We start from the raw sequence: 240,960 nt of genomic DNA, 5'->3' as shown, positions 1-240,960 counted from the left end.
CCTGCAGGTTCCTGTTCTATACCATCTTCTTTGCATGCATACCCAAGCCACATGTATAGATTAGGTTTTTTTTTTTTTTTTTTTTTTTTTTTTTTCTTTCTGAGTGTTTCTTTTCCTTTGTTTCACTCTTCTTCTGATGTTTCCATTATACGTGTATATGATACCTTGGATCTGGATTGAGCCGACAGGCGGCTCACAGATCTTATTCTTGTTCTATTCTCATGATGTATCTACCACCATTATTTATGAACAATCTTGATCATTTGGATCTTTTGTTGTTGGGATCGGGAGTAATACGGAGGACTCTGCCGCTTGTCAGACGGATGAATGTCGCCGCAGTGACGGTACAGTAAATCTCCGATGCGCTATCATGTGCAGTGGGCTCATTCTTTGTTGCTGGATATCCCGTTGGAGTTGGTTGCAACAAAGGAATCGGTCTCGTATCCTCGCTGACAGCGCATCGACCATTTCCCCACCATTTCATCGTCTTCACTTGGATCTGACATGCAAGAACGGGTTGTGAAGAGGTGTCTGTCACTGTGTTACTACTGATCTCTTGTTTTTAAGACTGTATGCTGGCACTGCAACTCCACCTCACTTCAACCTGCAACATCTACACCCACTCCGAAGCCTGCTCAAGCGAACAGGCTACGAATGAAGCATCATTTTCTGAAGAGAAGAACCACACAAAGACCTTGACAAATCACCAAGAAGGAAGAAACAAGGTAAGTGCATCAGTTCTCTCCCATTACCACCATCCAAGCACACACCCGCTCATCCTCACCCACCGACAGAACCATCAACCAGAAACACCATGACCGAATCATCCTTCGGAAATAACATTCCCCCCTACACCCCCATGAAATCCCTCGGCCATGAGCTCGGCACCTTGTTCGGCTTCCTGGCCGCGTGCTTTGTCGTGATGGGCGTGTATGTTTATGTCTGGAGGGGTGAGTTGCTTTTCTTGCACTTGATTTGACTTGGGTTGGTGGTTGCGTGAAGCCTTACCTTCACCTCAGCCTCCCCAAACCCTCATCCTCCCCCCCACATACAAACCCAACCAACTAACTGATAACTACAAAGCTGTGGAACACCGTGAAGCCCACCGCGAAAAACTCCGCCACCAAATGCTCGAATCCCGATGCGTGGACCCGCACATCCACGAACAACGCCTCCACCCGGACTACCAACCCATGGGCACCTCAACGACCATCACCGCGGGTTCGACAACAAGCGCCACGCCATTCGCGCCGGCTGGGAGCGGTAGCGTCCGTGGCTTTGGTCCCGGTAGTGTTGGTGGTAGCGTTCGCGGGTTTGGCAGCGGCGGCGGCAGCGGCGGCGGCGGTGGTGGTGGTGGTGGTGGTGGTGGTGGTGGTGGAAGCCGATACGGCGGCGATTATCGTGGCGGAACGTCTACGCCGACGACCGCTGCGTCGGGCTCGGGGATTGGGATTGAGAAGCGGGCGGAGGTGGATAGGTATCAGGCTCAGGGTCAGGGCCAGCGGGAGGATGGAGAGAAGGATAAGGGGCGGAAGATGGGGGGGAGTCGGGGGGGTGGTCTGGGGAGTTTTGGGAAGGTGAAGCGCAATGCGAGTTTGAGGTCGCATCCGGTTGATGCTACGGAGACTAGTAGGGATGTGGGTGGGAGTGGGAGTGGCAATGGGAAGGCGAGGAAGGGGGCTGAGAATGGCGAGGTCGGGGTTGAGATGGAGGTGATGGGGGGGAGGGCGAGGTGGGGTGGACAGTAGTTTCACTATTGATATGTATTCAATAGGGGTTCAACGTTGTAGGTTGTGCTCTGTCGTGCATAGAGATATACACTGCAACAGTGTACCACAGATAGTTTCTATCATATCCAAGACGATTCTTACTTACTTGATTGATTGATTGATACTAATTCTCCCTGCTTTGCAGTATTCCTGGACAACTCCGCATTCACCTAACTTATAACCCTTCCCCCCGAAGAGAAAGAATCACTTTCCAATGGCAACAAACAACCGATCCCCAATATCACCCAGCCCCGGCACGATCATCCCGCGCGCATCGCACTGCGCATCCACCGCCCCCGTCCATACCTCCACCCCCTCAGCCCAGGTCCCCGCCGCGCGCCGAATCCCCGCCTCGCTCCCCAGCACGCTCAGCATCACAACGCGCCGCACGCCCCACTCGCGCAGCAGCTGAATGGCCGCCTCGGCGGTGGCGCCCGTCGCGATGATCGGATCCAGCAGGATGGCCGTGTCGGCGGCGGCGGTGTTGGCCGTGGCCGAGCTCGTTGCGCCCGCCTCGCGGTGGAAGGGGAGGTTGTTGTAATATTCGACGGGTTGGAGGGTGAGGCGCTCGCGAAAAAGGCCGAGGTGATAGATCGGAATGGAGGTTGGGAGGAGGGAGTTAATCGCTGTGGATTCAGCGTGTTAGTGTGGTGGTTGTGGTTGAGGTGGGGGATGTCGAATACGGGGAGGGGAGAGGGGAGAGGGGAGAGGGGAGGGGAGATAAGATAAGGCTTGAGATAGGCGCTGGCTGGGTTGGCAGATTGTGCAGATAAGGGAGACAGTAGGATAAGGCAGCTAGATAGCTATGATTGAGCTGCCACAGAAACAGAGACATACCGTCGGTCATGCCTAACCCTGACCGCAGAATAGGGACCAGGGCGATGTTGGAGGGGTCGATTGTGGTGGTTGGGTATTCAATGCCGAGCGGGGTTGTGTCCTGCTTGAGTCAGTTTATGATTGTTTGTGGTGGTGGTGGTGGCGGGGAGGATAAAAGAAGGGTAAGAGGCGCACAGTTCCATCTTGCTTCGTCTTCCAGCCAGACGCAAAAGCTTCCACGCCCAGTATGGTGGCGATCTCGTGGACGAGATCGCGGGTCTGGCGGGTGGAGGTGGAGGAGGAGCGCAATTGCGAGAGCTTGGCTTGGAGGAGCGGGTGGGAGGAGACGTGGACGTTGGATGGGAGACTCATGGTGAGAATTGGGTCTGCTTGTGACGAAGGGTACGCTGACAGTTTGGTCTCGCAGCCCAATCTGATGAGGAGTAAGAGGAGGTTTTATAGCTCTCTGATCAGGGCAGAAATTGTGCGTTGTTAATGCATGGTTAGAGGCAGCGATGATGCCGTTTGGAATGAGGGGTAAACAAAACAGCCAAACAGGGCACCGTCACCTGACCCCTCTGGTCGCCTGATTTTTTGGCATTTTTGCGGTCTTCTGCCTGCTTGGGGATTCCGCGCTGTATCTGCGACTATCATCGTGATTATCATTCTTGTGGGGAGAATCTCCTCGCCATTGATTGTTATCATGATAAAGTCCACCGCTGCCATAGATCCTGCCCACTGCCCAGCAAACCAGAACCCACCGCGTGCTCCACCGACCCACACCATCTTCTCTCCGGACTTCTCTCCGCTCTCACCTCATCCGAATCGCAAACCCACCACCAGGTCGAACTGGCATCGCGACCACAACAATGACATCCGACACCAATGCCCTCACCGAGACTAGCGCGCCTCCACCCACAATCGACCATGCCGCACAACGTCAACCCTGGGGTTTGGGGGGCAGCAGCGACCAGCCCCACGCAAAGCCCGCCGCCGAAGATGACCTCGCGCCAGTACCGGCACCACTACCTCCAACTCAACCCTCAACCCACCTACCAACACTCTACACCCTCTCGCACCTCATCTTCTTCTCCATCCTCGGTACACTCGCGCGCCTTGGCCTTCAATCGCTAACCTTCTACCCCGGCGCGCCCATCATCACCGGCGTCCTATGGGCCAACCTCTCCGGCTCCCTGGTGATGGGCTTCCTCCTCGAAGATCGATTCCTCTTCGCCAGCCAAGAAAACCACAAAGCCGTCAAAAAGACCATCCCGTTGTACATCGGCCTCACCACCGGGTTCTGCGGCAGCTTTACCTCTTTCTCCTCCTTCATCCGCGACACCTTCCTCGCGCTGACCAACTCCCTCGCGGTGCCTGAGGACACGACCGACGCGCACCAGTCCCGAAATGGCGGGTACAGCTTTATGGCGACCGTCGCCGTGATTATCGTCACTGTGGCCGTCAGTCTCTCTGCGCTACTGTTTGGCTCGCATCTTGCGCTGGCGCTGAACCATACCATTCCCCCGCGAGTCGAGAAACCAACCTCCAACAGGACCCGTGGTAGCAGCGCAGCCCGCACCAATAATCTGATCAACATGCTCGCCCTGCTTCTAGGCTGGGGCAGCTGGATCGGCGCCGTCTTCCTCGCTCTCTTCCCACCGCACACATACTGGCGGGGCGACTGCGTCTTCGCCATCGTCTTCGCCCCGCTCGGCTGCCTGCTCCGCTACTATCTCTCGCGGTGGCTGAATGCGCGCCTCCCGGCCTTCCCGCTGGGGACCTTCGCGGTGAATCTGGTCGGGACTGTCGTGCTGGCCATGTGCTTCGATCTGCAGAGAGTGGAGGGGATTGCAGGCGCCGTGGTGAGCTGCCAGGTGCTGCAGGGGGTCATGGATGGGTTCTGCGGCGCCGCGACGACGATCAGCACCTGGGTCGCCGAGTTGAATGGCCTGCCCCGCCGAAGGGAGGCGTATTTGTACGGGGTGGCCAGTGTGGGCGTCGCGTTGGGGTTCTTCGTCGTCATCGCGGGCTCGTTGGCGTGGACTCGGGGTTTCGCGGAGCCGATCTGTTCGTGATTCTGGGACGGATTTGACTTGGCGGATGAGGTGTGGACAAAAACTCACCAGGTTTGGATAGACTAATTAAGAATACATAAATCTAGTGTATAATAGTGTACAGTTAATAATAGAAGAGCTAGACTTACGATTAGAACTGCTAACTGCAGATTCCCCGCCAAAGAGTTTTTATTTGGTGTGCAAATTACTTATTGTACATGATAACTACAAACCAACTAAGCATGTGCAGCAGTGCAGAAATCGACAATTCGGGCAAAGATTCAGAAAACACAAACAAACAGGCAGAACAGAGCGGAGAAACGAACAATAGGCGGGGACGCGTGAAAACACATGATCAGCAGCAGGCAAGCTCACATTAAGACGGCATCAACAGAGCGAATTGTGTATGTCAACGAAGGCAAACGAGGAGATTGAAAGATGAGATGGTAAAAATATATAACGAACAAAAGGTATCAAGAAGAAACAGCCCAAGACATGGTCTCAGGCCCAAGAAAGATAAGAACCAAAGACGCTCATGCGCAAGAATCGAACGGACGGTACTAAGGATTAATGGTGTAGACGTGCAAAAAATGAAAGAAGAAAAAAGAAGAAAAACAACAACTCCACCAAGTGCTAGGGAAGAACACACAGGACCAGCCGGGTGTCGAGATGTTGCCTGGGAAAAACTCAACCCATCGAAACAAGAAAAAGACCACACCGGACTCCCGTGAGCTCTTGCAAACCAAAAGAAAACGAACCATAACGCATGACACGAAAAAAACTCAATGATGGAAAAAGAGCCGGGGAACGCCAGCAAGGAATCATTATGCGGCGGTTGAGGTCATCACCGGAAATCACATCTTGCCGCCCAGACTTGCGCATCCGTTCCCGACCCTAACCCGGAATCCAGTGTCCCAAATATGATGTTGAATGAATGTAAAGAAGTGTATGTGCTGGTGGCAACTAAAGCCACCGCTATTGGCAATGTGCAGGATTAGTATGCTGTGCCCACACTGGCCAGGGTCTTCGCAGGCATTGCATGAATAGGCTGGTCTTTCGCAACGCGCAACGAATCTTCGTAGCCGATCAAAGCCTGGGAATGCAGTTTGAATGACTCGCCCATGAGCTTGGTGATACTGTTTGCCTAGTTAGTGACTGGACTGCCAACATACACAGAAGAAGCGACTTACCCCCAAACTACCACGCCGTCTAGGATATTACCCCATACACGGGCCACGGTAGAGCTGAGTTTACCAAAAGCATCGACGGCATCGTCATCAAACAGATTCCGCACCTTGTTGTAGATGGCAATCTCGGCCTCGGTCGCTGGCTCTTCGTCATGTTCCAGGCGATAGAGCCAAAGACTAAGGATCACCATCAAGTCCAAGCCACACAGGGGGTGCTCGACGCTCCAGTTCGTGGCAGACGTCTGTGCCACCCAGTTGATGCCTTGAACGGCAGCGATTTCAATGCACTCGAAACAGGACTGAATAACCTTGTTCATCTCTTGAGATCGCTTGACCTTCTCGCGGGCCACCGTCATGGCAGCCGCCACCTCGTACGAGGAGTGATAACGCAGTGCCTCTTGAATCGATTTGAGATCCACTTCCAAGCGAGCACGAGTGTTACGGTAGACCGCCATCGAGTTGAAGATCAATGGGTGGCCCTTCTGCGGGGTGCTGAGGGGCACCACGATCGTCTCAGGCTCACAGACTTCAAGAGAGCTTTCCCAGGTCTCCAATGCAAGACGGAGCTTGTACTCGGTGACCACATCCTGAAGAGCCTCGAAGCTGCGCTTGTGGTTCCAAACTTGGAGGAACAGAGCGTTGATGAGGACACGGGTGGCGAACGCACTGTACCGGGTCTGCTCGCCTTGGAAAAGACAATCGTGTGCCTCGCGAACAGTCAAGGTGGAAGCATTGGCCAGGTTTCGGCGCCAGACGTCCTCATCGGTCGCATCGAGGTTCCACAGCGACTCGGAAGAAGGTAGTTCAAGGTTGTCAAACTCGTCGAAGCTCATTGCTGGGGTGTGGTTGAAAGTCAATGTGAGCATGCCAAAGAAGATGTAGACCGCATAGTATGTACGGCGGCAAGACTCATCCTCGATCCATTCCTCCCTCGTGGGGAGACCCTCACGACTTTCAGTACGAAGCTTCAACTGATAGCGGTTTCCAGCAACCATCTATACTTCAGTCAGTACCAATGTCCAGGTTCGTGCATCCAAAAAAAAAAACTCACATTCGCTAGAAGACTCTTGATAGAGCAGGTCCACTCGAGTCCCTTCGGGTCACCACTCCAACTCTCGAAAATCATGTTCAGAAGGGTGCTCTGCATCGCCCACAGCGGACACTTCCTCGAGTCAAAGTTCTCCTTGTGCTGCAAGAATTGGTTGACCAACATCTTCGATCCCACGTGAAGCATGAACGCATCCTTCCGCTCGAAGGTATACAGGGCACCTATCGAGAGAACGGCGAGCAGCAGAGGCGCCGAGACATCGGCCGGCTGGAACGACTCCTGATGCAAGAAGGGCAAATGCGGATGATACAAGTTGAAATACGTCGACAAGTACTTGTTCAGAGCAGATGTAGGGGGCAGCTGGAACGAGTCAGGTAATACACCCAGCGAATCCGCGTTCTCTAGTCGTTCCACGATCATGTGGCGCTCAGCGTCGCTAGCGATTTGAGGTGCCTTGGGCAGCGTCAAAGCCTGGCTGGGACCAGGGGATCTACGGTAATTCACAGGGCTGACGGGGCCCGTCATTGAAGGGTACGGGGACAAGGCGTTCGGCGTCGAAGTGCCCGACATGGGTAGCGAGTTGACCAACGAGTGGAGCGAGGGAGCCAAACCATCGCCTACGGGCCCGTGCCGATCCATCACCGACGGAAGTGGATGCGAGTCGGGCCCACCCTCGTGGGACGCGAAAGGCGAACCCATCGAGTGTTTGGTGTCGGCGGGGGAGACGAGGGTATCCCAAGGCATCTGCGGTAGCGTTGCATTCCCTGACATATATCCCACCGAAGGCTCTAGTAGCGAAGCGCGTCCGGGGGAAAACGAGCGATCGGATTCAGCACGATCGTTGGTTTGACCCGTCGCGGCGGCTGCGGCCTTGTGTTGGAAATCCGTCATCAACATGGCTGCGGTTTCGAGATCGACCATACCATCACTGCTAGCCTCCATCTGTTCAAGGGAGGTGGGATCAATTGTAATCGAAGGCTTGCTGGCGGGCCCCGAGGCGGGGGAAGTCTTTCGCACACCTGCGCCACCGCCGCGTCGCCTGCCCTCAGACACCAGCGGAATGCCACCATCCTTGGCGTGCACCGTACGATCATGTCGAAGAAGCAGGTCTCGACGCACAAAGGTGCTCCGACATTTTAAGCATTTGAAAGGTCTCTCTTTAGTGTCTGTGGGTCAAGTGCCAGGTTAGCCTCACACCGCCTCCAGGATCCGCGCAGCCAGCTCGACAACAAGAAGAATTTTCACACAATCTCTGGAGTACTTACGCGATCGTTCGTGTCTGCTGCGATGTTCACTCCGACTGAAAGCACGATTGCAAAATTGGCATTTGTATTTCTTCTCGGGGACAGAGGTCTTTTTGGCGGGTGCGGTGGCCGCCGGGTTGGGTGCGCTGGGAGCCATGACTCGAGAGACGCGGACAGCGAAACCAAAAGCACGAGGCTTGTTTTCAATGGAACAAATTCGGCTGCGAAGATTGCGCTATCGTCCCTTTCGTAATTTCGAACCGATTCTGAAGACGGGTAGACGACAAGGATTCGGTTTGTTGTCTGGTCATTCCTTGTATGGGGGTATCTTGGGGGAGGAGAAGCGTAGGTTGAACTCGGAAGGGGGTTGAGGGGAAGGGTGTGAAATTATCCAGCCACAGGCGGATCAAGAGGGGAGAATCGTGAAAGTGGCGTGGAGGGCCAGGATGGCGGAATATCGGCAGTGGAACGAGGAAAGAGAAAGACCCAGAAGAAGAAGAAGAAGCGAGCAAGATGTTGAATAATGATCTAGTGGGAGGAGGGGGAGGGGAGGGGAGGGGGAAAGGGCAGGGTAAGAGGGGGAAGAAAGACGTTAAGAGAGAAAGAGGAGAAAGAAGAAAAGAGGGAGGAAGACAGAAGGAAGAAAAGAGGAAGAAAAAAGAGTAGGCAAGCAAAGTGTAGGTCAGAGAGAAGGGAGTGAGGGAGGAAGGGAGGGGAGGGGAGGGGGTGGTGGAAGTTGAATGGATGAGGAGAAAGTATGAGTGCGGTGCGAATTTGCGGGCGAGGGAGAGAAACAGAGACAGTAGAGAGTCTGGGTCGAAAGAAGGGAGAGAGAGGGAGGAGGGGGGCAGGCAGGCAGACCAGTGTGGGATTAGTGAGTGGGAGAGGGACAACAGATAGAAGTAAGTACACTATAGTTTACAACTTAACAGACAGACAGTGCGAGTAAACTCGCAAACAGGCAGGACGTGGGCACAAGCAAGATGGGGGGGAGAGAAGGAAAATTCGGGCGATCGCTGGATCGCGACAAGTGAGGCGGTCGTGACCAGCAAGACACCCCCCCCTCCCCGTTGGCAGTTTTTGATTTGGGCAACAACAACAGGGAACAGACAGTGGGAGGCGGAAAAGAGGGGCTTTCTTTCCCGGCGGAACTGACGGAGGGGGATGCCACTATAACCCCACGCACTTCTCTGACTTTATTGCCCCCCCTTCATTCCTGCCATTCTGACTAACCCGCGTCACTGCAACTATTCCCATTCCTGCTTAGGACACGTCCTTTTCTCACCCGTACTCCGCCGTACTTTGTAGACGGAGTGAGTTCCTCGACCCATATTTCCCTGGCTCTTTTTTATCTCCCCCAATTATCGAGCCCAGAGTCAACAGAGAAAAACCCACATGGACTCTGTTCAACCCGTCAACCCGGTTCAGCCGGGGGGTCCTGCTTGTCCTTCGTCTGGCTCAATCGACCGTTTGTTAGTTTTAGTCCGATGTGAGGGAGCATCGCATCAACATCCACTTTTCAATTTCCCTCTCCGCACTACACGCTACGCTACACACAGCCGGAGTGAAAATACTAAAAATTACAGAGTACATCCAAATCGAAATCCCAAAAAAAATCGTACATGTCAATCTCCGTCAAGGTATCCGCGGATCTCTTTTGTTGTTCTCTGCTGTTCTGGTATGGGAGGATTTGACTCCATATATGCATAACATTGGGCAGCATCTTACATGTTTCCCCCCTCGCGATCATCGATCCAGAATCTCGAGCCAGTGTTTATGATTCCTGGATGATCAGATTTGTAGTCTACAGAGTGAGTGAGTGACGGAATCCAACCAGTGGCAGTCATCAACCACGACCTAACCCTAGTGGGAGGTAGCCGTAGTCATGATGGTGGAAGCCTCGCAGCGACTGGGAGAGCTCTCTGGATCCTCTTTGCATTTCCCGACTGCAGTGGTTGGTTCTCCGTCTTCGACTGGGGGCCATCCCAGTTAGTGCCGATTATTTCATGATTGTGGGGTTGGGCTTGGTATGAGGGAGCAGCTTCATAGCGGTATGCCTATGGTATGTAACTCTGTTTGGGTGGATGCAAAGCGCAAAACTTCATACAGACTACTATGTAGTACGGAGTAGACAATTCGAGTTCGAGGTCGTTAAGTAAGGTTGGTAATCGAAGTCATCTCATCTCATCTCATCTCATCCCTATCTCTATCGCAGGCGAGCCCCTCCTTCCATCTCCCCCTCCCCCTATCGAACAGCCCACGGCCGCATGTTGGGTGGTACGCACTCCAGCCCGGTCGGTGACTGCGGGGCTGTTCATCAAAGAGTCAGACTGAAATCCATTATCTATTGCACTTGCACAGTACTTTGTATAATGCGCTCATTGATCATCTCGAATACAATTTAATTGATGTGTCTGTGTTTCTGTGATCATTGCGTGCGACCGGTCCACAGTGAGAGGGGAGGTGGAAGTGCAAAAATAATGCAGACTTCAAAACCAACAGGCTGAAGAAGGTTAGACCAGCCAGTGTCTGTCTGTCTTGTCTGTCTGTCTTGTGTGATAATCATCCATCAAATCACACGCGCCTCAAGCCCCTCTTCTCTTTTCTCTTTTTATTTTTTACTTGCTGAGTATTATTTCTTCTCTTTTTCTCTTTTTGGGGCTTATTTTCTTTTTTCCACTTTTCTTTTTATTTTATTTACTTATTTTTTTTTTTTAATTTTTCTTCTTCTCGCCCCTCGTCAGCCCCCCCTTGCCCCTCCAACAAGGATGCCACCGACGCTTGAATGCCACGGAGGAACAGTGCCGACATGATTCGTGTGTGCTCTCCCTTCATTTCCACCAGGGATTCTTTTCCCACACAGGCTAAGCGGACTGTTTGCGATGGCCAAACAGGTTCACAATCAATATATCGATCATCCTGGTTCCTGCTGCATTGTCATGCTTTTTCACTTTGTTTTTTTTTTCTGGGAGGTTCGATTCATCTCCTCCATCTTTCCATTCCCCCTCCTTTCTGAACAGCAGCAGGATGATGGAACCCGCCACTTTCAGTTACCCCTCCGGTCTGTCCCTCTCTTGGATTCACATCATCCACTCTTGCGTTCCCCTCTTGAGAGAAGTTCCCCTCCTGGATTCTGCTATTCTTTTCTTCTCACCCCTCCATGGAAATCCCTACTTTACCCCTCCTACACCAAATCAGTAATCCATCTACACTCCGCGGGTATCGGAGTTCTCCTGTAAGACACCCGTGTCGACTCTGTCGAGCCCGGGACATTCGCAACGGCATCTAAGATTTCTGAGTCTGCGAATTAGTTCCATAGGAGCACCAATTGGAAGTGACTCCTACCGAGTTGAACTAGTCGGGTGGAGCTTAGACTGGGCCGAGGAGTGACCGTTGTTCCAGGCCTTCCCCATCTCCATCACCATCACCATGACGAGGGATGCTGCTCCGCTATTGCTGCGGCTGTTGCTGCTACTGCTGCTGCTGCTGCTGCTCTTAGTTTCAACCGTGTTCTATAGATATCTGGACAGTCTTCACGAACCATGTAGGGATGAAGACAGATAGAAATTTTGTCGGGTCTTTGTGCCAAGTCATTCATTCATCCATTCATACCAAGCAGTTTCTTCGCCCAAAGCATGCTTGGCCTGGCTGGCTTTTCGAACTGCGGAAAATAAAATCCAAGAAGAGAAAAAAGTCATCCCACGACAGCCTCCCGTCACCACGCAGCAAGAGGAGAATATTGCTGACAATGTGATGCCTCTCAGCCTGACAGATCACCACCCGTTCGATCGGTTTGTCGTTTTTATCCACTTCTACTCATCTAGAATCAAATTCTGGAAGTGCATTTGACATATTCGATGTTGCCCGACTCCAAACCGGAAGCGCGTGGACTGTGCGAAAGGCTATTTAGCCCGCCTAACCACACCGTCCTCTGTCTATCTTCAGAAGATCTTTTGGATGAAATTTTTGCCTCTGCCCCGCCCACCCTCTCCCCATCTCAGCTTGAGGTCAGCTGGATCAACATGGCGCGCGGTGCCATCCGAGATGAAAGACTCAGGTACGCGACAGGACGACTCGGCTTTCTTCTTCTTACGGATAATTCATCGCTGTTTGCCACAATGATTGGTCTTGTTCATCCTTACGTAGTACTCGGTTTCAGATATGCCCAGTATGGCTGCCAAGTTACAGAATGTGTCGTGTGTGTGTGTGTGTGTGTGTGTGTGTGTGTGTGTGTTCGCGCATGGAAGGGACCACGACACCCCTCCCTCATTGTATAGTGTACCGGTAGGTAGTCGACGCGCTTCAGTTGGGATTTATCTGAAGCTGCAGGACTGCATCATCAGCATCATCAAAACACTATTGTTTCTGTTTTTGGGGTTTCTGCATCCAAGCCAAAGATGCATCAACCTAGCATCGCCCGCCGGGCCTAGTCTAGTCCTCATATGCTGCAGCAGAGGGGCATGGCCAGGGCGAACAGGGCCTTCCTTTTACGGGCTTCTACCGAGTGAGTTTAGTGGCTTTTAGTCTCGGACCGACAGTTCCATTTAGTGGCAGGGCAGTCATTATCATCATCATCATCATTATCCATGGCTGCCTATGACTACCCCCCCAAAGTCCGCGGACGCGCCTAACCAGCCTCACTCGGAGACGCGCCCTTATTCCGCGTCAGAGGGACAAGTCGGTCTAATCCACTTGGAGTAAAAGGAAATGTCAACTTTTCGTCACTGAAATTTGTAGTTACAGTACTCTGGAATACATCATCATCGATCAGGTCAGATGATGATTATAGGTGACTTCCCAGGTTCTGGCTCTCATCCTCCAATCTTATCAATGCCCAGTTCACCGTTCACGCTCGGTTTGGTGCTGCCTCTTCTTCCTGACGCTCATCCGCAGGTTGGATCATAGTACGATTTCTGCCATATCAGAAAGAGCCGTTCTCTGAAGATCCTCTCTCGCGCCAGCAGCAAGGACTGACTGTAGTGGTTGATCCCAGTCTTCATCTGAATTATTGTCACCACAACAAGAGATTCCCGTAAAATCCCGGTATGTGGGGCGTCTCTTATGGACCCCGATGCGGTTGGAGTTACTGGGGGAACAACACTTACACATGACCATCAAAAGTGGGACTCCAGTGGGGAGTACAAAAGTACCCCGCGAGGAATTAAACTAGACTCTATCCAAACGGCATTGTCTCTCTCTCTCTCTCTCTCTCTCTCGGCTCGGTTCAATTTATCCAGACACCACACACGGCACGCAGAAATCACTATGGACTGCTCAACTAACATGTGGATCATTCTCTGCTATCTCGGATTCGTATGGCCATTTATCAATCTGTCCATCTTCTCCGATAAGTGTCGACATGGATTGTGGTTTTGGTTCTGCCTGCACAATATCGCCGAACAGACGGGGAAGATCCTCGCTTTTTCTCCCCTAACTATGATGTTATTGCCCCCTCCTGTCGCTAAGCCGTGACCGACAGACAGCCCTACTTGAATGCAGGGCCCAGGACGGCCCAACTGATCCATCCTAATGCTTTAACTCAGCAACTAGAGTCGCTAACAGCAGGCAATTAATAGTGACTTGGACTAACTACGTGTACTGGCTTGACCGCTTTGTGTACTGCCAGGAGCTGGGCTGCAACTGCAGGTGTGACAAGAGCGGTGAATGACAGACTATGGAATCCATCGGGCCTCTAGCCTTCACGTACAGGACACCACTCGGCCAATTCTTACACGTCCAGCCGCCTGCATATCTGAGTGGACGGGCAGACAGAGAGAGTGCGTGTAAGAGTAGCGAGAGGAGGGAACTCCGAGGGAGGCCAAACCCTGACCAGCATCCCGTTTCTCCGATCCACTTTCTCGGCCCATGCAGCGGTCCGACCCAGTCAACTGTGAGTTGTGTTGTGTGTCTTGAGTGATGAGAGGTACGAGTAGTTACGGGTACTTTGTGGTGGTTGCTTTCATAAGCACTGAAGGTTCCATTTGAGATAGATAACATGTCAGAATCGCCTCAGATCTTCATTATCGAACTTTTCCCAAACTCCACTATGAAATACGGGGGGGCTCCGGCCCACGGTCCCGGCCTCCTGGATTGGCGCACGGGGTTGAGGATGGATTTTCTCGAAAGAAACTTCCGTACATACCGATCCTCTTTTTTTCTTTTTTCTCCTTCCATGACCCATCATATTTGCGATCCCTCAACGATTTCACGTTGAGTCTGAGTTTGGGAGGGTATTCTTTTTCTCCGAGAGGGGGAGCATGCTGCTTATCTATCATTCTTTGTTGACGAACTACCCACTTCCCACATCTTCCGGAAACTGTAAAAGGCTGAGAAGCATGGCCGGCATTCATCCCAACCACTGAGCTTTGAGTGCTCACGATTCGGCAGTAACGCAGTGAAGGATATGGTAGATTTGAAGAGGAGGGCCCAGGGGGGCAACGACTACCTAAGGTACCTACCTACCTTAGAGAAGAGACGCATCCAATATGCACAACAGCCAGCCAGGACCGCCGGCAACACTTTCCAGTCAACATGTTTGCTAATTTGGGCATTCTCCTGGTTGTTTGATGCTGCGAGTACCCGTGAAAATTGCTCTTTTTTTTTTCTCTTGGTGGTCGACGATGCAGGCTGGATCTACAAGAGGCGGTCGATCATGTAGACGATCCAGGAATGAATCAGTAGGGATGTACAGTACAGTAAACACTGCCGCAGCAACTTGTACAGTACTCTGTACTCTGTGCTCTGTGTCGGCTAGAATCTGCAAGTTGAGTACCTGCGCGTACCGTAGTATGTGAGTGTCGGGATAGCTTTTCATTTTCATGATTAGTTCGAACCACACGCCATGGATCGGAATCACAGCTCAGTGGGAACTACTGTGTACGACCTTGATGCCTCCCCACTAGGTACCATTGCAGGATGTTTCCGGGCCCCTCTCTCTACCGCCAGTCTGGACCGACACTAGTTAAAGCCATGGCAGCTTTTTGTGCATAACAAGCCAACGACTCGATCGATACGCCGCATAGTATCCTGCAGTTTCCGTACGGAGTACTTTGTTCTGCGAAGAGAACTCTCTCTCTATTCCTCCGTGGTGGTGGTAGAAAAAGGACGATTATAAGTTAGCCACCAACACAGACCGACCGACTTTCAGCAGCGCATCCCGTTCTGGAGAGAAATATATCTATGTCACTCACGTCTAGCACAAGCCGCATATCCCAGCAGAACCCCTCTGACAACCATCATCTCTCTTCTACACTATCGACAAACCTAATCCGACCAACCAACCAACCTCGATAGGTACAGTAACTGATCAAGCCAGCAGGAGCACCACACAGCACACAGGCATGATACCGGTAAGCCCTACACACACCCAATCTGCCCAACATAATCCTGCAACCTCAATTCCCGAAGTGGCAGTGTGTCGGTGAGAAAATCTCTGTCCGGGATATGTGCCGTACTCCGTACAGTACTGTACAACTAGATAGATAGTTAGTTAGTTGGTAGTCTACAGATCTGTCAACAAGTCAACACACCCGGCGGCCCGTTCTGTTTACCCTGTCCCGTCTCTTTATCTTTGTTCAGGCGGAGTTGCATACGGAGCACCGGGATTTTTTTGTACAGTAGTTACGGAGTACTAGTGATTGGTGGTATGCGAGGTTTAGGGCGGATGTTGACCGCTTTTACGGATGGATGGATGGATGGGGGTTACAGATATCGTTTCTTTTGGGCGTGAAGTTGTTGTTTATCTGTGGATGAAGGAGGAGGGCCCAGACTGGAGGGTACTTACGGAGTAGTTGGTTGCTATCCGGCGGGCTCTCTGATGATGTGGGTTCTTGGTGTACTGTAGACTGGATTCTGTTTCATGATGGTTGTGTTGAGGTATGTGTTCATTGTACGGAGTACGAAGTAAGTAGTTTACTGAGGGTCCTCTTTAACTACGTACCTACGGTATGTATTTCCTCGAGCTAGATACGTACACATAATAAATGAACAGCACAGGCAACTCGAGGACTACATACGTAGTATAGGTGTTCCAAAACCCTCATTGAAGTGTAACTACGGCGGTAGTGAACTATACCCCTAGGAGGGAGGCTACTTTACGGAGAATGGAACTCTACCCAGTAGATTCATACGTATAGTTTTGAGATTTGTGCGCTTCGCCTTCGCTTAAATACAGATAGACAGGGCTGAGAGGGAGTGGTTGACCTAGACTCTATTCTGGGAGTGATTGAAAAGCGCAGCCTTTTCGAGCTTCGTTGCTCTATTTTGGGGGATCGTTTGTTGTGACATGGCTGTGGAATAATTGGTAGAGAAGAATTGTGGAAGGGGCCCGGCAGTCGACGGAAGAGAAGTTCAATCTTCAATTGTGGGTAACTTAGGCTGTGTGGATACCCTTGTGTACTCCGTGTCCAGTTCCCACATGTATACGGAGTAAACTACTCTGGTTGAGGGTAGACCGAACCGAGCCAATATGATTATGATGCTATATATTCACCTTGGGCATTGAGCTTCGACGATACTGCGTCCTTATCTATATTTTCGTCCGCCAACCAAGGTCAAAGAGTCGTCTAGATGGTATCGTGTCCAACCATGCGGTTCATCTATACCCCTGCGTTCCGCACTTTATCTCCAGGAACCAGAAACTGTTCGCTCAATGACTGGGCATTGGAAGTGGCACCTCCCGTGGCTGCCACTGTACCATGGTTCGTTCCCGTGCTGGGGTGGTTTATGTATGTGGTTCGCGAGCGGCGTTTTAGCTCCTGTCTATCTTCCTCCTTGCGGATTGAGATGGTTATACTTCGTAGTGAGTGAACATATTGCTGAAAGGTTTTGATCATTTCCTTTTGCTTGAGCGACGGTTAAGTTAGGAATTTGCATTATCATAATGTTTTTTTTTTCTGGTGGTGTTGATGGTAATTAGTGGGGCTACGGTGGGAATGATGGCTCGAATGGATACATATATCTACTTCTCTTACAATAGAAGCGTAAGATTCTGTACGCGAAGTAGTACCTACAAAGTAGAATCCTGGATAATGGTATAATCCAGATATCCCATAAGCAAGTCAATATCTAAGCTCAGTACGGAGTCCATATCATACACACAGCCGAGCGAACCGCGTCCTAAACATCCAACAACCATCGCAACCAAATCAGTATGCCACTGCCCACAAGCCCTCGAACGCACACAAAGAGAAACCCCGCCGAGCTGGTTCGAGCCACACTAGACACGAAAGCCACTAGGAGACTCGGAGTAATCAACGCGAAACCGACCTAGAAAAGTCAAGAACAAGTTTTTTTACGCGTCTTTTCAGGGGTCCCGTCTCCCCGCTAGAGGGGAAGATCGAATCAGCCGTGAGTAATGGAGCCCGAGGGTGCGAGTGTTTCGAGTGCCGATGCCGTAGAAGAGTTCTCGAAGGCTGAATGGAGGGAGGGGAGGGGCTGTGGGATGGGGAAGTGTAGGGGGCGATCGAATCGTCCGAAGCTTAGAAGCTCAGGAGGTTAGAAGTTCAGAAGGTTAGCTAGAAGTTAGAAGGTTAACTTCCCACCCGCGAGAGTGAAACGAAATGAAGCTTGAAAATGGAGGGGGAAGTGGAATATGCAGTGGAAAAGGGGGTAAAACCCCAGGAACCGCCAGACTGTGTGCCAGACTGGCAGGAAGCACATCGTCATGCAATTCGTTGCGGGGAGAAATGGGTGTGAGGGTGACCGACGGTGACTTCTAGTACTATTGCTGAAATGGGAAAAGGAAGGGTAGACTGAGGTCACTCTAGCTTACACGCGGCAACGGCCGCTCGGGATGGCCGGCCTGGCCAGGCCAGGCACACAAACTACTACACTACTTCGTATCTGGAAGAGTGAGGGAAAGGATGATCGGGATCATCATCAGATGATTCAGCGCGGAGAGCCACTTTTTTTGCCTTTTCCTTTCTTAGTCGCTGCTCGGCAGGTGGGAGGGATGGCGCTGGACATTCTATTTGCTCAGCTTGCTATGGGACGAGTTTGAGGATCGATAACTCGAATTTGGGGCGCATCGGAGGAAATCTAGTCAACATACTACCTAGTAACCACTACCGATACATAGATGATAAAGACACCGAGCGTTCATAGACGTCATGGTCGCCGTCCGGACACAGTGGCCGACTTATCTCGAGTACCTGTGGTCTGCTTATAGTTGATTCGGATTATACTACGAAAATTACCTAGGCTCGACTGATCTTATGCCGGTTTAACTCTCAATGCTCACACAATTGCTAGAGGTCCGGGTGAATTCTATGTATTTGCCTGTGCATACTCTCATCTCGAATTGAACCTCTCTCAACATCATGTTCACATTGGTGCAGTGCAAGAGTACTCCCGTCCCAGAGTCAGTGAGGCGCTGGTCTGTTCCGAGTGGGCGAACCGACTGTGCGTTTAATAGCAACCAATGCTGTGAGGGATGCGCCCCTCCCGCCCATCCATTTCCTCCTTCTCCTGGTCCCTGTCCTCGATGCATCTTCCCCTTACAGCATTGCATATATCTATTCAGTTACCATGCAGGATCATGTGCCTTGCTATTGGTGGGTGGTTTGCGAGGCGAGACTGGGTCTTATTGGTGGAAAGCAAGACATCTTCCTGCTCGTGTCGAAAATTCCCCTTTAAGCTTATTGCTATATGCCGTACTACAGGGGGTGCACGAAGAGGGGTCCGGATTTCGTGGTTGGTGAGCCCTGCGCAGCATTGCTTTTGACTGAAAGGATGGCTGATTGGAAGAGAGTCGGGGGTGTGATGGTTGATTGGGCTTTTCTTCTTCGGTGTCTTACTCCGTAGTTGGGCCCTGTCGAGTCGGGATGTGTACTGAACGCGTAGTTAATGTAGACGCACGTTGAGGTGATGTTTCCCTATATTATGCAGTAATCTCGACACACCGGCGGTAAAGTCAAATCAATCGGTAGACTGATTCCAAGAGGACCAGGCCGGACTGTAGTCTCGAGCAGGACACTGGCGATGAGATAGTGATAAGGTCTTGCATGAATCGGCGATTAGACTTGATGAGGAGAAAATCGCAGATTATTCCACGCTACCATCCCCATCTGAACCCAAGCCCCTCCGACGAATGAGATAGACAGGTGAGTACGGAGTACATGAGATAATTCTCACATGTCAAGCATCAGCATTCATCCCATACTCTTTTACCTCGCTTGTAACTATCCCAGCTCCAGTCCACGTAATCCATCATCATCATCATCAGCTTCACCACCCCAACCCTGCAAGCTCACCTCGCTCCAACTCTGACTAAGATCAACCGCCCTCCGGGGTCTCCGGGCATCAGATTGAAGAAGCCAAGCCCACCAACAACTGGGAAGAGGGCCATCAACATGTTTATCTGAAACCCGCCACGCCCCTCTCGGTAGATTTTTATGCACCTCGTAGATTACCTCATGCTTCTGACACGGGGCACGTGGCGGAGCAAAGGGTGTGATATCAAGCCTCGCCTCCGGCAGAAGTTTCCATCTCTAGTCGCTCGTGCGGGAATCTGGGGGTCTTCCGGGTCAGACTAATTGTTGGCTGCCGCGAGGATCCTGCAGAAATAATGCCTTCGGTGACACGGGTTTAAGGCGAGCAACTGTTTTCGGAGGAAGTTCGGCGAGATTGTTCTGGTCCAGTCGGCCGTTCTCTGTATGCTGCACATGGAATTGCACGATTGAGTCAAGCATGGAGAGGATGGAATTGCGTATCGCTCAATCACTAAGTCAAGCCATGGTGCTCGAAGTCAGTTGTTCCCCGGTGAGACTTCCAGGTGGCGTGGTGATGAGCTGCTTCGAGGTGTAATTTGCTTTGACTTGAGCTTATTTGACATGACTAAGTATGGAAATTGCTGGCCGCGATCATAGGGCGGTTGGAGGGTAATATGCGTTGAGTAGGGCTGAAGGGTCATGGCTCGAGTTTCGCTTTCTACGACTGTTCGCTGGTCTGTAGGGATGTAATTTGATTCTTTTTGACAATAAGCCCATTCTTAGAACCTCAACTGTCGAATCGTATTGAGATGAATACCGAATCACACTATCCTTGTTCGATTGTGTGCTTGGAGGTGTTGTAACATGTCTTCCCTGTTTGGCAGATTGAGAGTGTCGCTGTACTGTGAAGGCTCAATATACCAAGGCAAAAGACTCAGCTCTGGCGTGTATGATTTCCGGAAAATTTGCTAGATGATAATAGAGCCGGTTGTCTCGTTCGTAGTAGACTATGCGTTCGCCAATGGCTCGTAGATAGAAACTCCTTGCACCAGAACCTGGTGCCTCGCGTGGACCGACCAACTCGGGTCTGAAATCCGACAACATTTGTCGGTCAGCTCATTCACAGACGGCAGTCTGACTAGAGTCAAAATACCAAGCGATTCTAAGCTGTATTGGGTGGTTGTGGAGCCAGCATACCTCGTATAATCGTGGTACATAGCCTCTGGAACAAGTCTCTTGTCTGGAGGACAAGCATTTTCGTTAGTTACTGTATTCAATTCACCCCGGCTGGGATTTATACCTAACCCTTCGTCGCTAGAGGAAGTAAACCATAAACAGAGTAGGTATACAAGCGTCAAATACCAGGACTCGATCATACACCAGGAAGACTTCATCAGCATAAAGACCCCGGAAATATGTAAGTATACCATGAACGCACGCTGTCACTCTTAGCGAGGGGAGAATGAGTGTGATTTATGCACGTTACAATGCAGCTCAAGTTTCGGGGAAGTGCTTGTCCTGATAGCCTGTCAGCTCCCCTATGTTGTCCCAAGCTGACGAAAAGAAGTGCACTGCATACGTCAACGGAGCATTCAGAGTTGACCGCCCTTTAAATCGAGTCTACCCAGGTGAGCCTGACTTAAAAACGGTGTCTCTACAGGATAGAAGCAGCTTCGTCACCGAATGCTGATAGCGCACCTCAGCACATAGTACTAGTTCATGAAACGGCTTGCCGCCGTTGAACATGCACTTGTCACACATTATCCTACCTAGTCAAGTTTCGAAAGGGGCAGATCCAATGGTATAACTAAGGGGGCTATTCTCGTAAAGAAAGTACCGTAGTTAGTTGATTGTATGTGGGCGTCTGTGTGGCAGGAAAGCGCCATATTGACGGCTGCGGCGTCACCTTTCACCTCTCTCGGACACCTACTCGCAGCACTGCACTCTAACCGGTCTCTGCGGCCGCTGATAGGCTAGATGTAATGCACAGTACCGGCCGTACCTTGGGATTGCCATAGGTATACGACGGTACCACAGAAAGAGAGCAATAAATATGCAATGTCGTCAGAGGTGTTCGAAAGACTGGACCGGGGCGGGTTAGATGCCAACAATCGGTAGTAAGTAAACCCCCTCTGCTCATCAGCAGCCGTGGTGGCTGATATGTTGTGTTCGTGCAAGGTTGGGGTTGGTCTTCCCCGTCGTTCCCCACCGGGGCAAGGGGCACAATCGTCGTATCCAAGGTCAAGATCTCCCAGAGTAGAAGGATTTACCCAATAGTATAGGTAGAGAGTAGCAAGATTCGGGACCAAGAATGAGTGAAAAGTAGGTTTAAATAGATGACGATGATGATGATGATAACGATGAACTATGTGACTAGCTTACTAGTTTGCCTACCTAACTACCTAGCTTAGTAGTTATGTTTGTTTAATAGTTCCCTCATTCAGTAAGATGGTTAACCAGCCCTGAGTGTCCAACTGCGAAAATCAATACGGTATTGCGCGTGGATCGGATATCGGGAAAAGGTTACCGACTAACTAACAGTAACAAACATTCATCGAAATCGGAGTCAGATCCGTCTGTTGAATTGAGTCAAGGAAGACCCCAAGGTCGGGACTCCCGGACCCAGTCCATCATCGAGGGTTCAATCAGAGTAATTCCTAACTGACCGGGCACCCCATTAACCAACCTGGATCTGCACAGAGAGAGAGAGAGAGAGAGAGAGAGATTCAATGAATACGAATTCTTCAAATCTTGCTTGCTCGCAACTCAGCCTCCCGACGTGGCTTGTCGATAACAGATACAGATAGATGCCCGACTCCACCGACAAGCCCCTTAAATCATCCCGGTCTTAGATGACAAGAAGTCTCGACTTTCTCTGCCCCATCGCCCACTCCAAATTGTCCCCATAATACGATTGACAAGGGACAAACCGGAAAGTCTCTCGCTAAATGGCTGTAGTCCACACATCTTTTGACTGGCCTACCGGTTCTGTTTCCCACCCCATTAGGGTCCGCAAGGCGCACGTACAGTACTTGACGCACTGCCAATGGCAGACATGGGCCTCGACGGAGGAGCCCCCCCCGTACGGTACTACGGAGTAGTAGGTAACGCCTGCGCCTCTACAACCTTTCTCTTCCAATAATACTTCGTGCTGGACCAGTCAGGCTGTCGGGATGGCTGCGCAGGGCTCGTGCAGTTTCTCTCACTGCGACAGATCTGGCGCTGCTCCCGATTCCATCCTGTCATCTACGAACTACAGAGGTACTCCGTACACTGTACAGTACTTCCGATGTACTCCCGTACTGATAGCTCCACCCAACGTTTATGATAGACCGAGTGGTCGTGACTAGAAGTAACTTTCTTTCCTTCGGATAGCAGCCGGAAAGTCCTCTGGGATAAGACTAACTCATTGGGAGTTTAGCGGACTGAAACTAGCTGAACAAGTCCCAACTCAGTTAGTCGTCCGTCTGGGCAAGGCAGTCAGTCAGTCAGTCAGTCAGTCAGTTACTATACTTAAACCTCTTGTTGGGTGGCAAGAAATGGCAGAAGAAAACAAGACAATGCGACGTAAGACAAATGGAATGAGGAAAATTTTGCAGTGAATTCTGGCGGCAATAGCTCGAAGTAGCGATATGATTTATTTTTAGGGGCAAATAGCTCTGATTGATTGTTCTCTATTCCAGGACAGTCCAGGGCAAGTTCAGAAGTACTTACTGACTGTACTAAGCTTATGTACAGTACCTCCCACCCAGCTGCAATGGACAAGAAGGAGGTAAGAAGGGGAAGAAATACGGAGCTCAGCTGTGTAGGAATAGGAATAATACTAGGTATTCCGTTGGAAATAAATAATAGCTAACTTCAGAGGAACGGGCCAGTACATACACCAGTAATTCTAACGCGGCTTTTTTCCAACCTGCTTCCTTCCGCTCGTGTGGATTCACTGGATTGATATTCGGTCTGGAAATCGGTGGTAACGAAGTGGGTAAAGATACGGGTGGTATTGTCACTCCACCACCATCTCCTCCTCCTCCTCCCTCCCATCAATCCATCTGCCCACCACATCAAACTAACACTAAACTACTACTAACTGATTGCTCCTCCCTTAATTCTTACTCTCTCCCTCCCTCTCTCTCCCTCTAAGCTTCTTTCTACCTTTCTAAACTTCCCCCCTCCCTCCCTCCCTCCGTCTTTGTTCCCCTTTTCTTCTCTTTCTTCCCAACTCTTTCCTAAAATCTGCCTCTTTTTCAGTTTCTTAGAGGGATCACCTAAGATTACTGGTTATTGACTGAGAATCTGTGACTGTCGTCACCTCCTCGTGATCTATTGGTCCCCCCCGACTTCCGACTCTTGGATCGATCTCATCAGCACAGGCTATCGCTGCCGCGGGTGATTCTGCAACCCCCCGCCTTTTGACCCCCCCCACCCCCCCCCCCCCCCATTTACCGCCCACCCTTCCCCTCCTTCTCACTCACTCCTCCCCCCCCCGTCTTATTCTTATCAGTCATTTTTACCACAACTCCTACACAGTCACCCAGTCATGAACACTATCTTCTTTTGAAGTGCGTTAGCCTTAACTTGCGGGGGCTCATTACGAGCCAAACTCTCGTTCTCCCACTTGCTCCGTCGTCCGAGCGTCAATTGCTGCGATACCCCGATGTTCGAGACCTTCGTGACCGAGCCATTGGCTGTTGATACCAGATCTTCTGTACTGCCGAGCAAGACCGATTCCTTTACCACTACTATCGAATACCCCGAAGAGCAAGCGACCACCCCTACCACAGGCCACCGGAGCCGGGGCAATAGTCTATCGTTCCCAACCCGCGACCTTGCCGCCGATCAGTTACCCAGCCGACAACCATCGCCCATGAAAATGACGACCGAAGGCCGCTATACCCCGAGCCCCGAACCGCCGCCGGCCCTGTTCGTGCGTGCCATGTACGACTATGACGCCGACGATCACACCAGTCTCAGCTTTAGACGAGGCGACGTAATTCAGGTGTTGAACCAACTCGAAACTGGCTGGTGGGACGGAGTGATCAATAACAGTGTGAGAGGCTGGTTTCCGAGCAACTATTGTACCGTGATCACCGACCTTAGCGAGATCGAGGAGGAGCAGGTTTCACAAGGTCGCGACGAAGAGGACGATGCTATTGTGGATTCAGGAGCTGGGGAGGACTACGGAGAGGAACAAGAGGCCGATGAAGTGGAATCGAGACGCAACTCGCGCGATTCGCAGCCGATCTTGCCGATCGAGGGCGCAACAGCGCCCAAGGAACAGGAAGAGGCCGCGTTCTGGATCCCGCAAGCCACTCCAGACGGCCGCTTGTTCTACTTCAACACCCTCACTGGCTATAGCACGATGGAATTGCCATTCGAGAACCCAACGGTCAACGAGACCGGCCCCTACGATAGAAATACCGTCATAGTGCCTGATCAGACTCGGCCTCCCCCGGAACTAATGGCTCGCGGGTTCGAACGCGATGAGGACGACTACGATGGTTCGGCATCCGAAGCGGAGGGTGAGTCTCTGATGTTGACTTCTCGTGATTCAATGTCTCGAAGGCGCCAGTCATATCTCGATGGAGTCTCGCCCGCAACATCCATGGACTCTTTGCACCCGCCGTCCGCTACGAAATCCATCAGTGATGATAAGCTTTCATATCAAGCGATGCGGTGCGCGCAAAACTTCTACGGAGGCGCCCCGCCAAGTAGCAACAATTCCATTTCCGATAATATCCACCGTCCTTCGGTCTCTTCGGAAGTCCCCTCGCATTTCGTTGATGACGGTGCTTCGACTGTCCTGACCTGGCCCTTGCTTGTTGAAAACATGCGACAGGCAGTGGAAACCTACCGGCAGACGCTGTTGAATGGCGACCGATCGGAGTATGTGCGAAAGGCAGAAGACATCTCTGACCATCTTCGTATGTTGCTGGCAGCTGGCTCGGACACGACCGACAATCATTCTGGCAATCCGTCGATCATATCCACCAACAAAACTCTCTATCCCCATTTCCGAGATATGATGTCCAAATTCTCCAAGTTGGTGCTCTCGTCGCACATTGCGGCAGCGGATTGGCCAGGTCCAGATTCTGTCAACAAGTGCCTGCAGGAGGCGGATGGCGTGATGCAAGGAGTTTATGGATTTGCCGAAGTTGCAAGGCAGCAGCGCGGTGATTCCATAAATCGCATCGTGCCAGGCTTCGTGGGTGGGAGTCATTCGGGTGGCTACTGGCAGAACAACGGTGTCCTTCTTAGTGAGCCGAGCCCGACTTCATTCTTGGATCAGGACGGAAGCGACCTGCGAGCAGAGCCGTCCGTGCCCCTTGACGCGGCCCTGCTAGACAAAATTGATATCCTCAGGAGAAACTTTGTTGGCAGCATCCGTCGCCTGGAAGAACGTTTGACACTTAATCAGAAGAAGATTGTGACCATTGTGGAACACGAGAATATTGGCAATCTGGTTTCGGCTGCTGCTATCAAGGTTGTTGACCAGTACCGCCCGTGGATTTCCGCTGTCGAATCGATCAACTTGGCGCCTCTCGGAACCGGCTTTCAGAACCCCCAACTCGTCGACTTCAGTTTGCAGAAGCAAAGGGTTTACGATGCAATTGCCGATTTCGTTGTAAGCTGCCAAGCAGTCACAGCACCCCTCGGAGATGAGTGGGCTGAACTACGCGGCGATTCCTTGGAAGATCGGTTGAATGCGGTTCGCAGCGTCGCGAGGCAGCTAGAGAACTTCGTTTCACAAATCGGATTTTCGCTATCACTCCTTCTCGAACAGGTTCCTGAGCCCACATCAGTCTTCCGCAGCGAGAGTCGCTTAGGCGGAGATGGTGAAAAATCGAAAGGCATCCATAGTCGCGCAGCGTCTCAAACCAGGATAGCGACGGAATCCATCGGTATCCCGTCCTCCTACTCCATTGAAAACTCGACTGAGAAGGTACGACGCAACATGGACAAGGCGCAGAGATTCTTTGGGCAAGCGCCACCAGCTGCGATTCCACGAGAATCCGTACGTGAGCCAGTTCGCGAGCCAGAAGAGACACCTTGGTTCTTGAAGATGGATCATGAAGGCGAGGTATTCTTCGATACGAAGAATGACAACCCCACCCTCAAATGTGGCACTCTAGCAGGTCTCGTGGAACAATTGACGCGCCATGACAAGCTTGACGCTTCCTTCAACAATACTTTCCTTCTCACCTACCGTTCTTTTACTACAGCCAAAGAGCTCTTTGAGCTGATTACCCAAAGGTTCAACATCCAGCCCCCATTCGGCCTGAACCCAGACGAGATGCAGATGTGGGTCGATCGGAAACAGAAGCCCATCCGCTTCCGCGTTGTCAACATCTTGAAGAGTTGGTTCGAGAATTTCTGGATGGAACCCAATGATGCGGCGCATATGGCTTTACTGGAGCATGTTCACTCGTTTACCAAGGACTCGATTGCAACCACTAAGACGCCAGGGTCACCACAGCTCCTGGCAGTGATTGAGCAAAGACTCAAGGGTCAAGACACGACTGTCAAGCGCTTGGTTCCCACACAGGCAACCGCAGCCCCGACACCAATAATACCTAAGAACATGAAGAAGATGAAGTTCCTGGACATCGATCCGACTGAGTTTGCTCGACAGCTCACTATCATTGAATCACGTCTTTATTCGAAAATTCGGCCTACGGAATGTTTGAATAAGACCTGGCAGAAGAAGGTGGGGCCAGAAGAGGCCGAACCGGCTGCTAATGTCAAAGCCCTCATTCTCCATTCCAACCAGTTAACGAACTGGGTCGCTGAAATGATCCTTACTCACTCCGATGTCAAGAAACGGGTGGTTGTGATTAAGCACTTCGTCAATATCGCGGATGTATGCATTCCTCTTCACGACCATCTCAGTTGACACACTAACCACTTTCCTAGAAATGTCGCGCCCTCAACAATTACTCCACCTTGACTTCCATCATCTCCGCTTTAGGAACGGCGCCGATTCATCGTCTAGGACGCACATGGTCTCAAGTTAGCGGACGCACATCTACGGTACTAGAGCAAATGCGTCGCCTCATGGCGAGCACAAAGAATTTCGGCGAATACCGGGAGACCTTGCATCTGGCTAACCCACCTTGCATTCCATTCTTTGGTAAGTAGACTCGGAATAAGACTTATGACTTCTCCACCCGAGTCCGGGTGCACAATGGCTGATATTATACCAGGGGTCTATCTCACCGACCTGACATTCATTGAAGATGGTATCCCATCATTGACACCATCGGAGCTGATCAATTTCAACAAGCGCGCGAAAACGGCAGAAGTGATTCGTGATATCCAACAATATCAAAACGTCCCGTACCTTCTACAACCGGTTCCCGAGTTGCAAGATTACATCCTTAGTAACCTGCAAGCGGCAGGCGACGTGCATAATATGTACGACCGAAGTCTGGAGGTGGAGCCAAGAGAGAGGGAAGACGAGAAGATCGCGAGGTATGCTGCTAATAACACCCCCATTGTTCCCAACACTGCAAGCGCCAGTCCTACCACAGGAAGCGGCACGAACAGCATCAACACCACCAGCATGCGTACCTTGACCTTTGCGAGCTTGGTCGTGTTAACACGATGATCTTTGGTCACTCTGTTTTCTGGCATTTTTTTTCGTCCCAGCATCGGCCACGCTACCCGTGGGGCGTGACTTCTCACACGGGCAGTCTACGCATGTTGAGAAAGGACTGTTGTGCATTTGAAACAATTTCTGATTGAATGGTCGAGGACTAACATTTGTGGCTTCTAACACGTAGACTCCTGTCTGAATCGGGCTTCCTGTAAATCGCCGCTTACCGCTCTTCCATCGTGGCGTCTTATCGGGCCAGGTATGGTGCAAGGCCAATCCTTGTCGGTGTCACATTGACTACATGCGCTTGGACATGATCGCTCCTTCACCAGTCAAACTCTGAATCGAACTGTCAACAGCGGAGAGCCTATCAGATGCGCTCAGTCGACCCCCTGATGGCGTGATAAGCAAGGGTCGGAGCTGCATACACATGCATCCATCCCAGCCGCGCCGCACAACCTTATCTCACTCCGCCGAGCCTATCAACGCGTTTCTACGTCCGCCAGTACTTATCACAAACAAGGTGGCAATTTCGCCTACACTCTATTTTGACGCTACCATTCTACGCTACTTCATACCACGACCACCCTGACGTCTATTGGCTGTTGTGGCGGAACCGCTCGATTGAGCTGGGAAAACTGACAGGCCTCTCACCATTTTACACGCTGCTGCTCAATTGACATAGTGGGCCTAGTCCTACGACTCATACAGGCTTGCGGCTACTTGCAGCATGGAGGTTGGCTGGTCTACCTTGTCACCGCTGAGCTTCCGAATGCATTAGATTTCGGCAAGTCAGTGCTACGGTTTGCTTGCCACTCTGCCTATTATCGAAACCAAAAGAAAAATAATCATCATCAAAACCCGAAATACGAATGAAATGACGAGGCAGAGTATTACGCCAGGATGCCTGTATTATCCAACGAGGGTGTCATGACTGGCGTCGACGACCCTCAATTACGACATAAAATTTATTCATTGCCAGGTTTCAGTCGCTGTCATATTTTATAGACCTTTGACTAGGTGTCTCGTTCCTTTCCCAACCAACTTCAATTCGACATGACCTTTCGATTTCTTTTGTTCCTTCGCCGTCACACATCAACGGACCAGCAACCAACTCTGCATCTTTTCTTCTCTGAAAATACCTGCCTCGCATTTCGATCCTCTCTTACTTCTATATACTTGCTTTGTACAGTGACCTATCCCCCTTCGTTCCTTGTACACATTCATGATTGTGTGGTTTTCCCCCTGTGTTCACTGTATGGCCCTGCCTACTACCTGGGTAATGAAATGACCTGCTATGACACATCTTATCGAAGCATGTGGTCTTTGTTTGAAACATGGTTCTCACCGCCTGTCAATTTCCATTAACACATGTACTTACCTGTTTTATTACTGAGGATATGCCTCATTTCTAGTGTATAGATTTACATTGACGGCGCTCACCCGCCCCAGGCCGCAGGAACCAAATACCTTTGTAGGACAGACATGCAAAGAGTCCAGATGTCAAATCCGTTCCCGTAGCTCTGCAAGGTAAAAATCGATGCCAATCAAAGCGAGCCAAGTCGTGACGAGGATGGCTCTATAGAGAGACCGGCACAAATACATCATAGTCCAGAGATTGAGAGGAGCTAAGGTAAAGTCATTTCACCGCATAACTGACTTTATAGCTTGGTCTAGCTCAAATAGGCTTTGTGCCTAAGTCTGTCACACTTTCCTGCCCGATGCCCTGAAATAGCTTCCTCTTCACCTCGGCCGCGAGGAGTCCCTTTACCTCCTCCGATACGATGCGCTGTCCGTCCCGAGCGACGCGGTCCAGCTGGTGATCCCTCATCTGCATTGCATTGCCTCTCGAAGCATTGCTCTCGACTCCGCGCGTGGCCCGGCGGACCTTCTGACTGAGATCCATCATCTGCTTGCTACCATAGTCGCGCGTGGCGAAGAGCGGGCTTTGGCTGAGCGTGGCAACCCAGTACTTATTCCAGAGCAGGTCGAGAATGGCAGAGTCCAGGGAACTCTTGAAGATGGAGACCTCGAGGGAGTAGTAATGCGAAGCGTGGGCCCCGAAATCCTCAGCCTTGCTCAGCGGCACCGTCTGATACCCGTCACCGCCAGCACTAGTCCCCTCTGCACCACCATCCTCCTGATCCTCCTTGGGCGGCACATAATCCTTGGGGAAAGTGCGAAACGCCCCGATATCGACCTTCCCGGCGGAGATGGTGCGCTCGGGATCAATGACCACCGCGACAAACGGCCCGCCCAACTGCTGCATATCCTGCGTGGTGACATCGATGCCGGACAGCCAGCACCCGTAGCCGGGGTGGCTGTGGTACCAGCCCACGGCGTTCTCCATGCGCCCCGCATCTCGGCACGACTGCAGATACGAGACCATGTATTCGTTGGCCTCCTCTTGCGCGTTCACCCGCGTTTCCGTTCCCTCCACCGGCAGCCGGTATGCGTCCGTCACCACAAACGTCTCCGGCAGGATGTAACCTTGCATCAGGCCCATGACCTCTAGCGACCCACCGGAGCGCGCGTGCATGACCATCTTGAGCAGTGCGAGGGCGGAAATCCGGATCGTCTTGAAGTAGTGCGGGTCCTTGGCCCATGGCCGTTGCGCGGATAGCGTCTTGTGGGTTTCTTCGTCATAGTTGTAGAGGGTGTCACGCTGCGGGTCGATTAGAGTGACGGCATTTTCGAGCTCTGTTTTTTTGTTTTGAGGGTTTTGTTAGGAGGTTGGTTGGTTGATTTGGAGGATTATGAGGGGATGCGTCGGGGGGGGGGAAGGGGGGGTAAAGATGGGACGGTGACTGAGACTGAGGGTGAGGTAAGGTGGAGCGGTCCGGACTGCGGAGATACTCACCCCAGGATTGCTGTGCTACTTGTTGCATGGTGAGCTGATGGGATTAGAAGGGAGAAGGTGAATTCGAAAGAGAAGATGACTTAGAGATTCAATTCTGAGATGCTGTTGACGAGAACGTGAGATCAACTAAGTAGGATGGGTGGGGACTATTTTATAGATTTGGATGATGTGTTGTGATAACTAGTAACATGTAGTTCAGTTAAGTTACTAAGTTATTGTCGATGGCAAGTGCGTGGATAGCGGAAGTGGGGGCGGCAACAGCAAGCAAGGCGGCCAGGAAGGCGGTGGGAAGAATGGTCTGGCAGATCGCTGGCAGATCACTAGGCGGTCAGTCAGCCATTGTTTGTTTGTTGCTGCGGAAACCAGGGCGGGAAGGTTCAAGCCGTCAAACAAGGCGGCGAAGGCAAATGGAAGCTGGGCGGGTCGGGAATCTCCAGGGCGGGAAAGTCAGTCCAGTCCAGCCTGTGCTCGATTCGGCGATTGTTGTCTCTCTTCCAAGTTCCCTCCCCTTCCTCTCCTCCACTTCGCGCCCTCCACCCTCCCCCCCCCTCAATCTATCTATCGATCTGTCTATCCTCCTTCTCTATTCACACACACACACACACACACAAATCACACGACTCACCCTCCCACCCCCTCCCTCCGTCACTCCGTCACCCTTGCATCTGCTTGCAGCCGTGATTCCCATAATCAACTCAACTGGGTTGCGCCTGGGTCTTGCAGATGCCATACTATCTGTGACGCTTTTCTTTTTCCTTTTCGTTTCGTCCGCCCTGCAGTCTCTGTTGTGGTCTTCTTCCGCGGCAGTTTGACAGGTGAAGGCGCATTGTCGCCCGCAGATCTTATATGACGGTGTGGACCGCGTTCGCTCCAAGGCGATCGGCTCGTCCAAGTGGGTTGCGCGTGCAATCGCATTCCCTCTAAAGCAAACTTCATACCCGGCGCTTGCACATCCCCCGATCCACCTGGGCTGAGGCGGACCTCGAATCCACCACGATGGCGGTCGATACCAGCTACTTGACCACCCAGGTCAACACCATCGTCTCCGAACTACATGGCATCTTTGATGACATTGGTGTTCCAAGTCACGAGCGCGACGCGCGTGAAGCAGAGGTTTGTTTACATCCCCACCCCCCAATGGCGCCCGCATCTACTACCTCCTCCAGTCAAAAATTGTTCGCATACTGACGCTTCTTGGTTTTTCTTCTCATGTAGCTCTTCAGTGCGTTGTCCGAAACGCTCAGCAACCATCTCAAACTCGTGGACACGTAAGTTATACACACTGCGCCATTGGAAGGAAAATCATTTGTGAACCCCGAAAAGACATCTGGTGCCAAGAATGGGCGGCTAAATCTTCTTTGCTACAAACATCAGTGAGAAGAAGGAGATGGAAGAAGAGGCGCAGCGACTGATCACCGCGATTCAACATATGGAACATTCGCTGGTGGACGAGAAAGCCAATGGACAGTATCAGCTCGATCACAATGCCTTGCGCATCAGCTACCCGCTCAACCGTTGTTTGGCTTTCTTGCGCGAGGAACACGGCGCGTTGAGTAAATTGCATAATGAGCGCTTCGAGCAGGTCAGAAGTAAGTTTTTGTCGCTCTGGCTCTTGGATGTTGGATTGCGCGCAAACAGTGAAAGAAAGCTGACGGACTGGGGTACAAAGAGCTGGTGGAGGCCCTCGAATCCTACGCGTCGCATCTTGAAGAAACATTCGTCACCATCGAACTGCCGCCGACGGCCCCTGGCACCACGATCTCGCCTAGTTTCGATCTGTCCCCGTCATATGTTACCGCTTTGGACGACGAATTTACGAGAGTCTACGAAGAATACCATCGCCGCCTCGGATTTGTCAAGACCACGTGCGAGGAAATCATCAAGTTGTGGGCCGAGCTTGGCACCCCCCAGGTACAAACGGACACAAACATTGTCAAGTTCTATCGGGAGGCACCTGAGCAGCTAGGTCTTCATGAGTCCGATCTGAACAACCTGAAAGCAAAGCGCGAAAAGCTGCTGGAAGAGAAGAGAGGTCGGGAGCGTAAGCTGAAGGACCTCAGGACCGCGGTGGAAGCGCTCTGGGTACGATTCGGGATTGATGAGAGCGATAGAAAGGAGTTTCTGGCCGCAAACCGTGGCTGTGGACTTCGGACGATCAACGAGTTCGAAGAAGAACTAGGTCGTCTGAACGAACTCAAAAGCCAAAACCTGCATCTCTTCGTTGAGGATGCCCGAGTCCGGTTGCAGGAGCTGTGGGATGCACTATACTTCTCGGAAGAAGAGATGATCGACTTCACTCCAGCTTTCTCCGACGTGTTCAGTGATGCCCTGCTTGAAGCCCACGAAGGCGAGATTGCACGACTGGAAACCCTGAAGGCACAGCGCGCGCCAGCTCTGGCGCTCATTGACAAGCATCGCGAGCTCTTGGCCGAACGGGAGGCTTTGGCTATATCTAGTCAAGACGCCTCCCGTCTCATGGCGCGTGGGGCGAAGGGTGAAAGGCGCGACCCAGGCAAGTTACTAAGAGAAGAGAAGATGAGAAAGAGAATTGCGAAAGAACTGCCCAAGGTTGAGGTGGATCTCAGGAAAGAGCTGGAGAGATGGGAAGAAGAATACGGCCGGCCATTCCTCATCCACGGCGAAAGATACTTGGAGAAGCTCACCCCAGTCGTCACCAGACCTCCCACACGGTCCAAGACTCCCTGCGCTGCCCCCGCTAGTGCCACCAAGCGAAGCACTGGCCAGATGCAGCCACCATCGCGCCCGGCCAGTGTCATGAGGGGGGCCCCACCCCCGCGCTCTGCAAGCAAGACGCCCACCGGCAATCATCCTCCAACCAAGTATAACACCATCGGTCCGTCGAGAGCGCCTTCTAGAGCGGGCAACAAGTCTCCCTCTAAAATCCCGGCCCGAGTGCCACTCAGTAATATGCCCCATGCCAACAATTCCCCCCAACGGCGCGCGGTTCCTGGGGCGTATTCTTCGAGCACAATCAATGGCAAAATCCCAGCGCCGCGTCCACCTCCACCTCGAATGCGGGCATTGACTGGTGGTGAATCACGAGAGGAGCGGATGTCTTACCTCTTTGACCCTCCGCGGAGCGCCAGCGCATTGTCGAATTCATTGGTGCGACCCGTGAGCCCTGAAGACGTGTATGATGACCGTCACCAGCGCTCTTTTGTCAGCTCGTCTGCGTTCTCTCATCGATCTACCGGGTTTTCAAAGTCATCTCTTTCATCAGTCTCATCGTTATCCTCTTCCATGCAGGCGTTTCCCAAACCCAATCCCTATCTGCAGCGCGCAGCTCCACCTCCGGCTCCGGCACCCAGACAAGTCTCTAATACGTCAACCGTCATCTCGGCAAACACCGAGTCGGAAAACTGGGAGACGTTCGATTCTGGCACTGACTCGGAAGCTGATGCTAGCGATATCTATTACGCTAAACTTCGGGCGGCTCACGGGAAACGCCTGTTGGCTCCCGAGGAGCCCTCCGTTCTTTCTCTGGGAGGGAAAAAAGCCAAGGGCATTCGGAGTGTCAGTCCTGACGAGCCCGCCGACATGCAGCACGGACAGATGATGCATGCAGGGGAATGTGATGATGAGTGGACGGACAACCTGGAGCCCTATTGAAGCATCTGAGGGTGCTTTACTTACTCTACTTCCGACTCCCAGTTTTCTGGGCCTAGAGCACGGTGATCAGCTCTCTCTGATAACCGCCTGTTCCCTGCCGATCCATGCCGGCAGTGTCCTGCTTGAGCTTCCATGCCCTTTCCAGAGGCAACGTAATCAAGCGTTGCTCAACGCTTCTATTCTTCTATGTTGAAATTGTCAAGATTATACCACGCTGTTATGCCATTGTCGTCATTGCTTGCTTCAGCTTGTTTATTCGTGGCGTCCAGACCATCTGCGACGCCAATCAACCGACCTACCTCACTACGTGATCTAGGTCCCAGTCCCTACCGGTTCGAGACTTCGAAAAACGAAAAAGCTAAAAACCACGAACGACATGACTTGGATGCGTTACATGTTGCAACCTCAAAATACGCTTATCATCACCCGAGCAAGCGGCTCGACTTCATGTACTATGGTCTCGTTTACTTTTGTCTGAAAACTCCAGCGGCAACCTTCGCTTACAGAGTGCAGTCGAGGCTGGGAATCTGTCTTCTTTTGTGACACTAACACGACTTCCCAGTGACTTCCTCGAATTCGACTCAAGAAGTCTCAACGACGTTCTGGTGCTCCTATACATCGCGAGTCCAGCCTCTTTGTCTCTCTCTCCTTCCTTGCCCATTTCTCTTCTTTTCCATAATCTTCTTGGTGTGGCTGTCTTGCTTGTTTAATGTGATATCGTGTACACGACATTTGACATGCACTCTGTTTTCTCTTCCTGCTGCTTGAATTGGTTGTGATATCAGCGTTTAATTGATCTCGTGTCGTCTCAGCCTTGAGTACATTTATACATGAATTTATCTCGACATTCAATTCTTCCTTGTAAATGCAATATGCAGGTATAGTCACGTCGTGCACATGAGACAAGAGAAAACGAGGATATTATTACACCAGAGACATGTCTATCGTACACGATTCCCCCTTTTTTTTTACTCAAAAGCAGCCAAAGCAGCGAAAGCAGCGAAAGCAGCCAGCCCCATCTCAAGCCCTCTTCGGCGCAAGCGACCCCATCCACGAAATATCTTTCGACTTCTCTGCAGCTGCCGCACTCTCCTGCGGGCCCTTATACCGCTTCACGCCCCGGTTAGGCACCATCTCCAGCGTCAACGCCTTGGCATCCTGCAACCGGCGCACCGTCTGCTCCCGGCCCAGAATGACCATCGTCTCCGGGATCCCGGGCCCGGGGGCCCCGCCCGACAGCGCCCAGCGCAGGTAATGGTAAAGTTCCTTCTTGAAGAGCTTATCGGCCGCCTTGCGAGCGGCTTCGAGCTCTGCGGGTGATTGCTGCCCCTCCTGCTCCAATGGTCGTCCTCCAGCTGAGGCTGAGGCTGAGGGAGATTCAAGGACAGCGGAGGCGCCGTCGTAAGCGGCGATGTTGGCGCGGTGGGTGTCTAGCGTCCAGTGGCTTGGGGGCACGAGGGTGAGGGCTGTGGCGGCGGTGTGGAGGCTGGAGAGCGGGACGGCTGCGGTGGTGGTCGGTGGGTTCGTAGCGGATGGGGAGGAGGGAGGGGAAGAGGCGGGCGTGTATGCGGGGCGGGTCAGGGTTGCGGCTGTTTGAAAGAAGGTCTGGTTCCGAGAGAGGAAGTCCTCTGGTGTGGTGTAGGACTTGGCGTCGGCTTGGAGGAGCGGGGTGATGTAGGATGGGAGGGTGCGGGTGTTGAGGATTTGGGCGCTGCAAATTTGTTAGTTTGTGTGAATAAAAAACGGTGGTTTGGAAGGGGGTGCGTCTGGGATTGGGGGCGCTCTGAACATACAGTTGCTCCTTGGAGTAGGTGGCTTCGACGGTGGTGGTGAGTTTGTGCACCATGTCCTGGAGTTCGGGACTTTCTGGAGCAGAGGCGAAGCGCTGCGCGTGCGCTTTCTGGAGGAACCATAGCTTCTCGAAGGCGACGACGGTGTTGCCGCGGGTGATTTTGAGGTTGAACTGGTAGGGTTTGAGAGGTTAGTTCGTTGTATGTATGTATGGGTATGGGTGTGGGGGTGTGTGTGTGTGTGTGTGTGTGTGTGTGTGTGTTGATGGGAATGGGGGGACGTTTACGAGTTGTTCCAGTTCCTCGAGGTTGAAAACGTCTGACTTCTGGGTGTGTGACCAGCCGAGAAGGGCGGCAAAGTTCACCAGCGTCGCAGCGAAGATGCTCTGTGTGTCTTTGAAGAAAGTGAGGTCGATATCGGCGTTGCGCTTGCTGAGCTTCTGCCCGGATTTGTCGACGAGGAGAGGCACATGTCCGAATTGAGGCGGTGTCCACTTGAAGGCGTTGTAGAGCGCGACGTGCAGCGGGGTAGAGGCCATCCATTCCTTGTTTGTCTCGCTGTTAGATTCTGGTGTAAGGCATGGCGTGGCGGCCAGGGTAGCTTACCGTGCCACGGATGACATGCGTGATTTCCATGAGATGATCATCCACCACGTTTGCCAGGTGATATGTCGGATGCCCATCCGACTTGAGCAGAATTGGATCGTCATAGACGCGCTCAATGAGATCCAGCTTGGTGTTCGGCCGGTTCTGGCCCGTCTTGCCGTAGACAATGTCATAAAACATGGGATATCCTTCCACCTTCAACCGAACAACATGCGCCTCGCCCTTGTGTGCCCTCTCTGCAGATTCTGCGGCGGAAATCTCGGCGCATCTGCGATCGTAACCGGGCGCAAGTCCAGCTTCGCTGCGGTGTCTCGCGTGTGCGTCCAGTCGCTCTGCGGAACAGAAGCAGCGATACGCGTGGCCGTTGTCGATGAGTTCGTGGGTGTGCTTGCGATAGGTCTCTGTGCGTTCAGACTGCCACAGACATGAGACACCATTCCAAGGACACGACCAGAGAGTAACTCACCTGCCTATAAGGGCCATACGGACCCCCCACGATCGGACCTATTGTTTTCCGTCTGCCGTCAGTACGCATCGCATGACAGCGAGACCTACAGGGCACGAGTGCTGACCTTCGTCCCATTGTAACCCAGCCCAGCGAAGGTCATCATACAGCCTCTGTTCGGCTCCCGGAATCGTGCGTTTCTAGATTGCATCCGCCGTTCAGCCCACAGCGCTTATGATAGACGGATGGATCGAGCTTCGAACCTGGTCGGTATCTTCAATGCGGAGCAGGAACTGGCCGCCGGTACGTTTCGCCAACAAGTAATTAAACAGTGCGGTCCGAAGGGATCCCAGATGGAGATAGCCGGTGGGCGAAGGCGCAAAACGAGTTCTAGCAGGGCCGTCGGGCAGATTGGTCTTCCTGTTGTGATTGCCCATGCGGAGCTTGGAGCCGGGTGCGGCGACGGAGGAGTAACCAGCGCGGCATTGCGTGCAGATCCACGTTTGTCGAGCGCGGAGGTTGGGGATAGGTCGTCTCATCATTCTAAAGGAGAAATTCCTATTCCCCGGAAAGCGAGCGGAATACGCAAGGAGACAGGATAGAGGCAATGACTACACAGACAGGAGTGTGAGTGAAATGCGAAAGCAACAGCAAACGATCGGGCGGAGGTAAAATTAATTCCGACAGCGCGAAAAAGGCGGAGACGTAAATGCCGGGCATGTGATTGGCCCCCCTCAGCGGCAATTGGAAATTATTATCACAAGCCCAGCTACCAGTCGTTGTTTTTCCACCCCGTCGTCTTTGGCTGTCTTTCATCCCAAAGACGAGATCTCCTCTGCCACGGCTCATCTTTTTCTGCTCGGGGCTGTGTTCAAATCAACTTCGCTTGTCGTGTTTTGTGTCTCTCCTTTCTTCGATTGATACCCTTTACTTTTTGTTCTTCTGTTCTGTTCAGTAGTCGGGATTACCCGTCACCGCCTGCCAGTATGTTTCCCAGGAAATTTTCGTTGCTGCTTGAAGAACGCGATACTGACATCCTGCAGTGTCTTCAAAAGTCGAGATCGATCTCTATGGTAAGAGTCACTGAAATTGCATTGCGCTGCGGCGAGAATCGTCGACTAGCGACCGAAGTTTCTCTAACGTGGTTCTGCAGAGGTCCTCGAAATTTCCAGCAGTGCCAGCAAGGAAGAGATTCGCAAGGCTTATCGCAAGGTGGGAAAATGCCTTAATACTTCACTTTTCTTGACCAACTCTGATCGTTGTTTCTCCAACAAATAGGCCGCACTCGCCAGCCACCCGGACAAGGTCCCTGAAGCCGAGCGAGAAGCCGCAGAAATCCGGTTCAAGGCTGTCCAGGAAGCCTACGATATCCTCTACGATGAAGAGAAGCGCCATATCTACGACACTCATGGCATGAGTGCGTTCAACGGTTCCGGTGAGCCGGGAATGGGGGCGGGCCCGGACCTCGATGATATCCTCGCGCAGATGTTCGGCGGCATGGGCGGCATGGGTGGCATGGGTGGCATGGGCGGCATGCCTGGCGGACCTCAGGCGCGCAAGCCCCGCAAGAGCCCGAACGAGGAGCAGAAGTATGAAGTCAGCTTGGAAGATCTCTACAAGGGCAAGACAGTCAAGTTCTCTAGCACCAAGAACGTCATCTGTTCTCACTGCCGGGGTAAGGGCGGCAAGGAGAGGGCTACGGCCAAGAAATGCGCCACTTGCGACGGACACGGTATGCATGCCCGTGGTCAAAAAAAAACTCACGAAATGGTTATGAGCTAATAGCTGTGGTGTTCAGGTGTCAAGCAGATTTTGCGACCCATGGGTCAATTCCTGTCCCCAACTATGGTGACCTGCTCTACGTGTAAGGGTCAGGGTGAGTTCTTCAGCGACAAGGACAAATGCAAGAAGTGCAAGGGGCAGAAGACGACCGAAGCGAAGAAGTTGTTGGAGATCTACATCCCTCGCGGGGCGAGGTAAGTGCATGTAGCCCTAAATATCTCGGGATGAGGGCTAACGTTCGCGTCAGGGAGGGAGATAAGATTATCTTGGAGGGTGAGGCCGATGAGGTGCCAGGTCAGGAACCGGGAGACATTATCTTCCACTTGGTCGAAGAGGAACACCCGGTTTTCAAGAGAGCTGGTCCTGATTTGACCGCGGAGATTGATGTCACGCTGGCGGAGGCCTTGACTGGTTTCTCACGCGTAGTGATCAAGCATCTCGACGGCCGCGGGATTGAACTGAAGCACCCCAAGGCTCCTGGCCAAGTGCTGTCCCCTAACCAGGTTTTGAAGGTGCCTGGGGAAGGAATGCCGGTCAAGCGTGGTGACGCTCGTGGTGACCTGTACCTGATTGTCAACATCAAGTTCCCCGATGAAACGTGGAAGCCCACGCCGGCGGTTCTGGAGCAGATTAGGCAGATGTTGCCCAAGCCGGATGCTCCTATTCCCGCCGACACGGTGGATGAGGTCGAGTATGACCCCAAGGGAAATATTGAAGATTTCGGAGCCCAGGACCCGGAGGGAGGAAACGCCTGGGAAGACGATGATGATGAGGGGGGAGAAACCGCTCAATGCACGACCCAGTAATTGCTGCCATTTGACCGGGATATGGATGCATTTTCCGCCTTTCATTTTTTTTTTTTGACAAAATTATCTTTATTACATTTGGTTGAACCTCGATACCTATTTGTTGGGTTCATTATATGAATGATGGCGATAGACTTTGCTGGCTATGATGTTTTAGACCCAGCTCTTCTCTGGCATCATGGGCGTTTTAGGAATGACCTCCCATGATGTATACATGAATGAAAAGAACCATTTGATGATTTTTCGGTTAGACGAGTTGTGCTCTATGAGATAGCGTCATAGCTTAGTTTCAAGGTATCACTCCACGGGGTAAACGTGGGATGCCACCATCACTGACTGGTATTTAGTCACTGTCAACTAAAAGACTCGTCCGAGTCGACAAGAAAAACCCCCACTCTCCGATCCGCCCAGAATCCGGGATAGCGTGGGGTAAAAATCCCAGAAGTCAATGACGGCAAACCACGCGATCGCATTTCCCCAAATCCACCCCGTACCTCTCGTCCCTTTATTCCGACACTTCGTTTGTGGTTCTGCCCAAGTCGTGTCTCATTTTGAATAGTATTGGTTTAAATAGCATCCCTTCCCTCTTCCCGGGATGATTCTGCTTTTCAATTCTTCCTTTCCCGAAATCCAGCCGAAGCTCATCCCCGCACGCGGGCTTATCTACCACTTTGTCTAAAGTTAGTACTACCTCTCTGTCGCTTTTACAAGCCGGCGAATCTGGCCCGAGGCCATTCGGCAACTGTGTACTTCGGGGACTCTCCGACTGAAATCACGGGTAAGTCTCGGCTGGGCTTTTCATCTATCCCGTGTCTACATCTATAAGTATGATATGTCGATATATTGTATAGCATTAACTCGTCAAAGAAATCCAATCTACTACACCTTTCTCTTCACAATCCACAACGATGCCGTGTGGGTCCCAATCGACCTGTGAAGGCTGCTCCTGCAGCGCCCAAAATGGCACACCCCCACCCCCCGTCAACATCGAAGACTGCGAATCCGAGCTGCTGGCGCTCCGCAAGCGGACTATGGAGCTGGAGAAGACGTTAGCCACGATGGCTAAGAGCAGCGGTGCATCTGGCCCCAAGCGGGGTCGGCGACTGCGCTCCGCGGACTGGTTCCGATGCGAAGAGGACCCGGGCATGATGGCGCTGTACATCGAGCGATATCTCAACTACGGGATGACCCGGGAAGAACTGATGTCCGGCAAGCCCATCATTGGAATCGCGCAGACAGGGTCGGACCTGGCCCCCTGCAATCGACATCATCTGGAACTCGCAAAGCGGGTTCGGGAGGGGATCAGATCGGCGGGCGGCATCGCGTTTGAGTTCCCTACTCATCCCATTCAGGAGACGAGTCGACGGCCAACGGCGTGTATTGATCGCAACTTGTCGTATCTGAGTCTGGTGGAGGTTCTGCACGGGTACTTTTTGGACGGAGTGGTCATGCTCACGGGATGTGACAAGACAACCCCGGCTTGCTTGATGGCGGCTGCTACTGTGGTACGTCAGCACGTGGAGCACCCTTGGAGAGGAATTACAGTTTGCTGACTCGTTGATGAAGAATATTCCAGCTATCTGTATGAATGTTGGCCCAATGCTCAACGGCTATGTTAAGAACGAGCTGGCGGGTTCTGGGATGGTGGTCTGGAAGGGCAGGGAGAAGTATGCCGCTGGCGAGATAAACACGGAAGAATTTGTGGACTATATCTCTCGAGGGTATGTACTAGCATCTTAGGCAAGAAAAAGTCTTCTCACCAATGAGCAACAGGACTCCGTCAGCAGGACACTGCAATACAATGGGCACAGCGTCAACAATGAATGCGCTGGCTGAAGCCTTGGGTATGGCGCTGCCCGGCTCGGCCGCCATTCCTGCTCCATATCGCGAACGAAGTCAGTGTGCATATGAGACGGGTGTACGGATCGTGGAGATGGTTCACTCCGATCGGAAACCGAGTGACATCATGACGCGAGAAGCTTTTGAGAATGTAATCGTGGTCAACACAGCTATCGGTGGTAGCACCAATGCCCCAATCCACATCAATGCCATAGCAAAGCACATCGGAGTCGATCTTTCCCTTGATGACTGGGATAATCTGGGGTTCCATATTCCCCTCCTTCTGAACATGCAACCTGCGGGGGAGCTCCTGGGCGAAGAATACTACCGCGCAGGTGGACTGCCTGCGATCATGGCAGAACTGCTCGACGCAGGGAAGCTGAATGCAGGGGCTGTCACATGCAATGGTCATACAGTAGCAGAGAATGTGCGGGGGAAACACACCTGGGACCGTCGGACGATCCGGGCTTTTGACAAACCTATCCTTCAAGATGCCGGGTTCCTTCACCTACGGGGCACGTTGTTTGAGTCTGCCATCATGAAGACATGTGTGATCTCGGACCAGTTCCGGCAAAGCTTCTTGGAGAATCCCGATGATCGTAATGCATTCGAAGGGGCGGTGGTGGTTTTTGACGGACCTGAAGATTACCACCATCGGCTTGAGGATCCTGCAACCCCGATTACCGACAAGAGTATTCTGGTAATGCGCGGGGCTGGACCGCTCGGTTATCCAGGTGCAGCAGAAGTGGTGAACATGCATCCTCCGGGGAACCTTTTGAGACAAGGAGTCAAGTCGCTCCCTTGCATTGGCGATGGGCGACAATCGGGTACCTCCGGATCTCCATCGATCCTGAACGCAAGCCCCGAGGCAGCTGCAGGAGGGAATCTGGCCATTTTGAAGGATGGCGATCGCCTGCGTGTCGACCTCAACACACGCCGAGTCGATATCCTCGTTTCCGCGGAGGAACTGCAAAGACGGCGCGACGAACTCGAGGCCAAAGGAGGGTATGGAGTGCCGGAAAGCCAGACCCCATGGCAGGAGTTATTTCGCAAAGAAACAGGACAGCTGAACGAAGGAATGGTTCTTCGTGAGGCTGTCAAGTTTCAACGGTTGGCTCAACGTTATGGGGCACCGAGACATAACCATTGATGAAATGACGCCATTCACTTACAGCAAATTGAAATAATAATCTCTCAAGAATAACTCTTGGCTCATGGCCCAGTCCTACTTGTCTGGAATGTGCGTACTGGCTTTTGGTCAAGTGATGTAGACCTCAGTCTTGGCCCGTGATTCCTCTCTTGGAGGATAATGCATCGCACTGGAAGTGTAGGCAGTCGCATATGCAGCCTTAACAAAAAAAAGAAAAAGAAAGAAGGAAAAGAAAAACAATAAGTTAGGGCTGACTGGCTGGCTGTGTAAATTAGAAGGGACTGGAACCTCGATCCCTCAGAGTATTAATCACAAGGAGCCTCCTTGCTTCACTTACTCTGCATCAAACGTGGGATTTCCCACTTCACACTTTACACTGCCCCTCCTTCCTTCTTGCCTGTCTTTCTCATCTTACCTTTGCTCCTCTTGCTCCTCGTGTCAGGATCTGAGGCTGATGACAGCATCGCCTGTTCTGATCCGTGCAACCTGCACCTCTTGGCCAGAGCGCCGAAGAGCCAAAGAGGCTCTTTGTGCTTCCCCTCCCTTGAGTCTCTCATTCGACTCGCTCGCATTTTCCACCGAAACCCACGAACTAAGTTCTGACACCCCCTTCACTGCAGTCAAGGGAGTAAAACTAGGAAAAGACTGAGAAGGCCTGAGCCAACTCCGCAAATCCCGGTTATCATCGCTCTGTTGTCAACTGCAGATGCCAGTTCGTTCACCACCACCACCAGCTCTTCCCACCCATGACTGTGCCCGGACCTAATCGAGATAACCGGGGCCGCTGTGATTGATGCGACATGACAGCATAGCCGCCGCCCTCTCGTCTTCCCGAGTGGTTATTGCCTACATGGCTCATGCGGTGACCGTTGTCGCTTCTCCCGATATGCTATACGGTTTTCTCCGAGATTGGCCGATTGACAGAAAGACTCGCATGGCACCCACGCACAAATATGCTCGGGTGCTTGTGATTCACCCTCCCCTTGGCCGACCAGGCGGACAGTTGTCCAATGCACGAAAAATGCTCCAAAGTGTAATAACTTAGGCCAAGGGAAGTGTGTGAGGTAGGGGGTGGGGAGCGAGGCCTTCCGCCAAAGAATGAGGGCCAGAGGTTCCTTGACCCTAGGGCCTGTGATGTCTTGTCGCAAACGCTAAAATCAAGTGTATTCACTACGGGTTACTCCGGGGGACCATAGGATGACGCTGATAGAGGAGCGCTCTGATCATTGATGATGAATTGAGTCATTGCCATCATGGACTGTCATTTCACTTCTTCGTTCTCGTTTGGATGAGATGACATTTACTAATCCCACGGCCGAGTAACCAACCAGTACAGCCATCAGATGACAGATGAGAATGGATGGGATGGGTTGACACCATCATGAGTCCTATACGAAGATATCCACCCACTGGGTCGGTTTTCTCAGCTCCACCGCACAGAGACACTCTTCACACCACCCAACATCAATCACCACCACCACGTCGTGAAATCAAACCTGACTTGTTCTATCTCACATCGGGACAATATCCCCGGGTCTTAAGTATGAATAGAGAATATCAAACACACACCAGAACCACCAACGAAGGTGCAGCAGAAAACTTTAATCACTCAAAGCGGCCCAGCATCAGTTCTTGTGGGCCTGGTGGGTCTCGGGAGTCTCCCGCGTCGTTTTCTCTCAGTGGGCAAAATTTGCTGTTGCCCTGGAAGGTTCCCTGACCTGACGATGTTCTCGCCCCGGTGTCTTCGAAGAGTTTTTCCTTGGGTTTCGATGCTTAGTGTCCAATCCCCACTTGGCAAATTCTTGAATTCAGAAAGAATTAACAATACCAAACAATTGCAGAGTGGGTGGGATTTGGGGCTGACCTCAGACCGCCCCCCAGGCATCCACTCATAGTCTCACACCATCACATCTCGTTCAATTTGGGGGGGAAAAAAAAAGCCACACTTCTCGGCGTACTCGCCATTTTCTTTTTTCATTTCTTATTATTCTTTATATTCCTCACCCTTCCCTTCTTGCATAGGAACAACCTGCATCCTTCCGGCAAGCGAATCTCGCTGTTTCCGTCCACTCAGATGCAAGATTGCTAGCATGCGCTTCTAAGAAGCACTAGCCATACTCAGTATTCAGCTGGGCATCCGCCATACATCAGTCGATCGCTGCATCACTCTGCGCGTCTGCTCTAAGGTCATTTCACGGCCCCTCTTGCTGGGCTTGTCCTGTCGATCCCGTTTCATTGCCAATAAAAGCCGCCCCCCAAACCCGATTCAAGACCGAGTCTGGTTTCCTGCGACTGTTTCTGAGGAATAAAAGAAAAAAGCAATCCATCTTGTCCTACACACGTCAGGTCTAGATCCTTCACAGGCACCCGTGCATTCATCTCTACTATCGCACACCGCATCCTTACAGCGTGTCGACAATCAAACCAGTCGACGAATCCGACCCCTTTCCTGAGGCACTCGAGAGCTTTGGCAATCTTCATCGATTGCTGCCCACTTTCTTCTCCCCCTTGGGATCCCTTCATCTTCAGATTCTCCTGTTTCTGTCTCTTTATATCACAATGCACCTCTCTCAATAACCCGGCGTTGCTCCTCGCAACTTTTCTCGTCTTTTCACTTGAGTTCCTTCGCCAGCAAGCGAGCGCGCTTCATTGTTTTCAATACCACTTATCATTATCATCTGTGATCATCGCATTCCACTTTCAGTCGCGACTCTAGCCCTTCAGACGTCACAATGGCGCCCAACCTCTTCATCTGTCTTCGCAAAGCATTCTGTCCCGTGTACTGGTTCCAGCGTGGAGAACGCATCCATGGGTCTATTCACAAAGAGGAACACTGGGAGAGTCCTGTTCCTGGTATCTACAAGTACATTCCTGGTCGGGGATGGCATCTCATTCTCAAGGATGGCAATGAGCACGAGGAGAAGCTACCAGTGCCCCTCGTCTACTGCCGCATTCTCCACCGTTACATCTTCGAACATGAGATGGAAGAGCGCTGTCGCTGGCACTCGGTGACCATCCATGAAGGAGCTAAACCTGAACGGCTCCTTTTCTTCCTCCTGGATGACGGGTACACCTGGGTTGCCGGCTGGGACGCTAAGGGCAAATTCATCCCGGGCCCTTATCAGAAATGGCACTACGACTCGGAGGCGCGCACCATGCGTCGCGAACTGTTTCCAGAGAGCTCGAACGTTTCCCGGGCCAGCATCGTGCCGAACAAGTTGACCTGAGGTCCGTTATCGACTGTTTGTCATGAATGTTCGACCATCGCATTCTGGGTCGCGTCTGCAGCTGGTCTCTGCAGCGCGCGCGTTGGCCGTACACGACCGATTCAGAACGATTCTTGCTATTTTGAGCTAGCGTTCTAGCGTCTCGATTTTCTCTGTTGTCGGATCGTGGTTTTTCTTTCTGCTTTTTCTTTTCATGTGTCACGCATAACTCGCTTACGAACTTGTTGGGACGGCTCTACTACAGCTTGGTTTGGGTAGAGACACTCTTTAGTCAGCGACGAAGGCGTTTGGGTTCAGGTTATAGACAACCGGATAGATACTGTTTTATTCGTTTGCTATCGATTCTGTGTTTCTTTCTTTTTTTTTTTCTTCTTTTTAAATGGAGAGTCTCGGAGTTAACTTCCTAAGAACTGTGCGATGGGCAGAATTCAACCGGGGGTGAAAACGATTAAACGAATATCTTTGTGGCGCATGGCTCGGAGTATGGATCCGAAGTAAAATAAAGAAAGCTGTAGCGAGGATCTGCATGACGGACGCATGAGACATGTCATAGAGGATCAGCGGTGACCCCAAGCATGTGATACTAATACAAGTAGTATTCCTGCCGTCGACGCTCGGACTTTTGCTCTTTCACTCTTTCGCAAGTGATGATGCAGTCCATGCTGCCTGCTCACGTCCAATTGTGTATCAAACCCTGCCCATGTGCTCTTCTCGCCTAGTATGATGCTGAGGCATGAAGCCTGAAGCAAGATTTGAGCTTTGACCCACGGGGGATTACAGTATCTGGGTTCACACCGCTTGCTTAGTACTTAGCCAGCCTCGCCATATTGCTTCTCCCAACCTAACCGACAGTGAATACACCGGTCAGTGATAGTACCAACCCAACCTACTTTTCATTCTACACTGCAATGTGAACAGAACAAGCACACATGATGAATCTGGAGATGGACATGAACGCTAGAAACAACCGTCAACGAAGAAGATACTATACGATAGGTACCTAGAGATCTATCTTTACAGCCTCGCCTTCTCCCGGGCCCCAACCCGGTGTTCATTTATGGTTCCCGTCCTCCCTTTCCCCTTTCCATCCCTGGTTGAATCCGCCTCCTCCTTCTCCTCCTCAGCGCCCTCCTTATCCCCCTGGACAAGCAATCGCTCCAGTCCCCTCCGCACCGCCGCATCCATCCCCTCGGCCGTCGGCCGCATCGTCTCCCGCGCCACAAACACATGCGTATACCCACCTACCACCTTTACGGCCTCCTCGCCCTGTCGGAACACCCCGACCTCGTAGGTCACGCTTGAGTGGCCCAGTTTGTTGACTCGGAGACCGAGGTCGAGGGTATCGGGGAAGGAGACGCTGGCGAAGTAGTCGCAGTGGGAGGAGATGATGAGGCCGATTTGGGGGGTGGAGGGGGTTGTCGAGGGGGTTGTCGAGGGGGTAGTGGTGACTTCCCGATCCTGTTCGGAGGGGTTATTGGCGCTGAAGGGGTTCATGCCGCAGTGAGTGATTAGGTATGTGTTGATGATGGAGTCGAAAAGTACGGTGTAGATTGTGTTGTTGAGGTGGGCGTACATGTCGTTGTCGTGCCTGTGTGGGTTTCACCCAGGGAGATGGTTGTTAGTATTGTCGTGTGAAAGAGAGGTAGCTTGGAGATTGGGGGTTGCGTAGTGTTTGGTGATTGGTTCGTTATTATAATTACCATCTTGTTTGGTGCGTTTGGTGGAAGATGTAGTCGCTGCGCGTGCGGCGCTTTTTAGTTGCCGTGGTTGTTGTAGGAGACATTTCGGAGGGAGTGTTGGAAGTAGATTTGCGAGATGGGTGGCTTAGGTGATGGGATGGATGTCGCTGGTTATTTGGCTGCTCAGGAGAGGCTTGAGAGGCCTGTTCAGGTCAAGTTGCCTGAGGATCGAGGTATGGAGGTATGGAGGTATGGAGTAGAGTCAAGAATGCGGAGAGCGGAGGTGTTTTGGGTTTGTGATTCTATTGGGATGTGGGGCGATAAATGTGGTTTTCAGGGGACCTCGGCTGAGGGTGTCAGTCGCCAACTGCTTGAATCGCGGTCCGTCGCTCTATGGTTCGGACATCTGCTTGGTAGAGTGTAAGTTTCGGAATACGCTGGTAGGTCTCTCTGCAAGATTTCTCCCATTCATGATGCCAATGCTGTACCTCGCGATGACTTTTGGGAGATAACAGCTAGAACAACTAGGTAGTTATACCGAGGTTCGAAGCGAGGCTTGACCCAAATTGGTATAGCTCATCCTTCCATGCTCGTAACTGACACCTAATCTATCAGGTGTCTAATATACTTCAATTATATGCCTCATGGTCTTGCTCTTTCCTCTTCACATCCACCATCTGCACCTTCTTTCAAACACTACTTAAATACTAGCGTCAGAGCCCAATATGGCTCGAAACACTTCATGTCTTTACCAGCAATTTCATGATTACAAGGTCGATTTTCTCGTCCAGGTTTATGAATCTTCCGATTCAGGCTGGCCAAAAGGAGACGACCATTCACATTCCTGAGTATATCTGATACCCTTTGTCTTTTTATATTTGCTTTTGCTCAGCCTCCAGCATGTGGTCTTCGTATTGGAAAGCCTGCATACTAGGCCTTCTATGTACAATTTTGACACGAAACCTCGTCGCTGCGATCGGATTGGCAAACATTACCGCCGAACTCGAACCTCGACTCTCCCCGGGTGCAAGAATCATTCTTCCAAACAACACAGACTTCGAGTTGGCCACCTATCGGTGGTCTACTTTTGCTCAGCCTCGTTTCACCGTTGTTGTTGAGGTCGCTACGGAAAGAGACGTCGAGGAAACAGTATGCTCCACCTCCGCCACCAATAACACTAAAGCTGAGGAAGTGCCAGGTCAAATATGCCAACGATCAGAAATTACCCTTCCTAGCTGTATCCGGTGCTCATGCATTTACAGCCTCTTTGGCCAATTTTCATTATGGTATCGAGATCTGGCTCCATAGACTCGACTGGACCTTTGTCTCAGAGGACGGTGATACTGCTACCATAGGTGGCGGTATCCTGACTGGCCATCTCATAGAGGCCTTGTGGAGAAAGGCGAAGTATGCAGGTATGTGCTCTACTGTGTGCAGAGGTACGTACTATCAGACTGACGGATTGTTATAGTAACCGGCTTGTGTGAATGCACTAGTTTTGTGGGTCCGGTCCTCGGAGCAGGTCACTCTGTTCTACAGGGGAAGTACGGCTTTGCCACTGATCAACTAATTTCAATGCACCTTGTGACCGCAGAAGGAGAGATCCTCGACGTCTCGGCCTCCGAGCCTGATCCTGACCTCTTTTGGGCCATACAGGGCGCAGGTCATAACTTTGGGATTGTCACTTCAGCCACTGTAAAGATATATGATATTCCCGATCGAGGTCTCTGGGCTCACGAAGACTACACCTACGGCCGTGAGAGTGTGGAAAGTCTTTTTGAGACATGGAATCGATTCCTTCCACATCAACCTCCTACCGTTGTCCTTGTGGGCTTTATTTTGCGAAACGCCAGCATAGATGCTGTGAACGTAAGTTGTGATGTCAGCAAGCACAGGCCGTTGCATGCTGATCGATTCATAGCCCGTGGTACAGCTCTCTATCATGCAGGAGAATGTGACATATGTTGATCCCAGTATTACCGATGCTTTTCGCAGTATCAATCCTATCTCTATCCGCTCCGGCCTCGGAACATACAGGGATCTTGCAAGGTGGACCCGGTTCGATTTCAACAATCCTGTGTATTGTACCGCAAGGAATTGGTCCGCGACCCATTTTCCAACTGGACTCCTCCAATGGAATGCGACGGCGCAGCGCATGGCGTACGATGTCTTTTCAAGGATCACGGCGAAAAATTCGCCATTCAATACTTCTGAGTTCTTGCTTGAGGGCTTTCCGATGCAGGGCGTCCAAGCCGTCCCGGAAGATTCCACAGCATACCCTAACAGGGAGGACAATATAGTCGCCTATCCCCTTATCGGGTACCGTACAAACGCGAGCTTGGATCACATGGCTGTTGAGGCCGGCGAAGCACTTAGGCGAATAATGGTCGAGAGCAGCGGTCGGGAGGAACTGCACGCATACGTTAACTATGCTCTTGGCGATGAATCACCTGAGCAGGTTTATGGCTATGAGGAATGGCGCTTGGAAAAGCTGAAGGAGCTGAAGAAGACATATGATCCTGAGAGGCGTTTCAGTTACTTTGAACCTATTCCGATCTGACCATTCTCCTGGAGCCTCGCTCGTGTGTGGTGACCTGTATATTATCCTAAGAGATCATCATGACTGAGATATCAATAAGTTATTCATAATCAACCTCGATATCATTGAATGAGCGACTGTCCACATCCAAGTGTCATTTTGTACTACACACTTGTGTAACTTTGGTTTGCTAGCGAGTCTGGTACCTAAACTAAGTCAAGACTCGATATCGACGGACCGGGTGGCTGGCGTTTGTGGCACAGAAGCCGCAAGGAGAGCAGGAGAATATATTATCGACCCACCGGCCTCTTTGTTACTACCAGATCCCATCATCGCACAACATCTCAGGCTTGAGGCTAATCTGACCCCAGCAAGGAGAGGAGGTCTGGATTGTTCTCTGCACCAACTTGAAGCTTTCTGTCAAGGGCCGCATAGCTGATGCCACCCTGGCAGAATGTATTAATCCAAGGTCAGACAGAAGAAAGCAATGGCGTCACTTTGCCTTGGAGCCACCCCTGGTATGAATGGCTGGAGTAGACTGCGACTACCACTGCATCATCTTGATCAACGCAGGTCACTTGCAAGAGCCTCATCCAGACTCGGGGTAGTTAAATACTTACTAGTCTGTTTCTAACTTCGAATGCTCATTGAACCGATCACCAGGGGGCCTGATCGGGGCAAAAGAATGGAGTGACTGGTCACACTAACCAGCGGAGACTAACCCGACTAAATTACCCTTGATCCACACGTGTCGTTTTTAAAGTGTTGATCGTTGGCCATAACTCGAAAAATGGAATTAAGCAGACAGGGAAGACAAATACTGTCGACCCATGACATGAAGAATGATGACAAAGGCATATCATTCTTTGATATTCGGGAGTGACAATTGATTCGATCCAACTTATCCAAGAGTCCCTGCATACAACAGATCTGACTATTGACATTCGAATATCCACCTGCAGCCAGCGGTTCTCTTTCTCCCCCCATCCCCCCCCACCGCCTGCTATTGTTGTTATTCTTAGTTCTCCTCGTTTCTTGCTCCTCCGACCTCTCTTTTCTCCCCTTACCAACTGAGTTTCCCCCAGCCAAGTCACTCCTTTAATCCCCTCTTTGGTTGGCCCTTTTTCTGCTTGGCATCTTTCTATTTCTTTCTTCCTTCTGTCCATCATTTATAATCGCCTGCTGTGTTCCATTTACCCCTACCGCTAGGTTTCATCAACGTCGACTCTCAAGTCTCAACTTCCGCCTCCTGCGACACGGTCCGGCCTCCTTCATTTCCGCAACTCAGTTTCACGATTCTCTCCCCTGAGATTGCTGTTCATATTTCGTTCTTTATCGGCCTTTCGATCTCATGCTTCACGAATTATGTCGACTACGACGACCACGGCTCTGGCGTCCACTTTGCTGGTCGGTACCCTGCCCACGATGACAAACGCCGTCGGGATGATTTCAGACAAATCCTGTCCGACCTGTGGATCTGACCGATTTTCCGCGCAAGGCACACCAGCCGGTCAAGCACAATCTCGCGTCAAGGAATTAGAGGGGCAGCTTGAATTTCTCAACGTCCAAGCGACACAGATGGGTAAGGACTATCGATCGGACCGCAGCGGCTTCCAGTACTGTCATGGCTAACGAGGCCTGCGTCCCAACCACCAGCCGAGAGGATGGCCGAATATGAAGAAGAGATACGTCGACTCCGCGCTCAATCCACCACTCAGAGTTCACGAAATGGCTCCTCCGTCTCGTCTACCTCGTCGATTCAACTCAATAGAATAACCGATTTATCAATGTCGCCTCCATCGTTGCAGACCTCCCCAAAGTCACAGGGCCAACATAGCGGGCGCTTATCCACGCTGACCTCTCTCCTACCCTCCCGCCGACCTGGCGCCCCGAGCACGACCCAAGCCCAGCCAGTTATCTCACCGCCACCGATTCCCAGCTACGAGGAAACATTAGCTTTACAGAATGCGCTCAATCGGGAACAGAGCTTGCGCAAAGCCGCGGAGACACAATTGTCACAGGCGAGCACCGAACTGGAGGAACTCACAGCGCAACTATTCAGTCAGGCGAATGAGATGGTCGCGCAGGAGCGCAAGGCAAGAGCAAGACTGGAGGAGCGGGTGGCAGTCCTGGAGCGCCGGGACGTCGAGAAGAGGACCCGTCTGGAACGACTGGAGAAAGCGATGGAACGAGTTGAAAGGATTCGAGCGATGGTGGGCTAGCGATGTGATGGATCCAGGCGCACGGATTGTGGACACCCCGGACTATACCCCTTTCTGTGCCTCTCTTATACTGGTTCTCTGTCTGTGGTTTCAGTTGACTTCCCAGTCTTATACCCCATTACTCCTGTTGGTTTTCTTGGCGCTTGGTCACTTGGCTCAACTTTGCGAGTTTGACATGCGATATGACCTGGTGGATGAATGGGTCACCCTGATTAATGAGTGATGATTTTGCATCGTGTTACGGCGATGGGCGTTCTATCTGACACACTGGTACTTCTTGCATAAGTTGTAGAAGGCGATTGCATTAATGTCTATATATATTCCTTATTGGCTTCCTCTACGGTTAACGCGTAATCATTATTTATCCCTGTTGTGTGACTCTCGAATGGCATCATCGTTTGAGTCTATTTGAGGAACCCCGCGGCGGCGTGCCAGGAAATACTATAGTTCGGATGCAGACCCACTTCAGGGCCCCTCTCATTCCACCTAACTTACTGTACCTACTGCTCCCCCATTCTGCTCTGCCATCGCCATACCTTCCAACGTTCGTATACTCAGTTTTCAGGAAGCTCTCGTTCAATATGTCTATTGGAGTCGCTATTATTGGTAGTGGTAGGTGGTATTCTGCCCGAAGCTTGAGCTTTCGCATCCACTGACAGAGCACACAGGCATCTTTGCTAAGGAAGAGCACTTGGTACGATCCCGCAGCTGTCCCTCCCGTGCAGATTTTCGACTTTGCAGCTAACGCATCGATCTGCAGCCTGTAGCTCGTGCATCGCCTGACTTGACGCTCAAGGCAATCTTCTCCCGCTCCCTCCAGTCAGCACAGAGTCTTGCCACGGGAGTGGATGGTGTAGATCTATACTCGGAGGATGCAGGGACCGGCAAAAGCTACATGGATCTTCTGGCTCGAGATGACATTCAAGCTGTCATCATAGCGTGAGTGACTGCTTTTCTGAGTAACTAAGCATTGGAAACTAAGAGGTCGGCGCAGTCTACCGATTCTCGCCCAGCCTGAGTACATCAAGCAGGCTCTTTCCGCGGGGAAACATGTGCTGTCTGAGAAGCCTATCGCAAAGGACCTGGCCACCGCTCAGGAGCTGCTGCAGTGGTATGAAGCTAATGTGGACACCACCAAGACTCTGTGGGCCGTTGCGGAGAATTATCGGTACCTGGCCAAGTTCATTCGGACGGCCGAAGAGGTGCGCAAGTTGGGCGGAGTGAAGAACTTCCGAGTGAGCGTGCGCAGTCTGATCAAGACCGATTTCAAGTACTACAGTAAGGAATTTCCTGCCTCCAAGGTCCAGGATGAAGGTTACGAGTAGCAAAGAACTGCCGGCAAGCTGACTATGACAAAAACAGAGACGGAATGGCGTCGCACACCAGCCCACCAGGGCGGATTTGTGCTTGACGGCGGCATTCACCTCGTTGCGGGCTTGCGGCTGATCCTCGGACAGCACGATGGTCTGGCCGCGGTGTCCGCGCAGTCGTGTCTCTTGCAGGAGTATCTGGCCCCTATGGACACGGTGGACGCGGTAGTGCAGACCAAGTCGGGTGCATCTGGGGCAATTACGATGTCATATGGGTCGGCGTTCAATGATTTCCTGTTTGAGTTTGACTGTGCTCAAGGTACGGTGACGTTGAATTTCGACCAGGTCACGGTCAATGGAGAGCACTTCGACGTGCCGTTTGACGGCCGGGGAGTCAACCACGAGGTTGCTGGGTTTGCTGCCTCGATCCGGGACGGTGCGGTACAAGCGCTGTTGCGACCAGAACAGGCGCTGGCAGACCTGGAAGTGATGGAAGGGATCTTCACAAGCAACGGATCGCGGGTTGATCTGCGACTGCAGTAAATAATGAGCTTCGGTGTACTCCGTAAAATTCTATGCATAAAACAGAGACAATTAGTCATTCACATGGATAACTAACTAATTGCTCCAAAGCAGACGGGCGCTAACCCGATACAGCGGCATCCGACAAGGGCACGCGGGGCGAGCCCTAACACACGGAATGGGTTAGTCTCGCTAAGCGAAGCCACTAGGGCGAGTCTTGCTCGGGCGGCCAAACCTGAGCGCGAAATCTCGAGACCGAATTTCGACCCCTACGACAACTCCCAGCGCCAGCCCGCGAGAAGACGACAAGGTATGTGTTGGGTGCTTGCCGTTGGTCTGCTCTGTTACTGATTCGAATCCGCGTCAAGATGGTCCTCGCAAAGAAGCACGTCCCCATCGTCAAGAAGCGTACGTTGATACCTTGTCCTTGAATCCTCATGCTTGCCCACCACGTCCTGCCGGGAGTCGGAGCCAGTCGAGTCAGTCTTTTTTGGTAGTCAATCGGCGGTTTCTTTTTCTCAGCAGTCTAGCACGAGTGAACGATCTGATACCGACCATCACGAGGAGGACAATTTGATTGCGAACAATAGTTTTGAATTCGGCGGAGGAATCTGTTTTCATGACCATATGAGCGATCGGACGGGAGAATCTCGACTTCAGTCTACCATTCACCAAGAATACATGCGACAATCTGAGCAAAATACGAGACTTCGACGCAAGCCCTTACTGGCCGCCGATTGACTGACCATCCGAACCAAAAAAAAAAACTCGAACTGAGCTACATTCCCCATCGCGGCGAACACACCGGACCACATCAATCACACCACGAGAGGACATTATCATTGACAAACTTGCGTCTCTACAGGCACCAAGCGTTTCTTCCGCCACCAGTCCGACCGCTTCAAGTGCGTGCCGGAGTCATGGCGCAAGCCCAAGGGTATCGACAACCGCGTCCGTAGACGCTTCAAGGGCAACATCCCCATGCCCTCGGTACGTTGCGCGTCCTAGAGGAAATCACAGCTGTGAGGATACCATGAACCGCCGACTAATTCGACTTAAATGTATAGATCGGTTACGGTAGCAACAAGAAGACCAAGCACATGATGCCCTCCGGCCACAAGGCCTTCCTTGTCCACAACCCCAAGGACGTTGAGCTTCTTCTCATGCACAACCGCACCTACGCTGCTGAGTACGCATTTTCCTCCATGAACGAATACCCTTTCGTCGAACACAGATTCTAATCTATTGCAAATAGGATCGCCTCCGCCGTCTCTTCCCGCAAGCGTGTCGACATCATTGCCAAGGCCAAGGCTCTCGGCGTCAAGGTCACCAACCCCAAGGGCCGTGTCACCACTGAGGCTTAAATGGATTTTCTTATCTTAAAATACAAAAAAGAAAGACCTATTTATGGAATGATAATGTAAAGAAAGCTTTTTCCCTAACCTCCGCTTCCGCCCTCCCCTTTTTTTTCTCTCTTGATATCCTACGTCATTTAAAAAATCCAAAACATTTCACTTACACGAACTTTCTTCTCTTGAAGGGAAAAAAATTATCAATGATCCATGAATATACTCTTTTTCTGGTTCCACAAAGAAAAAAGAAAATCCACAAAACGTCTTGTTCTCGGGCTCACCGGTATCATTTGGGGAACTTTTCAATCAAGTGATGATATCGGTGGTATTTCTCCTTTGTTTTCCCCTAATGTCTCGATGGATGGAGAACTTGCTGTGCTTGTTCCTTCGTCTGGGGTTCCTATGGGGGAAAGAGGGGGGTGTGTCATGGCGCGGGGCTTTTTGTTACGGAGCGAGAGAGAGATAACCTTGCTAGGCTGGGGTTAACTTTAGTTGTTCGAGAAATTATCAATGCGATGCGCGCGTGGCTTGGCTGGTGCTGCTGGTCTGGGAATCTTTTTTTTTCCTTTCTTTGTAGATGCCTTGATGACTGATGGTTAGGTAGTATTTGTTGGGTCGTTGGTGATTTTGTAAGCTCCGAAGATAGATCGTAGAGTGTAGGAAACGTTACTTCAGGATGTAAGTAGGGGTTGGTTGGAGGTAGGTTTCATTCCTTCCTCCATGCAGTGACTTTAGCCGGGGCTGTCTATGATGATCTAGTCTTGTAAGTCTTGTAGTGTGTGGGAACCGTCTATTTGCGTGTCTACGAGAACTGCTGAAAGATTATGTATGTACTACCAACTCGTTCCATGTCGGAGTCCAATGCAAAACGTCATACCAATCAATACCCATGCCCCCCCAAAAAAAAATCAAGCTGTTGCTTCCGCGCCAACTCTTGTCTCTGTAGGGAGAACTTCGGCGGCAGCAGCAGCAGCAGCAGCAGTAGCAGCTTCGTGTGCCTGCCTCTCCGCCGAAATATCCACCAAACCGACACCCTGGACCAAGGCAGGGATGCTCCTCTCCTTGTCCTCGCCCTCACCATCCCCGCCAATCTCCGGCACCGTGCCGTAGCCGATGACAATCTCCTCATCCTCCGGGACATCGACCCAGTCGGGCATCTCGCGGGGCCCGTCCATGCCCTTGGGCGGCAGGCCCCAGCTGGGCATCTTGCTGGTGTACTTCCAGCCATCGGCGCCCTTGTCGGCATACGCGGCGGCATGCAGGAAGATACCCAGCTCCTCGGGGCTGGGGTCCGTGTACAGCTCCGTGTCGCAGACGGGGCAGCGCTCGCCGGACAGCCGCTCGCCCTTGCGCTTGTGGTACCGCTCGACGGCGGCCTCGTGCTCGCGCGACATGATCTCCTCGACGACGGACGAGTCCGTGCCGGGCGGCACCAGCGGCGCGGCGGTCAGGTGCGTGCGGTAGCTCGTGGCCTCTGTCGTAGTGGTGGTGGTGGTGCTGTCGGCGGCGGTTTCGGTCTTGCCCATATTCGACAAGCGGGCGATCAGCTCCTGGTCGCGGTCGGCCGAGGTGTCATTCTTGCCGAGCTCCGGGCCGAAGACCTTGCGGTTGGAGTAGATGGGGTCGTTGGAGATGGGGTGGCCCAGGAACTGCAGGTGCACGCGGATCTGATGCGTGCGGCCTGTCAGCGGCAGGCAGTGCACGATACTGTAGCCTTCTTCTTCATTGGCGTAGATGGGCGGCGGCGTCGCCACCCGTCTCTGCCTCTCATCATCCTCCTCCTCCTCCCTCGAAGAAGAGGAGGGTTCGTCACTTCCCCGGGCGGCCGAAGGGGGAAAGTACGCCAACCGCCGAAACTTCGTCTTCGCCTCCTTGCCCGTGGCCCGGACGCGATTCAACCCGACCTTGGGACTGACCGACATGATGGGCTGATCGCACACGACCACCCCGTCGGGGAACCGGCCCTTGACGCGCGCGACGTACTCCTTCTGCAGGGTGCGCGCCTTGAGCTTCTCGCACATCACCTCCGCCGCCTTGGCGTGCTTCCCCAGGAACATCACCCCGGAGGTTAGTCGGTCGAGTCGGTTGCACGGCCGCGGCACCCACTCCGGGTGCCGTTGCGAGCGCAGGATCTCCAGCACCGAGTTGTAGTGGTACCGCCCCGCCGAGTGCACCGGCACCCCCGCCGGCTTGTCGATCACGATCAGATCCTCGTCCTCGTGGATGATCCCGATCTCCTTGCCCGTCACCGGCGGCTCGTGTCGGTGCAGCGTGTGCGAGATGATCTCGCCGTTCTTCACGATCGTGTGCGGCGTTCCGGGTTTACCGTTGACGCAGACGAGGCCGGTTTCCAGGGCTTTTTTCTATCGTCACCGGAGAAAATTAGTCGGGGTGGTAGAGTTTACGGGAAAGAGAGGCGCGCGCGCATACATAATACTCAGCTGGTCGGTCGCGGAATTCCGATAGGAAGATGTCCAGCAGTTCCCGTCCGCGCCACCGTTCCTTGCAGTAAGTGTTGTACGTGTAGTGGTAGGGCTTCACGCGGCGCAGCCCCCCCTCGAAGTAATACGGCGCTGGCCAGGGGTCGCAGGGCGTCACGGCCACCGCGGGGGGTGCCTCCGGTGGAGGGTCCCGAGGGGGCACTTGGAGGGTCGTGTCAACGGGGACGATGGCCATACTGGACGATGGGATCAGGCCTCGTCGCAGCAGGAATGCAAAGACGCGCGGTGAGGGAGCCAGTTAAGCAGGCAAGGAAAGCCGACAAGGACACAGGAAGAGTTGTATGTTGCGAGGGGATCAGTTGGGCTGGTGGGCGGCGAAGTTTGGCAAATGAAGAAAAATTAGTTCCGCGGGCTAAATTTTTGGTGGTGCGGGGAAGTAAGTTTATCGATCAGACAAACAGTTACGAAGTACTTACTGTACACTGACTGGCTAACAACAACGGGGATATCACTGGATATGTTGGACGGTCCTAATAATGGCTCTTGATTTGTAGAAGATGGGCTCTGAAGAAAACCTTGTGCAGCGCTTCATTCACATGCATCATGTCTCGTCATACTCTCTCAACCCAAGGCTAGTATATATCACTGCACAGACCAATCCGCAGTGACACAACACAACACTCTCAATCACTGGCAATATGGCAGCGTCCCTGAATAAGTAGGACATCGCATTCTGACATGACGATGGCCCTAATCCACTAATAAACCAATATGTATGTCTGATCGAACCTCCTCCTCAGCTTTTGCTCTCTCCCACCACCCCTTCCATCACCTTCCGGTTCGACAGCGCAATCACCACCGCAATTCCTCCACTCATAACTCCAAACGTCGACACCATAGTCGCCCAGCCAGCCTGGTCAACCAAAAGACCCGCCATCAGAGGCCCGAGCACCTGGCCCCCAGACCACGCGACATTGAATAATCCATATGCCCGCGCAGTCCCTCCCTGCTGGCCGAATATGCCCGGATAGTCCTGCTCATATCGCTCTGTGACCCGGCCCACCTCCACCATCAGCGCGACCATCTGTAGGGTTGATGCGGCTCCAGCCAGCAGAAGAAAGACCACCAACAGAAATTGGTGCTGGACTGTGTTCTCCGTCACGAACTGGAAAAGCAGGAAGGTAGGACAGTCGAGCAAGAAGCCGAAAAAGGCGACCTGTAGGGCCCCGAGGCGGTCGACGGCGTCGCCTATGGTTCTCAAGGTTAGCTCGACCTGGAATGCTGGGGAATCACGACAAGCAGAGTGAGACATACCGATCCAAGGAGAAGCGAAGGATGGCGCGAACAGCGGTAGGAAGCATAAGCCTATTCCCATCGGGCCCCAGTCGAATGTCTTCATGACGTAGAGTGGAAGCACCTGGATCATTGTCAATGGCTGCACGAAGCGGGAGGCGATACAATGACTCGAACCCCACGTACCGTGTCGAAAGAAGAGTACAAGATGGCATCGACAACAGTCGCCACCAGGACGACCATCAACTTGCCCGAACATATCAAGCGAACAATCCCGGGCACTGACGACGCTTTGCCGCACGAGTCCGGCTCACTGCCATCTTCAGCCGACGACTCGAGGAGCATGTCACCCGGGGGTGCTAGCGAGCTTGTACTGCCGTCGTGCTCAATGAGCGCGCCGTACCCAGTGCTCTCACCCAGCAGTCCACGCGACTCCTCCTCCGCCGCCGCCGTGGATGGAAGCCACTTCACGGCGGTCTTTTGCTCGATCATGACCAGTCGGAGCACGATGTCTACCGCGATCAGAGCAATTGCCAACAGGAATACCGAATGGTACCCGAGCCGGGAGAGCCTGCGTGGAAAAGATAATTAGCCACCACCCCAGACCCTCTCCCCAGTAGTATGAATGCGAATGCGGCAACGTACATGACACCACCAATAAACGGCCCGAATACAGTCCCAACCGTCAAAGCCATAGAGACATATCCCATCGCCGCCCCGACCTGATCCTTGCCCACCGTGTCCACAACAAGCGCCATGCCGACGGTCCACACCACAGCAGCAGACAACCCCTGCAAAGCCCGCGCGATCACCAGCGATGCCACCGAGCTGGCGAACCAGAACACTACGGTTGTTCCACCGAGAGCGAATAAGCCGATCATAAAGGGTAGTTGGCGCGATGAACTTCTGTCTGCGAAGTACCCGAAGATAGCTAATGGGGAGTGATGTGGTTAGATCTCAGGTTGACCTCCCCCCCAGCATAGTCTACCACGAGTGGGATGCTGTGAACTCACGAGACCCAAAGAATATACCACCCCCAAAAGCAGCAAGCATGATTGACATCCATTGCTGTACTGTGTGACAGAGTGTGTCAGAAAGGTATTGCTCCCACCGCAGCCACAAAGAAAGAGAAAGAGAAAGTCAATTGAACGTACGGCTCTCATCCGGCACAGACACCCGCGTCTTCAAGACAATAGGCAAGATGGGAACGATCTAGCAGGTCAATCCTTTCCATCAGATTTTTGTGATTTGATTCTAATCGCCAGCGATTGACACTGTAAGATAATCGCACCATGCCATAAATGAAAACATCCTGGCGCGGTAGAAACATAGGAAGCCAATTAGCCGTTGGTTTGGAAAGAGGTATCAAGCAATAGCACAGCACACACACACACACAGCTTGCCCACCCATCGTCTGTCTCACTCACTCACCGTAAAACAAGCAACAGCGACCACCCACGTCACAAATTTCTTAGAGGAGCGAAAAGTGAGCTTCCATGGTTGAGGGCTGTGACTGATCGCCAACATCTTGATTGTTTCCACCGGTGGGATCGCGGCAGAGGCAGGTCAGGTCAGAAGTCAGGTAGGAAGTGCGAGTCGCCCATTATGACCGGCCAAAGTGGTTAAGGGAAAGTTAAATAGCTTCATTAGCTCCGCGACATTCGGGGAGGGGAGGGGAAGAATTGGAGGGGGTTGCGAAAGAAGCAAGGAGAGGGTGGGCTGAGCTGACAAGTTCACTGCAGTTCAATTCAGCTTACGCTGTTTGGTGCTAAACTCGACTAGGTAAAATATCGCAGAGCTGCGCTGTCAGTGCAGGTGATTGGCATAGCAGGAGATTAAGTACCTAGTAGGGAATAAATTAGTAGTCCCTATCAACACAGTCGTATCTTATCTCTATCTCATTGCTTCTATCTCCTTCAAACCCACCCTCGATGACTACCTCCGTCCAATAGATTTGGAATAGGCCATTCTATTATTGCACTAATCTCAAGTAAAATCACATGGGCCCTAATCTGAACATGGCAAAGACATACGTGGACAATGCACTGGCATAACGGGTCATTGATGCAGGGTGGTGGCTGAGGTACTAGACGATGTTGCCGGGTCATTCAGGAGATCCCCCCCCCCAGCTTGCATGTCAGCCATCAGATCTCTAAATGCCATCGGTTCACATTTTCAAGAATTCCGTTGCTGGTACACGCTCCAGCTCAATCAAGCACAAGAGCAGGACCTCAAGCGCCGCTCGTGGATCCCGAATGGGGTCGACAATAAAGGGCGATATGGCAGCACGATGCAGGAGAGGAGAGGGCATAATTCAGAAACAGTTAACGTATACATTTCTTCCTTCACATCAGCCATCATGATCATTGGTGTATAACAGTTCATCCACGTACATGGGAATAGCTAGCTCAGAGGAAACCGAAGAAACTAGGAAAAGGGGAAAAGGAAACTTTTCGACATGCTTGACTGAGAATAATAACCAGGCTTTGGTCGAAGACCGAGCCGGAACAGACAATCGGAAGAACAAGGAAGGGAGAATGGTCAAAGACGTGAGGACAACGGGTCATCAAAACAAATTAGCCACCGACATAACCAAAACGAATCCGGCTATTTGAAGAGAGTGAGCGCATGGAGAGATGTCGGATCCAACCTACGGCCAGGAGCCAATGCCGCAGGCCGGGATGCTCCGGCGGTAGTAGCGCGATATTTTGGTCAGGTGATGAATAGCTCTGGGGTATCGATGAATCTATGCGAACGTACGGCCACCACGGCGGTTGTTGCGCTGTCTCCCCGAGCCAACCGTGCTCCAGCCTTCCTCATCAGCTCCAGCCGGGGCCTCAGCGGGAGCGCTCCGCCAGCTACCGTTGGTCTTGCTGGCAGCCGCATCGGTGGCAGTCTCGGCGCTCTTAGCAGCCGCATCCTCGCCCTGATCCTGTTCAGCCTTCTCGCCACTCTCTTCCTCACCGGCCTGCCGGAGGATATCAAAGTTCTTGCCACCCTGAGGAGTATCGGCAACATCTCTTCCGTTAGGGTCAGCCGTGGACACCGGCTTGTCGCCCTTGCCCTGCTCCTTGGAGACGCGCTGCTTGTCGCCCTTCTCAGCCTTAGCCTTCTCTTCAGCCTCCTTCTTCTGGCGGATCGCAAGTTGGCGACGCTCCTCAACCTCCTTCTCACGAGCAGCGGTATCAATGGGACGAGCTCCACCGAAAATGCTGGCCTTGGATTCGCCGCCGGCAGCGGGGCTTGACGAGGACTCAGTCACAGTGCGTTTCTGAAGGTTCAACTTGGGCCGGCTGGGAGCGGCAGGCGCGGCAGGGGCAGCAGCAGGCGAAGGGGGGTTGCTCGGCTCCTTGGCCTGATCGGGGCGCATCCTGGATCGCCAGGAGTTGTCGAGCTCGGCAGCCGTGGGCGTGCGTTCTTGGCGTTCCTGGAATTCGCGGCGGGGAGGGCGAGAGCCGTCCTGAGAACGTCCCTCATGGGAGGGCCCCTCGTGGGCGCGTCCCTCACCCCAGGCGGGGGAGCTGCGTCTGAAACCGGGTCCTCCTTCGTTGCTGCGAGGACGACCTTCTCTCACGTTGGCGGGAGGAGAAAGAGGGCCCTTGCGCTCCCAGTTGTTGAAATCGCGGAACTTGCCGTCGCTTTCAAAGTTGCTGCGGCGGTTGCTACCACCACGTTCACTGCCTGCATCGGACATGTTATCCATGTTGCGCCCGAAGTTGGAGCGGTCGAAGTTGGAGCGCTCGGGGACACGGCGCTGGGGGGCTTCCGGAAGAGGGCCCTTGCGAGTCCAGTCAAACTCCTTGACATCGCGTTCCTTGGCTAGGGGGCATTGTCAGCCAGCATGTACTAACATCCAAGAGTAGCGACACCTACGGGGCTCAGCAACGCTGACACGGATCGCTCTTCCCTGAAGAGTACTGCCAGAAAGGTCGAGAGCCTTCTTCAGGCCATCGACAGTCTCGAACTCAACGTAACCGAAACCTTTAGGGGTCTTGTTCAATTTGTCCTCCACAACACGGACGTTGGTCACGCCGCAGTCGGCAAAGAGGTCGGAGATGTCGGCGGAAGTCGCATCGAAGGACAGGTTGCCGACGTGAGCGGTATACGGGGGCTGAGTCGGAAGAGGGAGGGGCTCTCTCACGGCGTAACCGCCACGCTCGCGTTCTTTCATCAAACCACGTCAGACAGGATATCCCTCCATGTTATCTTGCAGCCAAGGAACCATACCACCAAATCCATTACCGAAGCCGGCAGAAGAAGAAAGCCCAGCAGGGCGACGGTCGCCTCCGAAGCTGGTCGAGGCAGGGGCTGGAAGGTCATTAGAAGGAACGGCATCTTAATGAGACTGAGGGGCTAACTCCGACCACGTACCGGCTATCAATCATCGTCAGGTTAGCAAGTAGCGAGAGATATCACATTCAAACGACGAGCACTTACCAGGCAAAGGCATGTCGTCCATCTCATCGGCCCAAGAGCCAAGGGCTATATTCATCAGTCAAAAGGCCATCCCCGTGGGGGGAACGGGCTATCGATGAGGACTTACACTCATCAGCCAAGAAGTTGCCTAGCGACATCTTCTGGGCTTTCTGCTTTCCGGGCGCTGCATAAATAAAATAGCCATCAGTACCAGTGACACATCTGAGGGGTAGGAAGAAGTGGGTTGCGACAGTGCGCAGGGCCACAGAGAGGGGTTGCAAACGAACCCATGATTGCGGTTGTTCGAAATCGGGGAAACGCGCCAAGGGAAGTTCCTGTGCGCGTCTCGGGGTTAAGGGTGAGTAATTAGATAGAAAAGAAGACTTCCGAAGTAGAAGTCTTACGAGGATGCGGAGGATGACGTTCAAGGGAGGTTTTGGTGATGGGATGTGGGTTGGGGATGCAAGAAGCTCCGCAGTTTGGAAGAACAGAGGGGGAAAGTAGGTTTATCCGTGAGGATAATTTTTAGTGATGACACTAAAAAAAGTCAGCCTCCCAAAAGTGTTGGTGCGGCTTTTGGGCCTGCCGCTGCTCTCGACCCAACCAAGTAAAGTCCCGAGGGCTTTTTTCCCCTTCCTGTCTGTTCCTCCACTTCATCTCCCCTCCTCCGCATAAAGAAAGACTCGGGAGAGGAGAGCTTTAGTAGTATGTATTCTCTGGACTGAATTTGTCCTGGTTCTTTTATTATTTACTCTGAATTCTTCCTTTTCAGATATCTGATGAAAAAAGAACACTTTCCTCAGCGGATTCCAATTCGTCAAGTCAATTGCTGTGGAAGTCTTTGTTTCCTCCCCCCCCCCTCCCCCTTTAGTGCTTTTTCTTCTCCACACATTCTCATATGAGCCAGTCATACGGAGTACATACATTTCAATGTTTCTTGTAGTTAAGCCGGCATTCTCCATCACGAGGACTTGAAAAATCATCTGCAGTGCATCTGAGGGTTACTATCTTGGAGCAATTCTTTTGGTGTCAAGTTGTAGTTCTTGGCGGAATCATCTGCAACACTACTGCATGGAGACTTCTATCAGACTATTCAGCTTGCGCAAATAAGGAAAGAAATCAGGTAAAACTCCCGCATTCTTGTCATTTTCCATAGCCCTCTGTCACAGCTTCTAGCTCCCTACTTGCTCTGAGCTCGTCGCGGAGAAGCAAGGTTCCCTACCCGCGGTGAAACAAAGAGAAGGAAAAGAAAATCCCGGATGACCTGCAGCCACTCGAGGTACTGCTCTAGCGCCCGTCAGTACAATAGGACAAAAAGTATGAACCATCGTAGGTTCCTTCGCAAGTCTGCATGATCAAATTGCTTGTATATGGTCAGCCAACTCAGTACATGAGAAGAGTAAAGCAAGACCATTGCTTTTATTGCTTCGCTAGCATGACTACCGCGTAGTGGGTCACATCTGGCATCACAGGTTGCTGAGACATTACGCTGTACCCCGCGCAAGTAGGGCAAGCGAAAGTTTGTGGTCTTTGCGCAGTCGTTATCCTGAACCATATACCCTTTCACCCACTTGTCCGAGCGTGGCAATATAGTCGCCGTAAACATCTGCCCCCAGGACGCGCCGCTCGCCCTGAGGTTATCAAAGTACTAATGTCTTGCGTCCAGATGCAGGTCATGCTTGAGATGGCTGCAGCATATGGACGATCCGGCCGTGACCGATTGGCCTCATTTAACCAGTTGTGATCTGCTTTCATGAACTCGGTGCAGATAGTGCAACCAATACCTGCCAAGCGACTGGGTGCGCATAGTGTTTGTGGTAGGGCAATCTCAGGCTTGAACAATCGATTGCATGAAACCGCTGCGATTCCGCTGATGCGAAATGTGGATGGCTCACGCGTACGCAAATCACTTCGTCTGAATAGAAGCAAATCAACTCAGAAAAATGCCTATTAACATACGCATGATATTAGCCACAATGCCAGTGTAAAAGACTAGATCTCAGGATCGAGCAACCGAGTCCCATGCGCGAGGAGTCAAACAGTCTATAGCTCAAGGTCTTGGATTAGTTCGTGGCATGATTGGGAAGCAATTCCCAACGTCGTGATAGAATTAGACTAGCCATGCAAAGTGAAATCGTTTAGGAGGGGTTGACTTGGAATATTCACATGGTAAGCCAGACAGTTGTTCGGCACTCTTTCTTGTCATCCTCCGCACACGGAGGATCAGGACCGCAGAGGTAAGCATGGCTTCAGCCAAGTGACCTTATTGAGCCAAGCCTGCTATGTGCGTCGCTATCAGCATATATCGAACCATACCATAGCGCTTGCCATTGAAGAGAGAGGAAAGAAGTCAAGTTCAGTCCTTGAGGTCGACGACTGGACCCGCTTGAATTGCGGGCAGATCGAGACCCGCTGCAGTGACATCATCCGCCGTCCGCATTGGGCCCCTTTCCGGATGGTTTTGTGCTGTTTGTCTTAGATCGATAGGATTTGGATCTCATTAATTGAGGCGAGAGCAGTTGCGAGTACTATCACAAGGGGAATGAACATCACCCTCTATTGACATGACCAGGAGAAGCTCTTCCTGGAATATATTGGATGCATAAATTATGCACGGATTAGTATGACAAAGCAGCATCCGTAACTTACGGCGGATGTCACGTGCATACCTGTGGCTTCTCAGACGATAACCAATTACTCCGTCAAATCGCCAGGCCAGTAAAATTTCTACTTACGAAGTGTATCTAGAGGAATCATATTTGAACGATGTCGACAGCCCGCAGCATGAGTGACAAGGGCCAAAGCAATTCTTTGTTTCCCATCGTGAAGGCGGGAGCTCTGAGCGGTTAGTCCCATCATAGCCCATGAAGCCTCTACGGTTATACATAATTTTTCTACATCAATTCATCAAGCACGCATGTCCCTGGGCAGCATGGCGAAACTACAAATGGCTCACTGACATACCACAACAGGCTCTCTTGGACTTGTGTATGGAGGTGTTGCAGGCGTCATCCGGTCTCCTAATCCGGTGATCCATTCTCTCTCTTATGGTGTTCAGTGGGCTGCAACTGGGAGTTTCTTCTGGTGTAAGTGTTCCCTCTTGGCTCCGTGTCGCGTTACAAGAAGCAGAGAGCTGAATCCTCTCACAGTCCTGAGAGACAATATATTGAAGCTTCATTTTGAAAACAAGGCCGATTCAAAGCAACTTGCTTATGTCAGCGCTCTGTCAGGGGGTGTTTCTGGCGGCACTGTTACTCGATTACTAGGTATGTCGATGGATACATCCCTCCTGTTGTCATTGCTGGGGAACACTGCATGAAGGTACTAATGCGGGGCGTCAGGGGGTCGACTAATTCCAGGAGTGGTGTTCTTTTCGGCACTAGGCTATTTGGGTCAAAGTACTTATAATGCGATCGACGCATGGCAATTAGAAAAGGCCAACACGCCATCGAAGCCGATCCTCCAGCGGATCGCCGATTCGAAATGGATTCCGCTCAAGTCGCTCTCAGATGACGACTACAGGGGGATTCTGCGTGAGAAGCTCCTCAGCATTGAGGCTGAGATTGCCCTTTTGGACGAAAAAATCGAAGGGCTTGAGAAGCTCAAATCGCAAGGGTTGGACTTGCCCTCGTCCGACTCTGAAACCAAATGACTAGAGAACTGAGTCTGTCGTTTGCTACCACGAACGGCCTCGCCGTGTTCGAATGGTATGGGATAACAATCCTCTCTTAGCTCTTGGACCAGCTAAAGGTTGCTTGTTGCAGTCCTCAAATGGAGCCGTGCGGATCACACGGCCATTCTGTCAGTGGTGACTGTTCTACAGGAGCTCACCCTGTGGGATGAGCTCCCCTAGAACTCAATGTGATCGCAGCATCCGCGTCGCCCCAATTGCCCACAACAGGGCAGTGAACATCACTGTGTATCATATGCCCCTATCGGCTTCATGTGTATATTACTCGACTAGGCATATTCCACTGAAATTCGCTATTGAAATGTCACAGCTTGGTCTTGGCCCTATCTTGAGGCCATGTGCTGGTATCTGAAGGCCATGAGACTCGATACAGAGGAATTGAGAAACTACATTACTCCGTAGGTTCATCGGATCAGGGACCGCAACTCTTGTAAGGGATGCAGCATGTGGTGCGGTGTAATGGTTGTACTGTACCTCCATGCAAGAAAGACGCCAGATGACACGAGTGGCTGATACAGGGGGCATGGTCAGTGTGAGTACCTGGTAACCCAATGGACCATGCAGCTCTTGTGTGGGAATACAGCTTTGAAATCTCCGCCTTTCGACGGATGTAAACAATCTGCCAGAAGATCTTCTAACGAACTGCTCCTTAATGACGGACAAACCCACCGTACCAATCTAGGTACTACTTACAGTACACAAGACAGTACGAATGGATACACAGGATGGAAACTGCCGAGCCAGCCGGACGGTCCGGCCACTGGGCAAAGTGGGTGGCTTTCCGCTTCCAGTTCTGCCCGCCTCGGGTTCGACCTTTCCCGCCCTGACAGCTGGTTGTATTATCCTTATTCTTCCCCCAGTGTTCCTTACTAGTTGTGATTGTGCCCTTTTGACATCACTATTTCCCCTCCCCCATTCATGATTTGGAACGCCTCCTCTTAACAACAACAAAGACGAAGAGAAGCATGACTGACTTAAGACTGCACCGTCTCTGTCGCAACTCTTCTCCGGCTGGTCGGCACGTCTCGTATTAACGGAGACCTGTCCTTCGCCGGTTCCGCAGACCGAAACCCCCCTCCCTCCCTCGAACATAGGAGAGGATCGCGGGCTCGATTCCGGGCTGTCCGTGTAATCGGAATCGGCCATCTATCGTGGCATTCGATAGTCTTCTCTAACTATACACTCCTATACAGATACCGAACGACGTCCCAGCATCTCCATGATTTTGGCCGACGACTCCCCGTCCTGTGCAACCGGTCACTACCGCTGATCGCGAAATACGATGACGCTCTTCAGTCCGACCACGATTCTCGTGGGCCTCCTTCTCCTATACCTCCTATCCTTCCTCATCTTCGCCATCGTCCGAATAGCGACAGGAGTCTCCATTCAGCGAATAGGATATTTTTCTCTCCGTCGAATTACCTACGTCCCGAAAGATGGCGTGCAAATCGAACTCCGTGGCCTCGGGCTGTCCTTACATCCCCCGTCGTTTGCGCAACCTACATGGCTCAGCCTCAAACTTACCGAACTTAAGGTGACGCTGGACCCGTCAGCCCTAGCGAAGGGTCGCAATGCAGAAAATCGAGTGGATGCCTTAGAGCTGCAGAGCCCTTCGGAGGATGATGAGTCGAGCAAGGACACCACGGAAAAGGAAGGGCGCAACCTCAAGCAGCGGAGCAAGACGTGGAAAAGTTTGACACGCATGAAGGAGCAAGTGAAACAATTACACCGGAAGATTCACTGGCTGAAATTGGTGGATGTTGTGGCCGTCAATACCACCATCAATGTGGTTGAAGCTGGCCAGATTCAAGTGGGATCGCTGTCCTTAGGCGTGGATACCAGGCGCAAGATGGTCGACCGGGGGAAATTATTTCGAATGAGGAAAACTGACACCGGGGAACAGAAGCCCGTCGAATGGATCATGAATGTGCAGAATGTGCTTCTCGCCGTCGATGGAGGCGAATCAACCGAAGTGCTGGACAATGTTCGGGTGCATATACATGGTCTCCTCCACAAAGAGCTGGATGGTCTCAGGGATGCGTCGATAGCGTTCAAGGTCGGAAGGATGCATATTCCCTTTGATGACTTGATGACATTCATGCAGCGTGTCAAAAAGTCAAAACAGTTGCCAAAGGGACCTGTGGACAACAACAACAACAACAACAACAACAACAACAACAACAACAACACGGACGACGAGATGTCATTTGCCGATTTCGTCGAGGAGCTTGATCAGCCCGGCAGTAGAGATGATGCGATCATGCAGACAGTCGCGGATTCGAAAGAGTTTGCCGGGTCTATACTTCGTGGAATCCAAGGCATTCAGGTAGCGCTCAGCTTTTTCCGCCTGTCTCGGGCTTTTCAACCCACATCTGAAAAACAAGGTCCCCTGTTTCTCAATGTCGTGTCCCACGAGATAGGCATTGATCTACACCGAATGGATCAACAAAGTCCTGCCCACCGGATGTATTTCCAGCGCAAGGACGTAGCACATCAGGCCCTTCTTGCGGCCATCTCCCTCTCAGTCAGCTTGGACGATGGCTCGGGTGAAAGCGATAACATACTATATATCCCCATGGCCACGACGACGATTAAGACTACTCTACCTTCCAAGACCATCAGCTCATTCGATGATTACAACCCGGAGGAGCGCAACACCAATATTCTTTTCGCCAATTTGGTGGTTACCTCACCATCCCTGGACCTAGAACCAAGACAGGTTTCTAGACTCCTTGAGTTGTCTCAGACTCGGAGGCCGTCACCCAGAGGCAAAAAGAGAGACAACCATCGTTTGATATCGCGCTTGCTGCCCAAAGCTAGCATCAAAATGTCCATCCACGAGCCCGTGGTTAGATTTGTCTTGCCGATTTCAAAGCCTGCCGATACTTCCGACGATGACTATAATCTCCTCATCTGCTCAATATCTGCTATCTCGCTTGACATTGAATCTTCGCACTCGTCGGAGGGTGGGGTACATTATTCATTGTCTTCAATTTATCGAGTGGCCTCACACAAACTCTACTACCAGACTCCATCTGGTATCAAGCATAACCTCCTTACGACTGAATCACTGGAGTTCAAGGTGCTATTGAGTGCTTCTCCCGAGGTACGCGTTATTGCATCAGGCAACTTGAACACTGCCTCTGCGCACATGGTCAATGACGAGGTGAATCGCGGGATTCACGAGGTCATTGAGCAATTTCAAGCTCAGACAAGGCACAGAAGAACGGCTTCTGTGTCCATTGAAGAACGAAAGCCCAGTCTTTTGAGGCGCGTTCCCTCCTGGTTGCTCAGGTTTCAGTTTGAGGCGACCGGTCTCAGCGTGGAAATCGCCGGCGTTGATGCAAGCGTCTCATCATTATCTCGTGGTGTCTCGTTCCAGCTGCAATCATGGACTGCAGATTATAAAGCCCAAAAGTCCGAGCCGATCGCGGTCAGCTTCTCGAGACGACGTACGCCTAGTCATTCCACGATAGGTGATGAATCGTCTTTCAGATTTCCCACATCACCTCCGAGACAGAAGCTTGGTGTTGCTGCAGACGGTCGTCGACTTGCCATTCATGTCCGAGGGTTCGAAGGCTTTGTTATCGAATCGGAGGATTTCCTGGAGGCTGAACCTTTCTTCTCCCTCCCGCGGTTCGAGGTCGCTTTGAGCACCATGAGCGATCGTCTTGGACCGATTTTCAACATCAACTCCGTTTTCAAAGGTGTTTACATGCAATACTCGCTTTACAGGTATTATTGCCTTGGAGTCGCAGTTTCTGTAATCAAAAACGCTTTCATGCGAAGACCATCCCCAGGTGCCGACCAAGAAGCATACCAAGGTCTGAACGATTTCTCTTCGCCCCCGTCGCCACGAACTTCGTCAAGAGGAGAGCTTGTCACCGTGGATGTCAGAGCAACAGTTATCCAAGTCAAGTCTTTTCTTCCTGCAGATCCCCCCATGTTGCTGCAGATCTATGGGTTAACAGCGGGATCTCATCGGCTCTCTACTCCTTTTGTCCGAGCTCATCTGGTACGGCTGCATGCTGAAGCCCCCAAACTCAAAGGAATTTGGGCAAGAATCATAAGCATGAACAATGTCCGGCTTGATCTGCGCAAGATGAAACTAAAGCAGGGTACGAGTATGGTTGAGCAGAAGTCCGTCGACATTTGGGCGGATTTCATCCGTCTGGGTGTCCCACATCATATGGTCATGCATCGTATCTTTGACAATTTCATCAATACGTCCAAGGCACTCAAACAGCTTCATCACAGGTTCAAGGGTCATTCGGCTGAATTCGGATCAGCAAGAGGCCCAGAAGACCCCAAGAAAGTGCCTAGAATCTCCTTGCGCAGCAAAGCCTTGCTATTTGAGATGGAAGATGATGCGTTCGAATGGAAACTCGGATGTATCTACCGAACCGGTCTGCTGGAGCAACGCCAGCGCTTGGCTCGGGAAGAGGCATTCGAACTGAAGCTCCAGAAGATCAAGGAGACAGATCAGCGGCGCACTTCGTCCAGGCTTCGTACCAGGTCAAGCCACCGCACTCTTCGCAGTGAACGTCACAGCGAGGAGAGAAGGAGAAGTAAAAGTGCGGATGCTAAGCCGCGGCGGAGCTTAAACGAGGATAAGCGGGGACGAGACAGGAAATTCCGATACGACACTGAAGGTGCTGCTTGTCTGTCGTGCGAATCCAAGATCTCTGCCGGGAACGCGTGGTATCGGCTTCAAGAGCACAATGCCCGTTCTTGGAAATCCAAGATCGACTCCGCGCTGCGTTTTCAGGGCACGTCTATTCGGGAGGTGCGGAGCCTCTTTTCTGGTGCTGATGAACCCCCAGACGATGTACAAGAGACAGAGACTGTGTTGTCGATACCCAACCGACCTGCCCTTCTGTCCGCCTTGATAAGTGACGTCAATCTTGTGGTAGACAAGCCGTTCTTCCCTCTGGAAGACTATCCTAAATTCCTCCATAGCATCGGAAAGGGCATGCCGATGTCAACGAAGTATGCTTTGCTTGTTCCGATGAGTATCCAGTTGGATATGGGCGAAGCTCGGGTGAACCTCAGAGACTATCCTCTAGACCTTCTTCACATACCAGCTCTTCGACCCGGCCAATCCCCGAGATTATCGAGCTGGTCGCTACGAACAAACTTCGTCATTGCCGAGGAATACCGCGATCACAAATCTGCTAGACAGGTCAAATTAGAATTAGTCCCTTCGACCGAACTATCAGACGGTTCGATAAGTCCGCCTTTCGCGATCGAAGTCTGGCGATCTGTCTCACCTGTGAAGACATACTCAGACCCTACCTTCGAAATTAATACCAGTCTCCCCACGAGCATCTCCTGGGGCATGTCTTACCAACCGGTCATACAGGACATGATGAAGATTATTGAAGGCTTTACGAAGACCGAGATCGACCCATCCGATAGGGTTGGCTTCTGGGATAAGATCCGGCTGAGTTTCCACTCGAGAATTCGGGTGGTTTGGAAGGAAGACGGAGACGTCCATCTCCGTCTCAAGGGGTCACGCGACCCATATGTTGTCACTGGGTTTGGAGGCGGTTTTGTAATGTGTTGGCGGAAAGATGTCAAATGGGAGATCCACACTAGCGACGATCCAATGGAGTTCATGAGCGTTACAAGTGGGGAATACGTGCTGGCAATTCCCGACTACAGCCATGAAGCACGGTATATGGCCGAGGCCACAGCCCAGGATCTCGAAACGACTTCGGCTTCCAGTGATTTGAAAAATGCAGCCCACTTCAAAAAGGTCGTCATGAAACTGTCAGGTGATGTTCGCCTAGTTGCTGGTTTGGTGTTTGAGCGCAACGTCAACGAGAATGAACGGTCATTCGAATTCCGACCTCACTACGATGTTGTGCTTCAAAATCCATTGCTCATCGATCCAGCGCATAAAGAAGTAAGCTAGAAGTTCATGAGTGCGAAACAATTCCAGCTAACCTATCACCAGAACTATGATGCCTACCGCGGCTTCCGCAGTAACCACATTCATCTCTCGATCTCTGTTATTGCACCAGTCAGCCGGAACTGGTCGGTTGACTCCGTTCAACCCTCTGCAAGCTACAATACCGTGCACTTGAGTCCGCGCTTCTTCACGCATTTTTTCAATTGGTGGTCTCTCTTCTCAGGTGTCATGTCACTTCCGGTACGACAGGGACCGCTGTGGCCGGGCATCACGAAAACGAGCAAGAAGTTCAACCGTCATCTGGCAACTGTCAAGTACAAGCTGCTACTTGCCCCACTCTTTGTTGCTCATATTTATAAGCACAAGGATCGCGAGGATTACGCGGAAGATGTAGTGACAGCGACTGGTATCAAAGTCCGGCTAGACTGTTTGAAGCTCGATATTCACCAAAGAAGAGAACAAGTCAAGACTCAAGCTAAGGGCCGTCTAAAGCAGACCAAGGCGAGCGCAATGCGAATCAACCAGGGGCAATTAGACCTGCAGGCGGCAGACTTTCGTGCTGTCTCTGCCAGCATTGAAGGCACAAACCTGGATGACATTGAGAAGAATAGAGATGATATCCTATCATCCTTCCAACAACCCGTCGCCTCTGTGGATTTATCTCGATTCACAATTCCTGACCAGAATCTTGACTGGATAGACATGGATGATTTTGTGGAATTGGATTGGATCCTGCCTCAAGAGTCGAACCCTCGAACTCAGATCTTACCCCTGGCATTTACACCACGTTTCACCTACTTCCGTCAGACAGACCATGGCCAGACAGTTCCAGATGAAACAGGCTATAGCAGATTCGGAGACGAACCAACTCACATTTGTGTCATGTCTGAGAATAACGAACCTCGCCGTGTACAAATGGAGTTGATTAGAGATCGCCTGGTTTCCGTTGAGGCCCAGATGCGCGATTGCCACCGGTCTATTGGTGAGCAGGAACTTCGCATGGCGAGGGAGGTCGACCATGATCCCGAGTTGCGGAAGCAGCATGCCGATTATTTGAGACAAGCAGAAACGTTGACGCGGAGACGAGCTTTCCTGACAGCTGGTTTGCAGCGCCTTGAAAGACAGATAGCCCGTGAGGAGAAACAGCCAGTAGACAAAAGCCCTGAAGCTTTTGCGAACGACAGCGCTTCAAAGATGGGTGCTGACTCAGATTCAACGAGTGATGCCCGGGACGCCGACATGGACGGACTTTTCTCGGGCCCTGATGATGAGTTAGCAAGCGATTTCAACAATCGATTCATCATCCACAATGTCCAGCTGAAGTGGAACAATTCCCTTAGGAATATTATGCTTCGTTACATTCACCAAGTCAGTCAGCGACGTGGTTTTGTGTACTACATGTCTCGGCGGGCAGTGAAGTTCATTCTTGACATCGTCGAGGAGCAGAACAAGAACAAGCAGAAGCACTCAAAACTGTTCCGCTCAGCGTCGAGACGCCCCTCAGATGTTCGGGGTCTCGTGGATAGCGATGATGATGACACCGTCGAGGATCGCATTGAGCAATTGTTGAATGATGCAAAACGCTTTGTGAGTGCGGAAGAGCAAGAAAACCAGGAGCAGCAGAAGCCAAGCACTCCTGCGTCAGATGGCTCTAGCGAGAACATCGCGCCAGAATTCACGCCCCAGAACAGTTATCATTTGCGACTCATTGCCCCACAAATCCAACTGCAGAGCGAGAAGAACCAGAAGTCCGTTTTGCTGGTTGCGGCGAAGGGGATGCAACTGCAGGTTATCTCTATCATGGACAAGGAGCGAGTGTCTGATGATGTCAGCGGTCTGGTACAGCGTCGCTTCTCGCTTTGCATGGATGGAGCCCAGTTCTTCGTGGCAACACAGAAAAACCTGATGAACCACCTTCAGTTCTATGCAGGCAACAAATACGGCAATTCCCCAGGCTCAGCGTGGCCACCATGGTTGACCTTGGAAGCAGTGTTCGACTTTGAGTTAAATCCCTTTGGATTCTCTAGAATTATTCAGAAGACTTCGGCGAGCTTACGATATGATAAGTACAACAACCTCCGTCTGAAGTACAACGAGGAAGTGGCCAAGGGCCAGCCCGGGCAACCGCTTGACATCGAGGACCAGGAACCGAGGATGGACTACATCAGTGTCGACTTCCCTCATTTCCGGGCCATCTGTGACTCGGCCGAGTATTACTCCATGTATATCATTGTCTTGGATCTTTTGCTCTACAGTGAACCGCTGGAAAAGGTTCGCAATGAGCGTTTGGAGAAGATTATGCTCACTTCCGATTTCAGTGACTTGAGGGGCGCCCCGGAAATGGTCTTCAAGCTCCAGGCCCGCATACGACACCTCGAGGAGATCAAGGAACATTTCCAAATTCACGCCAAGTATCTGGACAAGCAGGGCTGGGAGGATCGTCTAGTCCTTGAGAAAGACCTTACCCAATGCGAGGATGAGCTGTTCTTCTTGATGAAGGCTATCACTAGTTCCCAAAGAAAGATCGATCCGACCATGTCAAAAGCGCATGGAATTCTCCGCTGGAACATTTCTGCTAGTGAGGTCGTGTGGCATCTCATGAAGGATCAAAATGAACCACTCGTTGAGTTTCAATTGCGGAATGCTGCATATGATCGCACGGACAACAGCGACGGATCGAATCACAACGAAGTTGCTGTCGAGCGACTGTATGGCTTGAACCTCCTCCCAGATGCCATCTATCCACAGATCATTGTTCCCTATCTTGACCAGGCTCGCAACCTCAATGGCCCTGATGACTATATGATCAAGGTCAAGTGGCACATGCTAGAGGCAGTTGCCGGTATACCAGTTGTGGATGACTTCGAGGTGTCGCTCTTCCCTATGAAGGTCCAACTGGAGCAGGTGCTCGGCCAAAAGGTTTTCGAGTACATGTTTCCTAATGTTGGGTCGACCGCTTTCGAAAATGGCGGTTTTTCGCCCTTCATGATCAAAAACATGAAGCCCATCGATGGTTCGTCCGACTCTGAGGAGGAAGACCGACCAAAGACATCCCCTGGGCTAGAGCAGAGCGATATGTCGACTGACGATCTGTCCTTGAAGGGAACTGGCGCCATTGAGTTGAGGCTTCAACCCACACTTTCTCTGGTGGAGGAAGGCAGGCCTCGGTCCCAGCATCGCCATCTCAAGGGCCTTGCACTGACACCCATTCACAAAGATAAAGACCCAAACCTGTTGATGCGTCCGTCGACGAGTGGAGCGTTGAGCAAGAAGAGATCGGTCGACAGTCTACGGATGTTGTCAAGACAGTCCACGGAGAAATCTCTGGCTAACACCACCGGAACGAATTCTACCGGTGACGAAAAGTCCAAAAAGTTTGCTCTTGGGAGGGCCACCAAAGGCAAGAACAAGGAAGCGCCTGACGACCTGGCGCAGATGATGTCACGTGCGTCGAACTATATGACGTTGGCTCATGTCAAGGTGCACGACGTGGTGCTCTGCCTGAGCTACAAAGGCAAGGGAGACCACAATCTGGAGGATCTCCACGACTTTGTCTTCCGACTACCGGTGCTTGAGTACCAGAATAAGACGTGGTCGAATCTGGATTTGGCTTTGCGCCTCAAGAAGGACGTGATCAAGGCTCTGATCTCGCATGCTCCCGCGATCTTAGGCAACAAGTTCTCTCACCACCGACCTTCTAAGCAGCAACAGCAGCAGCAAAAGCGGTATCGTGAACTTATGAGCTCATCTCAGCTTCTACACAACTCGGATAGTGTGGCGCAAGCAACGTCTGATAAAGCCAGCAGTCTGACAAGTGTCGACTCCAACAGTGAATACTCAGAATCACAACGCTCTGGACATTCAGGGACACTGCCGCTTGCGCGGTCAAATTCTCTCGGGTCTAGCATGCTCAGCATCAACGAACCAAGTGGAGTCCTATCGGATTCGCGTTCGGCGAGCGAAGTCGATGTTGATGCCCGATGGGAGGTACATTCATTCCGTTCACAAGTAATGGTAAACTCCGCTGACTGGTCATATAGCAATCCCGTCGACTAGTCAATCCTCCCAGCCGCCCAATGACTTCGGGTCAAGCACTTCCTCGATCTCAGACCACCAAGCTCTGGGATGGACCAGAAGAAGGGTAAGCTCATATGGACTTCGTGCACCGTGGTCCTTAGAAGGGAAACTAACTTCGCGGTAGTTCTAGCCACAAGACGACATCAATTCGCAACTTTGGCCGCAAACTCATGCCTTCTCGAAAATAACCTCCCAATTCGATTCAAGTGGAAGACATCCATCAGATGTCGCCCGCCCCCTAAGTCATTTGCCCATTATCCTTCTATCCTGACTTTCAGGACCTTACTTGTTGCACATCGTTGCCCTTGCATTTGCCATGTGATACCCCAATGCAGTGGGTCGTATATAGGCGTCAGCACATCGGTATGCTGTTCTTGCCATGGAGTCGGTCGGTCTTATCCGGTGTTTGCCTGAGGATTGTGATTCTTGTTTCCTGCAAACTGACTCTTTCATCCAACCTTATGATTCCCTTTCCCCTGCACAATATCATAAATAACCTAATTTCTATTCTTCGATTTCAAACTTCTATGTTCGTGTTTCCATTACAACCTCTATTTGTTTTTGATCTTCCGACGCTAGGTCGCTTGTTTACATCCTTTGCATGGATAGGATGACGGCCGTCTGAAAAGGAGCTGCGTTCCCGGGTAATGCGCGATGAGCGCATTAAACATATGGTGTCTTTGGTATGGTTTGTGGGTATATATAGGGATAGACGGTGCAATAAAAGATGCTCTAGGTTTTAAGAAGCTTCGGCTTTCGTGATAACTGTTTGGAAGATTAGATCTCAAGTCATTGCATAATGTGCTGAACGATGACTCGCTCTCGCATAGCAGCAAGTCAGCCTTCACGTCCACTCATACAAGCTGATTTGTTCCAGGTTGGAGTATGCGCGTACTATGTGAGTCTAACAAGATACATATCTCAGAATGTATGACCCCAAATACCCTGGACCGTTTGAATAAATCACCACACCACCTCACCTCCAGCTACCCATCCACCACGCTAGCACTAGCAATCGCCTCCAAACCCCCTTCACACAACGCCTTCACCTGCCTCCACCTCTCCACCAACATCTCATACCTCCCCCGCTCCCACTCGGAAATCGCCACCTTTCCCAACATCCCATCAATCCGCTCAATCATCACAGTACATTCCTGGCGATACACCTCGATCCACCCCCGGATCACTTTCGTGGTTTCTTGTAAAGAGAACCCCCGCTGCGAGCGCCCGGTGATCCATAGTTTCCAGTCGCGGCGGTTCATGGTCTTTAAAGCGGCTGCCGCTTGAAGTTTTGTTGGAGTTGGTGTTGGTGTTGTAGAGGATGATGATGATGATGATGATGGGAGGAGGGGAGGGGTGAGGGTGAGGTCGAAGTTCCTGTTTTGTTTTTGGCGGGTTAGATTTAGATCTTTTTTTGCGGATGGGTCTGGGGGTTCCTGGGTGTCTAGGGTGTCTCGATTGGATGATTTGGGATGGCTGTGATATAGAGTGGATTGGGACGGATTGATTTATTATTGTCGGACATATCTTACCCGAAAAGATCCTGAGCTGCCAGATCTTTCTTCTGATCGATCGTGAGGTCTTGGAAGATGATATCATCGAGGTAGATAGTGTCAGAGGGGTTGGTGGGGAGGTAGAATCCATCTGATTTTTTTTTTCGATTTTGCGGCGAGGTGGTTGTTAGTTAGGGCTTCGAGTGGATTGGATTGGATTGGTTTTGAGTTGGGTTTAGGGGGGAGAAGGGGAAAGCGCTTACATTCGACGAAGAGGAAGTCGTTGGAGTGGGCGCCGTAGCTCATGTAGATCTCTTCACCTTGTTCTGTTTTTTGTGGCTTAGTTGGTTCTGAGGTTGAGGTGTAGTTCTGAATAGGGTGGAGAATTGTGGTTTCAAAAGGATGAATTTACCGTATTGGCGGGTTGCTTTGAAGAGGTAGTTCTCGCCGGTCCAGATGACTTCGCATTCCTGTTTGAGACACCAAGAGATATTAGTGGAGTGAGTGACACTGGGCGGGAAAGAGAGCTCACGTCGTCGTCGGCGTGGTTGAAGTAGTCCGCGAACGGAACCATGGCTATAGCGTCATTCCAGTCCTCCGGCTCGTCTTTGCCCGGTGAAACATAATAGAAGCTCCGCGAGTTGATGATGCACCAGTAGTAGGCGAAGGTGCGCCAGTCGGTCTCGGGGTACACGGTCCGAACATGCGTCCATGCGCTTTGGAGACGTTGCTCTTGCTGGCTGAGGAGGTTTTGATATCGGGTTTCGTAGTCCACGCCGACGGGCTCCTTTTTGAAGGTGTTCCAGAGCCCAGAGATTGAGGGAGGCAGGAGGCTTGATACTGGTGATGACGAAGGCGTGCTGCTGCTGCTACTGCTACTGCTGCTGCTGTCGTCGTCGTTGGGCGTACTTTGGACGGCGGCATTAGACTGTCGGAGATGCTTTGGCCAGAGCACGGGCATGGTCTCCTCGAATTCACAGAATTCCGGCCATACCTTGCGCCATGGGTCGAGCTTCTGAAGCCAAGCAGCATCTCCGTGCGCCAGAAATGCAGATAAGATGCAGTGGATGGAAGTGCCTGCCGGGAACTGCTCCACAAATGATGATGGGATGGAGTCGATGGTTAGCATTGCTGATACGGGCACTCGCAGCATGACCTCATTTTCCTGGAATCATGTTAGAGAGTACTATAGTCATTTGCTCTAGACTCCACGGGCTCCCAGACATACTTCTATCCTCCGAGTCGCTTTCATCCCCAAGCGTCGGCCGGGGAATCGCGCTGGTGAGATGCCATTGATCTCCACACCTTGGGATTTGGCCCATTGCTTGAACGCAGCATGTTCCTCGCCGGGTGTATCGTCTACTGCCATCTTCAGCTGCCTCTTTGAGCACGATTCCCGTCACTCTTTGCTGAAAAAGAATGCAAAACGAAACCAAGAACATTGCGTGGATTGCTGTAGTTCTTCGCGGCGCGATTAGGTAAGCGGATCTCCCACTCATTCCGTTTCCTTGCCTGAGGCCATGAAAAGGGAACTCAACAAGATGCATCACAAAAAGCCTTGCGCCGCGACAATTTTTCTTTTTTCTTGACCAAGTGTGCGGTTGACCGTCGCAGAATTGGCCCCCCTGTTCTTCCTTCTTTTTTTCTTACCATATCTATCCCCAAACATCTCTTTCAAAATGTCAGAGATAGCACCCTCCCCGGCCACCAACCGGCCCTCCACGCCCCCCGACGCAAAGATCGACCACGCCGCCTCCCTCCGCTACTGGAACAGCGTGCCCGCCAACGCGCACGTCATGCTCGGCATGCTAGGCCAATACCCCTGGTACACACGGATCGACCTCCGAGGCTCGAAAACATTCCTCAACAAAGTGCGCCGGCTGATCCCGGACTGCCCGACGGAGGGTAAACTGGGCCGGGGGGTCGACTGCGGCGCGGGCGTCGGCCGCGTCACCGAGGGTCTGCTCAGCCAGGTCTGCACGACCGTCGACGCCGTCGAGCCCGTCGAGAAATTCACGCAGGTCATGCGCGACTCAGTACTGAAGCGCGACGGCGTGGTGGGCGAGATCTACACTATGGGCTTGGAGGACTGGACACCTGAGCGGCAGTATGATCTGATCTGGACGCAGTTCTGCGTGGGCCATTTGACGGACCGCCAGTTGGTGGAGTACTTTGTACGGTGTCGTGAGGCGCTGACGGCTACGGGTGTCTTGGTCGTCAAGGAGAATCAGTCGACGGATCCCAAGGGCGAGGATATGTATGATGATGAGGATAGTAGTGTGACGCGCACGGATGAGAAGTTCCGCAACCTGTTTAAGGAGAGTGGGTTGAGCGTGTTGGCGTCGGAGTTGCAGTTGGGGTTTCCGAAGAATTTTCGGTTGTTGCCTGTGCGGTTTTATGCTTTGAGGCCGGTCTGAGGAGCTCCTTTATCCCCCAAGGTTGGAGGTCAGGGAAATGTTGAGAATTAATCGGTGGTGAGAGCTATGAGAGGCTCTCGGCATGCTGGATACCTGGCTAATGGTCAGGAAGCATCAGCCGTAGCCGAGCCGGTCCTGGTGACCAAGGGAGATGATATGGGCCTTTAGCCAGCTTGCTAGACCTGTGGTTCTATCGACTACGCCGGCACGTCAAGCGCTACTGGCACGCAAGCGTGCTGCGTTGGTACATCTCCAAGTGTCGCAGGTACGCGCTCTAGAGCAAACGCGATGAGGCGTACCAAATCAATGGGAGTTAATGTGGGATGGATCCCTCGGCCAGTGGAAGTGTACAGTAATGAATTATGATGATGTCATTATACTCAAGGAATATCCCCAGCAAAACAATAAGTCTGAGAAACAAACACACGGTGCAACTATCAGCAAGTCGCTCGAAGCCAAAGGTCTGGGTATCTATATGTACAGTATGGGATCGGCACAGCCGTCGTGAACTCGTCGTAAACGTATTTCGTGATCTTCGGGTGAGGTATGATTGTTGTTGGTTATGGGTAGGCTTCGACAGTCCTGCGTTCAGCTCGCCTTTAATGACATCATGTTGTCGAGAGCAACATGGCTTGACATCGTCGAGTAGGACGAAGCTATGTGTGCTCAGACTGACCAGCTGCACTGAGCCCTGTCTCAAATTCAGGAGTGAGCAGATGGAGTGGATGGTGCGGACTGCTTTTCCCCACGGCCCCACGGGAAGATGTTTGGCAAACGGTCATGGACACTCTCGAGTCGCGTCCGGGCAGACGGCGCATTCGGGTCATCGGTATACGCAATGCCTCCCTCCCCATGGCAAGTGCCCCAGGACTGTCTTTCGCGTCGGAGATCGCTCTGCACCCAGGGTATGGTAATCAAAGTCCAGACTACAGCCCAAGCGAATGGAAGGGTCCAGCCCAGCTAGAAGAGATTGTTAGACTAAAGAGCCATAATAAAGTCAGGTGGGTTGACTTACAGTATAGGCGACCGACTCCTTGACAGTGAAGATGATCGCAGTGATCGCAGCGGCGCATACAACGGAGCCACCGGCCCAGAAGCAGTTCATTTGGAACAACATCCGACGGAAGTATGGGCTGGAAAGGTACCGCGTGCGGAGAGCATATCGATAGATCTGTCCGCCTCCTCCATCGACTGCGACCACATCCTCGATAAGCACGTATAAGGCGGTAGGCATCGTCGAGCCTTTCGGAGTGGAGGAGATTCGGAAGGGTGCTTTCACTCCGCAGACGCGCAAAATATCAAGAGTGAGGTAAACACCACCAAAGTAGAACATAACGGTTGGGAGAACCATGGCCACGAGACGCACTATTATTCCTTTTTGTTAGCTATCTCGAGCCAGAGTCATGACCAGTCGTAATCAGCTTACCATATGGCTCTTGTGGCACAGTTCCACTAGCAGATGTTAGCTCAGGTCCGATGTCCGCGTTGGTCCGCGTTGGTCCGCGTTGGATGCCACTTACATAATTAATTCGATCGCGAGGATCAACCATACAATGGTGAAGTTGATGTGGAAAAAGTCTAGCTACATCCGAGTCAGTATAGCCCTCTCCAGGTCCAGCAGGCAGGAAAACATACCCATCCTTTCTGTGCATTAAGCGGCCGGGCGCGGGAATCTTTGCGGAAGAGGTTATATAATCGATAGAAGTATTCAAACACAGAGACACCTCCCAAGGAGGCAGTCACAATACTAAAGACTGGCTCGTGCAATTAATCAGTACATTTGCGGGGAGTGTTAGGATGGCGCCGAAGAGCGAGAGACTGATACATACCTACGTTATGAGACAGGTCGGTAAGATACCACAGACACCAATATAGGATGAGCGGCTGGGCCATGGTATCAATAACAAAAATGGTCCAGAAGAAGGCAATCGACTTTTTCCTGGTGCGCAACGAGTAAGGGAGCTGAGGCGGCTCCGAGGGGGCCGCACCGACGGTTGCTTCTGGATCCATGAAGAGGGGCGATAGGCGTGGGCAATTTGGTGTCAATCAGTCGGTTATGTGAGGTGACAATGTGACGATGTGATGGTTCAGATTGATAAGGTGATTCTGGGGACAACGCAAGGCATGGCGGGGTGCCAGGTGGGAAAATGGGAGAGTGCGATCAGTCCAGTGTCCAGTGGTCAAGGCTGTATGGAGTGTATGTGTATTCGAGAAAAATTCAATGGGAATTAGAGTAAAAGGACTAGACTATATGGAGATTGACAAGGAGGCAGTGTAAAGGCAAAAAGGGTCAATTATTGATGAACAAATGAACAAATGGCGGCGGGGCGGAAACAACGGCATTAGGGATTTTGTTTTTCTCCTTCGCTGTCTCGCTCTTCTTGACAATTCCGCGAACCGAGTGGTGGTGGTTTTTGGCAAGCCGTGATGCCTGACGTAACCCCCAATGCGGTGATGTCATCCGCCCCGTTCCGGCCGGCATTGATTCCTTTTCCGCACGCATTACTCAAACATTGAAGCATTAGAAAACAACATTTACATCAACAACAACACTGCATATCTTTTCTGCAGCAGCTGATGGTATAAGTGCCCCTGTTGTCTCATCCCTATTGTCATTCTGTCTGTCTACTAAGATGCTGGGGAATCAGGTTCCATCCACAACTTCATCCCCAGCGGTTCCTCTGCTGGTCTGATCCGCCCACCGCAGATATGAATACGAGATTTGCCACTGCTGGCGATAACGCATCCACTGTGACTTCCGTCAATGCGTGCACAACTCATGTCTCATATAGCCCCATACTTCATTTTATGCTCTACTTAATAGTTAATGCTTGAACGGTCTACCACAGGATTAGGTATGTCTTCGATCATTGCCAGCTCCACTTGGACCCTGGCCCGACCGGATGATCAGCAATTGATCGTCAGCATGCATGAAGTCATGCACAATTCGGCCGGGCTGAGTAATTATGCACATTGTGTCTTATCACAAGTAACAAGCAATGGTATTGTTTTCGACCATGGGACGTAGAATGGAGTATACAATTTAGCTATGCTGACAGATTATGGCGTTTGAGCGTTTGGTGTACTTAGATATAGTAGGACATTCAATATGACCTGAGATGTGGAAAAGACTGTGTAACACTTTCTAGTCTCGACAAATGCAGAGAACATGCCTAACCAATGCCTCAATTCCAGCAAGTTACGTGAAGGAACAAAGAACGATGAGGGATAGCTGGACGTGTTCATATTCCAGTGTTACACCCGCATTTGATCCTCCTCTAACACACACAGTGTTCTATAAGACTTATGATCGATAATCTCACTTGCACGCCGCTTCTCACAACTGAATTCCCCAGTCCTTCTTCATTTCACATCCACATCCCACAGGGAGCTGAAGAAGTTCAAAGCATCAGGAATTGAACCCTCAAAGGTCCTTCAACTAAGTCAGAGCTCTTCTAGCTAAAGCTTCACTCGAGGCCGTTACAGAAAGCAAAGGGTTGGCTAACAAAAGCTCGGGATTTTAGACCGCAGGAATGTCTACATCGGAGGAAGAAGGGTTCGAGGCCTGCACTCACACTACCTCACCCTCCGCCTGTGCTGAGTCGATCGATTCTACCTTGCACACAAGCATCAAATCACTCATGAATCCCTCATGCCCATGTGCCGGGGGCAAATACCTCATCCGCGACATGCAGTCCAAACTTTTCATCGCGCTGAACAATGGAGTCCTGGGCTTGCATACTCTACCAACCGACCACCCCGCTAATTATGACTTGGGCCCTTACTGGAACTGCGTTGAAAAGAACAACATGTGGTTCGGTCTGAAGAATACTGTGTCCGGGGGCTTCATAACCTCTAACAACTTCGGCGGATGCGACGCGATGGATTTGAACCACGAAGCAAAACAGTCCTTTTGCCCTCGCCACCAGCCCGATGGGGGCTATGTACTTCTGTTCCGAAGTGGTGAGCGTCTCTCGCCGCTTTCAGTGGTTGGAATGGACAAGAAAAAATTGGAGTTCAAGCATGGAGACAAGGGAGCGAGCTGGGAATTCATCCGTGTTGACTCTCTCTGAGTTAACTCAGCTATGCCATTGTCTCAAAAACAGAACGCAGAGAAAAAGGACCAGAGTAATCGAAAGGATGCCGGGATCGTCTTAGCAAGCCGCTCAGTTTACTAGGTGGAAGGTGGACAGTGTTGCAAGCATTTTATTTGTGTACAATACTTTCCAGCCGTATGCATGATACTTCTGAGTCCTCCTACAATCAATGCCACCAGAACTTGATGATGGTACCAGCCAATGAACGAACCGCTTGCCAACGATGTAGCCACCCTCTCACGTGATAAGAGCAGTCTAATCACGTGGGAAGAGATCCCCAGCTGTTTGGCCTCAACTTTTCCCACCTTTCCTTCATGACGCTGGTTCGATTCGCGCCTCGGTCTCTGCCATTTTTTGTGTCCATTAAAAAAAGAAAACTCCGTTGTCCAGGCAATGGTTTGAGGACGATATCCGCTGCAGGGGATTTTTCCAAATCGAGATTGAAGCAGTGCAAGGCAGTGATTATGGGGATAAGATGGCCCCAAGTCTCCGGGACCTGATTGATTTTCTGCTTGCAGAGATTGCTCTCTGTGGCGACCAAGGTCGGTTTTCTCGTCTTCTTTTCTCGCAGTTTGCTTCAGATGATGCTCCACAACCACCACTAAAACTCAATGCATTGCCCCTGCATCTGACATGCATGTGATTGGATCTACCTTCTTCTACTTGGTATATACAACTCCAATTCGTGTCCATGAATCTCACCTGCCGATTTGACCCGGAAATATCTCCCAACAATGATTGTACTAATAATGCCTTCCAGGTGCATCGCCATCGGATATACTGAAATTCATTGACACATTTTACGCCAGGTTCGCCCAGGATGGCCCTGAGCGCAATCACAGTGTAGACAAACGCTTCAAGGACAAAGTCTGGACTTGGCTAACCAAAAATCCGGAAATCTCTGTGGGGAACAACAGAGAAGGAAACCATCTCCGTCTACAAGACGTTGTGGGGGTTTCAGACGATGGATCTTCCACTAAGGCAGAAGTTCCCACTATGCCATCTGGACCTGTTCGCGTATTTGTCTCAAAGGAGCGGACCTGGTTAGCAATCACCGGTCACGAGCCAGATGAAACCAAAGTCCTGCCAACCGAATTCGCTCTGCTCTCGATCATCGCTTCTCGCAAGCATAATGGTATCGTGCAGACTGACCTGGTCAAGGTCAGTGGCCAAGATAAACGGTCGGTGCCCAAGCGTACAGACGCCCTGCATCAAAAAGGCTACATCGAGAAGCGCGCCATCCAAATCAAGGCTGCGCGGACAAGTCTCTGCACCCTTCGCCGGTTCTTGACAGCAGAGAATGCCATTCAAACCAACGACGATAATGAATTGGCTAATGCGAAGAGGAGAATGATCGACTTCAATGAATTCACGGGAAAACTTTTTGACATCCTTAGAGAATACAAGCTCATTTCTCGCAATGATCTTAAAGCAAAGCTCGGGTTCGCAGACCACTGGCACTGGAGAATTCTGTCTCGGGCGCTACGCAAATTCGAGCGCATTGGGGTCTTGAAGCGAGTGAAGGCGTTGTCTCAGTATGCGCATACGCTGAAAAAATTCCATCCATGTGTCATGCTCATTCGGGAGCCAACGGAGAAAGACATACAGATGTTCCATGAGTTCAGTCGAGGCATCTTGGCCAATCTCGACCAGGAAGACAACGTAGAATTGGATGACGAGCTGGAACAGGAAGATTCAACTCAGGCCTCGCAAGAAGCCGCTCCGAATACCACTTTGATGAAACGGGAGCAACAGGTGGAAGACGCCGGCCGAATTCTGCCCTGTTGGAGTCCAGACCGTAACATCCACAATCTTATTTACGAAACGATAGATAAGGCGGGAACTGCGGGCCTGACCAACCAGGTAAGTCACGGATGGAAAAGCAGTTCGTGGAGATTCACTAAGCCTCGAACAGGGAATTATTAGTAACGGCTTCGGGTACTACTACCGCAGACCACTGGAGAACGCAATTAGTCGTCTTACAGATTGCTGGCAACTCTCCCAGCCTCTGCACCTGCGCCACCTCGCTATAGTGCGAGACACAGCGCTTGAACGGACCATCACGCATTACGTCCATTACACTGCCCTGAGTTTTCAAGAATTAGTCAACGCAGGGGATGCGCTGTGGGAGGCAGTTGAATTCCGTCCTAAAGATGCCAAGGATGATAAGATTCGACCGCCGCCGGTAGATGCTATGCCCCAGTTGGATCAATATGCTTTACCCCTTGAACGCCCTGGAAAGGAAGTGCTCAAGCGCGGCCAAGCTACTCTCCTGGAATGCATCCTCGTGGCCCAGCCGCCGGACTACAATTGCTCAAGCCGTGACCCTGTGGCAGTGAAGCAGGACGATGGATCATATGCAATTCAGCAAAAGCTTAAGGGCTCTGCTGGTGTTGGGATGAGTCCACTGCGCCACAAGCCTACGCCAAGAATCAAAGAAGAATGCCTTGAGGTCTCCGATGAGGAGACACTCGAGGTGAAGCCTGTTAATGGTCGTCGCAAGAAGAATGATCCGGACCGATTCAAAGGCATGTCTGAGAAGGAAAGAATGGAGGCAATGGGGTACGACGAGACCTGGACCGATTACAGCGTATTGCTCATAGAACGACCGGAGCCGGGCGTATACGTGACTCCACGTGGTCGGCGGAGGGCGGCGGGCAATCGACAAGGACGCCCTCGAGTTAGTCGGCTCGCCGTGTTCAAATCTCCAAAGTTGTCATCTTTCCCGTGGTTCCAGTCGGAAAGTGTCGATCCGGACGCTGACACAGCCATCCGTCCCCGTTCGACGCCGCAAACACCGCGCCTGGCCGAGACTCCCACGCCTATGGAAGCAGATGAGGACACGCCACTCGGCTCTCCAGGACCTGCTGCAAGCAAGAAGACGCAGGGAGGTAAGCGAAGCCGACAGAAACGTGATTCGGACGCCGACTCAAGCATTCGTGGCGCACGGAAGCAAAGACGAGTCAACGAGAAACCCTCAGAAGAGGTAGCGTCATCTGTCGATGCAAACAGCAATCCTTCGGTCCAAAGTGAAGAAGGAGACTCGGGCATACGAACAAGTTCCGTGATACTAGAGCAACGCACGGCCACAAAACGGAAGCGAGCGGTGTCTCCCAAAGGAGACCAGCCGGTGCCTGAGGTGGCCGAGCCAAGCAACCCTGATACCGTCGCAACAAGCCGCTCTCCACGAAACAAATCTTTTAGAACGCCTACAAGCGAAGTCAGCCCTTCACCGAAGAAACTTCGCGCAACCAATACCCTACGGAAATGGCTGGCAACATCGCAGACGCCCAAACGTGCAAGTGAGAACCACACCAATGCTGGGCTGGCGGCCGACTCTCCTACTGCCTCTAATGGGGTCGACAATACTCAAAGTATTGAAAGGGCCGTCTCTACGGAGTCTGAAAGGATAGATATCGAGAGCACAGATGCCCAACCAGCTCCAGATCAAGTCGACGTTCCGTCACCTACGATGTCTCAACTTTCACCAGAGAAAGAGAAGGTGAACAGTCCATCACAGCACAACAACGACACGCGCAGAATCAGAGCAGGGAAAGGGGGCTCCGTGGCTGTACTTCGCCGGCAGATTGTTCTGGAGATCATTGACCGGGCTGGAGGAGCCTACCCAATGGGTACAGAGCTTTGGTATCCATTTATGACTGCATGGGCAAAAACCCGCTACAAGGAAATCCCTGATCTCCGCACGGTCAGAACAGTCGTGAAGGGATTGGTTGATTCTGGCAGAGTGAGGCAGTTGACATTCAGTGGACGTGACAACAAAGGCGTTATGGTGACGAAGAACATTGTCTACCAAGCGGAGATGCAGGCCGACGATCCTCTGATCGAGGATCTGCAGAAAAAGATGTTGGCGGCGGACCGATATTACTTCCCGCCAAATGTGGAGATTGACCCCGAGATCAAGAAGAATGGCAGCAAACGCAAGAAAATTGCAGGAAATGAGGGGCGACACCACACGGAATTCCCCGTTCTCCCTGATGCACTCACTGTGCAACTACATAAAAAGCCTGCGTCGGTGGTTGCGATTGAGAAAAGGCGAGACGTGGCCATGCGGAAGGAATTGCTTGAACAGCTGGCTATGGAGGAAGACTTTGATCAATTCAGTGGCTCTGAGATTGTTCGACTCATGACATTCCGACGCCGGGCAGGGAAGAACGGGGCCCAAGGATTAACATCTATCAGCAGACCTCATTCGATGAGCAAGGAAGACAGACAGTCGCGCAGACGCCATGCACTGGCGGGACTGGCTTCTATCCGCAAAATGCGGCGCCTCTGGTCTTCGTTGGCTCCATACTCGATGCTAATGAATACGAGATCAACTTTCCTCTCTACCACTGGGACATTCTCGACGGAAGCTGGTATTCCTGCACTTCAAGCAGCGAAAGACCGTGCCAAGGCAGCAGCAAGAAAGCAAGTACTCATCCCTGCCACTGAAATGCCGCACTCGTTAGAGGACATACTCAAGACAAGGAGGAACACTTTTGACTACTCCACGAGCGATGATCCGCGCGCACGACAGTTCTTTCATGAAACGAACACCATCTCTCGGTGGGAGCTCGAAAACGAGGATCTGCTTGCGCGCAGGAGCTCTGATATCACCTTCATCAATCAAACAGTCCAGAACATGGAAAGCTCTGGCATTGAAAGCGGCATTCGATTCGATTTCGATGAGAGCTTTGGCCATTTCATGGCACCGCGACTGTCAGTGACGACTCGTCAGCGACGCCGACGGTCAGAGGCCGCCTCGGTGGCACCCCCCAATCGCCGTCTAGCCAAATGGGATGAATCCATGGCGGGCGACAACACCAAAGTGATTCTGTCAAGTCAAGATATCAACAACAATCGTAATACATCCTCCAAGAGGAACCGATCTCAAATGCCTCCTGAGATGGTCCGAAGAATCATGGTTGCATTCGCCGTCGTTCGAAGTCTGGCAGGAGGGTCTGATGCACGTAATGTTGACTGGAGCCTGATGTGCCATTGCTTTCCTGACATGGAACAAAGTGTCGTTGTTGAAAGAGGTCGACTCATTCTTAATAAATACAGGTTACAGATCACGAAGATGCAAAGTGACTTTCACGAGCGGTTTCTTGAAGCCTATGCCAAGGATGAAGTGCCTCCCATCAACTACGACGATCTATATAATTACGACTGGGAGGGAGTAGTCGACTGGGCGAGCCATCATCTTGACTTACCCAAGTCTGAGAAGGTTCCTGACTTACCGGCCACGAGGGAGCAGCTTGATAGCATGTTCGATGTCAGGGAGGAGCCGCCAAATGCTGTGGACGAACTGTACCATCTCAGTCAGTCGATCACTCTGAGCCGCAAACGCGCCTTGGCCGCTGGTGTTCCATTTGCCATGCCCCTGAGCCATAAGGCGGGCCGTTGCCAGCTTCGGAAGGCCGAACTGGCGCGTCTGGAGGTGGCCAAGACATGGGTGCGGGCGAACGTCGTGACGCCGGAAGAGACGTACCGCCCGATGGAGGCACGGCAGAGTCTGGAACGACTAGGCGAGCCCATGGTCCACCAGGCGCTGCAGTCGCTGGTTACAGAACGCGCTCTCAACATGAGCAACCGTGGCCGCATCACTCCGGGACGCAACTACGATGTTACCGAATACTTCATGCTTGCTATCAGCAAGCGACGGGCCATTGAGAGTACGCAATTGCGCCGTGCCCATCGATTCAAAACGGAGATCTTGGATCCTGTTCTTCGAGACCAGGGCTATGTGGAGATCGACTGGAATGCGGAAGATGGTGACATCTTGGTGATTATGAACATGCTCTGGGCTGGACGGGTGCTTCTCAAACCGCGCGATCCTCCTCGCGACAAGTACGGATTGACAGAGGGTGGGTATCTGACTCGACAGTTAGACAAGACCAAGCTTCGGTTCACGGTTGACGTCTGGCCGACTGACACGTATGTGTTTGGGAACCCCATCCAGGAAAAGACCAGTGCACTGAAGCCCCCTCGTTTGGCTGAGGAGGTTGATTCAGTGACGTCGTTACCCGCGAAGATTCCGCTGTGGTATGATATCCATGGGGACTTTGTGCGCGTGCTGTGGGATCTGACGGTTGCAGCCGTGGTGGGCTGTGTAGCGACGAGGCCTGGAATCAGCGCCCATGATATTGCAGGGATGGTGAAGCCGACGATGGGAGGATGGGAGGTGCAGTTGTTGTTGGAATGGATGAAGGAGGTGGGAGTTGTGAAGCTGGACTGGACGGGCAGGGCAGAACATGATGAGAATGAGCCAGGCTGGCGAGTGGATGAGTGGTGGTACATGGTGCTGGGATGATCTGCGAGTGAGATGATCTACGAGCTGTAACTATATTGGCGTTGGTCTTGGATGAGGTAGTAGTTTTAGCTGAGGTGTTACTTGCATAGTGTTTGGTTGTATGTATGTAAAATATTGCACTTTGTTACTACAGCAGTACCTGTCTGTTTCGATTAGTTCGAGGGTATTGCACTGAATTCAATTCTCAACTTGGTCTGAAATTCTACTGACGTACTCATTCACTCAGTATCGAAGGCAGCCCTTGACGCCATGACGGGTCTTCCTCTTCTTTTCTCCTCTTCAACTCCCTCGTTTACCTCACTCCCATTAGCATCTCCAAGCTCACCCTCACTCTCCTCATCCTCGTTCTCATCTTCATCATCGTCTCATCCGCGTGCTCACCGCGTGCTCACCGCGTGCTCATCCTCATCCTCATCCTCGTTACACTATCCCACCTCTTCCTCCACTTCACTTCACCCGCATCCACGCAAACGCAAACGCAAACACACATTCCCACAACTTCAATTCTCAACTTCAACTCCAATCTCAACCTCAAACTCGACCTCGACCTCACTCAGTGATTCTCAGTCACAAACCAGCCTCAGCAAATCAAATCAATTCAGAATCAAAGTGGACAACAGAGTCAGGATCAGAGCCAGGACCACCCACATCCCCATCAAATCCAAATCTGCAATCACAACCATACTTCACCGCAATGACCCGCAAGAAGAAAAACCGCCGAACCGGTACCTCGAGCGCCGCGGGCCCCGGCAAACAGCGTCCTGGACCTAGACCCGGGCCCATCCCTTCTATAGAGATCGGAAGCACGGTTTCTGGTAGGGTGAGGCCGTTGGGGAGGACTGTCGAGTTGCCGTATAGGATGGCGGGTGAGGTTTCGGGGTGGAGGGGGCAATCCGGTAGTCGAGCTGGTCAGCAACACCTAGCTAGTCTGGATACCTTTACTCGTGGTGGTCAATTGAGTCAGAATTGGGCTCCAGCTGCTCAGATTGGTCAATTCGGTCAGGGTGGTCAATCCGGTCATCTCAGTCAGAGTATCCACAACCCAGCTGGCCAGCTTGGTCTGATCGACCACAGCGCTCAAAGCAACCAAGCTGCGCAAGCTCATACTCCGCACAACCGCGCTGCAGAGCACAATGCGAACTCCACGAACCCGGTCCGGACCACGCACCACCCCGCAGGGAACGGACACGCTTACCGCGCAGTGATGCATCCGTTGAGCACCGCAACGCACAACGTGTGGGAGTGCCAGTACGTGTGCAGCGACCCGGAGCAATGCGTCTGCTGTAGCGCAGCGCCAGTCCGGTGTGCTGCGGAGCATGACAAGGTCAACCCCATCCCAGCTTACGCCATCGGGTCTCAGCCAGGACGCAGTCCAGCATACACCAACGGCTCCCAGCCAGGACACAGTCTATCTTACGACCCAGCCAACCCCGCGGAGCACAGCCCGGCTAACACCACCACCACACTTAACACCACAAGACCCCCGGCAGGCCGCATTGTCGCAACTCATCCCCAACCCCTAAACGAAGGACCAGGGCCGTGGCCTACGCAAACTGATTTCCAGGGCTCACTTCACGAAGTCACCGCTGGAAGCACGACCCCCGATACGACTCGGGATTGTGTCTTTTGCGGGGGTAATGGGCATTCAACTGCAGAGTGTCCGGAGAGGTGGGGGAATACGGGTTCGCGAATACCGACTGTGAGTGCATCTGGCTTGGTTCTGGTTTGGGGGTGGGATGAACACTGTTGTTGTATGGATGCTAAAACCCAGCTACAGATATGTTGTCCGCGGAGGGAACGAACGAGGCGGAAGCGGGCTGTTGTCAAAGGTATACGGAAGGACTTACGACGGCAGAGGGAGACGCAGAGGCAGGTGGAGGAGGAGCGGGAGAGGCTTGAGAAACTGTTGCTCGAGGATAAGGCTCCGGACTGTGTTGTTTCTCAACCTGCTCAAGAACAGCCAGTGGATCTGGAGGGTGTTCTGCAGCAAATCATTATGGATATGACTTGATCTGCTGAGTACTGTAGATCCTTGGGGGGCTGGCTGGATTTGTTGCGTGGCAGACCGGAACTGAAGTAAATGTTCTTAAGATTGAATGCAGCATTCTAGTAGACATCAAATTGTCATGCCCGCGAAGATACAAATATACGCCTGATAGATATACCGTAACGGCCACCGGATCATGTTCCCTGAGTGGTCACTCGTCTCTGGCGATGCGCCGGAGGATCATGGCCACTAGGGCGATGACGACGCCGATGATGGCGCGGTCGAGCCAGGGGGTATCGGGGGACAACTGTGGTTGTGGTTGTTGCTGGAGGAGTTGCGGTTGAGACGGAGTCTGAACCGGCTGCGGGGCGGTTTCTGGTTGTGACTGAGTTGGTGGCGAGCTGTGTATAATAGTTGGAGGGTGTGTCTCCGCCGTGTCTGTCGAGAGGGCCGTCTGTGCCTCATGTTCATCTTCCACTTTCCTCGTGTCTTCACCCTGTTCAGTACCAGACTCTCTCGCTTCTTCCTCTTTCACCGTACCCCCAGTACCCTCACCCTCACCCTCAGAACCAGAAGAAACCTCCACCCCCCGAGAACGACAATACGCCCACCACCTCTCCATAACCTCCTCATTCGTCCTCCCCTCCCCCTCATTATCACCACCACCACCACCCTCCCCCTCATCATCATCATCATCCTCCCCCACAACCCGCCCTTTACACAAATCACACCTCCACCCCCTCGACCCCCGCGCATACCCCCTCCGAACGTCCTCCCCGACATCCAACCCCCCGACCTGCCCCCTCGCATCTCCATCCATAAACGTCCGCAACGCAATCAACGCCGTGCGAATCCCCCACGCCGGCTGCCATGTCTCCTCATGATGGCCCGAGATACTCAGACAGATCTCCCGGTTGACTTCAAACCGGCCCGAGGGCGTCAGGAACCGGAACGAGGGGGGCCGCAGCGGGTAGGTCGGCGGCAGCACGATGCGGCCGTGGTAGAGGCCCCCGCTGTAGGGGGAGGGGGCGGGCGGGCCCTGGAGGGTGAAGTGCCAGTCGTAGAGGTTGGAGGGGTCGATCGGGGTGGCGTGGAAGGTTGGGTCGGGGTTTTTGAGGAGGTCGACTTGTTCGCGGGTGAGGCGACGGAGGGAGGGGTTCATTTCGCACCACTTTCTTTGCTTTGGAGGTTGTTGTAGGTAATGGTGGATGGGGTTAGGTTGGTTGGCGCATTGGAGTAGGTTGTGATAAGATGTATGTATTGTACTGATGTACAGTATAGCCTGTACTCTGTAACTGAACGGGGGTCTGATGGAGTTCTTCCTTTGTTCGGTTGGTCGTCTTGGTTGTATGCTGTGTTTGGTATGATCAGAACACTTGGAGTAAATGGAAATAGTTGCGGAGTAATGATGGTGAGGGGAAGGAATGAGGTGGGGATATAGTATTAGTTGAATCCGGAGGCACTGAGGAGAGGCCAACTGGCCTGAGGTGTCTGCGGAATGTGGGTCCCAGGAACCATTGCGTAATCTCATAACCAGCCAAATAACTACGGAGTATAGTAACTACGGAGTACTTAGTTATTACTCGGTAGTCTTTAGACTCAGGTACTAAGGAGTAGGTAGTCATCATGTATAATCATCATCCTATCCAGTCTAATATACATCAATCCCAATTCCTCCATTCATACTCTCCCCTGCCCCCCTCATCACTCGCCTCATCATCGCCTCGCCGTGGCGACACCGGTCGCAGCGTCTTCATTGACACCCCCGTACCCGGTCTCTCAGGGTCTCTCACCACATCCAACGGCTGGTGCGGTGTCCACGCAGCAGCACTATTCGCAGCTGTCGCGTCCGCCCCCATCCAGCTCTGGCTGTTGTTCATATTCCGCGCGTACAAGTCCCGGTAATACTGCTGCTGACTGGCCGCCTCCTGCTCCCGTCGCGCCCGCACCCCGTCGCGCGCCTCCAGAAACTTGGCGCTGGGCTCCCAGTGCCACCCGTCGCCCGTCGTGGTACACACGGGGACCGGCCACAGCAGCGGCCGGCGCCCGAACAGATGCAGCAGGTTGCGCTTCCACCCCAGGTCAAACGCATGGGGCATCTTCTCGCTGTCCTGCTCCTCCAGGTAGCTCTGGTAGCGATCGTGCTCGCGCTGACGTTCCATGTCCGCATACGACCGCGTCAATGCCTGCTGCGCCGGACTCAACCCGTCCTGCCCCGACGAGAACTGTCTTGCGGCGCCCGGCGGAGGAGGGCTAGCCTCGTCCTCCCCTTCCTCCGCCCTCGTCACCCCGGGAATCGCATTGGCATGCGCCTCCAGGATCTGGCCCCCGTACTCCTGCAACCGATGTCCCAAACCCCCACCCCCGCTGTTGCCTCCATCCGCGTCGTGCCCCGCAAGTCCCTCATAGCGATGGCGATCCAGCGCCTTCCGCAACGGCGAGACATACCGCGTCTTCTCCAGACACTCAATCGTAGTAACTCCGCGCACAGCCAGACTGATATGCCAGGCGGTGAACCCCGACAGCACTAACCCAATAATCCCGCCCAGCACCGCCAGCAACACCACATTGATGGGCAGCATCTTGTCGAAGTCCACGTACTTGCTGTCGTCGAGCATCTCGTTCCAGATCCACGTCGACGCCACCAGGAAATCCACCCAGCAGAACACCGAGGTGTAGATCAGAAACAACAAAAAGGCTTTGTAGTTGTACAGCCCCACGCAGGTCGCCAGCCAGGGACAGTGGTGGTCCATCTTCAGCACGCACCGCTTGCAGGTCGAGCAGTGGTGCGCGCGGTCGGGCTTGGGACACTGGCACTTCTTGCAGAACCGCGACCCGCCCGTCGAGTTGACCGTGTATGCCGTGTACTGGGGCAGCTCTGTCACCGGGAGCGCGCTGTACTCGTGCTGGCTGCTGCTGCTGCTGCTGCTGGAGGGCTTGAGCGGCGAGCCTGGGTCGGTGAAGACGGCGACCGTGTAGCAGGTGTTGAGGCAGATATACAGGAAGATTCCGAGGAGCGAGCTGGGGATGCCTGTGATGACACAAAACAAAGAAAGAAAAGGAGTGGTCAGAGAATTTGTAGGCTTGTAAAGAACTTCCCCGAGAGCGATCTCTCACCTATCCAGCTGCTCTGCACCGGCTTGAAGCCGACACTGGCTTCCACCCACACGGCCCACGTCGTCAGCCCATACACAAATGCGAGAGGGAAAAATGATGCTGCGGTGCAGCAGTAGCGTTCAATGCGCAGCGCCCACGCCCGTGGCCGCCGCTTCGGCCACGACGGCGATGACGGCGGTGATGCTGCTAAGGTTGCCATGGTTCAGAAAGTGGCCGGGTCGAGCTGCCGATCGATTGGTCTAGAGTGTTTGTATCATGGCAGCCCCAGGGAGAAATAGAAGCAGATTGTACGAAGTGAGATCAGTGAAAAGCAGGAGAAGTAATGAACAAGAACGGGTATATGTCTGCGAGAAGTAAGACAAGAAACGCTGAGAAGGCAGACACGGATGACGGATCATCCATTGGCGGTGATTACGACGCTGTGCGGATGGTTACGGTACCATACCAAGCACTGCACTGCCTGCTTTTTGCCAAACCGAATCCCGCTCCGTCACCGCCACATCCGGCGGTACTTGTAGATCACATGCCGACTATTATTGTCAGTTAGTGTGCCAGTCAACCACACTGTCATCACTCATCGTCACTTCTTCATGATGCATTTGCTAGTCTACCAGAGATACAATATGAACATGGGCTGCTGCATCCAGACAAAGTCAGCCTGCGTCTTCTCCGCCAACGCCGTTATATAATGTATCGGGAAGGTGGAGCCTAATATAGATTGGCAACCAAATCGCACAGGATAATGCAGATAACGCAAAAAGATGTGCCCCAACCGGAAATGCTATATACCAAACACTCTACGTGGAATCCTCCTCTGTCGTGATATTACCCTGCTCGCACCAGTCTTTGACCGGCTAGATAGCTGTTAGTAAGTGATGATTGGGACAGAGGGAAAGAAACTCACCAGGCAACTGAGTCGATAGCACCAAGAGCAGTTCGACTTAGGGTATTTGTAGAAATCAATGATGAGAAGAATGAACCCAACCAGCACGGCGACCAACGCTCCCACTCGCACCAGCCACCAAGCCCACCACAGCGGCTTCCGGCCGCGGAAGAAATTCATGGGACTCGATTTCCCGTCGGATGCCTTAAGGCTGCGTTTGCCCTTGATGAAGTCGATGAGACTCGGGGCCGGCACCACCTTCTGACCCTCCTCTGGGGTAGCTGTGCCCACGCCGCCACTCATGGCCACGTACGGGTTCCGCGCGAGACCAATGCGTTCTCGCAGTGCGTTGGGCGATCTCAGGAGGCAGAGTCCCAGAGCAAGCCCCATGGTGAAGCCGCCAATATGCGAGAAGTTATCCAGCCCTGGCAGAAGTCCCAGCACGAAAGACACACCGATGCCCAGAAGCATGATAACCAACTCAACCCACGGCGACTGGCGTTCTTGCCAACTGTATAGCAGATCCAACAGATCGAGGGCGAGAATGCCAAAGAGCGCCCCGGAGCAGCCGCATGAGGCCTGACCTTGAGCAGCATAATTGCCTCCGAGCACAAACCCCCAAATTCCACTCGCCAAATATACAAGAGCATACCGCCACCACCCGATCATTTTCTCCATCGCAACACCGATTGTCATCTGCGCGAGAAGATTGAAGCCGATGTGAACGAAACCGCTGTGAATGAACATGGGAATGATGAAACGGAACCACTGGTTGGGCTCAGGCTTGTCGTCGAGCGATCCGCCAGCCGTGGGATTCGGCACACCGTTGAAGCCACACAGCTCGGACAAAGTACAATGGGCCTCGGTCGTCGTCGCGTTGGGGCAGGGAAAGAGAACCGTCTCGTTGGTATTCTGAATGCCTGGCGTGTTCTTCATACAGGGGGTGTACCGAGAGCCCATATAAATCTGAAGGTAAGCAGAAGGACCGATCATGACGTTGAACGACGGTTTAGTTTCGATGGGACTTCCCGTAAATTGAGCTGCGCGGGTCAGCGTCGTCCCCTTAACTGTAATGACGGTTTCGTGCGCCTACCAGATTTCACCAACTCCACGATGAAGACAATGATTTGGATCAAAGTGAGCGTATAGGTGACCCAAGCGATCTTCCTCCCAAAGAAACCCTTCTTCTGTGTTCGTCGAGCATTAGGGCGCATAGTCGGCTCGATCTCCTCGGGCGACGGTGGATAATGCGTTTGTTGATGCATCCAGTTCACCGGCGGTGGAGGAGCGTTCGGATATTGGTTGTTGGCCTTCAAAGGAATGTTCTCGGCATATTGTTCACCCTCATTCAGTCTGGCGCCGGCGGCATAGGCTCCTGGATCGGAGCCCAGTGATTGTTGACTATAGTGGAGCTGAGGATCGGAGGCGGTGGGCTGGTAAGGGTGTGTTTCAAAGCCTGGATGGCCAGTTGCTGGGTATTGAGTAGCTAAGTGTGGATTGACTTGTTCGTAGGTTGGCGGATTGCTGCTGTAGCTACTCTGATAGTAGCTGTTGGCCGCCATGTCGAATGGTCCGCCGACTGGCAAAGGGCGCAAGGGGCGGAGGGGCGGAGGGGCAGAGTTGTTGATATCTGACAATCGCGACTGGTAGAGCTAATCCCAGGAGATTTTCCTTTTTTTGTTTTTGTATTCAGATTTATACCCTTGAATGGATGTAAGATCTGCAACAGAAAGAAAGTGGTTGGAATGACCGGGGTAGAGGCAAGCAAGACACAACACAGGCAGGCGGGCAGAAATCACGGGCACGTTTGGCGGCCGAACAAAAAGAACAGGGCTGAAACCGATCAACAATTAAGTGGTGGTCGAGTCCAAAAAACACCCCTGATCCCGACAAGCAAAGCGGTGGATCGCCCCCAACACACGTCGTTGGTTTGTTTGGCTGTGTCAACAATCCTTCCGCACAGTTTTGGGGGATGGTGGAATCAATAAACCACCTGCAACAAACAGTGGGGAAGAGAGATGAAAACAGCAGCAGAGACAAGCTGCAGGTGTGAGTGTTTGTGGTACGGAGTAAAAGGAAGTAAGTAGTTTTAGGGAGAGGCGTCTCTTCTCCGAATGGGCGGGTGCGCCTATTTTTGGGCGGTGATCGCCAAATTCTCATTCGAGCCCGTCATCGTCGTCAGCCATCATGCTAATTCCCGTATGCTACCAGATTCAGCCATTCCCTCAATCAATGCAATCCATCCTCTTCTAAATTACACACACGCCAGCCACCGCTGACTGCGGGCCACGCACACTGCTGGGGCCGGGGACAGTCAGCCTCTGGCTAGGCACGCTGTGGCGGAGTCTTCCTCGTTCTCCTCTCCGATTCTCATTCGTCTACTCGTGCTACAAGACACTGGTACGGCCGATAAAACGTCGTGTCCTTGGCTTGGCGTTCGAGATATTATGGTGGCTGATGCTCCGCTCGAGCTTCCCTTCAACTCCTTCAATGAAGCGGTGACGCTGCACGTAGTCAAGGGGCTCGTGCGTGCCTGATCCCCAGCAGCATTCTGCACAGTCATTGCATCCCACAAGTCATATATGGGATCGTTCCATTCATATTCAATATTTCATATTTCACATTAAGCATTACTCGACATCTGAACGATACCCAATTGGTCTAATCCACATGATAGTCGCCGATACATCAGATGTATGGTGGGGGGTTGAGACCATCCCCTTGACCTTGGACCCAAGAAGCCAAATAAACCCCCAAGATTATAATCGCAGTGACAGATAAATTCCGCAGAGGACCAGAATGGAGGCCCAATATTTCTCCGACGAATTCCGCCTGGGCGATTGTCCTGCACGCCCTGACATGCGTGCGCGCATTATTAGACTCGATGTCTTCCGTTCCAAATCATTAAAGTAGGAAGGGCGCAAACGCGTCGCTACCGATTGTATTTATCATATAGTTCCCAAAACGCCGGTTTGAACTCCGAGTATGAAGCAAATGTGGCACTCGAGAATCTGTCCAAGTTGTTAGTCGACCTTGTCGTGGAATCGCGCAACCACAGTACGCGAGATTTCACTCACCATGCTGGTCGATCCTCGATATCCTTATACCAACATAGCAGTGCAGACGCAAATTATACAAAATAGGCGACAAAGCGAAAAATCAGGAATTGATCTCCTGGGCGGCTCAAGCGCAGACGATACACTTTCAGCTCAAAGCGGCAGACATGGAGTTGACGTGCGAATCGATGATGCCCAGAGCAGCTCCCATTTCTTCTCCATTCTCGCCTGTCAATAGCCAAATGAGCCGGCTGGCCTTCTGGTACAAAAGCGCAGGGAAATAGACGAGCAGGGCCCAGAACAGCAGGGACAGCACAACAATCACAAAAGTATTGGCTACCAGTTTCTCGCCCGGCGTCATGACATACAGCCCGAAAGTAACCTCATAGCGGTAGTACGCCAGGCGAATGCGGTCAGTGATCCGCTGCAGAACGTTTCGGTGGGCTTTCTTCATGGAAAGGTGGCTAACAGTGGAGGTGGAGGTCGACATCGTGGAGGAGTACTTGTTGATTAGCTCATCCACTGCCGCCGGAGCATGGGAGGAGATGTGTGTGGAGGTGGAAGGGGTATAAAACGTCTGCATTTCGGTTGCCATTGTTGCGCGGCTGCTGATATATACGTTGGGAATGTCTAACTCAGGGGGTGTCGAGGCTTCCTGAAGGGCAGCTTCCGATCCTTGCAATTGTCTAGTCCGTAGCCTTGCCGATTGCGCTCCCTTCCGTGACCAACCGAGAAGGCGGGTAAACCTGCGTCAGAAAATTGGTGGTGCTGATATTGGATTTACGTGGGAGAAGCGTGCCACTGTTGTTTTTATGACTGTAGATGACTAGATACTTCTCCGTATGCTATTCAGCACAATTGACGGTGAAGCTCAGAAGTAGCAGTGTGGTCGAGCGAAGTTGGGTTGCGAGACCGTCACCCGATCGTGAAAGTGCACTGATGCAGATCAATAGGATGAGGATCCCACACCCAGGCACAGCAATGAGCTGGTGGTGACAGCAACGAGGCCTCAGGGCACAACTCAAGGAGGCAAGGAGCAGATTCTGAGTCTGAAGAGCTGGAGAGGAAAGCAGGGCAGAAATTAAAGTTGAGAAGAGCGCGAGCAAGAGAGAGAGAGAGAGAGAGAGAGAGGAAGAGTAGAGCGAGTAATTGAAGGAACCGAGTTCGGTAGGGCGCGGATCAAGAAAAGCGGCCCGGAGTTAATGATTGGAAGGACGAACGATTCATCAGGCAATAGTCAGAATTTCTACAAAACTTAACTCGACTCTTTGGTTCTCGTTAGACAGAAACCGAATCTGAGGCTGCTGCTAAGTGCTAAGACCAGCCAAGAGGCATTAATCAAATTCGTGGTCAGCTGTGAAGGATCGCATTTTCAAGGAACGATACTCGGATCAGTTGGTTGCTGAGAAATTAAACCTGCAGTGGGCGCCGCGATGTGCTTGAGGCTTCATGCTGATTGGCCGCAAACGGCTCGCCAGCGTCATCGGTTGGTCTCAAGTGGGAATTCAAGGGAATTCCCGCCCGGGCTTTGGCTCTTTTTTCTCTTCTTTGTCTTGGTTCAGTTTCACTGCAGAATTTACCTGAACTGCTTTGAGAGTCAAGTTAATTCGTGAAGACTTTTCTTTTTGTTTCTCTTTTCTGTTTTCCTGGAAAGGAGAAGTATAGGTTGAGTAGTGGTGCTACATGGAGCTTGTGACTGGAGTTTGCTCAGCTCATGTTTGTCTGAGATGCGGACGAGAAGGGCAGCGAGAAGAGCATCTTAGGAAGAAGAAAGTCACTGATAATTCATGCCTTCTTCAAATCAAGTAATATGGCCCGATCTCAAGCCCTCAGGCAGCACATTCTTTTCGGAAAATCGGCAAGCGGGTGCGGTATCCGATTGCTCGACTGCTCGACTCGTACGCTCCGGAGTAATAATTTTCATTATGGAGTGGACCGGGCTCCGCTTCTGTCGATGGTCTCGATGAATCACAATGGATCTATCCAGCCTTCCAATCGATGCTTCGCGCATGGCATAAATGATGAGTCAGCCACAACGCGAGTCAAGGGGTTGCAACGCTCCAGTTCCAGCCTTGGTTGATGATCGGTGTGAAATTTAACTGCTGTTAAGGCTTTAGCACGAGGATGAAGACGGGAGATCAATCTGGATATGCTTAACGCGATTCTCACTGTCTCTTGATGCTCGTGATGCTCGACAGGAAAACTATGAAGTGTGGCCTGGGCCCTTTATCACTTGGCAACAAATGGGTGTCAGTGGATCCATGACCATGATTGTGAACCTGACGGAGCAGGAATTGTTGAACTTACCTGCACTATAGGTCAACCGGTCAATAGGTGACAGTGAGACCGCGTTTGCAAGTCTACTCTTCATTGTCAGCTTGTGTCACCTACAATGCTAATCGTGATAGTTCTACCTTATCTAGAACGATCGATTCCTCCATCTGCATCTGTTTCACAGTATGGCTGGCCCGGGTGATGTCATCCCCACCCGTTGTCTCAACCGTCCCGCCTTTGACAACCTCCTTCCCCTCCTTTGCTGTCAACATGGGACTTGCATGATCCATCACCAGCAGCACCACCCTCCCCCCATATCCTTCTTATCGCCATGACCGATTCTGACGACCCTCTCGTTCAAGCGTTGCCTCCTGCGACCGACTATTTAACTTACCTGACGTTGCTCGAATACCAATTAACCCCCGCCCGTCTGCCCACGCTGCATAAACTCCTCCAAGATGAGGTGCTGACGACCAACATTGGCTGGGATCTCGTCCAGTTGCTCATACCCATGCTGCCCGAGTCTCTGGATTGTCTACATGATATTGCTCGCTTGGGGAATCCTAGAGAGGTGATCCTCCGGGTTTCAGATGCCTTGATGCAATTGCAACCCGCCGATGACGATAACGATGAGGACCAGCACGGGGAGTCATCACAAGATGTGACCAACGAATCGGAGCCCAAGTCGGATGATGAAGACAAACCCCTCCCTCGCCATATTCTGCAGTTCAATACACTCGTTTCGATGTTGTCGGTGTTGCACTCTCGCATTCAGACCAAGTCACCCAGTCGATTCCTGGCCACGTCTCTGCAAGCCTTGCTCGAAGCGTACACTCTGATGCCCACGAGTGAAACCACAATCGCCTTGTTGGAATTTTTTCGGGATGTATCACCGTCGAAACGTCCGGCCCCACCGCCCAGGGCGGCCAGTGAATCCAGCGTGGTCCGTCTCTCTGAAGCCTCTGCGCCGGACCCGGAAGCCGAAGTTCAGTCGCCGTCCTCTGCTAGTGACAATGAGGCAGTCTTGGTCCAAAGATTCCTGCAGTTTGGCCTGCTCGAAGTCCTTAAGTCTTACCTTCTAAGCCTTGGGGGTCCCTTGGATCCAGGAATGTCGTGGACGATCCGGCTGCAAGAGAAGCTTCATCCTGGATTGCGAATCGCCAGTCAACAGACGCAGACAGACGTATTTGCTCACAATAAGCGCCTAAGGGAGAGAGACTTAATCATTGCCAAGATTACGGTACGTCCCGAGATGGATCCCTGGGCATCACGATCCGCTAACATATTTAGGCACTATCTCGCGATTTTGGTCTGAGTGACAAGCAGCTACTGGAAATCGCCTTGCAATCGCCCGACGACCATCCTCCGCCGCTGGATTTTGATGAGCCACCTCGTAAGGCAGACGAGATTCCCCTTGAGAGACATGGTTCTCTGTTGCTCTTGGCAGCCCGGGCAGCCTCGGCGGAATTATTCTCATCAGGTCAAGTTACTTCGACCGCAGTCTTCCCGGACCTAGCGCGTATTTTCCACAACTTTGTTGGAGGATATAACTCGCCTGATGAAGTGGCTTTTGGGCAACCGCAAGTGTTGCTGGATTCACTACTTGCAATGACGGTCTTTTCAATGCAGCAACCTATTCAGCCACCCGCCACAGAAAAGGAGTTTATCGATTTCGTACTGTCGCTGACAGCATGTACCGCCCGGCAGAATTACAGCTCAGTTCGACGTATCCCGAGCACAATTGTCCAAAGCAATTCCTCGCAGGTTGCCCGGTTTAAACTGATTCGCACGGTTTTGGAAGACGACAGGTTCCAGACTGTCAAGGATAGCGCCGTTGCCTGGCTCAAAGACGGGATCTTGGAAGCATCCAAAGCTTCTGAGACCGACGGCCCATCCGAGCCAAGCCTATTCCTTAATCCGCATTATTTCTCAGTCTTGTTTCCCTCGCTCTTCAATTCGTCCGCTTTGCTCATGAATGTGTCATCTGACCTTGTGGCCTCGTGGATCAAGTTTTCGCAAACCTTGACTCCATCAATTCACGCGGCGCTTAGTTTGTATTACCTTCTTGTCTCGGCACCGAACTTGCGCCGGCAACTGCAACTTGAGAAGACCTACATCTACTTTCGCAACCGCTTCCTGGAGCCGCTGAAGTCATTGTGTCATGCCTTCGAGGCGGACCTCACACAGAACGGTGGCGACGGCAAGATCGAAGCCGCGGTGGGCGAGAGCCTAACACAGATTGGGATGGCACGGTCGGTGGGACTGGTTTCCCATGCGTTGGAGCAGGTAGAGGAGGCGGTCGGAGATGCCTTTGTGCTGAAGAACTCGGAACTCTCCGAACCCAGTGCTGATGATATCGCTCGGGTGGATACAATCCGAAAGGAAACCTCACCCTAGTCCTTCATTAGTGTACATAAACAGTATCACATACGGCGGAGTATATGTCCCCGTGTTCATCATGTACATGAGCATTTTCTGCTTCGTGGTTTCCTGCTTGGTGCTTTCGGGTTGGGATTTTAGTGTGTAGATGGACTGTAACACCTGCATAGGCATATGAGGTTGTTCTTGAGAGGATTGGATTGACGAAATGCGGAGTAGTTCGCAAAAGTCTCGGAATCAAGGATTCAGCTGGAGTGCGCATCCAGCCAGCCACGTCCAAAAATATGTGCGCTGAGGACCTTGGACCGAGCTGGCGCCACTCACGAGACAATAGGTGCTATATTGCAAGCCTGTCCTTGTCGGAGCATTGACGAAATGGGTAGCTCGGTCCTCAAGCCTGCGCTGGTGGTGCGTTGCAGCACAGCCCACCAGACCATCTTGTTACTCAAGATGAGTTCTCCAGTGGGATTCCGTGCTTGGCTTGAATTCGACGATAACCGTAGTTATTCTTAGTTTGGCACGAGTCTGGTAATTTTCTTCTGGTCTGCTGGCTGCTCCAATTGTCTAGCTATGGCGTCTTGCGCGCCAGGGATGCTGGGCTGGATATGACGGGAGATGCAGAACAATGAGACTGGTTGGAGGAGAGAAATGAAGACAACTGAAGACAAACAGCGGAGGAGAGGTGGTTGTCCATCTTGATTGGTCAGCGGCAGTCATGTAGATTAATACCTCATTTCCGCTTAGTTTGACTCCCTTTCGCTCTCCCGCTCCATCTCCCCCCACCCCACCACCTGCAAGGTAAGCGATGGCCATTGTGTCTCCTCTCCCCGCTCCCCACTCGGATTTCTGAATTCTTCACCAGTATCAAGGAATCGAGACTGACGGACTGTCATCTAGCGTCGCGCTAGTGTGCTCTTACCGCGTCTCCCGTGATGAATCCTCCACCTTGACCCCTTGATGACCTGAACTCCCCGAGAAGGAAAGCCGTCACCGAGCCAGGGGCGGCGATTCTGCGGGGAAATTGGTGCCTCCTCGTTGGTTGAGACGGACTTGGTTCCCCAGATTTGACCTCATCGGAGGTGCTGGGCTGCTGCTCACAATGTGCAGAACGCCCTGCGCAGGAGTTTATGCAGGTCACACCTCGCCTAGCAGGCACAAGACAGATGCCGACAAAGCGATTGGGTGGCTGTGACCAAGGAATGTCCCTGTCCGCTTCACATGCAGTCGAGTCATTCTCCCCCTCGTCCGGTGCTTGCCATCTGCCTCATGCGCGCTCTATAAAGAGCGTCGCTTTCCCCTTGTCTGAAGGTCTCTTTTCTTGAATTCAAGCCCATTCCACTTCGTTCCGAGCAACTCCTCACTGTCTTCACCTTGCTCTGCAATGATTCGAGGCATCTCTTATGCGCTTTGTGCGCTGGCTCTTAGCCCCTGGGCTAGAGCTGCCCCGCAGCTGAATGCGCGAGCTACAGGCAGCGTGGATACCTGGCTTGCGTCTGAAACCACTGTCGCCCTCGATGGTATCCTTGCCAACATCGGCGCGGACGGAGAGTTCTCCAAGAGTGCGAAGTCCGGTATCGTCATTGCCAGTCCTAGCACTAGTAACCCGGACTGTACGTGACTCTTACTTCCCAGGCATATGCTTGTCAAACTAATGGCGTTACGCAGATTACTACACCTGGACTCGAGACTCGGCTCTGACGATGAAGGTTCTGGTTGATCTTTTCGTCAATGGTGAAACCAGTCTTCAGACGGTCATTGAGGAGTACATCAGTTCTCAGGCCTACCTGCAGACAGTCTCCAGTCCATCTGGGTCTCTTTCTGACGGAACTGGTCTTGGAGAACCCAAGTTCAATGTTGACGAGACGGCGTTCACTGGTAGCTGGGGTCGTCCCCAGCGTGACGGACCCGCGCTGCGAGCGACCGCTTTGATTAACTTTGGCAATTGGCTGATTGTGAGTGCTGTCAAGGCTTTTCATTTGCCTTTCATTGCCCTGGTTGACACCTTTAGAACAATGGCTACTCCACCTACGCCACAAACATCGTCTGGCCCATCGTCCGCAATGATCTATCGTACGTTGCTCAGTACTGGAATCAGACTGGTTACGGTTGGTCATACTAAAGCCTCATATATAATCTTCAATGACTGACATAGCTGGAAACAGATCTATGGGAGGAAGTCAGTGGATCTTCGTACTTCACTGTTGCCGTCCAACACCGAGCACTCGTGGAAGGTAGCACCTTCGCTAAGAGCGTCGGCTCGTCCTGCAGCTGGTGTGATTCTCAAGCCCCTCAGATCTTGTGCTTCATGCAAAGCTTCTGGACCGGTTCCTACATGCTTGCCAACACCAACAGCGGCCGCTCTGGCAAGGATGCAAACACCGTGCTCGCCAGCATTCATACTTTTGATCCCGCCGCTGGCTGTGACGACACAACATTCCAGCCTTGCTCGCCACGTGCGCTAGCCAACCACAAGGTCTACACAGACTCTTTCCGTTCGGTTTACTCGCTCAATTCCGGGATTGCTGAGGGCACTGCGGTTGCAGTTGGTCGCTACCCCGAAGATTCGTACTACAATGGCAACCCCTGGTTTTTGACCACTCTTGCGGCCGCGGAGCAGTTGTACGATGCCATTTACCAGTGGAACCGCATCGGATCGATCACCATCACCAGCACTTCCCTGGCGTTCTTCCAGGATCTCTACAGCTCTGCAGCTGTTGGAACTTACTCTTCTTCCAGCTCCACTTTCAGCTCTATCATCAGCGCCGTCAAGACTTATGCTGATGGATACGTGAGCGTTGTTGTGAGTTCATTTTCCTCCCACCGTAGATAATTTCGCTGATGCCTTCCAGGAAGCTCACGCGATGACCAACGGCTCCCTCTCGGAGCAATTCGACAAGTCGTCTGGTAGCGAGCTCTCTGCCCGAGACCTGACCTGGTCCTATGCTGCCGTCTTGACGGCTAACATGCGCCGTAACTCGGTCGTGCCTCCATCTTGGGGCGAGACTACTGCAAGCAGTGTCCCTTCTGTGTGCTCTGCAACGTCTGCCACCGGTACCTACAGTACCGCCACGAACACTGCTTGGCCAAGCACCTTGACCAGCGGCAGCGCTGGGACCGAAACCACCACCACCACTACTACCACTACGGCGAGCGGCACTACTACTACCACTACCACTTCCAAGACCTCCACGACAACCTCCACTTGTTCAACACCCACAAGTGTCGCCGTGACTTTTGATGTGATTGCCACGACTACTTATGGAGAGAATGTGTACATCTCCGGGTCCATCTCTCAATTGGGCAGTTGGGATACCAGCAGCGCAGTCGCATTGAGCGCCAGCCAGTACACTTCTAGCAACCACCTGTGGTATGTCACGGTCAGCCTTCCTGCTGGCACTACCTTTGAGTACAAGTACATCCGCAAGGAGACAGATGGATCCATTGTCTGGGAGAGCGACCCTAACCGGTCATACACTGTTCCCTCTAGCTGTGGCGTCAGCAGTGCTACTGAGAGCGATACATGGAGGTAGTCAGCTGCGGAGGGGTATAAAACCACTTGTGAGGATGACCAAATTTGTCAATGTATATAGCTTTGATGCCGGAGACCAAATGATCACATTCGAGATTCTCAATCTTGACGAACATAATGGTTTAATCCCGAGCCTCTCTCATAATGCAGCATCTTGAACCTTGGCTTTGTTTGAGCCTACTGGCATTATAATAGGCGTAGTAGCGTCAAGCATGAGGTTTCTACTGACTTTTGAAAGGGCTGAGAGGAGTAAGATGGGATGATCACAGAGAAAAGGTGAGACCCTTGAAGGCAACCCCTCAATTTCGGACACATCCAGCCTGGATATTCTTAGCATGAAACAGATACTTTCCAACCGGCCGAGGATACAGCTTGAGCCAAATCATGGCGATTGCTCGGATGAGATGGCAAAAGCACCGTGACTCGCCACTCCACAAACCGAATTGCCCCAGCGATTCCATGCAAGATACGAGGGTTGGTTTTTTGAAGCGGTATGCATGAGGTGATATGTATGCAATCCCGGCTGCAGGGAGCAAGGCACCGCTACGAATCTGATCTATCCCATGGGACTATGATCCCGGGTTACCATTCTGGAACAATGATTGCACTCATCTCATAGCCATGCATTTATACACCGACTGTCCAGGCGTTGCATGGGGAAGAGATGTGGCAAGGGTCCATTTGAGGTGGATCAGTGAGACACAGCATGATATAAATGCAGCCATCCCAACCACTGAAGATCCCAGATCTACTTACGCTCCAACACCGTTCAGCTTTGTCTTTCTTGTATCTTTTTCTTTTCCTCCTCTTCTTCTTCTTCTAAGTATCTTGGTTTCTTGATCCTTTTCCTGTGCATATTGCAGTTTCTTATCTACAATGGATAACTATCGCTCCTGCCCCTCGACGATCAACGAATGCGAAGCGCGTAAAGCTGGCGCCTTCACTTCCCTTCCCATTCGCATGAACCGCTACAGCGAGATCGCCAACAAGGCTGTCCAGGACTTTGTCTGCAAATGGAACTGCCACTTCGATGCCGGACCCAATTATCCCGGCTCATCTGCGTCTCGTTTTGGATCAAGAGAGAACCCACTTGTCATGCTCATTCCCGAGGCACTGCCGGACAGACTGGCGACGGCAGCGTGTTTGGCTGAGATGGCACGATTGCTGGATGGTAAGCTTGGTTTGATCAGGTTCTCGGGTGATGAGTATTGATGTGCAAGTAGATCTCTGCCACCGGTTCGGCTCTCACAATCGACACGAGGTCTTCGAGCTGTTGAGCCGGTGCATCGAGCAATTCTCTGATTCTGCTTCGTGTTCGTGCTCGGGACCGTGTGGTAAAGGTTCGGGAGGCAGTCGTCACTCTCATCACGCTCGTCACCATCATCTGCAGAAGATCATTTCTGAGGTGTTCTCGAACGTCTTCCGGGTTGACTGCGAGAACGGTGTGCACTTGCTCGAGGTGTATCGGAAGGCGATTGTTCGGGCCCCGACACCGCTGGATAGCAAGAAGAAGTTCGCGTTTGAGTAAGTTACGATTTTCGCATGGACAATTGGTGCCTGCTGTTGACGTCTGCGCAGAGCTTTCTGGCCGATCCTGGAATTTGCGATTGGGGTCCACCTCTCGCACGTCGATCATATGCTTCTTCACGAAATTAAGGACGTGGCCGATGAGTGTCTCGCCCTGAATGATGAGTACTGGAGCTGGACTGCTGGGTGCACAGAACCCAAGGCAGGACGAAACATCATCGATTGCTTCATCCGTGTCGAGGGGCTGTCGGTGGAAGTAGCACAGGAGAGGGTCAGAAGGAAGATTCTCGAGCTCGAGAGCCGATTTCTCTCCCTGAAGGACAGCTTCTCTTGGCAACATCCGACTGAATCAATGCGTCTGAACCGCTGGATTGAGGCCGTTGGGGCTGCAATGGCTAGCTACAACTACTGGCGCGCCAGCCTCTCGTCTGGATGCTTTGGCAGCAACAGCAACAGCAGTTGCTGCGGCAAGTCCGACTGGACCAGCACTTCATCCTGCTCTCCTACTCTGATCGATCGTCCACTATCCCCCCAGCTGAGCTACAGAATCCGCCACAACCTCGAGAGTAAGACCAAGGACACAACGGCGTTGACCGCCCCGACAAACTACATCAACTCCATCGCCGCTACCCCGACCACCGCCATTCTGAATATGCTCCCGGCTGCGCTGAACAGCTGGACGCGCGCTCCCGAGTTCTCCCTGCAGCACATCCACACTATCTTCACCAACCTCCACAATGCCACTCTGATCCTTTGGGACGTTTTCACTGGGTGCAGCACCCGCCATAGCAGTCCCGCGACGCACCTCGTCTTCGGCACCGCCCAAGCCACCAACAGCGCCTACTACGCCTTCACGCATGCTCTGCACTCCGTGCAGCACCACCCGAACCTGCTTCCCAACTCAGTGCAGGCTACCTCCATCTTGACTGAGGGCCTCACCAGACTTTTCACAGGGCAAAGCTGGGCTCTGAATTGGCAATTCACCCACCACACCCCGACCGAATCTGAGTATCTGGGCTTGATTGACGACACTACGGGGGCTCTTTTCTCGATCCTAGTGAAGCTGCTCCAGTCGCAGGCCCGCTATGCTTGTTCACCATCTCCCTGCCAGCCCAACGGGAGCCACGAGTCCAAATTTTTGAGTCGTGCTGAACCCCTCCTCCACCTCACCAACCTGCTTGCGCGCTTCATCCGCATCCGGGATGAATACATCTTTTTCACCACTGAGGTGTCTACCAGTCCTAATCTGACTACGCCTACCTCCAAGAATTCCACTGAAGGCCAGATCGGCGCATACGGCTACTCCTATCCGGTGATTCGTCTGCTGAACACGCGCCCGGAATGCCGTGCGCAGATTATGGCGTTGCTTTCAGCATCAGCATCAGCATCGGCATCGGCATCGGCGACCATGTCTTGTTCTTCCTCCGCTACTGGTTCTTATTCGAGATGCTCGGGTGGAAATATCTCAAGCCCAGCGCCATGCTCCTGTCCCTCTGCGTCTCCCTGCTCTGCACTTGGACCAGATACCGCAGGCAACGGATTCGGGTTGGGTAGCTGTTCCAGTCCCGTCGCTGGCTCGGCCACGCCAATGAGCCTTTTCAGTCTGCTGCAGTTACTCCGAGAGACCGGGGTGTTGGCTGCGACGCGAGAGTTTTTACGCGACATGGAGGAGCAGATTGAGCGGGAGGTGGGGTGTTTGGAGGCTGGGGTGTATGGGGGAGAGACGAATTCGATGCTGAGGGCTGTTGTGAGCCGGTTGAGCAAGAGGGGGGCTGTTTGAGGATGCTTGTGAGTAGTACCTCATGTGTACATTTAATGTCCTGTGGCTACGAGGACTATTGGGGATTTGATCAATAAATTTGCTGAGGGCCACATTCTTAGTAGTCTCTGTTGAGTCATGGATACTGCATTGTATCGTGCACGTTGTTTACTTTAGCTGCGGCGACAACACCATGGTTTCCTGCTAATGATCGCATTTGGCTGCTACCGTGGCTCTTCTCAAAAGTTATTTCTCCTAATTTTGCCAGATGATGTTGAACTTGTTCGTAGCGACTTTACATCGAGATCCTGATCCTTTTGTACTCTGAGCTCCCCCGGCTCTTCCCTTCGCCACTCATATCCCTGTCTAGTACTATTGCTTAACCCAAGCCACAACCTGGCAGTGCTTAAAATCAGCTAAGATGCATAGTCCAATACGAGCACCAAACCAACTTGGCGATCGAAGCAACTGGGGGTTTCTCTGAGAGGGGACAATCTCGTGTATAGATCAAAGGAATCCGCTTCGTAAGGTTCGTATAGAACTCACCAATCATATGGGAGTTAACATGAGGATGATCTTGTGGTTTACATCTTCTGCATGGTTCTTCAATGCTTGTGTGGTATGTACGAATCTTGACGATGATACAGAGCTGATTGTTGGTTGGTCAAGGAGTCGTATTTTCTTTCTTGTGCACACGAGGTGTTGAGCCCTAAACCATGCTCTGGAGAAGCATGAGGGTAAAATAGTAAAATATTAACATCCCCCCCCCCCCTTCCCCAAGAACAACAGAACCCCCCACCAGCAGCCAGCGCAGCCGTCTCATCAAACTTGAAAACCCACTCAGCAACTTAACTTCGAAATGCACACCAGATTCGAATCTGCCCTCCTCCTCCCCCTCCTCCTCCTCCTCCTCCTCCTCCTAACCACACCCCTCACCATAACCGTCCTTGCGTCCACTTCCACCTCACCATCGATCTCCCCCCGCGGTGGCCCCCTCCAGCACGGCGAACCCGGCGATTACACCTGCTTCCAGAGCGAATGCAGCGATCTCGCCTGCGCGCCTACGGGGGAAAAGTTGCAGTGCGTGAAGGCGATGATGCAGGGGTTTGGTATGAATCACCTGTTACCCAGTAAACCCTGCACCCAGGAATAGCATAGCCTGAGAGCAATACCATGACCATCACGTAGCTCCCTTCCACTTTCCGATGATTTACTGACCGTAGCGGGACTTACCCTCTAGATATGGAATTCAACGGCGTGGTGATGAAGTGCGACGGCGATACGCAGGGTTTTCCTTATCGCTCGTGCACTTGTACTCCCGATCCGGTGAATTGTGATAGTACGACTAGTACTAGTGGTGGCAGTAGTAGTGATAGTGGTGGTAGTGATGGTAACAGTGGGACGATCACGACCACTGGACCTATTGTTTCAAGTCCTACGCCACCACCGTCGTCGTCGTCATCGTCGTCGTCGACTGCAATCTCAAACAATCAGGATTCTGGGGCTGGCGGTGGGTTGGGGATGGCTGCACCGAGTGCCTGGGCGGTTGGGGTGTTGGTTGTTCTTTGGGGGTGGGTTGGGTTTGGGGGGGTTTGATTTTTCTGATTTGTACGATCATGTAGTTGGCAGTCTGCTTGACCCGAGCAACATATCCCACACGCCAGGGGTAAGCTTTTACTACTAGATAGTTTGTACTATCGCTTGCAGCTTCAATTGTTATTTTGCCATTATATTGGCAAAGAATTTGCATTTTTCACACAACATCCGATGTGGTGTAATGGCTAACATCGCTGTCTCTCACACAGCAGCTCGGGGTTCGATTCCCCGCATCGGAGTGATTCTTTTGTCTGGTTGCCAGCTGGGCCGGCTGTGGATTTTTTGTCACAAATTGTGGGCCGATTTTGATATTTGCTCGGCTCGGGATCAACCGGACCGCATGCGCGGGTTGCCGAGCTCCGGTACGGGTTTGGCAGCAGCGGGAGAGCAGCCGCTCCTAAGTTATGGGCATGCGGCAAGCAGGCAGATAAGCATTCCGCCATAGTTAGTTAACTTATAGGTATTGCTTATGTGAAAGGCTACGTCAAAGCTGCGATCACTAGATACACTTCGCTCGGAGATTTAGAAGTTTAGTATGTACTGAGATCGGAGTAGATCGTCTTTGTCTCAATTTCGCTGAGTATGAATTGGTGATAGAATAGACCCTTTTCATACTAGTTCTTATACTTAAATCTATGGGATGAAACTTAACTTGGATGGAAGAAAGCAAATTACAATAATCCAAGGCGGATTAGAAAGAGTTGGGGATAAATAGAGTCAAAAGTAGATTTTACCACTGCATATTCTAGTGATGGAATACCACCATACGGTATATACTCGTGTATGTTAGGACAAATATACAAGTGAGTAAGCCAACATATATTCCTCAACGAGAAAACTATATCTAAGCCTACTCCACTCATAACATTTAAGATATCACAAATTAACCCAAACACCCAAGCCCACACACAATCCCATCCAATTTTAGAAAGAGTTTTCCAGAAGCGTTTTCAACAGAGATACAAAAAGACCGCAACACGACTCTAGCGTAGAACAAGAACCCGGAGTCTTCCCTACACTCTCCCCAACCCTTTCAATTCAAAAGGCAAAAGGCTCATCTCAGCGTAACCATCCAAGAAACACACGCACGCGTAGTATTATATCATATCTCGAACAAGAAACTCACGGCGGAGGTAGAAGGAGCAAGGAAAAAAAGAAGGAATGGAATTCGAATAGAATTGCTTATTGACGTTCTTCAGAGGGAGATTTGCTTCACCCTTCCTCTTATTCTTGCATCTGTGAAGAGATGAAGAGATGAGGGGCGGAGTGGGAACAAACCATCACCGAGGAAATCAACTTCGGCTCGCTTTCGAAAGTCTTCACCTCTGGCGCAACTCCACTGGGAGACATGGCGGTTGGTCTTGGTCTTTTTCAAGGGCGATCGGCTTTAGGCGGGGAGGCACAAAGTAGCGCGAGCTGGGTAGTTTGGTTTGGTTTGTTTTTATATGAATCGAATTTATATGCGTTTATTGTGTGTGAGATAAGTCATGTTGCGGGTTCGGCAAGGCATAAGTTTCTTATTCGAGACGGATGGCAAGCTGAGAAAAGATTTTGTGAATATTGATTTTGGAACGAAAGGATCGATCTGGTGCTGCGTTCACACGGTGGAAAGTGAGAGGAAGCTCCAGGCTATCTCAGGGAAGTCATTTACATGACAGTGCAGCCGCCGCCGGGGGAGGCGCCTATTCTTGATATTAGCTTTTTGCGTGCGGACCTTTTGGTGGAAAGATGTCTCATGGGGGGCAATCGAAGAAGGGGATTGGGGTTGTCGTAGACAACATAAGAGGCATACCGCGGGTGGTGGATTCCTTGACAATCTCGACGGGGGCCATTTTGAATAATAGAAGTGATTAATCGAAAAAGATCGAAATGTTTTTGTTTTGCTTGTAATAGAACTTGCGGATGGAGAGAAAAAGAAGCAATCCTTGGGAGGATTCGACGAGGTTTATAAAGATTTTCCTGGCCTATATCATACCCCAGGTATATCCCCTTCAAGAATACGCAAACATCACGGACAATCGAGAAGAATAGGGAGACTAGCTCGCCAAAGACAGGAACAAATGAAAGATACCCGGGGGGCAAGAGAGTTTGACTCGTTCGTGTGCTTTTTCTTTCTTGGTAAACTTAGCATGGCGTTCTAGAATGCCTCGACTGGGTGGTTCACGCGGGAGAGAAGAGAAAGAACAAGTTTTGAACCGATCGATGTCTTTGGTTATGGTCGTCCGAAATGTCTGGGAGGACAGGAATCAGGGCGTCATATTGTTCCTGCTGACGAGCCAATGACCGAGTCAGCAATGGTTTGCAGAATCGAATAAGAGAAATGCTGACCGTAAGATTTGCCATTGAGGCTGGATCTCCTTCTTTCTTTCGTTCGTGGATGTCTTGCTCAAGGAGCTGTGAAGTATTCGTGGCGAACGTGGCCAGTAGAGGCTGTGGTCAATCTTGATACGGTAGTGGTCGTGCGCGGAAAGACTGGAACGATCGATGGTAGGTGCCAACTTCAGTTTTGGCATACCCCATAACCATCATTCACACATCACTGAGCTGAATCTACCACTTTAGAATGGAAGATCGTGGATGGCCACCTCGTGGGATGGTGGAGGCTGGGTCTGCCACGCATGGAGGGAAGTCCGGGTGGCGGCGAATCAGCATCCGCCGCTACCTATTGTTCTTCAACAACAATAATAAGTGAGTACCCCTCTCGCTTACACATTGATAACTAACATCAACAAAGATAATAAAGAAATATCCAATTTCAATACAGCTAGTCCAAGATGTCACAGACTCCAACTAGATAACTCCTCAAGTGTAGATAGGTTCCGTCAATTCGTTCAATGTCAGCCCCTCCTTCGCAATGTCCTCCTCGATCAAGAACATCAAGGGCATCTCGACCAACGTGCCCTTGACCTGGCTCAAAAGTTCTTTCACCTGCTTCACACCCTCAGGACCCGGAGGGAAGTCGTCCCGCACCACATGTCCGTATTCGTACCGCGCAGGCTGGGAGTCATCCTTCCCATATGCTTGCTTGTCCGCGTTGTGGAAGTAGTAGCCATAGAATTCCTTGTAAGTGGCCCAGTTCCGGACTTGGTCATCAGGAACCGAATGGAAGACCTTCCGGAAGACCTCAGTGTTGGTTCTAGCCCGCGTGTTCCACATGCTGTGCATGGTATCCGCCAATGGATCGGCCACGATCTGGCTTTCAGGCGACTCGGCGTCGAATGTGTTTGGCACACCCACCGGCTCAAAGTTGGCGTCGGGGCGTTCTGGGTCCTGGGGTGGCAATAGTCCAAGATGCTTGCGGAACAGGTATCTGCGCAGGGAAGCGGCAAATCGACTCGCAATCCACTGCTGACCGTTCATGCGGGATTGGATAGGGGTGTGGTCTTCAATCACGATGGCAATCTCGGAGTCATGGTCGCCCAGCTGGGAGCGGTCGTTCAGATTGGCGGATCCGACGATAGCCACCCGGTCATCGGCAATCATTACCTGTAACTTCGTTAACACATGCCGTCGCTTATTCATGTCTAAGACTTACCTTGGAATGCACATAGAGTTCCTCAGTGACAAAGGCGTCAATCTCAGCTTCCGCAGGGCCATCCCAGGGCACGTTGCGGATATCAGGACCATTCAACATGTAGCATTCACTTACACTGTCCCAGCGGCCAGGAGCGGACTTGGTGCTGGACACCTGTTGAGCAGCCTGCTGGTACTGCTGGTAAGGGGCGGTGGTGTCAAATGCCGCCCGCGGCGCACCCGGTCCGTAACCCCCAGGGCCAGCAGTGGTCAAGTCGTGCTCCTTGCGGGCTTCTTCATAGTTCACACCGCTTCTATTCTCTGCCTGAAGCAGTGGCCCGCTGACATTGATACGGTCATAGTTGCGCAGGTTGTAGAACCGAATGTAGTCCATCGGGTTGTATCCCTCCTTGGCGATCAGCTCCATGATACTGCTGCCTCCCCGGTTGATGCAGTTGTACTGGAACTCCATGATGGCACGAGTACCCAGCGTGGAGTCATCGCTCAGGTCTCCAGCAAAGCAGGGGACTGATGGGATAACAACGACGATCTTGTATTTCTCACCGGCGCGTGCAGCACGAAGAATACGTTCGACAATCGCAGCTCCGATCTTGTTCTCAACTGGCTTCTGCGCATCGCCGGTTGCAGTAATGAAGAACTGGTTTTCGATGTACACGAAGTGCTGACTGTTGCGGATGATGGCTGCGTACGCATCCTGGATGGAATGCTCGGTCGGCGTTCCGTTGCTCCACTTGGAAGCACTGCGCACGATCTGGCAGATCATGTTGCCGCGTGGCTGGCCACCCTGACGGTAGTTCATACGATCCTGGTAATGGTGGATTTGGCCTGCCAACTCACCACGAAGAACATTGCCGTAATCTGTGATGTTCTCCTTGATACCACGGAAGTTAAAGCCTCTATCGGAGTCTCCGTACCCATGTCCTCCGCTGTGGTAATCGTGAAGACCGCGGGTTTGCGAATGCTGCCCTTCTTGAGCAGGGGGCGGCGGGTAATACTGACTCTGACTCTGGCTTGGGGAGTAGGACTGACCCTGACCCTGAGATTGAGTGTGGGTCTGCTGCTGGGGATACGGTTGGGCCTGAGACTGCGTAGACGTCTGTTGCTGAGGGTATGATTGGCCTTGAGGTTGGGTGTAATTCTGTTGCTGGGAGTATGCTTGACCTTGATGCTGTCCGTATTCCTGTTGCTGGTTTGATGAGGTGCCCTGGCTGGGGGGAGGGCCAGGGGGAGGGGGAGGGAACGAGTCACCGGTGTAGGTGTAGTTGTGCTTCTCGTCGTGACTCGGTGTATACGCCTGGTTAGGTGTGTATGCGGGGGGAGCTTGCTGTTGCAAGCTAGAAGTCGCCTGGTTGTCAGGTGTGGCAGAAGTGGCCTGATAGCCGCCTTGTTGCGGCTCGTGCTGTTGCTGCCAGCTTTGAGTGTGTTGGATATTGCCGGAATAGGCACCGGTCTGAGGAGACGGAGTCTGCTGCTGCTGCTGCCAGCCAGGAGTGCTTGGAGTGGGAGGCTGGGCGCTACTGCCGTAGGAGCTAGTTTGCTGAGAAGCCGGCTGCTGCGGCTGCTGATAAGCCTGTTGCTGCCAGCTAGGTGTTGCTTGGGTGCTGGCGCTAGATGCCTGGGCATTGCCGGAATGAACGGCGGGCTGAGGAGATGCTGCCTGTTGTTGCCAGCTTGGTGTGGAAGGGTTTGGGCTGGTTGGGAGAGCTCCCGGCTGGGCTGTGAATTCCTGCTGCCAGCTAGGAGTAGAATGTCCCTGGTTTGATGTTGCAGGTTGCTGAGCTGGTTGACCCTGCTGCTGACCCTGCTGCTGGCCCGGCTGCTGGCCCTGTTGCAGACCTTGTTGGGCGCCCATCGAAGAGGGAAGCCGACCGTACAAGTTCAGCTTTGAGTATCTGGGATTGTTGCGAGAGTAGTACTTGAGGTCATAGATGAAGTTCCAGCGCTCAATGAAGTGGCGTCTCAGATCTTCGACCACCTGTCCATGCAAGCTGACCGAGATGTCCGACCAACCCATACGAGAGGTCTTCTTCCGATCCAGCTGATTCTTTTCCCAGTTCGCTACATCCTGGAAATCAAGCACTCTGGCGTTGTTGTAATCCTGACCAGGGAAGACGATCTCGTTGAGGTCCTGGCCATGAACGTCGGCGAGGGCGTGCTGATTGGTGTCCCAACGGCCGAAGCACATATCCAAGCCACCCATAAAGGCAACACGCCCGTCAATGATGCAAAGCTTCTCGTGGTGGGCCCAGTAGAGGATCACATCTTCATGCATACCGTAAAGCCCCTTGATGGTATCCTCAGACATCTTAGCCAGATTACCTGCATCCAGCGATAGATTCTGAAGGGAAGAAGCGATAGAAGCCTCCAACTCTTGACGATCGGGAAGATGATCTGGGTGACGGAATACCGCAATGTTCTGATGAAGGTCCTCCAGATGATGCTTCGTGTGATGCGATGAGACTGATACCGCAGGTCAGCTTTTATTCAACAGACGGTGCTTCGTTGAACATACGCGTCAAGGCCTGGGTAACCTCCTTATAGACAATAATATTGACACGAACGCCACGCTGCGCAGCAGCCAGCAGCATCCGATCCAGTCGGTACTGCTCATTCTTGGCGGGAGGACGTCGCAGGTAAAGTTCTGGCGACAACCACCCTTATTTTAGTCAAGTTAGCACTCATCAATACCTAATGAACATATTGAGAACTCACAGTCCAAGATCCAGATATAGTCTCTTGCACTTTCCAAGGCCTTGGAGACAGCATAGAAGTAAGCACATCCATCGACATGCCACTTGACTTCGTTGCCCTGGCGCTCCGGCGCAAAGCTACCAAAGCGATTCTGCGTCTGCGGCTTGGTCGATCCATATTCGGCATAAGCCTGGGGATCCAAGGCAGTTCCGATCTTCTGGGCAAATTCATTTCCAAGAGTTTCCAACTTCCCGAACAATCCAGATAGCTTGTCCTGCTTCTGGGGTTTCGGGGACTGCTGGTGATAGGTTGACTGCTGGTGTTGGTGGTGTTGCGGGCTGTTGTTTCCGTACGACGGCGGGTATTGGTGGGCGGAACCTTGGGTTTGAGAATGCGTTTGCTGGTACTGGCTCTGGGGATGAAAATCACTGGTCAGTGTTTTGAGCATGATGCTGTACCTGAATCCTACAATCTCACCTGCTGCGCATTGCTGCTGCCCTGCTGCTGATGAGTCTTGTAGGTTTCCTTCAGCTTCTGGAAAGTGTCGCCGACAAAACCTCTTTCGGTGTCACCGGATGCGCCCCGCGCTGAGTCGCCGTAGTAGTGGCCATAGGCCAGGTCTTCCTCACGGTGGGACATGGAGAGGACAGGTACAATAAACAATCAAGAATTGGTCCCTGGGTCTGAAAGTCTTAAGAGTAGGGTGTCACAAGTAAAGATGGAGGAAACAGATGATTGCCACGAGGGGGAAAGGAATAGTTGTTATTATTATGTAGTGGCAGTGAGGGTGGGGGGAAGGGTGATCATCTGAGGAAGGAGGAATACGGTTTTAGGGAAGTAGTTACGGGGCTGTATGTAAGACCAGCCCCGCCAGTCCAGCTAAGTTCTCCACTTTCTAGGCTACCCGACCGCTCCGATTGTTTGTGTTTCTTTCCACTGCGACTACGGAGTATGCCGTGGGGATATTCACTGGTGCAAGAATCTTCCGTGCATCAGAGCGGCTAATCGCAGTACTATGACTATAGTCGTCGATTTTTCTTTTCTTAATCTCTAATTTGAGTGTTGGCTTGCAGGGCGGGGGCGATGCATCACCATTTCTCTAGATCGCTGCAGTGTGGCTGTGCCGGCAAGTTTGGCGGGGAATGTAGCTTGAGACAATACCCGTACAGACCTTACCTGACGTCCCCGATGACGCACAATACTGTACGCTGGCACTAGCCCCTCCCGGGACTGTGGCTTATGTGGCCAGAGCCACACCGCATCGTTTCTCCGCTTAGCTGAGCTGAGTCTTGGCATACGGGAATAACGCTGTCCCAATGCTGCCGTTGAACCTGAACTGTGGTCACGATTAAGATAGCTGTTGAAACGAACTCCTAGGATGGTAGTCCAATGCCTCAAGCTTCCAAAGCAGCCATGGCGATGGTCAACAACTCAGTGGACATTGTTAAGGGCCGCAGTTATCCGACGCACCCGCTGACAAGACATGCAGCTTTCCGTGGGTCGGACCCACTTTATCGCTACTACCTTTCGCAACACCTTTCGTTCTAGAACGCATCCCGCATATTAATAGTGGTGGTATGTACGATAGTGTACTTGATAGGCCTACGTACAAACTGTGATGCAGAAATGGATTGCAGTCAGTGTCGTAGCGAAATCTTGCTGTAATTGGGGATCTCATGCAACGCCGGATCGAGAAGCGAAAACTGCGGAGGTGCCGGCCCCAGCATGGGCATTGCTGCTATTGAAGCACTGGGTAGGCAACCACATTGAGAGAACGAGACGAACAATTGACTACAGTAGTATTGCTGCCTTGTTGCCCGCATTGGAACGCGTGAGAACTGAAGGACTATTTGCGGTCGCTCCGATGGGGGATGTAGTATGCAGGAAGGCGAGATATCAGAATTTCCCCAGTAACTTATCTCAGATTGTTCCGCAGCAATGCATGGACTTAGGTAGAAGTCATGCAAGTAAATATGCAAGCAATTGATCCCCCGAAGTACAGACAGTCATACGGGCACATGCGCGGTTCGAACGATTCTCGACATGTCAATTCGATGGCGCCTCGTGTCCGCGGGTGAATAAGAACCAGGAACATTGATTCGAAATACTCTTGGCATAGAATCGTCAGCTGGTAACTATAATGTATCATGAGAGCATGTTAGTTGTCCTTACGCCGGATCGATAGAGTATTATGTTGAGCTTTACTCCTGCTAAGCCGCACCACAGACTGAAACTTCCATGATTACCACTTTTCAAGACCGACACGGTCGCCTTTTCCCGAACGTCGCATGAAATATATTTTGTACTGCCGGCAGTGGCCAGCAGATAATGACACTTGTACAAAGAGGTAACGTCGTGGGCTCTGCGGAATAGTCTCAAGAATAGCTTCGAACGGTTGGTCCATTGCACATGGCGTCATTTTACTTAAGGGGAGAAACCCCGCACCGTTGGGCAGGAAGCAAAGCATCATGATCAGCTTTTTGTCATGGATGTCCGGTCAAACACCTCTGGAGAGGAACGCCAATCACACACCAAAGAAGCTTGACTAGCTGCCGATGCAGGGACGAGTAGACAGACACCCAGAAATCTAAGATCGTCGGGCTGTCATGTCCAAACTACCTATATTGTACATAGTTCACCCTTGGTTGCAGGATTTCACCAACGGTTGCCCCTCACCGACCGGCCCCGCAGTTAATGGACCCCGCACCGCAGTTGGAGAAGCCAGACCGGCTTCAATTATTTAAGAATGACATCGGCCCGTATTCTACAGCTTGGAGCTTCTTCTCATCGTACTGGCAATTACTCTTGACGAACCATCCCAAAAACACTTTTTTAAGTCATTGAAAACTTCCCACCAAACTCACAATGTCTCTCGCAACCCTCGACGTAAGTACTATCACTCCGGACAGACCGATGATACCGAGGCCGTCCCCTCAAGTCATTTACGCACGTATCGAGTAACCCCGCGTCACCAGGTCTCTCAACACCCATACCTCCCCTCTGCATCGGAGACGCTCTTCAAGGCCAAGGCCTCGAAGAAGCTGAGCTTCGAGCAAATCGCCCAGCACATTGGTCGCAATGAAGTAGCTGCCGCTGCCCTCTTCTACGGCCAGGCCAAGGCCTCACCCGAAGACATTGAGAAATTGTCTTCCCTTCTCGACATCTCTCGTGACCACCTCGAGGAGCAGCTCAGCGGTTTTCCGGATCGTGGCCGCACGGTCGAGATGCCGCCCAGGGAGCCGCTGATCTACCGACTGTATGAGATCGTGCAGAACTATGGTTATGCGTACAAGGCTGTTCTAAATGAGAAGTTCGGTGACGGAATCATGAGCGCCATCTCGTTCTCGACCAAGGTGGAGAAAGAGACGGACGAGGCTGGCAACAACTGGGCTGTAATCACACTGAGAGGGAAATGGTTCGTCGAGAAGAGTCTTACATTGAGGTGAGAACTTGCTAACTTTGATAGGCTGCCTTTCTCCCGATTTTAGGTCGAGGTATCATGGGAATGAAAAAGCTGGTAGGATGACGGCTGTAGGGCATATAAGCAGTACCGGAAAGGAAAATCATTATTGTTCAGTCTTCTTCTCATATCTCTCATTTCTACCAAAAGATGCAAAGCGCAATTGTGACATCCCCATCGTGTGTCGGAAAGCACCTGACATGACCCGCCGGATTGGGCATGTTTCGTAGTGAAGTGAGGACGGTATGAATAAATCCTCAGTCTTGTATTCCACCTTCTTGGTTGAACCACCCACGAACCCCTTCAGCTTTTATCTACATTCCCATTAATCACTTCTCCCTGCCCGCCCATTTTACCCTCCTACATTTTTCTTACTTCGTCTGACGAACACATCCATTCTCCCCAGTTGAAATCTTGACTCCTTGTGGTCCTTGAGGCCTACGCAAGGCCTCTTTGTTGCACTGTGTTGAACTAGTCGCTTCTGTCAAAAATGTTTGCTCTTCCAAGCCGGCCTGCGAATTTCGCTCATGGAAATGGCTCTAACACAAGCTTCGATGGCTCCGCTCGCTCTAGTGTAGGCCCTGCCGATGCTGGACGCGAGGGTACACTACCTCTTCGCATAAGACCACCTCAATCCGGCGGCGTTAACGCTGTGCCTTCTGGTGTTATAAAGCCCGGCGAGAAGCCCACTGGCCCGGGTGTCTTGAAACAGGCTGCATCGCGCGCAGGACCGTCTGGCGCAGTCCGTCCAGCTGCAGCCCCTTCCATCGGAGGCCTTGAGTTCGTTACTCGCCCTGTCGCCCCATCCACGTCTATTCAGCCTCTCAGAGAGCCAGCTCTTGCTAAATCCAATGCTTCCGCGACGCCCTTGAATGCAAGACCTACAGGACTAAACAGGCTCCCCTGCACCTACGCTCCCTGCGGCAGACATTTCCCCACCCAGAGAGAGATGAATATTCACAAGATACAGGAGCACGATTACTGCCAGCGCTGTGACGAAGACTTCCCCGACGAGGAACGTCTGCTGCTCCACAAAATTACCAGTGTAAGACACATCGTCTGTCCTGTCTGTGGCGTGGAATTTCGCAGCACGGGCGGTCGCGACGTGCACATTCGTCAAGTGAGTAGACCATGAAACGGTTTCCCGAGAGCGGAAATACATAGAGAAAGTAGTCCAGAGCTAACACAACACTTGTTGATGGCCTAGAATCACCGCGCAGATCAGAGCATCAAGTGCCGCGGCTGCCCGCTGACCTTCAAGACCGCCAGCGGCCTGATGCAGCACGTCGAAAGCAACGGGTGTCGCAGGATTTCGCAGAGCCGTCTCATCCAGCAGCAGCAAACGCGTCTTATGATCGCCGAAGTCCTGGACGGGGATCGGCACATCCACTTGGAGGATCTTGACGACAATGATGGCGGTGTCATGCTGGACGGTACCCCCTTGAAGAGTCCTGTCAGTCCCAAGATTCCTGAAACGAACAAAGAGAACGCAAGACTTGCCACCAGTCCCAGCCCCAGCCCCAAAGCGCAAATGGCGATTGTGACCTCTCCCTTGCGACAGCAGCAGAACCAGGAGTTCCCTTCACCCCCCTCCAACGCGACAGAGAAGAGCATGGTGACGGCGCTCTCGCGACCCTCAACCCGCAACGAAGCAGAGGCCGCCACCGCTGCCGGTGTCGACCCTGCGATCGTCCCTGATCCGATAGCGATTACGCTGGAACACGACAAGACGTGGGAACTCTTCGGCAGTCTGCATGCCACGGCCGGCGAGATCCTCCGCAAGGTCACTCCAGGCTGGGATCCGAGCGAGTTCTTGAATATGACGCGCACACGCTACGTCTGCCAATGCCGGGTGAGCTACCGACGAGTGGAGGATTTTGAGGAGCACGTCATTGAGGAGATGCGTAATAAGAAACCTCTGAGGTGAGTTATCTCAGCATGAAATATCATCCCTCCGCTTCCAAGCGGGACTGACCCCCTCCCCAACAGATGCCCCTCGTGCTTCCGCAACTTCAAATGCTCAGCAGATCTAGTCGCGCACATGGAAGCCGGAAGCAGCGGTTGCAGCGTCGCTGCTGGGTCCGCGTACGGCCAGGTCCTGGATCAATTGACGGGCGGGGTGGTCCGCGTCGCGGGACAGCTCCACGACGGTTCGATCAAGTACGAAGCGGGCAACGTGGAGCCGCTGTACGAGGCGGATACTGAACCGACGCTGATGGGGGTAGACGTGAGCTACGCCAACATTATGTGGTGATTTACTACTGCAGTACAGTATGACTGCTGACAAAAGCGCTTGTTTTCGGAAGAATATCCGTTCAATGGTGTGCCGTGCTGTAACTTTTGATACTGATTCTCTTTACGTCTCCTTTCGTCTGCATAACATTTGACAGATCCATATTCATATTTAGCACCAGATTGTGTTATTCAACCTATCATCGGAGATTGTTCCATCATCGAGTTCATGTCCTTGCTAAAGCAAAATCGGACCTACTTTTCAGCGCATCGCAATGCCTAACATACCGAGCAAAACAAGAAGCTATCCCCCGTAAAACTGGACAAATCCGCATTCAATTCATAGACATATAACATTGTAAAAAGATGGGGTATAAACATCAACATAACAGCATGTATCCAACACGACCGAGAGAAACGCTCCGGCCCCCCCCACCTCAGCAGCCGCACTAGCACTCATTCCCGAAGGTCCATGCTCATCCACCCCAGAAAACTGTGACAGTCACGGGAATAGACTCTCTCTCGCGTCGATCATCTCTCATAGACATCACTTCCAGCCACTCCACCGTCATCCTCACCGCTCACTTTCCCCATAGCAAGAAAGAATGGAATCGTCTAGCAACACTCCTCACAGCACTCGAAGCACATCAACCCAGCGCAACTGCATGATCATCATTAGCTTTACGCTCCGCCTGCTTCATTGTGTCTGGTCTGGTCTGACCCAGTCTATTGGGGGAGGGGGAACACATACACGCCACAGCAAACACCACCCGCACCACCACCGCGAAGGTTCATGTGCATCTGTTCTTGAGAAGTCTAAACCGACAAATTAGCGACTGAATTGAGTCTTAGGGGTCTAACTTCGATCCGAAACGGAAGGAAAAAGGAAACTCGTACAGGCTGCTCCGTGACAACGCGCTCAGTCGAAGGCGCCTGCGGGCTCGTGGGCTGCTGCATCTGCATGTTCATGGTAGCGGTCGTGGGGTTCCAGGTTGCGGCCTCGGGGGCGGCGGAGTCCTTGTTGGAGGATTTGAAGAGGTTGAACATGTTGATTGTTTTTGGTGGAGTTGATTGAGGTTTGTGTTTGGGTTTAGTTTTCTGTTTTTGGAGTCTGTGTCTGAGTTATTTGTGTGTGTAGAGAGACTGAAGTGAGAGAGTAAGTAGGATAATGTCCTGGTGACAGGCGGACAAAGAGCAGTATTTATGTTCGAGGACAGGCAGCCCAGCCTTCAATAGCGCGGGATGGATCCAAGACTTGGTACCCAGTAAATTTGGGTCAGGGGGACTCCGCGCGGCGGGTAAGGTATGGTTACGGTCACAGCACAGCCAGTCACAGCCAGTCACAGCCACGAGATGCTCCACGTCAGCGGCTCAGCCCTGCCGCGCTTGCTTCTTATGGGTAAATATTCACTGAAATGAGGACATTCTCGAGGACCGCGCCTCTAAACTTAGAATTCGCTACAATACACATACTCAATACGGACCATACTCAGTCGTACAGTACTGGGATGCATGCACCAGACCAGGATAGTTTAAACCTCGCAGATGACCATATCTGCAAATCTGCAAGTCTGCACTTGACCACCATTCTCAGTCAGTTAGTCCAAGCACTGTATTTCGTACTCCGTCCGTACTGGACGATCAAATCCAACTGCCAAGACTCACCAACCCCCACAAGGCAATCAACGGAACCGCCAAAATCAGGCAGCCTCAAAAATTCGGACTCCTCGTTCCCGAATTTCCCGCCGGGCTAAGATGCCAAGACCCTCCCATCTCCGGTCTCATTCCCGTCAAGCTTTTTTCTTTGGCAGGCCAGCAAAACAGGGCAGTACATACAGACAATTCCACATTGGCATGAAGTGGTTCTGCTGTGTGTAGTACTGTGTCGTGCTAATCTTAGTAGCTCAGACTGCACTGTAGTATGCTCCATAATTGGATAGCATGAGGGATGCCTAGGGCTTACACTTATAGTTAGTAATTATCCTGTGTTGAAGGATTTCCTCGGTTCAATCAGTCGGTGGGAAAGAATTCTCGAAGAAGCCAAACCAGAACCAGAACCAGAGACCACTTGGACCCCCGGATCAGCAACCCGATTTGAGGGTCAACTACGGAGTAGTATTCTGTGGGTAAATGGTTAATGCTATTGCCTACTCCCAGGGCCAGGCTATGGTCCCTTGCATCCTTCACTGCCAGGATCCCAGAAGGCAGACACATTTCCCCCTTCCCCTCTCCGAAGCGGTCATTGGCTGGGAACATAACAGAATTGGCCCCCAAATCGTACTCTGTACGGAGTAGAGCGCAGTACCCTGAGGGAGGGTTGTGCTTTGATCGTACGGATACTCCGTTATCGGTTGATCTAATTCTAGGGACCTGCCTCATATAGTGCCCCGTTCGAGGCGATCGGGTCCTTCGTCGGCTATTATGTTTCCATTTCGGGAGGGGATGTGCCTTGCTCTTGGATGTGTGGCTGTGCGCCTACGTACTGTACTCGTACTCTTACTCGCAACTCTCGTACTCGCACCTAAGTTACGGGACAAATTCGGACAAAGCCACATGTGTACGCGCACACACCGCCTCCGCGGTACACCGGCTACTACTGAATACTTTCGCCTGGTGGTTCTTTGCGCTTGGCGCTCTCGTTTCTGGTTGCAGGCACTAGGAATTGATTCGAGTTGAAGTATCATACATCACCAGAGTTCATGAGATGGCTTCGTGCTGAGAACGGACGTTACGCGCCTTAGGGGCGGAAGCCGCGCATCACACGCTTCAATACGCGTATTTTTTGAATGAAACACTAGACCACTCTTACTCTAGATGGGTCTGGATCCCCCGGGCTTATCTTTCAACGAGGGGAATCATCTGACATCGCCTGTCGATCATGATTCCCGCTGCGGGGGTGACGCATTTTTCGTCTCAGATATCCGCCTAGTGGTACAATAGTGGCCAGGTTTAGACCACCAGCTTGCTCTGAGACACGGCGCTAAAGGGCGCAAGTCATCTACATTCAATATCAAGCTCATTCATGTCCGAAAAGTGTCCTTACAGCACGCGACCTAGACAACCAGCTCAAACTTCAAGCTCAGGAAGCCATCTCTCTTTCCACTGTCGCAGCCAGACCTTGAATAATTCAGCATCGACTGGCTGGATCTTACCCAGGACCGTACTATCGGCAACGGCGTTCCTCGTTTCTAAAGGCACGGAAGTGGTATCCTGCTGATCAAGTAGCGACTTGAAGAATCCGAACAACGGAAGCGCCGGCAGAGCTTCTACACGTTCGCGACTTGAACCTTCTGAGTCCTGTTGTTGCAAATCATCAATCCATTCTTTAAGCGGAACCACCTTCGCCCCACAAGCTCTGGCCACCAAGGGAGCAAAAGACCCCCAATCTCGAGCTTTTGGATTCACAATATGGTATACTTTGAGTCCGGAAGAATCCTGCCGCTCCTGGCGGCATTGAACAATCTGCACAATAGCTTCGGCGGCCAGGTCCTACATATTACCACCAATGTTAGCAAAGGGGCTGACTCTCGGATATCAAAATTGACAATATGCATCAGCCGCCAAACTTACTATAGGAACCCAATTGACATTGATAGTCCCCAAAGTGTCTGGAACCTTGCTCATACTCATGGACGAGCGGACCATGGCCGGGAACCAGTCCCGGGGGTTCCACATCCCTCCTGTTGGCGATGAGGGACCGCCTACTTGACCAACTCGGTGGACGCTGATCGCAAGGTTGCTGCGCTGCGCTGCAATGCCACAAAGCGATTCAGCCACGAACTTCGATTCCGCATATCCTATCCCTTGCACCACAGAAGCATCGTGCAAGGTTTCGAGAATCGTAGGGCCATGAGTCTTTTCCCACCCCCCAACTGTCGAGATAGATGATACATAGTGTAAATGAGCCCTGCGTGGGGACTCCTCCACCAGTTGCAGAAGGCGCCGCAAACCCGGGAGCATGTCTTTCTCAAAAGCCTTCAAAGGTTGATTGAAATTGACGGGCCAGGCGTTGTGAATATAGACGTCCGTTGTGTTACGCAGATAATCATACTGAGCAGGGGATAGCCCCAGCAGTTCATCGCCGAGGCCGATCTGCCAAAAGTGGACCCGCGAAGTATCTCTCAACCACCCGTCCGATAGGCCCCTTTCTCGGAAGTTGGTCACCTGGCGGTCGACTGCGTCGCTGCCACGGTTGAGGCAGTATATCTCTGCGACTGTAGGAACTTGCAGTAATTGATGGAGAAGGTGACTCCCAAGGTCTCCCGTCGAACCAGTCAACACTACTGTGATCCCACCTTGACCAAGATGCCGAGCGTGATTCCATACAGAATGAATGAGCCGATCGGCTCGCGTCCACTTGGCACCTGATTTGTTATCTTGGATAGATTCATTGCCGCTCAAATGTCGACTGAGTCTGTCAGCGAGAGCCTGTACGGAGCCGGCTTGGTAAACCTCATCCCCTGACCAAGTCAAGGGTTTGCCAGCGGGGTGCATTCTTTTCGATGCCTGCTGCAAGACTCTGGACAACTCCTTCACTTGCAGAGAGTCTATTCCTGCATCAACCAGATCATCATTCTCGCCAAACCCTCTCAGGCCGAGTCGCTGGGCGAATACCTGTTGGAGCCAGCTTCTGATCGCCTCTCGGTCGGAGCTCTCGGGACATGCGCCGACAGAGCTACCTTGCGCCTTCGAGGTATCAGAGTCCGTGGAATCATATAGGGAGTTTAGGACGCCCTGATAATCTTTGGCAGTCTCGCGACGGCGCAATGATCCCTTCGGGGCTTGGGCAAAGGGTTTATCACGAGACGTCAGAGCGATGTGAGTATCATATATGCGTGCATAGGCGGGAAGTGCTTCATTGGCCTCGTCTAGGATTGATTCGAGCTGCTTTCGAAGCCACTCCTCGGTCCAGTCCTGTGGAAGCTTATTCCACTGGGGCTCCAAGAGCAATGCAGCTTGGTAGCGATCCTGCCCGAAGATCGCCGCCCGACTAATTAATTCATGTCTCTCAATGATCTTCTCTGCTGCAACAGGGTTGAACTTCTCTCCATTCTTCATGACGTTTATGTCATCACCCTTGCCACTGAAACGCCAGAGACCAGATTTGGTCGGATGGGGCGTGAAAAGATCGCCCGTACGGTATTCAGAGAGATCCGGGTAGGAATGGAAGACTGCGTGATACTTGCGTGACTCGGGTCTTGGGATGACCAACTCGAAAAGTCCTTTTTCGACTTCCTCCATCCTTACTCCACAGGCCGGGACCCATTCCAGATAACACCAGTCGGCTGGATCCTCGCAGAGGAGAGTTGGCGTCCACCCAGTTTCCGTACTGGCAAGGACTGTTTGCAAATGTGCAAGTGACGATAACTTGTCCCCAGTCGACTGCGACATGGGAGCGCCGCCAAAGACCACTTCTTCGAATTGCGAAAATGCTTTCCTGCCGCTCTCCTGTTTCCCCAGGTCTTCGAGCACCGGCGTAAGCGCCAATGTCCACTTGGGATGATGGGTAGACATAATTTGCGCGAACAGATCAGAGTCCAAAGGACGATCTGGAGCAAGTACGAACGGCGTTTTAAAATATATGCACTCTACGATGCTCACCAGGCCGCCGAAGTGATACATAGGAGCATAATGAAACCTGAGCTTTCCTTTCTCTCGCACATGCCCTTGAGCGAGCTTTCTCCCCTTGGGAATGGGCATGGTTTGGATGTTCTCGAGGGTAGCGAGATAGCCGTGTGTTATGTTGATAGGCTTTGGATTCCCCGTTGTGCCAGAGCTGTGCAGGATAATAGTGGGCATATCCTCAGCGGCCGCGAAATTGTGCTCATACTTGTACGGGTACTCATCACTGGGTTTATTCGAGAAGATTCCCCACAGAGGAGGCATGTTCCATCTTTGGAGCTTTTGCAATCGATTGTCCTCAAGCTTGTCCAACATCTGTCGTAGCTGCTGTTTATTGCTGGCATCGACCATGACTGAGCATTTTGTGGCGTCGAGCAAATGCTGAAATGCAGTGTGCGAGTTCCGCGTAGATAAAAGCAATGCCTTGCTTGGATGAGTATCTCAACTGCCAGAGGGACTTAAGTCTTACGCACCGTGTTCCCCGTCTTCATGCAGGCCAGCACAAATGCTGCGTATCGCAAGTCATTAGTCCCTATGTATGCAAGGACGTGTCGCTTTTTCTTCGCGCTATCACCCAGCTGCTCGTCAATCCAGAAAGCAACGCGGTTAACAGCATGAGCCAGGTCCCGATAGGAGATTTCCCGCCAGCCATCGTCTAAGTTCATGGAAACCGGATGGATGCAGTAAAGCTGATCCGGTTCCTTCTCTGCTATCTCGTCCAGGACTTGGTGTAAGAGCCGGCCTGGAGAAGCTTCTGAGCCCATTTTGTGAAGATGGCGATGATAATCTCAAAGTTTAGTGTAGAGTGCTAGAAAATTGAATCTGATGGTAAACCTCGCAGCATGGAGACACAGGCTTTTTAAAGAAAGCCAAGTTCATTACGGAGCAGTGACGGCACCAAGCCCTGCAGCATCCGACACATTCCTCGCAGCGCATGAGCGCTATGCAAGGGATGAGTCTCTGCTGAAGAATCAGGCCAGATTAGGAGATGCGTGAGGTCCACTGTGTTGCTGTTTTCTCGCAGCTGCATCCTGTTGTGGCATCCGCAAACGTCATTGAAGCTTAGAATCAGGTCTGCCAGTCTGGCCTACTCTGCAGGTCTGACGAGGCTTGTGTGGCGAGTCCGGGAATGTCCTGTTATCCTCTAACCTGGGAATGGACTGGTATATTGACCATTGGGACACTCCCTGTGCCTTGTCCGTGTCAGTCTCCTTGCAAGCTTTCGGCACGACCGCTGTCGTGACTTCGACTCGGACGTTCAGGAAGACTAATGTAGTTGAATCCAAGAATGGAAAGGAGGATCGCGTTCCAGAGATGTTCCAGTGGCGAGCATGCCACCGACCAACGCCGACAAGCCAGCCGAGAAAACCCGGACAGCCCAGCCTGCGGTAGTATCCTTCTTCGTGTGGCATTCGTCATTATACGGGTTCCCCGATGTCACGAGACCGGCGACAATTGAAAGTATGATGATTATGAGAGGGGATGATTCCATGGTAGGCAAGCGAAGGGTCATTCTCGTTGGTATAAGCCTCGCTTGTTGCCCTTGTCGGTAATTCTGACCTACAGACTGTCTCTAAAGACAACCCAAATGCAGAATCGTGATCTTACTATGTCCGAGGACTGATTCCTACAATGTGTATGAGAAGGCTTTAGTACCATTAGTCGCTCACGACGAAGTAAGATAATTACAACACCTCACATGGCCGAGTCAAGGAACGCCTGTCAAAGGGGACCGCCGACAAGTCTCACCTTTCGCGGGATCTTGCAGTGACGAGGTTAGACTCGACAGCAGAAGTTGTGCATATACTGCTTCGCGTGTATGCTAAGCTGTATCACCCTCTGTTGTTTCTACTTTGATCTCGAGATAGGTCTATTATGTGGAGATGGTCATCAGGATTGCTTGAAGGACTAGTTGTACGTACGCTAACCACCTACCTCTTAATATGTAGTCAATCCAAGACAGATTTGGCCGAATCAGTCCAAGCGATACTATACCCACACCAAGAGCCTCTCATAAGGACCTATCCAGCCACACTACATAATTCATGACGATTCGAACCGAGCAAACCGCCCGTTCGATTCGTCCGGCGCTCACACGCGAGGAATCCCCCGTCGAGTCTCCATCTCGAACGATGCTTGAATTCAGCCGAGTCTGCGTGGGTAACCTAAAAGTGAGAAGCCACTCGTCAGTAGTCTCTCAATAATCCCCACTAGTAGCAAGAGATGGAATACGTACCTCAAAGTACCTTACCTACAGTGACAGATTCGTTCTAACCCGCCAAGCCCGAGCGACGGAGTATCGACCCGATTTAAGCACGCCTTTAAGTGAGTTAAAATTTAACCACGCAGTAAAGAAAGCCCCCCACTCTATTCTCCCGCTTAGTGGGCGGGGGCCCCTCCACAATCCGTCGCATTCCATAACTTCTTCTCCCCCGAAGTCCTTCATAAATATTTCCGCAACTTACTTAACCACCATTCCCCTCTAGCTCTCTCGCCCCTCCAACTTCGCTCTACCACACAGCCTGCCTCTCTACCACAGTAATTTCCAACCCGCCAAAAAAAAAAATGACAACACAAGTCCCCATCCTCATTCTCGATGGCGGTCTTGGCACCACCCTCCAAGACCACCACTCCATCACCTTCACCTCGACCAGCACGCCTCTCTGGTCCTCGCACCTCCTGATCTCCTCCCCCTCGACCCTCCTCGCTTGCCAACGCTCCTTCGTGACAGCCGGCAGCGACGTCCTCCTCACTGCGACCTACCAAGTCTCAACCGAAGGGTTTTCGCGCACCAAGACCCCCGAGTTCCCCACTGGCATCCCCCGCGCCGCCATCGCCCCCTACATCCGCACGGGTCTCTCCGTCGCCGCCGACGCAACGGCAAACACCGACTGCAAGGTCGCGCTGAGCCTCGGTCCCTACGGCGCGTGCATGATCCCCGGCCAGGAGTACAGCGGGGCCTACGACGCCGCCCACAACGACGAGGAGAGTCTGTTTCAATGGCATCTGGAGCGCCTGAGGTTGATTGTCGATGCCGTCCACGAAACCGGGCAGACGCTGCAGGAGAAGGTGCAGTATGTGGCGTTTGAGACGCTGCCGCGCTTGGATGAGGTGCGGGCGGTGCGGCGCGCGGCGCGCGCGGCGGGGCTGGACGGCATGGGGATTCCGTTTTGGGTGGTGTGTGTGTTTCCAATTGAGGGGCGAGATGAGTTGCCGGATGGGAGCTCGGTGGAGGAGGTGGTGGCGGCGGCGTTGGGTGGTGGCGATGGCGCTGGGGCGGTGCCGTGGGGGATTGGGCTCAATTGTACGAAGGTGCATCGGTTGGAGCGGTTGGTCAAGTTGTTTGAGGATGGCGTTCAGAAGGTGTTGACCCGACAAGATGCTGGGAGTAAGAAGCAGCCGGCCTTGGTGTTGTATCCGGATGGGACGCAGGGGGAGGTCTATAACACCACGACGCAAGTGTGGGAGAACAAAGCTGATGGGCCTGGGGCGGCTGACTCGGTAGGTGTCCCCCATTCTCGCATGTTTGAATTCTTGAGTTTCACGGCTGTGAACTCGATTAAGCAAGTCCTACTGGTGCTAACGATCACAGCGTCCGTGGGAAGTCCAACTTGCAGAGGTTGTCAATCATGCTCGAGCTAGTGGCCAGTTCAGCTCGATCCTCGTGGGCGGCTGCTGCAAAGCGTCCCATCATGACATCGCCAAGCTCCGACAACAGTTTTCATAATTCTATACATTCAAGTTATACGTCATCTGTACATTATTCTTTTCAAAAAGACAAGACTACTTAGTAATCCGAACAACCTGAACAGTACTGCATCTATGGGGCCTGCAAGTGTTGAAAAAAAAAAGTTTCATGGGTATAACGTCAAAGTAATATACAAGTCTATATACAAGAACATATGTACTCAGAAGATCCAATCGACGAAGCGCTTCAATGGCGTCTTCGGTCCGTGGTCCTTGATAATGATCTCTCCCTCCATTAGGCGACCAGACCAGAGATCCAAGGTGGATGCGCGGACGAACTGAGGCAACACGTTAACGAACAGAACAAGAATGCAGGCATGCGGAGATGATACTAACCTTGCTGCGTTTGAAAATCTTCCAAAGGATAATTGGCACAACAAAGATTGGGATACCGACGTACGAGGCGAAGAAGTCCGAGGTGGACCAGTTGCCCTTAAGGAACACGGGGAAGCCAGCCACGAGCGTAATGATAGTGGATCCGATGAATCCCACCCACGCAGTGTAGGGCTGGAAAGGACCCTGCCAAGGCAGAGTATCGCGACTCTGACCTTGAACCTTCATCGCCCGATGGAAGCGAATGTAACAAAAGCAGAGGGTCGCCCAAGCAATCAAGCCGGCAACCGTGCTGAGGTTGAGGAGCCAAGTGAAGGCTTGAGAAGGACCGCCACTTCCGAGACCTGAACGGACTGATTAAAACGTGAACTTGTACTCAAGGTCATAGGGGAAACTTACTCAGATACGCCAAAGGCCCGAAGAGCCAGGAGACGACCACCGCCACGTACGGAACACCCTTCTTGGTGACCTTGCCGAAGAACTGGGGAAGCTGTCGGTCGGTCGTCATGGCCACGATCATGCGAGAGCCGACCCAGCAGTAGGAGTTACCGGCGGACCAGGCAGAAACCAAAATACAGGCGTTGACAACCGAAGGCAGACCACTGATGCCAGCTTGCTTGATGGCAATGACCCATGGGGAGCTGTCGGCATTGCCAGAGCCCGAGGTGAGGCCAGAAGTCCGGGGATCAACGATCATTCCAATCAGCAGGGCACCGAGAATGTAGAAAAAGGCGATGCGGTAGGTGACGCGACGCGCTGCCTTGGGAATGGCGCGGTGCGGGTCGATGGCTTCGGCGGCGGCGATAACGACGGTCTCGACACCAACAAAGCTGAAGGAGGCGTTGACAAAGGCCGAAAGGAACCCAAGGAAGTGACCTGTAGGTCCTGTAATGCCATTATAGTTGGTCCAGGGACCAGGGTTGTGCCAGTAGCGAAAGCCGATGGTCTCGTGGTTCGGGCCGCCGCCTGCGGTGATCACGATGGCGGCGACCACCAAGCCCAGAAAACACAAGACCTTAACGGCACCTGACACGACTTCACTCTCACCATAGAAACGGACACTCATCAGGTTGATAATTAATATCAGTCCTAACCCGACTGTTATTACCACGGCCGGAGTTATATCCGACCAGTAGCTCACCACTACCGCAGCCGCGGAGACCTCCGAAGCAATGGCAATAGTGTAACAGTATCCGTAAGTGATGGCGAGAGAGAAACCGACGGCGGGATCGATGAACCGAGTAGCCCAGTGGGGGAAGGAGCCTGCAGTAGGAAAGACGGTCGCCAATTCGGCGATACTTTGCATGACACACCACAGCACAAACCCCACGACAATATATGCCAACAACAATCCGGCAGGCCCTGCTTTCGCATAGGCCGAGCCGGTTCCAACGAAGAGACCAGTTCCAATACCACCGCAGAATCCAATCATGCTAATGTGGTAGTTCTTGAGACGACGCTGAGTGGCACCACGGCCACCAACATTGAGCTCCAGCTCCCCTTTTACCGGGGCACCATCTTCTTCGCCATAATAGTTGGGCACCTTCGGATCACCGCTTCCATGATGCTCAATCTTATTCTCCGCGGCGGAGACTGAAGAGTCGTACATCGTTTGCGCCGAAGGTGTGGCAGGTGCTCACAGTGCAGGAAAAGTCCGGGGGGGGAAGCTGAAATGTGGGATGAGGGGGAAAATGTCTTGGAAGGAGGAAGACTGGAGACAATTATATCAATCGATGACAAGCAGACGAACCGCGCAGCTTGCCACCGAACGTCGGCCTCGCTCGGAGAGCCACTTTTTTTTTTTCTTCCACCGTCGCCGCAGTGTGCAATCGCCATCACGACATCGGGAACCGGATTGGCACCATTCCATATTGATACTAAGCGGGCGACTTTTCCCCACCGAAAGCGTGCCGTTGTATGGTGAGTTGCCGTATGCGGCCTCCACTTGGCCCGCGGGACGGTGACTGCGATTGAACATGCGAATTAGTCATTCATTCGTGAAGATACAAGCTCAAGATGACAGGGGAACAAGATTATTGGATGGAGAACCTCTACTGCATGGAGACTCGGACTGGAATTGGAGGAGCCATGGCGAACTTGGTGTGGCGAAGGGGATTTACAGTTTTTCGAGAAGACGAAGCGTGAAAGTTTTCCCAGTTCAGGATCTGCCCTTGGTTTGTGCGAGGCACGTGCTTTGGTGTGGTTACTAGTCCTTATATAGCCTAGTGTGGGTTGAAACGGTTCCTGCAGCCGGGCACTGCTTAAACGGCTAGCTCGAGCCAAGCCGGAATTGCCTCATATCCTGCAAGAATTTTGCGATCGTTGCGCTGGCAGCCCATTGCCATACAGCAAACGCTGCAGCACTTGTTGAACAAGTATGAGGGCAAAAGAACTACCTCGACACTGGCTCTAACCTTCTCTTATCATCAGATCCCTCACAATTCCGCGCACCCTCCGATTCGGAGAAAGCTACTCCGCTCTTCGCATAGCTCTTACGTAAAATCGGCCACAGCTCCGCGATCAGAGCGTAATTAGCTCGGTTTCGATACGCTATTGATGAGTGCAATCAATCAGTCGAGTTGGCCAGACACGAGATTAGAGACGGCCGATGCCATCCTGCCGGGCTGCAGGCAATTTCGGCCGAGCAGAGTTGCCTGCTATTGTATGCTCAATAGGACCAGTATGTCTAGTTCTAGGCTCACAGGGTGTACTCCATATTGTTCTTCGTTCACTTGATGTCATGTTTGCCACTGTCAGAGGCGGATGGACCCCACGGTGGCTCTTGTGAGCGCATCTTCGGGTAGAATCGCGTCATCAGAATTGACTGATTGATTGTAACTATGGGCAGTCAATGTGGAAGCTGCCGGAAAGTATGATATAGTGTCGATGGAAAAGTTGACGCACAAATTCTGCTTGAGTAGTACGGCGTACTTGGGGGCACAATTGTTCGTCAAGAAGGATCGGGTGAGCGAATAATAATACTTGTGGAAGAGTTACTGCCAGCCTAGAAACTGTCAAGCCGGAGATACATATTTGCTTCGTGCTAGAGTCACCATACTCGAATTGATCGGGTCTAGAGAGTATGGCTGACCTCAGCAACTAAGTTGAAAGGTTGCTGTGATGAACACTGCTTGCTCGAAGACATGACTCATAATTAGGTCCCAATTCTGAGCGTACCCAAAACTACAGTATATGTCAAAACACCAGGATTCAAACCAAGCGAAAGAAGAACGAAGATGATGCTCATTCTGTAGTCTCATCTCACCTCAGCATACTATCTATCATACACCACCTCGAAACCCAAATCTTTTAGAGACCCCAACGCCAAACAAACATCCATACATATACACAATCATCACCACCATCCCCCCCAACCCCCAAGAAGTAGAGAATATCATAGACACCACCCCATGCATCATCTACCGACTCCCAACTCACCTTACCCCATCGCCCCTCACTTCTTCCCCTCCTCATCTCCCTTCCCCCAAGTCCAAACATCCCAAATATGCTCCCGAATCAAGTCCCCATACCCTTTCCCCTCGTCGAGCGCCTTCTGCTCCTCTCTTAACCTCCGCTCCTTCCACCCCTCCGTCTCCCCACCCATCCACACTCTCTCCAAAACAGGCTTCTCGAATTCCTCGCGAGCCTTCAACTTGGCCAACTCCTCCCCCTTCGCCTCCTCAATCTGCCGCTCCCGATCCGCGCGCAACCGGGCCTGGATCTCCAGCGCCCGCTCACTCGGCAACCCACTTCCAAGTGAAGTAAGCGCATTCGGGCCGTGGCCGTGGCGGTTGGACGAGATCTTATCCTCGAGGCGATCGACGATGCTGCGGCCGGTGCGTTCGCGGGTGAGGTGGTTGGCCGAGATGGAGAAGGCGCTGAGTTGGAGGACGGTGAGATTGTCGAGTTTGCGGGGTGGGAGGGCCATGAGGATGGGAGATGCGATCAAAAAGGTCCAGGCGGCGTAGGTCTTAAAGCGTTGGTAGTCGGCTTCGCGTTGGGATTGGAGAGTGGTTTGTTGTTGTTGTTGTTGCTGCTGCTGTTGTGGTGGTAGTTGTTGTTGGTGCTCCTCGGAGGTAGTGGTGGGGGGTTGTTCGGGGGCCATGGTTGGGAGATTTTGCGTTGGTGGAGGTCTTTCGCTCGACTCGCGTGTCAGGTCACGGACTTGATTTCTTGAGTTGAGATGGTATGATTCAACTATTATAATGGATGGATAGATTTCGTTGCTGGTGATGGTCTTCTTATCAGCGGCGACTTGCTTTGCAATGATCGACGGGGAGGGTGGAAATTCACGGCGGGCGATTGTGCCACATGCCGCAGATCAGTCATGTGACTTGCCTACCATTTTGTACTGTATCAGCTGCGGCCCTTGAGTTCGTGCTTCATGGTCTATAATTGCAGTAGTTAGATGATTCATGCGGTGATACTTGCTTCGAACCTGTAGATTTGCGAATGTGATTTACGCTGTAGTTCCTCTAGTACAGCCTCGGGCTTGATCTGCCAGGGAACACATGCATTCGATCATCTCCAGAAGCATGAAATGCAAAGAGCACGGTGTAAAGACACTATTCTCAAGTCAAAAAGGGTGTGGTCTGTGCGAGGATTTGATTTAGAGAGACTCCACATCTTAGTTGGGGCGCATAATACACATGTATGGGGTATTGGTTCACTTGTTAATAGCTAATAAGGTCATCTTAACTAATACAATGTCCTCAACAAGAAGAAAGCTTCTCAGGCCCCATCAACAGACATGTATACATTAGACTTGCATACTCAAGTCAACGAAGATCCTGGCGACGATGGCGGCGACCGGATCGCCTTCCCCCGCGCAGGGAACGGCGGGCAACCGTTCAGTGTTGCCCCCAGGTCATAGCATTTCATCAAATGGCCCTTTCACCCAGACACTGCAGAACACGTCCCAGAAAACCATCAGGAAACGTACTTCTCCACAGAGCGTGCATGTATAGACCGGATTGAGAACTGGACTAACCATCTCCTCAACCCTAGCCAGCGGCGTCTCCGGACGCTCTCTTCCGTCTTCTGTTAGCCAGAGACACTAGAGTGACTGCCTCTCGTGCCTTCTTCAGCGCCTTGTGGGCTTGTTCCGGACCCTTGTCGAACAGCTTGCGGAGAACCCCGTGGACCTTTTGAATGGCGCGAGCGCTCCTGTCGCTTTTAAAAGCCACAATTGGAACTGAGGCACGCCTTTTCGGGGAGCAAAGGGAACAGGGTCCAGCACAATGGTGTCTATCATCAGATAACCTAGAAGAAACTCAGCAGCACATTGTTGTAGAAACATGAGTGATCGACGGACAGGAATCGAGGCTTGAAGTTTGTACAGCCTCGTTTCATAGAAAAACTATGCACTCACACCATTGAAGACAGGGACAACAGGGAACGGAGGCGATTTGGTTGGAAGTCCAGGTAATATAGAACTTTTCAAAGTCCCATAACGGGGAAATTCGGATTCAAGTATAGGTGTCAAAAGCAACGCAATTGCAAGCAAAGCAAGAACGTAATAGCAAGTGAGACTTGTGGAAATATTTTGTTCGTGTCCCACAGAAAATGAGGTTATTCGGGTTTCTTGAGTATCGGTGTTTTAAAGCAACGCAGATTTAGAGCAAAACAATCTGAGACTCCATCATTCATCAATGCATTGTTCAGCAGAAGTACAATGAGGGGATTTTGTGGGCCGGTGGCGGAAATAACGTCCTTCACCACCATGTCCTGTTATGTCTGGCCTTCGCCTTCGCCGTGGGGCGACGGCATGGAGAAATATTGGGCGAGTATTTTAGACGTAGAGCTTTGCCTCCGCGTTAGTCAAGAGTGTTAAGCGAAATCTAGAAGCGTATACCCTGCGTTGCGTAGCCATCGGTCTACTGCAGTCCCCGCTTTGCCATGGCCGACTTGTAAGAGCTGCGAACATGCTTTCAAGGTGGAGGATATCGATGGCATTGGCCACGATCAGGCATTGTTCGCATAATCGTTTGATTAGGTTGCAGTTGGAATACGGTCTGCTATCCGTTTGGCAAGTGGTGCAGTGATCTTCGTCTTCTCGAGAGCCGCGAACATGCTCTCCGGAACTTGGAGACTCCATGGCCTTGACCATGTTGTCAGGTTCGTTGAACCTTCGTAGACTGGTGTCAGCGAGCGTGTCTCAAACGCAGAAGGGAAAAGAGTGCGGACAAATCTGAGTTCAAACCTCATAAATGTTACTCTCAGAAATGACCCTCCATAGATGAGGACGGACGTGCCGAATCTGGATAAGGCGGAGGTCTAAAGCAGAAACGCTCTGAATTCGGGTCTAAGTTGAGCAATTCGGCGCGTTTAGAATCCGCTCTTGTTTGGGAGGCACAAGAAAAAAGACGTGTCAAGATAGTATGAGAGCAAGGAGATGAAGGGAGAAGAAGAAAGGGACAGGATGAGAGAGACAAGAGAACATGGGGCTTAGAAAGTGGGAAGTGGAAGTTTGGGGACAAAGAATCTGGGAAGTCAATTCACGAGGGAGCAAAATATGATTGTCTGTGAATGAAAGGAATGCTTCAAGAGATACTGTACTGTACCTTTGCCAACCCCCAGATCAAATGGCAAGTGCCAGTCCAAAGTTGTGCGGTGAATTCAGCTTGCTAAGGCAAGCACGCCAGTCGAGGCTACCAGTACTCAAGCCCTAACTTGGAAGTGAATCTCTCCTGTCCGACTGTCCGGGCTGACTACAATACATTTAATTGAATAGATTGGAGTCTTGAACTTCTTCATGGCTACTGAAGGACTGACTAGACATCTGGCGACTGATTTGAAGGTAACAAAAGCATTTGTGAATATGTTGGTCAGTCCATCTACTAACAAGACTCTCAGGATGACCCCTGATTCACAGTTCTGCACATGAAGCTATTGTGGACTTGCTTAGCTTCACCTTCCGGCTACTGGTCCTGGACACCACGTAGAGGTGCAAGTCTTGCCCAGGTGCTGTACACAGGTATCCCGTACAGCTGGGGTGCTGAGATTTTTGATATTTTCTTCGTGGGTGATTGATCTGTTTTTACAGATTTTGGGAGCTTTGACCTTTTTTTTGGTCCTCCAGGGGAAAGGAGATTGAAGACTTTTGATTTTTTTTCGGATATTTGCTTTATGGACGCTTTGGTCCACAGAGGCAGGGATTGATTGCTTTTGCTTTCTGGACGCTTTGGTCCACAGAGGCAGGAATTGATTGCATTTGCTTTATGGACTCTTTGGTCCACTGAGGCAGGCATTTGAATTTGCTTTATGGACTTTTTGGTCCACAGAGGCAGGCATTTGAATTTGCTTTATGGACTTTTTTTTGTCCACGAAGGCAGAAGGAAAGAAAAATACATGACGGGAGCTTTTTGCTCAGTCCATCGACAAACACGAACACCCCATGAGGGGGTCACAAACACATGCTTGAAAGAAGAGAGTGAAGTACATGAGGAGGATTTTGCTTTTTTGTCGGATTTGGATTTTTTGACTTTGTTCTGGTCCCTCAAGGAGAGAGGTTTCAGATTTTCACAAAGAAGAGATACAAAAAGCATGAAAGGAGGGAGCTGAAGTTATTCAAGCTGCACTCATTCCATCGACATCGTCGCCACCCACCAGAGAAGGTCCAAAGCTGGAGCGTCTTCCATCACCACATCCAACGACATTTCTTCTAAGCGACAACACAAATCTCCGTAGTCATTGGTACTCTTCACCATGGCCTCCTCCAATGGAGGGGCGTCCACCATCTCCACGTCCGGCGCTTCCAGAGGAGGTGCTTCGGCCACGGGGAGGTCACAGGTGACTTTTTCAGCTCGCCGGGGGGAGCGGCAGCGGCGAGGGCTTTTCAAGGGACGAGGAAAAGAAAGAGGATTGAGGGCAGCGTTCACAACCCCCTCTTCCAGAGGAGGTGCTTCGGCCATAGGAAGGTCCCAAGTGACCTTTTTTGGTCGTCGGGGGGAGCGGCAACGAGCAGAATTGGGGGAATAGCGAAGACAAGAAACAGGGCCCCGGTTGTCACCTGGAGAAGCCTGGCACTCCCCGCTGAGGCCCTGGCCGTTAATGAATTGGCCAGGATTTTTCGGCAGCCCCAGATTTTTCTGTAGGATGCGGCCTTTTTGTAGGATGGAGCTGCCATGGCCGACTTTTTTGAGATGACCGAAGCGCACCTCAAGGTCATGAATGCTCATAACCTTTGCCATAATGGCGATAGAACTTTTGTAGAGTCCTATTGAATGAAGGGAGTTCGGATTGTAGAATAGGTAGTAAAAAAGCAACGCAATTAAAATCAACGCAGAACAATAAAGCAAGTGAGACTTGTCCGTGTCCCACAGATTAGGAGGTTAACGGATATTGAGTATAGGGTTTCAAAATCAACGCAGTTTTAAAGCAAAAACAGTTTTTTTTGAGACTCCTTTTTTTTGTTTTAGGTAGTCTGGAGAGAGAAGGAGAAGAGAGAAAGAATCCAGAGAGGTCGGGGGGGAAGGGGTGGGGGTATACCCCCCCCTCCCCTCGATAGTGTCATGATGCTCTCAAGAAAAATTCTGCTGCGGCCGTCAAGATGTTGATATAATTGCCTCAGAGATGACGACCGGACACCACTTAGCAGCCATATTACCCTTGCGAAAAAGTTAGCACAAAGTATGGCACAGTCTGGAGGTAATGCAAGATCACCCCAGCTGCTGCTTGTCAGTTCGATTGACCCAATCATCGGGATTATTACTGCAGATAAACCACAAATAAGGTTTTCCAGCGAAGATTGATATTACATGCCTGGGAGCTCTCTTCTGTTCCGTGCCAATGAAGCCAAAAATAGAAGCGCTGTCTAATAGCATAGTTGCCCTGTCGTATGGCTTGACCCGACAATCGGATCCCATTGCAATTGGAAGAGTGGTTGTGGACCTGCGTTGACGACCTTCCTTACAATAGTGTCGAAGTTTCATGCGCTGTCCATCGCTCTCATTTTTTTTCTGGGATGTCTCGTAACAGCTCCGGGAGACGCTGCACTCCCGGTGGAGGTCATGCTGTCTCTCTTTCGCTTCTCGACTTTGGCGGTGCTCCGCTTTCTGCGCTGTTCTTCTCGAATAGCCAGTCGTCGTTGGACTTCCTCGGAGATGTCTTCCGTCTCAATTGACACCGGGGTGATGTTTCTAACGTCCACCTCATCCCCAGATTGCACCTTGATCAGGCGCTTGCGCTTGTGGTGACGGGGATGCTCAGGGAGGACAGCTTGAGCCGCGGCCAGCGGTATTGCACTCTCCCTCTCATTGCACTCTGTGCGAGCTCGTTTCGTCCGACCTTTCGCCCGCAGATCATTTCCAGACGAATCACCCTCCTGATGGGAAGATGTCATATCCAGATCAGCAGGACCTGCGCGCGAGATTTTCTCGGCGCCAAGGTTCTCTATCAGATCATCAGTCAGTCCGGTCGGTCAGTTTCCTGAAGCCGTGGATGCAGCAGGAAAGGCTTTTCCTGCAATCAATCTCTGAAGCCGGCGAAAAGACGTTTCGACTTACTGGAGCTCTATTCCGAGAAATCAGCACCATTTTGACGCCATAATCTGCCAGGGGAAAGCCCACGGGAGACTCACAAATTTTCCTTTGATGACCTTGAACTGCATCATCAACTTCTTCGTCCGCTCCAGCATGTTGGAAACCAACCGCGATGCGTCGCCATTGGACGGAACTTCGCCCTGGACCTGCTGCAGCAGCGCCAAGTGCGATGCCAGCAGCGATTCATGCTGCGAGCAAACCTAAAGCATCCCGCAAAAAGTTTTCACTCGTTAATACCAAAAAAAAATGCAAACGCTGGCCTCCCCATGAAGGGGACCAGCTCGTCGGAAGAAATTTTACACACCTCAGCCCATGACAATGGCTGCTGCGCGGTATCGGAATTACCGCTACCAGGACTAGGCTTACTCTCGTCCTCTACCTCCTCTACAGTGGGATTCATGGTGGGTGGGTGGCTCGATACCGGCATCTTAACAGGATTCGCGCAATGACTTGAAGTTGGATTAAAGGTCGCGCGGATCCCGTAGGGCAGGGCGATCTGGGTGTTTTGGTACGGGCCGAGAATGATGGCTCAACCTCTTGGCATTTCCATTCTGCTATTTTTAGAATTTCCCCCCTTCCCCTTCCACATGGGCATCGAGATCTGCCATGAAGGGACCCAGGGTCCTAAAATCTCCGTGTGTCTTTCTTTGCTACCGCCGTTAGAAGCGGAAGAGTAGCCTGGGTTGATTTTTCATGCGCTCTGAATTAGGCTTTACACCAAGGCTCTATGATCCAATCATAGTCTAACTGTACGGTTAATCCGGAATGCTCCTCCATCCGCTGAGCGTGTCGGGAGCGTCTTTGCTTTTCGCTCACTTGCCATCATCTGATCTCAAGTTTTAGGATAAAACGAAAAGCAGCTGATTATACTCCAAATGAGAGAAAAACCTCCGCAGTTCGTACTTGTTCAGTAGTAGTTCAGTACACTCAGTGCTCTACGGATAGCATCCACTTCCACTAATCAGACTAATATCTTCGATATCAAAGATTCCTTCTATTGCTTTCTGCTAAGGTGGCATAGACAAGGTTGCTAAAATGTGCTTTACATTTCGGAAGCTACTTCCGGGACATCCTCTCTGAACCAGCAACACGTTATCGCCTTGACAGCCATCTTCCGCAGCATAGTGTAATGATGACAGGGCAAGTGGACTGAAATACGCTATACGACTCACCTAGCTAGGAATTTAGCAAAGGATCTGCTTCAGTAGTCTCAGACATGATTCTCAGATTTGGGAGACCCTTTCTTGTTGCTTAACATGCTCCCGACCGGATTGCAGATCCCCTTCTCTCGTGATTTTCGTGCGCTTCTCCCACCTGAAAGCAAGATAAATAGCGACGAAAAGTATAGCCGCTAGAATTGAAAGAGCCAGATAGAGTTTGGCTCCAATGCGCCAATGAGGGGCTTCGTCGGCAGGGTAGGCGGCAATGGGGAGAAAGGCACTGAGGAGATACGAAAAGAGTGTGCCGGTCGCGAAAAGGACTGTTCGCACTTGAGGTTCGGTCTCTAGATGGGCAGTCGCCCATGCACATAGGAGCATGGTGGAGACACTGAATCATTTTTCCCAGTTGGCAGTCAGCTGAAGTTGATCTATAGGAAAATCGACTTGGCGATTGTCGTCTGATCGGTTCACTTACGCTCCAATATAGTTCATATACCAGCCAACCATGTAGGCAGTCTCGTTGCTTGGGCGAATGACCAGAATTATGAGGGATGTGATGTTAATCGCCTGTCTAAACATTAATATTCTGCAAGATGACGAGTTCGGAAGTCATTATGAGGGACAGGCTTACAGCATGCAAAAGTAGAAAGGGGAGTCTGGTGCCGAAGAAATCACTGAGACCACTGAAGAGGATCTCAGCGACGAGCTGTATAGCCTGGCCGATAATGGGCAGGTAATTCAACATGGCAACTGAGCTGGAATCCTAGGTTAGCACTTGAAGTTTTTTTGTGATATGCCTGTGTTAGATTACTATTTGTTTGTTCCGTCGGCATTCTTCAGGGATTTGAGCCAGAGGTTAAAATAGCTCGTTGGAGTTGTCCCCGTGCCGATACACCATGCAACTGAGGCCTGATCAGTACAATGTGAACAGAAGTGATCTTTCAACAAACATACTTGAGAACAACCAAAGATGCCAGAACTTCAAGGCGCGGAGGAAGGTTTTAGGCGTGATCCCGACCTGCGGGCTTCGGCCGACTCGTCGAGTACGCGCAAGAGCAGTTTCTTTGAGCAGGTCAGTTCAATGAATCGTGTTCCTCTGCCATGTAAACCAGCTCACCGATATGTCGAGTTTTGAGATAGATCCTAGAAAGCGGGTTCTGCCGCTCCGGCTGTTGACCATGTCAGTGCTTGGTCAGTCTTGAAAAAGCTATGGCTCGTACAAATCCTGGCACTGCTATGTAGGCGAGAAGCGCAACAGTGATCGTGCATATCCCCTGTTTGGATAAGCCGTGTTGGTAACCATAGAATGACATATGTGAAGATCCTCACTTACATTGATCAAAAACGCCCATTGCCATCCACTTCTCCCGAGCGTACCATTCAGATTCGTCGAAAGTGCCCCTTGAAGTGCCCCAGAAAGCATGGCACCAACTGGCTGAGCCATGTTATAAAGACTCATACGCAACGCCATCTCATGCGGAAGATACCATTGACTAGGAGTCTTTGTCTCAGTCGGTGTGTAAGCATTTTGTTAATGCAAGAGCATACCTGATAATAGTAAAGTATCCCGGCCAGGTAGCACCTTCACAAAAGCCTATGAGGAAGCGAAGACCATAGACCTTAGATTGTTAGCCATCGCATGAAAACTTGACAAGGCGGGGAGACTATGAGCTGTTACCTGCTTCGCAGATGTGGCAGTGGACAGGCAGCAGGTGAAAACTCCCCAAAGAACCTGGTCTTGATCAGTGTGCTGCGCAAAACTTTGTCGGAACAATGATTTCTCACTTCACATGTAGGCAGCCAGATCGCTGGACCAATGTGCGATATTATAATACATGAGGGATATAGCATTACCATATAACCAATGCTCCATCAGATCAGCATAATCTAAGCATTGGGAACGAAATACTCACTTAAAGAACGTGGTGAAGTAATTTAGCTCATTTCCATAGAGTTTCAAATCCGTTTGCATACCAGACACATATGCATTGCTCTATTGAAGAATAGACTCAGCTCTGACTCTCGATAGCAACCTCATAAAGACAACTCACGATGTTGGTCTGATCGAGGTACTTGAATGTGTATCCCAGAAATCCCACAACCAGGAATATCGCATCCAGTCGCCGCACCTGAACCTTGCTCAGCACCTAGGTTGACAATGATCAGGAAATCGCCCAAGAGCCTCACCAGAGCTTTCTCGTGACTAGGGTCAATTGAATCGACATCAGTCGGCTCTAGCTCTGTCACTTGATCTAGAACATCCTTGGTATGCTTCTTAGTCTGATTTCGAGAACCCATTTCAGATTATTCTTGGAAAAGCAGCTATCAATCGACACCAATCAACAGAGAGGCATTGAGCAATCGCTTTAATTTCGAATCGAGAGCATAGAGCTTTATAGCGATGACATTGTCGCGATAACCAAGCAAAATCGGCCGCTATCACAAAGATATAGCGGCAATGGCATCAGCGCGGGAAGCGAAGACGTGCTCTAGTGCAAACCCCGCTTGTAGGATCAAGCTTAAAGAGAGATCACTGTGTTGCATCCCATCAAGCCTTCTTGTAAAGGGTAGAACTTTTCTTATCAGTTCCATACTAACTTCTGCATGATCGAAAATCGGCTCGCGGTCATTCCACTCGGACTGCTTGTAACTGACTGCCGGAGACAATAGTCATTAAGAAGGATCCATGATACGACTTGAAACAGGTAGAATGCAAACCGGGTCTGTAAGAAGTGGAGCAATTGGCATCATAATAGTGTGGTAAGAGAGTTATTATGGAGCCAAGAACGTTGAAAAGCGTGGATCTATCCATTTCAAGTAGCTTATGCGACGAGTAAGTGTAGTGACCTTCGGTTATAGTATGATGGTTTCTTTCTAGTCATTCGGAACGGCCCACATCAAACCTTGATAGCATGAATGATTGGCATTGTAAAGAAGACAGAAAAAAAAGCGACATTGAGACTTTTAGAAAAACAGCAATGACTGTGGAAGGGAAATGCTGTGGAAGCATCAGGCGGGGATGAGGGGAAACAACCGCCAGCACGGAAAGAAACTGCTCGTTTGCGCTTCTGCCGCGCTCCCTCAACAACTTCTCTCCTTCCACCACCACTCTACAACCTTGCTGGTCAGCCAGCCCCAAACTATCGGAACTTAGTCTCAGTTTATCTCTCTCGCACTGCGCTGCTTTGCATACCAGGTGTGAATCACTTCGTCCAATTAGGCGCTCATTTCTTGCTTCTTTTCAGAGGGTGCGAATGAGTCTACCAAAGTGCTGATAACGAATTCCCAACTCCAGGAAGAGGCCTCATCCCGAGAGAAACTTCTCAAAAACCTTTCAGTCATGTGCTTTGGTGTTGATTCAGGCATGGTCAATTCGCTTCCGCGCCTCAATGACTCGACAACCTGTAGCACCGTCTGCACCATATGCCATCACAACCTGGCTTGCATGACATTTTCCATCTCGGTTCAAAGTCAACACAAATGACTGATCATCCTGACACTCAATATCGGTGACTTCATCATGGACGAAAGAAATGCTCAACCCCAAGTTCTGAGCCGCAATGAGTGCTTGTTGTGACATATCTTGAGGTATTGGCCATAGATGTCTCGAGACGGGAAGGGCCCACTGCTCAGCTCTTGTCTCCAGCGCGAGAAGTGCTTAGGGTCATTGAAGTATAACCCCATGGTATCGGCCTGCATGTTGATAATGGTGCCCGAACAAAAGGAAGAATAAGCTAACCCAGGGCCGAAACGTTTATCCTTCTCGATGATAGTGATAAGTGGCAAGACCTTACCATGTCTGGCTTTCTCGACCAAGTGCAGCAGCACTGAGATGCCACTCGCACCAGCCCCGACTATGACAATTTTGCCCATATTGGGTTCAGAATGAGTTGACTGCGTGATACCCATGTTGAGTATTGTGAAAGGTGGAGGTATGTTGCTGTGCAGGATTCTAAAAGAGCTCTGAGGAGAATTCTGATAGAAGTATTTATGCTGTCTCAGGTATGCGTATATTTCTCTCAATGCTCTTCGGTTTGCCCTTTCGTGAGCTCCACAGCATAGGACCACACGCTCTCATGATCATACTCAAAACCACCCAAGTTAGTTCGCCAAGCCTCCTCTTGCATCACGAACATTCTTTTCCATTTGCATTTGCCATGGTGGGCCTAATGGCTGCACATCCGTGAGCACTTCGAAGTTCGGAGGATGTATTGTCCTCCGCAACGACAAAAATTGCCAAGGAGATCATCGTGGCCAAGCACCAGATTTTGCAATATCGGGCAAGTGATCAATACTTTGACGGGGGAGAACATTATCAAAATCATGCATCAATCGCATAATGTCCAGTTCTCGAACTATTTTCGACCTCGTATGGTACATACAAAGGCGACACCGCTAAGGAGCAGGGAACACTAGCGCTTATGATAGAGCACGTTAAGATATGAGCAATGCGTTTTACGTTATGCTATTGCTCGTTTTGTCTCGCTATGGTCTCGTAACGTCTGGGCTCGGAAAATCCTGCCAGGAGCAAGATCCTTGTCATCATAACAAGGAACGTGGTCATGAGCGGAGCATTATTTGCCACAAATACGAGATTTAATCGTGACAAACGAGGTCAAACTCATCCGAGACTCATCCTTGAGGAGTGACAGCCTTCCTGATTGGCAAAGGACATATGCAGCAACGACCCATCACAGTCCGTCATGCAGCCTGAAGAGTCTTGACTGTAAGGCCTTGGAGGAGACATCTCTAGCAGGTCTTGTTCTAAGCGTTAAGGTGTCTATTCATCTCGTTCATGAGTACGATGCGCGCGACTATCCTTTCATTGTATCAAGAATCCCAGACGCTCAACAACTCTTGTTCTCAAATACCTCGGGGCAAGTACCCATGCGCGACCTCAACTCAACTTTACAGATGGAAATCCCAGTAACGCACGGATAACCAGCAGCTGCGCAACCGCAACGGTTAAATCTCAAGTTGGTAGATCACCCCGTAAGCGAGCTCTTTACCGAACTGAGCCGACCAAAATAACATCAATTGTGAATCATGAAGACGATCGTCAACGCCACAGGAATCTATCACTCTTTACAATAACATTTGAGAACCGTTCCTTGCACCTCCTGAGTAAGCGCTAGCGAAACTCAATGCAATCTATATTGTTATTCAAGGCAGCAGTATGCAACACGAGACGGCAGAGTTCATGCATTTTGCATCCCATCTCCTTGGCGGGCAGCAGGCGGCCTCTCGGCATGCAGGGTTCATCTGCCTCGGTGTACTATATTTTTAGCACCCAAATCTCGAAGATCTCTATTTTCGGAGTCTCAGCCTGGAGACTTTTGTCGGTCACACGTGCGAATTCAAACAAGTTTCAATGGCAGGTCAGTGCGCCAATTCGTTATCCTCTATGTTTTTGGATCTATGCCTAATATCTCCAAATGAAAATGCTAACTAAATGACCTCGAGCACATTCTGCACCGAGTTTTATAAAGCTCCGAATCCGAGCTTACTTCACCTCATAAAATCCCCCTTACCCGAACAAGACAATGATCTCAGATTTTGACCCCGAGGCGCCATCCAGTCTTCGAGATTCTCGCCCCCAGCAGTACCATTGCACCCAGTAGGATGACCACGCCTGCCCACACCTGGGCTCCGATGTAACCATGAGCCTTAGCAACGAGGGCGCCACCCAACGGAGGTCCGGTCAAACATGCAAAGCTCATAATCGTGAAGCCCATGCCGGTCCTGGTGCCAGCCTTATTGAGGTCAGTGATCAGGCTCGATAGCGTGGCCGGCCAGAGCCCCTGGACCGCATTGGCGCAGAATCCGTACAGCACAGCGAACGTATAAAGTCCCCCCGCGGAGTGCACGGCCGCCCAGCAGAGCATTAGCACGCTAGAGGCCACTGAGAGGGGAATTATGGTGTTCAGCGGGCCCAGATGGAACGAGGCAAAGTACGCGGGGATGAGGCGTCCAAGGCTGGCGGCCCCGTTGAGCACGATGATCAGGTTCGTTGAGTCGGAGTACGTGAGTCCAATCACGCTTCGGCCGAAAGCACCGACGTAGTAGACGGCAAAATACATCCCCCAAAAGTTGAGCCAAATTGCCAGAATGAAGAAGGTATAAATGGGGTCCCGAAAAGCAGCGAGCTCGACAAGGGGACCCGATCTCCGCGGAGGCAGGCGGGTGCGGAACAGCGCAACAGCGGGGAGGGTGGTGGCGAGCATGACCAATCCCAGGACACGCAGGGTCCAGCCGAACCCGAGCACGGGGAGAAGTCCCTTGACCAGTCCGGGGAAGACCATTCCCCCTGTTCCGCTGCCGGCGAGGCAGCAAGCCACTGCAAATACGCGATGTTTATCGAAATAGGTGGCTACTAGACCCATTGCGGGGCAGAACTGGAGGCCGCTGCCTAGTCCCGTGCACAATCCCTGGGCAAGAAAGAGCTGCCAGTATTGGGTGGAGAGAGAGGTCATGAAGACCCCTACGATTTGCAAAAATGCGCCGGCACAGAAGACATGACGGAAGTAGCCCGCGTCCAGCGCTCGTCCGGAAAAGGCGCCCACGAAGAAGACCAGAAACATCTGAATCGAGCCGACCCACGAGATTGCCGACTCGGACACCCCGAGGTGAGTTTGGTAGTAGGACTGAAAGACCCCGTAGCTGGCAAGGTAGCCCCAGGTGTTGAAGCAGACGAGGTGGCCCATGGCAGATTGAGTCCATGCCTTGGCTCCGCCATCTGGGGGTGGTTTCACGACTGAATCCGTCGTCGACGTCGAGATATTATCGTCAATAGTTTTGGCCATGGTGGATGACGGCTGGCGCAGGGCAATGAGGGATGAGAATAGAATATTCAGGTGAGAAAATAGCCCAGGAACTTCAATGCGCTATTCCTCTTCATATGTAGCAAGAATTAGCAAACCCCGATGGTCAAAGTTTGAAGTATAAGACTTATCGTACAGTAGTTCTGAGAAGATAGCGGTCTCGGCCGAGTCATTCATTTATTTGCCCTAGACACTTGTCGTAGGATTTAACTACGATAAGTGAATGGCACCCACTGATCATCCTTTAGATAAGTCGTATCTGAGTTTAACAGTAGTACTCTCCGATTTTCTTTTCTTTTCTTTTTTTTTTTTTTTTGCACATGCTTGGAGCGAGAACATGTTAGTCACTGCTGGCCAAGCATGCAGCTGACAGAAATGCAATGCGGCCGCGGGAAACACCTCATTGCCAGACCCTGTCTTGACTGACTTTGCCAGCGTGCATGCACCGGGACCTCCGTCGACTTCTTTATGCAAGTAAAGCCTTCTCATCTCGACGGAATGTGATGGTGCAATAATGTTACCCTTATTGGTAGCCTTCCTATTACGGTTATCAGAATTCGGAACAGCAAAGGGCTTGAGCAATTGGGAATTTCAACATTGACAGGGGTGTATTTGGGTTTTCTGCGCCGTAGGATGGACCAGGGTCTTTTCCTCGGAGTTACCCTGACTCAATCTCGGTCTGATGATCCCCTGGCAGTGGTGAGAGTTGACTCGCGAGCACAGTGCGAGTGCTTAGTCGCTTGTTGAGGAAGAGGTCTTTCATATTCTGGGTTTATTTAGTGTGCTAGTCTCTGGCGGCGTAGAGATAATCAGACGGAATATCTCTAGAGACGGAGTCGATGCGTACAGGACACAAAAGCTGGCAGGTAGAAATGGAAAAAAGGCAAGTACATGTCCACGTGATCTCTGGTTGAGTATCTCTCTCCCCAGTCCCATTGTGGATGCCCACAACTTTGCTTGTTCCAGCAATTTCATCGCATCGTCGATCTAGACTGACTTGAGATCCACTAGTACCTTCTTTCTTCTCTCCACAATCCCCAACTTGGTCCACATCACGCATCCCATCGCTTGACTACAACACCATGCTGACATCCGAATAGTAAGCTGTGTAGTGTTAGCAACCTTGTTGAAGCTTTTTCAGTATGGCAGCGCGACAGCATTAAGGGGCTCACATCTCGCGGCGGGCTCAGTCTTCTCAGCCTCTAGGAGCTCAAAATACTTTCGTCTGATGAGTCCTTCGAAGAACTCTCTTGCCAGATGTGGATGAAATTGTGGAATTATCGGGATGGTAAGTCAAGCACAACAGTCGGACCCAATTGCCTACAGGCATACTGATAATAATTTTCTTCTCAGTAGGCACGTCCCCGTGCTATAAAGACCCTTTTTCAGCAGCTCTACAGTCTGCCTCGATAATAGCCACAGTCGAAGTATTTCCGGCTGTCAAATGATCGTTGTGTGATAGGACTCATATCTGGCCTAAATGACAACGCATAAACCTGTCAGACCGCTTGTCACTGTTGCTTAGAGTGTCCGGTCAGTTCCAGTTGGTTATCTGGGAGAATCTATTATGTTTCTGGGGATATCTTAGCGACCCCCACGCCCTACAGAAAATGAGTCAAATGAGGGGTAAGCTAACCACGCTTTGCGAGCAACCATAGCTTAACTTTAATTCGAGGGCATACAGTGGAGATTTTCGGCCTACCCGCAGCATCCGCATCTTCCACCTCGTGGCTCTTCGGAGTGACTTCGCCGATAACTTCCCGACGGTACCCTTTATCCGAAGCCAAGAACCCTAGCTTTATATACCACGTCGTTCCACGTTACATGTCGGAGTTTTGCAATCATCACTTCCAAAAACTTCGAATATGTCTCGCAAGGTCACAGTCGCTGTCGCTCAGGCGAGCACGCAGTCAACACTAGCTGCTACTTTGGATGCTTTGCACCGAGTGACTCGCCACGCAGCGGCCCGCGGCGTCCACTTGATTCTGTTTCCGGAAGCTTACTTGGGTGGTTACCCGCGGACATGCGATTTTCGCACAGCAGTCGGTTTCCGCTTGCCTCACGGTCGCGATCAATTCCTAGAGTATTTCAACTCTGCCGTTGACCTCGGTGATACCCCGGCTGGCGCAGGCGATGACTGGGTCAATCGGAAACTACCTCTGCCGCGGAATAAGGATTACCGCGGTGATGGTACTCGTGAGACCCTGGAGAGAATTTCCAGGGAAACGGGTGTCTTCATTGCATGCGGTGTGATTGAGAAAGCGGGTGGCAGTCTGTATTGCTCCGCAGTCTACGTTGATCCCCGCGATGGCATGCTCGGGAAAAGAAGAAAGGTCATGCCGGTGAGTACCTATCACAGCCAGGCTACTCATAGGGAAATAGAGGCTGATTTGCTCCAGACGGCTTCTGAGCGTCTCATCTGGGCTCAGGGCTCGCCTTCCACCCTCAAGGCCGTCACGACTGAGCTCAACGGCGTTAAGCTGACCATTGGTGCCGCTATTTGCTGGGAGAGCTTCATGCCCATGCTTCGTCAGAGTCTCTATGCCCAGGGCGTCAACATTTACTTGGCTCCTACAGCTGACAGCCGTGATACCTGGCTTCCTCTGGTCCGGACCATTGCTGGTGAAGGCCGCACATTTGTTCTCACGGCTAATCAATGCGTGCGGCGACGTGAACTCCCCGGCTGGATCACTAAAGCCGGTTCCAAGGATGCAGTAGAGAATGGTGATGAATATATCTCGCGCGGTGGCTCGTGTATTATCGGTCCACTGGGAGAGGTTGTGCGCGAGCCGATCTGGGAGGTGTGCACTGACGATGCCGCAAGCTCTGAAGACTTGAATGATCCTGCTTTGGAGGCCGCAGTGTCTATCTCGGAGATTGACTTGGATGATTGTGACCGAGGAAAGTTGGATCTTGATGTGACGGGGCACTATTCGCGAAACGACGCCTTCAAGTTGACTGTGGAGGGCTTGGACTTGAACCCACCTCCTTTGTGATTGACTATTCCCTGCCCAACACAAATGGAGTGCTGGAGGAGTGAAAATGTTATGTACATATATATATATCCATCATATTGCTCGTTTCATTGTTACTATTTCATTGGGTTTTCCGACATCGGGATACCCCGCAGCCCCGCGATAGCGGAAGATATGCCTGAGGCACAAGGGTTGGCGTGAGTCAGTGCTTCCCGCAAGAGGTTTAGCGCAGGGCAAGACTCTAGGATCCGGCCGCCGATGGAACGCCGAATAACATCGCATCGAATGCCCTATCGAAAATCATGGAATGAGATCTGCAGATTGAATCCCACAATGAATTCGGACAATGAATGTATCAGATAGTGCTGATGATCACACCGAGGAGGGCAGGGGAGGAATTACGAAGCCAAGGCCGGCACTCCTAGCGTGCAGACGCTGTCGTGCTCGCAAGCAGAAAGTATGCATCTCGACTTAGTGCTAGACGGCCCAGCTACTAACACAGACTAGTGCAGTCATCCGCGACCATGCAGTAATTGTGTCCAAGCACATGCCGGTCAGACCGCTCGAAACCCGAGTAAATCCTCTAGCTCTAATCAATGAGATCCAATAGCATGTGTTGCGAGCCAAAAACCGTCTAGGGAAAGTCGAGTCAATCCGGAGTAAGCAAAGGTCCAGGCTCTTACCAAACGATCGACCGACTGAGTCATCCAGATATGCGCGAGCTCTCGAAGAGCGCATACTCGAGCTTGAAGCCGAGCGAGAAGCCGGACGCGGCGCTAGCACTTCCGGGGGAGCTCCTCCATTCCAATCATCTGCAAATGTTGTAGGAAGAGCTGCTATCTTTGATAGACTTCGACTCCATTTGCAGAAAGATACGCCTGCAGAACACTCACCAGCTGCGGTTAACATACTACAGGCTGAAAGCATCCGATCACCAAACACCTCGTCACTACCTATCCCCACGCCACCTACACAGGCCTCTCCCCCGGAGCAACCAGCAACGCGAGCAGAGTACGATGAGACTGGGATCTCGTCAGACAAGCAAAATGACCTTATCCGGATCTTCTTGGAGCGTGTCAATCCTCGATACCCGTTCCTTCATGAGGAGACGTTCGTCAACTGGTATGCGGCATGGCGATGCTCGAAACAATCGAACCAGTCACTACCGGCTGAAGAAAGATGGAAAGAGTTCTTTGTGAAAATGGTTGGTCGGCTGGCACTTATGTACTAGACTATAGATTGACCCCGTCCAATAGGCCTTTGCGGTCAGCCTGTTGATAGCTCCGCAAGTATCACCAGAGGACATGAAAACCTCGCAGGTATGTCAGCATTATGCCACCGAAATTCATTGCTAAACCAAAGTAGGTCCTATATACATTAGCGATGCCATTGCTCGGGACTGTTTTTTTGTGCCTTGATCCAGTTCTGCATGTGCAAGCCTACCTTCTTTGCACGTTGCATGCTCTTCATTCTCCTTCATCGCAGACGGTCCTTACAATGATATCCGCTGCAATGCGATGTTGCGTAATCGCCCAGTTGCACCTGGCTGCGCCGACGAGCAGTATTCAGGATGCGTCAGCGTTGCTCGATTTACAAATACGGCGTCGGGTCTTTTGGTCTGCCTACGCTATTGATCGTCTGCTTAGCTGGATATACCATGTCCCATGCAGCCTGGTTGACGAGAATATTCAAGTCGAGGTACGTTGTTTCCTTTCCTTCTGTCCCACAATGAGACTGACGACAGTAAGCCTTTCGCGAACCTGAATGACGACGAAATAAAAGCATTGGCATCAAGAAGCAACCAACCGAATGAGGCCGAGTCGACTCCCCGTATAACGCAAGTCTCCTCTGCATTGCATCTGCTTCGAGGCAGAAGGATTCAATCACGTATTCTCAGTACCATGATGCGCACGGATTACGAACACCGCTTTGCAGCAGACCACAATTGGCGTCTTCACATGCTGGAGGCGTTGGATCAATGGAAGATGCAGCTGCAACCTCACAGCGACCCGGCTTCCGAGGGATACACGAGCGAAGGCTGGGTGGGGATGCTTTATAATTACACCATTCTTATCGTCTACCGACCCACAAAGGAGAATCTGAGTCGGTTCGTTGGTGAGCGCTGCATCAGGGCGTGCTCCAACATCTTGCACACATTTTGGATGTACCTTAAGAGACGCCAAACAGCGCAACTTTGGCCCGGTGTGAGTCTCCCTGGGCCATGTTGAAGTACTTGAAGTCTGACCATTCATGTCGCAGCTCTTGAGTCAATTCGGAACCGGCATTATTTTGTTGTATTGCCTCTGGGCAACACCACCCGCAGAAAGGTCCGCATTGTACCAGTCTCCGGAGGTCGCCAAAGCGATCAGAACTTGCACCATCATCCTAGCAGTTCTCTCCGAACGTTGGGCACAAGCCGAGATACTACGAGACGTGTTCGACCTTCTAGCAGACTCAGTCCCCGCACACGGTTCTTGCGTAGATGGAGATGGACTATCGGCGCAGGCAAAGGAGACTATTCAGGCTCAGTTGCCGATGCTGCATGCTATCGTCGTGAACAAAGACATACTACGAATGATGACGGAGATGGTCACTGAGGACCGCCCTTGGACAGGTCATGGTGAGGTAACGAACGTCTACCGATGGTCCGATGAAGACAAGCACGATGCCAATGGCTGTACGGTGTGCTGGGAGGGCAGATCTATGGGAGAGTTGGAAAGCTATCCTCAAGAGGATCTGCTGTTGGGTTTGTGGCCTTTGTACGATGATACTGGTGAGGTGGCTTCACCTGGGGAGTACCCATACTTTCCTGGACTATTAGGATCTATGTAGTTAGTCTAAGCGTGATTCATATGCTGGGTCAAATGAATTTTGCAAGGAAGTTTGAATGTGGTGTGCATAGCCTGAAGCTGTAGCTAGCCTCCTATAACAGAGTACCAGAGCTCTTTCATACCTGCTGCTTTGTGCTTGAGCGAGTATGGTTATATCTTGATGACCTCATAGTCAGGAATGATCGTGAGTGAGTGTTACAAAGCTCCCTCGAGAACCGTGTTCCTACCTATGCACACCAGGCAGTGCATCGATGGTATCCTAGGCGCCAGCACCATCTATCTCTCCACAAATCTTTTCGTCATGTTCATCGATGCACCCATCATCATACACACAACCACCCTGATCGTTCATCCAATAACCATACACAAACACAACCACAACCAAATATCCTCCTCATCAAGAAAATATTTCCAAATTAATCAACCAACCCTCGACCCTCTGGGAGGGCAACCCCCAAAGAAAAAAAAAATGGCCTTCCTAGCCCCCGCCCCCGAAATCCACCACCACCTCCTCACCACCTCCCGCGACCCCAAACGCATCATAATCCGCATCAACGCCAAGCGCCTCGACCGCCACAACCTTCTCTCGTCCGCCGGCGCGATTGTCAAGGAGCTCTTCCCGGACTGCGACACCAACCCGCGCATCTGGTTCTTCCACGTGGAGCTGCGCCTGGGCCGCGCCTTCCTGGTGGTGGATTTCAATCACCGCCGCGGCTACGACCCGCTGACTCACACCCTGGATGAGACGCCCATCCCCGTGTATATGCTGACGATGTATCGACGGCAGTGGGCGTTGGTGCGCTGGCGACAGCTGGATGAGTGTGTGGCGGGCCATTTGCTGCGGATGCATCTGGGAGGGGGGAGTTCGAGTGCCTCTGCCGGGGTGTTTCCGGTGCTGGTGGATTTGAGGGTTGTGAGAAGTTTGTTTGGGTAGGGATGTATGAGTTTGATGCTGGGTCTTTGTGTGAGTGGTGCTTATTACCCGATAAGCATGTCATTTTGATGTCTTTTTCTGTCCGGGTTTATCTCTAGACCCTGGCTGTGCCGTGTTGTCTTCAGGCGTGGCGTTGCATACTGGGAGTTTGGGGTGGGGAATTGATGGGGGATCTCTACTGGGTTGCAATGCCTGGGGAGGAGATGACTTTGCGTTTGCTACTACGTTTTGTTCCTTCCCTTGGCGGGATGGGTGTTTTTGCTAATTAAACTACTGGTCATCTAAGAATAGATGTCACTAGGCTAACTTGTGGGAAATGATAAGTTAGTGCTATTGCCGTTCAGTTCGCCTGATCTCTGGCTGGTTTTGTGAATTTACTTATGATTTAAACCTCGAAACTAAAACAACCTCCTCCTTGTTGTGGACCTGAAGCTATTTGCGCGGAAAAGCACCATGGCGGATTCTATGTGCACTCTTACAGCAAAGAACGAATACACATCAGATTTGATGACTTGCTTGGACATGTGCTCGTGGAGGATACTACCGGGGTGACATAGTTATGGCTAGTCATGCCTAATTGTTATGTGAGGTTGTTTTCCCTCTGTCTGCATAAACATATACACGTTTGCTAGCAGTTCAAGTGGTATCAGCCAGTCCCATCACTCTAGATATACCCCTATCTTCAAGTCCTCTTCGAATAAGCAGTCAAAACTGGATTCATATCATTCGCATGCTCCATGATCTTCCGAGTTCTGATGCTCGCTCCTGCCTCCGACTCCCGGCCGACAGACCCACTCAAAACCCCCTAAGCCAAATCCGGCAATGTAGGCGATTCCACCAATCATACCCCCCCATCCGCATCTCAACCGATCCCCGACGATGAACTCGACGGTTCCATACGAAGAAACTCTTTCTCTGCAGAAACTGATATAAACTAGTTGCTCACCCTCTTGCATTCAACTCATCAGACATTTCTCAACGCACTCTCCACTCGATCAAGAAAACACATTCACATTCAATTCAGTAGCCATGGTGAAAATCGCCGAATTCAGCGTCGAGAATGTCCGTCTCCCCTTCTCATACACCACAGGAGTCTGTAACTAACGACATAACGACATAGTGGATGGACGCCTACGAGAACGACGCGCAGCACAACCTCGCAGAGACCTGTTGCGCCTCGATCTCGTTGGACGATCTCGCTCGGCTGTCCGGCTCGTCCCAGCCCCTCATCAATCTCTCCCGCAAGCAGACGTACGGTGCCATCCGTGGCTCGACCGGGCTGCGCGAGAACATAACCAAGCTTTACCGGACCCAGGCGAAGCAGCAGCTGGCCCTCACGGCAGACCAAGTCCTCGTGACGAACGGGGCCATCCACGCCAACTTCTTGGCCCTGTACACGACCGTCGGCCCCGGGGATCATGTCGTCTGTCACTATCCGACCTACCAGCAGTTGTACTCTGTGCCGGAGTCACTGGGCGCTGAGGTGAGTCTGTGGCGATCGTCTGCGGAAAAGGGGTGGGCGTTGGATTTGCAGGAGCTGAGGGGGTTGATTCGGGCGAATACGAAGGTGATTATTCTTAAGTGAGTTAGCCCCGCTCGGCAAATCCCTTGGACTGATATGAGGGAGCTGCTGACGGCAATCAAGCAACCCTCAAAATCCCACAGGCGCCGTCCTTCACCGCGAGTTCCTTGGCGGTGTTGTCGAGATTGCCCGAGAACATAATCTCATCGTTCACTGCGATGAGGTCTATCGCCCGCTATTCCACTCCTTAGCCGAGGAGGAGAGACCGCCCTCAATTCTAGAGTTCGATTATGAGAATGTGGTCTCCACGGGGTCGATGAGCAAGGCTTTCAGTCTCGCGGGCTTGCGTGTCGGGTGGATTGCGTCCCGAAGCCAGCAAATCATCGAGGCGTGTGCCTCGTCTCGTCATTATACGCTTATCTCCGTGAGTTCCGTTGACGATGAGCTTGCGACGCGGGCGTTGAGTTCTCCATGTGTGGAAAACCTCCTGGCAAGGAATTTGAAACTTGCGAGGACGAACCTGGATGTGCTTGGGGCGTTTCTGGAGGAGCTCAGCTGGGCGGTGCAGTGGGTGAGGCCGCAGGCGGGCACGACGGCGTTTGTCAGGTTTGTGAATCGCGAGGGAAGACCGGTTGACGACGTCTTGCTTTGCCAGCGGTTGATGGAGAAGACGGGCGTTATGTTGGTTCCGGGGGGTAGATGTTTTGGGGACAGCGTCGATTTCAAGGGGTTTGTACGTGTCGGATATGTACCTGAGCGAGAAGTGTTGGACCGTGGGCTGGAGGCTTTCAGGGGATTCATGCGGGAGGAGTATGAGCTGTTGCCTGTTGTCTGAGCTCCTTGTCCAGCATCAAATGGACAGATGTGTCTTGGTGTATGTAAAGATTATAATGTTCATGACTCAAAGACGTCCTCCTACCGGAACCTATGATGTCTAGATTTGAGCATCTTCATGTGGCCATATCGTTCGGACAATCGAGTTTGCCGTCAAGCCCAGGGGATGAGACAGCAACATCCCACAAATCCCGGTCTTGAATGCCTGTCAATGGACAAACAATCCACTAGAAAAGGACTAGCTCCAACCCAAGCTGTGCAAAAAATGCATCCCATGGCAGACTAGTTCCCGATGCCCAGAAGACGTTCAACAACTCGCGAGCTCTAGTGAAGTTGCCCATCCCCAGACTCTGCATGTTAACCATTCTGGCTTGAATGATGCCACGCTCACTGGGAAGTGCAGTCTCACAGCCCGCACTAAAGATAGGCCAGAGAATGAGTATATTTGCCGCCGAGAATGGCCGAATGCGCTGCACGGCATGTATAATGCCTGCGACAGCAGCTCTAACCTTGGGGTGACCCAACGAGAGCTTATGGACACGACGGTGGAGGTGCAGTAGAGCGGAGTAAACAAAGGCGCGATGTGTATGTTGTAACTCGGAGGCAAGTTCTGCTTTGCTCTTTCTGGTCATGTCGGAGACCGCGCTGTCAAGCAGTCGGACAAGTTCGTTCTCGAGGGGGTGCGATTGGTGCAAGATCATTGCATCCTGCGAGACTTCGTCTGTGGAACATGACTCCACCACACATGCAGTCATACCTTGTTGGTGAATGAGGTGGGATAAATGCCTGAGGCAAGGGACTAGTTCCAACGAATAACCGCAGACATCGTCGATGTAGGCAGGGCTTTGACTGAAGAACTCCTTGAGTGGCTCGTTTACGGCCTCGAAGATAAACTCTGTATGGCTCTGCCCCGATAAGCTCGCTATGAGATCAAGGGTAGTGAACCATTTAATTAAGGACTGAATGTACGGATCCTGGAACCAGCAGGGCTTGTCCTGCGCCAAGAAAGCATTTAAGAGCTGTCTGACTCCGCTAAGGTGAGTCCTCCAGATGTGCATATTGCCATTGCACACGTCGTTCGTGCATAATGCCAGTGCTGTAGCCACTGTCTCAGGAGGCAGTCTCCGCGCCGAGCCATTGATCGTCGAGCGCAGGTTAGACATTGCAAGATTGGTGAATTTGAGACACGCTAGCTGGGACGACGAGCCCGCATCCTGCACAAGCCGACCGTGATGGCTGCATGCTGCTGCTAGTAGCGAGTACAAAAGATGGGGTGTTTCCAGGGATGCACTGATCATTCGCTGTAGGAACCAGTCGGGCGCTGCAGGGAAAAGCCTGGGTGCTGTCTCGGTAGCGAAGACGTGCAGGAAGAGTCTAGATTCTTCGGTTGACAGCACTGGCGAGAGATTCAGTAGAGGCTGGTTGGCTATCGCCTCCAAGCTCTTGATGACAATCGATCGGTTCTGCATCACAATCGCGACTTCTGAGGGAGATGCATGGCGCTGCTGTCTGCTTGGACGAGATCTTGAAATCTGGTCCACAACACTCAGATTGTATACGCAGCCCTTGGGGTATCTTTGACACCGAGTGCAGGTAGGCTTTAGCAAATCGCACTACAGATGTACATTAGTTGAGAGGCGTGAATTCGAACCGATAGATGTGATTACTTTAACTTTTTTCCGCCTGCACTCTGTGCACCCGTCTCGCCGCCGTTGAGATGCTTGCATGCTGGCATGATGCGGGAGCGGCTCACATCATAGTCATATGGTCATAGTCTGCTTCATGAGGCAGCGCAGATCAGAGATGTCTCTAACGTCGCGATGGTCATTAGATCAACCTAGTACTAGCTCATCTTTGCCGTCGTGAACAAGAGCAAAGGAGCAAGGGATGACAAATCACGGCGGATGAAAAGACCCTCAGACCTGCTGCTCTAACCATTTCTGGACACTTAACCGATTGCCAATTCTTTAATAACTGCAACTTGATCGAAGCTGGCACAAATCAAGGTATTAGAGCTCTAGCAGTACGTAGAGAGTAAGAGGTATCATTCTTTATATTATTGACCATACAAGACCGTATGCTATCTAAAACCATGACTCCGATGATTTTCCAATACGCCGATGCTCCCTGGTCCAAACAAGTGATGAGATACATATACAATCATAATAGATACCAACTATTGCCATCAACAATCACCATGCACCAGCATCAAAATCAAATCGAGCCAGCTCTTTCTGAGAGTCCTCAACGTCCTTCTTCGCCTTCATACGCATATAGAAAATGGGACAATCGCGAGACGAGCAGATAACCTCACAGTGCAAACTGCCTTGGCATCGCTGACACTGCGTCCACAGACGCCCAAACCGGACCTCCAAGTCCGAGACCTTGTTCAGAGATCTGGTGTAGAGTTCACCAAGGCGAGGCCGACAGTACTCACACACAGCGCCTGCCATCTCTTCTTTCCCTGAAAGGGGCTTCTTGCAGCCCAAGCAGGTTTGCGTCTTCTTTGCAAACTTCATCAGCCCTCCCATTGTCGGTGCTGCGACAGAGATAGACCGAGTGTGCTCGCCAGTCAGAAGCTGGCTAGCCTTCTTCTCGCCAAGAATCGGTTCGAAGATACGTCCGAGGGGATTGGCAAGCTGGTTGTCCAGGTAGTACTTGGTGTCAATGGGAATGTTGTTCTCCAAAACATAGATAGGATCCTCAGAACGCTCATAGTTCTTCGAGCCACCGGCACCCTTCACAATGACGTAGGCGACACGATCTCCAAGAGTGGGCGCTGAACCTGCATCACGCTTCCTCATCCGCTCGGCAAGCTCCACGTGCGCCTGCTTTGCTGTATATGCATCTTTGGAAAGGGCTTTCGTAATCACTAGCTTGGACATATCGATCTTGTTTTGCAGGAGATCCGAAATAGTGTCCTTGACATAACTGCAGATAAATTAGTTAAAAGTTCGCTTAAAGCAGCAATAGGATTCTTACTCCTGGGCACCATCGATATCCCGATCAATGAGGATCTTATGCAAAACCGTCTCGATGACATTCTGCACCAACAAGCAATTGTCACGGCGAACTGTCTCGATACCTTTGGTGTCCATTTTGTCATACTTCTTAGGGTTCGTCCAGTACAAACCGGCATATCTCTTCTTATTGATGAGGAGATACGGGAAGTAGACCTTCTCGAACTCAAGCTTGATGGGCTTAAGGAATTTCGAAGAGACATACTCAGATGCCTCTTGTCCAAGCTTCATTGCCTCCTCTAGCGAGTCCACGCCAAACTTGACCATAACAGAGTCAGTGTCTCCGTAAATGACCTTGGCGTCATGCGAATATCCATTGGCGATGGTATATCTAGCTTCGACCTCCTGTTTCGTTTTTTCGATCATTTGACGACCATAACTGGTTGTACTACTAGCGATAGGCAAGCATGGCAGCTTTCCGACAGTGGCACCTGTGAGACCGTAGACACTGTTGGCACTGATCTTCAGAGCAAGCTGTCTTCCGTTCAAGACGGCCTTCTTGAACGGGTCGGTTTCCACGGCAAGTTCTTTCTTTGCCCGCTTTCTGGCTGTCAATAATTCCTCAAGAATCTGTGACAGAAGACCCTTGCGGACGTTGGCTGTACAAAACATATCGCCGTTTGGTGTCACGATGTAGTCCTCATCCTTCTTGAGCTTGAGTCGCTCTACACTGCTCTTGTTCAGCAGTGTCGTGTAGCACAGGTTATGTGCTTGAATGATAGAAGGATACAGCGATGCGAAATCGAGCGTTGCAATGGGCACGCCATAATAGCCCCTGACGGGCTCGATGACAGTGGCACCTTCATAATCCTGCTCATCCGTGGACTTCATATTGGGAATAACAAGTTGTTGTTCCAGTGCTTTTCGGAACAGTTGGCTGATGAACTTGACCTGTTGACCTCTGGACAACAAGAAATTGAAAGGAACACCCGTGACTCTTGCCATCTCAGTATAGTTAACCAAGCACATAAGCTTGTCCATCAGTCTCTGCGGCAAATATGCATCCTTCAAACAGTAGACAGCCAATCTTCGCCTGGAGTCTGGCGTGCCGTTATAGAGCTCAGTGATCATCGTGTGATGCACGTCTTCCTTCTGTTCTCCCAAGAATTCGTAGGACACGGAGTTAAGCGTGTAACTCCGCAGATGATGATCTCTTTGTACCAACTGAAGCAAATCCAATTGAATCCGGCCATTGGTGTTGGTAGACTTGGTGTCACGGTTGCCCATCTGCTTGCTGGAAAAGTTCGTGTCCTTGGCCTGGGACATTACCCCATTCAGTCGTGTCCAGTAAGGGAATCCGGTGCACTTCAAATGCTTGGCGCGATCCAAAAGATACGGGAAATCGAAGTTGGCAATATTGTATCCAATAATGACGTCCGGGTCTACCTTCTCCACAAAATCGCGCCAGGCCATGAGCATTTTGGATTCATCCTGGAACTCTAGAACCTGGGTGTTAACAATGAGGCTGCAGGTGTCCAGGACGAAGACATTGCGAATGAAAGGCTTCGACTCTCCGTAACGCGTAACGACATTGGCAATCTGGATGACGGGGTCGTGATTCGGTTCTGGAAAGATTCCCTTGCGACCAGCGCATTCGATATCGAAGGAAAGGATGCGAAGCGGTGCCATCTTAGCCCATTCTCCGGTGGGGTGATGCGATATTAGATCTCGATAATCTATGCTCGCTTCAATCTGGCAATTCGATATCTTCTCACGAGGACCGAATAGTCGGTACTTGCCGGCCGTTGCCTCAACCCACGACATGCCCGAGATGTCTACATCAATCATGAATCGCAGAAGGTATTGAATGTTGTCGAATGTGAGAAATCCACCCTCTGCGTTGTTCCAAAGCCCCTTGTAGTTGAGACTCTGCGCACCTCCGCTCTCCAAGGCACTCCGCAATCTGCTGATGTGCTTCGGTTCCGTCACTGTGATCTTGAGATAGTAACTCTTTTGATTGCCCTGAAAGCCATAGATATTCTCTCTCATCGTTATCTGTACCGACTGAATTGTAGGTTGAAATTGTCCGATCCGACTTTCAAGGAATGCTCGGTAGGGCTCGCAATCGTCTTTCGTGAAGTTCACAGGGGCGGCGATGTAAAGGTAGTGTTGGAATCCGGTGACATGAAGCAGAACGGACTGGCCAGCCTATTGATCGCTATGAGCAAGTGGTGAAGGGACAATACAGCTGCGCGACTTACTTCGGTGACACCAAATAGTCGAACCGCGGTCTTCCCGCCATGAACTGCGCCCTCCTCCGCATCAATCTGTTGGAAACAAATGTTGTCCTTTGAAGCATCAAACTCGCCGAGCGGCGGACGCTCCCATTGTTGATCTTTTTCTGAATTATTCTGCTTCAACCCATTCATGTCCTGGGTCAACTTCTCGAGAACCTCCTCCTCGAACTGGCTTTTTTGCGGCTGACTCGACCCAGGGACCTTCCGTTGACCCTGCGTGCCCTGCATGTTCTTGAAAGTAGACCCATTCTCGATTTTGCGTTTCTTCAGCGCAGTCGGCGACTTCGGACCGCTGCTGCGAGGGTTGTTCGTTGCCTCGCCCAGAACCCGCTTCTGGGGCATGGTAACGGCTTCAGGCATTTTGTCTGCTCATATATAACAAGAGCTGCAAATCTCTATTAAAAGCCGTGACAGCCGTGAGAAGCGCGAGGTAGGACTGTGATGTGGTTGTTTGGGAGATGTGGGCCGGCAGTGCTGGTGTCGCGGGAAACTGCTCTCCAATTAATGCGCACGTTCGTGTCCCGTTCGCGCCGTGACGTGACGCCCACTACGCGTTGAGTGAATGTGTCACGTGATAATATAGCTACCCGGCAAAGGACGATCAGCTTCGCATCACCTCCGGCTCCGCGGCGCTTCTGGTGCTACCCATGCCGCACTACGCTATACGACAGTCATTTGATACGTGGCTGCTAAGACTCAGCTTCTCCAGACTTCGACCACCAAAAAAAGTATCATATGAGACTCTGTCGTAACTGCTGATTACTTTACGAATGGCGTCATTAACTCATTTTGTGCGGTCAATGGCAGATCGAGTTGAACCCCCCATGGATTGATACTAGCCCCAGTGGGAAGACAGCCATTTCTACCTCTCACTATGAAACTGAATCACTGGTCTCTCCCTCAAGCTGGACAGTCTATAGCTTCGAGTAGATTGACGGAAAGGATCGTTCAAGGAAAACCTTCATGCACATTTCATCCAAAATGGTTGCGAGGATCCTCCCTCTCCAATACAGCACTTCCTTTGATCCCCATGCCTCCGTCATCCTCACTGCGCGTTTCCCGGCTGGTATACACTCAATTCGAGGCCATTGTTAAATGGGAGCGTTAGACTCCTAAAACCACTCTCCGGAGCACGCATATAATCAAGGAGCTCCTTACAGTGTTCCGCAGCACTAATCGTGTTGTCGGTAATGATCACAGCCCCAGGTCTCAGTGCCGGCTGCACCAGTTTCAAGACCGGGAGCAGCAGTGGGCCCCAGACTGTCATTGTCAGCATACGACGCTCTGTATCTGAGATCAACCTCTCACCACTTACTATCCAGCAAGAGCATGTCCACCGTTCCAAGTTCATGCTTCAAAGTCGCCTTGACATCTCCCTCACGCAGCTCGATGAGGTTGTGTACCGAGCTTCCACAAGCATTCCAATGCTCTCGGGCCTTTCTTGCTTTCGCGGGCTCATGCTCCGTCGCAATGACTTTGCCAGGGCCACCCGTGGCCTCCACATTGGCTGCAACGGCCAGGGCAAGGTAGATGGTGCTCACGCCGTAGGATGTGCCGGTCTCGACAATGGTTTTGGCGCCGGTTGCAAGGCCCATTTGGTAGAGAAAATAGGCTTTGTCTTGTTCGATGGCAATGAACTTGTCTCGCATCTTCTCGTCGACCGTCCCGGGCTCGAAGTCATCCCAAGTCAGGTGGGCTTCCTGTGCTGCTGATTGATTGTGCAGCTTGGACAGCAGCGACAGGATGTGCGGGCAGACATGCTTGAGTGGGTGGTTGCTTGCTTGGGAGGCCATGGTTTGTACTGGAAGTGTCTAATGCCCCTCACATCGAGGGTGACGAGAATCTATTTATGCCTGCCTGATGCTCGTAGCCCTTTTTTTTATACGGATAGTCTGTTGCGTTTACTGACCTTCCGCAAGCACGACACAACATCTGCAACAACCCGAACTTATGAGTCATAGTGTTGGCCAATTGTTGCCAAACAATCGATCTGTGTTATATACAAGCTGCTGCATCAACGAAAAAGGTAACTCCGATGTGAACTTACCCGAAGAGTAGTGTATACTGAGGGTAAGGGCGGAGGCACGCCTTGTCAGTCTTCATCCGCCGGTTACAAACCGCTCTAGGAGACTCATTCCTTCAAGACGGGCCGCGGGCTAATTGTTCTGATCCCAGAATGGGTTAAACTGGTGTAATTGATGTATAGCCAAGAAGTGGGATACAGGCTGCCGAACAGCTATTGGACGCCCTTTGGGATTTTCACGCCATCGCGCGGTTGGCGGATTCAAGCGGAGCGGCCTGGTATTCCCAGCCTGTACCAACTTACATGTACTTGCTCGTCGGGTAGTAAAACCATAAGGATATGATGCTAGACATATTTGTTTATTTAACATCATGGATGCACCATGTTTTTGCCGGATGAGAAAGCATACCTTGCTCCAAATCGCGCTATCGAAGTACAAATCTAATAACCAATGTTGGCAATGCAAACAGGGCACCTGCGAATCTCGAAGTCAATTAGCACCTCCTGCTGCCAGGCTACAACCTGGCAGACCAATATTGACCGACCTTCCAAGATATCTTTTGAACTTCGTGACATATTATGCCTTCATGTAATAGGTACCTTAAGTCATTCTGAGGAGAGATCAACGAGTTAGGGAACAGCGATAAGTATGACCATTGCAACCAAGGATACTATTGTTCCCCGCTCGTCCTTCGGTACAGTACATATCAACTCAATCGCGCCTTTCAACCACCCGGTGCGTTTAGGTGCGGGGTGCTCTGTACCCGGACCGTGTGGGTGCTGCGTGGGGTTACGCGGAAGTGTATGCTGGAGATTGCGCAGAGGGCGAGCGTGGAGGTGCGGTTGGATCCTGTACCAATGGATCTGGCTTATGTATCAGGCGGATGAGATCTCATGTGTACGACTGCGGGCGGGATTATGTCTAGTACGGAGTTGGATGGGTGGCCGGTGGGGGATGGCAAGGTCGGGCCAGTTACGAGGATGGTCTGGGATAAGTATTGGGATATGCATTATGATCCAGCTTATAGCTTAGCTGTGCAGTATGATGGGTTTCCAGCGCGAGGTCATGCGAAGCTTTGAAGAGGTACTGTGGAGTTGGAAGTGTACTAGAAGGTGCGATTTTTCGTAAGCTGGGATGAAGATCATACATTGGAACCCTTCATTCCGAAGATGCAACTGTTTTATAGATGTGGTTGTATCCGTCCAGTGACTCCTGTGTCAGCTCCTTCATCTCCCGTCCCTTAAATCTGTTGGGATCCAAAGCCTTCTTCAGAGTCTCGTCGAGCGCCTCTCCCTGGATCATTTGAGCCAGGAACTTGGCCGATCCAGCTGCATGGGTCACCCAGACAGCGGCCGCCATGTACAGCCCAGCAACCTCAGCCACAGCTCCCACCAGTGGCATATTGTCTGGCGTCATCGAGAAGATACCGTTGAATTTCTCCCGGATCTCCAAGTTGGTCGAATCCGGAATGAACTTCATCGCCGTGTCCAGAGTCGCACCGAAATCCTCAATCCAGTCCCCAATGGCGGTCTCATTCGGCTGCTGCGCAAACGGTGGATGATCGTAGGAGCCCAGTCCGTAAAAGGTACCGTGGTCCCTGGCATAGACGTGGTGCTCAGGCCATCTGACCCAAGGCGCTCTATGTTCGCTCAACTCGTGGTACTTGCCGTACATGTAGGGATGCGCGACAGGGATAATGGGAATGGGTGTTTGGAAGTCACTGAGCTCCGGAGCCCAGATGCCAGTCGCGATAATGACCTTCTTTGCTTGAACGAACCCGGCCGTGGTCATCACACCCTCTACCTGGCCATTGGCTTGCTGGATCTTCGTGGCATCCGCCTGCAGAAGCTGCACGCCTCTCGCCCGTGCCTCGTCCTGGAAGAAGGTGGTGATTCTGATGGCGTTGGCAGCACCATCTCCGGCAAAGTGCAGCGCAGCGGTGTATTCTCCCTTGATCAGAGCAGGGGCCATGCGAATTGCTTGTTCGGTCGTGATGAGCTCGGCTTCGAGACCAGCCCGTTTCGCCGAGTCATGGCGCTGTTTCAGGCGCTCCGCCCCCGCAGGGCTTGTCGCCAGCTCAAGACCCCCGACCACGTCGAACCCGGCGGGGATCCGCCTATACTCATGAACGGTCTCCTTAGCTAGACGGGTCAGGACTTCGGATTCGTTGTACTGGCCAACAAATCCAGGGGCATGGCCGGTTGAGCCCTTCAAAGGTGCAAAAGAGCGATCAATCAAGACGATTTTCTTGCTGTTATCTCCAGACGAAGACAAGAAGTATCCCAGGGCTGAGCCCACAATGCCGGCGCCGATGATGGCGAGGTCTGCGGAGTATGAGGCTTCCATTCTGTCAAAGTCAAGTTGTGCCGGTTGCGTCAACACCCATTCTTGGGGCCGTAGTTGGTAGGCTATATATGATGACTCGGGAGGGTTGAAGCAGCCAAGACTGCCGCGCGTGTGTCTCGGCGGATCTGCCCAAGATAGTCATCTCGTATACTTGTCTTGCCCCCCCACTGGACTATAACAACCAGTGTTAGCAGGCTGCTTCTCTCAGTTCAACCCCACATTTATCCGTCTTCAGAAGCCGCTTCATGCCGGTGAGGCGTGGCACCATGTCATTTTCGGGAAATACTCGGAATGCTCAGGTGTTAGCCTAGGCTTGATGACCCGCGATCTTGTGTGTGTTGTGAATGACAACGGGTGGTTGTTGATGTGGCCGAGGTCGGCCATTGATGAGTGGGCGATTGGGACGCCATCTGACTGCCTCAGGCAGAGAGAACGCGGGATGCCGGTGGGTGGAAGTTAACAAATTGGTGGGTGACTCAATTCTCCAACCCTCCCCCACTTTGCGCCAGCAGCAGTCTGGACCATGCATACAATCGCAATTCACACCTCACTATAATCATTGCCGTTTATGCTTGTATTTTCTTGTGTCACCGGTACATTTCACTCATTTGTATATTGCACGCCTGATACTTAATACGGCCCCCCTTGGTTTGCGCATCCCTAAATGGCATCTCCCGTTAGAATCTGATGGAAGACTTCATTGAACAAAAGGCAAAGCGGAGCTATTCATTTAAATTACGCAAACGTGATTCTCTCCAGTTAATTCAGGATCATTATCTGAAGATCTTCACAAATACACACTATCACCTAGAGAGCAACTTGTATACTTAATCTATTACCAGCAAGTCTATATAAACCAGTTTCATCGTGAGGAACCTCCGTCTCGATATGATGGCATTCGTGCTAACCACCCATGGAAATAGTCAAAGGCATTTCAAGTCCATGCTTGTCGAAAGTATCATTCAGTCAAGTGCCGCTGTTTGGTTCAATCATTTCCATTCGCCTGTCTTTAGCGTGACTCTGTATCGACTATCCCTGGCTTTTATTTGATTTCTGCCATCATGTCAATGTTCAGGAGACCTTCGGAGATGTCATCCTCTTCAAGCTCGGATGGAAGCGATCCCGAAGATGCTCTCAACTCTCCTCCTGAGCCCCGCTCTCAGCAGCAACAGCAGCAGCAGCAGAAGCCGAGGAAGAAGAAGGGCCGCCAGTCGCCTCCTCCGACACCAGGAGACAACAATGACGCCCCCAGCGAGGGCCATGCAAAGATGGTGACCGCCTCACTGCTCGAGTTCTATTGTCACAGTCGAGCCGCGGACTTGCTCAACTCGCAGCCTGGCTCGAATGGGCAGTACACGCGAGACTCCCCTGAAGCCCTTGAACTGGGCAGGGAATTGTACACCAAGCAGGCACAACTCCTCTCCCAGCATGGTGTGTTGAGTGAAGGTGCCGAATCGGATGAACTTCGGTCTATGCGTCAATTGTATCGCGATACACTGGACATTATTGGTCGCAAGGCCCTAGCGGGATTTAGGTTGGATACTCAACGATCGAATGCTCCTGGCACTCTGTCACGGTCTAGTAGCGAATTGACCCTTCATAAAGGTGGTACGGCCTTCGCGCAGCCGCTGCGAAACGCCCAACCTCTTGAGTCACTGCAGATTGACATGAATAAGCTGCTCAGTCGACAGTTGCCTCGCTCACTGGGAGATCCACTCAAAGCAACTCTTTTTGAAGGCATGACTGACAATCCCGGTGTAGAGCCATCGCGCTATACATCGCAATTTAGAGAGATTAAGGTTCTTGGTCGGGGCTCGTTCGGCGAGGTTTACCACGTGAGGAACGTTGTCGATGGGCAAGACTACGCGATCAAGAAGATACCTCTCAGTCAGCGCCGATTCGAGCAACTGCAGGGTGGTAACAAGAACCATCTGGAGACAATTCTGAAGGAAATCCGGACACTTGCCAAACTGGATCATACAAATATCGTGAGGTATTATAGTGCCTGGGCAGAAAAGGTAAACCCCGATGACTATTTCTCATCACCGGAAAGTTCGACACATGCTGACTCGGATGATGATTTACAGATGAGCGAGTCGATGCTTTTACAGCGGTCCATGGCGGAGGGTCCCAACAGGAAACTCGCAATCGTCTTCGAGGAGACGGAACCTTCGAGGACCGGGCCAACCCTGGACACATCGAGGTTCACCTCAGTAGAAAGCACAGGCGACGATGATGACGACTTCTCGGCCGCCCCCGCGATTTCCCAAGAACCCTCTCACGATCAGCTCTCTTCCATGGGCGGCGCAGACGAGGACATCTTCACGGATGGCCTTAGTCACGACGCTTCAAGTATGCAAATCCAGCGCCGCAATAGAGATGGCCTTGAGATCCCTGCAGTGATTCTACATATCCAGATGTCGTTGCACCCGATATCTCTCCACGCGTACCTTAACCCAGGTCCCAGCAGGCTTGGTGAGCATATGGACAAGCCACCACGTCGGCACTGCTTCCATTTGGTGCCATCCTTGCAGATCATGCTGGACATTCTTTCAGGGGTGCACTACCTGCATTCGAAAGACATCATCCATCGTGATCTGAAGCCCGCCAATATCTTCCTGTCGTGGCCGGAGAAACACCATACCCACAGCTGTCCACCATGCCAAGCAGACGGTGGCCCGGGTCTTCACTACTGCCAGCCTCGGATAGGGGACTTTGGTCTCGTGGCTGATATCTCGCATCTGAACGACCCTCCCTCCGAGGAGAAGCACAAGTCACCCGCATCATCCAAGCACGGCTCAGCGATCCAGCACGTTGTTGGTACTGAGTTCTACCGCCCGCCTCTCAACTCCAGCGGACTTATCTCCAGCGGGTTCGTTCGTGAATTCCAGAGAAAGGTCGCAATGGAGCGCCCGGTGCAATATGTCTGTGACTGGTCGCTTGACGTCTATTCTCTTGGAATCATTCTGTTCGAGCTGCTCTACCCCCTGAACACGAGAATGGAGCGCCATGTCGTGCTGGATGATCTGACCCGGGGACCGTACAAGGTGCCTCCTACTGCGTCCTGCCAGGGAGCATGCCTTCCGAAAGACTTCGTTGAAAAAGTTCACCTGGGTGACGTGAAATTGAGCAGTGGGGAGACGGTGGCGGACGCCTTGGCCAGCTGTATTGGCGGCATGCTGCATCTCGATCCTCATCAGCGCTGGAAATGTCAGGTCATCCAAAAACGCCTTCAGGATATCCTTGCTACTGTGTATCCAGACTCGCCTTGACTGATCATTTTAGATGGTCCGCCTCTATACGCGGTGGGATTGATGGATTAGGAGAAGTCGGAGTACGATCTTGCTTTTAGCGCCTAGTGATACATTCCATTTCAATGGCATTCAACGCTGTATAATAAATATTGTCTTGTTCACAAACACCTTAATATGTAATCATTCTAACTACTGTGAAGTAAATAAAGGAGCAGTAATTCTATCATGTCGTTGCTTATAATGCTAAGATATAACTATATAGCCTTGCTCATCATGCTTAGTTATAGTTCGTAATTGAAATAGTCATTGAAGTTTGGGGAGTACACAACTTTAAGGTGCTCACATGATTCAAGTTGCCACTTGCATTAACCAAGGTATCAACTTCTCATTGAAGTAATTTGGTGCTTGCGTTTGTGTATGCAGTAGGGAACAAAGTCGCGCACGCTGGCCTTGGGAGCAGCAAGACAGAGCAGGCTGAATGCTTCTTAGAGAGAAGGTACACACCTTATGGATGATCTGATTCATGGAATAGAGCCCCCCCGCTGAGTTCCCAACACGTTTCGCAGTGGCAGAGGATGTGCTCGGGCTCGGTGATCTCTGCCGTCCAGGAGCGATCACCGCAGTGGCAGCTGCCGTGGAATGTGCCGGCCTCGACGGTGGTGGTGGGCTTCTTTGCGGGCGGGCCGAAGAGAATGCCGTCTCGAATGTGTGATGCATTCTTTTAGATACGGGATATGAGTAATACATGAGATGAGCGACAGCTTACCGATCATAACTGAGTCCTCGCTACAGAACATAGTTAGTACTCATATACGTGGCAAACGCACCTGCTTTCATGCTCTTCATATATGGCCGACCGGTCTCCGGCCGCTTGCATTTATCCTTCAGCACCAGAAAGACAGCGAAGTGCTCGCCCATGTGATGAAGGGTTTATATCCGAAGAGGATGATGTGCGTAATTATCGCTGTCATCGGGGTGGATCTGTATGGCGGTAGATGGGGAAGCTGCTATGGCAAAGGAGATTGAGAACCCTGGGGATTGCAGCTTCACCGCTGGAAGGCTTATTTATGGTGTTATTGGATTTCATTGCGCTTACTGCGTCTGAAGGTGACTTTGCGTGCTCTTAGGTGGTGGTGGTCGTGCGCTGTGGATAGAAGCTTGTTGTTTAAGGATAGAGGGTAGGGCGGGGAAAATTACTTTATCTGGTTGCGGGGAGTTGCTTTCCCCGCGCGGAGTGCCAATTTGGGAAATTCGGGGTAAAATCCGCGGTGTCGGATACGGAGAGCCCCTTGCATGGATTTATTGCTATGGACAGTTACTAGTCATATTTAAATTGGCTAAGCTGTGAACAGAATGTCAATGGACATGGTGTCATAAGATTGTATTCCCCCTGCATCTTTTGAACAAATTTCTTGGCTTCAAGAGAGATATTATAAGTTCACCAATCCTCAGTAGCAAAAAAATCTTTTGAGAGCATTTCGATTCGGCGAACCACGACAGAAACCACAACCAAAAGCAACTGGATAGTAGATCATGTTGACAGGAGCTTCAACCTGCCGCGACTGGAATATAATGACACACCCCGTCTGAGAGCTTAAGGACCTCGCTCACATACGCAGTGAGGAATCTGGCCTATCACTACTCTCAAAGAGGACTCAAATCTGTGCCAGCCAGAAATCCCGTGAGAGCCATAGTCAAACACTTCACATCGAACCACTACACATTCTTCATCCACCAAGTAAATGTACCCGAAAGCCGCACTGTGATGGGTGACGGGGAAGTGAACTGGTCTAGTCAACTTGCTAATCCGTCTTGTACGAACTAGGCAGTCGATGTTGTTTTCTGACTCAATCCGCAGAGGCTCTGATTGGAGTATTATCATAGAAGGATAACTCATGTCTCGTTACTCAACTTTGCATTGCTTTGGTGCTTTGAAGTATCATGAAGATATCTCAGCAACGGTGAAGGAAAACAATACACCTTTCCATGTCAAGTTTTAGGCCCGACCTTACCAATAGCCGTCATGAGAGCCTGATAAAGAGTACAGATGGTATGAAATCTTGCTTGGTTGCTTCTTGGAATATGGACAAGGTGCCAGCCACACAGGGCGGGCGTAGATTGATATCGTTTATGACAAATGCAACATATGACAGACTGGAGGGAGAGATGTATATGATAGAGCTAGCCAGAATTAGGAAGGCTCTTTGTAGAAAATTCTCCTTGCCAGATATACCTAGTACCTTCTTTGGCGCCTTAGATATTTCCTTTTGGATGTGAGGTGCAAACCTGAACAGAGCGGACAGGCAACTCTCCACGTTTCCCCGTTCACTCTAAAAAGTAACACAGATCTATCGCTTGTGTGAAATCTCATCCCACTTCCCCTGGTGTTATGGGGACCAAGTGATAATTTGCTTCAGACTGAATCTCTTCCTACACCACCCATTCTCAGTATCATGTGCTGTTGTATGGCATCACGTGCCTCAAGCAGAAGCGTTAGTGACGTCACCACAGCCAGCCATGGGTAATGCCAATACCAAAGTTACCGGTATGTTGCCCCGAACACAAGACATGATCTAAAAACCATCTCGACCGCCAGAACACAAAACCTCTAGAAGGTTGCTGTTGAGAGAATTGTCATGGCCGGCTGAGCTTGCACGTCTTTGACCTTCTGGGAGACGGGTTTCCTCGAACTTAAGCTATCACCATGGACAGTCTTGATGGGCTTCCCATCCCCCGCGATGCTGCAGACGATCGCAGTCTTGGTGCTCTAGACGGCAACCGCTCTTCCAGAGCATCTCAGGATGGCAGCAGTTCACCAGACTCTCCGACTGACTTCAATTTTCCCTATGCAGACACCTCCTTTACCAGTGGCTCCAGCAGCAAGCTGCCCACAAGCCAGCCCGAATCAGCCCTGCAAAGCCTTCTCGACTTGGAAGACGATCGGAAGTCTCCCCGCGCAGCCTCACCGTTTCCCCCGCTACCTTACAGTGCCCCATCGGTCCCCGCAGTTCCTATGAGCGAGGAAGGCGACGAAGCTGAAGATGAAGAGCCGCAGGTTGCAACCTCCTTCGAGCGGGACTCGACCCCTACCTCAGCGCAAAAGCAACGATCTGCGTTCTTCGACGCGGGCGGCGAAGAAGGGATTCACCGCATGCATAAGTTCTCGCTGTATGAGACCGCCACCCGCTTCTACATGGTCGGCATGGATCTGTCAGATACGCGATTCCGGATCTTGAAGATTGATCGGACCTCCGAGTCGGGTGAGCTGAACATAGCTGAGGACGACATTGTCTACAGCAAGCGGGAGATGAGCCAGTTGTTGGATACCATCGACGACGGCAACAAGAGCTCAGGTGGGCTCAAGCTCAAGTGCAGTGCCTGGGCTCTGCTGGGATTCATTCGCTTCACGGACGCCTACTACATGCTTCTGGTGACGAAAAGAAGCCAGGTTGCCATGCTCGGCGGTCATTATGTCTACCAGATTGACGGAACGGAGTTGATCTCGTTGACCACGTCCAGCTCGTCCCGCCTGCGACCGGAGAAGAACCCGGAGGAGGCACGGTACATTGCGATCTTGAACAACCTGGACTTAACTCGATCGTTCTACTTCAGTTACTCCTACGACATTACCCACACCCTTCAGCGCAACATCTGTCGTGAACGCAAAGCTCACCATGAGGGGCAGCCCAAAACACTCCAGCAGGACTACAACCCCATGTTCATCTGGAATCATCATCTGTTGACCCCGGCCCACACTAAGTTGCGTAATCCTTGGGAGTGGTGTCTTCCGATCATTCACGGTTACGTGGAACAGGCGAAGCTGTCTATCTACGGAAGGATTGTGTACATAACAATTATTGCACGTCGTTCCCGGTTCTTTGCTGGAGCGCGGTTCCTGAAGAGAGGAGCAAACGACCTGGGATATGTGGCCAATGATGTCGAGACTGAACAGATTGTTTCCGACATGTCAGCTACATCGTTCCATGCGCCAGGTCCGCTGCTCTACGCTAACCCGCTTTATACCTCATACGTGCAGCATCGCGGCAGTATTCCGCTATATTGGACTCAGGAGAACTCCGGTGTTTCGCCTAAGCCCGACATCGAGCTGAACCTTGTTGACCCGTTCTACTCTGCTGCTGCTCTGCATTTTGACAACCTGTTCGAGCGGTACGGTGCGCCGGTGTATGCGTTGAACTTAATCAAAGCCAGAGAGCGGACGCCGCGCGAGTCAAAGCTCCTCAAGGAATACACTAATGCAATTCAATATCTTAATCAATTCCTGCCTGAGGACAAAAAGATCATCTACCAGCCTTGGGATATGAGTCGAGCTGCGAAAAGTCGCGACCAGGATGTTATTGGGACCCTCGAAGATATCGCGGGCGACATCATTCCAAAGACTGGTTTCTTCCAGAACGGTGTCGATGCGGAGTCCGGGCTTCAGTTGCAGAATGGCATAGCGAGGACAAACTGTATTGACTGTCTCGATCGTACTAATGCAGCTCAGTTCGTGATTGGAAAACGCGCTCTTGGCTATCAGCTTCACGCTCTGGGAATCATCGACGGCACCACAGTGGAATATGACTCGGATGCTGTCAATCTCTTCACTGATATGTGGCATGATCACGGTGACACGATTGCCATACAATATGGAGGCTCTCATCTGGTTAACACCATGGCCACGTACCGCAAGATCAATCAGTGGAGCAGCCACTCGCGTGACATGGTTGAGAGCTTTAAGCGGTACTACAATAACTCCTTCCTTGATGCCCAACGTCAGGAAGCATACAACCTCTTCCTTGGAAACTACATCTTCTCTCAGGGACAGCCAATGTTGTGGGATTTGTCCACTGATTACTACTTGCATCATGCCGATCCCAGATCATGGTCGAACAAGAAACGCCCTCACTACATCAATTGGTACAATCCAGACAACCTGAAGAAGTTCGAATTGCCGCCTCGTCCCAAGCTGCTCAAGGAACCGCTGTCACATTACGATGATTACTGGCTTGAATATTATCGGCCTCTGGCAGTATCGTCCTTTTCGAAGGTGTTCTCGTACAAGATGAACTCGACCCTCCGGTACCTACCATTTCGTCCTGCCGGCGCTCCCTACGATATAAGTCCATTCGTGGCCCGTCAGCAACACGAACAAGTGAATCGCGAACGTCAGGCCCCCCGCACTGTCAAGATCCAGGAACCTGACAAGACTGCCATCGGCCGGTCCAACTCCACAACCTCCCATTCCAACCGGCGCTGGCTGAGCCAACCACTCTCCGCCGACAAACAGCTTCCAGCCGCAGGGATCATGAAACAATCCACGTACACATCCTTTGGGGCCACTACCCAGACCACCACTTCCCTCCAATCCCAATCCTCCCTGGAACCCGGCACCACACCCAGCAAAGCGCAAATCGCCCAGTGGACCCTGGGCCAGCTCGTGCACGACTCCCTCAACCCCACCGTCACCGCCGCGGAAGCCGAAGAGTACGAGCGCTACATCAACCATCCCCTGAAAGTGCCCCTCGTTGTCACCTCAGAGAACGAACTGACCGCTACCTCGATCCGCGAGAACGAAGCCAACCTCGATTACATCGAGTACGCCAACAAATGCAACGTCGAGGAAGCTACATTGGAAGCCAACGCGATGGAAAACCTGGCTGATTATGTTGAATACCTGAACGTCCCTGAAACCGGGCTGACGGTCGTCGCGGAGGATTACGACAAGAAGCGGTACAAGCGCTACCGGCAGTGGCTGCGTGGCAAGAGTCTGTTCAAGCAACGCGTTGATATTTAAATGTAGACGCTTTCGGTAAAATAGTTGCATGTTCTGAACAAACTTTTTTTTCTGATTGATTTTATGTCGTTGATTTTCGTTCACATTCCTGTCCAAGCTTATGTTCTACGAAATGCCGCCCTTTTGTCATGACATGATACCCCCCCGTTTTGTCGCGAGCGTTGTCTATTCATTGTTGACTACTTTTCTGTTTGCCATATCTTGTGCATTTGTCATTGATTTGAGCTTTGAGTTTACACAGCTGCGGCTGTCATATTACGATGCGATGGTCGGCGCGGACGACCAGCCTGAAATTGACGCTTTTACTTCGGTAGCTCCCATGTTGTATCTCTTGTGTTGACGGTAAATCTTGGTATAACCCAGGGATAGAAATCCAGATTGTATAGCAGCTGGCAAACCTGCCACTTGTAGACATAGACCACAATCTTCAGAGTACTAACTGTACCTATTCATCTACCCCAAAGTACCGCCCATCCGACCTATCCACCTCTCCCAACAGCAACCCCCGCAACTGCTCATCCGCAGCAGCCAGCTCCTCCAGTTCCCTGCCAAAGCCCCCGCCACCAGCAGCAGAAAGAGCCTCCTGCTCCGGTGTATCTGACTGCAGGGGATTCTCGATCGCCAACCGCAGCAAACAGACAACGCCTTGCAGCTCTCTCTTCAGCCTGCGCAGGGCTACCAACCGTTCTTCATCGGTAGTCACATTGTTCTTACGGCGGCGGTGTCCTGTAGTCGTTGTGCTCTGGAGCTCCTCTTCCTCTTCCTCTTCCTCCTCCCTCTCCTCCTCAACAACAGTCAACCAACACGCACAAACCGCCCCAAGGATTTCCGTCCTCCATCGCCAGACACGCGGATGCGCGTTCAGGATCACCGCGCGAGCGACCCCCAGCGCCGCGAGGAGGAGGGGCGGGTGCGCGGTGCCGAAGGGGTTAGTCAATGTGCTGTAGACCAGCGGGACGAGGTCCTGAAGATACTTGGTTGCTTCAATGCGGAGGGCCGTGACGGTACGCTGGATTTCCGAGAGGAGGAGGGTAGACAGCCGCGGGTGGGGGAAGGAGGTCAGCGCGGGGTATGAGACTGATGACTGCGCAGTGATCGGGGAGGTGGAGCTGATGTGGTGGAAGGAGGAGATGAGGTTGTCGCGGAGGGTTTGGGTAAGGGCGTGGGTGAGGGCTTCGCTCTGCTGAGGGTGGCGTTGGCGGTCTCCCCCGTAGCTGGTTTCCAGGAGGGCGTGCAGGGCTGGGTAGGCGGTGGTTAGAAGTTCCAGGGATTCATTTTCCGGGGTGATGGTGGGCAGGGAGAGGAGGCAGGGGCGGATGGCGGATTCGAAGACGGAACTGAGGTTCGTGCGTCGGAGGATGTCGGATTGGGATGCGCGGATGGGTTGCAGGAGGGAGGTGAGGAGGGTGCAGCCCCGGATGCGGTGCGGGGTGAGTTCGTCGTCGATGAGGGCGAGGATTGGGGGGATGAGTTGCGAGAATTGGTTTTCTAGGTGGGTGATTGCTGTGGACTGGCAATTTTTTAGTCTGGGCTAGATATGCGTTGCTTGGAGGAAGGAAAGGGGGGCCAACGAACGTCGTATTGTGAGAGTATCCAGGCGAAAACTGTGGTTGAGTAGACGGCAAAGGCCTTCCATGGCTTGGCTTCCGGGTCAAGCGTGGTGAGGTCGAAGCGCGCCAGGGGGACGGGGTGGAAGTTCTTGCGACCCTCCGCGGTGATGGCTGGATTGCGGGTCTTGGTGAAGAGCGGCCGGATCTTCTTCTTCAGGGTCGTCTCGAGGATGGTCCAGAGAGAACCATCGGAGCGTGCTGTCGCGCTGAACTCACGCAGGACTTCAATTGATATACTGTGCGCTTCTCCGGTTGTCCATGGATCTGAGGTCGAGGAGAAACTCGCAAGAGCAACAAGGATATCAGATATGTTGGCTGCTTTCTGAATGGGATGCACCTTTTTCAATGTGGAAATGACAGTGATAGCTTGCGCCAGTTTCTGTTTCTCCGCATCGACGGCGGCAAGTTGACTTTCTAGAGACAGTTTAGCAGCGTCTCAATCAGAAGCTCGGACATCTCTTACGGCTGGCCTCTTCGATCGTCTCGGCGAAGATTGGCGAAGGGAGAGCGGCCTCGCTTGCCCAGTCATAAAGAGAATTCGCTGCGTCTATATCGGCATCGAGCAGAGTCCCAGGGGTCCAATTTTTTAGGACTGCTTGAGCCACCAGCAGGTTCTTACATATCTAGAATATTCTTGTCAGTGAGAATAACGCGCGCAATATGCTAGGTCTCTTACTTGTGCTGCACTTGAATCACCTTCAGAGGAAATATCCTGCCATAAGTGCTCCAATCCTCCTGGGAGGGTATATCGGGCAATGGCAGCCTCTGGGGGTTGAAGATCGCCTCCGGGGAGGGATGCGCGTGCTGCTGCGCGGAGTTCTTCCATCTACCTGTGCAGTCGGCTGGCCTTCGCTTTCACTCGGCCAGAGGAAAGATGATTATTTGTGGCTTGAGACGTAAGGACTGAGCTAATTAAAGCGAGAGGTTGAGGGGGAGTTGTAGCAGTTACACCAGTTTGTATGCCGGCAATTTGCCCAGCGAGCGGTCAGTTGGCGGATCTCGCCCAAACCGTCCCTTCACAATAACAACTACCAGGTTTACAACTACTTCAGACCACAACACAATTGAGTCAGTCATAAGCAAAATTTCATTTCGAGACTATGCTGCTTAAATTCCCAGCTCGTCTCTTCTATCAGCGATGACTTTCAAGACCTCCTCCTGGTCTGTTGAATCCGGATGTAGGAGTTGCCATTCGACCACGATCTGCAACGCCGTCGCCAGCCATCGTCCTTTCTTGCCTCCCATGGCTTTCATAATCTGGTCGCCATTAACGAGTGGCTTCATTTCGTAGACATCTTGTAAATTTTCCTCCTCGATATACGCGATGAACCTGGCGTACTCTTCCACCACTAACACCGGAAACATATCAGCTGTCTGGCTCGACACATGTAGAATGCCAGGGGTGTGAGGGTACTCACCTAGGGCATATTCGCGCCCGTCCATGACTTCCTGAAGGATAGCTTGAAGGATGCACAGTCTCCAGTCTTTTTTCCAAGAACGAATGTGCAATCCAACATACTTGCGGACTTCCGCCGCCGTTCCACCGACTGTCCCTTCCAAGATGGAGTTCTTGACCTCGAGGATTGTCTGCCAGCTTGCTGCCGCATCTCCAACAACAGAGATAACTTTGTTGTCGGCTCGTAGACTGTCCCTGGCGACCTCTGCAGCCCGAGGCGGTGGTGGTCGGCCCTTGCCAGTTGCGGGGCGCGTTGGAATCTTGGACCACGGAGCCATTGCTGAGAGCATCCAGGCGTAGTACTCCTCTTGCTTATCACGGATCAGGAAGTTTCGTATCTTCTCCACCGTTTGCTGAGGATCTTTGTCGGTAGGACGGATGAGTCGCTCCACCGTGTTGTAAGCATTAGGCCAGGACGATGTCTCAACAGTAGCATCGTCCTGGAAATTAGCAAAGATAGTCGGATAAAGACCTAGGCGGTCGATGAAATGTAGGGCACCCCGAGGGTCAGGACCTAGAAACCAGTGAGCCTAGCTACAGCGCGGATTATTTATGATTACTAACCATGGAGCATCTTCTCGAGTTCCTTCAGAACACGCTCACGACTAATCTTAAGCCGGAGAGCCTCGCCTATGTGAGTATTCTGCATTGCCTCCTCGGTTTCAGGGTGTATCCGATATCCCAGGCGGCTAGCGAAGCGGATAAGTCGTAGGACTCGCAATGGATCATCCTGGAATGTTTGGTATGGTTCTAACGGGGTGCGGATTATCTGTTCATGCATATCTTGAAGACCGCGCCGAGTTAGATCTTCGACTGTGGTCTCATTCAGATTATAGAAAAGTGCGTTGATGGTGGCATCTCGGCGCAAGGCGTCTTCCTCGGCTGTTCCGAATTCCATCTGGGGGTTTCGACTGTCGGCGGTGTATGTCTCCTTCCTCAGGTTGACCAAGTCCACATCTAAGCCGAAGATATTTGTTGTGACCGTTTCCAAGTGCTTTGATTTCTCTGGGTTTGCCTCGATTTTGTGCAGACTGACAAAGTCTTTTCCTAGATCGCCGCTGGCGTGGTCCTTCCGGTATTTGTCCAGATTACCAGGAATATCCAAATACTCTTTCAGGAGGAGTCCAAATTGGTACCCAGTCATGTTGTTGATGCCGACGTCAATGTCCTGGCTGTTCACCCCAAGCAGCTTGTCGCGCACCCATCCTCCGGTGAATCGCAGAACAGTGTTGGAGAGGTTCGCATCATTCGAGCCTTCTGTGCTTGCGCGTTCATGGATATACTGCGCAACATCTAGCAATAGGTTTTTGAGGGTGTTTTCGAGTGGTGTCAGCTGGATTTCAGGGACAGCACCAGTAGTGACGCTCATGGTGTTCTCGCGCGGGGCAGCCCCGGACAGGCGCCGTCGTCTTTTTTCCGGTCGTTGAGGAGGACTGCAGGATTCGGGACGTCTCATGGACGAGCTAAGAGGAGCAGCTTTGTCCGTCTGCAGATGAACCTGTAACCTTATGTTGGGAGTGAAGAACTGAGGACAAGGAATTGTCCGAGGGTCAGGGAAGGCAGCGCTATAAATTGAAGGAAGAATGACGGCGGGGCGGAATCGAGACAAGTTGGTCAGAGCACGGAAGATGGTTGTCACACGCATTGACATGGGCCATGACAGCCGTGACTCATTGACGACTCATGAGAGGTATATGACAGAACATTGACCGGGATGATCTTCAATAGACATCATGTTTGAATAATAATGGGGGTATGACTGGAATGATTATACAACCGGCAGATTCATGCGGATTGCTCCCACCGCCTGCCTGTTCAGATTTATACTGTAGTTATGAGTCGGGCCCAGTGAGGTCAGAGTTGAAGCTGTTTGTTGTCTGGCTAACTTCGAAGGGTGTTGAATCAATCCTGACTCCATATTTATCATTTAATTGATAACTTCTTGAGTTGGGACCTATTTTCTTGCCAAGCGAATCATTGCCCGTGGCTGAAAAGAAGCCTCACGTGCACAAGAGACAGTCCTATTGACTACTATTCTCCCACGTTTCGACCCGCGGTGAAGTGGCTTCATTCATTCTAGCACCGTCTTCTCGCCCTTTCTTTCCATCTTCTCCTCTTCCCTTTCACCCTCCAGGCTTACGGCTAGCTTCACGTCTCTGGCGCCTCTCACCTCAATACTAATTCATCTCTCACCTTACATTCGCCCTCACAGTCCATGGGCTCTAGAGACTTGTCAACCTGTTCTAGTGTCGCGTCGCAACATATTCGGAGTCCATGACATCGCCCGGAGATGCAGCTCCGGTCAAGCCTCCGCCGTCCTTCTCGCCCGGCGTTCCGCGTGTAGCTTCCAAGACGAGATACCCAAATCAGCGCCGCGATTCCTCTCCGTCTCTAGATGCAGATCTCACTGAGTCCAGGGTCGTCTCCCCACCCCCGCCTCTTCCCGCCACGACATCAGAACTACCCATCCGATCCGCATCACCACGGACTCCGTCCTTCCGATCGTCAACGCCTCAATTAGCCAGGTCCTCCCTTGGCTCTCCGGTGGACGGTCGGTTTGAAGGATCGGAGGAAATACGTTCGCTTATCATCCGCTCGTTCTCACCTGTCGTCGGCGTGTATGCGTCCGCAGACACCGATGAATTAGCACGGCAAAAGGGGTTTGCGGGGGGGTTCTGGCAATTGATCCGACCATTCGGCGAAAATATTCCCGGGAAGCTTGTGATACGGGATAGCGTTGGCGCGAGTCGGAGCTGGGAGGATTATGGAGTCCGCTTTGTCGATTTAGGGAACAATAATCAAGGTCTCCCTGAGTCGGGTGGGCGGAACTCCCCTCTAGCACACCTGGAAGAGGTCTTGGAGAAGCAACTGGGATCATTGGACGATCCGCTGGGCGGGTCTTTATTCCCAAAGGACTTCCTTGGATTTCCCAGCACCTCACCCTTATACAAACTTTACCTTCGGCAGCTTTTGTCTATAGCATCGGCGGCCCCTCATGAGACTTTTCGACATCCTGTGGCCAGTGTTATCGCCATCAGTTCGCGCAATACTGCCCCGCTGGAAACTCTCAGACGTCTCTACGCAGACACCAACAATGGTAACAAGAAGATGCCCGATTGGATCCATCCTGAGTATCTTAGGTACTATTTGTTAGTGCATGATGAGGATCGAGACGACATTACAGAATCCACAAAGCTATATGACCAAATGAAACGCCATTTTGGGCTTCATTGTCACCTGCTAAGGCTACGCAGTAATCAGTGTGTGGTTACAGACGACGATAGTGTCCAAGTACCTGAATGTGAATGGCTTTCGCCATCGGAGCGATTGTTTGGCCGGACAGGTGAGACACAGTCGTTATGTTGAATGTATGATCAGAGCTAACGATCAGCAGAGCCGTTGGTAGATCTTGACACGGGAGGTCTTCCACATGTGTTTGAGTCGGATGTGATGGCGATCAAGGCATTTGTCCGGGAATTAGTCGCGCAGTCCGTCGTACCATACATGGAGAATCGAGTGGCGGTTTGGAACGATCAAGTAGCCTCTCGCAGACGTGGTATCAGCGGAAGGTTTATGTCTATGTCGCGTCGGTGGGCTGGCTTTGGATCTGGCTCTCGGTCCAGCTTGACCTCTGGTGGAGCAAGTGGCAACTATGATATTGCGCATGGCTACTACAGATACGACACGCCCGAGGCTGTGCTACGCAAGATGGCTGACTTTGCATTCATGCTTCGTGACTGGAAGCTTTCCGCATCGACATATGAGCTTCTCCGGTCCGATTATGCCAACGACAAGGCCTGGAAGTATCATGCTGGCGCCTATGAGATGTCGGCGGTAAGCATGCTCTTGAGCCCATCTTCACTGGGCACCAAGGTCAAGATTGATGGCATTGATCAGATACTGGAGACGGCCACGTATTCGTATCTTACTCGATGCTCGGATGCGCCCAACGCCCTCCGTTGTTTGACTTTGGCCATGGAGTTACTTAAGTCGCGCGGTGGGTCGGCGGTGGAGAGTGCGGCTAGATGGGCCATGCGGGTCATGGACCAGGGTCTAGTTGGCTCGATCGGCCAGGGTCTCTTCAGTGAACGTATTTCAGCCTGTTTTGCGGCCCGAAATCCCGCGCCTGGGGTGAACTGGGGATCTCGCCGTCGCAAAGCCGGGATGTGGAGTGTTTTCGCTGCAGATCTGTGGCTTCGACTTGGAAAGCCGTCTCTGGCCTCGGCAGCCTTGGAGGAAGCGGAGCGCTTATATGCAGACGTCCTGCATGGTGACGGAGCTTTTACTATGCCGGAGATGCAGACTTTCGTCGACAATCTCAGACATGCCGTGAAAGTGGAGTATCTCGAAGCTAGGGGTCTAGACCTGAGAGATGAGACAGCCACCGCAGCGGCTTTGGGAACCGACGAGACGAGCGAGCAGCTTGATCGACGCAAGAACCGGAAGTCGCTGATCGTGAAGCCTCTGGACTCAGGGATTGGCCCGACACAGGGTATGAGGGATAATGACAATGCAGCCGATGACGACTTCGAACGAGCTTAGGGACGAAAGGGAGGCCGGATGGACGCATGACGGGGTATACATCATTATAGACACTCGTCGAATCTAATGTTACGTGTTTACGTGTTATCTTGGTCTGAGTAAATTCCCTAGATTGCTTTGCCTAATATAAAGCCCCCATATGCCACGCCCAAGCGGAGTCACTAGTACGGAGTACTCCGAAACTAGTGGTCATTCGGATATATGACGTCCTTACCAGAAGGGATCATCACCTGACCCCGATCTTATCGATAAGATCACCACCCGGACAACCAACCAGCGGGCCATTTATTGACTGACATCAGATCCCATCCGAAAGGACAAAGGAGCCAGAGCAACGAGAGCAGGCAAGTCCTCGGGCTGGGATTCAGACATACACTCACACGAACCGCCTAATTATACTCTCATTTCTAATTTCCACCTTCTCTATCCCTTTCAATCTCCAGATTTCCACGCCAACATGAACGACCTCCTCGAGTACATCCTCTCGCAGGATCAATTCAGAAAGTGTGTCTTCAACCTGCCCACACACAAAAGATAACACATTTATCTATGTAGACTTTCCAGATGATCGTATGGACTAACTCATTCCTCCTGTACTAGAAACCGCCTCCCATCCCTCTACTCCGACTTCCCCATCCACCGCAAAATCAACCCAGAGGGCTACACCACCAACATCGCCGCATGGCAACACGCCCTAACCAGCGCCGCGAAACACGGTTACATTCGCTCGCCGATACCCACGTCTAAGTCTCAGTCTACTGGTGGTGCGACTTCGAAGGCGAATCATTTGATCTTACGGGCGGATGAGAGTTTGTTGCGCGATTTGGAGATTCCGGAGTGGGGAAGGCCGGTAGCGCTTGGGGCGGTGTTTGTAAGTTCGACCCAGTTTTCCTTTTGGTGATCTTTTGAGGCTATGGTTGCTAACGGAGTTTGGGCTGCAGGATGAAGCCGTCAGGAATCGCACGATGGTGCCGCTGCAGATGTATAAGAACAGTGGGGCTTGTCTGCAAAAGCCCGGCTGGGGAATTGATACGTCCGCGTTAAGTCCCTGGGTGGTGATGAGTTGGGGGATGAAGCAGCTGAAAGGGGTGGTGCTGGGGTCGGAGGAGGCGACGCCGCGTCTGCAGGCACAGGAGTTGGTTTTGGTGGAGAATTTGAAGGTATGATTCAATCTAACTCAATCTCAATGGTGCCAAACGACCTGTTGTTGGGGGCCAGGCTGATTGTTTCTGTTGCGATATATATGTGCAGGAGACTGCAGAGAGAGTAGTCAAAAAGGTCATGGGCCATCATCCGTCCAAGACGGACTTGGTCTACTCCAGGGAAAAGTTTATGGAGGAGTTTGCTACGATCTTGGACGAACAGAGCCAGCTGTCGAATGCGGATATGGATGTTCTTTTGCTGTATCTGTCCCGCGATAGTGGTGCTATCGCTTATGATGGGAAGGTATGTTTCATTCATATCATGGTTATGGTTAAGGATGTCTATGGCTAATTTTAGAATAGACGATCAGGTTCAGACCGTCGAATGATTCGCCGAGGGAGATCACGGAGCAAGATACCGCTGTGGCCTCGATCAAGTCGCTGATGGCTACGATGACCAAGCAGGTTGAGAGTCTGGAGAAGAAGATCGACGAGCTGAACGTGACCGCAAAGACCGCGTTGCAAAGCAAGAACCGCGTCTCGGCGCTCTCGGCGGTGCGCTCTAAGAAACTTGCTGAGCACAATCTGAAGCAGAGACTAGATACCTTGATGCAACTTGAGGAGGTTTATTCTAAGATAGAACAGGCGGCGGATCAGGTCGAATTCGTCAGGGTCATGGAATCGAGCGCTGGAGCGCTACGTGGCTTGCATGCACAAATTGGAGGTGCGGCCCGTGTTGAGGATGTGGTGGAGGAGTTACGTGACGAGATGACCAAGGTGGACGAGGTCGGTAATATACTAAACGAGGCGGCGCCGCACATTGACGAGATGGAGATCGACGAGGAGCTGGAGGAGCTGGAAAACAGGGAGCGGGAGGCGAGAGAGGAGAAGGAGGCGGAAGAGATCCGCAAGAAGCTTGCCGAACTCGACAATCTCGAACAGCGTGCGCAAGAAGCCGCACGCAGTGCAGCAGCCGAGAAGGACCTGGATTCTGAGCTAGAGGAGAGATTGTCCCGCATGTCGGTCGAAGAGGGCCCCAGTGCTACAGCCCAGTGAGCAACCGGTGGTGATCACGGTGTCAAAAAGGACTATATACAAGCATAATGTCCGGCGAGCAGCGTTTCACGGAGCGTTAGTGATGCGTCTCAATCTCGGTTTATTGGCCATTGCTCGATTCTGGTGGCACTGGCGTCTCGGATGCAACAGCACCTGACACGATGGCATCTCCAGGCATCGTGTTGGGGGAAGTGGTGGACTCTGCTGATATCAGGTCTTGTGTCGGCTCTGGAACAGGTGTGTCTTGCATTGTTTGCGCAGCAGATATTTGCGGTGAAGTCGCACGCGCGGCGCTACTCTTTTGCCGAGCGTTAGCAATAAGCCTCTTGAAGTCGTCTTCATGGCTGTGTGACCAAGCAGCCTTGTCGAAATCCTTGCGCATGACCGATCCGGGAGCTTCAGACGACGAGGACGGCTGATTGCCTTGGGTCCGTTCCCAGACGTCGAGTTCGCGCAACAAGACTCCATGGGGCTTGGGCGATTTCGAGTCGCAATTGGCGTTCCAGAGATTCACCCATTCTGTATGACGCCTTTGCAGAAGTGCCCGTGGGCCTGTATTAGGGATGCCGAGATCTTTGAGCTTTTTCCGGAGCATGCTTTCTTTGTAGAGAGAATAATTCATGGTCGGGAGCCTTTCTGGTGTCTTGCTCTTGGAATTTCTATATGGGAAGGGCGCTGGCATCTGCATATGTAAAGAGCTATAGATTAAAGTCAGATATGTTCGTGTCAAATATATTAGCAAGATTGACCTTACCCATAACTAGCTTTGGGGGGCGATCTGGGCGCCGGCTCCCCAGTGCATTTATCAAGATGTGAGAACACCGCTTCGTTTTTCATCCTCCTTTGACATACTGGACATGCGACGAGTCCGTCCGCTGGTAGCAGTCAGCACAACGCGTCTGACCCTCATGAAGACAAGCATACCTGGAACAAATTCCTCATCTTGACTATCATCAATCACTTCAATCACTTCCGTCAGCCCCTGCTGCGTCGGACCCCCTCTCGCCTGCGATCGCGTCCTCACCCCCTCCGTCGACCTCACCGCGCCGGCATTCGCATCCAGTGAGGCAATTGATGCGCCATGCTCAGTCTTCCCAGAAGACTCGACCTTGCGTTTCTTTGAAGTCGGCTGTTGCTGCTCTAAATCCTCCCCATCATCCCGCGCCGTTGCCGCCGCCGCGGCCACGGCCTGGGTCGCCAGCTGCAACACGCTCGGCCGCGCATTCTGGAAAGTCTCCACAAGCTCCTGCACGGTCAAGTTCTGCCGCAACTTCAGCTCCTGGTCTGGCTTGCGACACGCGGGACACTTCCCCTCGTTACTCAGGCAGCGGCGAATACATAACGAGCAAAAGGTGTGGCTGCATGAGGTGATGACGGGATTCTCGAAGAAGTCCTTGCAGACTTGGCACCGAAGGGCGGACTCAAGCGGCGCGAGCAGCGACAGTGGCGTGGCGAGCCAGTCGGTCGAGTCCGGGAGGTCGAAGGTCTGGTTCATCGAGTTGGGTGGGTGGTTTTGTTATCGGCGGTGGACTATCGCGAGAGCATTGAGATTGGGGGAGGATGCGAGATTTAGTGGAGGGATTGACTGGTCCGGGGTACTCGACTTTAGATAGTCCAGCACTGTGAGCTGTAACTGAGGAGGTGGAGGTCAAGAATTCAGTGAATTGGAGACTTTTGGAAGCCTTTCTTTGTGCTCCGTAGGCAAATGATGGAGGATGCAATTCGGCGGCGAGTGGCGCCAAGAGGAGCTGCTGCTGCCGCGGACAGGACAGGCGTAGCTTAGCTTTTTTTTGTGCTGACTGATACGCGTAAAGTGGTTCGGGGGTGGAGAACGCGTCCGCCCGCCGATTTGTCCGCATCTCCTCCGTCTCTGGAATCGTGACAACCAAGGGAAAGCAGGGAAGCTTGCAACCACTTTATGGCAGATATCATGGCAGTCGCGGACTATAAGAGATATCTGGCGGAGAATGTTCTCAACGAGCAGCGCACGGTAAGTTTGAACAATCCAAGAGGTGGTGCAGCTGGAGCATTGGGAGTCTGATTCGGTTCGTTTGAATGTTTAGGTCACTTATCGCTCGCTGGGTCGAGCTCTCCGTGTGCATAGTACTCTAGCGAAGCAGTAAGTCTGCAGCGGCCCTCACGCTCGAGAAATGGAGAGAAAGGTAGCTGATTAAGCTTGATGTACAAGAATGCTGTACGACTTCCATCACAATGAGAACAACAAAAAACCCAACAGCGTCAATGCGACATATATCCTCACGGGAGTCCAGATGGCACCCGAGCCAGCGACGCCAGCGAACGGCCTCCAGTCTAGCGCCGGTACCGCAGACACTATTCCCCCGAGCAGTCCCTACATAAGTAGCTCCATGCCAAACCAAGATGGGCCTGCCGATGAGGTCGCGGTTTCCTCGGTACTGCTTGTTCGCGAGGAGGATCTGGACGGTTAGTCGCCCGCCTGCAGGACACATGCGGCTGATTCTCGGGCTGATAACAGAGGCAGATGCGAAAGCAATGTTCCAGTCGATCGCTTCCATATATGTCTACAGTTTACAGCCCACGGTGCTGCAAGATCTCAACGTCTTGACGGATGTGGCGAGGGAGACACTGGCCAACCATGCGCAGGAAGATCCGTTAGAGTACGGGCCGTCTTGGGGTATGATCCAAAACAAGAACGTTAAGGTGTGTCTTATGGTTGATTTTGCTTGGCTCTCTTCTTCTAACATGATGTTTGCGCTGCAGAGGAGAACCGGCGTTCGACCACCGGTACCTGTACCGGCGCCCGCTAAAACGGCTGCACCCGTCAGGAAGCCTACCACAAGCGAAGCGCCGAAGCAGCCTACAGCAGAAACCAAGGACGAGGAACCTAAATCGCAGCCGACGCTAAAGAGGGAAGACACTCCCTCATCGACCAAATCCGCGGAGAAGACCGCGCCTGTCAAGAAAGAAAAGAGTAGCATATTCAGTTCGTTTGCGAAGGCCAAGCCAAAGGCCAAGCAGGAGGACCAGGCGACTCCTACACCTTCTGGTGCTGACTCTGTGAGTACATTTCACGATCATCCGGACCGTCCTGGGTGCATGCTAACAGACCTAAAAGGCGGAGCCCAGCGCCTCTGAAGATGGTAAGTTTATGATACAATCCGGCGAGGCGACAGACAATAGCTGATCCTGAGCAGTCGTTCTGGACGACGCGTCTGAAGATGAGCCTGATGAGCTCTTCCCTGACTCTGGTAAAACTACTATTACGAGCACACGGGAGTCTCGGAAAGAGCGAGAGGAGAAGCTGCGGAAGATGATGGAAGATGACGGTGTGTTCTTTTGGCTCTGCTGCATTGACGCCTACTGATCGGTGCAGATGAGGATGAAGATGAAGCAATGCCGGATGCAGCGCCATCGCCTGAAGAGGAGTCTAATATCATCGATCAGCCGCCTGCTAAACCGGCTGAACCAAAGGAGGAGGTGATCGTCCGTGCAGGCCGTCGACGGGGCAGACGGCAAGTGATGAAGAAGAAGACGGTCAAGGACGAAGAGGGCTACCTGGGTAAGATCTGCCTTTACTTTTTGATTAAGATGTTCCATTAATTGTTGAGCCAGTGACCGTCGAAGAGCCGAGCTGGGAGTCGTTCTCGGAGGATGAGCCAGCACCGCCACCCAAGAAGAAGCCGGCAGTGAGTGCGCCCAGGGCGAAGGCCGGGCCCAAAGCTGGCCAGGGCAGCATCATGTCATTCTTTGCGAAGAAATAGAATATGAATGGTGGAGAGCGGAGAGAAAAGATCATGTACAGTACAAAGTAAAGACCCCATCAGACAAACAACTATCGAGTCATCGAATGCATGAAGAGTAACGATGCAATGCGACAATTGCATAATGTGCCAATCCTTGTGGATTTTCTCCGCATTTCTGGCCCGCATTCCAACTTCTCCTTCCCCGTGTCACTCTTCGTCACGCCAAGTGCTTTCCCACCATGTCTCTTCTCTTTTCCTCTTCTTCTTCTTTTTCTCTTCATCTTGTTGACCTTCATATTCGTTTTCATCCAAATTACTTTTGGCGGTGCTCTGAATATCTAGACCTGTCATGACGCGCTCTGCGGCCCTCATCGTCGCTCTAGCAGCCGTTCTGGGCGTTGCAAGTGCTTCACCCCGCGAGGAACAGTCGATTCTGCGTCGATCTTGTCCCGATTACCTCTCTTACTCCTCTGTCGGACAGTGAGTAGTGACCTGCTGTCATCACTGCGTTAATTGTAACTGATCGTCCCCAGTCCCCCGTACAGCGGCGGTGCGTTGAATCTGCCCTTCCAGCGACCTTCGGTTGAATGTCGGACCTTCACATCATCTGCCGTTGAAACCGTCATCGAAGATGTGACATCGCGGATGGTCGACAAAGATCTGGCGCAACTGTTCCGCAACGCTTTTCCCAACACCCTCGACACGACAGTTCGCTGGCATGTCAACGCCACCCAGACATCAACAACAACACCACCACCACCAACAGATGCCCAGAAGCGGAAACGCGACGACGACTCAAGCCCTCAATGGCAAGGCCCGCAATCCTTCATTGTCACCGGTGACATCAGCGCCGAATGGCTACGCGACTCAACCAACCAGCTAACTGGCTACCAAGCCCTCGCACCGAAGGACCCTGCCCTACACAACCTCATCCTCGGCGCCATCAACACGCAGGTCGAATACGTGATCCAGTCGCCCTACTGCAACGCCTTCCAGCCCCCGTCTGCCAGCGGCATCCAGCCATCCAGCAGCAGCCAGCAGGACACCGTCACCCCGCCGTACAACTCGTCCGTGGTCTTCGAATGCAAGTACGAGCTCGACTCCCTCGCCAACTTCCTAGCGCTGGGCACGCAGTTCCACGCCGCCACCAACTCCACGCAATTCCTGACGCCGCGCTGGTACCGCGCCCTCGACACCCTTTTGCGGGTGCTCGACGCCCAATCCCAGCCGACCTTCACCCCCGCCCACCAGTTCGTCACAAACGAGTACACCTTCCAGCGCCAGACCACCCTCGGCACCGAGACCCTCGTCCTCGCCGGCGTCGGCAACCCGCTCAACCGCGGCACGGGCCTCATCCGCAGCGCCTTCCGGCCCAGCGACGATGCCACCATCTTGGGGTTCTTCATCCCCCCGAACGCCATGATGGCCGTGCAGCTGCAAAGAACCGCTGACGTGTTGGTCACCGCAGGCGGAAACGCAACCCTCATCGCCGACCTGCGACGCCGCGGTGAGAACCTCGCGCAGGCCGTCCGCGACCACGGCATCGTCTCCCACCCGGTCTACGGCAATGTCTACGCCTTCGAGGTCGACGGGTACGGCTCGCGCATTCTCATGGATGACGCCAATGTGCCTTCATTGCTCTCGCTGCCGCTGCTGGGGTTCGTCGAGCAGAATGATACCGTGTATCAAAACACCCGCCGCATGATTCTGTCCTCGGATGGGAATCCGTATTTTCTGACTGGGTCGGCGTTTCATGGGATTGGTGGGCCGCATAGTATGACCTTCTCCCCACCCCCGGCCTACGCTTCGCCATAACCTTTTCTTGAAAGAAACCCCACCTCCAGAATGATCACCTACAGCGCGCTAACCTTTTTTTTTTTTCTTGTTCGGTTACAGTTGGCCTGCAAAACGCATGGCCCATGTCCCTCCTCGTCCAGGCCATGACAACAGACAACGAGACGGAAATCCTCGAGTGCGTGAACCTCGTGCGCAACTCCAGCCTGCTGGGCCTGGTGCACGAGTCCATCAACGTGAACAATATCTCGACGTACACGCGGCCATGGTTCGCGTGGGCGAATTCCGTGTTTGCGCAGACGATCCTCAAGCTCGCGGCGGAGAGGCCGGCGCTGGTTTTTGGGGAGGGGGCGGAGGCGTATGTTCCTTGAGCGGTTGGGAACTTGCTTGATTGATTGGGGGGGTATGGGGTGTGGGATAGTAGGTTGGGACTGTGTGGTGCTGACAGTCTTGGTTCTTGGAGGATATGCTTTGCGAGTTATGTACATAAGTATTACATCCACTGTTTTACTCATTCAGGATGGCGAGTGTCTCCCCCATGAGCTCTTAAGGAACCAAATCAGTTTAAGTTACACCACAGCTGAGCTCTACAACCGCTCTCAGGCAAGCAGAACAACCAGCCCTATACCGTAACACTCAATCTACACAACCTCATCATACAATACCGATACTTACAGAACAGAAAAGTCTATCTATACCAGAACCCTCCTCAACCCCTCCGTACCCCCCAACACCCTCCGTCCCGTAACCGGACACCTCCCCCGTCCACTCTCCCACTTGCCCCTGCGACTTCTTTTCCCCTGCTTGCCGTTCCCGTCATCCTCTTCCTCCCTTCCAGCCTCTCTATCCCCTCGCTTCGTCTCCTCCGAAGCACCCAACGCCATGTCCTCCTCCTCCCATGCCGCACCCGCCGCAGCTTCCCCATCCATGAAATCAATTTGCCGCTGGTGCTCCCCGTTCAACCAATGGAACACACACACGTAGCAGAACACATACCCCGTCTGGCACGCGGTCGGGTTGGTCAATGGGTTCAGACAGATGGGACACGCCTGAGTGAGGTCCGAGTCCGCGGGTGGTAGGGGGACGGTGAAGATGGGGAGGTACGAGGATGCGGAGATGGGGGGTTGGCGGGGAGAGTCCGAGTTTGCTGAATGTTGTTGTTGTTTGTGCGGGGGTACTGAAGCTGCTGTGGGGCTGGTGGGGGATTTCAAGGCTGGTTTGAGGGGCGGGGATGATGTCGGTTTGATTTCGTCTGACTGGGTAGGTTTTTTCTTCATTGATTTCCGCTGCGACGGCGGGAGCATCCCGTTGGTGACCGGGGCAGGAAGGTCGAGGACCTCGGTAGCCTTACGGGCGAGCTGTCGCGAGAAGTCGCTAGCGTGGTACCATTCCAGAAACTTGAGGGCGAAGATGGAGGCAGGTAAAAAGTAGCGGAGGGAGGTCAGGAATTGGGAGTGGAGGTTCTGTGGACTGAGAAGGCCGAGGAGGCTGGAGCCCGGGCGGCGGGAGGGCGATGATGATGATGCGGGAGGGTCGAGCACGGCGGCGATGGCGCGGTGGTCGGCGGAGCTGAGGCGGCGGATGCGCGTGCCGATCAGCCACAGGAACGGGGAGGAGTATTTGGTGTTGTCGAAGAGGTAGGCGAGGTTAAAGGCCAGGATCGACAGGTAGTACCCGGCGTTGAGGGAGGGGTAGATGTTCCGCAGGAACCACTTGTAGCAGTGGAAGAGGCGTTGGCGCAGGGTTGGCCGCGGGGGCAGCTCGTCGCCGGGGTGGTAGCGTGGGCCGCCGCCGCCGCTCATGATCAGCGAGGCGTGCGGTGACGCGTGGATGTCGTACCCTTCGTCGAGTTTGCGCTTGAGGTAGGGGATGCCCACCATGATGAGGAGATTCTTCCAGACATCCCTGGTGCGAAGCTTGAGGGCCTCGCGGACGGGCCCCGGGGCGCCGATCTGGGCGCGCGGGATCTCGCCATTCTTCGTTAGCAGGACCCGTTCGCGCTTGAGCGAGTAGAAGTTCTCTGTGAAGGAGCCGCCGAAGGTGCGGAGGTAATATCGCTCGACAAGCAGCGAGAGGAGGGCATAGATCTCATCGTAGGAATTGAGGATCCGGAGGAGGTACCGTGGGTGACGGTGGGTGGCGACTGCGAGGATGTAGCGGATGGATGGCGGTAGCAAGTCAGAGAGCTGCTGCTCAGCGAGGAGCTCTGAGATGTGCGGGTTCAGTTGGTGTGCGGTGGAGATAAGCGGTGTTCGGGCTACACTCACCAAAGAGAGACGGCTTCAGATCATCGAACTCTTGCTGCAGACTCGGTAAGTACTCCATTGTGTGATGGACAGCGTCGTCATCATCCCTAGAAGCGCGACTGGAGAAGGCTGGGGAGAGATAGAGGAGAATTGGGTGGTGGTGGTCGGGGAAGATTGAAGATGCGGAGGAGAAGCGCTGGGGCTGAGCCGAGGCTTATCGGCGGCCGCCTTCAAGTCCGCTTCGGTTCTGCTGCTGCTGATCCGGCAGATTGTCTGCCTTGGATTACTAAAGGTCCACAACTCGCAAAGACATCTGATATCTCGTCAGTTGTCGCGCATGGCTAAGATTGATCGTTCTCTTTACAATCTCGGTGCTCAGTGCTACTGCGACAACAACTGACGTCATCCCACCAAACGAGTGCGCTTTCAAAGATGCATGAATGGACATCTGTGCACGATCTATTGACACCCAAAGCCCACAGGCCCTGCAGGAGCCCTGGAGTCCCGACTAGCTGATATTTTCCGCAGTCTACGCGTCAGATATCAGCTCCAACCACCACACAGATGGATTCGAGATTCGGGCGCTTCCTTTCAGTACTCAGACGACAAACCCATCCACTCAACTGCCACAGGCAAACCACACATCACACCTGATGAATCCCAACTCAGCCTCCGACGCAACCCACCCACTCCACCAAGCTCATCTAACACTCCGCCACCTTCCCCCCAACAACTCCGGCTTAACCAGATCAACAACAAAATCCCAAATCTTCCCCAACAAACCCATCGTTTCCCCCCCAGCTCTTTTCTGCCACATATAAGGCTCCACAACCAGAATACACCGCGCGACCGCCCGCGCGATCTCCCCGTCCAAAGCCTCGAACGAGACGTCCTCGCGCTCCATCATCGGGAACCAGGTCAGCACGCACTCCTCGACGCGACGCTGGTCGCTTAGCTTCGCATGCAAGTTGAACAGCATGAGGTAGTCCTCCGCAATGCGCGGCTCCCCGCGGAGCGGGATGCGGCGCCACAGCTTCCAGAAGGATTCGTAGTCCTCGTTCTGGAACAACATGGTCATCAAAGTTCGGGCGTCGTCAGGGTGGTACGGGAGGTGGAGGGCGTTGATTATCCGCGAGATGCGGAGGGTGGCGTTGTTTCTGAGATCATCTTTTGAGCTGTTTGTTGCGGTGGTGGTGGTGGTATCGCTAGTGCCAGTGCTAGGCTGCGGCGGGGAAAAAGCAGCCGCCTGGTAGAGCATGGCGAAGACGCCCATTGTCAATACCGGGGTGCCCTGCAGCGAGAGGAAGTCTAGCACGCGAAGAGCCAGCTCTTTGTCCGCGTCTGGTACCTGGTCGGGGAACTCCGCATCGCCGGGGAATCGGGGGGTTAGCAGTACGGAGACTATGTAGTAGCCGAGATGATCGGGGACAGCCCCTCCATCTGCGGTGTGTTGAGCAAAGGTATCATAGATCTTTTGTTTGTTTGGTCCCGAGAGCTGCTCATACTGGTTGCCGGAGAGCAGGGCGTCCAGCTGGTCTGTTAGTGGCGATTCCGGCGGGTGTTCAGCAGATGTAGGACCCTTTGCGGATGAAGTGTAGGAGTGTATTCGGCATGGATAGGGAGGTCTGTGGCGATTTAACGTTGTGGGCGTGACTGGACGCCGTGTATACAGGGCCGCTGGTCTACACCAGACTCTTCTGAAAAGAAAGCTGCTCATGTTATGGTCGATTGAGTGCTGAACGAGACACCACAGTCACAGTTAGTTACTCCTCAGTCTCAAATGCGGGGAAGGACAACACGACTAAGACAAAACCGGCATGGCGCCCGACAGGAGCCAGGAACCATGCGACTGACAGCTGCCCCACACCGCCTCTATCACCGCCTGGCTCGGCAGAACGCCAGCGACCTCGCAACCAAATCAGCGATTTTTGGAGGTGAACAGGCCCCCAAAAACCGGCCGGGGAAAGTGGTAGGTTTAGGCGGTGGCAGAAAACGACACTCAATCAAGTATAGCTTCAGCTGAACTGACTAAGTGAGGTACTGTAGGTATTAAGAGGAAATCGACCTAACAGCAAAGCCTCTCTCAACCATACGCAAGCTACAATTCCAATGCTAGTAGTCACGGGATGAGAAAGCGCTCATTTTATAACATAGGGATATCCATAATCAAAGCAAAGAGCAGATGCCCTATACACTATACATAGGAACATGATACACATCCATCTAAAAGATCTTCCCCAGGACCCTCTTAGTATCAGCCCCGAGATCCTGAAACTCCTCCGTACTCTTATCTCTGCCCATCTTGACCTCATTCTGTCTGAACACCCGGCGAATCTTGAGATCATCATGTTTCTTGGTCTGCTCAGCAGCAGCCCCCTCCACCTTTGCCCCATCATCACTCTTGACCAACTTCCTCCTCTCCTTCTCCTCATTCTTCTTCCGAATCCCATCGAGAACCTTGCCCCTCTCCACCCCCTCCAGAAACACCTTATCCTCCTTCCTCGCTTTCGAATCCTCCGCCCGCTGCCTGGCCTCCCTCTCCGACCGCTCACGCGAAATCTGCTCCTGCAAGTCATTCCATTTGAACCCTTTGAGGTATTTCAAGTTCAAGATATCATCGTGGTAGAATCCCCCCTTCTTCCCCCCGATGATATTCCCATTCAGCGTCTCCGCGCAGATCTTCGCCGTCTTCTTGCTCGCAAACTCCAGCCACCCGTCCGCGTACGCCTTGCGGCGCTTGTTCGTCGCATGCCGCTTTTTGGTTTCTGGCGTCAAAAACACCCGCGTGATCGGGCCAAAACCGCGCGATTCGATGATATTTTTCAGAGCGAAGGGTTTGAGGTGTGGTGGAAGAGAGGAGAGGTAGATTACCCCGGTTTTGTTTTTCTTGTCTTTTTTGAGGATGGGTTTCGTGGTGGTTTGCTTCTTGGTGGGTGCGGAGGTTGCTGCTGCTGTGGCTGAGGCTGTTCTTGTTGTTGATGCTGCTGCTGCCGAGGCTGTCGCATGTTCTTCTTCTTCCTCCTCCTCGTCGTCGGAGGTGGTAGGTTGCGCGCGACGACGACTACCCGCTGCGGAGGAGGTCTTGCCCTTGCCCTTCACTCCCTCTCCCTCACTATCAGACCCAGATTCATAGTCTTCGTCCTCGGACTCCAGTCCGTGCAGATCATTCACCACACGGCGCCGCTTCGCCGAGCGAGGGCCTTTGCCCTTCTCCTCGTCCGCGGCCGAGTCGTAGCCCTTGTCTTCATCGGAATCGTCGCTGACGCCGAGGTCAAAGGGGTCGTTGCGTTTGCGGGAGGTCATCTCTTCGTGGTCTTTGGGGTCTGAGCTCTCGTACTGGATTGGGAAGAGGGGTGTGGTGGGTGCCTCGAGATTGTCTCAGGCTTAGAATAATTGCAACTTTTCTGCCGGGCGGTGATTACATGGTCTGTGCGCTGGGGCGGCGGAGGGGGTTGAAGCTGGCCAATCGGGGAGGAGATCATCTTCCATGATGATCATACCGTAGGCGGCCAGGCGTCCGTTTGCAGGGCGCAAGTGCAGAATCAACGTGGTTGATCTGTATACTAACATTCTATTCATGCTTCTCCTTTTGACTTTTGTGCGTGACTACTGTGGAGTAAGAATGCAAGGATTGGCTTCAGTGGCAGACAGCTGGCAGACAACGTCATGATATGCACAATTGTACTAATATGCTTGCTCTATGTACAAGACTGTACTGGACTCCGCTGTCACTGGAAGGCATCTCGCCTCATGCAAAGATGGGTATGAAACAATGGTATATAGACACGACTCAGCTCTCGCCAACCCCAGACGCCCAAAAGTCTTTCACAGCAACCGAGAAAACAAAAACACAGCCAATCAAAGTCCCTATATACCCAAGGACCATTTCAGTCGTTCGTACACAAAAAATCCGGTGGCCGTCATGGGAATGATCTTCATGTATCCAATTGTCAACCCCACCCAGAAGCCTCGGAACCCGCGCTCTAACATGATGGTGCGCGCCGTCTCGACAATCCCTAAGCGATGGCCGTCGCCGACCACGCCTCCGACTTGCATGCGTCGCCGGATGACCTCCAAGGGGTACGAGGATGTCTGGGAGACGAGACCCGCGAGAGCACCAGAGGTGAGCTCCGCCGCGGCGGTCAGCTGGAGTCGTCGGGAACCCTTTCTCGTGGATTCGGATTCGGGGAGGGTGGTGTATGGGGCGAGGGCAGGAGAGCGTAGCCAGTCACCGACGGTGTCGTGGGTGAGGAAGGACATGCCCGCGTAGGGAAGCATACCCAAAAGAGTCGGTGCGAAGCCCCGGTAGAAGTTGGCCAGACCCGAGTGGGGGACGGCCTTGTTCACAGCAGCAGAGACGGTCTCCGCCGTAGCCGTGACGGGGGCTTGCGTCGCAGACACCCCAGTCGACGTCGAAGGAGGCGTGACCCGTTCATTGTAGATCTGGCGAAAGATATCGGTGAAGGAGGAGCGAGCGGTCCGTTTCGTTTCGAACGCTAATCGGACGCGAATCAACTCTAACGGGTAGGTGAAGAACACTGAGGTGATACCCGCCAGACTGCCCGAGACCAGTCGGCGGAAGGGCGTCTCTTGCTCATGCGAGGGAATGATCACCGCCCGGAACTGCTCGTAGGCAAGGAACTTGATCGCAGCGTAAGGGAAGATACGGAGAAGGGTCGCGGAGTGTCCTTTGTAAAGGCCTTGGAGGCCTTCGCGGTGTTTAATGTCTCGGATGGCCGCAACGAGGCCATACCAGCTGCCTGTGTATTTGGCAAATTGCGGATTCGAAGCCTGAAAGAGGATCTTGACCCGGTCGAGCGGCGCAACAACGGTTTTGGCCTACAGGGTTCCGCCGTCAGTCTGGGGGGGGTCATTTGCAAAAGCGACCAGTTGATGGAGTTAGAAACTTACCGCACACCCCGCCAGACCCCCCGCAACGCCGCTGCGTACGATATAATCGACGCTGCGCTTGTTCACTTCTTTCGTTCCTCGACGGCCGTTTTGTGCTTGGTGAGGCGATGACGCATCGTCCACCGCGGTCGCCTGTGTCGTGCTCACAGCTAGCCGCTCCTTTGCGTCACCTGGTGCTGGGCCTCGGGTCGGCCTTGACTGGGCGACCTGCTCCATTTGAGATCAATGTGTTCGACGGAGTAGATCGATTTGAGTATTAACAAGAAACTGCTCAGCGGCGCATAACCTTGTACAGCCGCGGATTCGAACGCAGTCCTGGCGCAGGGCCGAATGTGAAGGTAGTATCGAGCAGGTCACGGACTAACGGATATTTGCGGCCATGGATATGTCGTCAAAGAGAGTAGAAGGGATGGAGATGCTGATACGGATGGAAGGTAGAAGAATGTGCGGGGGGGGGGGAAGGGAATGTGAAGAGGACAGGGAATACCGCAGCAAGCCGAGGGCAGATAAGACTCGGTGATCAGCTGGCGTCCGTTTGATTATGGATTTGGGATTTGTCTCCAACGGTCGGAAGGCATTTGAAGTCACTGAGGTTCCACTTTAACTCCGGCGGCGGCCAAGAAAGATTCGAACGGGGATGACGTTACAGCCCTGACGTGCCGATACCACCCGCTTCCACCCACCAGCCCTGCAGTTACCGTCACATAACACCTCGGCATCCGACTGGGTGGCGGAAGTCTTCAGGTTGGCCAACCGCAGCCGAACAATTAATCAGGCTCCCCGTTGACACCTGAGCCACACATCTATTTACATCTCAGCCTCAAGCTGTTGAAGGATCACATTCTACACAAATGCAGTAAAGAAACAGCATCCCTATTATGCACACCCCTAGGGGCGCAATGTCTGTATATTCTAAACACTATGTACTCCTTGATTGCTCTCTCAAGAGCCATGCCTCCCACTCTCCACACAGATCTTCTCCCAACACATGCATATACAAAAGTCAGAAGCTGAATCAAACGGATAAATCATGGTCACATCGCTCATGCAAGTTCTATCAAAAACTCCTTTTCTTGATGGTTTGCCACCCAACTGTATAGCCTCAACCATGCACAAGTTCAGTAATCCTAAACACCCCTAACCCCAAAAGGAAAATAAAGAAAGCGAACTGGCGGCACTCTTAGAAGTTGTAGCGTGTGCCTTGTCTTGTCAAGGGTTTGCCTTGGCGGTTAATGGCTTTGACTTCTTTAGGCTCGTCAATAGCTCGTTTGGCCCGCTTGGTCGGCCGCGAGGCATCCACATGGAGGTGTCCATTGTCATTCATGCTTGTATTGTTTCTCCAGCGCATACAACGATGCTTGTTGTCGTCCACATAAGTCTTGTGGCGCGTCATGACTCGCTTGCTGGGGATTTCCTCCGATTCCGCCCGTTCTGCAGTCTGCTCCAAGTACTCCTTGCGGTGCTTCATGTACTCGGCGATCTTGTCGCGCTGCATCTGCAACTCCTTGCGTAGTCTTAGCTCCCTGTTACCGCGCGGGTCGAGCCAGTCGATCAGCTGTTCAATGGCCTCCGGTTCATCATAATATCCCCACTCGGTGGCATTCGTTAGTCGTGTTGGGCCTTCCTCTTGCTTCTTGCGCTCTGCTGGAGTGGTGTGGAACTCCTTTTGGTATTGCTTCTTGTACTCGTCGGAAACATCAATGAAGCCGACACGCTCCAGCTCATCAGGGCCTTGAACCCATAAGCGGCCATTTGCATACTGTGCTTCTGCCGTGGAGCTGTTGGGCATGCCTCCGTATGGCATGCCGTTTCGTTCGAACCACCAGTAGCGGTTGCAGAACCGGTCCTTTCCGAGACATCTCGTTCGTGGACAGTCGGCTTCTCTCAAATCATTATCGATCACATCGATCTTATCTTCGAGCTTCTTGACCGCGGCCTTCTGGTCTTCGATCTTCTTTAGTACTCTCTGATACTGCTTAGTTCCTTTGGGCTGTTTGGCCAGCTGTTCCTTCCGCTCGCGCTCTTCTTCTTGCTTGCGTTTGCGCTCAAGTTGTCTGTCCAAGCCACCTCGAAGACTCCGCTGAGGAGCTTCTTCCTGATCTGAGTTGTCGAATTCGCCATCAATACCAGTCATCTTCGAGTCCTCCAATGCGTCCAGTTCCGGCGCTGGTGAGGGAGACTTCTCTGGCTCCGGCTGGAGAGCCTTGCGCTCTTGGTGCAACCGACGGAGTTCTTCGAGACTGTAATGACATACATCAGTAAGCGACACCCTCAGACAACTATACATAGGCAGCAGGAACGGTCTCGGTCAAGGCGAAGGCACGAGACATTTGGTTGTACTTACACTACCTTGCGTGCTTTTTGGTACTCGATCTTCTCTTTGCGGAACTCTGTCATCTGGTTGCTGCACTCTTCGAGGTAATTTCGAATAGCCTTTGTTTCGAGACTGAGCATGCAAATGATTTGCAGTGCATGAATGCGAAGGTTAATATCCATAGTGGCGTATTGGTACTGGGCAGTCTCTTGAGTCGGTTCGGCATCCAGTGGGGCAAGATGGCTGAGGATCTTGTTGCATACTTCCTTCATGCCCGGGCGGCCTGAAAGTCGATTGAGAAGTCCAACAATAACCAGCTCCCATCCGCCATTCCGGAAATCACGTTTCCGCAGACGCTCAATCCAACCATACTCCTCAAACATTTCTGCAGCTCGATGAACTGGAACCTCCTCCGAGCTAGAGCCCTCACGTTCTGCTTGAGCTTTGAGGCTTTCTGCTTCAGCCTTGGCCAGACTACTCCGGGTCGTCATTCTAGTTACTACTGGCTCCGGTTCGGGCGTAGGTTCTGCCTCTTCTTCCTCTTCCTCCTCCGCCTCCGAGTCGTCAGAATCTTCTTCGGGAAGGTCTGGAAGAGATATCTGTACAGCTCCATCTTCATCCTTCTCCGAATTGACAAGCTTCTTCAACACGGCGCAATGCACTTCAACAAACAACTCACAGTCCACGTCTTCCGAGGAGAAACGCATGGCCTGGAAGAAGTCATCGAAAGTGAAAGAGTCCAGTTGGAAAACCTCACAGTAGACATTGAGTGTGTTCCATGTTTCCAAGAGGCGCGCCACAGACTCCATTTCGAGATGACTGTGCAGAAGCTCCTCATCGTCGGGATCATCAATCTCATCGGTAGTCATATATCTGAGAGCCGGACGCTGCTTCTTCTTCTCGTGGTCGGGAGCGATGTCCAGATCCTCAATAGGGTACTTGATGGGTGGAGGTGTTGGCTCCTTCGGAGGTTCAACTTTGACAACCACAGCGGGAGGGGTTTGCGCTTGGACTTGCGATTTCTTCTCCGTTTCTTGGGACTTGGAAAGACGAGCGACTCCATTAGTAGACTTATTGGCAGGAAGGAACGATGGATTGCCGTTGAGAGACCGCTGATACTCCAGGAATTGAGCTTCCTTCGAGCGATTTAAATCATTTTGTGATGGCTTTAGCTTTTGCCCTTTGACTGCCGGCTTTAATTCCGGCAGTTGCTGTGAAGCAAAAAAACCAAAAAACCCATCCTGGTCGGCCTTTTTCAGAGCCTTTTTCTCGGCGACCTTGGCGCCATATTGCAGGTGCTTTGGTACTTCGGTGGGGATCCTGTATTCTTCGGCGATTGTCGATTTCACCAACCAAGGAGCGCCGTTCCAGGACTCCCTCGTCACGTTGTTCTTGATGAAAGCGCGCAGCATTTGCTTGGTGAAGGTCTTCCGATCGCGAGTGATATGGTCCTGATCCAGCAACGCTTCCTCATTTGGACGGTCCAAAACCTTCACCAGATAGGTGCTGTGGGCAGGTAGCTTGACGGTTCCATCCGGGTAGAGCTGTTCGGCAAAATTGGCCTTGTCCCTTATCATACCATGCAGGCGAGTATTATCGTCGAGAAGAATGAGGACGGGTTCTCCTGGGTAGAAGTCTTGCTTGAATTCCTGCGGCCTCGATTAGCATGTTGCCTGATGATACAATTGGGGCCTTCTCTTTCAAAATACCTCGAAGATTTCATCCACTATAATCTGTTGTTAGTCTCCAGCCATAACAGCTCACAAGAATAATATAGACGCACCGAGATTGTCGACCCGCGACACGGTGGAGAATTGAATTCTGCGGAGAATGGGCTCCTTCAGAGCATCGGGAAAAGCACTGTTGACTTCACGCGACTCCTCCATCTATTATAGTTTCTCAGCAAAAGTACCATAAGTCGACTGCCTTTCGTCATACCTCGCTTTTCAAAGCTTCGAAGAATGTTAATCCCGAGTGACCTGTGATCTCACAGATGAACCGTTTCTGCTTGTAGAAATCCATCCGCTGAAGATAGGGTTCATAGTGAACGAAAACCTCGTTTGTCTCCGGGATCACCCAGACCTGCCAGTCCGGTGAGCTACCATACGCCTGCGGCATCCATATTTGTGGCTGATGGTTGTACCTACCTCGGAGCTGTCATCTTCAATGACGGGCCGTGGGAGGTATTGGACTGGTTTCCGCTTGAACAAGACCTATAGAACGGCGTAAGTTCCATATCCGAAGGCTTATAAGTGATCACCTCCGAAGCTCCCATTATCCCCCAAGCTTCGCACTATGAGACTGCCGACGTACCATTGTCGCTTAGGTTGCTGGAAACACGAGTCAATCGATCATAAATTGGTTGATGCGGCGTAGGTCAGGAACATGCCTAACATTTGAAAAGCGCGGTTAGTATAAAGGCGCTATACTGGAAGACAAAGATGAAGAACAAAAACAATGAACACAAAGCGAAGTGCTATTTGTGGCGAAAGAAAGGAAGGATGCTGTATCGGAACAGTGCGCGCGCGAAAAGAAGTCGGCCTTGCTTGCGGGGGACTTGCATGGGACATATTCAGGCATGCGGCAATGCTGGCTGGACAAGAAAGGTAAACTGCAGGAGGATATGAAAGACTTACCCAAGCGACGCGTGCTGAATCGCGCAACCCACGACTCCGCGGACTTGGTGGGTGGAGCACGACACGAGAATTGCACCCGGGAGAGACGTGGAGTCGCGCGAATGTCCGGGAGTAAATTGATGATCTCTAAGCGGAAGATATATCCCAGAAAAGACCCTCTGGTGGTGCGGGGCGGGGAGGAGGATGCAACGGCGAAGGTGGGTGGGTGAGTGGCGGGGAGGTGGGAGGGTAGTCGAGTTACGAGGGTATAGAATGTGAAGGATTTAAGAGGAAGAGAAGAAGAGTGGGAAGAAAGAAGAGGAAGAGGAGGAGGAGAAGTCAAGGCAGAAAGGAGAAGCGGTCGCCGCAGAAGAACGAGCGGCAGAACTGGAGCGGGCCCCATTTCTGCAGTTGAGTGGAGGATCACTTGCGGCAGTACAGTATGTGCTGTGGACAATTGAGGAAGTGGGCACTGGAGACGGTGCAGTGGGTGGAAAGGCCGCCGAGGAACGGAAGGCGGTGATTGGACGTGAGGAGGAGGAAAGACGTTCGGGTCGGGCGGACTTTAGACTGAAGTAGGGGTTAATCCTGTTTGGGAGATGCTCTACCTTCCCGGCCCTCTTCCTCTCCCCCTTCTAACCCTCTCTGCTGTTGCCCGTCGTCATCGGCCTCCCTCCAGCACCACAACCCCACATGTATCTATACTCGTTCGACTCGCCGTTCTTACGCGAACATGCTGGACAGTTGTGTCTAATCTATTTTCTTCTCTATATGCTATCTACAAGCACAAACAATAGACCCATCTGGAGGCAACTGCGGGGACCATACATCGGGGTCAATGTCCGACAGCAGCAACTGCTCCAGTGGCAGCGCACATAGATGGAATAGATTCTAAACCCCCTTTTACTATTCAATTCTGGTGACTGCAGCTATCCTGATACATTTCTTCACAAGGTCTTCCAACAGCACCATTATCTCGTGCATTTTCATCTCACAAGCGGTTGTATAGATCGCTTTGGATATCAGCACTGGCCTTGCGGTCCACTGGCCAATCTACTGCTGCAACACTGACGCCAACCACGCAACAAATATGCCACATGGTGTCGACATAATGCCTGCCCGGAGACGACACCCTGCTTATTGATGCGTAGGATCATGTTGTACTCCGCGTTCTCGACATGGATTGATGACGATATTCAGCCAACCACCACAGGGATACTTATGCCAGCGACCTTGCTAATTCTTGCGATCACTGCAAAACTGCCTGTCTCTCCAATGCTTACAGCCTGGTTATCTTCATATCCCCTGCCATAGTCTGAAGCGCATCAACCGTGACGCACCACGGGCTACTCAAATGGCTCGCGTTCGACACCTGAAGCAAGCACATGAAGCTTGACTATCGCTCAAGGATGGCTCGATAATGTAAAGATGGAGGCCAACATCTCCTCGGCTTTGGCTTGAAAGTACCTAGCGGGAGGGTGAAGAGAATCGATGCTTGTATGACGATGGAACTATCACCGTTCATCGACCATCTTGCTCGAAAAGTCCACACCCCAAAGTTCAAGAGCTTCCTGCTCCGTTTCTATCTGAAACGAAGATTTTTTTTTTGGGGATCCCAGACTATTCCATCTGAACTGGTGAAAGGGAAAGGGGAAGAAAGCATAAGTTATGTGCAACCACAGACGATAGTCATCGCAGCCATTGAAGCCTACGCGAACAATCAAGAGTCGAACAACAGACTCATCTATGATGCCATAGGTAGCTCTCCAATATTTTGCATCTTTTTTGTTTTCAACCCGCATACTTCTTCGCACCAATGGCTTGTAACCCGACAATCCAGATTCAGTGGCAACAAACAGGCAGACCTCCCACATCTCAAAACAAACACCATACCAAATCCCGCAAGGAAAAAGTCAAAATCATCATCATTATATTTAAGCAACTTGAGCATTCTTCAGAGCCTAGAAAATCCACTAATCATCCGCCGCTGCGCGTTGTGCTGCATCACATCGCCGAAAAATGTCCATCTGATTCCTCGCCGAACGGCAGCAGATATCCCGAAGTATAAATCGGACACCAAACCAAGTCACATTATATACTGTAAACCTAGCCAAGTTATTCCTTAAAACGGAAAGAAGCAGCTAGGTCCAGCTGAGGCAGTACAGTGAGAATCCGTCCACCTAATCAGCCTCCTTTTACATTCCCAGAGATAGACAGCTCCAAGAGTTCCTCCGAGCTCCCATCTGCAGTGTGACATACTGTGAACGCGATCCATGTTTAAGCCACTAGGCTAATCCCGATTGGGCTTGATAGCCGCTGATAAACTTTGCAAAATTGACTGATCGGAGGGTGGGGTGGGGCGCTGACACACATAAGCACGTGGATACGCGCAAACAGTGCAAACCTGTCTTCCTTCGTCGTTCCCCAGTGGTGAACCTGTCTCATATTTATCGCGACAGTCTTCGGTTACGAGGTGCAATTGTGCTTGTGATAGGGAGTGAGTCTCCCCAGGACGTTCTTGAGCTCCATTTAATGTAGTTACTGATATTTGATCTTATTGTGTGGAAGCTTTTATGGTAAATGCTCCCCAACCCCGCAGGATTGAAAGTATAGATTCTGATGCTTTCTCGTTCTCGAGACTATGCTGTGAAATAAACCACCATAAATCCAATCCAGCTCCCGACAACCCCAAGAGCGGAATAACTGCTCATAAACATCAACGGGAGGAACTCATAGCGTCCCAGACCGAAAATAAGCTGGTGTCCCACGGAACAATAGATGATGAGTGGGATGGCCACAGTCAGATAGAGCAACGAGAAGCGATCGGCGAAGAAGACGCGACGCCGCTCGGGGACCGGCGCCACCTGGTCGAAGGCAAAGAGGAACAGTACAAGCCAGAAAACGGTGTAGACAGTCTTGATCGGGAATTCCGCGGCCGTGAAAAGCAGCGGGAACAGAGAAACATGTCCCGCTACAGCCAGCGGTCGGAACGCGCTGAAATACCGCCGGTCTTTGAGGGCGATGAGGCTGAAAGGGATGATGATCAGGAGAACGGCCTTTTCGTGAACGTGCCAGCCGAACAGGAAGGATGCGTAACCGCACAGAGTAACGGCCCCCACGAAGGTTTCCCAGTCTGGCCGGCGCCAGAGCTTGGTCAATGGCAGCTGTGTCGCAGTTAGTATTACCGACCTCAGAGAGCTGGGGCGAGAGAATTTACCAATTGGAAGAGGAATGTGAGTGCGAAAGTGTGCTCCTTGGTCACCTCTGGGAGTACCGCGAACGAAGTGTCGCCTACGAGACCGCGCGTAACACTGGACAAGGCATCACGATTGACTGGTAGTCCCAAGCGCGGGGCAACTATACAGCAAAGTCAGTTATCATGCGACAATGCTCTGGGATCGAGTACGAACGTGGAATCAAGGCGCGATCTGCGAATGAGTACATGGCCCAGACATTTGGCGCCCAATATGCATGACACAGACCTCTCGAGAACGGAAAGAGCCTGTCTTTCAGCTGAAGGAGCTGGCCCCAAGAGGCGAACGGACCGAATGCCAGAGCAAAGATACCCACGACGCCAACCCCCAGCTTGATCGTGTTAAAGATCTGGGGCCGGAAGACCGATTTAGGGTCCAAGCAGTAGGCTCGCAGCAGGTAGACGAAATAGGCGAGCGCAAGATACAGGTAAATGTGCTTAAAGCACAGCAGAGCTGCAAAAGTGATGCCACTGTAGAGCAACGTCGACTGCTTCCGGGCCAGAACAATGGACAGGATGAGGAGGCCGTAGAGAAATCCGTTATATTGGAAATGAATGTGATCAATAATGAGCAAGCCGGGAGACAAGAGGATGGACAGGCTGGCGATATGAGCGAGATGTCTGTTCTGCTGCGGCACGGACTTGACGAATCTACGAGACAAACCGGCAAGTTTAGCTGGAATCCAACTTCAGATCAGCATATGAGAGAGATGGCATACCTGCTAAGAGCAAATAGAAGAACCAGTTCCGTAACAATTACAGTAGCCCTTTGATAATATACCGTCTGCCACGAATCATAGTTGAGATTCTTCACCAATAGCATGGCAGGATCCACATAGGAAGCTGCTTGTGAAAGAAGCCATTCGAAGGCGGCGAAGAAGGGAGGGTAATCAAGCGTCCATTCCGATGTTTTCTAGCCGTCAATTGAGTGCTGTTAGCTCGCCGCATCCGTCTCACGAAACAATGTTGTCGCCGTACCTCGTAGTACCATTCCTGAACGGGTAATGAATGAGTGATCGCAAGCCAGTTCCGATGCACCTCGAAGTCCGTGGATTTGCTGGCAAAGGATCCGGCAGTCAGTATAAAGTGAAGAGGATGATCGGGGATTTGTTTGCCGACCACGTACTATGCGGGGAAAAGAAGAATCTTGAAGGCCGTTGCGACGATGGCGCACTGGGCCAATGAAGGATAGAGCTCAGCCATTGGAGGAACTGCGCATGACGCGCTCTCACGGAGCAGGAGGAACAGCAAAAGAGAAAAAGTGAAGCAAAAGAGTGTAAGGTGAACAGAAGCAGATGGATAATAAGTGGTCCTCCACCAGGTACAGTTCGATGCCAATCTGGGGGAGGGAAGGGGCACGTGATGATGGCGGTCAGGGGCGGAGCGTCGATGAAAGGCCAGTTTGTCCCATAAACTCCGTTCTTATATTAACAGCCTAGTGTTGATCCCCATAGAATGGACTTGACCACCGCATCGGACTTTGGAGTCCGTCATTCCCACGTCCTTTCCTCCGTCGAAGTCCGTCACTTCCTCGACATCTCTCCTGCTGCCGCTTCAGTCGCCAAGGAACTTCGTGTTTGTGTGATCGCCATTGTGGTTGGGTGGACCACTTCGCGCATTGTCTCCGCGCTGTTGAACCGCAGAGCTTCTTCTGACCAGTGACGATCGTCCCGCTGATACATCCAGCAAAGCTCCAACTCCAGCTCCAACTCCTTTCGCGAGATTCCCTTCTGAGGTGTCTTATTGGAGACCCCTTATTCTTAGTCTTCGTTTTTGTTTTGCCCTTGATATTTCCTGCGATCTCTTTTTCTATTGTTCCGTTAGCCCAGTGCCAGCGTCACCGAGCAACCACGAATCTCCAATTGAACCGACGTCATGAAGACCCCCGCTTCTTTTTTCTCCTTCCTCGCCGTCGCGACTGCTCAATCTGTGATTGAGAGCTCTAGCTTCGGTTATGGCCCTGCGTACAGTTCCCCCTTTTTGCTGCAGTGCTGCGTCCTGCCCCCGGACTCAACGCTGACTTTGCCGTAGGCTATCACGAACACCGAGTTCGGGCTTCATTCCGGGCTGGGAAGTGAAAGGCGAGGCGCATACCCCTGATATTGTACGGACCTGTTCCATTGTCGATTGCGGCAATTCTGTGCGGTTTCACAACTGACTGCGTTTTAGCTGTCCAATAAAGTCATCCTGACGCCCCCTTACCCTGGAAATACCAGGGGATATGCTTGGGCGGAGTCGCCGTAAGTTCTCGATGGTTGCAGGATGTGTGAGATGTGTGCTTATATATCCTAGTATAAGCCAAACAGAGTGGACTGCGGAGTTCGAGTTCCGAGCGACAGGCCCTGAGCGAGGCGGCGGTAATCTCCAGGTGTGGTATGCGAAAGACGGAAAGGACAAAATCGGGACATCTAGTATCTACACTGTCAACCAATTCGACGGCTTTGCCCTCGTTATCGACAGCCATGGTGGAAGGGTATGTCGGGAATCTGTGTTTCCGAGTGTGAGCACAGCTAATTGGTCATACAGGGAGGTAGTGTCAGAGGATTTCTCAATGATGGCACGACGGACTACAAAAGCCATCGAAGTGTGGACAGCCTAGCTTTCGGGCACTGTGACTACCCATACCGCAACCTTGGCCGTCCCTCGAGCGTCCGTATCAGACACACCAATGCAGTTTTGGAGGTTACTGTTGACGACAAGCTGTGCTTTTCGACTGATAAGGTATTCCTCTTCCCCAGCTCCAATCATGAAGTTCGATGCTGATCCCGGATCAGGTCACTCTCCCGTCTGGCAACTATTTCGGCGTCACCGCTGCAACTCCCGAGAACCCCGATTCGTTCGAAGTCTTCAAATTTGTCGTCAAGTCCGCCGAATCCGGATCCGGCAGCACTATCCCTGATCAACAACAGAATGTCGCTCAGAATCAGCAACCAGTTGCGGCCCAGGATCAAGCATCCCAGCAACAGCAGCAACAGCAGGAAACTCGGTCCGGTGACTCTCGCTCGGTGACTGAGCAGTTTGTCGACCTGACCGGTCGTATCCAACTGATCAACCATGCCACGAACAACATCGTCCGCGAGATTGGTAACCAGGCAACCAAGAGCGAAAACCGTCATGTGGAACTGCTCCAGAAGTCGGCCACCAAGGACCAAGTGGCCAATCTTGAGGCGAGACTTCAGAAGATGGAAGACATCCTGCTGGCCATCCAACGGGACCTGGAGGGCAAGGACTACCACGGCCGTTTCTCCCAGTTGCAAGAGACTCTGCGCTCCTCGCACCTGAGCTTGACCCAGGAAGTCCTAAACGGTACGCATAGACCCTTTTCCTCTCCGAGGCAACCACGAGAGCATTTCCTCCGTCTCTTTTCCCCAAAGAGAATCAGACTAATCGCAAACTCCCTCATCCAGGCATCACCTCTTCCGCTCCTCGCATGGGCTTCTTCATCTTCTGCATTATCGCCTTCCAGGGTCTCCTTGCTGGTGCTTATATCCTCTACAAGCGCCGCCGTAACAACATGCCCAAGAAGTTCCTGTGAGAGCCTCCTCTTCTCAACCACAGTGGACCTAAAGGGAAACAGGACACAGACACACACCATGGGGATCCGCAGGCTGGCTCCATCTCTCCTTTGCCCTGACCCGCATTTTCAAACACCCCGCTATGGGCTCCACTCCTCCTCCACACAAGCAATCAATCACCCTTACTACAATCCCACAAAACCCCCCATAGACAACAAGCACTTCACGCCAACCGTCGCACGCCATAAGGGGAGTGACACTGACTATAGTCCAACCACAAACAAAAATCATTGGAAAGTCCGCCTAAACAATATTGTATACCACCCACACGAACCCAATCCCAAGCTCACTGAACGAGGAACATCTTCGGAATCTCATTCTGAGCGTTTTGTATCAGTCCCTGCTTTTCTCGTCTCAGTCATAGTAGTTGCGTAGCTGTGTTTTGTTTTATGAGCGCCTCCTGCTTGTCTTGCGCGGTTCATAGTGGTCGGTACCGTACTGTACTCGTGCCATGTTTGTTGTGAGGGGCTGCACCCTGTACTTGTGCTATTCTTGGTTTAGGCAATGAGCGAAACACGGTAGCTGGGATTGAGTCTGCAATAGAACTTCTTTGCTTGAATATGAAAAGTCTGTCTGGGATAGTGTCACCAGTACCCCTAACCTCTATCTATAGCCGATGTGGCCTGCCAAATCCTATGTAGTCGAGCCGATCGACAGGGCAAGGAGGGAAAGAGAGAGCAAGGAAGGTGGAGCTGTAAAACTAGTGCAGAAGACCTTCCTACCTCGATAAACATCTACGGAGACGAGCTCTTGGCCCAAGTGGACCCGCAGAAATGAGTTCGATGCCAAGGTGACCTTTCATTTCTTCATGCACACTGCTAATAGAAACAGGTCCCATGCGATGAGATGCGACCAGACATGTCAAAATCTGCGAGAAGGCAGACAGCATGGTGCAACAATGCTCAAGAGAAGAACACAAGAATGCCACAAATTGAACAAACATGCTCCTTCAGACGATAAGGAAAACACCTTTCTAGATGATTGATGAACAAAACCCGCCGTGTATGAAAAGCCCTTAACGCCACAGTCCCATGGAATACACATGAGAAAACAAACAAGAGTACCCAAGTGCGAAAACGAGAAATAAAACCGTCGTCAAAGACAAGTATTTCCTCAAGCTAGCCTATGCGGGAATAATGATAATGCACCAATTGATAAGTGTTCTGAAGCTTTGAAATGGATTGGAATAATTCGTCGCCTTGCTTGCAGCCACAGAACAGACTGGGCCGAATGGTCAGCTGGACGATCTATCATGGGATCACGAGAGACTGGAGAATTGAACCTACCGGTTAATGATATAACAGCAAATAGTCAAATTATCGTATCAAATCGTCGTCATAAGAATATACGCGTATATTGTGCGCAGATTTAATAATAATAAAAAGGTGAAGGCCGCTCGTTGAACGAGCCTCATTTGTATTGTTGAGAGGTTTTTTCTAAAACCTCGAAACTGTGCGACGCGCGCCGGGATCTGGCGGCTCAAGGCGTTTTGGTGTTTATGATTGTCGTGATTGCTGAGCCGCCAGATCCCGGACACGTCGGTCGATGAGGTCCTTCAAGGCTTGTAGGGAGGCTATCTCAGTCTCAGCTGAGGGCCGGATCTCTGGAGCATTAGCTCGGAGTTGGTCAATAAGCAAGCTCATCCTATCACCGGCGTCTGGAGAGGCGAGATGCTCCTGCTGAGCGAATTCAAGAAGGTTGGCTGCCGCCTGGCGTTCAGCAACGGTGCGAGAATTTGAGATGGTCGTGCTTGCATCCTCATCGGCCAGCAAGGGTTGTGGTGGTGGTAAGGCAGCGCGGGCGTCCGCAATTAGCTTGTCATACTCGGCAGTTGCGTGCTCAAGGAATTTGTTCGCGTTTGCTTTCAGCAATTGATACTCCACGTTTTCTCTGTCGCGAGAGTCAATATGGGTAGTCGAATGAGGATTCATGGGGATTACTGGCCTTTTGACCTGGCTAATGAAGGTGTGTTTGATTCCTTGCTCTGACACGCGGTACCTGACGCTGCCTTCTTCTTGGTCTTCCATCTGGGTGATCTCGTCATCGGAGAGAAGAACGTCTATATCGACCATCCGGGGATGCTTTGGCCGGCGGATACGCTTGTAAACATCATAACCTTCTTCATCCTTGATGGCATAAACGTAATCATGCCAGGCATGATTCGGGCAAATCCAATTGTGATGCGCAAGATCACTTCCTGGGACTTGAGCTGGTGGGGCGGCCATGGGCGGATCGAGACAGTCCAAATGCCACGAGAGAGGACACACATCGCACTGAATGATAGGCCGACCGCTGGCAGCATTTCCTGCACATGCGAAGCAGAAGATAGGGGCCCCTAGGGCGTCCACTGTCCTAAATAGATGAGGATCATCGTAGGTACCGTTGCGGTAACCACGGCGCCCTTTCGGCTTGGGCATTGGTACTATGGCCTCATATGACTGGCTATCTTTCTTGTTCACCCTCACACCCGTGAAATGATCACGGATCCGAGGGGGAAGTTGGAAATCCTTAACTTCTTTCTTGCCGCCATAACGTTGATCAAACTTGCTAGTTATGGAACGGAAGGATCGTCGCATGGCACACTTGGGACAATACCAGTCTCCCTCTGGAGGGTTGTTCGGGTCCAGGGGGGGTTTCAAGCATGAAAAGTGGTAGGAATTAGTACAGCCATCGCAACAAAGGAGATTGCCGCTGTTGTTGCATTCATGACAGATCTCATCGTTGTCGGGTCTTTCGTCTTCAGTATCGCTATCGCTGCAAAACTATGTCAGCATATAGGACGCCCGCATCGAACAGTAGACATAAGGGCAGGAAAAGAGTGGGGCGTACACCATAGTTGGCGTGAGTCGACGGTTGTCACCAGCTTCGCTGCTAGCTCGACTATCAGGCAGGTTATCCGCCGTTTCTCCCAAAGAAGCTGACGTTACCAGATCAGCTTGAGGGGCGGGGCGATCTGAGAGAAATGGAGGAGGGGTTGGTGCAGAAGGATGAGCAAAAGGTGGAGTGGGTGAGCGACCTGGGGTTGGAATATCAGTCGGTTGCAGAGGCCGGACTTGGCTCTCAGTAGGAATGATGGTGGGCAGGGGGGTCTGCAGTTTGATGCGCTTGATCCTGTCTATCCTATCCAACTCTTCAGACTGTACTTCGTCCTCTTCCAAAGCATGCTTCACTTGAGTGCTGACCGTGGTTGGTGGCATCGAGTGACGAGCTGTGAGATCTGTTGCACCTTTGCTAAGCCCGGCGGAACGGGTGTGTTTGGCCTTTGCGCGGGGAACCTTTGATCCAGGGGCTAAGCCAGGAACCTGTGCTGCGGCCGCGCCTGCATCGACATCTTCGAACGTATTCACTGAAGACAATGATGAAACACTACTTGCCGATCGAGCGCGAGGCACAATTGGCACTGAATCAGTTTCTGTTCCTTCTTGGATGGCTTCTGCCTGTGCTCGAGCCTCTTCTGCTTTCACTTCGTCCCAGGCGGCCCGCATGATAGTTTGAAACGCAGATTTCTCGCGCGAGCCAGGATTCCCTTGGCATACGCCCTCCAACACAGATAGGGCAAAAGGGTCATCGAGGCAGGACTCCCACAGGCGGAGGAGGCCGCGGCTGACCGGGCGATTTTCGGTCTCTGTCGCCAGCCGTAGAGCCTCCCTGACGGCCACTTTGATCTTCTCCACGTCGACGTGCGCGGAGGTAGGTATGGGAAGCGTCGCAAACGCGGAAATATCAACAAGTGGGCTAGCCTTCTGTGGCGCGGGCTCGTTAGACTCGACACCAGACCTTCTCTTGGCAGGTATTATCGGTGGGATTGTCTTAGGCATTAAGCCGACCTTCCGCAAGTCGGCCGGCGAAGGGCGAGTCCCCAAAGGGCGCATTGTGTTTAAGACGGGGTTCCGACTATCACAGTGATTTGACCAGGGACTATCCGCATAGCTAGGGGCCGGCGCTCTGGCCAGAGGTTCGGCCCACTCTTTGCTTCCATTATCTTGTTGCTCCGGCGCGTTCTGTGGCGGAGCGGTGGCGGAGCGCGAATTGATGCCTGTGCGCCGTTGCTTGCTGGACCTCGTGGCCTCGGGAACTGAAGTATTTGTGCTGGCCATCATGGGCGCATCAAATGGAGTGGTAGGTGGGGAGTGAACACGGGAGGAAGAGGAGCGGAGGGTTGGAGCCATTGCTGTAGACAGGGCTCGAGAGGTGTAGCGACTGTACGTGCATGGTTAGCGAGGAAAGACGATAGTCATTTCGAAACATGAGTCATAAAAGGCTGAGACCTACTGCTTTAGAAGATTCCAAGCGAACACTGAGCGTGCCCAGCGTGGCTGGTTGGAATCGAGGCCAGCCCGCGCGCTGTCTGCGGGTTGAAGAAAGGAAGAACCGCGGAGTTGGCCCGGAAGTTTTCGAGGAACCCCAAGCAGGCTCCTAAGGGGGTTTCTGCGGAAGCTGCCACAACCACGACAGATGCCGCGTCTTCCGCATAGAAAGATAGCATTAGCAGTTGAATGTCTCAAATATTGCTCTTCAAGTTGGAATATCTTACCTTCGTCAAGGGTTATCTCGTTTTGATGGCTTCTCAGCTACGGATCGTTGCACGCGCGCGCAGAATAGCCGTGTAGGGCACAGCCTCTGACTTCAGGTCACCTGAATCAATGTAGTTTATGTTCTGTCACGCTGCCAACTAGAGTACCAACGTCGAGACTAGCAATTTATCTGCAATCCTTGTGGCACTAGATTGAGAAATGCTCAGTGAAACGGTTATTGCTGTGATCTGGTTAGCCACTATTTGATCCCCAACGCTCTTCACCAACACTGATGCCCAACCAACACAATTGGCCTGGACTGGAGCCCCCAAAGTTCAACCGAAAGCTTTTGAATTGGCAGGAGAAGGTCCATATGCATCGAAGCAGAGGTAAACATTGTGCAATTCCAAAACAAAAGCATATTCGGTGAAGCACGAGAGAAGAAACGACAATGGGGCCACGTGTGTTTGAGATTGGACAAGATCATCTGCTACTCGGGAGGTCAGCTTACCAAGAGGACAGTAGGGCTCAAGAAGCGTCGTGTCTGGACTACCTGTCACTGCAGGTGCAAATCAAGCTTCCTTGTCGATCACGATTTGAAAGCAGAAATGGAAGAAGCAAGACAAAGCTTAACCCTTCGAAAGCAGCAGTACAGGACAAACGACAAGTCATAAGAGACAGGAAAACTGGTCGAGAGAATGATTGGGAACGTGAATGAATAGGAGCGAAAAGACCGTGGGGAAATAGGTCAAGCAGCTGCACGAAATAAAAACAGATGAACGTAAAACTTCAGGATTCGTGAGAAAGTTCTCGCTTTAGCCTCAGAACGCAGTCAGAAATATGCTGATTCAGGCTAGGTAGAAGAGAGAAAGCAAGTCGGTGTAACGGTAGAATGGTAATGACGCTGATGCACGTCCTTGGACACAAATTTAAAGCTATGAGGCTCTGGTCACCGGTAGAGAGTTGAGACTGCGCTTCTGATGCGACAGATTCTCCAAGATTAACAAGGATATGTCAGATGAGGGGGATTCGGAGAGGAAGATGGTGAAGACGTCAAAAGTCCTAATATGACAAAGTGACAGGATGGAATGTCCCTATGCAAGGTAGCAGATGGCCTTCCCAGTAACTGGAGGCTCTGCAGAAATCCGAATAGTCAATTAAGCTGCTCTAGCAGCCAAGGACGAGTGAGGACGAGGGGTAAAATAAGAGAGGAGTACAGTCACGTAGAAAGTGTGAGGCAGCGAAAAGCGCGTAGTGGCAACAACACCAGAAGATTCAACAGAGATAGCAGCACTACAAGCTGGATATGAAGCAGTAGTCCGAGAACAGATTCAACTTGTAGTTGACGATTGCAGAAGCTTCAGATTTGGGAGAAGATGAGGGTTGAGAGTGTGGTGATAGTTAAGTCTGCTGAGCAATGAACGAGCAAAATTCGTGGGTATTTGGTGAAACGAAGTCGTAGGCAGGAAGAGAAGAGAAGAAGTAAAGTGTGCTTTTGAGAGAAATGAATATAATGGTGTTACGGCTGGTTTGTTGAGGAAGGTTGTTAGGGGGAAGGATGGGATTTGTTGGAAAGTGAAGGGGAGGATGAGGGAACTTGGGGAAGAATGGAAGGAGGGGGACCTGCCATCAATCGGTGTTGCGTTTCGTCAGCAACAGCAGTGACAGCAACCCTCCAGAGTGAATAATGATTCTGTAACACACAGGTTGTGGGAGGGGGACCCAGAGAGTTCGAGGGAGAAGGAAGACAGGTGAATAATGTGTGAGCAGGAGAAGATGGGGGCCCATATGGTGCTGGGCAGATGAGACGGAGAGGCTCGGGAATTCTTTCAGTCTGGCCCACTGCCTCCTCCGTCCCTGCCTTTCTCTGGAAAAACCACTTCTGTTCATGTAAATGCTACCACTTGAGTTTACCAACAGGGCTCTAACATATTACAGGATTCCCCGAGGATGGCGAATTCGTCTCCATATGATTTCCCTGTCAGTCGGCGGGCCCGGCCGGCCGGCAAATCCAAGTAGACCAGATGAAGCTATTTATGATCTGTTACCTCCCACAGTAATTTGAACATAGAACAGTTCCTCTGCTACTCCAGCCCTGCTGGCGAAACCGGGTCTTGTTCTGGTTTGGCGGTTGGCCAGGATAAGCACTTTCAGATGGCTTGTTCAGATTGCTGGAATGTGTAGTTATAAACTATCACTGCACATTTCTCACCGGATCAATCATCGTACCCATAGTAGCGATAGACAAACCAAGATGCACTTCAACCAACAAGATGTTGACTACAACGTATGAAACGAGTAGGATGGTAGGTAAAACGTCAAGTCCGAGGTGTGTGCTCAGCACTATCGTATCCCACCTGGAGATGATACTGGCCTATCTGAGGTGAAGCAGAAGAGATAAGCTCTCGACTTCTCAGGGTCAGATAGGAGAGCCACCTACCTGGATTGACATGAAGTGGTAAGAATCAAATAGAGATCGAAGATGTAGAGTTAAGAAGCTTAATGGTACTTAGCGGGTCCGGCGGGCACCAGCTTTCATGATATTCATTGGGGTACTGTATCCGGCCTAATTTCACTGGACATATACAACTCTTCCTCTTTTTGGACTATTTTATGTGACAACTTGTTTTGAACAGGGACTGCGAGGGAGAGGGACGTCCTCCCACCAGATTTGTCTCTGGCGTACAGCAGTCCGACAACCCCCTCCGATCTTTGAGAAGGCCCAAAGGGCTCCGACTCTCAAAACAAAGCCCCATTACAGCGGACAACGCCAGGGCTTTGGAGCCACCAAAACTCACCTCGAATAATTGTCGTGTGCGTTGATTTGAGCCAAAACATAGTCCCGGAATTGCGTCAAGTGAGGGCCACTGCAACGAGGCGTTTACTCATCGTCGTTAGAGTCGTCCTTCTTGGCAGTCTTCTTCTTCTTGTTCTTGTTCTTCTTGGAGCCAGTGGATTTGGACAAGGGCTGCTCAAGGATCTTAAGAATCTCCTCATCCTCGATCTTCTTGTCCGTCTTGAACTTGGTAAGATCGGGAGTGGTGGGAGCAGTGAGACGGGTGAGACCGTTCTTGGTGATGGCTATTTAAGAGTGTCAGTTTGAATCTCAGCAAATATTACCCCAGGTCTTACGACACCGATGTTGGAGGAAAGGGGAGGGTCCATACCAACGGTGGACAGAACACGGGACACGGCAGCGTTGTCAGCATCACCGGCGGGCTCGTACTGTCTCAGGACACCACCACGGACACACTCGACGACACCAACCTTAGCGGCCTTCTCGTCATCCAGCTGGCGCAAGCTGAAGGGGAAAGTGCCGAACTTCTTGACGACCTCAGACAGGGTCTGTCTGGAGCTAGGACGCTTGAGGCCATAGGTGGTGGTGGTACGGCGGTGCAGAGTAGCACGGTGGGGCAGAGTCTTGACCTTGCCAGATCCAAGGGAGAGTCCGAGCTCAACACCCCAGACCTCACCAACATCGGGAACACCCTCACCCTTGACACCAGTACCGGGAGAGAGAATGATCTTCTTCTCGCCCTCGATCTCGTTGCGGGCGAACAGCCAGCTGGTGGTGTTCTCAACGACGTTGCAGTCGTAGGCCTTGGCGACCTTCTCAATGAGCTGGGTGATCTGAGCCTGAGTAGGGGCCTTCTGAGCGGCGGCCTTCTGCTTCTCCTCCTCAGTTCCGCTGGCCAACAGACCAGGGGGAACCATGAGTCTCAGGAGAAGCTCGTTGGCGTAGTGAGTAGCGTGGATGAGATCAGCCTCGCGGCCAGTGACCTCGTCGGAAGAGGAGTTGCTGTCGGCAACAATGACCATGTCGCAAACGATGGTTCCGAAGCCATCGATCTGAGCACCAAGCTGAATCTTAACAACCTCACCGGCCTTCAAGGTGGTCTCGGCCTCGGCGGCATCGGATACCAAGGGGGTGTAGGGAGTCACGTAGGAGTTGGGGGAGACGGTGGTGGGGTGAGCGATACCTTTTGCGACAAGTCGCGTTAACCATGATGGCCCCGCAAGCTTTGCTGGAGACGGTAACATACCCTTGGAAATCTTCTTGCCCTTGTAGACCTTGGCAACCTCCTCCTCAAGGAGCTGGTCACCCTTCTGGCAGAGCTCAACGATCTTGCTTCCCTCAACACATAGTCCTGACAAGAGGGTTAGCATTGCAGGTGGAGGGTGGGGGGGAAATGCGACGAGCCGCATGAGGCAGTCAGCCTAACTATGGGAACACACCTGAAACAGCCTCCAAGACCTTCTGGGAGATCTGAGCCGCAGTCTTGTACTTGGTCAAGGTGTCGGGGTTGTTGAGGGTGTAGTCTAGGAATGATCGAGTTAGCAGCTAGTCGCAGCGGACCGCAAGCAGTGATAAGTAGCAATCAGCGAATTTGCGGAATTACAAAAAGGAAAAATGAGGCAGTCAGGGAAGAGGTTGCGATTGAGCGTTGTTCGAGGTGGTTGCGCAGCCCGACAGACGCAGCCTGAACCATGACGATGAAAACCAAGCGGGAACCCACAAACGCCGGAGGAGCTTTTTTAAATTGGTAGACAGACGGAGGAGGGGTAGAGGAAACAGACTGCAGTGAATACATACCAACCTCGGGAGCCTGAGTCTCAGCCATTGTGTACTATTTAGATGATCCTCGTACTGGGGACGAGGAAACGATCAGGATGAAGGGACTCTGAGAACAATAGGTCTTGCGGAATAGTAGAGAGAAGAGGGAAAATGGAGATGGAGCAGGAGCTGGAGAACCTTCAATTAGTTTAGTCGCTCTCGATGGAGTCGTGCGCACCTGGCTGGTATTACGCTGTACGAAACAACCAGGGCGGGGGCTTTTGCCCTCATCAGGGTGGGGGTCTTCCATCCAGACAAACCAGTAGGGCTCGGTCACAACTGGTTTTGCCAATACCTTCCGGCTTCATTCACCGCCCGCCGTCATCACTTGTTTCCAGGCCCCAATATGGCATCCATTCATGGAACAAAACGAAGCTGGGAATAGTGGTAACTACTACTAGCTAATGGAGTTGGGAGCTTTTTCAGTACTGCTCAACTAAATTGAGTGTCATTTACTGTTGAATCCAGCCAGCTATTGCTTTGCTCATTTCTGGCCTCTAGCATCAGAACTGTGTCTTCGAGGGTGATGAGCTCAAGAGTCAGTCAACTCGACCTTGTATATGACATCACCTGTGTGTCGCCACAAATCGGCCCTGACAATTGCTACGGTAGACAGTAATGATTCAGTGAGACATCTGCTCTCTTATCACTATGGTAAGGTATAAGATTTCAAGCCATGCGAATCAGACTCAGTTGTCATTCGAAAGGCTGTGGCTTGAAGATCGACTAGTAGTCAGTCGTTCCGTCAACCTGCGTTCGATTGTGCATCCTTGAGGCCACGAGCAGCCGTTGTAAAAGTATCCACCACCTCAAACCATACTAGTAGCCTGTTTGGACTGTTTACAGGGAGTATCCGTACTCACACCTTATAAAGGACCCTTCTGCTTAGCGTTCTCGTGACCTTGGGGGCGGCGGGGTTTCGGAGTTTAGTACTAGTAGTAGGTCATCTCTCTGGCTCCGATGCTTTCTTCTCTCAGACTTATATATCCGAGCCCAGGCATATTGTGACGATAACCTCAATGAGTGGATGATGATCATACCACTTCTCTACTACTAGTAATGAAAGGTCTTTCCAGGGCTGCTATTGAGACTCCTTTCAGGACTGACCTTTCGTACTTTACTCGTGCTTACTACTCATTCTGTGCAACTCAGCGCGTGATTTTGGCAAGGATCCTCTCCTTCGGAGACCCGGTAGGGTGCAAGTGTGCAAGTGTGCGTGTGTGTGGTGTGACAGGAATCCGAAGCGGGCTTAGTTAGCAGACTTTAGTCAACCAGGTAACTTTGTTGCTAGATCTTCTCAAAGAAATGGACAAAAATCCAATTTGATTAACTTATGTCGCCTGTCAGCAGTAAAAATGCTAGCAGTCCACTTAACATGCAGGCAAGGAATCACCGCCTGGCCTCGTGGCTCAGCATCGGCCCCCTTCTCTCCTCCCGCGTATGTGTGACCGCTGCAAGGTGATCCGCCACTCTGCAGCTCTTCATTTGCCCTACTCAGCGATAAAGCCCGATTTCTGAAAAAGAGCTTGGGGGCTAAATCCTCGATCGACAAGGTTAGAGACTTTAATATGGACATGGGTTCCAGCAACCTTTCTTTATTCTTCCTTTCCATCCCCCCCAAATGCCCCTTGCCGGGCGATTCTTCTGGAGCTCAGGAGCCAATAACTCGCCCTAAGTCCTCAATGTCTCGTTTATCTGCAAGCCTGGACGAGAAATCCCCTTCAATCCGTGGCCACGCATCATGTTTACTCTCCGAGATGCTGTCGACAAGTGCACGGGGCTTTCTGGAGATGGGAAAGTTATTGCCATTACCTTGGCTTTCTGCCTCTTCTTAGTGACCATGACCATGGGCCTTCGATTCTACGCATTGGTCATGCGAAGGCAGAGCTTCCAAGTGCCAGACTACTTGGCACTTGTTTCTCTGGTAGGATGCAACATACTACTTTGCTTAGGTTTCTCATGGGCTGACCATGCTATATCAGATTCTTTACTACTCCAGTGCAATCACGGTGTTCTTGGGTATGCCATCTGCGCAGTCTCTTGTGCAACTACTCTAATGTTCATTCGTTTCTGCTCAGCTTTGACTATCGGCCATATTGGGTACCAGACATCCGAAACTCCTGCCTGGCGGCTCGCCGTGGCATCCAAGGTAGATGGTCCTGCCAATTGCGTTCAACGAACACCGCAAGGTATACTGACCGTACTCGTAGTGCGTTTATTATATCCGGCTTGCGTATCTTATAGGACTGGGCCTGGTGAAATGTAGTCTCCTGCAAACACTTCGAAGAGCCTTCGTCACCCGGCCAAGCTGCTTTCACTTTGCTGTCTGGACGGCCATGGTGATATGTGTCTGCTGGAGTCTGTCAGGGTTTCTCCTCGCATTTCTGGCCTGCCGTCCATTCGAATACAACTGGACCCTGCAACCTGGCGAAGGAAATTGCGTGAATCAGAACCATGTCCTAATGGGTCTGGGCGTTGTTGATACTGCGACCAGCTTCCTTATCATGGTCCTACCATTACCATTACTCCTGATTATGAGACCGACGCGGTCTCAGAAACTGGCAACCGCTGGCGTCTATCTGATCGGAGCTTTGTACGTGCATCCTGCGCTCCGGAAACCGAAAGGGGGATTGGAAGGGGTTTTACTAATCGATGATGGGAAACAGCGCCCTTGTTATCGCTGCCTTACTTACAGTGTCTCTCGCTCAAACCGATCTCCGCAATTTTAACGAAGTAGGCAAAATGGTTGTGGTTTGGTTTACTGTTGAGTGGACCGCGGTGATCATCGTGGCCAATGCATCCGTCCTGGCACCGTTATGCGCCTGTTTGGGTCTCAATCAGCCTCTACATACCAGCGCAACGTCTTCGCTGAACCACCCCAAGGATGGCACTTTTCTGCTGGGATCTTTGCGCACTTTGACGACCCGCGGCAGTAGCGCACCGCTGAAGACGAAAGGCACGGCGGAAACAGGCTCAATCCAGTCATCGCGATCGATGATGCGCGGGCTGGGATTTTGCTGGACGGAGGCCACGGGACAAGCACAGCAGCCAGGCTCTGTTCTAGCCTTAGAGCCGGGGGAAGTGCGCGTGCAGACAGGCTGGTCTATTGAGCGAACACCGGCGAAGACAGCAACTACCGCCACCGTGATAGGGACATAGCCTCATAAGGGCCCATTATAATAGAGATATGTTCCCTGGACTCAAAGAATGCCGACCCTGATGCTGTGAACGTGTAGTATGTAAGGCCAAGGAAGGTTAGCGCCACTGCGGCTGGCATCGATTGGTACATCATGGTCAGATCAATGTCCGTAGTCCAATCTCTTTTTAGCCTGAGGCAATGGGGCCATGTCAGACCAGCTTATCAAGAAGATACTTCAGGTGGCTTGAATAACTCCCTGCGATGCTGCAGTCAGCACATGTCCGATTCTCATCTGGTTTTGGTTCCCTCGGATTCCAGCCAAGGATCATCCTTGGCCTAAAATCTGACTTGCAGCCAAGTTCTACGGTGTCAGAAATCCGAAGAGACAATCGGGCTGCCACGCGCTGTCCATGTCAACTTTTCCTCTTGTGCTTGGGGCTCCTCTTCTGTCCGATCTCATCTCATTCTCTTTCTTTTTACACAGACGGCAACGCGCCCCGCTGCCCATCCACACTTACAGTACCAGGAGCTCAGGAGACAGTCACTGCTGCCTACAATCGCAGAAACGGACTCCCACAGAAATCCCTCACCAGAGTTAGTTGACCGCTTGAAAAAGAAATCCGTGTTGAACACGCTCGCTCGCTCGAGCCATTCCTCAGGATCATAGGTGCAGCTGCACCACCATTTTTCCATGCAAGCTCGTGGATTACCAGCAAGCCAGACATACGTGTCCGAATATTCGCTTGGCCATCTACGCCTTCGACCCACGCGAGGGAGCACTGGTTGTCGCGTGCCTGCAAGGGCTCGCTTCGGAACTTTGCTTCTCGTCGGCTGTTTCACCCTGATCTTAAAACCCAGTTCTCGATTCCTTCGTCTGTGGTGGTGGCACAGCAATGCCAAGTGCACTATGCGCGTCGCTGACACGAATCAAGCGGTCTCTCTCTCTCTTTGTTCGCATTGCTCATTCACGATGTAGATGACTATACGAATAACCTTTGTTCTCACTGATCATTTTTCGAGAAGCTAGGAAAGCCACCCTCCCCCGGCCTCCCGAGCATCGTGTTGCGGAACCCGAGTCTACGGAGCTGCTACTCTGAGGCGTAGGACAGGTATCGAGAGCGAACAAAGCATGGACACAGCGCATCGCATCGGTGAGTCGAACAGATAGTCGTGGCTATGCGGGGCTTCTTGGTCCCATGCACGGCAAGGCTACTTAAAAGCATCGAAGCCGTATCGCATGGCGTTGGAGAATCCGATGGGGGTTCATGACAGCAGCCTGGCACTTTTGTGGGGCACTCGTCTGGCACATATCCTAGTCCGACAACCCAACAGATAGATCCCTGGAAGCTCAACTAATCCTTTCATTGTGGCATTCATGTGTCGCAAATAGAAGCACCCCTCACTCCTGCAGGATTGCATTGTTGATACCACGAGAATAGCATACTATGCAGGTTGTTACATCGACATGACACACGTGGTTCCAGATCTTTCCTGGCCTGGGAAGGGCCAGGCGACTTTGAGCATTGACCGGTAGTCTACGGTCGTTGTGAATGTCTTATTTGACGCTTCAAATCGAAGTCTTCGGCTGGAGTAATTGTCTGTGCTTGCCAGTCGGTGCAGAGGATGAGAGGTGGTGGAACACTGCTTGCGTCACAGCCACACGGGAATGAGGACAAGGCTTAACCATATGAATTTCGTCCACCTCAGAGGTACACAGTAGAGGCTTGCAATCTGCATATTAGTCAGTTGGTGCTGAGAGCTTAAGACCGATTGTCGACTTGCATACTCCGAACAAGTATTTAGAACCACTAGTCGACGGCCTTGTGGATTGAGCCATGCACATCTCCGTGCAGCAGGACCTCGACTGATTTACCTACCGGACAATGCCTCGATGTCTATATGACCACAGACTGGCAGTGAGGAAGAATTGAGGTACCATGACTGCCTCAAGAGTGTGGATGTAACGTACAGACAATGAAAAGAGCAGCAGGCCCAATCACCGGATCCTCGGCAGTTGACCTCAGCTTTCTCCGCATTCTCCGCTTTGGAGTCTTCCCCTCTCCACATACTCAGGACTTCATTCAACGCCTAGACGCCAATTCTAACCCCAGTAAAACTGAAAATATTCTACAAACTTTGAGTACTCATCTGCACCCACGATGAAAGTAGCCGCAGAGCTCCCCCTACGTATTCTGACCCACAATATCCGGTATGCAACCTCGTCGCCCTTCGAGGGCGAGCGACCCTGGGCCGAGCGCAAGCAACTACTCCTCAACGAGCTACACTACAATACACGCCATCAGGACGCGTTCATCTGCCTACAAGAGGTTCTACACAACCAGCTGGTGGATATCCACACAGGACTAAACTCCTCTCCGCATCCCTCCTCCGCCAACCCGACCTGGGAGTACATCGGGGTCGGCAGAGACGATGGTCGCGAAGCAGGCGAGTATTCCCCGATCTTCTACCAACCCTCCGTCTGGCAGCTCCAGCACTGGGAGACCGTCTGGCTGTCCGAGACCCCGGACGTGCCCTCTAAGAGCTGGGACGCCGCCTCAATACGCATCGTCACCGTGGCTGTTTTCACCCATCGTGCGAGCAGCCGGATGGTGCTGGCACTAAACACCCATCTCGACGACCAGGGTTCCCGCTCCCGCTTCGAGGCCGCCCATATCATTCTGGCTAAGATTGAGGAGTATCGGACGAAAATATTGTCTGGGAGTAGCACCATCTCGGGTGTGTTTCTCGCAGGCGACTTCAACAGCCAGGAGCACCAGGAGGCCTATGCGGTGCTGACTGCGCCGGAGTCGCCGCTGGCCGATGCCGCCAAGTTGGTGACACCCACGGAACATTACGGCCACTCTTTCACGTGGACCGGGTTCGGCCATGAAGGCCAGGATCCCACGCGCATTGATTACATCCTGCTGGAGTCCGCGGCGGACAAGGTATTCAGCCATGGTCGCCAACCGTGGTTCATCGAGGGGTATGCCGTTCTGGACAACCGGTTCGAAGATGGGGTGTTCAACTCGGATCATCGGGCGGTGGTGGTTGATGTGCTCTTGGGAGAATAGTTAGGCAATAAACTTACTGTGGTACTTTGAAATTCACCACCGAGGAGTAAAGCGCTGTCCACGCCATACGGTAATACTCGGTATGGAATCGCAACAGCGGATCCACCGTTGAAGATCAATGACGCGCTAGCGGAAGACCGGCTTGCCGCTTTGGGGATAGACCTGTGTCACATGATAAGTTTCTTTAGGAATAGCGCGCGGAAGTGCATCGGTTACCGTACAGAACAGATGACGGTATTACTGCATCAATACAATAACAAGTGTAAGAAAGGTTGGGATCGGACCAGAAGACGAAGAAGCATGAAGAAGAGTTTGAATAGCTTCATAGAGGCCCTGTATGGATTTCTGAAGCCCTCAAGAGGTGTTTAAGCCCCTCTTGCGCTGACTGACTCTCACCCCTTGGCTCCCTGGACGACTTCTACTTACCCCCCGGGAGCCCGGCCAGAGGGTAGAGACTTGTAACGGCGGTTTCTTTGCTGGTTTTCCGCAGCCATTTGCCCTTCTGTGCTCTTCGCCGCTGTCTTTCTCTCACTCACTCTCTCTCTCTCTCTCTCTCTGTGTGTGCCTCTTCTTCTCTTCCTCTCTTTTTCTTTCTTCCTTTCCTCTTCCCGCCTTCAAATCGCGTCTTTATCTCTGATGGACTCGGCCATTTGCCGACATCCCCACCCTTCTACTTGGACAAATTACCATCAATTTATTGAGAGCTTGAATAGAAGCTATTATTCAGTGAATCATAAAGATAACTCGAAGCTTCGCGCCGCAGAACCGAAGCTACTGACACCAGCGGGAGCGGCGTCAGCTGATTAGCCTCCCTCCCTTCTCGCTCGCTCTCACTCACTGCTGCTCAAAGACCCAGACCCGGCACCGCAAGACCCATCATCCACTCTTGCTTGCCTTTCCAGCTCTGCCTATTGGAACCAGCTTCCCCTCCCAATTCCCGTCTCATCTGCTGCTGGTGGCACTGGCTTGGTATCACCGACCCTCATTCAATCCCATTCTCTTACCTGTGACTTGCTTGGTTAGTTGTATCTTTATCTTGATTCTCCGCGTGCCAACCCGTACCACCACCACCCTCCTCCACCTACCTACCTGTCTACCTACCTACCTACCTACCTACATTTTCTCCACCTTCTTCTTCTTCTCCTCCTCCTCCTCCTCCTCCTCCTCCTCCTCCTCTCTACCTTTCTTCTTCCCTTACCCTTCTGCTGGCAGGTATGTCAGCTCCTCCCCGCTTGTCGTTTACCTTTGCCGCTTCGCTCCGTCAGCTTCGCGCAGCCCTTCCTCCATAAGTTTGCGTGATGCTGCACGGCACCGGACCATAATAAGGAAGGCGACTCACGGGTGTTGGTCTTGCGACATGCTCTGCGAAGGGTCTTCACCCGCAATCTCTGGTGCGCCGTCGCGTCTTCATCGCGATGGCCTGCGATCTCATGGACCATTTGACTGACTTGGTTCACTTGCCAAATCCTAGTCCTTCCAAGGATGCTTTCGTAGTAGATCCGTGTCCCCTTCGCCTTTCATCGAATCGAACGTCTCGCTTGCAATTCCGTCGAGCCCTGCGCGAGCGATAGCGTGCCTTCCATTTCGATTCCATACTATTGTCACCAATGATGCCATCTCCCAATATATCACACACAGGACAATTGCCTTCCGATTCGCAATTTGACGATAGCTTCGGCGTGTCCAACATCAGCGGCGATTACCACAATATGGCTGCCTCAGATCCCTCAGGGCAAGGTATGGGAATTGATACTATCGCGGAGGGCAAACAGAATGCGAAAGCCGTCCTTGCAGCGTCGGGCGTTTCCCTTGCATCCAACGAATCAGGCCACGATGCGTCCAATGGCGACTCCTCGTTTAATTCCCAGCCAAACACTGCCAATGGTCGAAAACGATCGCGAGACGGTTCCGTCATACAGCCCCCACTATCCACAGAAAGCTTGCCTGTGCGCGTTCGCGAGACTCCGGCGGATAAAATCCTTCTTGAGGACTACGTCAACCGCGAATTCCACCATTCCGCATTGACCGCTTGGCAGAATCCCAGTCATGAACTTCTACAGCAGAAGCGCGCTGAGCGGGATTATTTCTTGGCAGTCCGGCGCGAAACCCATTTAAATCCCGCAGCGTTGTATGGCGTAGGCTATGAAGGTTTTGGAAATGCCCGTACAGATTTGCGCAATCAACATCCCCAATTGCTGTACCCAGCAAACCGTCGTCGTCCCGGAAATAGACGGACAAGAGAGCTCCGGGTCTCTCGGAAAGATTTGAAGGCACAGAACGAGCAAGTGGAGGACCTGGTGCCAATTCGTCTGGATATTGATTGGGAGAAGATCAAGATTCGAGACACTTTCACGTGGAATCTTCATGATCGTGTAGTCTCGCCGGAGCTTTTCGCCGAGAAACTCGTGGAAGACCTAGGTCTTCCTCTCGAAACCTCCGGTCCGCTGGTGCGCATGGTCACGCAGAGTATTCAGGAGCAGCTCTGCGATTATTACCCGCATATTTTCATGGAAGAAGATCCTCTTGACCCCCACTTGCCGTATAGTGCCTACAAGAACGATGAGATGCGCATCCTCGTGAAACTCAATATCACAATCGGCCAGCACACGTTAATCGATCAGTTCGAATGGGACATCAACGATCCCTCCAACTCTCCGGAAGTCTTTGCTGCACGCATGACGGACGACCTCTCTCTTTCCGGCGAATTCACTACTGCGATTGCGCATTCGATTCGCGAACAATCACAGCTCTTTGTCAAATCACTTTACATCCTCTCTCACCCGTTTGATGGCCGTCCTATTGACGACCCGGACCTCAAAACGGCCTTCCTTCCATCCCCTCTTCCTTCTTCATTCAGACCATTCCAGGCCGCAAAGGAGTTTACACCATATCTGTACGAGCTGAATGAGGCTGAGCTGGAACGAACGGAGGTTTCGATCTCGCGAGACCAGCGCCGACAGAAACGGTCCGTCAACCGTCGTGGTGGACCGGCCTTACCAGATCTGAAGGATCGCCAACGAACTATTCGCACCATGATTGTTTCGACCGTCATTCCAAACTGCGCGGCCTCCATGGATGAAAGTAATGTGTTCAAACGATCCGGCTCGAGTCGGACTCGGCGTGCTGCTGTTGGCATGCGCGACGGAGCGGAGGAGTCCGAAGAGTCCGACAGTGACGAGTCCTCAATCGCAGCATCACCAGCGATCGGACCTCACTTAGCGCAGGGTACAGCGCGCACACGAGGCATGAGAGGAGCCGCCACTGCAGCACATGCCGCGCTCCGGGCGAGCCTGGGTCAATCCGCCACACCTGAGCCTCACAACGAGGCTAGAGCCGCATCACGCAGGCGTGAATATCGGGAAGAGAGTGTGGACGAACCGGAGAAGTTGATTGTGAAGCTGAGAATCTCAAAAGAGAAATTTAAGCAGTACCTTGTGCACGGCATCCAATCGAATGCAGGCCTCACGCCCACGGCACAACCGCCATCCCAGCAAGGTACTCCTCAAGTCCAGACTCCTACCCCGAATCCTATGGCTCCTCCTGTGCCTTCTCAACCTGAAGTTCGGATGCCCAGCGCTCCACCGCCGGCGACACGGCCAGTTCCTTCTCCGCAGGGTCGAGCAGGAGACACTCCCCATACCCCCCAGCAGGGAGCCACCGGGGTGAGTAGCCAACGATTTACATAATCCTCCTTACAGGCCTCGGCCGCAGTACCTTGCAGTCAGTTTAGGAGGAACCCCCTCAGGGCAACCACAGACTAACATGGTTTGACTTAGCCTCCGGCTCCCCAATGGCTTGTAACGGAACTGGTGCAGTTGAACCGCTTGCACGCCAATGACTCCTTCGAGGCTACGATGCGTTACACGGCGGTTGACACGGAAACCGGGCAGCCAGTCAGCAACGCCAGCGCCCAAGTCGGTGTAGGTCAGCGGGTGAAGTACCAATACCTCCCCCGCATCCGGTGCCACGACTGTCCCGGAAAGCTCTACAACCCCGGTCCCGGGATGACGGTCGACAACTTCAAAGTCCATCTCTCGAACGGCACGCACATCAAGAACGTGAACGAACGAGTGGCGCGGACGGCGGCGGAAGCAGCTGGGACGGCCGGTGGAGACACGTCTCTGTGACATGCCTTTGTGACATGCCTCTGTGAATAATGATGTGAATGATGGAAGGGAGCCGCACTCGGCTGCGATGGCCCCTTTGTGTATCTGTATAGTTATTCTACTCATCACCTACAATGAATGCATCGCGCATACTATACACGCTACTACTACTACCGCTACCTCTCTAGTTGATGTACATGACTTGCAGCGATAATTCGGGTGTTGAAAAAGGGTGTTTTATCATTCCATGTGCTCTCTAGACTCTACCATTGACTTGATGAGTACTGTGCTAATGACCATTAACTCCATAAACCGGTTCCCACTGTCTACTCCCATGAATTTAGTTACCATCGAATACTCCACAACTAAGCTACCACTATAAACCTACTATAGTCATCCACCTACTATAGTCATCCCTTCTATCATCTTGATATTTGTTGAACAGAATTTAAGCATGACATGAGGTCAATCAGATACAGCAGCTCGACTGTAATCAGTCAACTAAATGACTTTCTAGTGTTTCTGTAGTAAGTATTATCGCATGGGTGGGGTCTGGTTGTGAGTGCATTTCTTGAGCTGGCAGATGGTACCATGTATTCTTCGTCCGGCGGCTTCTTTGTCCGACTTGTCAGTATTAAGACCAGCTAGGTAAGAGAAGGGACAGCAGTGTTTGGTGTTTCCACTTCAATTTGCCTGTAGTTGAAGAGCAGAGGAAGGCAGGGAGGGAGGGAGGGAGGGAGGAAGAGGAAAGGGGGGATAGATACTGTGGGTGTCTTCGATGGGGCTTGTTTGGGGCTGGCTGCTTTGCTCATGCCCCGTTAAGTCAAGCAGGGCGCGGGAAGGATAAGCGCTGCTAGCACGTGTGCATGGATTTCTACACACTGGTTATGAAACTGTGCTGTGCTTGTCTTGCGGTGGAAAGCGGAGAGGAGAGATACAATAGATGTAATGTAACTGACTACTGTAGAAGGCCATGTGGATGGAAAGTGGACTACTCGTGTAGCAGTAGTAGAGCCAGCTACGTGCAGCGAGTATCGTGGTTGTCTCTTCTGTTTCTCAAGTTGGATCTACTAGAGTATACATATATCCAAAAAGACGATCAGCTTGATGGCACTGCGCATTACTACTAACCTGATCACGCCTACATGAAAAGTAAGAAAAATCGTGGGAGGAGTGCACCGAACAGCCACCCACACCACATCAGCAGAACATCAGCTACTACACCATACTATACTCCACTCCAGTCAACAGTACTAGGCAAAACCGTGACTTCCATCAGACGGAACGGAAAAATTGGTATAGTATGGAGGACAAATAAACAACGCTGGTCACTATACATGGGATTCTGATAGGAGTAGACATCAATCGCCGCACTCACATACACACCCTGCCCCCCTGACCCTGATTCCCTTCCCCAGGATTCACTGCCCGCCGCCGAGAGATATGAATAGATAGAGCAGGATAAAATAGACACATGAATAAAACATGAGATCGGGCTCGTCCCCTGCGAGAAGAAGTGTCCGTCCGAGCTTGCTCTCTCACTCTTCAACCCTTGAGATGGATAGTCCATGTCTGGCAACTAAATTGGCAACGTCTAGCTACTCAGCACAAATATGTTCTCATTATCATCGTCCCTTGATCATCGTCATCTCCGGGATGACCGCCGTGTGGCCAGAGTGGCGCTTCCCTTTCCCCGTGCCGCGCCTCGACCGCCCGTGGCTTTCTTCGGCGGCGAGATCGGGGGTGGCGATGATAATGGCGAGCTGAGGCTCGAGTCGGAAATCTCATCAAGGTCGTCTGTTGTTGGCCGTTTGTCTGACGCTTGGGGTTTCTGGTTTTCTTGGGCGGTCTCGTCCGCGTCGTCGACGTCGGCGGCCTCAGATAGCTCCTCGTTCTCCGACTCCTTCTCCTCCTCCTCTTCTTCTTCTTCTGCCTCTTCCTGGTCTTCCTCTTGAGCCTCTCCCTGATCCCAGTCATCCATCTCCAGATCATCCTCATCACTGTCTCGATCGGCGTAGCTGATCCTCCTCGAGGCTCCTCGGCTGCTACGTCTACGAGCAGCTGCAGCTGCAGCAGAACTGGCCTCGGCCGCACCCCCACCATCAGACGTCCACCCGTCCTCATCCTTTTTCTTCCGCCTCGGCGCCTTGGACGTCCCAGCCGAGCCCGAGGACTTGCGGGGAGGCCGCGCCGGCTTCTCTTTGCTCTCCTTCTTCGGCTTCTTGGCGGAGCCGGTATCGCCGCCCGCCTCGTTCGAGTCGGTCTTTCTCTTCTTCGCGGCGCCGTGAGAACCGCTCTTCGTCTTCATGACGGATCGGACGACACGGTCCAGCAGATCTTCGCCATCTTCGGGGAAGAAGTTCATATCTGCGACCTCTTGCGCTTCGCGATGGCTGCCCATTGGAGCGAAGATTGAGCTTGGCACGCCCATCTTGCCCGGGTAGGTCTGCAGGATGCTGGCGCCGCCGCCGCCTGCACCGCCGAACCGGCGCTGTTGAGCGTAGATATCGGCGAACCGACGGATGGTCGCTTGGGCGAGGTCCGAGAGCGTGTGAAGGCGCGTGCTGATTTCATCGGACTTAGTGATGCCGTCCCGTGTCTGCTTGACCCGCTGCGCGATGTGGAAGATCAGCGACAGGTTGTGTTCGTTGCCCACGGCTTGAAGGTAGAACAAGATGTAGCGTGCAAAGTCGGTCAACTCCTCAATCCGGGTGGAGTCGTCCATATCGGCAGGAGGATAATCGGGGTGGTAAGCAAGAAGAGAGAGAAGGCGCGAGAATAGAGACTCCATGACTGGTTGCTGGTCGCTTCGCTTGCCATTCATTTGCTGAGAGAAGAACGCTGCCCGCGAGCGAAGCCAGGTGAGAGTGCTCTCCTTCAGGCTAGCATGTGGCTCAAACGCCAGCAAGAAAGGTACTGTGTACCAACGGTAGCTCAGATGTGATTGTTGTACGAGCTTCTTTTTGAGCTGACTAATGAATCCACTCCGGACCTCGAGGACAGGGTCCTGTGCGACGAGCGCAATTGCATTGAAGTCTTTGGGCGTCAGCATTTGGTCGCAAAGCCCGTGGCTGGCACACAGTTTCAGCAGCGACCTGGCTGCGAGAAGACGCAGTCTAGGCTTCTGAGTGGCTGGGGTGTCTTTCTTGGTGGAAAGTTCCCCATCATTCATCACGAGTTTGTTCAAGGTGTCATACACAGGCTCGGCATGAGCACGGAAGTCGTCCGCATCATCCGAAGCATCCTTAGCGCGTAGACGATTGACAATGATCTTGAGAGCCCATTCTTTGGCAGCCGTCTCGTCATCTACAGAGTCCGACCACGAGTATCCAGCATTCGGTTGTGGTGACCGATTCGAGAGCAGCACCTGGTTGACTGAGATCGAGATGATGGCTTCACGCTCATCGTCCGCCTCCTTCGATGCCAACAGGTTGAGCTGGGACAAGGTGGCGAGCTTGGTAAGGAAGCGATCAGACCCGTAAGTCCAGTCTGAAACACACTTGTCAATTAGGTCCTTGGCGTACATCTCCTTCTTGTCGGCCACGGCCATCAGGATGGAAACAGCATGTTTGGCGGCCCTGGGCGAAGGGCTGTGGAGCGCATAGTTGACGAGGGCCTGGAAGAATTTCCGCTCCTTGGGCAGCTTAGAAGGCAACTTCTTCGCAAAGCCGGCGCATGCTTTGAGAATCTCCTCTGTCCCCGCGCTATCCTTCGTAGTGGCGCCCGGCGCCTGGGATTCAAGGTCTTTGCACATCTCCTGAACCTGCGCTTCCAGCACCTCGGGATTGCGAGAGGAGATTTCTCGCAACATCTCGTGAGCAGGGTTTGCCAATCCATTCTCGTCAGTCCTTGAAAGACTCATGACTGCCGGAATGTGGCTCCGGTTGAACACGAGTGAACTACTGCGATACAGTAAAGGGGTAAGGGTCTCGAGGAGTGGGGTATTGTTGGCACTCTGTATCCTCCTTGCGAGCTCTTTGATGGCCTTGATCACCGTCCGATAATCGCTGACCGCGGCCATGGCGAAGCGGATCAGCTGGTAGCCTCGTCGGTCATGCACTTTAGCAAACTTCCACAGATCCGCGGACGTCCTGGATGGATCAGGGAACGTCTTGGAAATTGTCTCAATGACTTTGCTTAACTGCGCTTGAATCCGGTCTTGATCCTTCTCCATCACCCCACCCTGGATTGAGAGCATCAGCATGCTATGCTAGATCTGCGACGTCAGGTGCCACTTACGTTGTAATCCTCACAGGCCTGCAAGTAGATGGTCATCGCTGTCCTCATGGAAATCTGACGGGCCTGCATCGCGAAGAAGACCTTCTTTGCCTTGTCGTCCATGCCCCTCAGGAGGGTCAGGATACGACGGGTGCGGACCTTGTCCACATCGACCTCAGCATCGGCGTCCTGTGCCTGGGATCCCTTCTGCTTCTGTGATTGCGTTGAGCTGCTGCGGGTTCCCTTTTGCTTCACAGGAGGATAATTGAGCGGCAGCAAGATTTCGAACAGAACACGGTCAATCAAGACGTGAATGTCCTGGTCATTGGTATAAAATGCGTCGAATATCTTGGACGGTCCATCCTTGAGCAGAGGGGCGACCACTTCATCGTCCCGCTCAATCTCGCCCGCTGCGACAGCCCAGATTCGGGCGAGGGTCTTCATTGCATGCTCCCGCACCTGCGGTTTGCGGTCTTTGACTCGCTCAGCAAGGACATACAACACTGAATCCGGAGTCGAAAAGCCCCCACTGACACCAAGCTTATTCACCACATACGGCAGGCCAAAGCTGCCGATCACATCCACGGCAGCTACACGGACTTTGTCATCGGCATCGCGAAGCATGGTCGCGACATTCTTGATGAGGCTCTGCTCCTCATTCTCGCTCAGCCCCGAACCACCAGCAGACGTAAGCAGAATCCGACCCACGACAGTGACCCAAGCCGCGCGGACCGAAGCCGACTTATCAAGCCGCCGGCTGAGAAAGCTTTCGTAGGTGGAGCTGTGCATCTGGGAGAATGGCTTTAAGGAGAATGGCGTCAGAAGAACGCTGGGCTGAGGAACGGTCTGAGCATACTCAGCCAGGGTCACAGGTGGATAGGCTGCAGGATCCATTGGCGGAGGCGGGGGTGGACCAGCAACCCCGATTCCCGCCGTCAGATCACCGATCGTCTGGGTGGCGAGCAAGCGCAAGGATAGAGACTCTGCAGATAATTCGGCCTCCAATTGGGGGATGACATTTTGCAAGACCTCCGGGCATGCTTTCCACAGCTCGCGGATCAGGCGATGTGCTTTGCTCAGCTCTTTGATATCCTCCCCTTCCTCATCCGAGTCATCGAGGTTTGGCCTTCGGTGGCCAGCCTTCGAGGACCCGTTTGTGCCGGGTGCAGTCGCCGAAGCGTCGATGATGACATTATTGAAATACTGGCTGATGTGGCTCGTCATCCTCTCCGGGCAAGCTTGGCAGATTGCCTTGGCCATGTTGTATGCGGGAGGGTAGTCCTTGAGTAGTAGCGTGCCCTGTTTGGCGTCGACCGGGGTATCGTCTTTTCTTCCTCTCTTGTTCGGCAACTCCATGGCGCGGGGATCGATGCGCAAAAATTGCGCGACGATGACATCCACAACATCGGGCGCCAGAACGGGCGTTTCGTCAATCACCGTTACGAGGAGGCGGGTCATATCGAATTCAACGTTCTTGGCGACTTCCTCCCCGGTGGAGTTCTTAGCGGATCCCGAGACGATGTCGAAGCAACTCGTGAACAACGGGATGATCAGGGTGTCTGGATGATCTATGTCGGTCATGAGCACAATGCTCTTGACTTCAGCGAGAGAATTCAGGACGTAAACATGCTGGGCATTGTAAGGATTGGACGGGTCCCCTAATGCGGGGATGATAGAGGTGACTATTGAAGTAAAGATGTCCTAAACGCATCCCAATGGGTAAGTTAGCATGCCGTCGTTGAGGACTCCGCATTCTCCATCCACACAAAGCCTCCAGAGTCTGCAATCGCATCCAAGCCGAGACCAATTTCAGAGTCGTAACAAGATCAGCGCACCTTCAGTTGGTTGGCGGTGAAAGGCGCGTCAGGAGCACATAGGCGCAAAACGTCGACGATGCAACAGGCGGTCCATGCCCTTACACCCTTGTCCTTGTGTCCCAGAAGATGCGCGGTGGCGAGCTCCTGCGACACCTTCTTGAGTGAATCAGTGTCAATTTCCTCCTGCTCGAGTTTGCGAAGCTCCTGCGCGAGAGTCTGCAATCGTTGAAGTAGGTCGGCCACGGGAATGGCGGATCGTCCCACGCGCCAGGAGAGCGGCTCATTGAACTTGAGACGGCGCAGACCACCGGAGATCTCTTCGTGGTCCACGACCTCCGTCGCGACGGAGGGACCTTGACGAGTGCGCGCGGGCATCGTGGACGAAGCGCGGG

General features: G+C 52.1%; 80 protein-coding genes and 1 non-coding gene across 81 annotated transcripts; 41 read left to right on the top strand and 40 right to left on the bottom strand.

The window, feature by feature from the left end:
• Window positions 1–769: 769 nt before the first annotated feature.
• BP01DRAFT_394986 (uncharacterized protein) lies at window positions 770–1,684 on the top strand (the record flags this gene model as incomplete). The annotated part of the gene is made up of 3 exons (XM_025578364.1): window positions 770–950; window positions 1,084–1,577; window positions 1,634–1,684. Exons 1-3 carry the CDS (start codon window positions 815–817, stop codon window positions 1,682–1,684), a joined length of 681 nt encoding a protein of 226 aa, XP_025427614.1. The 5' UTR covers window positions 770–814.
• Window positions 1,685–1,788: 104 nt separating this feature from the next.
• Window positions 1,789–2,957, bottom strand: BP01DRAFT_327421 (uracil phosphoribosyltransferase; the record flags this gene model as incomplete). Its single annotated transcript, XM_025572911.1, has 3 exons — window positions 1,789–2,395; window positions 2,607–2,706; window positions 2,781–2,957. 3 exons carry the CDS (start codon window positions 2,955–2,957, stop codon window positions 1,974–1,976), a joined length of 699 nt encoding a protein of 232 aa, XP_025427613.1. The 3' UTR covers window positions 1,789–1,973.
• Window positions 2,958–3,239: 282 nt separating this feature from the next.
• BP01DRAFT_360285 (FluC/FEX family fluoride channel) lies at window positions 3,240–4,731 on the top strand. Its single transcript, XM_025575885.1, has one exon. It carries the CDS (start codon window positions 3,455–3,457, stop codon window positions 4,658–4,660), a length of 1,206 nt encoding a protein of 401 aa, XP_025427612.1. The 5' UTR covers window positions 3,240–3,454; the 3' UTR covers window positions 4,661–4,731.
• A 770-nt stretch (window positions 4,732–5,501) lies between these two features.
• On the bottom strand, window positions 5,502–8,575 carry BP01DRAFT_165691 (C2H2 finger domain protein). Its single transcript, XM_025570736.1, has 4 exons — window positions 8,140–8,575; window positions 6,878–8,040; window positions 5,830–6,821; window positions 5,502–5,775 (listed from the first exon to the last, which is right to left on the bottom strand). Exons 1-4 carry the CDS (start codon window positions 8,273–8,275, stop codon window positions 5,634–5,636), a joined length of 2,433 nt encoding a protein of 810 aa, XP_025427611.1. The 5' UTR covers window positions 8,276–8,575; the 3' UTR covers window positions 5,502–5,633.
• A 2,972-nt stretch (window positions 8,576–11,547) lies between these two features.
• On the top strand, window positions 11,548–12,819 carry BP01DRAFT_368947 (uncharacterized protein; the record flags this gene model as incomplete). The annotated part of the gene is made up of 6 exons (XM_025576527.1): window positions 11,548–11,662; window positions 11,738–11,909; window positions 12,029–12,175; window positions 12,278–12,318; window positions 12,570–12,622; window positions 12,733–12,819. The coding sequence occupies 6 exons, from the start codon at window positions 11,548–11,550 to the stop codon at window positions 12,817–12,819; spliced, it is 615 nt and encodes a 204-aa protein (XP_025427610.1).
• A 107-nt stretch (window positions 12,820–12,926) lies between these two features.
• BP01DRAFT_165641 (uncharacterized protein) lies at window positions 12,927–13,691 on the top strand. The gene has a single exon (XM_025570735.1). The coding sequence runs from the start codon at window positions 13,180–13,182 to the stop codon at window positions 13,588–13,590; it is 411 nt and encodes a 136-aa protein (XP_025427609.1). The 5' UTR covers window positions 12,927–13,179; the 3' UTR covers window positions 13,591–13,691.
• Window positions 13,692–22,501: 8,810 nt separating this feature from the next.
• Window positions 22,502–28,136, top strand: BP01DRAFT_376946 (putative cell division control protein Cdc25; the record flags this gene model as incomplete). Its single annotated transcript, XM_025576979.1, has 5 exons — window positions 22,502–22,518; window positions 24,228–27,186; window positions 27,240–27,456; window positions 27,530–27,797; window positions 28,109–28,136. 5 exons carry the CDS (start codon window positions 22,502–22,504, stop codon window positions 28,134–28,136), a joined length of 3,489 nt encoding a protein of 1,162 aa, XP_025427608.1.
• A 1,140-nt stretch (window positions 28,137–29,276) lies between these two features.
• Window positions 29,277–30,986, bottom strand: BP01DRAFT_360280 (Mov34/MPN/PAD-1 family protein). The gene is made up of 2 exons (XM_025575884.1): window positions 30,782–30,986; window positions 29,277–30,621 (listed from the first exon to the last, which is right to left on the bottom strand). Exons 1-2 carry the CDS (start codon window positions 30,807–30,809, stop codon window positions 29,600–29,602), a joined length of 1,050 nt encoding a protein of 349 aa, XP_025427607.1. The 5' UTR covers window positions 30,810–30,986; the 3' UTR covers window positions 29,277–29,599.
• A 699-nt stretch (window positions 30,987–31,685) lies between these two features.
• Window positions 31,686–34,504, top strand: BP01DRAFT_165578 (putative microtubule associated protein (Ase1)). Its single transcript, XM_025570734.1, has 4 exons — window positions 31,686–31,894; window positions 31,997–32,049; window positions 32,156–32,370; window positions 32,451–34,504. The coding sequence occupies exons 1-4, from the start codon at window positions 31,778–31,780 to the stop codon at window positions 34,409–34,411; spliced, it is 2,346 nt and encodes a 781-aa protein (XP_025427606.1). The 5' UTR covers window positions 31,686–31,777; the 3' UTR covers window positions 34,412–34,504.
• Window positions 34,505–35,337: 833 nt separating this feature from the next.
• On the bottom strand, window positions 35,338–37,868 carry BP01DRAFT_348819 (glutamate--tRNA ligase MSE1). Its single transcript, XM_025573734.1, has 7 exons — window positions 37,516–37,868; window positions 37,380–37,452; window positions 37,274–37,311; window positions 36,808–37,221; window positions 36,489–36,746; window positions 36,205–36,374; window positions 35,338–36,122 (listed from the first exon to the last, which is right to left on the bottom strand). Exons 1-7 carry the CDS (start codon window positions 37,792–37,794, stop codon window positions 35,432–35,434), a joined length of 1,923 nt encoding a protein of 640 aa, XP_025427605.1. The 5' UTR covers window positions 37,795–37,868; the 3' UTR covers window positions 35,338–35,431.
• A 183-nt stretch (window positions 37,869–38,051) lies between these two features.
• BP01DRAFT_348815 (putative DnaJ domain protein (Mas5)) lies at window positions 38,052–39,896 on the top strand. Its single transcript, XM_025573733.1, has 6 exons — window positions 38,052–38,236; window positions 38,296–38,325; window positions 38,406–38,464; window positions 38,531–38,984; window positions 39,051–39,228; window positions 39,282–39,896. Coding segments are annotated over exons 1-6 (1,281 nt in total). The 5' UTR covers window positions 38,052–38,235; the 3' UTR covers window positions 39,841–39,896.
• Window positions 39,897–40,264: 368 nt separating this feature from the next.
• Window positions 40,265–43,074, top strand: BP01DRAFT_360275 (IlvD/Edd family dehydratase). The gene is made up of 4 exons (XM_025575883.1): window positions 40,265–40,618; window positions 40,708–41,345; window positions 41,407–41,561; window positions 41,614–43,074. Exons 2-4 carry the CDS (start codon window positions 40,749–40,751, stop codon window positions 42,827–42,829), a joined length of 1,968 nt encoding a protein of 655 aa, XP_025427603.1. The 5' UTR covers window positions 40,265–40,618; window positions 40,708–40,748; the 3' UTR covers window positions 42,830–43,074.
• A 2,487-nt stretch (window positions 43,075–45,561) lies between these two features.
• Window positions 45,562–46,056, top strand: BP01DRAFT_368940 (uncharacterized protein; the record flags this gene model as incomplete). Its single annotated transcript, XM_025576526.1, has 1 exon — window positions 45,562–46,056. The coding sequence occupies one exon, from the start codon at window positions 45,562–45,564 to the stop codon at window positions 46,054–46,056; it is 495 nt and encodes a 164-aa protein (XP_025427602.1).
• Window positions 46,057–47,055: 999 nt separating this feature from the next.
• Window positions 47,056–48,009, bottom strand: BP01DRAFT_360271 (acyl-CoA thioesterase). Its single transcript, XM_025575882.1, has 2 exons — window positions 47,757–48,009; window positions 47,056–47,644 (listed from the first exon to the last, which is right to left on the bottom strand). Exons 1-2 carry the CDS (start codon window positions 47,837–47,839, stop codon window positions 47,071–47,073), a joined length of 657 nt encoding a protein of 218 aa, XP_025427601.1. The 5' UTR covers window positions 47,840–48,009; the 3' UTR covers window positions 47,056–47,070.
• Window positions 48,010–48,442: 433 nt separating this feature from the next.
• On the top strand, window positions 48,443–50,328 carry BP01DRAFT_327388 (putative FAD-dependent oxygenase). Its single transcript, XM_025572910.1, has 4 exons — window positions 48,443–48,884; window positions 48,934–49,150; window positions 49,207–49,604; window positions 49,657–50,328. The coding sequence occupies exons 1-4, from the start codon at window positions 48,636–48,638 to the stop codon at window positions 50,293–50,295; spliced, it is 1,503 nt and encodes a 500-aa protein (XP_025427600.1). The 5' UTR covers window positions 48,443–48,635; the 3' UTR covers window positions 50,296–50,328.
• Window positions 50,329–51,285: 957 nt separating this feature from the next.
• On the top strand, window positions 51,286–52,871 carry BP01DRAFT_360267 (uncharacterized protein). The gene is made up of 2 exons (XM_025575881.1): window positions 51,286–51,856; window positions 51,931–52,871. The coding sequence occupies exons 1-2, from the start codon at window positions 51,640–51,642 to the stop codon at window positions 52,494–52,496; spliced, it is 783 nt and encodes a 260-aa protein (XP_025427599.1). The 5' UTR covers window positions 51,286–51,639; the 3' UTR covers window positions 52,497–52,871.
• A 114-nt stretch (window positions 52,872–52,985) lies between these two features.
• Window positions 52,986–56,007, top strand: BP01DRAFT_418623 (60S ribosomal eL32 domain-containing protein). Its single transcript, XM_025579344.1, has 10 exons — window positions 52,986–53,108; window positions 53,165–53,190; window positions 53,257–53,435; window positions 53,491–53,774; window positions 53,859–54,292; window positions 54,697–54,736; window positions 55,194–55,318; window positions 55,396–55,517; window positions 55,584–55,753; window positions 55,873–56,007. Exons 1-9 carry the CDS (start codon window positions 53,078–53,080, stop codon window positions 55,690–55,692), a joined length of 1,350 nt encoding a protein of 449 aa, XP_025427598.1. The 5' UTR covers window positions 52,986–53,077; the 3' UTR covers window positions 55,693–55,753; window positions 55,873–56,007.
• Window positions 55,635–56,301, top strand: BP01DRAFT_165388 (uncharacterized protein). Its single transcript, XM_025570733.1, has 2 exons — window positions 55,635–55,748; window positions 55,869–56,301. Exon 2 carries the CDS (start codon window positions 55,891–55,893, stop codon window positions 56,164–56,166), a length of 276 nt encoding a protein of 91 aa, XP_025427597.1. The 5' UTR covers window positions 55,635–55,748; window positions 55,869–55,890; the 3' UTR covers window positions 56,167–56,301.
• Window positions 56,302–56,425: 124 nt separating this feature from the next.
• Window positions 56,426–58,491, bottom strand: BP01DRAFT_327378 (pseudouridine synthase family protein). The gene is made up of 2 exons (XM_025572909.1): window positions 58,111–58,491; window positions 56,426–58,043 (listed from the first exon to the last, which is right to left on the bottom strand). Exons 1-2 carry the CDS (start codon window positions 58,354–58,356, stop codon window positions 56,589–56,591), a joined length of 1,701 nt encoding a protein of 566 aa, XP_025427596.1. The 5' UTR covers window positions 58,357–58,491; the 3' UTR covers window positions 56,426–56,588.
• A 160-nt stretch (window positions 58,492–58,651) lies between these two features.
• On the bottom strand, window positions 58,652–60,622 carry BP01DRAFT_360261 (MFS transporter). The gene is made up of 6 exons (XM_025575880.1): window positions 60,569–60,622; window positions 60,428–60,487; window positions 60,060–60,345; window positions 59,601–59,985; window positions 59,436–59,538; window positions 58,652–59,369 (listed from the first exon to the last, which is right to left on the bottom strand). The coding sequence occupies exons 3-6, from the start codon at window positions 60,293–60,295 to the stop codon at window positions 58,918–58,920; spliced, it is 1,176 nt and encodes a 391-aa protein (XP_025427595.1). The 5' UTR covers window positions 60,296–60,345; window positions 60,428–60,487; window positions 60,569–60,622; the 3' UTR covers window positions 58,652–58,917.
• A 1,538-nt stretch (window positions 60,623–62,160) lies between these two features.
• On the bottom strand, window positions 62,161–63,906 carry BP01DRAFT_376933 (translation initiation factor 4B; the record flags this gene model as incomplete). Its single annotated transcript, XM_025576978.1, has 4 exons — window positions 62,161–63,233; window positions 63,288–63,578; window positions 63,642–63,722; window positions 63,852–63,906. 4 exons carry the CDS (start codon window positions 63,904–63,906, stop codon window positions 62,161–62,163), a joined length of 1,500 nt encoding a protein of 499 aa, XP_025427594.1.
• A 2,892-nt stretch (window positions 63,907–66,798) lies between these two features.
• On the top strand, window positions 66,799–67,482 carry BP01DRAFT_305469 (uncharacterized protein; the record flags this gene model as incomplete). Its single annotated transcript, XM_025572196.1, has 3 exons — window positions 66,799–66,916; window positions 66,980–67,096; window positions 67,172–67,482. Coding segments are annotated over 3 exons (546 nt in total), but the record flags the coding sequence as incomplete, so codon positions are not given.
• Window positions 67,483–68,409: 927 nt separating this feature from the next.
• On the top strand, window positions 68,410–77,757 carry BP01DRAFT_426251 (FMP27 family protein). The gene is made up of 4 exons (XM_025579784.1): window positions 68,410–73,429; window positions 73,481–77,422; window positions 77,476–77,576; window positions 77,637–77,757. Exons 1-4 carry the CDS (start codon window positions 68,804–68,806, stop codon window positions 77,698–77,700), a joined length of 8,733 nt encoding a protein of 2,910 aa, XP_025427592.1. The 5' UTR covers window positions 68,410–68,803; the 3' UTR covers window positions 77,701–77,757.
• Window positions 77,758–78,382: 625 nt separating this feature from the next.
• BP01DRAFT_360254 (ribosomal N-lysine methyltransferase) lies at window positions 78,383–80,471 on the bottom strand. The gene is made up of 6 exons (XM_025575879.1): window positions 80,234–80,471; window positions 79,538–80,170; window positions 79,418–79,475; window positions 79,269–79,331; window positions 79,045–79,156; window positions 78,383–78,889 (listed from the first exon to the last, which is right to left on the bottom strand). The coding sequence occupies exons 1-6, from the start codon at window positions 80,372–80,374 to the stop codon at window positions 78,499–78,501; spliced, it is 1,398 nt and encodes a 465-aa protein (XP_025427591.1). The 5' UTR covers window positions 80,375–80,471; the 3' UTR covers window positions 78,383–78,498.
• Window positions 80,472–80,684: 213 nt separating this feature from the next.
• On the top strand, window positions 80,685–81,422 carry BP01DRAFT_418616 (N-terminal protein methyltransferase; the record flags this gene model as incomplete). The annotated part of the gene is made up of 1 exon (XM_025579343.1): window positions 80,685–81,422. One exon carries the CDS (start codon window positions 80,685–80,687, stop codon window positions 81,420–81,422), a length of 738 nt encoding a protein of 245 aa, XP_025427590.1.
• Window positions 81,423–82,124: 702 nt separating this feature from the next.
• On the bottom strand, window positions 82,125–83,782 carry BP01DRAFT_394963 (uncharacterized protein; the record flags this gene model as incomplete). Its single annotated transcript, XM_025578363.1, has 6 exons — window positions 83,252–83,782; window positions 83,058–83,176; window positions 82,943–83,004; window positions 82,849–82,874; window positions 82,438–82,787; window positions 82,125–82,382 (listed from the first exon to the last, which is right to left on the bottom strand). Exons 1-6 carry the CDS (start codon window positions 83,430–83,432, stop codon window positions 82,125–82,127), a joined length of 996 nt encoding a protein of 331 aa, XP_025427589.1. The 5' UTR covers window positions 83,433–83,782.
• A 1,281-nt stretch (window positions 83,783–85,063) lies between these two features.
• Window positions 85,064–85,495, top strand: BP01DRAFT_305439 (uncharacterized protein; the record flags this gene model as incomplete). Its single annotated transcript, XM_025572194.1, has 1 exon — window positions 85,064–85,495. The coding sequence occupies one exon, from the start codon at window positions 85,064–85,066 to the stop codon at window positions 85,493–85,495; it is 432 nt and encodes a 143-aa protein (XP_025427588.1).
• A 396-nt stretch (window positions 85,496–85,891) lies between these two features.
• Window positions 85,892–91,958, top strand: BP01DRAFT_327355 (putative TFIIIC transcription initiation factor complex subunits Tfc3). The gene is made up of 3 exons (XM_025572908.1): window positions 85,892–86,061; window positions 86,280–87,382; window positions 87,435–91,958. Exons 1-3 carry the CDS (start codon window positions 85,995–85,997, stop codon window positions 91,830–91,832), a joined length of 5,568 nt encoding a protein of 1,855 aa, XP_025427587.1. The 5' UTR covers window positions 85,892–85,994; the 3' UTR covers window positions 91,833–91,958.
• Window positions 91,959–92,526: 568 nt separating this feature from the next.
• cgnA (collagen triple helix repeat protein) lies at window positions 92,527–93,843 on the top strand (the record flags this gene model as incomplete). Its single annotated transcript, XM_025577669.1, has 2 exons — window positions 92,527–93,531; window positions 93,610–93,843. 2 exons carry the CDS (start codon window positions 92,527–92,529, stop codon window positions 93,841–93,843), a joined length of 1,239 nt encoding a protein of 412 aa, XP_025427586.1.
• A 77-nt stretch (window positions 93,844–93,920) lies between these two features.
• BP01DRAFT_418613 (uncharacterized protein) lies at window positions 93,921–97,304 on the bottom strand. Its single transcript, XM_025579342.1, has 5 exons — window positions 96,937–97,304; window positions 95,769–96,850; window positions 95,713–95,726; window positions 95,613–95,682; window positions 93,921–94,999 (listed from the first exon to the last, which is right to left on the bottom strand). The coding sequence occupies exons 1-5, from the start codon at window positions 97,133–97,135 to the stop codon at window positions 94,031–94,033; spliced, it is 2,334 nt and encodes a 777-aa protein (XP_025427585.1). The 5' UTR covers window positions 97,136–97,304; the 3' UTR covers window positions 93,921–94,030.
• Window positions 97,305–97,690: 386 nt separating this feature from the next.
• On the bottom strand, window positions 97,691–99,472 carry BP01DRAFT_164813 (rhomboid family membrane protein). Its single transcript, XM_025570731.1, has 3 exons — window positions 98,913–99,472; window positions 97,841–98,859; window positions 97,691–97,790 (listed from the first exon to the last, which is right to left on the bottom strand). Exons 1-3 carry the CDS (start codon window positions 99,379–99,381, stop codon window positions 97,734–97,736), a joined length of 1,545 nt encoding a protein of 514 aa, XP_025427584.1. The 5' UTR covers window positions 99,382–99,472; the 3' UTR covers window positions 97,691–97,733.
• Window positions 99,473–100,669: 1,197 nt separating this feature from the next.
• Window positions 100,670–101,583, bottom strand: BP01DRAFT_164890 (serine palmitoyltransferase small subunit family protein). The gene is made up of 2 exons (XM_025570732.1): window positions 100,897–101,583; window positions 100,670–100,830 (listed from the first exon to the last, which is right to left on the bottom strand). Exon 1 carries the CDS (start codon window positions 101,468–101,470, stop codon window positions 101,024–101,026), a length of 447 nt encoding a protein of 148 aa, XP_025427583.1. The 5' UTR covers window positions 101,471–101,583; the 3' UTR covers window positions 100,670–100,830; window positions 100,897–101,023.
• A 1,897-nt stretch (window positions 101,584–103,480) lies between these two features.
• On the top strand, window positions 103,481–105,546 carry BP01DRAFT_368922 (uncharacterized protein; the record flags this gene model as incomplete). Its single annotated transcript, XM_025576525.1, has 2 exons — window positions 103,481–104,389; window positions 104,440–105,546. The coding sequence occupies 2 exons, from the start codon at window positions 103,481–103,483 to the stop codon at window positions 105,544–105,546; spliced, it is 2,016 nt and encodes a 671-aa protein (XP_025427582.1).
• Window positions 105,547–106,909: 1,363 nt separating this feature from the next.
• On the top strand, window positions 106,910–109,058 carry BP01DRAFT_305273 (putative glucan 1,4-alpha-glucosidase; the record flags this gene model as incomplete). The annotated part of the gene is made up of 5 exons (XM_025572191.1): window positions 106,910–107,138; window positions 107,194–107,480; window positions 107,537–107,633; window positions 107,691–108,328; window positions 108,378–109,058. 5 exons carry the CDS (start codon window positions 106,910–106,912, stop codon window positions 109,056–109,058), a joined length of 1,932 nt encoding a protein of 643 aa, XP_025427581.1.
• Window positions 109,059–109,933: 875 nt separating this feature from the next.
• On the top strand, window positions 109,934–112,364 carry BP01DRAFT_394955 (uncharacterized protein; the record flags this gene model as incomplete). The annotated part of the gene is made up of 3 exons (XM_025578362.1): window positions 109,934–110,228; window positions 110,281–110,581; window positions 110,636–112,364. The coding sequence occupies 3 exons, from the start codon at window positions 109,934–109,936 to the stop codon at window positions 112,362–112,364; spliced, it is 2,325 nt and encodes a 774-aa protein (XP_025427580.1).
• An 838-nt stretch (window positions 112,365–113,202) lies between these two features.
• BP01DRAFT_368919 (uncharacterized protein) lies at window positions 113,203–114,027 on the top strand (the record flags this gene model as incomplete). The annotated part of the gene is made up of 3 exons (XM_025576524.1): window positions 113,203–113,452; window positions 113,584–113,853; window positions 113,966–114,027. The coding sequence occupies 3 exons, from the start codon at window positions 113,203–113,205 to the stop codon at window positions 114,025–114,027; spliced, it is 582 nt and encodes a 193-aa protein (XP_025427579.1).
• A 79-nt stretch (window positions 114,028–114,106) lies between these two features.
• BP01DRAFT_t274 lies at window positions 114,107–114,178 on the top strand. The gene has a single exon. It is a non-coding gene; the product is annotated as a tRNA-Glu (tRNA).
• A 2,563-nt stretch (window positions 114,179–116,741) lies between these two features.
• Window positions 116,742–120,803, bottom strand: pld2 (putative phospholipase D (PLD); the record flags this gene model as incomplete). The annotated part of the gene is made up of 5 exons (XM_025577668.1): window positions 116,742–117,425; window positions 117,475–119,933; window positions 119,986–120,129; window positions 120,186–120,576; window positions 120,642–120,803. 5 exons carry the CDS (start codon window positions 120,801–120,803, stop codon window positions 116,742–116,744), a joined length of 3,840 nt encoding a protein of 1,279 aa, XP_025427578.1.
• Window positions 120,804–122,946: 2,143 nt separating this feature from the next.
• Window positions 122,947–123,912, top strand: cyn1 (putative cyanate hydratase). Its single transcript, XM_025575878.1, has 3 exons — window positions 122,947–123,050; window positions 123,140–123,579; window positions 123,631–123,912. Exons 1-3 carry the CDS (start codon window positions 123,030–123,032, stop codon window positions 123,650–123,652), a joined length of 483 nt encoding a protein of 160 aa, XP_025427577.1. The 5' UTR covers window positions 122,947–123,029; the 3' UTR covers window positions 123,653–123,912.
• Window positions 123,913–124,516: 604 nt separating this feature from the next.
• Window positions 124,517–125,949, top strand: BP01DRAFT_327328 (putative C2H2 finger domain protein). The gene is made up of 4 exons (XM_025572907.1): window positions 124,517–124,744; window positions 124,832–125,077; window positions 125,396–125,547; window positions 125,614–125,949. The coding sequence occupies exons 1-4, from the start codon at window positions 124,574–124,576 to the stop codon at window positions 125,876–125,878; spliced, it is 834 nt and encodes a 277-aa protein (XP_025427576.1). The 5' UTR covers window positions 124,517–124,573; the 3' UTR covers window positions 125,879–125,949.
• A 425-nt stretch (window positions 125,950–126,374) lies between these two features.
• Window positions 126,375–126,831, bottom strand: BP01DRAFT_360241 (uncharacterized protein). The gene is made up of 3 exons (XM_025575877.1): window positions 126,754–126,831; window positions 126,608–126,672; window positions 126,375–126,517 (listed from the first exon to the last, which is right to left on the bottom strand). The coding sequence occupies exons 1-3, from the start codon at window positions 126,823–126,825 to the stop codon at window positions 126,472–126,474; spliced, it is 183 nt and encodes a 60-aa protein (XP_025427575.1). The 5' UTR covers window positions 126,826–126,831; the 3' UTR covers window positions 126,375–126,471.
• Window positions 126,832–128,498: 1,667 nt separating this feature from the next.
• Window positions 128,499–132,722, bottom strand: BP01DRAFT_327326 (NRPS-like enzyme). Its single transcript, XM_025572906.1, has 3 exons — window positions 131,952–132,722; window positions 129,427–131,901; window positions 128,499–129,345 (listed from the first exon to the last, which is right to left on the bottom strand). Exons 1-3 carry the CDS (start codon window positions 132,240–132,242, stop codon window positions 128,923–128,925), a joined length of 3,189 nt encoding a protein of 1,062 aa, XP_025427574.1. The 5' UTR covers window positions 132,243–132,722; the 3' UTR covers window positions 128,499–128,922.
• Window positions 132,723–133,874: 1,152 nt separating this feature from the next.
• Window positions 133,875–135,278, top strand: BP01DRAFT_360239 (homocysteine S-methyltransferase family protein). The gene is made up of 2 exons (XM_025575876.1): window positions 133,875–134,979; window positions 135,071–135,278. Exons 1-2 carry the CDS (start codon window positions 134,044–134,046, stop codon window positions 135,203–135,205), a joined length of 1,071 nt encoding a protein of 356 aa, XP_025427573.1. The 5' UTR covers window positions 133,875–134,043; the 3' UTR covers window positions 135,206–135,278.
• Window positions 135,279–135,386: 108 nt separating this feature from the next.
• Window positions 135,387–137,167, bottom strand: BP01DRAFT_368913 (putative amino acid permease; the record flags this gene model as incomplete). Its single annotated transcript, XM_025576523.1, has 3 exons — window positions 135,387–135,503; window positions 135,562–135,911; window positions 135,958–137,167. The coding sequence occupies 3 exons, from the start codon at window positions 137,165–137,167 to the stop codon at window positions 135,387–135,389; spliced, it is 1,677 nt and encodes a 558-aa protein (XP_025427572.1).
• A 1,845-nt stretch (window positions 137,168–139,012) lies between these two features.
• Window positions 139,013–139,567, bottom strand: BP01DRAFT_262112 (uncharacterized protein; the record flags this gene model as incomplete). Its single annotated transcript, XM_025571312.1, has 1 exon — window positions 139,013–139,567. A coding segment is annotated over one exon (555 nt), but the record flags the coding sequence as incomplete, so codon positions are not given.
• A 994-nt stretch (window positions 139,568–140,561) lies between these two features.
• On the bottom strand, window positions 140,562–143,750 carry BP01DRAFT_386272 (uncharacterized protein; the record flags this gene model as incomplete). The annotated part of the gene is made up of 3 exons (XM_025577667.1): window positions 140,562–140,724; window positions 141,483–141,686; window positions 143,167–143,750. The coding sequence occupies 3 exons, from the start codon at window positions 143,748–143,750 to the stop codon at window positions 140,562–140,564; spliced, it is 951 nt and encodes a 316-aa protein (XP_025427570.1).
• A 737-nt stretch (window positions 143,751–144,487) lies between these two features.
• On the bottom strand, window positions 144,488–145,527 carry BP01DRAFT_305322 (uncharacterized protein; the record flags this gene model as incomplete). Its single annotated transcript, XM_025572192.1, has 3 exons — window positions 144,488–144,951; window positions 145,135–145,300; window positions 145,405–145,527. 3 exons carry the CDS (start codon window positions 145,525–145,527, stop codon window positions 144,488–144,490), a joined length of 753 nt encoding a protein of 250 aa, XP_025427569.1.
• Window positions 145,528–146,198: 671 nt separating this feature from the next.
• Window positions 146,199–148,558, bottom strand: BP01DRAFT_406825 (MFS general substrate transporter; the record flags this gene model as incomplete). Its single annotated transcript, XM_025578783.1, has 14 exons — window positions 146,199–146,648; window positions 146,757–146,827; window positions 146,892–147,015; window positions 147,072–147,162; window positions 147,215–147,322; window positions 147,378–147,429; window positions 147,481–147,534; window positions 147,594–147,753; window positions 147,809–147,879; window positions 147,939–147,992; window positions 148,046–148,127; window positions 148,174–148,253; window positions 148,312–148,389; window positions 148,448–148,558. The coding sequence occupies 14 exons, from the start codon at window positions 148,556–148,558 to the stop codon at window positions 146,324–146,326; spliced, it is 1,461 nt and encodes a 486-aa protein (XP_025427568.1). The 3' UTR covers window positions 146,199–146,323.
• A 1,239-nt stretch (window positions 148,559–149,797) lies between these two features.
• BP01DRAFT_394943 (uncharacterized protein) lies at window positions 149,798–150,169 on the bottom strand (the record flags this gene model as incomplete). The annotated part of the gene is made up of 1 exon (XM_025578361.1): window positions 149,798–150,169. One exon carries the CDS (start codon window positions 150,167–150,169, stop codon window positions 149,798–149,800), a length of 372 nt encoding a protein of 123 aa, XP_025427567.1.
• Window positions 150,170–151,754: 1,585 nt separating this feature from the next.
• BP01DRAFT_164315 (MFS general substrate transporter) lies at window positions 151,755–153,223 on the bottom strand. Its single transcript, XM_025570729.1, has 2 exons — window positions 153,218–153,223; window positions 151,755–153,152 (listed from the first exon to the last, which is right to left on the bottom strand). The coding sequence occupies exon 2, from the start codon at window positions 153,061–153,063 to the stop codon at window positions 151,810–151,812; it is 1,254 nt and encodes a 417-aa protein (XP_025427566.1). The 5' UTR covers window positions 153,064–153,152; window positions 153,218–153,223; the 3' UTR covers window positions 151,755–151,809.
• A 1,723-nt stretch (window positions 153,224–154,946) lies between these two features.
• On the top strand, window positions 154,947–158,888 carry BP01DRAFT_376911 (nitrilase; the record flags this gene model as incomplete). Its single annotated transcript, XM_025576977.1, has 9 exons — window positions 154,947–155,423; window positions 155,481–156,073; window positions 156,569–156,609; window positions 156,667–156,715; window positions 156,768–157,260; window positions 157,313–157,375; window positions 157,422–157,754; window positions 157,805–158,260; window positions 158,316–158,888. The coding sequence occupies 9 exons, from the start codon at window positions 154,947–154,949 to the stop codon at window positions 158,886–158,888; spliced, it is 3,078 nt and encodes a 1,025-aa protein (XP_025427565.1).
• A 1,562-nt stretch (window positions 158,889–160,450) lies between these two features.
• Window positions 160,451–160,877, bottom strand: BP01DRAFT_360231 (uncharacterized protein). The gene has a single exon (XM_025575875.1). The coding sequence runs from the start codon at window positions 160,775–160,777 to the stop codon at window positions 160,544–160,546; it is 234 nt and encodes a 77-aa protein (XP_025427564.1). The 5' UTR covers window positions 160,778–160,877; the 3' UTR covers window positions 160,451–160,543.
• Window positions 160,851–162,178, top strand: BP01DRAFT_348716 (putative aminotransferase; the record flags this gene model as incomplete). Its single annotated transcript, XM_025573732.1, has 3 exons — window positions 160,851–160,883; window positions 160,942–161,402; window positions 161,467–162,178. 3 exons carry the CDS (start codon window positions 160,851–160,853, stop codon window positions 162,176–162,178), a joined length of 1,206 nt encoding a protein of 401 aa, XP_025427563.1.
• Window positions 162,179–162,291: 113 nt separating this feature from the next.
• BP01DRAFT_164269 (transcription factor domain-containing protein) lies at window positions 162,292–164,018 on the bottom strand. The gene is made up of 2 exons (XM_025570728.1): window positions 163,845–164,018; window positions 162,292–163,790 (listed from the first exon to the last, which is right to left on the bottom strand). The coding sequence occupies exons 1-2, from the start codon at window positions 163,902–163,904 to the stop codon at window positions 162,405–162,407; spliced, it is 1,446 nt and encodes a 481-aa protein (XP_025427562.1). The 5' UTR covers window positions 163,905–164,018; the 3' UTR covers window positions 162,292–162,404.
• Window positions 164,019–164,230: 212 nt separating this feature from the next.
• Window positions 164,231–167,905, bottom strand: BP01DRAFT_394938 (DNA-directed DNA polymerase delta POL3). Its single transcript, XM_025578360.1, has 3 exons — window positions 167,399–167,905; window positions 165,160–167,345; window positions 164,231–165,108 (listed from the first exon to the last, which is right to left on the bottom strand). Exons 1-3 carry the CDS (start codon window positions 167,792–167,794, stop codon window positions 164,370–164,372), a joined length of 3,321 nt encoding a protein of 1,106 aa, XP_025427561.1. The 5' UTR covers window positions 167,795–167,905; the 3' UTR covers window positions 164,231–164,369.
• Window positions 167,906–168,292: 387 nt separating this feature from the next.
• Window positions 168,293–169,287, bottom strand: BP01DRAFT_360227 (O-methyltransferase). The gene is made up of 2 exons (XM_025575874.1): window positions 168,750–169,287; window positions 168,293–168,694 (listed from the first exon to the last, which is right to left on the bottom strand). The coding sequence occupies exons 1-2, from the start codon at window positions 169,225–169,227 to the stop codon at window positions 168,480–168,482; spliced, it is 693 nt and encodes a 230-aa protein (XP_025427560.1). The 5' UTR covers window positions 169,228–169,287; the 3' UTR covers window positions 168,293–168,479.
• A 1,164-nt stretch (window positions 169,288–170,451) lies between these two features.
• Window positions 170,452–172,144, bottom strand: BP01DRAFT_360226 (NAD(P)/FAD-dependent oxidoreductase). The gene has a single exon (XM_025575873.1). The coding sequence runs from the start codon at window positions 171,802–171,804 to the stop codon at window positions 170,617–170,619; it is 1,188 nt and encodes a 395-aa protein (XP_025427559.1). The 5' UTR covers window positions 171,805–172,144; the 3' UTR covers window positions 170,452–170,616.
• A 909-nt stretch (window positions 172,145–173,053) lies between these two features.
• On the top strand, window positions 173,054–175,183 carry BP01DRAFT_360225 (putative protein kinase). The gene is made up of 2 exons (XM_025575872.1): window positions 173,054–173,822; window positions 173,892–175,183. Exons 1-2 carry the CDS (start codon window positions 173,073–173,075, stop codon window positions 175,074–175,076), a joined length of 1,935 nt encoding a protein of 644 aa, XP_025427558.1. The 5' UTR covers window positions 173,054–173,072; the 3' UTR covers window positions 175,077–175,183.
• Window positions 175,184–175,461: 278 nt separating this feature from the next.
• Window positions 175,462–175,976, bottom strand: BP01DRAFT_394934 (uncharacterized protein; the record flags this gene model as incomplete). Its single annotated transcript, XM_025578359.1, has 3 exons — window positions 175,462–175,757; window positions 175,825–175,844; window positions 175,873–175,976. The coding sequence occupies 3 exons, from the start codon at window positions 175,974–175,976 to the stop codon at window positions 175,564–175,566; spliced, it is 318 nt and encodes a 105-aa protein (XP_025427557.1). The 3' UTR covers window positions 175,462–175,563.
• A 1,674-nt stretch (window positions 175,977–177,650) lies between these two features.
• BP01DRAFT_360224 (phosphatidylinositol-3,5-bisphosphate 5-phosphatase) lies at window positions 177,651–181,194 on the top strand. The gene has a single exon (XM_025575871.1). It carries the CDS (start codon window positions 177,763–177,765, stop codon window positions 180,850–180,852), a length of 3,090 nt encoding a protein of 1,029 aa, XP_025427556.1. The 5' UTR covers window positions 177,651–177,762; the 3' UTR covers window positions 180,853–181,194.
• Window positions 181,195–181,297: 103 nt separating this feature from the next.
• BP01DRAFT_376903 (tRNA adenylyltransferase) lies at window positions 181,298–185,287 on the bottom strand (the record flags this gene model as incomplete). Its single annotated transcript, XM_025576976.1, has 8 exons — window positions 181,298–181,527; window positions 181,567–182,362; window positions 182,428–182,876; window positions 182,926–183,085; window positions 183,139–183,288; window positions 183,606–183,811; window positions 183,881–184,432; window positions 184,483–185,287. 8 exons carry the CDS (start codon window positions 185,285–185,287, stop codon window positions 181,298–181,300), a joined length of 3,348 nt encoding a protein of 1,115 aa, XP_025427555.1.
• A 516-nt stretch (window positions 185,288–185,803) lies between these two features.
• On the top strand, window positions 185,804–188,537 carry BP01DRAFT_394930 (TRAPP III-specific subunit 85 family protein). The gene is made up of 2 exons (XM_025578358.1): window positions 185,804–187,261; window positions 187,313–188,537. The coding sequence occupies exons 1-2, from the start codon at window positions 186,193–186,195 to the stop codon at window positions 188,458–188,460; spliced, it is 2,217 nt and encodes a 738-aa protein (XP_025427554.1). The 5' UTR covers window positions 185,804–186,192; the 3' UTR covers window positions 188,461–188,537.
• A 380-nt stretch (window positions 188,538–188,917) lies between these two features.
• BP01DRAFT_376901 (putative vacuolar sorting protein SNF7 family protein) lies at window positions 188,918–190,658 on the top strand (the record flags this gene model as incomplete). The annotated part of the gene is made up of 5 exons (XM_025576975.1): window positions 188,918–188,964; window positions 189,061–189,331; window positions 189,402–189,620; window positions 189,712–189,906; window positions 189,966–190,658. 5 exons carry the CDS (start codon window positions 188,918–188,920, stop codon window positions 190,656–190,658), a joined length of 1,425 nt encoding a protein of 474 aa, XP_025427553.1.
• Window positions 190,659–190,758: 100 nt separating this feature from the next.
• rad18 (E3 ubiquitin-protein ligase RAD18) lies at window positions 190,759–192,153 on the bottom strand (the record flags this gene model as incomplete). The annotated part of the gene is made up of 3 exons (XM_025576522.1): window positions 190,759–191,356; window positions 191,413–191,533; window positions 191,583–192,153. 3 exons carry the CDS (start codon window positions 192,151–192,153, stop codon window positions 190,759–190,761), a joined length of 1,290 nt encoding a protein of 429 aa, XP_025427552.1.
• Window positions 192,154–192,528: 375 nt separating this feature from the next.
• Window positions 192,529–194,477, top strand: BP01DRAFT_360219 (uncharacterized protein). The gene is made up of 9 exons (XM_025575870.1): window positions 192,529–192,648; window positions 192,722–192,777; window positions 192,847–193,100; window positions 193,159–193,337; window positions 193,398–193,694; window positions 193,753–193,777; window positions 193,832–193,963; window positions 194,011–194,196; window positions 194,250–194,477. The coding sequence occupies exons 1-9, from the start codon at window positions 192,589–192,591 to the stop codon at window positions 194,396–194,398; spliced, it is 1,338 nt and encodes a 445-aa protein (XP_025427551.1). The 5' UTR covers window positions 192,529–192,588; the 3' UTR covers window positions 194,399–194,477.
• On the top strand, window positions 194,435–194,920 carry BP01DRAFT_164177 (uncharacterized protein). The gene is made up of 2 exons (XM_025570727.1): window positions 194,435–194,860; window positions 194,914–194,920. Exon 1 carries the CDS (start codon window positions 194,489–194,491, stop codon window positions 194,720–194,722), a length of 234 nt encoding a protein of 77 aa, XP_025427550.1. The 5' UTR covers window positions 194,435–194,488; the 3' UTR covers window positions 194,723–194,860; window positions 194,914–194,920.
• On the top strand, window positions 194,607–196,595 carry BP01DRAFT_360218 (glycoside hydrolase family 125 protein). Its single transcript, XM_025575869.1, has 3 exons — window positions 194,607–194,860; window positions 194,914–196,154; window positions 196,277–196,595. The coding sequence occupies exons 1-3, from the start codon at window positions 194,730–194,732 to the stop codon at window positions 196,543–196,545; spliced, it is 1,641 nt and encodes a 546-aa protein (XP_025427549.1). The 5' UTR covers window positions 194,607–194,729; the 3' UTR covers window positions 196,546–196,595.
• A 271-nt stretch (window positions 196,596–196,866) lies between these two features.
• pex12 (ubiquitin-protein ligase peroxin 12) lies at window positions 196,867–198,581 on the bottom strand (the record flags this gene model as incomplete). Its single annotated transcript, XM_025579341.1, has 2 exons — window positions 198,442–198,581; window positions 196,867–198,380 (listed from the first exon to the last, which is right to left on the bottom strand). The coding sequence occupies exons 1-2, from the start codon at window positions 198,497–198,499 to the stop codon at window positions 196,867–196,869; spliced, it is 1,572 nt and encodes a 523-aa protein (XP_025427548.1). The 5' UTR covers window positions 198,500–198,581.
• A 153-nt stretch (window positions 198,582–198,734) lies between these two features.
• BP01DRAFT_360217 (uncharacterized protein) lies at window positions 198,735–200,166 on the bottom strand. Its single transcript, XM_025575868.1, has one exon. It carries the CDS (start codon window positions 200,135–200,137, stop codon window positions 199,121–199,123), a length of 1,017 nt encoding a protein of 338 aa, XP_025427547.1. The 5' UTR covers window positions 200,138–200,166; the 3' UTR covers window positions 198,735–199,120.
• Window positions 200,167–200,557: 391 nt separating this feature from the next.
• On the bottom strand, window positions 200,558–201,780 carry BP01DRAFT_360216 (RNA-binding ATPase activator ESF2). Its single transcript, XM_025575867.1, has one exon. The coding sequence runs from the start codon at window positions 201,721–201,723 to the stop codon at window positions 200,644–200,646; it is 1,080 nt and encodes a 359-aa protein (XP_025427546.1). The 5' UTR covers window positions 201,724–201,780; the 3' UTR covers window positions 200,558–200,643.
• Window positions 201,781–202,073: 293 nt separating this feature from the next.
• BP01DRAFT_348672 (coenzyme A transporter) lies at window positions 202,074–203,847 on the bottom strand. Its single transcript, XM_025573731.1, has 2 exons — window positions 203,332–203,847; window positions 202,074–203,259 (listed from the first exon to the last, which is right to left on the bottom strand). The coding sequence occupies exons 1-2, from the start codon at window positions 203,545–203,547 to the stop codon at window positions 202,288–202,290; spliced, it is 1,188 nt and encodes a 395-aa protein (XP_025427545.1). The 5' UTR covers window positions 203,548–203,847; the 3' UTR covers window positions 202,074–202,287.
• Window positions 203,848–204,471: 624 nt separating this feature from the next.
• BP01DRAFT_164115 (DDT domain protein) lies at window positions 204,472–208,376 on the bottom strand. The gene is made up of 8 exons (XM_025570726.1): window positions 208,282–208,376; window positions 207,959–208,034; window positions 207,793–207,858; window positions 207,584–207,727; window positions 207,429–207,531; window positions 207,355–207,371; window positions 205,676–207,294; window positions 204,472–205,571 (listed from the first exon to the last, which is right to left on the bottom strand). Exons 2-8 carry the CDS (start codon window positions 207,959–207,961, stop codon window positions 204,512–204,514), a joined length of 3,012 nt encoding a protein of 1,003 aa, XP_025427544.1. The 5' UTR covers window positions 207,962–208,034; window positions 208,282–208,376; the 3' UTR covers window positions 204,472–204,511.
• Window positions 208,377–208,903: 527 nt separating this feature from the next.
• BP01DRAFT_164110 (uncharacterized protein) lies at window positions 208,904–209,271 on the top strand. The gene has a single exon (XM_025570725.1). It carries the CDS (start codon window positions 208,954–208,956, stop codon window positions 209,137–209,139), a length of 186 nt encoding a protein of 61 aa, XP_025427543.1. The 5' UTR covers window positions 208,904–208,953; the 3' UTR covers window positions 209,140–209,271.
• Window positions 209,272–210,794: 1,523 nt separating this feature from the next.
• On the bottom strand, window positions 210,795–212,861 carry BP01DRAFT_394921 (dolichyl-P-Glc:Glc1Man(9)GlcNAc(2)-PP-dolichol alpha-1,3-glucosyltransferase ALG8). Its single transcript, XM_025578357.1, has 6 exons — window positions 212,640–212,861; window positions 212,492–212,570; window positions 212,233–212,426; window positions 211,671–212,164; window positions 211,478–211,617; window positions 210,795–211,424 (listed from the first exon to the last, which is right to left on the bottom strand). The coding sequence occupies exons 1-6, from the start codon at window positions 212,714–212,716 to the stop codon at window positions 210,900–210,902; spliced, it is 1,509 nt and encodes a 502-aa protein (XP_025427542.1). The 5' UTR covers window positions 212,717–212,861; the 3' UTR covers window positions 210,795–210,899.
• Window positions 212,862–213,282: 421 nt separating this feature from the next.
• BP01DRAFT_164056 (putative lectin family integral membrane protein) lies at window positions 213,283–215,062 on the top strand. Its single transcript, XM_025570724.1, has 7 exons — window positions 213,283–213,477; window positions 213,545–213,617; window positions 213,683–213,753; window positions 213,806–213,986; window positions 214,040–214,234; window positions 214,288–214,819; window positions 214,921–215,062. The coding sequence occupies exons 1-7, from the start codon at window positions 213,389–213,391 to the stop codon at window positions 215,046–215,048; spliced, it is 1,269 nt and encodes a 422-aa protein (XP_025427541.1). The 5' UTR covers window positions 213,283–213,388; the 3' UTR covers window positions 215,049–215,062.
• A 1,213-nt stretch (window positions 215,063–216,275) lies between these two features.
• On the bottom strand, window positions 216,276–219,600 carry BP01DRAFT_164032 (putative PHD finger domain protein). The gene is made up of 5 exons (XM_025570723.1): window positions 219,361–219,600; window positions 217,918–219,288; window positions 217,033–217,836; window positions 216,375–216,978; window positions 216,276–216,309 (listed from the first exon to the last, which is right to left on the bottom strand). Exons 2-4 carry the CDS (start codon window positions 219,255–219,257, stop codon window positions 216,585–216,587), a joined length of 2,538 nt encoding a protein of 845 aa, XP_025427540.1. The 5' UTR covers window positions 219,258–219,288; window positions 219,361–219,600; the 3' UTR covers window positions 216,276–216,309; window positions 216,375–216,584.
• A 2,508-nt stretch (window positions 219,601–222,108) lies between these two features.
• Window positions 222,109–224,344, bottom strand: BP01DRAFT_360210 (curved DNA-binding protein (42 kDa protein)). The gene is made up of 5 exons (XM_025575866.1): window positions 224,197–224,344; window positions 223,839–223,922; window positions 223,646–223,750; window positions 222,770–223,582; window positions 222,109–222,683 (listed from the first exon to the last, which is right to left on the bottom strand). Exons 1-5 carry the CDS (start codon window positions 224,222–224,224, stop codon window positions 222,484–222,486), a joined length of 1,230 nt encoding a protein of 409 aa, XP_025427539.1. The 5' UTR covers window positions 224,225–224,344; the 3' UTR covers window positions 222,109–222,483.
• A 1,614-nt stretch (window positions 224,345–225,958) lies between these two features.
• Window positions 225,959–227,376, top strand: BP01DRAFT_305467 (uncharacterized protein; the record flags this gene model as incomplete). The annotated part of the gene is made up of 5 exons (XM_025572195.1): window positions 225,959–226,141; window positions 226,170–226,236; window positions 226,296–226,366; window positions 226,428–226,810; window positions 226,884–227,376. The coding sequence occupies 5 exons, from the start codon at window positions 225,959–225,961 to the stop codon at window positions 227,374–227,376; spliced, it is 1,197 nt and encodes a 398-aa protein (XP_025427538.1).
• Window positions 227,377–229,515: 2,139 nt separating this feature from the next.
• On the top strand, window positions 229,516–230,427 carry BP01DRAFT_305429 (endonuclease/exonuclease/phosphatase family protein; the record flags this gene model as incomplete). Its single annotated transcript, XM_025572193.1, has 1 exon — window positions 229,516–230,427. The coding sequence occupies one exon, from the start codon at window positions 229,516–229,518 to the stop codon at window positions 230,425–230,427; it is 912 nt and encodes a 303-aa protein (XP_025427537.1).
• Window positions 230,428–232,136: 1,709 nt separating this feature from the next.
• On the top strand, window positions 232,137–234,554 carry BP01DRAFT_368881 (SNF5-domain-containing protein; the record flags this gene model as incomplete). Its single annotated transcript, XM_025576521.1, has 2 exons — window positions 232,137–234,089; window positions 234,204–234,554. The coding sequence occupies 2 exons, from the start codon at window positions 232,137–232,139 to the stop codon at window positions 234,552–234,554; spliced, it is 2,304 nt and encodes a 767-aa protein (XP_025427536.1).
• A 1,310-nt stretch (window positions 234,555–235,864) lies between these two features.
• BP01DRAFT_360206 (sister chromatid cohesion factor PDS5) lies at window positions 235,865–240,948 on the bottom strand. Its single transcript, XM_025575865.1, has 3 exons — window positions 240,587–240,948; window positions 238,773–240,452; window positions 235,865–238,716 (listed from the first exon to the last, which is right to left on the bottom strand). Exons 1-3 carry the CDS (start codon window positions 240,941–240,943, stop codon window positions 236,179–236,181), a joined length of 4,575 nt encoding a protein of 1,524 aa, XP_025427535.1. The 5' UTR covers window positions 240,944–240,948; the 3' UTR covers window positions 235,865–236,178.
• Between the last annotated feature and the right edge of the window lie 12 nt (window positions 240,949–240,960).

Source organism: Aspergillus saccharolyticus, assembly GCF_003184585.1.
Source record: "Aspergillus saccharolyticus JOP 1030-1 unplaced genomic scaffold BP01scaffold_45, whole genome shotgun sequence".
In the NCBI taxonomy this organism is placed as follows: Eukaryota; Fungi; Ascomycota; class Eurotiomycetes; order Eurotiales; family Aspergillaceae; genus Aspergillus; species Aspergillus saccharolyticus.
Note: the sequence above shows the minus strand (reverse complement) of the source record. Positions and strands in the feature narration are given on the sequence as shown.

Bases quoted from the DNA above. Each gene is read 5' to 3' on its own strand.
- BP01DRAFT_164890 (XM_025570732.1), bottom strand. From the start codon at position 101,470: ATGGCAACCGAAATGCAGACGTTTTATACCCCTTCCACCTCCACACAC.
- BP01DRAFT_164315 (XM_025570729.1), bottom strand. From the start codon at position 153,063: ATGGCCAAAACTATTGACGATAATATCTCGACGTCGACGACGGATTCA.
- BP01DRAFT_360275 (XM_025575883.1), top strand. From the start codon at position 40,749: ATGCCGTGTGGGTCCCAATCGACCTGTGAAGGCTGCTCCTGCAGCGCC. The intron at 41,346-41,406 runs GTACGTCAGCAC...TCGTTGATGAAG, and splicing joins TGATGGCGGCTGCTACTGTG to AATATTCCAGCTATCTGTAT. The intron at 41,562-41,613 runs GTATGTACTAGC...AATGAGCAACAG, and splicing joins GTGGACTATATCTCTCGAGG to GACTCCGTCAGCAGGACACT.
- BP01DRAFT_394930 (XM_025578358.1), top strand. From the start codon at position 186,193: ATGACATCGCCCGGAGATGCAGCTCCGGTCAAGCCTCCGCCGTCCTTC. The intron at 187,262-187,312 runs GTGAGACACAGT...AACGATCAGCAG, and splicing joins GCGATTGTTTGGCCGGACAG to AGCCGTTGGTAGATCTTGAC.
- BP01DRAFT_327378 (XM_025572909.1), bottom strand. From the start codon at position 58,356: ATGGCCATCGTCCCCGTTGACACGACCCTCCAAGTGCCCCCTCGGGAC. The intron at 58,044-58,110 runs GTATGCGCGCGC...CGGTGACGATAG, and splicing joins ACCGACCAGCTGAGTATTAT to AAAAAAGCCCTGGAAACCGG.
- BP01DRAFT_327388 (XM_025572910.1), top strand. From the start codon at position 48,636: ATGTGGTCTTCGTATTGGAAAGCCTGCATACTAGGCCTTCTATGTACA. The intron at 48,885-48,933 runs GTATGCTCCACC...AGGAAGTGCCAG, and splicing joins AAAGAGACGTCGAGGAAACA to GTCAAATATGCCAACGATCA. The intron at 49,151-49,206 runs GTATGTGCTCTA...GGATTGTTATAG, and splicing joins GAGAAAGGCGAAGTATGCAG to TAACCGGCTTGTGTGAATGC.
- BP01DRAFT_164110 (XM_025570725.1), top strand. From the start codon at position 208,954: ATGTATCTATACTCGTTCGACTCGCCGTTCTTACGCGAACATGCTGGA.
- BP01DRAFT_360231 (XM_025575875.1), bottom strand. From the start codon at position 160,777: ATGCAAGAGGGTGAGCAACTAGTTTATATCAGTTTCTGCAGAGAAAGA.
- BP01DRAFT_165578 (XM_025570734.1), top strand. From the start codon at position 31,778: ATGGCGGTCGATACCAGCTACTTGACCACCCAGGTCAACACCATCGTC. The intron at 32,050-32,155 runs GTAAGTTATACA...TACAAACATCAG, and splicing joins CATCTCAAACTCGTGGACAC to TGAGAAGAAGGAGATGGAAG. The intron at 32,371-32,450 runs GTAAGTTTTTGT...TGGGGTACAAAG, and splicing joins GCGCTTCGAGCAGGTCAGAA to AGCTGGTGGAGGCCCTCGAA.
- BP01DRAFT_327326 (XM_025572906.1), bottom strand. From the start codon at position 132,242: ATGGGCTCAGAAGCTTCTCCAGGCCGGCTCTTACACCAAGTCCTGGAC. The intron at 131,902-131,951 runs GTGCGTAAGACT...CATCCAAGCAAG, and splicing joins GCATGAAGACGGGGAACACG to GCATTGCTTTTATCTACGCG. The intron at 129,346-129,426 runs GTAAGTTTGGCG...GGTAATATGTAG, and splicing joins ATGTCAATTGGGTTCCTATA to GACCTGGCCGCCGAAGCTAT.
- BP01DRAFT_360261 (XM_025575880.1), bottom strand. From the start codon at position 60,295: ATGATCGGCTTATTCGCTCTCGGTGGAACAACCGTAGTGTTCTGGTTC. The intron at 59,986-60,059 runs GTACGTTGCCGC...TTTTCCACGCAG, and splicing joins CCGTTTATTGGTGGTGTCAT to GCTCTCCCGGCTCGGGTACC. The intron at 59,370-59,435 runs GTATGTCTCACT...TGAGAACCATAG, and splicing joins CTTCGCTTCTCCTTGGATCG to GCGACGCCGTCGACCGCCTC.
- BP01DRAFT_327328 (XM_025572907.1), top strand. From the start codon at position 124,574: ATGAATATTCACAAGATACAGGAGCACGATTACTGCCAGCGCTGTGAC. The intron at 125,078-125,395 runs GTCAGTCCCAAG...ACGGCCGGCGAG, and splicing joins GTACCCCCTTGAAGAGTCCT to ATCCTCCGCAAGGTCACTCC. The intron at 125,548-125,613 runs GTGAGTTATCTC...CCTCCCCAACAG, and splicing joins CGTAATAAGAAACCTCTGAG to ATGCCCCTCGTGCTTCCGCA.
- BP01DRAFT_360267 (XM_025575881.1), top strand. From the start codon at position 51,640: ATGTCGACTACGACGACCACGGCTCTGGCGTCCACTTTGCTGGTCGGT. The intron at 51,857-51,930 runs GTAAGGACTATC...CCCAACCACCAG, and splicing joins CGTCCAAGCGACACAGATGG to CCGAGAGGATGGCCGAATAT.
- BP01DRAFT_360254 (XM_025575879.1), bottom strand. From the start codon at position 80,374: ATGGCAGTAGACGATACACCCGGCGAGGAACATGCTGCGTTCAAGCAA. The intron at 79,332-79,417 runs GTAAATTCATCC...CACAAAAAACAG, and splicing joins CAAAGCAACCCGCCAATACG to AACAAGGTGAAGAGATCTAC. The intron at 79,157-79,268 runs GTAAGCGCTTTC...AAAAAAAATCAG, and splicing joins CGACTTCCTCTTCGTCGAAT to ATGGATTCTACCTCCCCACC.
- BP01DRAFT_165388 (XM_025570733.1), top strand. From the start codon at position 55,891: ATGAATATACTCTTTTTCTGGTTCCACAAAGAAAAAAGAAAATCCACA.
- BP01DRAFT_360219 (XM_025575870.1), top strand. From the start codon at position 192,589: ATGGCAGTCGCGGACTATAAGAGATATCTGGCGGAGAATGTTCTCAAC. The intron at 193,101-193,158 runs GTTAGTCGCCCG...TAACAGAGGCAG, and splicing joins TCGCGAGGAGGATCTGGACG to ATGCGAAAGCAATGTTCCAG. The intron at 193,338-193,397 runs GTGTGTCTTATG...TTTGCGCTGCAG, and splicing joins TCCAAAACAAGAACGTTAAG to AGGAGAACCGGCGTTCGACC.
- BP01DRAFT_360225 (XM_025575872.1), top strand. From the start codon at position 173,073: ATGGTGACCGCCTCACTGCTCGAGTTCTATTGTCACAGTCGAGCCGCG. The intron at 173,823-173,891 runs GTAAACCCCGAT...GATGATTTACAG, and splicing joins ATAGTGCCTGGGCAGAAAAG to ATGAGCGAGTCGATGCTTTT.
- BP01DRAFT_164056 (XM_025570724.1), top strand. From the start codon at position 213,389: ATGAAGACCCCCGCTTCTTTTTTCTCCTTCCTCGCCGTCGCGACTGCT. The intron at 213,987-214,039 runs GTATGTCGGGAA...TTGGTCATACAG, and splicing joins TCGACAGCCATGGTGGAAGG to GGAGGTAGTGTCAGAGGATT. The intron at 214,820-214,920 runs GTACGCATAGAC...TCCCTCATCCAG, and splicing joins GACCCAGGAAGTCCTAAACG to GCATCACCTCTTCCGCTCCT.
- BP01DRAFT_360216 (XM_025575867.1), bottom strand. From the start codon at position 201,723: ATGACCTCCCGCAAACGCAACGACCCCTTTGACCTCGGCGTCAGCGAC.
- BP01DRAFT_165691 (XM_025570736.1), bottom strand. From the start codon at position 8,275: ATGGCTCCCAGCGCACCCAACCCGGCGGCCACCGCACCCGCCAAAAAG. The intron at 8,041-8,139 runs GTAAGTACTCCA...CTTGACCCACAG, and splicing joins CAGCAGACACGAACGATCGC to ACACTAAAGAGAGACCTTTC. The intron at 5,776-5,829 runs GTAAGTCGCTTC...CTAGGCAAACAG, and splicing joins GACGGCGTGGTAGTTTGGGG to TATCACCAAGCTCATGGGCG.
- BP01DRAFT_360206 (XM_025575865.1), bottom strand. From the start codon at position 240,943: ATGCCCGCGCGCACTCGTCAAGGTCCCTCCGTCGCGACGGAGGTCGTG. The intron at 240,453-240,586 runs GTGCGCTGATCT...GGATGCGTTTAG, and splicing joins TCACCGCCAACCAACTGAAG to GACATCTTTACTTCAATAGT. The intron at 238,717-238,772 runs GTAAGTGGCACC...CTCTCAATCCAG, and splicing joins AGGCCTGTGAGGATTACAAC to GGTGGGGTGATGGAGAAGGA.
- BP01DRAFT_164115 (XM_025570726.1), bottom strand. The intron at 207,532-207,583 runs GTATGACGAAAG...AAACTATAATAG, and splicing joins TCGAAGCTTTGAAAAGCGAG to ATGGAGGAGTCGCGTGAAGT. The intron at 205,572-205,675 runs GTAAGTACAACC...ATGTCATTACAG, and splicing joins CAAAAAGCACGCAAGGTAGT to TCTCGAAGAACTCCGTCGGT.
- BP01DRAFT_360210 (XM_025575866.1), bottom strand. From the start codon at position 224,224: ATGGCTGAGACTCAGGCTCCCGAGGTTG. The intron at 223,583-223,645 runs GTATGTTACCGT...TTGTCGCAAAAG, and splicing joins GGGCAAGAAGATTTCCAAGG to GTATCGCTCACCCCACCACC. The intron at 222,684-222,769 runs GTATGGACCCTC...ACTCTTAAATAG, and splicing joins CCGTGTTCTGTCCACCGTTG to CCATCACCAAGAACGGTCTC.
- BP01DRAFT_327355 (XM_025572908.1), top strand. From the start codon at position 85,995: ATGGCCCCAAGTCTCCGGGACCTGATTGATTTTCTGCTTGCAGAGATT. The intron at 86,062-86,279 runs GTCGGTTTTCTC...AATGCCTTCCAG, and splicing joins TGCTCTCTGTGGCGACCAAG to GTGCATCGCCATCGGATATA. The intron at 87,383-87,434 runs GTAAGTCACGGA...AGCCTCGAACAG, and splicing joins CTGCGGGCCTGACCAACCAG to GGAATTATTAGTAACGGCTT.
- BP01DRAFT_164177 (XM_025570727.1), top strand. From the start codon at position 194,489: ATGAAGAGTAACGATGCAATGCGACAATTGCATAATGTGCCAATCCTT.
- BP01DRAFT_360227 (XM_025575874.1), bottom strand. From the start codon at position 169,227: ATGGCCTCCCAAGCAAGCAACCACCCACTCAAGCATGTCTGCCCGCAC. The intron at 168,695-168,749 runs GTAAGTGGTGAG...TGACAATGACAG, and splicing joins GGACATGCTCTTGCTGGATA to TCTGGGGCCCACTGCTGCTC.
- BP01DRAFT_360239 (XM_025575876.1), top strand. From the start codon at position 134,044: ATGACAACACAAGTCCCCATCCTCATTCTCGATGGCGGTCTTGGCACC. The intron at 134,980-135,070 runs GTAGGTGTCCCC...TAACGATCACAG, and splicing joins GGCCTGGGGCGGCTGACTCG to CGTCCGTGGGAAGTCCAACT.
- BP01DRAFT_360271 (XM_025575882.1), bottom strand. From the start codon at position 47,839: ATGTCTCCTACAACAACCACGGCAACTAAAAAGCGCCGCACGCGCAGC. The intron at 47,645-47,756 runs GTAATTATAATA...AAACCCACACAG, and splicing joins CAAACGCACCAAACAAGATG to GCACGACAACGACATGTACG.
- BP01DRAFT_360217 (XM_025575868.1), bottom strand. From the start codon at position 200,137: ATGAGCAGCTTTCTTTTCAGAAGAGTCTGGTGTAGACCAGCGGCCCTG.
- BP01DRAFT_360285 (XM_025575885.1), top strand. From the start codon at position 3,455: ATGACATCCGACACCAATGCCCTCACCGAGACTAGCGCGCCTCCACCC.
- BP01DRAFT_164032 (XM_025570723.1), bottom strand. From the start codon at position 219,257: ATGGCTCCAACCCTCCGCTCCTCTTCCTCCCGTGTTCACTCCCCACCT. The intron at 217,837-217,917 runs GTACGCCCCACT...TTGCAGCGATAG, and splicing joins CGACTCACGCCAACTATGGT to CGATACTGAAGACGAAAGAC. The intron at 216,979-217,032 runs GCCAGTAATCCC...CTCTCGCGACAG, and splicing joins TTCATTAGCCAGGTCAAAAG to AGAAAACGTGGAGTATCAAT.
- BP01DRAFT_360241 (XM_025575877.1), bottom strand. From the start codon at position 126,825: ATGAACATGCAGATGCAGCAGCCCACGAGCCCGCAGGCGCCTTCGACT. The intron at 126,673-126,753 runs GTACGAGTTTCC...TTGTCGGTTTAG, and splicing joins GCGTTGTCACGGAGCAGCCT to ACTTCTCAAGAACAGATGCA. The intron at 126,518-126,607 runs GTATGTGTTCCC...ATGATCATGCAG, and splicing joins GGTGGTGTTTGCTGTGGCGT to TTGCGCTGGGTTGATGTGCT.
- BP01DRAFT_418623 (XM_025579344.1), top strand. From the start codon at position 53,078: ATGTCTATTGGAGTCGCTATTATTGGTAGTG. The intron at 53,191-53,256 runs GTACGATCCCGC...ATCGATCTGCAG, and splicing joins TTGCTAAGGAAGAGCACTTG to CCTGTAGCTCGTGCATCGCC. The intron at 55,518-55,583 runs GTACGCATTTTC...TATTGCAAATAG, and splicing joins AACCGCACCTACGCTGCTGA to GATCGCCTCCGCCGTCTCTT.
- BP01DRAFT_360226 (XM_025575873.1), bottom strand. From the start codon at position 171,804: ATGGAAGCCTCATACTCCGCAGACCTCGCCATCATCGGCGCCGGCATT.
- BP01DRAFT_164269 (XM_025570728.1), bottom strand. From the start codon at position 163,904: ATGCAAGCATCTCAACGGCGGCGAGACGGGTGCACAGAGTGCAGGCGG. The intron at 163,791-163,844 runs GTAATCACATCT...GTACATCTGTAG, and splicing joins GCAGGCGGAAAAAAGTTAAA to TGCGATTTGCTAAAGCCTAC.
- BP01DRAFT_360218 (XM_025575869.1), top strand. From the start codon at position 194,730: ATGACGCGCTCTGCGGCCCTCATCGTCGCTCTAGCAGCCGTTCTGGGC. The intron at 194,861-194,913 runs GTGAGTAGTGAC...GATCGTCCCCAG, and splicing joins TCTTACTCCTCTGTCGGACA to TCCCCCGTACAGCGGCGGTG. The intron at 196,155-196,276 runs GTATGACCTTCT...GTTCGGTTACAG, and splicing joins TGGGATTGGTGGGCCGCATA to TTGGCCTGCAAAACGCATGG.
- BP01DRAFT_348815 (XM_025573733.1), top strand. The intron at 38,326-38,405 runs GTAAGAGTCACT...GTGGTTCTGCAG, and splicing joins AGTCGAGATCGATCTCTATG to AGGTCCTCGAAATTTCCAGC. The intron at 38,985-39,050 runs GTATGCATGCCC...TGTGGTGTTCAG, and splicing joins CGCCACTTGCGACGGACACG to GTGTCAAGCAGATTTTGCGA.
- cyn1 (XM_025575878.1), top strand. From the start codon at position 123,030: ATGTCTCTCGCAACCCTCGAC. The intron at 123,051-123,139 runs GTAAGTACTATC...CCGCGTCACCAG, and splicing joins TGTCTCTCGCAACCCTCGAC to GTCTCTCAACACCCATACCT. The intron at 123,580-123,630 runs GTTCGTCGAGAA...TAACTTTGATAG, and splicing joins ATCACACTGAGAGGGAAATG to GCTGCCTTTCTCCCGATTTT.
- BP01DRAFT_394921 (XM_025578357.1), bottom strand. From the start codon at position 212,716: ATGGCTGAGCTCTATCCTTCATTGGCCCAGTGCGCCATCGTCGCAACG. The intron at 212,571-212,639 runs GTACGTGGTCGG...ATCCTTTGCCAG, and splicing joins ATTCTTCTTTTCCCCGCATA to CAAATCCACGGACTTCGAGG. The intron at 211,618-211,670 runs GTTCGTACTCGA...TTTGCTGTATAG, and splicing joins AGATCGCGCCTTGATTCCAC to TTGCCCCGCGCTTGGGACTA.
- BP01DRAFT_418613 (XM_025579342.1), bottom strand. From the start codon at position 97,135: ATGGCAACCTTAGCAGCATCACCGCCGTCATCGCCGTCGTGGCCGAAG. The intron at 96,851-96,936 runs GTGAGAGATCGC...GTGTCATCACAG, and splicing joins GGTGCAGAGCAGCTGGATAG to GCATCCCCAGCTCGCTCCTC. The intron at 95,000-95,612 runs GTGAGAGACCCT...CAACCTCCAAAG, and splicing joins CGCACCAGCCGTTGGATGTG to CAAAGAAAGTGGTGCGAAAT.
- BP01DRAFT_348819 (XM_025573734.1), bottom strand. From the start codon at position 37,794: ATGATGAGACGACCTATCCCCAACCTCCGCGCTCGACAAACGTGGATC. The intron at 37,222-37,273 runs GTGAGTTACTCT...TGTCTGTGGCAG, and splicing joins CGTATGGCCCTTATAGGCAG to TCTGAACGCACAGAGACCTA. The intron at 36,375-36,488 runs GTAAACGTCCCC...AAACCCTACCAG, and splicing joins TCGAGGAACTGGAACAACTC to TTCAACCTCAAAATCACCCG.
- BP01DRAFT_164813 (XM_025570731.1), bottom strand. From the start codon at position 99,381: ATGGCGGCCAACAGCTACTATCAGAGTAGCTACAGCAGCAATCCGCCA. The intron at 98,860-98,912 runs GTAGGCGCACGA...TGACCCGCGCAG, and splicing joins CGTGGAGTTGGTGAAATCTG to CTCAATTTACGGGAAGTCCC. The intron at 97,791-97,840 runs GTGAGTTTCTTT...ACAGCTATCTAG, and splicing joins GCTATCGACTCAGTTGCCTG to CCGGTCAAAGACTGGTGCGA.
- BP01DRAFT_394938 (XM_025578360.1), bottom strand. From the start codon at position 167,794: ATGCCTGAAGCCGTTACCATGCCCCAGAAGCGGGTTCTGGGCGAGGCA. The intron at 167,346-167,398 runs GTAAGTCGCGCA...AGCGATCAATAG, and splicing joins GACTATTTGGTGTCACCGAA to GCTGGCCAGTCCGTTCTGCT. The intron at 165,109-165,159 runs GTAAGAATCCTA...ATTTATCTGCAG, and splicing joins GATATCGATGGTGCCCAGGA to TTATGTCAAGGACACTATTT.
- BP01DRAFT_360280 (XM_025575884.1), bottom strand. From the start codon at position 30,809: ATGCAACAAGTAGCACAGCAATCCTGGG. The intron at 30,622-30,781 runs GTGAGTATCTCC...ACAAAAAAACAG, and splicing joins AGTAGCACAGCAATCCTGGG to AGCTCGAAAATGCCGTCACT.
- BP01DRAFT_165641 (XM_025570735.1), top strand. From the start codon at position 13,180: ATGGACCCCGATGCGGTTGGAGTTACTGGGGGAACAACACTTACACAT.
- BP01DRAFT_348672 (XM_025573731.1), bottom strand. From the start codon at position 203,547: ATGGAGCAGGTCGCCCAGTCAAGGCCGACCCGAGGCCCAGCACCAGGT. The intron at 203,260-203,331 runs GTAAGTTTCTAA...GGAACCCTGTAG, and splicing joins GGGGTCTGGCGGGGTGTGCG to GCCAAAACCGTTGTTGCGCC.
- BP01DRAFT_426251 (XM_025579784.1), top strand. From the start codon at position 68,804: ATGACGCTCTTCAGTCCGACCACGATTCTCGTGGGCCTCCTTCTCCTA. The intron at 73,430-73,480 runs GTAAGCTAGAAG...ACCTATCACCAG, and splicing joins TCGATCCAGCGCATAAAGAA to AACTATGATGCCTACCGCGG. The intron at 77,577-77,636 runs GTAAGCTCATAT...ACTTCGCGGTAG, and splicing joins TGGGATGGACCAGAAGAAGG to TTCTAGCCACAAGACGACAT.
- BP01DRAFT_360224 (XM_025575871.1), top strand. From the start codon at position 177,763: ATGGACAGTCTTGATGGGCTTCCCATCCCCCGCGATGCTGCAGACGAT.